This window comes from Pinus tabuliformis, chromosome 6 (assembly GCF_031772625.1).
Source record: "Pinus tabuliformis cultivar Carrire ecotype Pingquan chromosome 6, CPIR1, whole genome shotgun sequence".
Lineage (NCBI taxonomy): Eukaryota > Viridiplantae > Streptophyta > Pinopsida > Pinales > Pinaceae > Pinus > Pinus tabuliformis.
In genome coordinates, this window is record NC_142292.1 from 1,373,792,697 (window position 1) to 1,374,081,054 (window position 288,358).

At 37.8% G+C, this 288,358-nt stretch overlaps 1 protein-coding gene across 1 annotated transcript; it reads right to left on the reverse strand.

Annotated features, from left to right (window-relative positions):
• Window positions 1–33,057: 33,057 nt before the first annotated feature.
• LOC149263749 (uncharacterized) lies at window positions 33,058–178,336 on the reverse strand. Its single transcript, XM_089426646.1, is given in 13 exon segments — window positions 33,058–33,529; window positions 33,687–33,737; window positions 33,824–33,946; window positions 34,156–34,224; window positions 86,675–86,803; window positions 87,164–87,373; window positions 87,481–87,712; window positions 88,244–88,425; window positions 117,098–117,220; window positions 118,058–118,144; window positions 118,146–119,186; window positions 119,346–119,561; window positions 177,338–178,336. Coding segments are annotated over 13 exon segments (2,889 nt in total). The 5' UTR covers window positions 177,575–178,336; the 3' UTR covers window positions 33,058–33,340.
• Between the last annotated feature and the right edge of the window lie 110,022 nt (window positions 178,337–288,358).

Genomic DNA, 288,358 nt, shown 5'->3' on the forward strand with positions numbered 1-288,358 from the left:
ACTATACATCTCCTTTCTTCGACTATATTTATCTTTGGATAGTCTTTTGTCTATGCTCATTTCTCAATTGTATTTTTTCTTCCATAGCCTCTTAATAAAGTTTGCATGTCAGTGATAAGAGATGCATAGGTTTTGACAACAAAAGAATGAAATGGAAGAACATAGTAAAAGCATGATAAATTTTCTAAATCATCAGAAAGTTTGAATGCAGAAAGAAGAGAGAATAGTTTGAAGTATGCATTAGAAAAGTCAAAATCTAGCTTGCACTAAATGACAACATGGAAGGAAGAAGGTTCTCCCAGTAAGAGGGAGAGGATCATGTAAAAGACGATTTCCTCAGTTAGAAGAGCTACCCCAAATTTTTAAGGATATTCGTGATTAAATAAGACTTTGTATTTTGGAAAAGAAGGACATGTGAATTAAAGGAAGAAATATTGACTTTGGAGGGAGCTGGAAGCAAAATTTGACATGAAGGATCTTACACTACAACTTGGGACTTGAGGATACATCGATTGGGCTGGTAGTGTTGATGATGAGTAGAGATACTATTGATGGTTGGAATCTAATATGGTTTCTTGAAAAGCATGAAGCAGGATTCTGTTTCATTTTGAAGGAAGAAGATATGGAAGTTTGTACAATTATATATGAAGCAATTTCGCTCCAGAAATTGTTTAATGGATTATTTGATGAATTTTGGATTCGATCATGATACTCAACATTGATCAAAGTTGTATGAATATTATCAAGGAACACCAAAGGCCAAAACACATTATGATTCATAACATGATGCAAGATGGAGCCATGAAGCTACAATATATCTCCACTAACAAATAGGTAGCCAATGTATTGAAAAAGTCCCTTCCTAAGGGAAAGTATTAGCATTTTGAGACATGCTTGGGCTTCTGAATATCTCCTCCCAGATTTAGAGAGAGTGAGGATGACCATCTAGTTCTCCATATCTGATGTAATATGGCTAGGACTAATGGTCGTAAGTCCAGTACATGGACATGGAAAGGTAGGATGGTGGATTGGATAAGCATCTTGGACAAATATTCTTGAGTCATGTATTATGGCCAATTAGGATTAACGCCCTAATTCAAGTAAATGGTAAATGGACTTAGTGGAAAGAATGGTCTAGTGGACTGAAATTTCCTTGAGATTGGGAGGAAATGGTCCTATGGAGGACATACTTTGGTGAACCTGGGTGAAGTATGTGCCTTGGAGTTGTGGTATGGTGTCCTATTAAATGCCTCCAAGAATTGTGTTATGATCTAGTGGAGAGATAAAGCTTACTTGTCAAGCTCTTGGTAATTTAACAATGCTAGTTATGATTATGTTATCATCTATGATGCTTATTGATCTAGATCCTTTCTTATATAAATATTTCAACTTGAGAATCGTTAATTTTTCCATTGCTCTATGTTATATCAATTAATTTAGCCCAATTCAACTATTCAATTAGAAATCTATTCAGCAATAATTAATTATTCCAATCATCAACAATAATTGAAGATGAAACATTGGATGCAATGACAATAGGAGACAATCAACACATCAACAAGAGACACCAATTTGGTCAAAGACCATGGAAAAACCCCACAAGGGGGAAAACCCTTTGAAATTCTTATTTTACTAGATTATCATCAAATATTCAGCAAGGAGTCCAAATCCATAAACAATATCAAAGTCAAAGTTTTGACTTGTACAATAAATCTACCAACCATTATCAAAAGGTGCCAATAGTCAAATTTGGTCAACTGTCATAAAGTCTGCAATTCTGAAAATTCAACAACATTCAATGTGCCCTAATGAGTCCTTGATTCAATGGTCAAACATCACTTCAAGAGCTCATTCAACATCTCATAACTTCAGCCTTAGTTGTTGGTCCAAGTTAGCCCAAAACAGTCAACACAAATCTAGTCAAAATCAGTCAAAGGAGAGAGAAAACTCTACGGTCAAGTATGTGATTTCTTCTGTAGTCAACCCAAGTCAAATACCTCAGTTTTTGCACCAAAAATTGTGGCCTTCCAAAACATAAATTCCCTTAAAAGATTGAACCAAAAATCAACCCATAAATTCAAACTCAATGTTGGTCAACACTGTCAAAGTTGCAAAACTGCTTCAAATTTTGGCCACTTGTAATTCATCCTTCTTCTAGCCCACATGTGTGAAGAGACCTTGCAATTTTGTATGAACCAACAAGAAGAGGAGAGACAAGATGTGTGAGATGATGAGTGTCCAAATGAGGTGGAGGTCACTTGTATTAATAGGCATTGGAGGAGGGATAATTTGTCCTCTAGGTCGACCTGATCAAATGTCATATTATGGGCTTCACATAAAAATACAGTTTCCCTTATTCAAATCTAGTGCTTCAAAAGTCAAAATTGGTCTTCTTAGAATTAGGAATCTAATCTAATGATTGGAATTTGTCACTAAGCTACCAAATTAACACTCCCGCTAAGCTAGGGAGAAATTTCAATTGCATCATGTGATCATCGCAAATAGAATCTCATCAAATAATGTCCCATCTCTTTTTAACATTATCTGCTAAAGAATTATTGAATCTAAAGAAGAAGAATCATAGGATAGCTACAACTACCACCCTCTAGGGACAATGAGGAAAGTCCTATGGTACACTCTCACCTCATGTCTATGGCAGTGAAGAAGGTCCTATGGGACACTCTCACCCCAAGTCATCTCATACGGGAGCATATGGCTTCCACCCTATATCGATCAATAGGCAAGATACAACTTACCAAGAAAGGATAACGACCATCACATTATGTAATCAATGGAAGAGATACCACTTGCTATATAAAAGGTAAGGATCACATATGTCGTATTTCCTAACAATCTTCGCAGTAATGACCCTCAAGAGTCATGGGGTACAACACCTACATCATAATCCAAGCTTGGGTGAGATACCTGACTTACCAAAGGTAAGGATCACACACCCCCAAGCCTCCTTAACCCATTGGCCAAATGGGGAGGGACAATCCCAACAAGGCCAGTTTGTGGGTATGATGTCGAATGGGATATACTCTGCTAGACCAAGATAGGGGTGATACCACACTTGTTGAAATGGAAGAGGATCACATACACCCTACGGGTAACAAATAGGGAAGATACCCTATTCTCTAGCGATCCCTCAACCCTAGGAGCCCTCAACACTCCATTTCCACCTTGGAAGTTCAACCAAGGAGGAAGAGCTATGCTCATTGTCCTCAATTAGTGAAGCCCCTTATTTAGAGGGGTCATATCTAAAGTCCAAGATGCTCTCTAAATACCAAGGAATTCCAATTCATAAAAGCCTTGGTAAGAATATATGTTATCTACTCAATTGTATATATGTGATGGAGTCTAACAGCTCCTCTATGCACCATGTCTTGAATGTAATGAAATTTTATCTTTATGTGCTTGGACTTATCATGAAATACAGGATTTTCTGCCAATCGAATCCTACTCTTGTTGTCACAATATATCATAGTAGTGTCTAGGACCTACTCAAATAACTCTCCAAATAGCTTTCTCAACCAAATTGCTTCGTATCTAGCCATGCTAGCGACAATATACTATGTCTCAGTGGTACTCAAAGATTTGTAATTTTGTTTCCTTCTCATCCAAGATATCATGGCAGTTCCAAGGCTAAAACAACAACTTGAAGTGCTCTTCTTGTCAACAACATTTCTTTCCTGGTCAACATTGGTATATCCATGAAGTCTTACATCTTCGGAAAAACATCTCAGACCAAGGGTGATTGTCTCATGCAAGTATCTCAAAATGTGTTTGGCAGAAATCCAATGTTCATGGAGAGGCTCGATCATAAATTGAATCAACATGTTCACTACATAGCATATGTTCGAATAGGTGTTTACCAAGAACATCATATCCACAATAAACTATATATATTCCAATGGATTCACCAAATTTGTTCTTGTAGCTTCTCCACATGGATCCTTGAAATTCATTTCCATCAGTATGGGCAGGGATTTCACTTTTCATTCTAAATCTCTCCAACATCTTGGTGACATATTTTCCCTGTGAAAGGAAAATCTCATCAGGCCTTTTCCACACCTCAATGCCTAGGAATTAGTGCATGACTCCAAGGTCCTTCATCTCATATTCGGAGGCTATATCCCTCTTACACTCGATCATTAGGGGCTCACTACCTGTCATAAATAGATCGTCAACATATAAAACTAAAATAAATGGCATACCTTGGACTAAATTGAAGTAGAGGTTGCAATCAGCGTTGCTTCTTGTGAATCCAAACTTCACCAAGTAGTTATCTATGTGGATGTACCATGTTCTGGGGGCTTGCTTCAAGCCATACAATGCCTTCTTCAATCTGCAAACATGTGTCTTTTGGTCCTCTACTTCAAATCCCTGTGGCTTCTAAACCTAAAATTCTTCCTATAACATGCCATGGAGTAATGTTGTCTTCATTTCCATCTGATGAAGGGTCAATCCTTGAATTTAGGCAAGGGAAACTATAAAATGAATGGTGGTGTATCCAGCAATAGGAGAAAATATATCATCATAATACTCTCCCTCTTTCTGGGAGATTCCTCTTGCCACGAGCCTTGCCTTATATTTCTCAATGCTTCCATTGGCTCCATGCTTGATCTTAAATATCCATTTTGAAGTCACCAATGATTTTCCCTTTAGTCTAGGCACAACATCCCATACATCATTCTTCATAATTTATTAGTATTCTTTGGCCATGACATCCTTCTAGACTTTTTCTTTAATGACTTCTTCAAAGGAGGGAGGCTCAACTTGAATCACATTGTTCATCACTACAACATACCCCTGGTACCTGTACGTCTTCTTACTTTCTCTAAAAATCCCTCTAGTGAGAATGTGTCTCTTGACATCATGTAATGTGTCATGAAGCCAATGTGACATCTTCCTAGTAGTGGTATCACATGGAGGAGGATCCAAGGGGTCCATGGGCTCCATGGGATCATCAACAATGTCTCCCTTAGATTCAGTCATGGAAGGACCTTCTAAAATATCCATATAATCACTTCCCTTCTCAAGAGGAGGAGACGGAGGAAGGTTCATTGCTTTCCCAAGGGTAGATTTTTCATCGAATGTTACATCCCTACTAATTTCAACCTTCCTTTAACTAGGAATATATATTCTAAATGCTTTGGAATCTTCACAATACCCAACAATCCAATGGATTCCAACTTGTTTCTTTTATCTTTCAACACATGGAAATATACGAGGCATCCAAATATATGGAGGTGATCAATGTCAGGATTGACACCTATGAATACTTCTTCGAGAGTATTCTTGTCTAATTCTTGATGAGGAACCCTATTTTTAACATATACCATTGTATTTGTTGCTTATCCCAAAATAAACTTTGGCAAATTTTGACCATGGAGCATGGCTCAAGCAGCTTCCACAATAGACATGTTCTTTCTCTGAGCCACTTCATTTTTTTTGGGATTATAGGGCACAATTGCCTCCTTGAAAAAATCTATGAATTCATTTGAAATGTACTCACCGGCATTGATAGCCCCGAAGATCTTAATTTTCTTCCTTGTTTGATCTTCGACAAAAGCCTTGAAGTACTTGAACAAATCAAAGGCCTCATCCTTATGCTTCATATCCAAGTCTTGCTTGAGAAATCATTGATGAAGGTTATGTAATAGAGATGGCCACCAAGAGAATGTACGGGCATCAGTCCACATATGTCAGAATGAATTAGTTGGAGGATATAATTGGTCTTTTTCTTGGTAGAGGGGGATGGTCCCCTTATATTCTTTCCACTGGCACATCCTGGACATACAACATCATGTTGGGCTTGAACATCAGGAATATGAGAGACCAAATTCTTCAATTTCGGAAGAGCTTCATAGTGGAGATGAGTCAATCTACGATGCCATAGCTCAATTCGATGATTAGTATCATGGACCATTGCTAGAATGGGTCTTCCAATGAATCTATAGAGTCTTTCAAATCTATATCCCAGTGCGAAAGCATCTCTCATAGGGGATCCCATATGAAAATTAAGTATTTTTCCCATGATGAAGGAAACCCTCATCACTTTTTTCTCCAAGGTGATATAGATACCAAATTCTTCTTCAATACCAGAACATACATCACATCATGAAGCAAAGTGGATTCCTCGGAGTCCAAATGAAATTTAACAGAATCAAATCCCTTAATGGGATGAGTGAAGTTGTCTCTAAGAATAATTCAAATTTAACTCCCTCTCTACCAAGTTAGAGAGAACCTCCTTATACTTAGATTAACGACGAGAGGCCCCACTATCAACCAACCAACTATCCCAAGTATCTGGAGGAGAGGAACTAGAAAGTATAGAAATAAGGATGTATTTAGATTGATTAGTAGCATAATTACTTTCATACCTTGAATTTCTTGACTTTTTTTTAGTATGGTGGTTTTAGTCACGATTTTTCAAAGCATCTCTTCTTCTTTTTTCATCTCTTCCATTAGAATCATTCCTTCGATCATCTCCTCTTCTTCCATTATTAAACTTGTTTTGAGTTCCTCTAGTTTTGTATCGTGGAGCATTGTTCTTCTCAGGGCAGTCTCGAGCATAGTGACCTTTCTTGTGATAATTGTAGCATTCAATGTGCGATGATTCCTTGTCTCTTCCATTCCTTCTATTTGAATTTCAGGGAGGAGGTTTCCTTGAAATTGATGAACCTCATTTTCCTTTCTTTTTCTTGTTATGAGTGATGAAAGCAGTGGACTCTCCTTCTTCATGCTTTTGAATTAGGCCTCTTGAGATCATCCTTGATTCTTCTTGAGTGAGTTTTCCAACGAGCTCATCAAATGATGGGAAACTATTGTTATTGCTTATGGTGGTAATGAAGGTTTCCCAAATAGGAGGGAGACCTCTAATGGTTACCAAAACTAACTCCCTATCAGGCACAATTTCCCCAACTCAATGCAATTGATCTCTAAGATGAGATATCCTCACAATGTAGGATTGCACAGATTCTCCTTTATTCATATTCATATCTTTGAGTTGATCTTTCAAGGAGTTGATTTCATTCAAATTGGTAACTTCATAGATGTCAACTAGCTTATCATACATCTCCTTATACTTCTTCAAATTTTCGACATAGGAAAGTAAACGATCTTGTAAACCATCAACAATAATTTTCTTTGCTTTTAACTCACCTTTCTTGTACTTGGTATTGGCAATAGTGGAAGCATTCTCTGGAGGTTTGGGAACTTTTCCTTGTATTTACTCCAAAACATCATTGTCCTCTGATATGATTTCCAACCTAATCTTCCAAGAAAAAAATTAGATAAGCCATCCAACTTCTCATTTTCCTTGAAGTAATAGGTAGACATGCTGACTTGATTAGATAGGCTCCTTCAACTTTTCCAAATATGATTTCTTTAACTCTTGTCTCCTTTGGGCTTATCCTTCACCTTAGCTATAATACCATGTTAATTCTTCCATTGCTCTATGTTATATCAATTACCATAGCCCAATTCAATTCTTCAATTAGCCATCTATTATGCAATAATTAATTATTCCAATCATCAACAGTAATTGAAGATAGAACAATAAATGCAATGATAATAGGAGATAATCAACACATCAACAAGAGACATTGATTTGGTCAAAGACCAAGGAAAAACCCCTCAAGGGGGGAAATCCTTTGAAATTCTTCTTCTATTAGATTATCTTCAAATTTTCAGCAGAGAGTATAATGAGCCCAAATCCATAAACAATATCAATGTCAAAGTTTTGACTTCTACAATAAATCTACCAACCAATATCAAAATATGTGTCAATAGGCAAATATGGTCAACTGTCATAAAGTCTACAATTTTGAAAAGTTAACAACAACAATGTGCCCTAACCAGTCCTTGAGTCAATGGTCAAACAACCCTTCAAGGGCTTGGTTAATAGCCCACAACTTCGGCTTCAATTTCGAGTCCAAGTCAGCCTAAAACAGTTAACAAAAATCTATTCAAATCAATCAAAGAAGAGAGACAAATTACGGTCAAGTGTACAATATCCTTTGTGGCCAACCCAAGTCAAACACCTTGATTTTTGTACCAAAAATTGTGGCCTTCCCAACCAGAAATTCCCTCAAAAGATTGAACCAAAAATCAACCCAGAAATTCAAAGTCAACGTTGGTAAATGTTGGTCAAAGTTGCAAAATTGCTTCAGACTTTGGTCCCCTATAATTCATCCTTCTTCTAGCCCACCTATGTGAAGAGACCCTGCAATTTTTTATGAATCAATGAGGAAAGGAGAGAGAATATGTGTAAGATGATGAGTGTCCAAATGAGGTGGAGGCCACTTGTATTTACAGGCATTGCAGGAGGGACAATTTGTCCTCTAGATCGACCTGATCAAATGTCATATTGTGGGCTTCACATCAAAAATACACTTTCCCTTATCTGAATCAAGTGCTTCAAAACTAAAAATTGGTCCTCTCAGGATGACGAATCTAGTCCAATGATTGGAATTTGTCATTGAGATTCCAAATTAACAAGAATATCCATATGACTCATTATTAATACCTCCCTAGTTAAGAGGGAGTGTTGAAGTTGTAACTAGGTTCGTTCTTCATAGTATAAATTTATCATTGATGTATTTATTATATTTTGGTCAAAGCATGTTCTTCATGCTTAGAGTCAAAAAGAGTCAAAATGAATTTATTATGAGTCAAAAGAAAATTTATTTGAGTCATGTCCCATTTGGACATTGAAAAAAAAAATGAATTTTTATTTTGAACCATAAGTCCACAAGATGACCAAGTCAGCCCAATGCTCCAAAAGACACATGTTTGATCTTCTTGAACAATTATATATAAAGGACAATTTTGACCTACATGGGATATCATTCATCATCAAGAAGAGAAGCACATCTAAACCTAGTGAAGAAGAAGAGGAAGTTGAGTCAAAGGAGAGATAAAGGACAAAGAAAGATAAGAAGAATATTCTTGGTTAACTGAAGTTTGACCATACTGCAGCTCACACATGTGGAATGAAATTTCTATAAAAAGAGGCTAAATTTTCTGAAGTGGTTGTAGGTCAAAATTCAACCCTAGTTGTAGGTATGAAAATCTTGTAGTTTGAACAGTTTTAAAGAGGTTTGACCAACGTTGACTTTGACTTTGAATGTGAGTTGGAGGAGGGTTGGACTTGGTATCTTGGTGGTAGTTTGGTCTTGGATATCTCTCATTTTGATATGATTCTATAAGAGAGGGATTGTTGGGATTTCCCCCTGTGGGTTTTGCCTTGGCCTCTAACCTAATTTATATCATCTCTCGTCTCATTGTGGTATTTATGTTTTTATCAACTGTATAATTTCTTAGTGAAGAAGACATAAGAAGTAATAAGAAGACATCTAACATTCACAAGTAATTAAGTGTCTAGACTACATTGCACTTGGTTTCTCAACAATGACATTCAAACCATTTTGTTTGTGACAATTCCCTACTTTAAAAAATAAATTATCATAAAAGGGTTATTAATTTAAACATTAATAGGGAGATAATCTTGGTTCAAAATATCACCCACTTATAAATTTTCTTAAACGAGATAATTGCAAAAAACCATGTAATTTTTCTTAAGGGAACAATTTTTCAATTATTTTTAAGGTAATGAAAGAGATGGATAAAAGTTAATGGACCTAAAATTTTAAGTTAAGAAAGTTACGAATATATTGTATGATGTGTGAAAAATGTGAAGCAATGAATAGAAACTTAAGCAAAAGAAAATTCACAAAAAGTTGTTAACATGGAGTCGGTCAACAATTGTAGTAAAAAGCCGACCATAGTAAGAAAGATTATTTGAGAGGGTACCAAAAAATATAAAATTGACAATAAAAAAAGTTACTCAAGGATTGGAATAATAATAACATAAATAAGAGTTACAATAGCATCTAAAATTAATTATTGAGTGGTTTTTCTAATCATTATTGACTTCTATATTTCTTAAATATTATTCATTCTTAAAACACTAGATACTTTTTCTTGTTTGTCTTTACACAACACATCATAATTAATATGTTGAATTGTCGTCTTACTAGATTCACTAAAGATAAGTTAATTGTATCAATAGCAAATGGGGTTTATCTCGGATGGTTGGGAGGAATGATTGTTATCCTGTCCATCCAGGTTCAACTCCCACAAATAACATAATTAGCTTTGTTGTAATTTCCAAGGTTTGAAAACAGACTATTTTTTTCATCTTACTAATCCTAGTTTTGCTTATTTTATCCTCAGAAGCTTGCTACCACCATCATCTTACAATCCAATGTTATCATTTGTGCATAAGAAACATATTTGAGCTACAAAGGTTACAAGTGGAAACTCTAAAGGTAATTGTGTCCATTGTTCTATAGTTTTGTATGCTTCTTTGTAAAAACAATTCAAATGACATAGTTACAAAAACTTACACATTTTATAGTTGGTTTTACATTCCATATCCAAATCACATATTGTTATAGTTGTAGACATGACTAAGTGAAACTCAAGACTAGAGGACATGGAGAAAAGCTAAGAGAAGGATCCATACCTATTGAGAATAACCAAAATCCATCCATGTCATCATAGTGGCTTAGTCAAACCTATAGCCAAACAATGGAAGAGCACCAGTGGCAGAACATGTGACCTGAAGTAGGATCCTTATCGTGCAAACAGTGGATCAAATCATGAGAATAAAACTAAAGTATTACAAATATTTGCATAATAAATTCATGTATAACATCATGAATTTCTCATCTACTAGCTTTGAGTTTCAAAGCGCTCAGACCCTCTGGTCCTTTGCTTGACATCCTACAGAAACCCTAGATCAGATGGCGCCTATAGAGGGGGCTCCTCCCCTGCCCTCCATTTCCCCGGAATAATAAGTCGTGGCCTTTCAGGCTTTGGTGTCCTCTATGCCCAAGCATCAGAAACATGTTGAGACCCAATCCAAATTTGTGAAAAGGAATGATGAGATCCATGACATAGCTTTGTTGCTTGGTGTGAGGTGAACCACTCTAGCATACTCTGAGCACGCTCTGATTGGTAAGTTCACCGGCATGTGGACTTCGCCAAAAACTATCGAGGTATGGATCGAGAGCACCTAGAGATCTAAAATGAAAGGGAATATTTCCATATTCAAAGTAGGAAAAAAAAAAAAACTTTCTTATTCGAGCTTAGGGAAGACATGGATGTGATGTTTCAGAACAACCCTTATTTTATTAGTTCCTGAGAGAAGTATCTGAACAAATGGACTCCTGATTTCAACCTGTATTAGGATGTTCCAACTTCTATTCTGTTATGGGTTAAAGTTTCACAGCTTCAGTTGTCATGTTGGAGCAATGACTACCTCTAGGCAATTAGAAATGGGGTGCAGAATATATTGACAAAGTTAAGCCAAGAGGCTCCTAGTTTTCCTAGGAAAATATTTGTGTGGAGATTGATTTGGAAAAAGGAATACCAACAAAAGTAAACCTAACCTTGGGGGAGTGGAAACATAGGAAGATATTGGATTACGAGCAAATCCCCTTCAAATTTCACCACTCCCATGAATATGGCCATTTTTCTCGGGATTGCCCAAAGGCCCCTCCATCTAAGGGTTTTGAGCAACCCTCTCAACATGAAGAAAAATGGAAGACTCATCCCAAGAAAGGAAACTGGGGTCCCGTTGTTGTTTCCAAACCCCAAGAAGCCAATGGAATCAACTTTGCTACTACTTCTTCCAATCCCTTCAATGCGTTGAGGAATCAGGAGGAAGGGGTTGAGGCAAATCCCAGACTAGAAGGAGATAATGAGAACCACCAGAATGAGGATGACTCAGAAGATTCAAAATATGGAGAAATAAAAGAGGACACTCTTCCACTATAAGGCTTGAATACCCAATTAAAGGGCTAACCCCAAATCCCGAAAATTCCTCTTCAACAACAATGTTCCCCCTCTAGTGTTTCGCGGTAAATTGCGGGAGTAATCACTCACCATATCGCCCAAAATTTAGACTGGGACGAGGATGAAATTAGAAAATAGATTGAGATCCCTTGGAAGAGGGGAAGGAAAAAACAAAAAACCCTAAGGGAAAAGGAAGCAACATAGAACAAGAAATTGGGAAACTAGCCTATAATTTCAGAAGTATTAAAAAATAAAGGGAGTAAGGGTAAGGATGAAATAGATGGATGGGTTCCCCAAATATCCATCTTAAAATGATAATTCTTTCTTGGAATATAAGGGGTTTGGGGAGCCCCACAAAGTCCCTGGCTGTAAAAGATATGGTTAAGCAAGAGTCACCCTTGGATTTTATTACTTCAAGAGACTAAAATGGAGGAACAAAAGGTGAGTAAATTGGAAGGAACCTTTAGAAATAAAGTGAATCTATCGTTCAGAAATCTCATGTAGCCTCAGGAGGACTTAGCATCTTCTAGTCTCCAAATCATTTCTCATTAGTAGACAGTATAAAAAATCAATTATGGATTTTGGTGGTGTTGGAAAATAAAGAAAATGGTGAAAGGATTCCAATGCTTAATGTGTATACACTGGTCTTGTATGGGCTAAAGATGTAGTTTTGGGATTCGATAAAAGAGATACGGGAACGGGAAAGGTACCAAAATTGCACTATAGGAGGAGATTTCAATACAATGTTGCATGCCTCAAAAAAAATTTCGGGACCCATTCAGGGATTGAATGGAAGACCTACTTGCGGATTAGAATCTGGTTGACGTGGTCCTGAAATCGGGTAAGTACACCTGGAAAAATAGGAGGACATGGGACAACCATATTGCAGCTCTCTTGGACCATTTTCTAATCCACATTATTTAGCTTTTTAAAGGGCTCGACTGCTCATCCACCATCAAATTCAATGGTGCCTCAGACCACCATCCAATCATTTTACAAATAGATAAAAGGATAAATAATGGGCCGATTCCATTTAGATCTAATGCAGCGTGGATCCAGGAGGAAGGAGTGAATGAATTAATCTCTCAGGCATAGAAAATTTCGGTTCAAGGCTCCCTAGCTTTTGTATGGGAATCCAAGCTTCGCAACGTCAAACTAGCTCTCAAGAAATGGTTGAAGGAATCCTTCAAACATCTAGGTCAAAAGAAGAAAGAATTAATTAGGCAGCTTGATAACCATTATAAATTGATATGGAACTCAGCAGTAGAAGAATGGCGCATGTGGAAGGAATGGGATTTGACCAAGGATATTTTCTTTTCTAGTTAGAAGGAAGAGGCTCTTTGGTGGCTCAAATTCAAGAGTCTATAACTAAAGAAAGGGGATACGAACACTACCTTATTTAACAAACAAGAAAAGGATAGGGGGGCGCAGAATCGGGTCAAAGAAATCACGCCAAAAGGTAAGCCAAAAAAATTGGACTTTGAAGGAATTAAGAATGAAGCATTCCTTCACTTCAGGGATTTATACTTTGAAGAGAATATCTCTCTAGAACAGGAAAATGAGTTTCTCAAGTACATGCCAAAGGTAATTTTTCCCACTTTATATTTAAACTTGATTAAACCCATAGTTGAGGAAGAATTTCTTGAGGTTATCTGATGGATTCCCTATAATATTTTATCATGCCTTCTTTCCCTTAATTAAAATCGATCTCCTAAGAATGCTAAACCACACCCAAGTGAAGAAAAAATTGGGAGGAGGTACTAACTCCTCTTTCTTGGATTTAATCCCAAAGGAATCGAACCCTGTGAATTTCTCTAGATTTCACCCTATCTCCCTTTGTAATGCATCCTATAAAATTATGACTATAATCATATCCAACGAACTGAAACCCTTGCTCCCTTCCTTTATCTTGGAGAACCAAGGTGGGTTCGTGCAACAAAGGAATATTATTGATAATATTATCATGGTTCAGGAAGAAGTTTACTCCAGCAAGGAGGTGGGAAATGAAGGAATGGTCATAAAGTTGGATAGGAAAATGCATTTGATCGGGTAAATCACTCTTTTCTCATCTCAATTCTTGATCAATTGGGTTTTTTCCAATATTTTATTCAGTGGATAAGTGCATGTATAGGTGCTCCTTGGATTTCTCCTTTGATTAATGGGTGCTCTACTCCTTTGTTCTCGGCCTCACGGGGTTTGAGACAGGGATGCCCCCTGTCCCCCCTCCTTTACATTATTATGGAGGAAAGCCTTAGTAGAAGACTATAAGTGGTAAGAGAGGAAGGGAATCTATTGTGTCTCAATATAGCTAGGAACGTGAAAGAGATTAATCACTCGCAATTTATCGATGATACTCTCCTTCTAGGAGGGTCCTCAAGAATCATAGCGACCTAATTCAAAGAGTTCCTAGACAGCTATTTGTAGGTTTATGGAGGGTTGGTTAATAAGAAGAAAATCTTGATAATTGGATGGAATTGCTCAAAAATACATTGCAAGAAATTTTTCACATCTTGGGATTCCCTATTGCCAAAAGTTGGAGATTGTTTCCTTACCTCGGAATCCCAATTTCCTTGGGGCCTACCTATGGTGAGGATTGGGATGCAGTTCTTCAAAAAATTCAAAAAATAATTCATCCTTGGGGAGCTAGATGGTTGAATGATTTTGGGAAATCAATCCTTATAAAATCAGTCCTCTCCGCTCTTCCCATTTATATTGGCTCGGATTTATTGGCTCCTAAAAGTATTATCCAAAGAATGAGACGCATGGTTAGGAAATTTTTGTGGTGGGGTGGGAAAAACATTGAGAAAATATTTCATTTGGTAAATTGGAATACAATCAGGCTACCAAAAAAATTGGGGGGATTGGCAATAAAGGACCCAAAGTATATGAACTTAGCTTTAGGAGCCAAGCTAGCTTGGAGATTGTTGACAGACTCTAAAGAGTGGTGGAAGCAGGTCTTCTTAAGGAAGTACTTTCACAAAAAGCGTCTGCTTAGGCCAGAGAATGAAGAATGGGAAGGTAATGGGACTAAAATCTAGAAACTTGATGAGGCTCATCAATAGGTAAATTATATGCGTCTTAATGCCACTCTCTAGCGTATTAAAATCAACTTTTCTCACATTTATTTACATATTTTATTATATTTTGATTAGTGAGAAGGGTAAGGTAAGATGTTATGTCATGTAGCCTAATATGTATTAAATGCAAGAATTGGATCAGTTTTTGGCTAATTTAAGTGTAGGAACTCGAAGTGGACAAGCAAGAGGGATTTTAGGAGATTTGGTCTCCCTCCTTAACTCCTCAATCATTCGAAGATTCCTCCACCAGATCTCATCATCTCAGAGTTACAAGCAGCCAAGCCAACCGAGTTCATTGGCAGCCAAGCCAGTGACAGTGAAGACAAGTCATTCTCGAGTTTGGGAGCCAAGTCTCCCTAATTTTTAGGAATTTGTTGGTAGCTTCAGTTTGTATAAATAAGAAGGCCAAGGGCCTCATTAGGATTTGACTTTTTGTTGTAGCCAATAGGAAATTTGGAGCTAAGACATTGTGATTGTTACTCTTATGTTATTTTTGAATTTTTTATGATAATGAAAAGGTTTACCTTGATCTAACACTGAGTTGACTCAGAGGACTGAAGCTCTTGGGTTAGGGCCCAACCCTAGAAGCAGAAGCTCCTCTTTTTGTACATGTATTCTTAGGTTAAAATCATAGTTAGTTGCTGAAGTTATTCATGCTTTGTTTAATTTACAAGTATTTGAATGATTGTTTAGTTTTGCTTCCATTAGTTGAAGAAGTAGATCAGTGGTACAGTAGTGAAAGAGAATACTTCAGAAAAACTTGTGACAGTGGCCTCTTCCTCATCTCCCTCATGGGATCATGGTTTGAGGGTCCCACTCTCACAGCCCCAAAAACATATTTATCTTTTGATCATTGCATAGCTTAGGGTTCTTTGTTGAAAACATCACAGTTTATAATTTCTTGGAAGCACGTGCAGTTATCATTTTGTTTCTTGAGTTTGATGTGGTTTAAGAAGACATTTCATTCCATAGATATAGTCATTAGCCATCAATAAATTAGTTTTCTCAAATTCAACTCATCTTTTCTATATTTATATGAAGTTATGCATAAATGAAGAGAAAAACATGTGCTTTTGCAGGATTTGTTGATATGCAGGGAGGAACTCATTCCATCAGCCTCGTTTTAGTATTCCCCGCCTGCTTCCAAGGCCTACCAACCCCTAATCCAAATTTATGTTTTATAGCCACTGTGGGTAGCCACCTTGAGAAAATCCAACCATCTTGAAGTGTTGGGTTGAGCCTTGGGAACTATGCACCTTCCCTACACCTTATTCCACTATCAGACATCTTCCCAGCACTCCATTTCACCTTCCCTACCTTCCTATAGTTGTTTATTTGGGGTAGCATCGGATGTGATCTAGCCACAAAAATTGGTGGAGAGGATAAAGCACATGGAATATCCAATACCCAGAAATGGTTTGGGCAAATTCTAAACAGTTTGAGAGATATTAAAATAATTAATTTTTTTAATACAGTCCCTAAGTCTAAACTTAGAAACAATAAAATATTAATGTGAATTAATATAAAACTGTGTTAGAAGGGTCCAAAAGTCATGGATCAATCCAGATCTAATCTTAGTCGTTTATTAGGTACTTAATCTCAGTTGTTGAATTGTCAACGAGAAAAGTATAAGAGGAGGCTTGAGGGTCACTTGGAGAACACACTAAGTTGATCAAGATCTCGATTTTCTAGGGCAGGGTTTGCTAAGGAAGTCGAAAGAGTGATTAGAGTTGCAGCTGAGGGGCAGTGAATACAAAAGCAGAGAGGCAGAGATACTGCTAGGAGGATTAGCGCAGAAGCTGGGAGAGAGGGAAAAATTAATCAGAACAAGTAGGCAGAAATAAATTAGAAAAGTACATGAAGGTTTTCTAATAGTTAGACTTAGAAATTCCAACATGGTATCGGAACGTGGTTTTAGATCATAGGAGAACTGAGGACATCAGCAGAGCAGAGCAACAGCGGTAGAAAACAGATGCCCCGAGTGACAGAAGTTGTTCCTAGCAAAGAAGCAGCAAGGAAGGGGTGACGCAGTGCCTGCATCTTCAAGTTTGAGCCGAGAAGAGGATCAACGCAGTGGCAGAGGGGAGCATACTCGACCTACGTAGTGTCCGGTCATCTTTCTCAATTAGGAAGGATTGGCGCTCGTGGCCAGGAGGTGTGGATTTTGCTGGTGTCGGGATTGCGCAAAGCCTAGAAGCTCTGGTATTTAGTTTGTTGGGGTTTAGGAGGTTGTGGATAAGTTGCAGAGTGAAGCTGGTGGGGTACTGTAGTCAGAATAGTACCTAACAAGGCAAGACCAAGGAGGAGGGAGTTTCTATTGAGGATTTCTAGCCAAGAAATCTAGATCAATGGTGCAGCTGCACTAATGATCGGAGTGGGGGCACCTTGACATTAGCAAAGGGGTTTCCAGGAGGGAAATCGAGGCTCAAAGGGAGTCACACCGAGAACTTTCAGAAGGGAAGTAGAGGAGCAGTGAGATGGAAGTGAACGGGGTAAGAGACTAGGACAAACTAGACGGAGCCTCAAACTTCGTAGTCTGGAAGGCCATAATCTTATCCATTCTAGACAGGAACCGTCTCAAGCAATTTGCCTTGAGGACAATAGCGGTTCCAGTTGACCCACCTAGTAATGAAAAGTACGGCGATGCAAGCATCATCCTTGATGGGGTCAAGGACCATGTAGTACCACACATTGCCAAGAAGAATATGGCAAATGAGATGTGGGAGACCCTAAATAAGTTATATCAGCATACTTTCGTGCAGAGGAAGATGCTACTAGAAAATCAGTTGCAGACATACTAGATGCAGAAGGGAGAACAGATCGACACCTTCCTCGGTCAATTGAAGGAGATCTGAGATTAGTTGACTTCCATATGGGCCACGTCAGATCAAGAATTGATGGTGAGAACAACCCTGAACGTAGTCTCAGAAGACTGGGAGGTGTTTTTCCAGAGTATGTTGGGTAGGGAAACCCTTCCAGATTGGGAGGAAATGTGGGCGGCTCTTTGCCAAGAGAAGATTAGAAGGCTAAGCAAGGCAGGAAGCAGCAGCAAGGGGTTCAGAGTCAAGAAGGAGGAAGAGGAGGACGCTGCCCTGGCATCTGAGGGAAAGCAGGAGAAACGGAAGAAGAAGGACCTCTCCAAGGTCAAATGCTTCAACTGTGGGGAATTGGGTCACTATGCGAGCCAGTGTTCGAGGAAGAAGAGAAAAGGAGAGGCTTCCGAGACCAAGGTTGCGCCACCAAGGGCGGAGAAGGAATTGGAGACAAATGATGACTGTGCCATGAGTGCTCACACACCACTTGAGCAGAAGTGGGGAGACATCGAGTTGTAGTCAGATGGACTACAGGCGATGAGGGTAAGGATCCTCGAGGTACCCATCCTCTTGGATTATACGTTGCTATGGGAGCCCCAAAGAGGAGTAGTAGGATTGGTGGATGTCAGTAGAGACGGATGCGAATGGAGAGAAAGAGGGAGCTATAGTGTAAGAGTCCTAAGACAACGTGAGGTAGCAGTACGAGATGCACAGAGTTGTTGCAGCAAAGTAGAGTTCAGAGAGGGAGCACTTGTTAGTGACAGAGGGAGCTTCAATATCGGGAGTGTTTCTAGCCTGACGAAGATGTCACAGTTGGGAGATCAGTTACTTAATTCTTAGTAACTGATTTGCAGTGCAGTAGTTAGCAGTAGTAGTGCTATGGGCAGCATGATGAGAGGGGTTGCAGTGCAGATGCAGCAATGGCAGTGGCAGGGCCATGGGTAGCAACACGGATGCAGAGGGAGCTACTGTACAAATGTAGCAGTGGCAATGGAAGGGCCATGGGTAGTAGTAGATGATGTAGCAGTCTAGACGATGTCAAGTCGCAGGCCTAGCATTAGCACAGGAATCGATGTCAGATGATCAGGTTGATGCTCAGTGAGGAATATTACTAGAGCACAGTCCTCGCTATGAGGGAGTGTTGATTTAGGGTAGCATCAGATGTGCTCTAGCCACGAAAATTGGTGGAGAGGATAAAGCACATGAGATCTCAATACCCAAAAATGGTTTCAGCAGATTCTAAACAGTTTGAAAGATATTAAAATAATTAATATTTGTAATGGAGTCCATAAGTCTAAACTTAGGGAAAATAAAATATTAATGTGAATTAATATAAAACAGTGCTAGAAGGGTACAAAAGTCATGGTTCAAGCCAGATCTAATCTTAGTCGTTAATTACGGACTTAATCTCGGCCGCTGAATTGTTAATGAGAAAAGTATAAGAGGAGGCTTAAGGGTCACTTCAAGAACACATCGAGTTGATCAAGATTTCGATTTTCTAGGGCAGGGTTTGCTAAGGAAGTCGATAGAGTGACCAGAGTTGTAGCTAAGGGGCAATGAATATAGAAGCAGAGAGGCAGAGATAGTACTAGGAGGATCAGCGCAGAATCCAGGAGAGAGGGACACAGAGCCAGCCAGAGGTTAATGCAGAGTCAGCCAGGGCTCATGCAGAGGTAGCCAAGAGTTGTGCGGTGCCTCAAAGAGCCAGCGTGAGTGACACAGAGGCTCTAAGGATGATGCAGGGCCTCTAGAGCCGGACGCAAGACGAGCTGGGGTGACGTTGGGCAGACGCTCGGCCAACAAGGGCTGATGCAGTACCTAGAGGCTAACGCTAGGGTTTTTGTGGGGCAGATCGGAGCTGGAAGTTGTCAGAGTGTTTATCCGAGGTTTCAGTAGGAATATCTGCTTCCGAGTAGAGAGGTACTACTGCCGAAATTATTCTCTGTTGGGTGAGTCGATTTTGGCACCCAGATTGTATTCAGAAACTACATAATAATAAAACCCTCAGATAGCTACGCCGATTTTCTTGCATTGGGTTTTTCCAAGGACATTGGTCCGAAAACAATGGTGTCACTTGTGTGCTTGTTTTTGTTTCCTTCAGTTGATGATCTATAATGTGTTGAGCATGTGCTTGTATTTATTTCCAATATTTACATGGTAAATAACTTGTTAATTAATCAGAACAAGTAGGCAGAAATAAATAAGAAAAGTACATGAAGGGTTTCTAATAGTTAGACTTAGAAATTCCAACACCTTCAACTAGTTTCCTGTAGAAAACCAGGACATCCTGTAGTAACTACAGGAAACCCTCTAGCAGCCTGTTTTAGCCTGTTTTGAGTAGAAATGCTTATCTGAGCATAGGGTATGCCCTCCACTTGACTTCCATACCCCTCAATGCCATTTTGGACCAGATTTTCCATGCCTTTCTCCCCTGCAAAAGATAAGATTGTTTATCTTAGCATTTACATTTCTAAATTGAAAATCAAAAGAATCTTTTTCTGTAATTTTAACAGAAGATAGCTAGTGCATGCATACATCAGTCATAGCAGTGTTAGGATAATTTCCATGCCTACTTAGTCCAAATAGCTAGATGATAGAATGCAAGGTTAGATTAGTTCTCTTCTGCAAGTAATGTGTGTCAATTATTAGCTAGATGATTTCATGTCATTTCATAAGCACTTTCCATTCAACACTTTCATTTTCCTAAAATAGGTAAGCATTTACTTTTTTCATTCACTATTAGAAATCAGACTCCTTCTAGTCAATAGAAGACTGGCTTGAAAAACCCTAGTGGTCTATCGTCCTAGTTGAAAGGTGACAAGAGTATATTGTTGCATCTAATGTGTATATAGCACTGTCACCTCCAAGTTTGTACAAACCCCGAGTTGATAAAGTAAAGTTGGTAGCACTAGGAGTTGCAGCATCCTTGCTGCAATACTAGGGCTCATCAAAACTATGCAAATCTTCTGCGTCAGTGATGTTGGAAAATCTAGGGTGGAAAATAGGAAATGGAAGGTGAATCAGAATTTGGAAGGAATGAATCCTTCTGGATGATCTAATAAGGGATAATCAAGAGGCCTGGGATTTGGTAAGGTGGATGGAGGAACATGGATTGAGAATTTTGGCTAAAATCTCTATTTGGGATGAAAATGGATTATGGGTGGATTGGATCTGCCCCAATTGTCCTTCCCATCTTCCCCAGTCTTGGGTTTAAATGGTAAAAGTCCTTAAAGGTTATGCATTGATTTCTTCCAATCAATTGCATCGATGAAAATGGGTAGGAGGTAAACAGATCCATTACTCAGTGAAAGAAGGCTATGAAACATTAATCAAGCAGATTCAACATCCTCGACCCTCTAGAATATGGAGTAAGGTTTGGAATAGGGATGGTCTTTCGAAGGTTAACATATTATGTTGTGAGTTGGTGCACCGCAAAATCCTAACTACAAAGAATTTAAAAAAAAATAGATCCATGGCTCGTTAAGGTGTGTTCTATGTGGAAATGTTGAAGAAGACATTTCTCATGTCTTTTTCAAATGCTCTTTTTCTTTAGAAGTGTGGAGATTAGCGATGGATCCAATAAGTCAAATAAATTATATTCCTGCAAATTGGTCAGAAATGTTTGAGAAATGGAGCTCTCACGCTTCATGGAACCATGGTTTCACTTCAGTTATTTCCATATGTTGAGTATTCATTCTGAAATATATTTACTGGGTGATTTTTCTCACCATGAATAATGCTATCTTCAAGGAAATCAAACATGTTATTTCATCGCTTGCTTGGAAAGCTTCCCGACTGCTATTTGATTCAATTTCTTCAAAAGGATTTGACTCAGATGAGTTGGATAATTTATCAGAGTCTGAGAGAGAATGGCTTACTGTAAAAAAGGTTTACATATTAAACTAAGAGACCTATCCATATTCAAGGGAAGATGTCCTTCCTCATACGTATGCCAAGCAATCAGTTTGTTGAGTGGAGGCATTCATTGGGAAGTTATCATCTCTTCTTTTATGTCGCATCGAAAGGAAATCTGGGGGAGGTAGGAGCGAGAGGGATTATCCTTCGCCCCGATGGAGAAATTGAAAAAAGTTCGTGTGGGGATTGGGTTTCACCTCAAACAACCAGGGGAAAGAACTTGGACTTTGGCAAGGGCTGAAGATTGCAGTGACCAAAGGAATCCACCATTTAAGTGTCTTTGGGGACTCTCTCATCACTATACAAAATGCTACAAAATGAAGACCCGCAAAGAAAATGACACAAGGCCAACCTTACAAAGAATCCAATTACTTGTGGAAAATTTTGAAACTTTGGAGTTCTACCATATCAAGCGAGATTATAACATGTTGGCAGATGCCCAAGCTAACATTGGGGTTAATTTAAGTCAAGGATATTTGCTGGAGGCGCACGAAAAAATAACCAAATGCCATATACCATGATCACAATTAATTCAAGGTCCTTGATTTTGTTGAAGGCCATTAAGGAGGAATTAACGTCTAACATGAAGAATAATTATGAAAATAAGCCCAGGGCATATACATTCTTTGGTGATCATTCATGCAGGTCATTGGATCCTTCATTCAACAGGTGGGGAAGTGTGAGGTGCATGGTTAAGCATGCAGAATAGTGGGATGGTATCAAAAAGGTTTTAAGGCCGGCCAACAGAGCAGGATTTGTTAGTACCATCTCCAAGGGAGGTCGATCATGTTCAATCGTGTGTGTTTATAGTCCAACCTAAGCAACAATGAATTCATTTATTTGCAAAGTAGCAGAACGAGAGAGGAATTAAATATGCAGGGTCTCCTCTCGTTGTTAATTTGGAGCCAAGTTTGGTTATAAAAGGATGGTTGTGCAAGCTTCAAGCGCACTGGCTCTCCATTCGACTCCTTCGCGTTGAAGATATGGCTTTTTCATTAGGAAATGGTGTGGTGGCCCTCCAGATTATGTTGAGTGGGCATTAAAGTAGGAATTTGAGCAGATGATTTCCAGGATTGGTGGGCAGATTATCTCTGAGGCTCGTTCCCATTTTTCTTTGGTCTCGAGCCAACTTGAAAGTCTAAAAAAGGACGTTGAAAATGTGCAAGCAGTGGTGGAGGTAATAGCAACCAAGATAGAAAACCTGGATTTTAAAGTGGACAACTCAAGAGGTTAAGGTGGAGTTTGCAGCTATTAATGTTCTGAAGGAGGCATTTGGCCTTAGTGATAATGTTGAGAAGGATATGGAGTCTGGCGATGGTGGGGCTCTCCCTTCGTTGTTCCTCATCCAGCAGGAGCTGCAGCAGGCGCAGGGTCAACAAGTGTCAGTGGATTCACCTCAGCAAGAGGAATTAGACAATGCAAGTATGGAGGAATATGATGAGAACAAAGAGGAGGGCACTGGGTAGTTAACATCATAGTTGTAGTTATAATATGTTATGTATATATATTAGCATTAATAGGGTTTTTTGGAGAAATTATAAGAAGAATGTTGTAGGTAATTTGAAAAATATATCTCTGAAAATCCAATGACATTGGTCAGAGCAATTTTGGAGGACTGTGGAAATTTTGATGCTTTTGAATGTAATGGCACTGGCTAGATTCCAATTTGATTAATAGAAAGTTAATTGTTCCTTAAAAAAAAAACATCATGAATTTCTCATCCAAGTATTGTTGAATTAGATCCATGAAATTTGAAATAATCTTGTTGTTCTAAAATTTTGTAGTAAAATTCTCAATTGTTATTGTCTTAATTTGTATAAATAATTATAGCTCCTGCAATTGACCATATTAAAAATGCTATGTGCCTATGAATATTGTTGTATTGACCTTCACTCTCACCCTTGGACCAAAAGAAAAAATGATTTCTCTAAAAAAAAATCCATAAAATAATTTGTACACGTAAAACATAGTTTTTAAATAAAATCAGACATATGTAAATTTTCTAAATTTTAATTTAAAATAATATAAATGAATTTAAAAGATAAATAAATCAATTTTCTAAAATTTAATTTAAAAATTTAAATGACAGCATGAAATTCAATTTAGGTGACTTTAGCCATAGGCATATGATAGTGTCACCAAGCCAAAATTTCAAAAACATGAATACATTGCATACAGAAGGTAATGAAGTCCTTAAATACAACGGAAAATTAAATATTTACAAAATATTTCTTTCCAAGCAAATTACTTGTAGGGGCCACGAAATTGGCTACACCTTTGTTACTTTTTGTTTCTTAGGTCGAGCAACTTATTCAAACCAAAGGCATTGTTGGTTCAAAACATAAAACCTAAAATTTTACCTTCTACTTATGAAGATCAAATTTCTATATCATAATTAATATTTAAACCATATTTATCTGAAAAATAAATTAAATACATATACATTTTATGGCAATAATTGGTTACCTTGCGATTAGGATCGTTTCTCCTTGTGCCCAACTCAAAAAAATGATGAACATAATCACAATAGAAAGACAAATGGCACACCTGCAAATTAGGAAAAAGGTGTATCTTAGCCCAAATAGAGCCCTAATTTCATGTAAAGTTAAGTCCAAATTTATGCTACAACAAATAAGCCTAGATCATAACCTCTTAAAATAGTTGAAGAGATTCCACTTCCAATTATCTATTAAAATTATTTCCATGTTAATCAGTCTCGTTAGAATGGGTGAACTTCAAGATTTAAATTCAAAATGGGTCAAATATCAAAATAAATCAATTCAGTTTGGTAAATTTGAAAATATGTTTTAAATTGAATTCAATTTTAAATAATATTTCACATAGAATTGGTCTAATTTCATAAAAATCGTTATAATTTGTTGTGCAAATTCAAATTGTGATATTTTGAAAAGTTAGAAATTAAACAAAGTCTTTCGGTAGAAATTACATGAGAGAATTTTTTGGCCGACGCGTTTCAAACCAACAAGTGTGGTTCATCATCAGAACACTTGTTGGTTTGAAACACGTCAACCAAAAAATTCTCTCATGTGATTTCTACCGAAAGACTTTATTTAATTCATTATGGATCACAGAAGCTTGAATACAAAAGTTAGAAATTATTAAAAATTAGACAAACTATGTAGATTTGATCTTTCCATTGTGCAAAAGTCCTTCTCTAAGTAAAGCAACCAGTGTTCTTAAAGGTCAAAATTTGAATGCGAGATTTTCTGGTGGCCATTGACATAATGCTAAAATGCACTAACAGAGATAAGGACCAAGGTTTATCCAGTGATATAATACAAACCCAACATCAATTTCACAAGTGACAATTGATAAACTAGAGTTAAGGTTAAGCTAGGGTTAAGATTCAATAGCTATAGACTATATTGATTTGTATTTTCGTTCCGTTCACAATCAAGGGAATGCATTCCCATGAATGGCAATAAATTCTTGGTATTTTTTAAATCATATTGGATAATGACCAATCAATCAAAGAGAAAATTTTCTGTTTACTTTTTTATAATAAAAAAAAAAATGTTTTTGTATATTTATATATTATTTTTACTTATATTTTGTAATATATATATATATATAAGATTTATCTAAAAGATTACATTTTGTAGGTTCAGTAGCAAAGTCTAATTTTGAGGCATTGAAGAAAATTGACCTTCTAACTTCTCATTAGTGAGATGCTCACTAATGTTTTATTGAGCTCGATTTATATTACTTATATTATGATGTATTCTTATAATTTGTTATTACTTTTGTGATTTTACATTTTTTGTTTTATTATTAGGTGTATCTTATGTTTTAATTTATTTTACAATTTAAAATTTGTATTTTATTAATTTTATTATTATGTATATTTTTTGATTTTTTAATTACGTAAATTTTTAATTTTATTTTCATTTAAACTTTTACTTTCATTTCCATTTTACACACAATTTATAATATATTTTTTTGGACTTAATGTTGAATTGTATTGCCATAGTTTTTTTTATATAGAATTTTTTTTGGTCAAAATTCAAGGTTTGTGAACTCAAACCTAAACCAAATGACTTAGAGTGCAATAACAATTGCTCCTATAACAAAAAGAAGAATTATTCGAAGTGGAAACAACGACAACAACAACTTCAACTTTTATTTTCATTTTCATTTCCATTTATGTAACACACAATTTATAATATAGTTTGTCAGACTCAATGTTGAATTTTTTTACCAAAAGAAGTTATATCAAAATTTTGTCAAACTTCAAACTCGGAACTCAAATTCAAACTCGAACCAAATGACTTAGAGTGTAATAATAATTGCTCCTATAACAACAAAGAAAATTATAGGAATAAGTCAAAGTGAAGAAAAAATCAAATTAATTTATTATGTCTATTACTAAAATATAATATGAAGAAAGAAATTGAACAGTGAATCTCAAATATTCGTTTATCTAATATAAATTGGAAGAACTATAGAAAAGAGTGTAGGTGAAGAAAATAATCATAAATCAGAAGAATTATAGAAAAAAAATTGTAGGTGAAGAAAATAATCAATAAGAAACAAATGCAGGTGAAAAAAATAATCAATAGAAAAGTGTTATTAGTTTGTTGCTTATTTTAAAAAATAAGATGAAGTGAAAAAAGAAATTGGTTAATGAAATCCAATACTTTTAATAAAAGTGAAGGTATAGACACACAAGAATAAAACAAATATGAAAATAAATTAAATACCCTAGAAACTTTTATTTGAATTTAAGATTTATATTTTTTATAAATTATTTTAATGAGGGAGTATAATTTCAATAAGCTTTGGTAGGCTAAAGCCTTTGGAGGCTAATTAAAGGACGGCTATGAATGAAGTGACATTGCAAAAATGTATCGTTTTATTTGTTGAGAATTGGAGAAGAAAACCAAAACTATTATTCGTTGGATATTCCATATTATGAAAGGCCCCGTGAAGAGATTTCTCGACAATGGGACACTAGTTGGCATGGGGAGTAGGAAATGAGTAGGAGAGGGCCCTTGGATACACTGTGCAGGATTGTTCAAACTTCTATAACACTTGAAATCTCTCTAAATATGCCAAGAGTCTAGTTCTTAATCAAGGCAATGATGCATATGAACAATGAATCTATTTGGATCAAGGATGGATAGCAACGAACACAGTGAGATTACAAGGGGAGTAAGTTGGTACTTGGACTCAATATGCGTAAAGATTTAAAAAGTGCAATAAGAATTAGGAATGGTGGTGATGAGTTGGTATCTTTAAAAACAATTTTCATCAAATAGATTCACAACAAATTTAGGTTATCAAGCAAACTTTGAGAATGAAAAAGGAGATAAGAAGTGATGGTGAAACATATTCTAGAAAATCAAAGTACCTTTAAAAACAATAATTTTTCTTTGGTTAGTATTTACAAATAAAATTTTAACCTCCAATAGTTGTGGAGAGGTTGGTAAGGTCCAAGAATATGCATTTTCTACATAAAAAACAAAGAAACTTTCTCGCATGTTTAAAAACTATCATCTTAATAGAGAAATTTGGAGGAACCTTTGAAGATAATAAGAAGCAAATAGAAACAACAAGGAGATACACTATAGGTCTTGTAATCCACCATCTTGTTGAATTGAGGCTTTTGTGATCCATAAAAGTTGTAAGAAGAACTTCGACGTAAATCACATGTAGAAAGACCCTTGTCGACGCGTTCCAAACCAACCAATGTGGTTCATCCTGGTTGGTTCGAAACGCGTCGACAAGGGTCTTTCTACATGTGATTTATGCCGAAGTTCTTCTTACAAATCCACCATCTTATTAGATTAATATATAAAAATAAAGTAAACTATTGTTTGAGAAAGAGGGGGTCTTATAGACTTTGACATAATGCTTCAAACCGCAAATAAATTTGGAAATTTTTCAATTTGACATGATGTCAATGTAGATATAAAATTGGATGAAAATAATTGAGAGAATTAAGGAATTTGAAGAATAATATGGTCTTGAAAATAGTTCAAAGAAATATTTTGAACAAGAAAACCAAAGAAAGCTTCTAAGTAGGAAATCGTAGATTTGTTGGCCATAAAACTTACTCTATGTCCTTGTTTTGAACCATTTTGGCCTAAATAAAGAGATTCAAAACCTAGGGTTTGGTGTTGCATGCCTAATTTTACCTTGTCTTGAGGTAGGATAAAAATACAATAAGTGTGCTCCACCATTTGAGATATACAAGAATTATTATTATAAACTTATGTAATTAGGTTCGTACTTGTAGCTATTTTTTATCATGACAAACCCATAAGTCCTAAGGATTAGAACTTAAGCTTTGATACCATATGTAATAACCCAACTTCAAACATTAAACATAATGGCCCACCCTTAAAGCATAACTATACAAAATATACTTATAAAAGCTAAGGCCATTAATCAACAAACATAAAAATTATTTCAATTAATAAGTACATAATCCACATTAGCAAAGAGTGGTGAGAAACTTACCTGCAGAATGAAGAAACTAGCTTACTTGTAATTCCATAGTTGTTGCACTCAAATCCTTGATCTAGCTTACCATAACCAATGTGTGGGCAACGACTCTCCACCCAACCATAACATCAGCTACATTGAGTCATTTTACAGTTAGCCATCCCCAAGTCCTTAATCAATTATCTTTTCTAGTAACTAATCTGTACTCCCCATAATTCTTTACAAGAAAATATACATAACATCTTTCTTCTCTTCCATTAAATATAACTTCTTTATGGTAAAAAATAACAAAAACAAAAGTACATGCACATAATTCACTTGTCATCATACATATTTATGTTTATCAAGTTTTTTTTGGATTTATCTTTTTCCACAAATTATCTTTACTTATTTTTACCAATTTTTATTTACTAATAAAGTAATTACTTTTATTTATTTATTATGATCCTTCAATTTATTTATTATTATCTTCTTCTTTTTTTAAATCTAATAATATAGGGCATTACATACTCCCCCTTTTCAAGGAACTTCATTCCAAAGTTAACTATAATTTTGTTAACTTATAATTTATTTACTTCTTCCCATGTCTTCTACACAACACCCCTTTTTGTAACTAGTATAAGAGCCACCAAATAACCATTGACATCAAAAGTTGCATTAAAGCACCATGGAAAGCTCGAGTACTCTCAAACTCTCTTTTTTGAACTTTCAAAACCAGGCCTAAGGCATATTGGTCTTACCAAAGCCCCAAGGTAGGCATCCATTCTAGTACTCGTATACCACAGGAATCTCAAAACACTGACCTAAAATCCCTCCACAACTCTTACCAGCTACAGCCTCCAACATCAAGGTCTCACACACAACTCCATCCCTCTTCTTGAATTTAACATCACAACTCTAATATCAGACACGCTACCTTTCCAAAATGATCTCATATCCCATCAAGAATTATCCAAGGCAAAAGAAACATTGACATACATAATTGACCGATTTGTCCTGGACCCATAAAGATGTTACACAGTATCTTTCATAGATATGAGCTCCCACGAGATCATCAAATAAACTAGCCATCTCAGGTTATTGGCGGATTCTCTCTTAATCACCATTTCACAAGCATGCAACCAATACATTCATTATAAATATAGCATCATCATCATCTCACAGAAAATAATCCACATGCTAACTCTTGTGTATCATCATGAAAACGCTACATCAATGTTATCACCACATTATGAATAGTACAACACCACATGCTCACACATGCTACATGCAATTGCCGCATGTCATCTATTGATCTATAGTGATAGTAATATACATACCAGAGATGTGAAAATGCTCAGATATTTTAGAGGTTTTACAGACCTTGTGATGCCACTTTTGACCTTCGTTGCTATACAAGTGAGTGTGACCTCCTTAGGGTTGCTTGACAAGCCTTTCGTTCTTTACAAAAGTGCTCCTTATGCTCTTGCTATGCTATAGTAGGTTTGCACCCTTGATATAGTGATTAAGGGCTAATGGAGGTGCCAAAAGTCTTCGATCTATTTTCCAGAAGGGTCGGACTTGAGAGGACTATTAAATTATCCCTTAGATATTTTTGCACAGGGCTTGAATGCTCTCCAACTGATCTTGCTTTTGCATTGTGTAATGCGACTGTCTCTATAATTAGGACTAGAAAATGTGCCCAAAAATTTGCTCTAGTTGCCTCCACAAATTCGGTCTAGGATATAGTCTTCCTCAAAAAATGTTGAAGCCAAATTGGTCATCTTTTTGCCCACTGTACAAAGCCCTAGCTCTAATACCATGTTGAGAAATCTAGGAAAGGCAGTTAGGGTATTTATTTAATTTGATTTATTTTTCATCCTTAACATTTTCTTGTGATCTATATTAGGACATTATCATCATTATTTAGTTGTGTTCATCATCAAGACAAATGTCAATAAGAAGATCACAATGCAAACACAAGAGCACCAAATGTAGGTTGCTAGCCAAGGCCAAAACCTCTCCTAGAGAGGAAAACCCACAAATATCTCTTCTTATAGAATTTGTTCAATGAAGACTTCCAAGACCATGACCCAAGACCAAAACCCCAAGTGATGAGCCAGCCAAATCCCAAAGAATATCTCTGCACAACAAGACTGAGGAAACCCTAGTTCCTCCTTCAAAACTCACACGTGTGAACAGGCAGATACAAAATTTGCTTCCTTTCCTCCTTCTTGGCTTTCCATAGAAATTCACTCCTTCCCTTCTTCGTTGGATCAGATCTCCTCTAATTCTCTCGCTGGATCAGAGATATATTACTTGATGGATGTATGTACAAATGAGGAGAGTGAATTCCTTTATATAGGCTTTGCTTGAGGATGAATTGGGCCACCTTGGGCCAACTTGAAGAGGGTTGGCCAACTCATCACTTGGAGGCTTCTAGACAATACAATTTACATTTATTATTTTTCTTTCTTGTTACATGAGCCCTCCAAGGGCTAGTACATCATGACCTTGACCTTTTGACTTGTCAACAAGACCCCTAGAGCACTCAATGGGTGCTTTGACCTAAGACCACAACATGATGGGCAAAAAACTCATTTCAATAATAATAAGTTTCTTTTACAAATAATTATTCTTTTCTTTTTTTCTTTTGACAAATACATCAATAATTACATCAAGTCATGACTCAAGTATAATTTATGAAGATCAACTCTAGTTACATTTCAACGCAACATATATCTATCAAATGTATAGCCTTACATCAATATAATAAATGGAACCACGAGTTAATATAACAACATAGCTTGACATCATAAATATAATAATATTCTCAACACATCACACACACAGCCATAAAGCATCATTAATGTTTTTAGCGTGATTTGTTAACAAAATCAAATTCATTATTTTGTATAAACAATAAAATAACAATTCGAAAAATGAAAATAAACAATAAATACCAACTATTACATTTAATGTAATAATATCACTGAACATCCCTCTAGGATCTGTCTAGTTATGTCTGTCAATGTAATTAAATCATCAAGACATTGATTATTTTCTAATTAAGATTTCCACTTATGAAATTGGTATTGTCACAAATCCATGTGCTTAATATTTCATATATTTTCCTTATTAACTACATCGTTAACTTTCAAGACTCATCCTCTTGAACCTTAATCTCTACTAATATATTCCTTTCTGCCCAAAAATAAAATTAATAAACTATGTCATGATACTATTATTGATCTTACTATCATTCCTTAAATCTTAAATATCAAAATTAAATCGCATGATATTTTTATCACTTTATACATTGGTTATCCTTTATAGGGCAACTACATCCAATAGCAAATAAACATTTGATCATGAGTGTTTTCCTTTCATGTTTAACCCACTTACCAAAACGGATAGATAAGAAAGGATTTATTTATCACGTGGTAATTATCACTAAAATAATAAATACCTCAAACAATTTTATTATTCAAATAATAAAATATTTCAGTAATACTTTTATTTATTTATTATGATATTTCACTTATATATAATTATCTTTCTTAATTGTTTTATTTTTATATATTATTATCTTATTTATTTATTTTTATTGATTAATATAATAATAAGAAGCATTACAATATGCTTAGACTTGTGGTTCAAGGACAAAACAGTAAGGGAAAACAAAGTCTTGCTTTGAAGGGTTTGTAGTTGACACAGAATGAGAGAATTTTTCCAAACAAAGAAATGATGTCATTCAGGGATTCATCAAATAAATTGTTTATGATGGGACCTCGAGGCCTGCTAAGACAACCTCCTTAGGTGATTAAAATCCCTAACATTGATAAATCACGTGCATGGGATATATTTCGATGGCCCATGCCAACGTGGCAGGAGGTATTTTATTCTTCGAGGGTCATAAAATTATTTTCAAAGGAGGCCTGCGAGAAGGTTCAGAAGTAGAATTAAATGTTTTATGGTCACTGACGAGGTTTGCAGCTCAGAGATGAATGGTCCAGTGGAAGATCATGGGGGACTCCAACATTATAATAGATTGGATCAGTGCAATAAAATAATTTGACTATGACCCTCTCTTCAATAATGAAGATAAGAGGTAAAAGGAATATGCAAAGGGTTGATTCCCTTTCTAAGGAGGCTCTCTCTTTCTTCAGATGCTACAGGTTGCAAAATGAATAAGGTGGATCCTAGCTCAAAGCCAGAGACAGTTCCCAATATGACTGGGTTCTCCAGCCAAAGGAGGCCAGATTCAAAGATGCAAGAATTTTTTTGTTTATTTTCACGCAAACAAGTTTTTTCCTGAATGATTGTGTAAAACCTGAAATGGCTTCTTATTGGGTCACTGTTTTAATTAGGACTCTGATAGGAGACTTTGTGATGGTTAGTATTTTATGGATGCTCTGATAAGAAAAAAATTGTAGTAACATTTTTTGTAGTGCCATGGCATGCATTCTATCTATGATCTGAATTTCTGTTTGAAATAGTTTATACTTTTTTTCAAAAAAAAAATGTTCAAGCTCATAGATTCATGCCTTGCAATTCTGGGCATTGTGAACCCATGTGGCACCATATATACCCAGAGTATACCTTTTGCGTGTATCAGTAGTGCACATAGTCTATTTTATGCCACTAGTGATGTGAAGTGTTGCAATTATAAAGCAATTATCAAGATTAACCAGCAAATTAAATAGTAAAACAGTATGGCAGTATTTTAGTTTCAATGGAAGACACAAACTATTTCTAGACATGCTTACAGCCATTACCACATGAGCATGCCTTTTTACAGGTTTCCTTCAGATATGATTAGAATATAGGCTAAATATTTAGCTGGCTTCCCATGACTCCTCCAAATTCCGTTGTAATTACAAGACAAATAAATAAATAAAAATCCCCTCACCAACGCTTCACCACTGCAATTTGGATAAGACAAGTCCACACTGCTTAATATGCTCTTGCTAATAAAAATTCCTCTTTTCAAATTACAAGGATCACAAATGATCTCAAACATGTATACCTTAGGTTACACTTTCCGTTGGTCTTAAATAAGTGAAGCTCAACAATACAACTCAACAATGAAGTTACACACTGCCAAATTAGCAGGCATATGGTATTCTACAAAATTATAGCATTCAGTTATACACTCTTACAAAAATGCAAAGCGGTCATTGGTTTTTGCAAACCACCACTCAACCATTGATGAAGAAATTATGCTCCATCATGTATCTTTTTTCCAGGGTTCCCATCATGTATCTTATGAAACTGTTTCTGCCTTTTCTGCCTTTTTTTATCAGATTTTGCCTCGCCGTCTATTCTTTTAGACTGTCGAGCACGGATATCCATTAGCTTTGATTTTGCATCTTTGAATGGAGCATCAGATCTTTCTGCAAGTAATTGCTGCAAAGCATATTTCAAATATTAAATAATGAGAGAATATCAACAAAACCATCAACGAAAAGTGCCAACGTAAAATTATGGTTTAAGAATTTCTGCTAAATCCCCAAAGACGTAATAAATTAGCAGGGTTTTCGCTAGAATCACAAATATGAAATACCTTGAGGTGATCCATTGCTGCAAGATTAAAACCCAATATATCTTTACACCCCTGCAGGAAGACATGATAGAATATATTTAAGTAGGAGAACACCAGATTCAGAAACAAAGAATCCAAAATGCATCAGGGAGAGGTACCTTGACCCTACTACGAAGAACATCCTGCAGAGAAGTCAGGATAGCCCTAGCTGATGGAGTCGAAATAAGTTGGTGATGATGTATTTGAAGAAGCAACATAGCAACACGACAGACAAGCTCAACCTGCAAGATTCCATAGGAGAGAATTTTAGGAAAACAAATCAAAGCAGGGGACTACATTGTGTTTTGTTGGCAGGTATCATACTGATTGAAGCAATAACAGAATAAATATCATAAACCTCTTCTCCTAAAACACAAAAGATGGAACCTTTCAACAAATATCATGAACCATTTTGTGCACAACTCCTTGGGATTAGAGAAAAGGATATTACCTTATTGCCGTCTGAAATCCACTGCTTCAAGAACGAAAAAAGTTTCAAAGCATCAGTGAAGGGTAAAGCCTGCAAGTCAAGAAAATGTAAATTAAGACAAAACTATTCCATCAAGAGTGTATACTGTAATTTTTCAATTTCCGATGGTGTGAAAGGTGCTTCATAAAAACTTGGATAAATCTTTGTCCTCCTAAAAAGAGGACAGAAAAGATGATAATCTATGATGGTTGCACAATAAAACAGATGAAAGAAAACATCTTGATTAATAACTAAGCGATACAAAAATATCTTGTGGGTTTTATGAAATGAAAATTTGCCACCTTTTTCTAGTGTAAATGCCTTCCAGACGTTTGACATAGAGATTTACTCAATAAAAATAAAAAATTAAGCCTGAGCAACTTTAAGTGGACCACAAATGCCTGCAAATCTAGCCGTAGCAACAGGAGATATCTGATACATAGATTGTATATATTATATACACACATCTTATGTACTTCACATAAAAGCATAATCCGCCACTTGTCTTCCTTGTGATTTCTAAGACAAAAATATATCACAACTACAAACCCAATATTCCGACATTAGAACCATGCTTTTGCACATTAGTTGGAAAATGTTGAGAAATTGCATTTAGTATTTTGAGGGCAAACTGGAGGGTTCTCAATAGTATCATGCTACTGGTGATGTTGAATATGACATAAAAGTTAGGCTATCCTAGCTGTTAAGATTGTCGTCTTCAAAGTCTTCCAAGATTTCACTCAATATGCCAAGAGAGCAAAAACTTTGGCTTAGTTATCTTCAACTCAAAGCTGTAACTAGTTTCCAGAGATAAATATCATTTTGCTAGGATAAAATAATAAGCAAATGTCTAATACCAACCATAAACAGAAGCCAAAAATACAAAATTCAAAAAACTTCAGAACCCTCCAACTTCCATATATATCGTGAAGTTAAAATTCTATTATACTATACATATTACAAAATCAGTTCTTTTAACATATCAGTTCTCCCCTATTTCATATACTGCTACATGGAAAAAGATTCTCTGTTTAGCAAATTAATTACATTATAAGGAGGGCAACCCAAGAGGCATACGTCATTCTGTCAGAGCATCCAAGATTGTCCGCCACATACTACTTCCAGCTTCACCATCCCTATCAGAAACAAAGGTGGAGGTCTTTCATTTTTGTATATTGAAGGTAGACAGGTGATTGAGACACCACCTCAAGCACTAATACAAGTCAATAAGTTATTTGAACGGAACCTTCCTGTCTTCCAAGATGTGATCGACACCTATCTGCTGTTTATCCAGAAAGGGTTACTGCAGCCCTTTATAGCTTTTGCATGACTGGTCCACGAAACATCCTTCGTCAATCCCTTTAAAAATCCAATGTTAAATCTTCAGGAACTGACAGGAAGGTTCAAAGAGGTCTTTGAGTCAGATTGCCACTGACAGTGTCACCAATGAATCAAATTTCGCTTGCATCCAAACATAACAAGCATGCTGACACTCATCCATTTTATCAACTAACACCACTACTTTCTCGAACAAAGAGATATCTAAACGGTTAGCTTCTCCTCCTTGGAGAAAAGACAGATCCTTAAACAGTCAGAGACCCTTTTGTAGGACACAGAAGGCAAGTTGCATTCATTGGTGAATGGACTTGCCATCGAAATGCATCATGACATGCATTCTCAAAAATTGCTTACTGGAAGACATGAGTGAAGTTGCTTTGAACCAATGACTCTGCTGTTAGATGGTAATCAGCACATGTATGACATCTGAATAACTCCATTATGTTGATATATTTTCAGGCTGCTGCTTTACATCGTCCAAAATGTTCCCAATTTCAAACTCAATAACTCATCCTTCCTTCTATAATGTCACAAGGATGTCGTAAAGATGAGAATGGAGAATCTCTTCCAACATAGATCCAAATCCTATACTCAAACTAAGGTTCTCCTCCATGAAAAAATAAACACCGCTTTCATGCTACAAAGTAGTGTAACATCATCATCCACAGTCAGTATGAATCCAAGATAAGAATAGTCCTGGTGGAACACACCCTGAGAACCCGGGTGGGGTATGTTCCGAGAGAGCAATGATGAGGGTGTCTATACATCATTGGTCTCGCCAGCATTGTGCTCAGATCTCGTGGAGAGATAGAGCTGTTAGTCAAGGCCTTGCTATGTGACAATGCTGGTTGATATGATGCTATACAGATGGGTTACCAATCTGATTCTTCTTATGAGAAATTCTTCAGATTGAGAATGACCAAGTACCTTTATGAATACCTCCCTAATTAAGAGGGAGAATTGAAAAGTAACTAGGTTCGGTCTTGATAATGATGTGTACCTGTGATTTTATGTAATTGATGAAAAGAAAAAAAAAGAAAATTATTATTGTAGTGCTTGTCTCATGGGTTTCATGAGCAAGGAATTTTATTTTAGTGATGGCTCCCATTGTGAGCATTTAGGATCTGTCATCTAGTCATAAAAGTCAATTTGAGCCTATGTCATGTATGAAGGACCCTTCTTGGGCATATTAAACTTGTGTATGAGTCAATAGAAATGTCAAGTAGCCCTCCAAAGACCAAGCACAAGCATTAACCTCAAGTCGGCTTCAAAGTGGAATTAATTATCTCTCCAACTGACATGTCAGCTCAGCTTGATATCAAGTCAGCTTATTACCTTGGGAAACAACTATATATAGTGCAGTGCGTCTTCATTTCAGGACAGAATTTTGGTGATCAAGTCTGAAGCAGAAAAGTGTGAAGTACAGCGAGGTAGCTTATAGTACAGCAAAGGAAAGAGGAGTATAGTCCGAGCTCTTTTCTGATTTGTTTTTCGGTTTATATTATCTTCACATGTGAGGCAGCAAGAGCTTACTTGCAGCAGAAGCCAAGAAAGAGTAGCACTCCTCCTAGCCGAGTAGGAAGAAGGTTGAATCTAGAAGGGAGGCTGAGACAAGATTTGGAGAAGAAGGTAAAGTCTAGAAGGAAGGCCGAAATAAGAAGAAGGTCAAGTCTAGAAGGGAGGCTGAAGGTTTGAAGCTGATGAACGTCGAAGAAGAAGAAGAGCCGAGAAAAGGAGAGGAGCAGAAGGTTGATTGTCATTGTCAAAGGATCTCATCAAAAGAACTTGTGTCTTGGTCTTGTAATGGAAAATAGGTCAAGGGTCATGGTCTTGGTATTCGGCAATTGGAATCTCTATAAGAAGAAGAATTTGTTCAGGTTTTCCTCTCAAAGAGTCAAAGGTTTTGGCCCTGGATGATAGACTATATTTTGTCTCTTGTCTCTTTATGGTTTATGCAATCGTAGTTGTTTGATGAAGAAAAACACTAATAACTTAAGTAAAAGAAGATACTAATCTAAAGAAGTAAAAAGCATTCACAAGCAATTACTAATAGAAAAAAAATCACTTAATTACTATGCCCTAGATTTCTCAACATGGTATCAGAGCTAAGGTGACTAAGTCAAGGAAGGGCATCTTATCAAGGGACACTCAAGGATCAAATCTCAAAGAAGGCATGAAAGTGAAAATCATCTTAAAGTCAAAACCCTAGATCAAAGAAGTATCGGAATCACCATCAAGAGGGAGAAGGCCAAAACCCTGCATCTACTCAAGTTAAAGTGTTTTGAAGACTATTCATCCAAAGGAAGCTAGATCAAAAGGAAGTGTCATCTCACTCTCTATGGGATCAAGGATCATTCTTGAAGAAAACTACCTTCATCAAGGAGAAGTCTTCTATCATCTATATTATCATCAACATCAAGAAAGAAGCAAGGAGGAGCATCCTATCAAGTAAGTATATTTATGTCCACATTTGAATCTGTCAAAATGTCTTTTTGCAAGGAAAGCAACAAATTGGTTGGGGCTTCAAACTATCTTGCATGGAAGAAAAGGACAGATCTGAATCTCATTGAAAATGAGGTGATGGAACATGTCAAAGGATCTATCACAAAACCAGGAGAGGAAGATGCTCAAGCTCTTGCCAAGTGTATGAAAGGGGAATTTAGGGCTCAAAGGATTCTCATAGAATCCATCAAGGATCCCCTCATCCCATATGTATCTAAACTCAAAACTTCAAAAGAAATCTATACCAAACTAGTAGAGTTGTATTCCGTAAGCACTACTGGAGAAGTCATCTCATTAAGACAAGAACTCTACAAGCTGAAGATGTCTAGAGAAGATGGAATAGCCCCATACTTTATGAGGATATCTGAGATGCGGGATCAACTACAAGATCTAAGAGAAGTCATGTCTGATAGTGAAATGACTACAGTGGTATTAAATGCACTACTGGGGGAGTGGGGTAACTTTACTTCAAGTATTTATGGGAAGAAAGAAGCTATTCCATTCCAGGATCTATGGTCACTATGCAAGATTGAAGAATCTAGACTAAAGGCCAAACCTGATGTGGGAGCAGGTGAGAAAAGTCGAGCTTATGCTACAATGACAGGAGAAAAGGAAAAATTGGAAAGTCTGGATCTTGGAAAAAGAAAAGGGACATGTCTAAGATTCAATGCTATGGGTGTCAGGAATATAGACACTACAAAAGATATTGTCCTAAGATCAAAAGTGACAATAACAAAAGCAGAAGAGAAGAAGCTCATATCACCGAAGAAGTGGAGGAAGCTGAAAAGAAGAAATCGAAGATAGAGGAAATAAGAGATGTCTACTATGACTGAGATAGTCTTCCTCACCTAAGTTCTTATCAAATTCCTAAGTCTTCTATTGTAAGATATGGCTATCATGATGGGATGCATCAAGGCATCATAGAAGCATTGAAAGAAAGAGCTCGGGACATCATCATAGAGAAGCATGATAGATGATTAGAATCTATGGAAGTCAAGGATATAGCTCTTGGGAATCTCATTGGAAACATAAGTGGCAAGGCCATCTAGTACAAGGTTCATCATACATCTGCCAAAAGGAAACCTCTGTTGATGGGGATACTTTAGATCCTCAATATTCTCTGATGGAACCTTCATTGAGAGGCTCACCAATCATCAGGAGAAGCAAGTGTTTCATCAACAATTCCAAACTTGTGGAATTCATGGGATGATGATATGATGACATAAAGGGGAAGCAAATCAAAGGTATTGAAGCTCTTTCAATCAAGGAAGTTGTTGCAGGAAGTCTGGATGAGTCGATGACCCAAAGGAAAAATGAGGTATGTATGCTTATGAAATTCATGTCATATGGTTGCAGGTATCATGAACCAATGCTCTATCTTAAAAGCATGATCAAAATAAAGGATCTCCTCCCTCAAAGGGATGCAGGAATGCATGGATCACACATTCACTAGATGAAATCAATATAACATGTCCTCATATGAAGTATGAGGTGGTTGACTACAATTGAGGAACTCTCATTGGAAGGTCCTAGGAATGCAATGTGTGAAGAAAGGAAGGAAGAGATCATGGAATATGCAACCATGGTAAAGGCAATCAACATCCAAAAGACCAAGAAAACTTGACTAGGATATCTCCATGGAAGATATGAAGACTCTGATGGAGTCTGAAAAAGAAATAGACTGTTAAATTTTAGATAACAATAGTATGTTCTATGCTTAAGAGCAATTTTACTTCAATTTTCTTATTAGCCCAATATTAATATCCAAATTAGCAATCACATCAACATGACAGTAAAATGCAGATAGAACATAAACAATAACAGTGGAAGACAAGCCAAGACAAGAGGACACAAGATATGGCACCAGCGAGGGACAAACCCGAATGTGGGGAAACCCTTGATCAATTCTACTTATTATTCTTCAAAATTTCAACAGAGCGAGAGAGTACAATATACAATATTCACTTACCCAACCAAAGTGAAATCTGACCAGTCAAATAGCAGTAACAAAAATCCCTAACCAGAAAGTCAACACTGGTCAATAGAGTAGATTTTGACCTCTAAAACAGCTCGATTAGACTTTGTCAACTCGGCCTCCAACAACTAGTGAAATCAGCCCAAAAATATTACGAAAATATCCAGTCAAATCTGGTCAACAAAAGTCAACGCTGCAACAAACCCTTCTGCAGTCAACATTGGTTAAACAGCCTCGATTTTCGTGCCCAAAAATGCATCCTACCCAAACAGAGATATCCCTCACAAAAACGAAGTCAAAATAGGTCAACACTGGTCAGCATTGGTCAAAACATCCTTCCTGCAACTTTGGTCAATGCAGGGACAAAAACCCGTCTTCGCACGTGTGGAGAGCTGCCTTAGAAATCCGTACCCAATCAACGAAGGAGAGAGAAGAATGTGAGTGATTGAGGTGACAAAATGGGGAGGAGGCTGCTTGTATTTATATGCAATGTTGTGGGCTTGAGGGTGAAAATTAGATGGTTGGTCGACCTTAACAATTTGTCCATTTTCGTGCCTCGATTTTCGTGCCCAAAAAATGCATCCTACCCAAACAGAGATATCCCTCACAAAAACGAAGTCAAAATAGGTCAACACTGGTCAGCATTGGTCAAAACATCCTTCCTGCAACTTTGGTCAATGCAGGGACAAAAACCCGTCTTCGCACGTGTGGAGAGCTGCCTTAGAAATCCGTACCCAATCAACAAAGGAGAGAGAAGAATGTGAGTGATTGAGGTGACAAAATGGGGAGGAGGCTGCTTGTATTTATATGCAATGTTGTGGGCTTGAGGGTGAAAATTAGATGGTTGGTCGACCTTGACAATTTGTCCATAATCAAAATAAATTCATACTTCCATTTGTACATGTCATAATGGGATGATCTTTAGATCAATTCTACACCTCTTGGAGAGAGGAATCCAATAAAAATATCAGTTGCCTCATATGAGTTGTCCAAGGTGAAGTTTGGCCCTAGTTGCCAAATTTAACACTCCGTCTCAACTAGGGAGAACTTCCCCTGCCAAAACTGTCTGACAATCTGTACCATCCCTGTCTCTGCTCTGCTTTGCTAAACCATGAAGAAAGAAAAAATGATCGAGAATATATCATACCATTCTCCACTGACCCGAAGTCAGTCTCCAATAATAGAGTGTGTCATTCCACTCTTAACTAACCCGAAGTCAGTTTCCGTTGATCCTAGATCAATATTAAACATCCTAGCATAGGGAGTACGGTAGTACACGATGCGTCCATCGGTAGTGCTATGGTCCCTATCGTCATTTCCCTACTCATTGGCCAGATGAGGGGTACTTCCCATGAGTCCCAAACTGTATGGGTAGGATGTGCCGGCAAGAGAAGGTGAACCACTCATCTTGCTCATATGCCATAGGAGAAGGTGAACCACTCATCCTATGCATATCTCAACATGGGGTATCACAGGGGAAGGTGAACCACTCACCCTGTACATTGCGCACCACTAGGGGAAGGTGAACCACTCACCCTTTGGTCGCTCATCGCTCCAAGAAGTACCCCAAGCCCCTCAGAGCTCCCAGAGCTCAACATCCATCTCATACGAGACCCTCACAAGAGGGTCTCTCCACGACTCAGTGATTCACAGAAGGTTAAGAAGTTGACCTTCCCTAGGGGCTTCGTAAGAATATCTGCGACCTGATCATCAATCCCAATATTACGGAACCTTATTGCTCCCCTTTGTACCATATCCCGAATAAAGTGGTACCTGATATCAATACGCTTGGAGCGGTCATGAAACACAGGATTCTCAGAAAGACGAATCCCACTTTAGTTGTTGCAATAGATCATAGTGGTATCCAGCACATGCCAAAACAGCTCACTAAAGAGCTTCCCCAACCAAATAGCTTCACAGGAGGCCTTACTAGCAGCAATATATTTAGCCTCAACGGTGCTCAAAGCAACCGACTTTTGCTTTCTGCTCATATAGGATATCGAAGAAAAACCTAGAGAGAAGCAACATCCAGATGTGCTTTGCGATCCACCACACTGCTAGCCCAGTTTGCATCAGAGTAACCATGGAGCCTCACATTCCCAGCAGTGTATCTCAGTCCATAAGTGATTGTGCCCCGGAGATATCTCAAGAGATCTCAAGAGATTCTTAGCAACAATCCAATGTATATGATGAGGCTCGACCATAAACTGTGTCAATGTATTCACTACAAAACATATGTTCGAACGGGAGTTCAACAAGAACATTAGGGCCCCCACGGGTTGACGATACTCAGAAGGATTTCCCAAATCGGGCCCAGCAGCACTTCCGCATAACTTCTTGAAGTTAAGTTCCATCAGAGTAGTCATGGACTTGCAGTCCACCATCCCAAATCTTTCAAGTAGCTTCACGATGTATTTTCCTTGAGAAAGGAAAATCTCACCTGCCTTTTTCCAGACCTCCAACCCTAGGAAGTAATGCATCAGTCCTAGGTCTTTCATCTCGTATTCGGAAGCCAACTCCCTCTTACATTGATGAATAAGCCTCTTACATGGATGAATAAGAGGGTCTGCACCCATCAAAAAGAGATCATCCACATAAAGTACCAAGATGAGCGGTCTATCATTCTCAACCTTAAAATAAAGGTTCGGATCAGCTTCACTTCTTGTAAATCACAACTTCATCAGATAGTTGTCGATCCTCTCATCCCAAGCTCAGGGAGGCTTGCTTCAACCCATAGAGGGCTTTCTTCAATCTGTATACATGTGCCTAACGATCTTGAACTTCGAAGCCCTCGGGTTGTTCTACAAAGACTTCCTCCTTGATTGAACCATGTAAGAAGGTGATCTTGACATCCATCTAGTGTAGATTCCATCCTTGCGAGGCAGCAAGGAATATAATCGAACGGATGGTGGTATATCAGGCAACATGTGCAAATATCTCATCGTAGTCCACACCTTCCTTTTAAGAGAAGCCTTGAGCAACAAATCTAGCCTTGAACTTTTTAGCACTTCCATCAGCTCCATGCTTGATCTTGTAGAGCCATTTCGAGGTGACAACGGATTTGTCCTTGGGTCTAGGGACCACATCCCAGACATCATTCTTCATAATCAACTCATACTCTTTGTTCATTGCATCCTTACAAACTTGGTGCTTTACAGCTTCTTCAAATGTGCAAGGCTCAGATTGAACAATGGTGCTCATTGCAGTCAAGTACCTTGGTACCTATTCGGCTTCTTACTTTCATGGAATGTCCCCCTAGGTGCAACATGTCTCTCAGCATCTTCGAGAGTTTCCCTAAGCCATGAGGGTCTCCTTTTTGAGGAGGAGGGCTCATGAGCGGGTGGATCAATGGGATCCATTGGTCCTTCAGCATCGGGCATCGGCTCATCCTATGGTTCTCCTTGTTTTCTTGAATCTACTTCTTTGTCCTTCCTTGGAATAGGAAGGTTACTAATCTTCCCAAGGGCAGCATCCTCATCAAAGGTGAACCATGACTTATCTCCACTTCTCTTTGTCTAGGCACATAGATTCTATATGCCTTAGAAGGTTCTCTGTAGCCCACAAATGTTCATTTCTTCCCAGAAGCATCCAATTTGCTTCTCTTTTCTTTCAGCACGTGAAAATATACCTGGCTACCAAAAATTCTAAAGTGAGAAACATCAAGTTTCTTACCGGTGAAAACTTCTTCAGGAGTTTTGGAGTCCAACGCTCGATGAGGGCATCTATTTTGAACATACACAGCAGTGTTTGTCGCTTCGGCCCATAAGAACTTCAGAAGACTTTGATCATGAAGCATGGCACCACTGGCTTCTATGATAGAACGATTCTTCCTTTCAGCAACACCATTTTGCTCAGGAGTATATGCGGTAGTAGTCTCCCTCTTAATGCCAGCTTCTCTACAATAATTATTGAACTCATTTGATTCATATTCTGTTCCATTATCGGTCCTCAATATTTTGATCTTCTTTCCGGTTTGATTTTTGACCAAAGCTTTGAAAGAACGGAACCATGAGAATACTTCATCCTTCTTCTTCAAGAAATATATCCAAGCCTTGCAACAGAAATCATCCATAAAGATAGCATAATATAAATATCCTCCCAAAAAGTTCACGGGCATCATTCCAGATAGATCAGAATGAACCAATTGCAATATGTCGGTACTCTTGCTATTACTTGAGGGGAATGGTCCCCTTGTATGCTTCCCTTCAGCACACCCCTGACAAACACCTTCATGTTCTACTTTAAATTCAAGCATCCCTGTCACTATCTTCCTCACATCGGGTAGAGCCTTATAATGTAAATGAGCAAACCTCTGGTGCCATAATTCGGATTGAAGTGATGTGTCGCAAGACATAGCTCCCAATGGACTTCCTCCAACTTGATATAGGCTATCAACCCTGAATCCAAGTGTAAATGCATCTTTGAAATTTTTATTCCACACAAATACCTTTCCATCGATGAATGCCACCTTGAATCCTTTGTCCTCCATTATGAGATAGATACCAGGTTCTTCTTTAGATAGGGTACTTCTTGTAGATGAATGTTGTTACCTTGATTCAATTGAAGAGTAACATTCCCAACTCCCTTCACAGGATAGGTGGCATTGCCTCCAAGGGTAATTTCCAATATGTATAATTTTCAATTAGATTTGAAAGAGCTTCCTTATACCCAATGAAGTGCCCTAAGGCACCACTATCAATCAACCAATTTCCCAACGTGTCCAGAGGAGATGCAGTAGAGAGGGCAGATATAAGATAAAATTATTTTTGCTTGTTATCAACAACGTTAGATTCATCATACCTAGTGTTTCTTGATCTCTTGGGAGGGTGACCATTTCCTTGATAAGGAGCGGGAGCAATTCTTTTTCCTCGGTTGTTGAATATGCCATTCCTTTGATTGTCATTGCCCCTGAAATTGTTGTTGGCATAATATAAATATCCTCCCAAAAAGTTCACTGGCATCATTCCAGATAGATCAGAATGAACCAATTGCAATATGTCGGTACTCTTGCTATTACTTGAGGGGAATGGTCCCCTTGTATGCTTCCCTTTAGCACACGCCTGACAAACACCTTCATGTTCTACTTTAAATTCAGGCATACCTGTCACTATCTTCCTCACATCGGGTAGAGCCTTATAATGTAAATGAGCAAACCTCTTGTGCCATAATTCGGATTGAAGCGATGTGTCGCAAGACATAGCTCCCAATGGACTTCCTCCAACTTGATATAGGCTATCAACCCTGAATCCAAGTGTAAATGCATCTTTGAAAAAAAAATTCCACACAAATACCTTTCCATCGATGAATGCCACCTTGAATCCTTTGTCCTCCATTCTGAGATAGATACCAGGTTCTTCTTTAGATAGGGTACTTCTTGTAGATGAATGTTGTTACCTTGATTCAATTGAAGAGTAACATTCCCAACTCCCTTCACAGGATAGGTGGCATTGCCTCCAAGGATAATTTCCAATATGTATAATTTTCAATCAAATTTGAAAGAGCTTCCTTATACCCAATGAAGTGCCCTAAGGCACCACTATCAATCAACCAATTTCCCAACGTGTCCAAAGGAGATGCAGTAGAGAGGGCAGATATAAGATAAAATTATTTTTGCTTGTTATCAACAACGTTAGATTCATCATACCTAGTGTTTCTTGATCTCTTGGGAAGGTGACCATTTCCTTGATAAGGAGCGGGAGCAATTCTTTTTCCTCGGTTGTTGAATATGCCATTCCTTTCACTGAAACCCGACCTTCCTTGACATTGCTTCTTTGAAACTGCATTGTTCCTCTTTTTACCATGAGCGGAGAATGTAGTAGGATCATTCCTATTTGAAGGCATATCTAGTTCCATCATCCTTGTTTTTTCTTGAGAACATCGAATCAGCAATTCTTCAAACCTGGAATCCTGTCATTGTTAAGAACAGTGGTGTTGAACACATGCCATTCACGAGGGAGTCATCAAAGTGCAATGAGAGTAAGCTCCCTATCAGCAATAGCTTCTCCAATCGAAAGAAGATCATTTTTTATCTCAATAATCCTCATGAAGTAGGATTGAATGTCTTCACCCTTCTTTATATCCTTTGGCTTGTTTTTGAGAAAGAGAACTTGATTTGCATTGCTAGATTTGAACATGCCAACCAACCTGTCATACATCTCCTTTGATGTGTTCAAATCGAAGATGCAAGCAACTAAATGCTGATGAATAGAATCCATGATGATCTTCTTTGCTTTGACTTCACCCTTCTTATACTTTGTCTTAGCAACAGCCAGTGCATTAGAAGGAGGTTCTGAAATATTTCCCTTCACATAATCCATAACATCTTGCTCTTATAAAGTCAAATCAAGAGATATCTTCCATGCATGATAATCAGACTTATCATGAAGCTTATCATCAGACTTGAAGTAGGATGTGGAGGCCATTGAATCTTGTCCTTGATCAAAGGATCTCAGTGATTGCTCTTTTCACTCTTGCTTGGGCTTTGTCTTCACCTCAGCTCCGATACCATGTTAATTTTAGATAACAATGGTATGTTCTATGCTTAAGAGCAATTTTACTTCAATTTTCTTATTAGCCCAATATCAATATCCAGATTAGCAATCACATCAACATGATAGTAAAATGCAAATAGAACATAAACAATAACAGTAGAAGACAAGCCAAGACAAGAGGACACAAGATATGGCACCAACCAGGGACAAACCCCAATGTGGGGAAACCCTTGATCAATTCTTCTTATTATTCTTCAAAAGTTCAGCAGAGAGAGAGTACAATATACAATATTCACTTGCCCATCGAAGTGAAATCTGACCAGTGAAACAGTAGTAACAGAAAGCCCTAACCAGAAAGTCAAATCAGCCCAAAAACAATGTGAAAATGTCCAGTCAAATCTGGTCAACAAAAGTCAACATTGCAGCGAACCCTTCTGCGATCAACGTTGGTCAAACATCCTCGATTTGTGTGCCCAAAAATGCGGCTACCCAAACAAAGATATCCCTCACAAAAAAGCAGTCAAAACAAGTCAACATTGGTCAGCACTAGTCAAAACAGCCTTCCTGTAACTTCGATGAATGTTGGTCAACAATGGGACAGAAACCCTTCCTTCTTTGCACATGTGGAGCATTGCCTCAAAAATCCGTACCTAATCAACGAAGGAGAGAGAAGAATGTGAGTGAGTGAGGTGACAAAATGAGGAGGCGGCTCCTTGTATTTATATGCAACGTTGTGGGCTTGAGAGTGCAGATTAGATGGCTCGCCGACCTTGACAATTTGTCCATAATCAAAATAAATTCATAATTCCATTTGTACATGTCAGAACGGGATGATATTTAGATCAATCCTACACTTCTCGGAGAAAGGAATCCAATAAAAATATCAGTTGCCTCATATGAGTTGTCCAAGATGAAGTTTGGCCCTAGTTTCCGAATTTAACATAGACCCTCGACAAAGTATATATCTTTAGGAGATGTGTCATATGTATGCAGGATGCTAATGCAAACTAGAATATGTCATGATGAAAGACCATCACAAAGGTAATGTTAATTTTAATGTTCATTCCTTTATTTTTGAATATCTGGATGGGTTTATGCAGGGCTGCCAAGGGAAGATCTATGGATATCTTCCACCACCGATGCACATGTAGTAGGATGAAAGATCCTTAAGTAAACATGGCATGAAGAAAGCAGCATGGCATAAAGAAAGGCCAGATATGGACTGATGGATCACTTTCTGATGATGACATGGCTGACTCATGGATGAAAGTGATGGATGGTTGGTGCCCTATGTAGAAGTCCCAAACATGAAGACTCCTAAATAATGAAAAGAAGTTCATGACATTGTGAGGAGGAGTTCTTCAAGCAATTGGTTGTCCCATCATCTCCACCTAAGCAGTTGTTGTAGGTCCCTGGATCCTGGAAACAAGTTTCTTGCTTGGAAGAAAATTGGAAATTCCTAAGCCAAGAGGGAGCTTAGGTACATTCCTTGGGTAGGAATGAGTACATTCCTTTATTGGAATAAATATGTCCTCCTTAATTAAGAGGGAGATATAGACGCATCTTTCTTGTCTTCACTTGAAAAGACAGAATGGAGGATTGGGTAAGCATTTGGCATTAGATGCTATTTAAGGATGTATTAGGGCATCCAAGATAAGAGTAGTCATTGATGACCGATATTCTTTGAGAATTGGGAATCCAAGATAAGAATAGTCCTGGTGGAACACACCCTGAGAACAATGATGAGGGTGTCTATACATCATTGGTCTCACCAGCATTGTGCTCAGATCTCATGGAGAGATAGAGTTGTTAGTCAAGGCCTTGCTAGTCTGAGCTTTTTTCTTATTTGTTTTTGGGTTTATATTATCTTCATGTGTGACGCAACAAGAGCTTACTTGCAGCAGAAGAAGCCGAGAAAGAGTAGCACTCCTCCTAGCCGAGTTGGAAGAAGGTTGAATCTAGAAGGGAGGCCGAGACAAGAATTGGAAGAAGGTAAAGTATAGAAGAAAGGTCGAAATAAGAAGAAGGTCAAGTGTAGAAGGGAGGTCGAAGGTTTGAAGTTCAAGAACGTCGAAGAAGAAGAGGAGCCGAGAAAAGGAAAGGAGCAAAAGGTTGATTGTCGTTGTCAAAGGATCTCATCAAGAGAACTTGTGTCTTGGTCTTGGAGTGGCAAATAGGTCAAGGGTCGTGGTCTTGCTATTCATCAAATTGGAATCTCTATAAGAAGAAGAACTTGTTCAAGTTTTCCTCTCAAAGAGTGAGAGGTTTTGGCCCTGGCTAATAGCTTATATTCCGTGTCTTTTGTCTCTTTATGGTTTATGCATTGGTAGTTGTTTGATGAAGAAGAACACTAATAACTTAAGTAAAAGAAAATCCTAATCTAGAGAAGTAGAAAGCACTCACAAGCAGTTACTAATAGACGAGAAGTCACTTAATTTTTATGCCCTAGATTTCTCAGCAATCTTGGCCAAGGAATTCAGTAAGGCATTGCCTTATGAGGGCCTGCTAAATAGGTAAGTCAAAAGTAAAATGCTTCAGCAATTCAAGATAGTTATTTCACCAACAATGAATCTTGTTTATCACAAGGTTCGGACTGCAATGCAATAACAAGCAATGAAAGCAATGAATCCATAGAAGATCCAGCAACATAATTGTACCAAGAGATTCGGAGAATATTAAAATAAAGAATATCAATGCCCAAAATACATACATCCCCATCGCAATATGAAGATGTATAAAGAAAAGAATAACGATAATATCAATGACATGGAGGGCAAGGAACAAAGTAGCTAGTAGTTTAGTACAACTCACCCTAGTGCATTATGTATAAGGAAAAGGGCCTGGTTTAGTATCGTAAAACTAGCACTCCCTGACATGCATCTTTTGTCTAATATATACCTAGAAAACATATTATATAATAGCAGTAATTGGATGACTATTATGTGGTTGACCCAAAGATACCATTGCTGATAAGTTCCTACCAAGGATCCCCTGTCTACCATAATCCTAAATGTCAGTTGTAGCATGTTGCGAGAAATCATTATTACCAATTAGCCACAATGTAAGCATCAGTTGTAAGGTACTGGCATATGTTGAGAGGCTCTTGACTCAGTCAACCTAAAGTCTTGCATATCTCCTACAGATGCACAGTCAGAGCCAACATAGCAATCTTCCCTCTCAATTAAACCTGCATTCCATCTACCATTATGTTTACATGGGTTTTGACATAGCAATCTTCCCTCTCAATTAAACATGCAGTCCATCCACCATTATGTTCACATGGGCTTTGGGCCTCCCTCAACTTCTTTCTCTCGCTGCGACACTCATTTTTCTTGTAACTATTCCATTGACAAGCATAGCTCACAATATCCTTCCACTGGCTACTCAAAATTAACATTGTTGACAAATAGGTGGCAACATTCCTCTATGAATACATCATTGAACCATCATCAATCAAATCTTTCGTGGCCTTTAGCTTGCTCTCCTATTGTAGAAATCAACCAATTAGAGGGAGACAACCATATTATCGCTGACACGACATGATAAAAACTATTACACATGGAGAGAATGAGATAACCATATTATCGCTGACACGACATGATAAAAACTATTACACATGGAGAGAATGAGATATATGAGAACTTCAATGTTGTGTCTTTTCCATTCCTTATTCAAATGGTAAATATATATGTATGCATGGTGGAAGATTATTTTATGAGGGGGAGACCATCTCATCACATGTAATATATCAACCACTCCTTGTTCCTTTGACCCTCTTGCACAAAAAGTATTTGGTTAAGTCTCATCGTTTGCTTGCTTGAAGTGCTCTTGATAATATTTTCACTATTGCCCAAAAAGCATCTTTGCCAGAATCCCTGGTTTCAACATGATCTTTTTTTCCATCATTTCTTGGCGATTTTTCTTTGACAACCATGTATCATTAAACTCCCCAACTCTCCCCACACATGAATAAGCTTGAATATGGAAACCTTTGATTTCTTCATTCGATCTGAAGAGGTTCATGTGAAGATTTTGTGGGATTCTTGGAGGTAAAGTTCTGAAGAAGGATTCATGCTTGTTGATCTTTGACACTCTTGCCCATATTGCATTTTTGTCGAATTGCTTGGCTTCAATGTGCTCTTCTTTTCCATCATTTCTTGGAGATTGTTCTTCGACAAGATTGTCCCATTAAACTTACCAAAGCTAACCACTCATGCATAAGTTTGAATGTGGAAGCCTTTCATTGGGGGAAGGCAGGGATTGAATCAATATAATATAATTTTTAACTTAAACATTCAAGCACCATAAAACATCAATCTCATAGGCAAAACATGAAACACAAGATAAACGTGGAAACCATTTTAGGAGATAACCACAATACTTCTTTAGTTGATAGTTTTTTGCAGGCACCAACCTACAGGATACACAAATCCCCTTTGATTTGCAAGCACCAACCTGCAGTAGACACTAATCCCCTTTGTTTCTTTGTAAGAACCAACCTACAAGAGACACCAATCCCATATGCTTGTCTGTTCTATAAATGGATTTTGCACTTCAATGGTCAACTCTGTAATCTACTCTATATCAGTTACCAATCTACTCAGTCACATGAACCAAGTGCTCTTTTCAAACCACATATACAAAGCTGCAATATTCCAGTGTTACCAATTCATAGTACTTTTATATAACTTGACGCTTCCTTCAATCCAAGCTTCTAAACCCACACTATACTCTTAACCAATCGTAAATGATGAGGCACTTCCTTTAGACCCAACTTCTAAACCAACATTCCTTCATGAAGCTACAATATAGCAAGGAACTCCCTTTAACCCACCTCCCAAGAGCCAAGCGCATATACTATCAATTCAACACCTTTATTTACTTTGATATATGTGTTCCCATTAGTCCAACCACATACAACCAAGCGTTATGCTCTTAAAACCCTCTACGCTCCCTTCAATCCAACCACATTCAATCAAGCATTATGCAAGTGCTTACTACTCTTTGAAACCCTGGAGCTCCCTTCAATCCATCTTTCTACATATTAGGGCTTATATGGCTTTTCACTACAACATATGCCCATAGCATATGTCTAGGCATATCGATATGTTGATGAAATCCTTTAACACTAAAAACGCTAGCAAAACCAAGACCTTTTGGGTACGAACAACAGCAATAATCTCTATCAATTGCTCTCCATTATTGCCTTTGAGTATGTAACTTCTACGGTTGCTTCAAAGAGACATGTTTCAAAGTTTTCATTCAATTTTGTCCATACACTTCTACACCAAGTCTTCATATGGTATTATGTATTTTATGATTACAAGATGTCATATTTCTTGTTGTTTGTCGTTTGTCTTGACTCATAGAATTTGCACATTTGTTGTTAGTCTTTGCATACTCTTCAAATCTTCTTATATATACCTCTCAGGATTCGATGTCAGATAGGTTGGCCTCATGGTGTCATTCGTATTCGTTCTATTATGTATAGGAAGGAGATTTCGGTAACGTGACTACTTCATGTATGGTGTCACAGAGATAACCTTTAAAATCACAGTTCATCCATAGAACTCCAACATCTTGGTCTTCAAACTAGGATATGAACCAAGGAGATGAATTTTGGAAGGTTTTAGTCTTCAAGAGAGTTGTCTTATGTATTTTTTTTGGATACAAGTTGTCGCACTTCTATCCTCTAGATCCCTCATCCACTATGGTAGTAATATTCTTATAATAAACTCATGTATGTTGACATGAATATCACACGAAAATGTTGCTTTGTATATCTTCATCATTTGTACGTTTACTTTTGTCCTTCGCTCCTCAGGTATATAGTTGTAGTGCCACAGAGATGACCTTCACATATCTTATTATAAAGTTCCAACGTTTAATTATGGAGATGATACACAGATTCGGTCCCTTCATATGCTATATATTTCAAAGATGATCCACAAATATTTTGGTCTCTTTTGCCACAGAGAATAATGTAAGTCGTAGTGTCATAGAAGACTCAAATGTCATTACAATATGGAGTCATTGAACTTTTGGATGCCACCACAAAATGTTTGGCCCTTGTCTTGTACATATTTTGCTTGTATAGCTCGGATCTTGAAGAAGTATTATTTGGTATAAACATTGATTCCTTTAAGAGGATATCTTCCATAAATTCATATGTCTTACATGTTCTTAAGCTTAAACCTTCTTATCTCGTTCAATCTTTTGTAAGATTCGGATGCATTTGACTGTCATATTGTTGTCATGAATTCTTGTCCAGACTTGTTTACAAGATGAAGATCGAAGATATTGGTACTGTTGAAGGACTTGCTTTATTTCAAAGAAAGATACCACAGGGGATGTCTATTGGAACTCACATTGTTGTCATAGCAGAACTTGGATTGTATACATGAGCAAAACTTGCATCAAACATACCATTGAATCAAAACTTCATTTAAACCACGAAAGAATTCAAATTGTTTCACTGGACATCACCGTAGGCCTGGACTATTCATAAGTGTCATCATAGATTTAGATCTGCTACATTTCTAGGATTTGGATACCCAAAGCTTTCTTACACAGTACTTTCGTAGATTGCATTGTTACTTGCCTCATATGTAGTTCAGAGATTGTTTACAGCGGTTCGGATATCTTCCATAGAAAGTTAGGATTTGTCATTGGTTCAGATCTTTGAGCTCATTAGAGAAATTTTGAGGTCTAAAATGGGCCTCCTAAGGAATATTATAAAATAATGGTGGAAATAATAAAATAAAATTAGATTACATCATTAAATTTTAGAGGGAAGAAACCAAAAAAAAAAAAAACTATTTTTTCAACTTGTATTTTCGACTTATCTCCCCATGGTTTTACTCAAATTTCAAGTCGGAGCACTCGTTGGATGCAAAATTTAATTCATCATCTAAAGAGTACCCATGTTGCATACTTTTGATAGACCTTGTTACACGAAAAATAAGAAATACATGAAAAGTGTGATTAAAATCACATTTTTCGTGCATTTCTCATTTGTCATGTAGGCAGTGAAAGTATCCAACATGTGTACTCCATGGATGGGGAATTAAATTCCACATCCAACTAGTGCTCCCACTCGAAATTTGAGTAAAACCTTAGGGAGATAAGTTGAAAAAGTAGTTTATTTTTTTAAATTTTTTTATCTTTTTACTTTTTTACTCCAAAAAATGGTGAATCATCCCCAATGGTTGACATCATCATCTTGAATCCTATTGGTTCTTATAAATTTGATTTTGGTTTGTACTTTTGTTTTGAGACTTGTTGATGCCGCCTAGCGCACACACCTAAGTTAGTGTGAGAAAAGTCCTTAACCCCACAAGGTGTGACTTGGTGGCAAACTAAGAGATGGGGTTGTCACCTATTCCCAACTCTCTCTGTTAAAGCTCTCTCCTAAGTAAGCTAAGGGGGGTGGTCCCTAATGAAAAGTTAGATGAAACGTGAGTTTTCTAGGAGAATAAGGTTAGAGGAAGGCTTGTCAAAAATAACTTGTTCCAAAGGCATGAACAAGTAACTAAACATACATGAGCAATGTTAAAAGGTTTCACTTAAAGACAAAGGACATAGACTAGTGCTTGGATAAATGACAATAATATTTGATCAAGATGGAAACTTAAAAGACGACAACAAAAAATCCTACAAAACAAAGCAATGTTAGATAAAAAATGATATCAATTTCAAGATACAAATTGCACTTTAAAAAGATGCTTAAATAAAGATGTTATCATTCATAATCATAAGCATGTATAGTAGCAATTTGAAAGAAAACGACTTACAAAATATGAAATTAGATGAATCCCAAATATCACTTGCAAAGGAAAAAGTTGTACTTGGTAAATGAGATACTTCAACAACAAAAATGATTTCATCAATGAGACATGAGATCATTCATCAAGCACATGAAATGAATAAACTTGCAAGTAAATTGGAAAATGCTTTAAAAATAAATGAGTTAGAATGATATGCACTTAACTAAGGTGAGATGCAATTATCTTTGTAAGTTTTTAAACTAAATGCCTATTCTAGGTGAGAGATTTTCCCTTCAAACTCTTGCCAAAGGGTAAAGATTGGGGTGACTGCAAAGAAGAGGGGTTGAGGAAGCATTTGTCTTCGTTAACGATACCCTTCCCCTAATCCTTACAAGTCGTGTGTCTTCGTTCCTACAAGGGGACAAATTTGTTGAAGAAAATTGTCACTAGGTTCAGTATTTGTCAATGTAATTTTGATTTGTGTACTTGTCAAGAAAAAGAAATATTATTCTTGTAAATTATATGAATGAGTTTCTTGCTCATTCCAATAGGTCTAGAAAAGTTAGAGAGTCAAAATCATGTTAAAGAGCTCTTCTTGAGCATTTATGTAATGTACATGGGTCAACCTAGTGTCAAGTAGCCCTCCAAGACAAGCACCATCCTCCAACGAAGAAGACTGCCAACTAAACAGTGAGAAAGACAGTCATGTCGGCCTCAACGCATTTACAGATGTCAAGTCAGCTCAAAATTGATGTCACAACGATCTACTGTAACGTCGGCTTGATATGGAAAACTAAACATCAGTGTTGAAAGGCAAGAACTCGAACTCTTCTATAAGTCTTGGTGAGTACAACGAAGTATAGCATCTCAACATTCGATGGATACTCTATCTCGATGAAAGGAGGAAACACTGTCTCAGCATTTCTATGATCACAGTCTCAACGCAAAACGCAGTCATTGTCATCGTGGATGACAAACTAAATGCAGTCACTGTAATCTCAACGCAACTCGGATTTCTCTGATATCTTGTGGACACAAAACTTGGATCTTCGGATACATCTCTGAAACTTCGGATGGCGCAGTAGGTACAGGTATCTCGCATGAAGACAAGGTTACAGGGTTTCGATTGAAGAAGAACTCGATGATATTCGATGGGTATTACAGTAGCATATACTCTTGACATAAAGATAATCTCACCACAATCTCAGTACTCTGTCTCGATGAAGGAAATACTTTGTCTCGACACCCTTATGCTAATACTGTCTTGGCATTACCGTCTCCATGACAACACTGTCTTGACATTCTATATAATGCAATCACTGTCTCGGCATTCTGTATAACGCAATCACTATGAGATATGTTCTTGACAAACTCATGGATGAGAAGTTATTGTGAGATATATTCTCGACATACAAAACAGAGTCATATGTTCTCAGCGTACAAACACAATCACACAAACACAAATATATTCTCGGCATACAAATGCAGACATTTTGAGATATATTCTCAACATACTTGCAGATGCAGTCAGTCATTATCTCTACATAGTGACAATGATGATAATCATGATTCTGAAGAAGATAAGGTGAAGATCTCAGTAATGAAGTAGCAGCCATGATCTAGATGAAGATTTCATTAAAGGAACAACAGTGTGATAGCAGTAATGAAGATCTCAGTGGCATAGTAAAGATAGCTTCAGTATTACAGCAATGATGATGACCTCAGCAGTGTCAAAGAAGAGGATTGATGTCTTGGTCTTGGAGTAGCTGAATAGGTCAAGGGTCATGGTCTTGATGTTCGTCAATAGGAATCTTTATAGGAAGATTTTTGGCGGGTTTTCCTCCCCAAGAGGGAGAGGTTTTGACCTTGACAGAATGCCATATCTTGTGCTCTTGTCTCTTTGCTTTGATAGCTATTTGTTGAAGTAAGAAATATACACACTAATGATAATAAGCAAAATATTGTGCTAATAATCTAAAGACAAAATGCCTCACAAATAGTTATCATGTAAGAAGAATCTCATTAACTACATATGCCCTAGATTCTTCTACAAAAGCCACCTTCATAACTGCAGGGTCACACACTTTAGCTTACTCCATACTAATTGGAAAAACTTTTAAGGAAAATCTTGGCCCTGTGATTTCTATACAAACAAGCTTATGCTTGTAGGTAAAATTAATTAGAAATGCAAGTTATCCCTAAATGATATGGATGTAAGTTTTTCCCAAAAGAAATGTTGATTGCAATGCTTCAAAATAAGAACAATAAGATAGTGTTAAACATAAATTGCAATAATGATTTCAATTGGAGAAATAAAATGGAAATTAGCTCACAAGTGTTGCATGTGCTTCACCAATTGATTGAAAGTAGACAAGCTAAATGAAATGAGACAAGTAAATTGCTTAAGGTAAAATTGCTTCAAGTGAAATGTAATGCTCCAATAATCACCAAAACATGTAGCATAAGTTGACACAATAATGAAGCATATATCCAAATAGTTATGAAACAATTAAACAAGTTGAGTGCAAATGGAATAAATCAAAGCTTGTCAACAAAAGTAAAGTGCTTGCACATAAATGAAATTGCTCAAGAAGCAAATTGTCAATCTTGAAACTTAGGCATGCAAGAACTTAATTAGCAAATGAAATGTGATGTGAGGTTGTGTTAATTCTCAATTAAGCATGCATGTAAGTTAAAAGAAAACTATCAAGAGAATCAATCCACCCAACAAAATTCCTCCCTCTAAATGAGGAGGGATGTCATTGGGTAAATTCCCAAACTAGAAAATAGGAATTTTATTAAATGTTACAATGAGGAGAAGGCCTTTGGAAGGCTGCCCAAAAGGTGAAGGAGAAACTTTTACAATGCAGGAAATATAGAATCTAGGGTTTCCTTGTGAAACTTGGCAACCACAAAGGCCATTGGAAAATTCTCAAAATCTGAAAATTTCAAAATTACAAGAAAGAAATCAACCTCAAAGGGCCCACGGCCTAGCTATTTTGCAGTTGCCCTCAAGTGCTCACGGCCTCCTTGAAATTGATCTCCAAAAGTGTGAGAGGTCCTACAAACACTAGTTAGAAGTTTCAAAAAAAATTCTCCTCAAGACTTGTCACAAGATGAGTTGCCAAAGGCTCCAACTATGGGCTGCAAAACAAAAGGAATTGTTAGTGGAGAGAGCATGCAAAGAAGTCAAAATATAATACATGCTAATATACAAGAAACCAAACCAAGTGATGGGAGTGAACCCCCATACTTGTCTAGTCTAGAAAATTGCTCTTATATAGCTTATGTAATCTTTGAAAGCTCTAAATCAAAAGAGGCATGTCATTTAAATTTATAAATGATTCAAGTAAATAATGGGAAAGAGAACTCCCCTCTTGCTTCTCTTTAGATGAAAGGCTTGAAGTGAAAATCTATGGGTCTTGAGCAACCTTGAATCCAGGAGTGAGTTGATCTATGTGAGACTTTTCCCACGCCCAAATGGATTCCTACACACAATTCAAATAGATTTTCCCTACACACTTGAAGACAAATATTAGCTTGCAAAAGGAATTAGAGCAACACAATGGATGAAATAAACTAAAGATTTCTCCAAAAACCAATTAGCAATTTCACTCCTAGAACACTACTCCACATATCAATCCAAAACAAATGGCATTAGAAGCTAATACAAACTCAAGAGCATAAGAAATTGAAGCACAATAACAATAGTATGGAAAGAAATCACCTCAAAGTGCCAAGAGAACACCACCAAAATTGCCCCAAAGTCTTTGTTTTATTAGCAAAATGCAAATGTACAAAATGGCAAAGTTTCCTCAAGCCCAATAGCTCATAACATGAATACATAGTGAGAGCCCATTGTTCACTTAAATAAAAATTTGGGATCCAATCCCAAGGCAAATCGTGAGAACCCAAAGCAAATGGGTGACAATCCCAATGCTCCTCCATGCAATTCGAATTTCCCAAGTGGCAACACGATTTCTTCCTTGGAGGCCCACGCAATCCTTGATGAGAGAGACTTCGTTGAGATGAGGGGACATGTGGGAGAGTGAAGTGGAGTGATAGGAGACCACTCTCCACCTCACTCAAGTGAAATCCAACCAAACTCAAGACTTGAGCTTGACACTCGAGCTAGCTTCCACAAATCGTGGGATATGTCCTTGAGAACTCATTGTTTTCTCCCAAGAAATTTGATTTGCCATTTTTGTCACATGTTTCTCCTTGATTCTTGGTCCATGGTGGAGTCCACATCACTCTTTAACTCTTTGATGATTTTCCACATCATTTCCACATCATTTAGCATGTGTGGATATTTATTTTCTCCAATTTATTTAATTGTTGGGCTAATTTATTGCCACATTTTCCACAAAACTTAGGAAATGTGGGTTTTGAGGGTCTAGAACTTATTTTTTACCCCTCAAGTGTGTTATCGTAGAAAGTTGAGGGTAAGAGGTGTACTTTTGAGCACACATGCCCCATACAATTTCTCTAGACATCACTTATTACATTTTACATTCAAAACTTATTCAAATTTCCGCCCTGCGGGAAATTTAAAAAATTAAAACACTGACCCCTAGACTTATTCAAATTCCACAAAATTTTGATCTAGTATCGTAATATATAATGACTCTAGACATTAGGACTCACCCAAGGCCTCGCCATCAAGCCACACTCTGGCTTTGGAGTTATGTTTGGAGGAAAAAACTCAATTAATTATTAAGTCCTCGAAAGCACCTAATAATTAACCACGTAAAAAAAAACCTCCCAAAGTAAACTCACTTGATGACAATGTCGCAAGTTACCTAGGCATGTTACATGACTAAATTCATCACTAGCATCACTTTACATCATCCCAACAAGGCTTGTGGAATCTGAGTACAACATGAGAAGAAGATGAGAAGAAGAAATAGAGTTAAAAACTCTGATGATATAGTGACTCTGGTGGTACATGAAGCCTCTGACATATCCTCAGGCATGGAGTTGTCAAAAACAAAAAATTAGGTGCAACCTTAGCGGTCAACAAGGCCCATTTTTTACCTCAAAATTTCTCTAATGTCGGACTCCGAACAAAATGATGATAGCAATTCAGATTATAAGCAAGTATAAGCTTCATATGCTACTGGCTTTAGATCAATACCGTGAGTAGACTTTTGTTGCTTCTTGGATATGCTATCTTTCAGAATTTTGGTACTTGCCATATTCTTCATAATAGTAAATAGTAGAGAACGATGTTGATGAGCAAGTTTTGTTGGATGAGAACTTGATGATGACTTCAGGTGCCTTCAATGAGGAGAGAGAGTTGCTAAGAGGATGTCTTCTTCCTTTAGGAGAAATAACTTTTGGAATGTTGTCTTCAAATAAGCCAACAGAAGGTGATCTTCAAACTACCTGCCTTCCCTTCACCTTAGCTTTAATATCATGTTGAGAAATCAATATGCTTGGAGATTAGGGTAGATTTTTGTGACTTGAAAATTGTTTGTGAATATTTGTTGGCATATTATTTCTTTTTATCATGTTCTCTTCATCAAACAATTACCAAACATATAAAACATGAAGATCATCATAGACAAAGAACACAAAGATGTAGGCTCCAAGCCAGGTCAAAACCCCACAAGGGTAAAACCCAACAAAATCCTTTTATTATAGAATCAAATCAAAGTGAAATATCCAAGACCCAAGACCAAGACCAACACTGCCACAAAAACCCAAGTCAACGCTCCTTCAATCCAAGTCCAACAAATCATAGTCAATAGAAGTTAATGTGGTCAAATCTCGGAAATATGGTCATCTCTTGAAATTTCGGCCCTTGAAATTTTGGGCCTGCAATACCACAGAAGTTGCCTTAGGAAACTTGTACATGTGAACAAAAACTAGGGCATAAAACATAACTTTCTCTCTCCTTTGACTTCTCTCTCTCTCTCCTTTGACTTCATCGATTATCTTCTTCTTCTTGGCACAAAAATCGAGTGAGTGAATGAGTGCTCCAATGAGGTCAAACTGCTCTCTATATATAAACTAGGAAATTGGATCCATCCAACTCCCCTCTCATGTCCCGAATCCCACGAATCGGACACGATTGGTTGGGACACGTGTCCTATGAGTGTGTCTGACGTGTCCTGGATCATGGGATTTGACGAACACACAAATCCTGAGAACATGCCCAGCGTGTCCCCTACAAAAGTGTGTTGTGCGGCCAATAAACTCCGATTTGGGCTCATTTGGCACCCATTCTTGAGTGTGTCTTCTATGGTGAGTGTGTGGGAGCTTCTAGCAAAGGGTTTGGGAGCATTTTGGAGGTGATTCAAACAACAACAAGTGCATTATGCTTCTATTTTTTTCATTTTTTCTATAGTGATTTGCATGTGCATTTTTTTACAAGTTTGTGCATTTTTTCTTTATTTTTTTACAACATTCATGGCTCAATCAAGGGCAGTAGGGAAGGGGCAAAGGAAGCAGAATAATGTATACATTGGTGATGCCCCTCCTGTTCCAATTTCATCAGGGTCTGCAAGTGTCCCCTCTATTGCAAGTGGGGCTACAACAGCAACTTCAAAAGTTGCAGACAGAATGAATTTAGAAAGACAGCGAGCTCAAGAAAACAGATATCCCGTGTGGAAATATGTCACAAGAGATCAAGGGCAAAGCAACAAGTTGAAGGGAGGAGGCAATGTTGCATGGAAATGCAACTATTGCAACAATAATTTCAAGAGCACTTATTACCATGTGAAAGCTCATTTTTTGGCCTTACCAAGTTGTGGAATTGTAGCATGTACACAGGGGTCTTTAGCTAAGAGGAAAGAAACAGGAAAAAAAAGGCCATTGTTGGTGTGGCAAGGGTGTCTGCAACATCTAAAAAAAACAAGAATGATAATCCCCTTCCATTCTTCAGGAAAAGAAGCAACAAATTTCCATTTAAGAGTTTTGGTGGGATTGTGAATCAAGCAACAAAAAGAAAGGTAGTGGCACTTGGTCCAATGGACAAGATTTTTCAGAAAGAGAGATAGGAAGAGCTTGATCTCACCATTGCATTATTTTTCTATCAGAACTTCATATCCTTTAATGTTGCACGCTCACCTTTATTTCTTGAGATGTGTCGAGCTCTAACTCATGGGCTCCATTAGGGTATGTGCCTCCTAGGTTAGAGAAACTTAGAACCAAATTGTTGACTAAGGCAAAAAAAGAGGTGGACAAAATGATTGAGCCTATTAAATCAGCACAACCAACATCTAGGGTTAGTATTGTTTCAGATGGATGGACAGATCCAACACGCCACCCACTCATCAACTTCATGGTGTCTACCTTGAATGGACCAGTTTTCTTGAAATCGGTAGATGCACTTGGACAATACAAAGATGCACAATATATTGGTAAGTTGTTCATTAAAGTTATTGAAGATGTATGTGTTGATTATTGTGTGCAAATAATTACAGACAATGCACTTGTTTGCAAGGTTGTTGGCATGATTGTGGAAGCTAAATATCCACAAGTATTTTGGACACCTTGCATTGTCGATTCCTTGAATTTAGCACTTAAATCTATTGCTTTTGATGTGCCTTGGGTTGGAAGCATTATTGTGGATGCACGGCATATCCACAACTTTGTACAAAATCATACATATGCCCTCACAATCTACAAGGATTACACCCATCTATCATTGTTGAAGATTGTGGATACATGGTTTGCCTCTTCATTCATCATGTTGAAGAGGTTGAGGGAGGTCAAGACAGCCCTCGGGGCCTTGGTTATTTTAGAGTTTGGTCTTTTTGGAGAAAGACAAATCAAGCAGCCTCAAAAAGAGTCAAGAACACAGTGTTAGATGATGCTTGGTGGAATAGGGTAGATCTTACTATTAAGATCACGTACCCTATCATTGCTTTGCTACGATTTGCAGATACAGACCACCCATCCTAGGAGAGGTTTATGAGGGACGGGATTCCATGATTGATTCTATAAGGACCATTATTTTACAGAGTGAGTGCACTGAGTATGGGGCATCATTAGATGCTTTCTTCACCACCGTATAGGATATTTTTGTCAGCTGACGAGACAAGAATTGCACACTTGCATTGTTTGGCTCACTCATTGAACCCAAAATACTACAGCCATGAGTGGCTAAATGGTGGACCTTCCCACAGATTCTCTCCTCACATGTATGGTGAACTTTCACAGGGGAGGAAGGATGCATTGAGGAGGAAATTCAGGATAGAGAATCCCTTGATGAAGTGGAGGATGCCTTTGCAAAGTTTTCCACTGGAACTGTGTCATTTGTAGGCTATGATGTGACTAAAGACAAGGGGGCTAAGAAGCCCTATTCTTGGTGGGCAACTCATGGGGCAACAAGCCCTCCTCTACAGTAGTTAGCCATGAGACTCCTCTCTCAAATGACTTTATCCTCTCGTTGCAAGAGGAATTGGAGCACATATGGGAATTTGTATAGTGTCAAGAAGAGTAGGCCTGAGCAATCTAGGGCAGAGACAATGGTGTATGTGCACACCAACCTTCGTCTTATTTACAGGCAGAGAGATGAGTGGTTGAAGGGAAAGACAAATATGTGGGACGTCCTTGCTGATAATACAGGTTTGGACAGCAGTGTTAAGTTGGCATTGGCCAACTTGGATCTTAATGATCCAGTGCTAGATCCTGTCACTTTTGATGATGGTGATACTCTTGAGGGGTCATCCTCCACACCAGCAGATGCAGAGATTACATTGGATATAGAGGAGGAGGATGCAGCAGAGGAGAGTCGTGGTGACCATGACAGTGACGCTGATTTTGATGATGATATTGACGATTGATGAGTTAACTACTACCTTGTAGTTGTTTTGTATTTGCTATTTCTATTTTCCATTGGCATTGCTACTACCTATGTAACACATTTTGATTTTGATGACTTAATGAGAAAACTACAGTTTCTTGTCTTTCTCCTATTGGATCATTGATGAATCTGCCACAATTGTATTTGTATGCATAATGTTACTATGTAAAATTTACAATGTAGAATCTAGATCTATGTCTGAATTTGTATCATGAATGAGAATTTCTATAAGAAATATCTATTTACTATTAATTTTTAATATATATATATAAAACGTGTCCTACGTGACCTGATTTGGGGGGTCAACATGCCAGTGTCAGACACTCGAATTTTCGTGTCATGAGTGTCCCGTGTCCCTGTGTTAGGTGACTTAGTATATAAACACCCAATAGGTCGAATAGGTGCCTGCCTAGGCCAACATGTCCAGGAGAGCCGACTTGGTCTGTGGAGGACAAAATTGACTTTTTGACTCCATGAAAAAAAAAATCCTTTTCGTACAAGAAGTCCTAATGGGACTTTTCACTCAATATACCCTATAAGCATGAAGAACATGCTTTGACTAAAAAATAATAATGATAATAAAAATTTAGTTTTCTCTTTTTTTTTGCTTTTACATGAAATACATATTGATATAAGTACAAAGATAGTATGAAAACCAATCCTAGTTACATTTCCAACAAGTGTGTGGGAGCACCACCAAATTCAAGGGGGACCGAGGGGCATTAGGGTGTATATATATATATATATATATATATATATATATATATATATATATATCTTTCAAATTCAATAATGAAATACATTGATTCATGAATCATAAACGATTCAATGAAATAGAAATAGTAAAGTATTGTATAATGAATTTAATTAGTACTAAGTAAAATAGTAGATATTAAAGCCTAAAGACTAGAATAGTAATCTGAAATTACTCAAACTCAAAAATAGTAAGATGTGACCGAGTCAAAGACTTGCTCTTAGTCATCAGTATCTAGAATCAAGACTCAAAAGTTAAAACTAAAAATGAACCAATGAACCAATGTTATCAAAATTGGACCTATGATTGAACCAGCTGACCCTAGAACTAGGCACTGGAAAAGAAAACCGAACCAAAAAACCAATCGACCAAAAAATACATAAATGTTCAAATTTATAAAAAAAAAACTTATTTATACATGTGCATCCATATGAATCCAAACCATTATACACAAATATGAAAAGTTTTACATATATATAGCAAGGGTGCAATGCATATAACAAAAATAGCACAGAGTGCAATCCATATAGAATAAAAATACATCAACAAAGAGGTTCTAGATGGCCTCTATCGTCCAAATACATGCTACAACAAATACCTGCATACCATCAAAATCATTGCATATATCAAGATCCTCACCATCAATATCACCCTCTAAGCATTAAAATGACATGGAAAAAGATTAACATGTCAAGTCGAGAGTTTATTGAATGATAGGTACAATTTTACTAGGGTAATGATAGAGGAGTTCAATAATCAATGCCACCAACATCAAGGTACATAGAGGGCTTGGTGCTATTGATTAATGCTAGTTCCATACCCTCATAGATGATAGAATCCAATGGAAATGTTGCAATCCCCCAAATTTTGAAATCCCGAAAACCGTTAACTCTGTTGGATTTTGAGTGGGATCTAAAATTCTACTTTCTCCATATGAAATCCATTGAGGTCAAAACCATTCTCAGACATCCTAAGTTAGTTAATGGTAATGTTAGAAATTTAAGTAAAATGACGAAATTAAGAATTTAACATTACCATTAATTACATAGCATTAGTAGGGCCCTAGGGTCAATATTAGGCTTCCCCAATTATAAATAAGTGTTTTCAAGCAAACTTTAGGGGGGGGGGTTCCCACAAGCACCCCTTTTGGGGGAAATGTACCCCCACATTGGGGAAATGTTCCCCATACGTCTCCACGAGTCTTGCCAAAGGGGGACATAGGGAAACGTTTCCCTAGGCATTCCCCTATTGATTTTTCAAGTGCAAAAGATACAAGCATTCATTTCTAAAATACTAATAATTAATCTTAATGATGTAGATCTTCTTTTAGCAATTTTGATTTATCATTAAGCAATTACACTTCAAAAATTCAACCATAAATGTACAAGAAAAGTAGAGATCACAATGCACAAATAGAACACAAAATTTACCTTCGGAAAACCCACTTGGGGGAAAAACCCAACAAACTTTTCCTTAGAGAAATTCTTCAGTTCAACAAGAGATACACCTAATTCTACTAGTCAATATGATGCCCAAACTGATCTACAATGCTATGGTCAACCTTTGTCAACCATTCCTCTTGTCAAGTCAATCTTCTACCCAACAACCTCAACCTTCTCTGATCTGCCTACGCTGAAATTCGGCCTCCCAGAATCTGCCCAGAAACTTGGCCCTACTGCACTAAATACTCTACCCATAATGTCGCACCTGTTGCCTAGAATTTCGACCTATTGCCTAGAATATGCCCAGAAAGTCATGTGTGAAGTCAAGGAGAAAGAGAGAGAGAAATGCTAGAGAAGAATTCATCCTTCTTCATCATTCTTCTTCGCTTGGATGCCCAAAATATATCTTGTTGTGTGAGAGATCGAATGGTACCTTGTGGACGAGGTCAAGTGCCTTATATATAGTGACCTACCTGTCCGAATGGGTGTCTCTTTATTGGAGCCAACTTGACTTGAAGGAGGGCCAACTTGACAAGTTTGGAGCCAAAACTTCAAAAATTCAAAATTTTCTCTTTTGAAACCGACATGAAGAACATGTATTGCATTAATCTTTTCAAGGGCTAATAAAATAAAACAACATGAAGAAGATGTCTTACAATTTTCATTATATATTTCAAGGGATACAATATAAATTATGAAGACCAACCATAGCTACAAAATTCAACACTCCCTCTTAGCTAGGGAGGTATTCATAATGACTATTTAGATGTTCTCATGTTGACAAATTTCTCTAAGAAAAGGTTATAACTTATAACAATTCATCATCAACATCATCCAATTACCATAATATAGTCAACAACTGTGACACATGCTAAATCTCAGCATCATCATCATTCAATTACCATAATCTGGTCAACAATTGTGACATAAGTGTTGAAGGAAATGCTAGAGAAGAATTCATCCTTTCATAAGTGTTGAAGGAAATGCTAGAGAACAATTGTGACATAAGTGTTGACTTTCTAGGCATATTGCCTAGAATATGCCCAGAAAGTCATATGTGTGAAGTCAAGGAGAAAGAGAGAGAGAAATGCTAGAGAAGAATTCATCCTTCTTCATCATTCTTCTTCGCTTGGATGCCCAAAATATATCTTGTTGTGTGAGAGATCGAATGGTACCTTGTGGACGAGGTCAAGTGCCTTATATATAGTGACCAACCTGTCTGAATGGGTGTCTCTTTATTGGAGCTAACTTGACTTGAAGGAGGGCCAACTTGACAAGTTTGGAGCCAAAACTTCAAAAATTCAAAATTTTCTCTTTTGAAACCGACATGAAGAACATGTATTGCATTAATCTTTTCAAGGGCTAATAAAATAAAACAACATGAAGAAGATGTCTTACATTTTTCATTATATATTTCAAGGGATACAATATAAATTATGACGACCAACCATAGCTACAAAATTCAACACTCCCTCTTAGCTAGGGAGGTATTCATAATGACTATTTAGATGTTCTCATGTTGACAAATTTCTCTAAGAAAAGGTTATAACTTATAACAATTCATCATCAACATCATCCAATTACCATAATATAGTCAACAACTGTGACACATGCTAAATCTCAGCATCATCATCATTCAATTACCATAATCTGGTCAACAATTGTGACAGAAGTGTTGAAGGAAATGTAACTAGGTTCAATCTTCATAAATGTACTTTTGATATTTGTATTTATCCAAGAAAAGAAATATTATTTTAATGATATAGGTCAATGAGTTTCTTGCTCATTGAAGTAGGTCTAGCACATGTTAAAGTGCTATAGGTAAGTCAAAAGGTCAAAAGAATTATGTTAAAGACCTTAAGGGTATGTTACATTGTGTATAAGATTCAAAGAAGTCACCTCCAAGCAAACTCAAGTCTCCTCCTAGCAAAGACACCATCAAAAGAAGCAATGGCACCATTAAAAGCACCCATCGAAGCAAAGGAAGACAAGTCGACCTCAAGGCAACAAGTCGGCCTAAAGGAGGGACAGTCCTCTATATATAGAGGTTGTCCACTTCTCCAAAGAGAATGCAAAAATCATCTTTGAAATTAGCGAAGGAAGAAGCTAAGATAAAGTGAAGGGAAATAAGTCTAAAAGGGTCTACAAAGTGCAGCGAAGTAAGGAGAAAGAAAAGTGAAGGAAGAGGATTGTTTCTAGGGCTAGAAATAATCCACGAGCAAAGAAAAGGAAGACAAATCTGCGGGTATGAGAACAAGGACAAGCATTCCATGAACTAGTGTTGTTTGGGTTTGAAACTAGGCCTACAAGGCCTCCCAAGTCAAGCGAAGAAGCCTATCTCTCTAGCGAAGGAAAAGGACCTTAATTCTCTAGGGTACCTCTCACACGTGCGAGACTTAGGGTTGCAGCGCTGTCACACTAAGCCTACCACTATACATCAAGAAGAAACTCGGATGATCAAAAGAAGGAAGGAGTATCCTTAGGTGAAGGATATCACCAAGTACAAAAGATAAAGTATCTCTTCTAGAAGATCTACTAACATTGGAAGGAAGAACGAAGTGTCGGAAGAAGGACGAAGCGCCGGAAGGAGGTGGGCAAAGCACCAAGGAAACATAGTGCAGAGAAAAGGAAGGACTTGACTTGTGTTTGGAGGATCTTCTAGTCAAGGGTCTAGGGTTTGGCATTGATCAAGAAAGAAGCTTCAATAAGAGAAAACCTACTGACAGGTTTTCCTCTCAAGAGAAAAGAGGTTTTGGACCTGGAAAAGAACCAACATCTTGTGTTCTTGTTTTATGTTTAAACTTTAGATAGCAGTTTGATGACGCACACACACACAAGTATTAATAAAAGAAGAAGAATATTAAGCTAACAAAGAAAAATTGTAAAAAGACTTCACAAATTGTTATCTAGTCCCGAAGAATCATTCTACACCTAATTGCCCTAGATTCTTCAACATGGTCTCAGAGCTAAGGTGACACATTAAGGAAAGGGCATCTCAAGAACACTCATAAGGTGACACATCAAGGAAGGACATCTACAAAAGTTGAAGCATCAAGCCAAGAAGTCTCTATCACATCAAGGACAAGAAGGTATATCATCTATCATTCATCAGGGGAGACTACAAAGTTAGAAGAAGAGCCTTATATAAAGGCACCTACAAAGAAGAGAAGATCAAAGAGGGACCTACATCAAGCCACAAATCATCAAGCAAGTCTCATCATCAAGCAAGCCCACTTGGAGAAGACATCTTGAGGAACATCAAGATTCAAGGAAAGCAAGCCATCAAGACTTCAAGGAGAAAAGAAGTCAACTACATTTCAAAATCTATCAAGTAAGTATATGTCCCCTTCTGAATATACATCAATGTATTTTTGCAAGGAAAGCAACAAATTGGTAGGTACCAATAACTTTCTTGCATGGAAGAAGAGGATTGTCAAGGACAAGAAGGTCTATCATCTATCATTCATTAGGGGAGACTATAAAGCTAGAAGAAGAGCCTTATATAAAGGCACCTACAAAGAAGAGAAGATCAAAGAGGGACCTACATCAAGCCACAAATCATCAAGCAAGCCCACTTGGAGAAGACATCTTGAGGAACATCAAGATTCAAGGAAAGCAAGCCATCAAGACTTCAAGGAGAAAAGAAGTCAACTACATTTCAAAATCTATCAAGTATATGTCCCCTTCTGAATATACATCAATGTCCTTTTGCAAAAAAGGAAACAAATTGGTAGGTACCAAAAACTTTCTTGCATGGAAGAAGAGGACCGATTTACTTCTCAAAGAGAATGAACTTCTAGAACATGTCAAAGGGAATATCGCTATCCCTGCTAAGGAACAAACCCAAGCCTTAGCCAAGTACAATAAGGATGAGACAAGAGCTCAAAGGATTCTAATATAATCTATCAAGGACTCTCTCATTCCTTATGTCTCCAAATTTGAAACATCAAAAGAAATTTATGATAAGCTAGTAGAGCTATTCTCGGTATCCACAGCCAGAGAAGTGATATCTCTAAGAAATGAATTGTACAAGATGAAGATATCCAAGGAAGGAATAGCTCCCTACTTCATGAAGATCTTTGAGATGAGGGATCAACTTCAAAAGCTTGGGGAAGTCATGTCTGACAGAGAAATGACAATTGTAGTACTCAATGCTCTACCTGATGACTGGGGCAATTTCACATCAAGCATATATGCCAAGAAGGAAGCAACCACACTCAGTGAAATGTGGTCTCTATGCAAGACAGAGGAAACTAGACTTAAAACAAAGGAAGATGTGGGATCAAAGGAGTAAGCATTTGCTACCATGGCCAAGAGGAAGGGAAAATTTGGCAAATTTGGTCCACGAAGAACAAACAACAAAGATATGTCCAAAATCCAATGCTATGGATGCCAAGAATATGAACACTACAAAAGGAATTGTCCTAAGCTTAAGAAGGAAAACAACAACAAAAGAAAAAGGGACGAAGCTCACATGACTCAAGAGGTGAAAGAAGAAGAAAAGAAGCAAAAGAAGGAAGATCCTCCGAATCTCTACTATGACTAAGTCAAACTCTTTACTTAAAGTCTTCTTTCAAGGTCTTGAGTAAGATAGGAGCATGTAGGAATAAAATAAAAATTGCATGGCTAGAAACATCTTCTAGAATATAGAAGCATGAAGTACATAGAGTTCTAGATACTCATGTAGAAGTAGCATTTATAATGAGAACAAAATGCATGGTTAGAAATATCTTCGAGAATATAGGAGCATGGTAGATATAGCTCAAGATATTCATGTAGAAGGAGCATACCTAGTATAGGACCTCATCCACGATGAAAGAAAATTGATCATGATTAAGAATCTTAGAAGACCTCCATCATCAAAGAAACATACTCATGTAGAAGTAGCATTTATAATGAGAACAAAATGCATGGTTAGAAATATCTTCGAGAATATAGGAGCATGGTAGATATAGCTCAAGATATTCATGTAGAAGGAGCATACCTAGTATAGGACCTCATCCACGATGAAAGAAAATTGATCATGATTAAGAATCTTAGAAGACCTCCATCATCAAAGAAACATTTGTAAGGCAAGGGTCTTTAAGATCCTATGATGGAATCTTCAAAAGAAGGTTCATGAACCAAAGCAGATGTCTCATTGGGAATCCCATCCATGAGATTCAAGAAAAGGATGACATGCAGGCAAGCTAAGATGAAGCAAGAAGGGCCACACCAAGGACAACCAAATGAAGCTAAGATGATCAAAGGAGAATCAAGATGAGGTATGTATGCATCAAAGTTTAGTCATGTTATCATATGTATATTATTGAGTCATGGGAATAGTTCTATAACATGATCAAGTATGAAAGAATCTCTTTCACCAAGGACATGCTCAAAGGCATGTACTATAATGCAATGAAGATCAACAAAAGGATATGCTCACATAAGGAGTATAAGATTGTTGACTAAGAAGCAAGAAGAAACATTGACTAGTCCAGGAAGCAAGCAATGAAGAAGTGCTCTCACAAGGAGCATAAGGTGGTTGACCAATCTATCCAAGAAGAAGCAAATGAAGAAAGAGATCAAGCAAGTGAAGAACACCATGATCATAAAGAATCTCTCTATCTAACAAATATACTTTGAAGACATCTCCCGAAAAAAGGCATGACAACTCTGACAAAGGAAGAAAAAGATCAAAGGACCCTTGACACCTATGAAGGCCTTGGAGATATGAAAGATGCAGATAATTGATTCTACTCTACGAAGATGTCATGATGAAGAAGCCATCCAGCAAAAGCACCATTTAATGTTGAAGCAATATCAGGATGAAGTCATGATGGGCTACTAGGTCGAAGCATGTAAACAAGAAAGTACAACGAAGCATCCATGAGAAGAGTATTCTAAAGCATGGACAGATGACAAAGGAGTATCCAAATGACAAGAAAGCTTGATGTATGACAAGAAAGCCACTTTCCACAAACGAAGCAATGACATGACAAACCACGAAGGAAAGTGAACAATGGATGGTGCCCTACCTAGAAGAAGTTCGAACAAAGACTTCATGACATCAAAGAAAGGAAGGAGATCAAGTAGTTGAAGGACCCACGAAGAAGAAGTTGTTAATGAATGAAAGAGTCCCTAGTTAAGAGGGAGCTCTGACAGGCCCCTGATCAAGAGGGAGTTTTGGATCACCCCTGATTAAAAAGGAGTGACAATTGTGTTTTTCCATTTCATGTGTCATGCACTGGACCAAGACTAATAGTCGTAAGTCTAGATGAAGACCATGAATGGAAATGTAGACACAAGATAGACACAACATTCTTGTCTTCACTTGGTAAGAAAGAATGGGAGGACTGGGTAATCATCTGACACTCTTTGAGGATGTGTAGGGCATCCAACACAAGAGTAGGCAAGAGGACCGATATTCTTTGAGGATTGGGAACCCAAGACAAGAATAATCCTAGAAGGTCATACTCAATGAACACTCAGGTGGGTATGTACCTTGAGAGACAATGACTAAGGTGTCTATAAGTCATTGGTCTCGCCAACATTGTGCTCTAATCTATTGAGAGATAGAGTTGTCAGTCAAGGCCTTGTTGTGGAAACAATGTTCGTTAATATGATGCTACAACAGATGGATTGCAAATCCAGTTTCTCTTATGTGAATTCTTCAAGATTGATAATAGCCAAGCACCTTGCAATGTTGTAAGAATAACTCCCTAGTTAAGAGGGAGTGTTGAAGGAAATGTAACTAGGTTCGATCTTCATAAATGTACTTTTGATATTTGTATTTATCCAAGAAAAGAAATATCATTTTTAAAATTTTATGATATATATCGGTGAGTTTCTTGCTCATTGAGGTACGTCTAGCACATGTTAAAGTGTTATAGGTAAGTCAAAAGGTCAAAAGAATTACGTTAAAGACCTTTAAGGGTATGTTACATTGTGTATAAGAGTCAAAGAAGTCACCTCCAAGCAAAGTCGAGTCTCCTCCTAGCAAAGACACCATCAAAAGAAGTAATGGCACCATTAAAAGCACCCATCAAAGCAAAGGAAGACAAGTCAGCCTCAAGGCAGCAAGTCGGCCTAAAGGAGGGACAGTCCTCTTTATATAGAGGTTGTCCACTCCTCCAAAGAGAACGCAAAAATCATCTCTGAAATTAGCGATCGAAGAAGTCGAGATAAAGTGAAGGGAAATAAGTCCAAAAGGGTCTACAAAGTGTAGCAAAGTAAGGAGAAAGAAAAGCAAAGGAAGAGGATTGTTTCTAGGGCTAGAAGCAGTCACACGTGCAAAGAAAAGGAAGACAAATCTGCAGGTATGATAGCAGGGACAAACAGTCCATGAACTAGTGTTGTTTGGGTTTGAAACTAGGCCTACAAGGCCTCCCAAGTCAAGCGAAGAAGCCTATCTCTCTAGTGAAGGAAAAGGACCCTAATTCTCTAGGGTACCTCTCACACATGCGAGAATTAGGGCTGCAGTGTTGTCACACTAAGCCTACCACTATACATCAAGAAGGAACTCGGATGATCAAGAGAAGGAAGGAGTATCCTTAGGTGAAGGATATCACTAAGTACAAAAGATAAAGTATCTCTTCTAGAAGATCTACTAACAATGGAAGGAAGAACAAAGTGCCAGAAGAAGGACGAAGTGTCGGGGAACGAAGTGCCAGAAGGAGGTGGACAAAGTGTTGGGGAAACATAGTGCAGAGAAAAGGAAGGACTTGACTTGTGCTTGGAGGATCTTCTAGTCAAGGGTCTAGGGTTTGGAATTGATCAAGAAAGAAGCTTCAATAAGAGAAAACTTACCGAAGGGTTTTCCTCTCAAGAGAAGAGAGGTTTTGGCCCTGGCAGAGAGCCAACATCTTGTGTTCTTGTTTTATGTTTAGATAGCAGTTTGATGAAGCACACACACATGTATTAATAAGAGAAGAAGAAGATTAAGCTAACAAAGACAAATTGTAAAAAGACTTCACAAATTGTTATCTAGTCCCGAAGAATCATTCTACACCTAATTTCCCTAGATTCTTCAACAACAAGGTAAATCATCATAAGCATCAACTAGTCACCACGATTATGGTTGGCGCATCTGACCCATGGTATACAAACTAGTCCTGGTTCACCAACATCCTAGTCAATCTCTTTGACTCGTGGTGAAAACCTAGGGGCACTCAATCCATTTGAGTAATTTGGTCCCAAATCCAAAGGCCTCATTCTAGGCCATGATACTAAATGAGCTCACTCTACTTATCCAGAGAGTAATTTGAGCCTGATGTTGAAAAGCACCCACTCAACTGAGTGATCTTGGGCCTTTAGGGCCACCCTTCCTAATTAGGTCAATATACTTGACATAGGGAGAATGATTGTACTCTGCTAGACCATTTTCTCTAATCTAGTCAACATAGTTGACACAGGGAGAATGTTTGTCCCTAGTGCTATCTAATCAGCACTGCCTCTCACTGAGTGAGGCATTCTCAACAAGTCCAAGCTTGTCCCGGAAGTATACAAACTATACTCTGGACAGAGGCCTTGTAAGAATATCAGTTATCTGCTCATCAGTAGAGATGTACAGGAGCCTCACTACTCCCTTCTGCACCATGTCACGAATAAAGAGGTACTTGATATTAATGTGCTTCAACTTTTCATGGAAAATTGGACTCCCTATGAGCTTCACATAGCCTTGATTGTCACAATATATCACGGTTGGTTCCAGCACCTAATCAAATAGTCCTATGAGTAACTTTTGGAACCATACTACTTCACAACTCACTAAACTGGCCAATATACTCTGCTTCGGCAGTGCTGAGTGCAACAGATGTTTGCTTCCTGGTCATCCACAAAATCATAGCGGAGCCCAAACTGAAGCAACCTCCAAATGTACTCTTTCTGTCTTCCGCACTCCCTACCCAATCTAAATCTGTATATCCCTACAGTTGTATATCACTGTTTATGACATATCTCAAACCATAATCAATTGTACCATGTAAATACCTCAATACATACTTTGCTGCAATCAAATGATCATGTCTTGGTTCTACCTGGAACTAGTTGAGAGTGTTCACTGCAAAGCAAATGTTCGGCTTGGTATTAACCAAATACATCAAAGAGCCAATCAACTTCCAGTACATGGATGAATCTACTAGATTTGACTCAAAGTCTCTCAATTTCCTAAGATTAGTCACCATAGGAGTTGTCATTGATTTACAGTCCATCATTCCAAACTTTTGCAAGATCTTGATAATATATTTTCCTTGACCAACGAGGATTTCACCATGGTTCTGCCATACTTCTAGCCCCAACTAGTAGTGCATCAAGCTAAGATCCTTCATATCAAATTCAACGTCCAACTCCATCTTACACTGAATAATGAGATGATCTATACCGGTTCGAAATAAACCATCAACATACAATAATAAAATCACAGGTTCATTCTTCTTAGTATATAGGTTTGGATCTACATCACTTTTGGAGAAGTTAGCTCTTGTCAGGTAGCCATCAATTCAAGAATACTACGCTCTAGGTGCCTGCTTAAGTCCATAAAAGGCTTTCTTCAATCTGCAAACGTGAGACTCTCTCCCATGAACCTCAAAACTTTGAGGTTGTTCTATGTACACTTCTTCCTCAATCACACCAAGAGGAAAGCAGTCTTTACATCCATATGATGTAAATTCCAACCCATAAAAGCAACAATAGAAATAATAGATCTAAGAGTAGTGTACCTAGAAACTAGAGCAAAAATCTCAACATAATACTCTCCCTCTTTCTGGGGGAATCCTCTAACCACAAATCTCGCCTTGTATTTGTCAATACAGCCATCCACTGCATGCTTAATCTTGTATATCCATTTGGAGGTCACCATTGATTTCCCTTCAAGTCTAGACTCTAAACACAATTTCCCATACATCATTCTTCATAATAGATTGGTATTCTTCCACCATCACATCCTTCCAAACTTGTTGGTTAGATGCCTCTTCATACTTGGAAAGTTCAGATTCAACGAGATTAGTCATCAATGTTGCATAGCCAAAATACCTCTTCAGCCTCTTGCTTTCCCTGAAGGTGCCACGTGGTGCTACATGTCCTTCTGCTTCCTACAAGGTAGATCTAATCCAAGTTGGTCTCCTCTTGATTTCTAAAACAATTGGATCCAACGGTTCACTAAGCCCTTTTGGCTCTTCTTGATGATCTACAAGATATTCCGAAGGATTGAATGGACTTGAGCCTTCTTCCTTGGGAGCTCCGTGTTCTTCATCATCATCAGAATCCATAGGAAGTTCTTTAGACTTTCAAGTGGCAACATTCTCATCAAAGATAATTTCTGCTGATTTCAACTTCTTCTTGTCCTAGAATATAGATTCTATATGTCTTTTATGATTCATTGTATCCAACAAAGATTCCTTTCTTTCCTGAAGGCTTTAGCTTCTTCCTTTTATCTTTGCGTACATGTATGCAAACTGGCACCCAAAGATTCTCAAATGTCCAATCTTTGGATTTTGTCCGGAGAACACTTCTTCAGGAGTCTCATCTTCCAAGATTCGATGAGGACTTCTATTTTGAATATCGATTGTTGTCATTGATGCTTCACTCCATAAGAACATAGGCAAGTCTTGATCATGCATCATTACCTTAACAGATTCATCAACAGACCCGTTTTTTCTTTCAGCAACTCCATTTTGTTGTGGATTGTAAGAGATTGTCAACTTCCTCTTAATTTCAATTTCTTTACAAAAGGCAACGAGTTCCTTGGAGGTGTATTCTCCTCCATTATCTGATCTCAAAATCTTGATTTCATTTCCTGTCAAGTACTCTACTTCAGCATTAAACTCTTGAAATTTGTTGAAGACTTCATCCTTGGTCTTCATGAAGTAAATCCACGTCTTGCAAGAGAAGTCATCAATAAATGTTACATAGTACAAAGAGCCTCAAAGAGAGTTCATTGGCAATGGACCACATACATCAGAATGAACTAGATCAAAGTTTTCCTTAGACCTACTTTCAGTGCTTGGAAAAGGTTTCTTGACATTCTTTCCAAGTGCCTTCACATACTCCATATTCCAGTTGCAATTCTAGAACACCTAAAACCATTTGATTTTTCACTGGCAAAACTCTATAGTGAAGGTGAGCATATATTCTATGGCATAATTCACATGGATTGATATCATTATGCACTAACACTTGAGTTGGTTGTTTCAAGAGTCTATACAACAGTCCTTCACGAATTCCAATTACTCTAGCAGAGTCTTCCCTTGGGCCATACAAGGACTTTACCATCAATAAATGCTACTCTATGTCCTTTATCTTCCAACCATGAAATAGAAACCAAATTCTTTTTCAAACCTGGCACAAATAGTATGTCACTAAGATGAACGTTTTCCCCTAATTCCAGCTCTATGGATGTTTTCCCAATGCCTTTGATTGCATAATTGTTATTGTCTCCAAGTTCTACCTTTTGAGATAGTCTCCTTTACATTAGACTTGTAAGATTTCCACAATCTTATGTCGTGTGCCGTGAGGCACCACTATCTACTAGCCACAAATCATCGCTATCTGCAACAAAACTTGTAAGAGCATAAAGTAGAAGAAATTTTTGTCACCTAAATCTTCATTCTTGGGTTTCTTTGAATGTTCATCAATGTTTGTGGTACCATGTTGCTTTCACTTTCTCTTTCTATCATTTGATCCTTAAGGACATTGGTTTTTAAATTGACCAAATTTGTGACAACGATAACATTGAATCTTCGAAATTTCTTTCCTTGAGGAGCAGGTCTACTACGTTCAGGTCTTCTAACTTCATTTCTTCTTTAGAAACTAAGCTTCTTTTTTCCTCTAGCCTTTTTGGAACATGTTGCAAATGCTTGAGAATCACCTTCTTCGGATCTTTGAATCTTTCTTCTTCATATGAGTCTACATTCTTCTTCATATGAGTCTACATTCTTCTTGAGTACATGAGATCCATAGTTTTTCAAAAACTCGGAATATCCTTCCTGCCACAGATACTAGATGCAAATGAATCCCATGAATCAAGAAAACCATTGATTGTTATAGTCAAAAGTTCTTTATCAAAAATGATTTCATTAATTACTTGAAGTTAATCTCTTAATTGAGAAATCCTCATGAAATATGAGGCTATAGTATCATTCCTTGACATTTTAACATCACGAAGCTCATTCTTCAAACTCATTGCTTGACCAATGTTGTTGATGGTGTATAATCCAACTAGGGCATCATACATCTTCTTTGAAGTGTCAAGATTTGTAACATATGGAATCAAATGATCTCTGATAGAATCCACAATGATACTTTTGGCCGTGATGTCATCTTTCTCATATTTTGCTTTTCCTTCATTATCTGAAGGTTCAATGACCTTTCCCTTCACAATACCCAAGAGGTCATTCTTTGCAAGAATGAGGTCAATCCTTGTTTTCCAAGCCCTAAAATTTGAAGCTCCTTCCAGTTTGTTCTTTGGCTTCATAGAGGAATCCATTAATATAAACAAACAATTAGAAGCAATCTTCCAAGCCCCTTTTTCCTTAACCAAACTTCTTCAAGAGAGATCTCAATGTCCTTTCATTCACCAAAGCTCTGAAACCATGTTTATTTTTCAAGTGCAATAGATACAAGCACTAATTTCTGAAATACTAATAATGTAGATTTTATTTTTAGGACTTTTGATTTATCATTAAGCAATTACACTTCAGAAATTCAACCATAAATGTACAATAACAATAGAGACCACAATGCACAAAGAGAACACAAGCTTTACCCTAGGAAAACCCACTTGGGGGAAAAACCCAGCAACCTTAGAGAAATTCTTTAGTTCAACAAGAGATACACCTAATTCTGCTAGATAATATGATGGTCAAATTGACCTACAATGCTATGGTCAAAACTGGTCAAACATCCCTCTTGTCAAGTCAATATTCTTCGCAACAACCTTGGCCCTCTATGATCTTCCTAGGTCAAAATTTGGCCTACCATAATCTGCCCAAAAACTCGGCCTTGTTGCACAGTATATTCTCCCTGAGAATTTCAGCCCTACTGCCCAAAATATGCCCAGAAAGTCACACATGCGAAGTCAAGGATGTTGGAAATGTAACTAGTTTCGATCTTCATAATTGTTGTTGTACTCATTTCAACATGTATCTTATGTAAAAAAACAAAAGAAGAAAAAAAGTTATCATTTTAAAGAATGGGTTTCATGCTCTTTATTGATGGTCTTCTAGTTAAAAGCATGTTTTTCTTGTTTCGACGGTTTTTTAGGTCATAGGATATATTGTCATGAGTCAAGAGAGTCAACACCATGTTTATAAGACCCTTCCTAGCAAAATATATCTTGTAAAATAATTTATTTTGAGTCTAGAAAGTCCTGGAAACCTCCAAAGTACAAGTCGGCCCTGGCAGCTTCAAGTCGACATAAAGGAGGGAATTCAACCTTTTGGCAAGGCTATATAAAGGAACAGATTCGACCTCATTTGGGACTCACTCATTATCAAGTTTGATCTTTAAACAAAAAATTCGATCTAAGGCTAAGAAAGGCAAGGAAGGAGGAGCGAAGGTCTAGTCGGCAAAAGGAATCCAATAAGTCAAGGAAAAACTTGTTTTTGGGCTTTCTCTATCTCACATGTGCGAAAAACTAGGGTTTTTGCAGCTACAAAGGAGGTCGAAATTGCAGGTCTTAATTGCAAAAGAGCGAGTTGCAGTATCAAGTTGGTGGAAGAGAGAATACTCTATCTTGACCTCGTTGACCTTGGGAGAATCTATTTTGCTCAATGGAAGGTCTCTTAAAGAAGCTGGATTAGGGTTTTTGCAGCAGCGAAGGTTGAAATTGCGGGACAAAGTTGCGGGACGAAATTGTGGGGCAAAAGTTGTAGTTGAAGTTGCAACTAGAAGATGGTTCTCTTGGAAGGGCTAACTTAGTACTTGGAGAAGGACTTGGTCTAGGGTTTGGATTTTTGTTGTCTCATTTAAAGATTCTATCAGAAGAGAAGAGTATTTTGGGTTTTATCCTTGGAGGGGTTTTCCCCTGGCTTGGAGCCTAACTTTTGTGTCCACTATCTTTATTGTTTTGCTCTTGATATTTCTTTGATGAAAAGATCTAATAAAGAAACACAAGAAGAAGAATAAATTTCACAAGCAAGTATTAAGGTTAAGGAAAATTGGAATTAAAAGTTGTCACATTGCATTTTTCTAACAAAGGAGAGGGAGACAAATGCTAGAGATGAATGTGTCCTTCTTCGTCCTTCTTCACTTGGATGCCTAGAATATATCGTGTGAGAGATCGAACGGTACCTTGTGGAGGAGTGTTAATTTTAGGTATGTTCTATGCTTAGAGCAATTTATTTCAATTTTCACAATTAGCCCCATATCTTTTCCAGATTAGCAATCACATCAGCGTTAAAGTAAACTGCAGATAGAACATAAACATAAATCGCAAAAGATAAGCCAAGACAAGATGACACAAGATGTGGCGCTAGCCAGGGACAAACCCCAATGAGGGAAACCCTTGATCAATCCTTCTTATATGTTCTTCAATAGTTCAACGGAGGGAGAGAGATAGTACGTTTACAACAGAAGTCAACACTTTGACTTATGTAGATAAGAGCATAGATAATCTCTAAGAAGATGATACATGAGATCAGTTGAAGACATGTTGCTTCAACTGATTCTCCAAGGTGACTCCTTCACCTATCGTTGTGATGCATTTCGTCATCATGCTGCACCTCACTGTGCTGCACCATGTTGCACCCATCATCACTATGCTGCATGTCATCATGCTTCATTAATCATGACTGTACCCATCATTGTACTACATTATGTGCCATTGCTACACCATGTTGCCATACTGACCTATATGTTGGCTGCATCTTGCTTGCTTGTTGTCCCTAGCGTGCTTCTTGTCCTTTGCATGCTTGTTGTTGCATGCTAGTTGTCCCTTGCATGCTAGCTATAACATTGCATGCTTGGTGTATTTGCTGCTAAGTACCATACAACTGTCCCAATGTTAGTTAGTTGTCCCTTGCATGCTAGCTATAACATTGCATGCTTGGTGTATTTTGCTGCTAAGTACCATACAACTGTCCCAATGTTTGTTAGTTGTCCCTTGCATGCTGCTCTCCTTCGGAGACAGATGCTCCGGCTGTTTCGGCAGTTCCGACTGTTCCTGGCAATTCCGGCATCCCGGCAGTTCCAACTTTTCCTACAGTTCCGGCAATTCCGACATTTCCGGCCAGAAAAGCCGAAAATGCCGAAAAAGCCAGAACTTCCAGAAAAGCTGGAAAAGCTGGAACTGCCGAAAAAGCCGGAACTGCTAGAAAAGCCGGAAAAGCCGGAAATGCTAGAAAAGTCGAAAAAGCCAAAACTGCCAGAAAAGCCGGAAACGCTGAGAAAGTCGGAAATGCCAGAAAAGCCGAGACTGCCAAAACTGTCGAGAACAACCGGAATTGCTGGAAAAGCCGGAACTGCCGGAAAAGCCGGAGTTGCAGGAAAAGCCGGAAATGCAGAAAAAGCCGGAACCGCCTCTGGATCAGGGCAACATTATTCCTTAGGATCTCTCCTCCTACTAAAACCCAAAGACAAGTAGAGAGAGGAAGAGATCCCAAGTGTGTTGAAATGACTTGAAGGCCACCTCTATTTATACTAAAACGTTGAGCACATGTGGGGTTTATTTGGTTGCTAGCCGACCTTAACGAATTGTCTTATAATGCAAATAAATTCATAACTCCATGAATACTTATCGAAATCGAATGATCTTTAGATCAATCCTACACCTCTCAATGAGAGGGATCAAAGAAAAATATTAGCTGCCATAAATAAGATGACCCACATGGAGTTTGGCCCTAGTTTCCAATTTTAACACTCCCTCTCAACTAGGGAGAACTCCATCCGTTGATCCATATGTCCGACTGTACTATCTCTGCCATCAGTGCCCTGCACTACTCTGCTCTGCTCTGATCTGCTGAGCTCTACTCTGCTCTGCTCTGCTTTATCTGTTGAGCTCTCCTTTGCTTTGCTCTGCTGAACCATGAAGAAGAAGAATTGATCGAGAATGTCTCATACCATTCTCTATTGACCCAAAGTCAGTTTCATCAGAAGAGAGTGCATCACATCACTCTTACTGACCCGAAGTCAGTTTTATTGATCCCAGATCAATATCACAAGAGAGTGTCTCAAACCACTCATACTGATCCCAGATCAGTTTCATTGATCCCAAATCAATGTCACAAGAGAGTGTCTCAAACCACTCATACTGATCCCAAATCAGTTTCATTGATCCCAGATCAATGTCACAAGAGAGTGTCTCAAACCACTCATACTGATCCCAGATCAATGGAGGTCATCCTAGCATAGGGAGTACGGTAGATACAGCGATGCGTCCATCGATAGTACTACTATGGTCCCTATCCTCATTTCCCTGCTCATTGATCAGATGAGAGGTACTTCCCATGAGTCCCAGACTGCATGGGTAGGATGCCTCGATAAGAGAACTAATCATCCTGTCCACAGGAGAACGAATCATCCTGTCAGTGGATGCCACGGAGAACTAATCATCCTAATCATCTTGTTCCACAGTCACCACGAAGAACAAATCATCCTGGCCCAAAGGAGAAGTAATCATCCCGTTCCATATTCGCCATGGAGAACAAATCATCCTAGCCCACAGGAGAACTAATCATCCTATTCCACAGTTGCCACAGGAGAACTAATCATCCCAGCCCACAGGAGAACTAATCATCTTGTTCCAACTTGCCACGAGAGAACTAATCATCCCAACCCACAAAAGAACTAATCATCCTGTTCATAGTGCACCACCAGGGGAGGGTGAGTCACCATGTGGTCATATGTTGCTCCAGTAAGTACCCCAAGCCCCCCAGAGCTCCCAGAGCTCAATGCATGCAACATGCAGGACCCTTATAAGAAGGTCTCTCAACGACTCCAAGTCGTTAAGGAAAGTCACAGATTTGACCTTTCCCCGGGGCTTTGACAAAATGTCTGCGACCTGTACATCAGTCTCAATGCGATGGAGCCTCCTCGCTCATCGACTTGCCATATTGCAGATAAGGCAGTATCTGATGTTTATCTGTTGGAGCAATCATCAAATACGGGATTCCTCAATAATCAAATCCCCCCTCTGGTTGTCACAGAAAATCACAGTGGTATTCATCATGTGTACAAACAGCTCACTTAAGAGCTTCTGCAATCATGTAGCTTCACACGAGATCATAGTCATAGCTATGTATTCGGTCTCAGCGGTGCTTATAGCAACCGACTTCTGCTTCCTGCTCATCCATGATATCGAAGCAGAATCCAAAGAGAACCAGCACTGAGAAGTGCTCTAGTGATCCTCCACACTGCCTGCCCAGTGAGCATTCGAATAATCATGCAGTTTCATATTTCCAACAATGTATCTCAATCCATGAGAGATTGTGCCCCGAAGATATCTCAGAAGATTCTTGGCACCAATCTAGTGAGGCTCAACCAAATATGAGCTCACCATGCTAACTGCAAAACATATGTCCGGACGGAAGTTCACCAAGAACATCAACGCGAACGAGTTTATGAAACCTAGAGGTATTTCCCAAATCTGGTCCGACATCACTACCATATAACTTCTGAAAGTTAAGATCCTCAAGGTAGTCACAAGCTTGCAGTTTATCATTCCACATTCAGAATCCAACTCCCTCTTACTTCTGCAAATGAGAGGGTCTGCACCTATCAGAAATAGGTCGTCCTCATAAGGTGCCGATATGAGAGGTCTATCATCCACAACCTTCCGGTAATGGTTTGGATCGGTTTCACTCCTAGTGAATCTCAACGTTCATCAGACTGCGATCAATCCTCTCATACTACGCCCAGGGAATTTTGCTTCAAGCCATAGAGGGCTTTCTTCCACCTGCATACGTGAGATTCCTGATCATGAATCTCAAATCCCTCGGGTTGTTCCAAACCTATGGACCTACTACATGAGGGGAATGGTCCCCTTATAATATTTTCCTTCGGTACATCTCAGACATGTACCTTCATGCTCTTTTTGAACTCAGGCATCCCTATCACCATCTGACTTACATCGGGTAGGGCCCCATAGGTAGACCTTCGATTTTTTAAATGCGATATGTCAATTGACATGATCCCCAATGGACCATCCTGCAACTTGATACAAATTGCCAACCCTGAACCCATGAGAAAAAGCATCTTTGAAAATTCTATTTTTTAACACGTACCTTTCCATCAATGAATGCCACCCTGAAACCTTTGACTTCCATTTCCGAGATGGACACCAGGTTCTTCTTGCGATCAGGTACATAAAAGAGATTCTGTAAATGAATCGAGTTACCCTTATTCAATTGAGAGTTAACATTCCCTACACCCTTTCCGGGATAGGTGGCATCGGCTCCAAGTATAATCCCACGATTGTTTCCATCTCTACCAAATTAGAGAGTGCACCCATCTATCCGGTGAAGTGCCTTGAAGCGCTACAATCTATAAGCTAGATTCCCAAAGAATCTGAAGGAGAGGGCCAATACAAGATAACGCTTCTTTATCTTATCAGAAACAACATTTGATTCTTCATACCTGGGGTTCCTTGCTTTCTATGAAGAGTCGACCATTTCCTTGATGACCTGCATTACCTATCATTCCTTTGATCATTGAAGATGTCCCTGGAATGATTGTTATCATCATCAAGTGATGTGTCCCTGCCACCGAACACTCCTTCGCATAATGGCCGAACTAGTTATCTGCCTTTCCTTCCACCTTGAGATCCGGTCTTCCAATGAAGTGATCTTTAGGTAGGCCATATTCCATTGCGCCATTCTGATAATATTCTCTGCTTCGACTTCACCCTTGGTGAATTTGAAGAGGGATGAGGAATCCACTGATCCTTTTGTCCTTTCCCAACTGTCTTCGGTGATTGCTCTTTCACTCTTGCTTGGGCATTGTCTTCACCTCAGCTCTGATACCATGTTAATTTTAGGTATGTTCTATGCTTAGAGCAATTTATTTCAATTTTCATAGTTAGCTCCATATCTTTTCCGGATTAGCAATCACATCAGCGTTAAAGTAAACTGCAGAAAGAACATAAACATAAATCGCAAAAGACAAGCCAAGACAAGAGGACACAAGATGTGGCATTAGCCAGGGACAAACCCCAATGTGGGGAAACCCTTGATCAATTCTTCTTATATGTTCTTCAATAGTTCAGCAGAGAGAGAGAGAGATAGTACGTTTACAACAGAAGTCAACACTTTGACTTATCTAGATAAGAGCATAGAGAATCTCTAAGAAGATGATACATGAGATTAGTTGAAGACATGTTGCTTCAACTGATTCTCCAAGGTGACTCCTTCACCTATCATTGTGCTGCATTTCGTCATCATGCTGCACCATGCTGCACCCATCATCACTATGCTGCATGTCATCATGCTTCATTAATCATGATTGTACCCATCACTGTACTGCATTATGTGCCATTGCTGCACCATGTTGCCATACTGACCTATGTGCTAGCTGCATCTTGCTTGCTTGTTGTCCCTAGCTTGCTTGTTGTCCCTAGCATGCTTGTTGTCCTTTGCATGCTTGTTGTCTCTTGCATGCTAGCTGTAACATTGCATGCTTGGTGTATTTGCTACTAAGTACCATACAACTGTTCCAATGTTAGTTAGTTGTCCCTTGCATGCTGCTCTCCTTCGGAGACAGATGCTCTCGTTGTTTCGGTGGTTCCCGGCAGTTCCCGCTGTTCCCGCTGTTCCCAGCAGTTCCAGCAGTTCCAGCTTTTCCAGCGTTTCCGGCTTTTCTGGCTTTTTCGGCAATTCCGGCTTTTCCGGCAATTCCGGCTTTTCCGGCAGTTCCGGCTTTTCCGGCAGTTCCGGTTGTTCCCGGCAGTTCCGGCAATTCCAGCAGTTCCCGGCAGTTCCGGCAATTCCAGCAGTTCCGGCTTTTTTGGCAATTCCGACTTTTCCGACAATTCCGGATTTTCCAGCTTTTCCGCCCTCTAGATCAGGGCAACGTTATTCCTTAGGATCTCTCCTCCTACTAAAATCCAAAGACAAGTAGAGAAAGGAAGAGATCCCAAGTGTGTTGAAATGACTTGAAGGCCACCTCTATTTATACTAAACATTGAGCACATGTGGGGTTTATTTGGTTGTTGGCCAACCTTAACGAATTGTCTTATAACGCAAATAAATTCATAACTCCATGAATACTTATCGGAATCGGATGATTTTAGATCAATCCTACACCTCTCGATGAGAAGGATCCAAGAGAAATATTAGCTGCCATAAATAAGATGACCCACATGGAGTTTGGCCCTAGTTGCCAATTTTAACAAGGAGGTCGAGTAACCTATATAGTGTCTTACCTGTCTGAATGGGTGTCTCTTTACTGGGGCCGACTTGACTTGAAGGAGTGCTGACTTGACAAGTTTGGAGCCAAAAAGTCAAAATTCAAAATTAAGAACATGTCTTACATTAATATTTTCAAGGGCTAATCAAATAAAATGACATGAAGAACATGTCTTACATTCTTTATATATTTCAACAGCTAAAATATAAATTATGAAGACCGACCATAGCTACAAAATTCAACAACCCCATCCTAGATGTGTGGGAAATGTGGTGTGCTGCACCCCACCCTAGGGAATGTGTCTCCATGGAACACTGGTAAATACATGATAATCACTTCCGATCAACCATTGGCAGCCACCTTTTGTCATTCATAACATTGCTGAATCGTTTTCTTTCTTCGGGAGCTTGTCTCTTTAAACTTTTAAAGTTTAAACTAGTTTTTAGTTTGTTATTGTATGGTTCATAAGTCAGCATTCTCGTTAACAGTTTCGCATTCATTAAGTGTTGGAGCCGCATATATATTGCTATTAGTTTTGTATTGGATTTGGTCACACGGTCATCAGGAGAATGAGACTCTAGGGAGAGCAAAAACTTAGCAATCATAATTGCGGATTTCTTATTGAAAGAATAATTAAGGACAGAACAAGCTAGTTTCCATCTGAATTAGACCACTGAAAACGCATGAATCCAGTCCATTGAGTTCAGTTTTTATCCAAGTACTAAATACCAGAACACTCAGAGTTACAAGCTGCCTGAAGAGTTTTAATTATTTCCATTACCTGTCTTGAAAGAACTTGTAGGAACATCAACAGTTTTTTAGCCTTTCAGGAATCCATGTTGGCGAAACGAACAGGCTAGAAGCCTACCCTTTGCAGAACAATGCACATAGTATCAATTTATTATACAAGTCTTCTTCTATTGCTTGCCTTTGCATTATATTTAATGTTCTTAAAATTAAATTTTAATGAGGTTGTTGTTCATAGACTTGTACATGCCACAAGCTGCATCTACGGCTAACTAAAATCATATTGAAACACAAATCAGATAGTTACAAAAACAGAAAGCAAAAGGTTTTATGTATAGATGAGCTACAGACATACCAGAAGTGTTTGTTCAAGATCATTTGTCCTAACGGCAGAGACTGCACGAAGAATATATGCAGATGGAGAAAGCCCAAGCATCATTACATTTGGTTGAAAACGTGTTTTCAATCCATTCTTCATTTCTTCCTATATATACAAGAAAAAGACAGATATTCAGAATATAGTCATCTCTCATGGCAATAGGCATGGAGATGTCCAAGATTACATATTAAATACAAGGGTATCAATCATAAAAAATTATTTATTGGTCATTTTTATTGGAAACACAAAATAGAGAAACCCCAAAAGCAAGAAGTTCCACTACAGTCCTTTTATTGGAAACACAAAATAGCAAAACCCCAAATACCAGAAAGTTCCACTACAGTCTAGCAGCAATATGTTTAAACGCATGCAGCCATCTGATAGGAACTGTACACGGCATCAAAAATAAGATTGACTTCCTGGAGATTCCTGATGCAGCCAAACTTTACTTAAGATGGGGAATACCTCATACTGCTGAAGACGATCATTTTCAGCATCTGCTGTGTCTAATGCTTCAAGAATAGAATCTGTTGCAGTAACAGTCTCCCGTGTTTTCTTCCCTGCAAAGCCAACAGCCCCTTCCTCTGGAACATCCTCTCTGAATCCAAACTGGCCATCAGTTGTGTCATCAAGGCCTGACTCAAACATAGAATCCAATCTCTTTTCTCTTTCCTCCTGTAGACACCAAATACTTCATCATGTTCTGACCTAGAAGAGGATACTACACAGTACATTTACCAGAGTTGAACAGGACAAAACTAAAAAATAGTAAGATAAACCACCTCAATGAAGAAAGGTTCTTCTGTACGGTCCCACCGACGAATGGAACGATCATGAGACCCTGTGACAATGAAGTCACCATGATTGCTAATGGCAAGGCACCAAACTTCAGCATGATGACCTTCCAATGTCAATAACAGTTCAAACTTATCTGCATCCCAGTACTTCACTAGTCGATCTTTTCCTACACTGAACATATAATGTGTATTGCGCACAAACTGAACTGCCGTAACACTGTCCATCGTGACAGCAAAAAGACAAGTCACTTTCAAATTCTAATATAGTAATCCCAAAAATGTCAATTCATTTACCAGAAGTCATACATGCAACAATTGAAAAGTATACATGTGAACACACTGATGTGGAAAAAACATGCCTAAAAATCAATATGATTAATTGACTCAAGGTACAGAAGACCCTGGTTCCCTATTTTCAAGCATAATGAACACAAGGATTATGACAATTAACATGTCTGTAGTTTTGTGGCCTGGTTCCAAGTAAACGATAACAAATGTATGCCTAGAATTGAAGGCACTCAAGACCCCAGTTGCATCTCCAGATATGGTGCACATAATGTGTACAGGCTATTAATATGTTCAGTGAAATTCGCTTCAATCGAGGAAGATCATAATCAAGAATTTCAATACATGGACTACATTAGGAAAATTCCTGGTTGTATACTTCAATGCATATAATACAAGACATGCTAAATTACTTCAACTGTGATGACCAATCTGAATGGAAAATACATGGCAAGTGGTCCACCTGTCAGCATGAGCAAAAAGGGATCTATGACAGTCACCAAAATCTAGCCCCCAAATCTTCAAATTTTTGTCTGCGGATCCACTGACGAGCAGATCACCATCCGAAGAAATATCCATGCAAAGAACTGGCAACTTGTGGCCATATAGAGACAAGAAAAACTTCAAAGAATCAACAAAAAATACCTGCAAGTCATTGCATAGAGTTTAGCATATAGATATTAACATAATAAATACTAAACAAACAATAGCAAATCAAACAAATAAGATTGCCCATTGCCTACACTCTGGAGCTACTCAGACCAAATAGCTCATCAAATTAAGCCCACTTTCTTAATCAGCAGTGATCTAAGTCTACCTCATTTCACTTTCCACACCATCTAGAAGACAGCCAATGATATAAGAACTGCACTGATAGTAAAACATTTGAAGGAGTGAATTAAAACTCACCCTTCCCAATGAGTTTTTTTTTTTTTTTTTGGCAAGGCAAAGTTTCACCCTGATCCACTCATTCTCTTGAAAATTTGATGATCTAGGTCTTCTTAAAATGGCTTAAATCTCTTAACAGCAAAGTTCCCATCAATCAAGCGGAACTATTACCTCCACCAAAATTACTACCAGATTTGGGGATAATAACTTTGACCAAATACTGGTTTAGTTTGTCCAATTTTAAAGTTTCTCCAAAAATTTTAATATATTAAGAAATAGATGTTTATGCACACTAACCAGTGATGTTCAAGCAATTCCTCAAACAAATAAGATTTCCCATTGCCTACATTCTGAATCTACCGGGACCAAAAGGTTCATGAAATTAAACCCACTCTCCGATTCAGCATTGATCTAAGTCTGCCTCATTTTACTTTCTACACTGTCTAGAACATAGACAATGATGTAAGAGCTGTGCTTGACAGAAAAAACCTTAAATAAATTAACAGAGGGATATTTATGCATGCTAACCAGTGGTGTTCAAGCAACTAAGTTACTAGGCAATTTGCTAACATGACATCAAACGTTGAAAATAATCAAAATATTCATAACACCACTATATAGAGACTCCCGAATACATCATGCAGCTCTATTGTTGAAGCTTGTGGTAGCTTCGGAAGGTATTCTGCATAGGCTTGGTGTCTTTGCATGTGGAAGATAATTTAATGCCTCCTTAGGTGCTTGCTTGGAGGAATAAGAGATTTATGTTTTCTTCCCAAGGCTCACTTATGAAAGTTACAACAATAAAAGTCAATTAATTTAAGTCATTTTCTAAGGATAAATAATTTAATTCTTTAAGTGACTTAGAAAAAATCTCAACCATTGATCTTCAAGATCTTCTAGAAGAGAGATTAGGGTTAGGGAATTGGACATAATGAACATTATAGAAGCAGCGTAGTGAAGAGGTGAAGACACAAGAACTCAATAGAGCGAGTCACAACAACAAAGAGTGATTTTCTCTAGTGCGAGTGGCTTGGTAGACTGAAGCGTGAGGGAGGAGAAGTACCAGAGGATTCGAGGGTGAATCCAAGAGGCCAAGTTGTGGAGATTGCACGGCTGATTTGCTGAAGAAAGGGAGATCGATTTTAATGCAGTACTCGATTTGCTAGAGGTCGAGTTTCCTAAGGCGCAGTAGCAGATCATGGGAAGGCACAGGGTCAATTTGCCAACAGATTGTTTGGGCTGAATTTCTCCAGGCCGATTTCCTTCTGAGGCCAATTTCTAGGTGGTTGAATTCCTTGTCCCGAATTCATCATGTGGGGGGCTGACTTATAGGTTTCAGTTATTGTATTTTTCCTTGTAGCTCTATGTGTCGAAAACCAAGATTTTCCAAACTAATAGATGACAGAGAATTGTTGTGGGTGAATTTTTTTTGCAATGTGTAATTGATCTCTCTGATTTAGATTATGTTGCATATATGTGTGTGTGTGTGTGTGTGTGTGTGTTAAAATACCAGTGATTTTATTTTTCGGTAATTCATAATTTATTTTGCTAAATAAATAAATTACTAGAAATAAAATTAATTGTCGTGAGAAAATAACTCTGGGCTGGTATTTGGAAATTTAACATGGTATTAAAGCTTTCTAGATAACTATGAAAGAGAGATCTGAGATCACGAGGGTTTGCAATAGTAAGTTTCTCTTTTTTATGGCAATAGAATTATTTTTAAATTTTGCAGCTAAGTTTTCTAGTTGTGGTTGATCTATGACGATGGCATTACTAAGTAGTTTGTGATAAGAAGACAAGTTGCATGGGGCCGCTAATTTTAGTCCCTATAAGGAGCGAATTACCATGATTTTAAGGATGAATGGTTTGGGGGATCTTGTGAACATAGACATTCAGGTTCCTTCAGAACCAAATCTTCCAATAGAGCATATGCCATAACCTTAAAGATATGAAAGCAAGGTGTATAATTTTGGATGATGTGAGGGATCACATAATTCGTCACATATTAGGAAAGGATACCAAACGTCAAATGTGGATAGCTCTGACCGATCTTTATTAGAGCATGAATGAAAAGAGGAAAATGGTGTAGCATGAGAAATTAAACAGCATCCAGATGAACAGATCTAAGACTATAAAATCTCACCCGGGAGGGTCCAACAGGCTTGTGATGAGGTTGTAGCTGTTGGGGAAACTATGATTGATTCAGAACTGATGAAAGTTTCTCTGAAGGGTTGTGTTAAGCACTGCACCACCTTTGTAGATGGGATCCTTGCTAGACATCAGCTTCCTAATTGGAGTCGGTTGTGAGATGACTTCATCTAGAAGGAGATCTGGGAGAACTCATTGATCGAAGGAAAACAAAAGGGTGCTGAGGAGAAAGATGAGCTTGCTCTTGCTGCACAAGCGAAAAAGAGAGAAGGGAAGGCCAAGCAAAACCAGAGTGGAGGAGGACCTTCCCAGAATAAAACGGGGAAGGACATACACAAAGTCATGCGTTTTGCTTGTCACAAGTTCGGGGATTTCGCTAGTCAGTGTCCAAACAAGAATAAGGGCAAGGGAAAGACAATTATGGCAGCCACTACACAAAGATTTGGTTGAAAGGTTTGAGAAAAAAGTTTCCTTGGTACCTTGCCTTTCTAGAACCATCACGAAGTGTCTGGCTTGTGGACATTGGAGCATCTCGTCACATGATGGGATCTCAAGACGTCTTCACCGACACGACCAAGGGGCCTCGAGATGTAGATGTGGAGCTTAGTGATAACACCAAGTATGTAGTAGAAGGCATTGACAGTGTTGAGTTTCAGATGGACTCAGGCGACGTCATGGAGGTGTACAAAGTATTGTATGTACCAGGTCTAGAGAAGAATCTCCTTTTAGTTTTAGCCATAGAAGATAGAGGACTAGAAGTCAGCTTTACTAAAGGTGAAGTGGCTATTGAGCCGAAGGGAGTTGATCCTAGCAAGAAACGTGTATTTGGGAGAAAGGAGAGGGATCTTTATCTGTTGAGAGGACAGTTGATGAAGTCTTTCATACATGAGTAATAGCCAGAGTGATATATGGCATAGGAGGTTGGGACACCTACACTACAGAGCTCTCCCTATGTTGCAGAGGATGGTTACAAGTTTTCCAGAGATCAAGGTGGGGCAGCATGGAGTGTGTAAAGGGTGTGCGCTTGGCAAGCAGGCCAAGGTTGTGTATCCTCACAGCAAGAACAAGTCTATGGGAGTGCTAGACTTGGTGCACTCAGACATTTGTGGTCCTATGGCTGTGACACTGATCACAGGGTCCTTATACTTTGCAACATTCATAGATGATTCTTCCAGGAAAACTTGGATCTACTTCCTAGAGACCAACGATGAGGTCTTTGATCGGTTTTAGGAGTTCAAATCTCTTGTGGAGAACCAATAGGGAAGAAGATTATGGTGTTGAGATCAGATAATGGAGGCAAGTATACCTCCAACGAGTTCTAGGATTTTTGCAGGGAAGCAAGGATTAAGAAGGAGCTCATGGTACCTTACAACCCTCAATAGGATGGGGTTGTCAAGAGGAAGATCAGGACAATAACAGAGAAAATGACGGGAATGATCTATGATCATGATTGGCTGTGTTTTTATGGGCAGATGCCTGCAATATAGTTGTGTATGTGCAAAATCAAAGTCCTCATAGGATATTGAAGCATGTGACTCCTAAGGAGTTGTTTACAGGAGTGAAACCAAATGTGAGCCATTTGCACATCTTCAGTAGTCCAGTTTATGTCCACATTGTTGGCATTATGACTCAGATTTGACACAGGTGTTGTCCTTGATGGCAACTCACTCAGATGACAGATCACAGTTCAGCAGGTTAACAGCTCAGAGTTATAGATCAGACTTCACAGAATGAGGAAAGAGAAGTATACGCAGGTTCACCTTGACAAAGTAGCGTATACACGCGGGTTAACAGACCAAAAGGTGTGTATAACGTACACACGCAGTTTCACAGAAGGAAAGGCGCGTACATGTTGGAAATCTAAGTTTTGGTCTGTGGTATTTGGTCCATGGTATTGGTCCAAAGTATCTGGTCCGAAGTATTGATCCCAGGTATTTGGTCCAAGGTATTGGTCCTAAGTGGTTTTGGACCATGGTATTGAGAAAGGCCTAACACTATATAAGGAGAAGAAGATCATTAGGCCAAAGTACTCAAGTATTGAATATCTGATGATGAGCAAGATCTAGTGTACAGGTTATTGGGTTATGGTGCATAGTTGGATCTGAACCAAGGATGAACCTTAGTGCTTAATGAAGGATAAGATCTAATGATGGGTCAAGACCTTAAGGCTTGAAGTGAAGTATCTTTATGTGGTTTGATCATTTATCTAAATAACTGGTGCATGTTGTAGTTTGTAAATATGATGATCTGGGTATAACTGAAGTCTGGAATTGTTGTAATGTTTAAATCATCATTTACAGATCTGTACGCAGGTTCACTTTAGAAAAGGCGCGTATACACGTTGGTTCTGCATATCAAAACAGCGTATACATCTTAAGTTTGATTTGCAGATCTGTACGCAGGTTCGCCTTGAGAAAAGAGCGTATGCATGCAGGTTCGACACATGGAAGTAGCGTATACCTTGTAAAATATGTTTTAGCTGCTTCTGTTTGCTGTTGCAGTGTTCTAGGTTCTGGCTTGGGTTCTGGTTACTGTATTCTGGTTACAACATTCTAAAAGATCAAATTGAAGGGTTGTCAAAGTGATTGATTGGTTCAGTTGTGAAAAGAAGATTGGTTGATGCAGATATATTTGATGATTGAATGATGTTATTGATGGATCCAGTCTGAAAATTTATTGAACGTGGTCCCTGGAAGAAAAGAGAAGGTTGTAGTCTTCTGTAGGCCGGCACCTACGTACTAGTAAACATATCAACTAGTACAAGAGCTAGGGGGTTGTAGCTCCCTTCCAAGAGAAGCTGGAGAACGAGAGAAGGTTGTAGCCTTCTGCAGGTAGAAGCCTGCGTACTGGTATAAGTCTGCACCAATACAAAAATTGTAAAAAGAAGTTTCTTATTATTAAAAAGAAGATAGAGACGATTGCAGCAGGTGGTTTTCACCCACATTGGGTTTCCACCTTATATCTTGTGTTCATGTGTGTGATTGTCTGTTCTGTTTTACTGCACCTGGTTACTGTTTATATGGTTCTGATGCACTGATTAAAGATCAACATATGATGAATTAATTGAATCTTAAGTTTGCAGTATATACGCTAGTTGCCTTAACCACAGTTGCGTATACACGTGAGTTCCATTAACTGAAGTAGCATATATAAATCTGATTATGGAAATGAAAAATTATTGACTTGCTAATACTGATTCACCCCCCCCTCTCAGTATTATTTCCAACACAAATTGTTGAGAAATCTAGGGCATTATGATTAGGAGATTTCTCTTCGATATTAACTGCTTGTGAATGCTTTTCACTTCTTTCGATTAGGATCTTCTCTTTAGTTAGATTATTATAGTGTTCTTCTTCATCAAACAACTACCAAAGCATAAACAATTAAAGAGACAAATACAAGTCACCCTGGGTCAATCACCCTTCTTTAGGCATTGTTCTGAGCCCTTACTAGCTCTATCCGAGCCCTTAACCAGCATTGTATGAGCCCTTAATCTTTGCTTCCTATCTGGAAACTCTCATGACTAGGTGCATCCTCCTTGAGACCCTTTAATTGCGGCATATTACAGGCTCCCCTCGGCCTCTTCTTGCGGCCTGTTACAGGACTTCCTCGGCCTCTTCTTGTGGCTTATTATAGGTCCTCCTCGACCTCATCCTATGATTTGTTACAGGCCTTCCTCGTCCTCTTCCTACGGCTTGTTACAGACCCTCCTCGACCTCTTCCTACGACCTGTTACAGACCCTCCTCGACCTCTTCCCCAGCATAGGTATGTGACTAAGTTAGGGCACAGACAAGCCCTAAAACTTCTCTTCTTGTTAGACAAAAAACTCGCCTCCTTGACTCCTTGATGGTTGCGGCTAACTCAGACCAATCACTTTCTGTTAAAATTGGCAACCAGGGCAAAACTTCATGTGGGTCATCTTATTCATGGCTAATAATATTTTTATTAGATTCCTCTCGTCGAGAGGTGTAGGATTGATATAAAGATCATCCAATTCCGATAAGTATTCATGGAGATATGAATTTATTTTGATTATGGAATTATTATCAAGCCGACCTACAACTCATGTAGGCTCAGAAGCCCAACAGTCGCATCTATTCACCCACCAACATTGTGTATAAATATAAGAGGACTTTTCCTCATTTGGACTCACTCATCTCATCACATCTCTCTCTCTCTCTACTGCGCAGATATGAGTCTCTTCTCTACTGCGCTGAAATGGGTCTCTCTCTCTCACACATGTGAAGCCGGAAGCTGTTGAATTTGACGCTGCAACTGCAGAAGTAAAGATTGACTTGCGTGGCCTAGAAGATCTCCTCTTTGGAACTGCGTTGTAGGTTCATCTGAACCTCCTTTGAAAGCCGCAACTTTTGGTGGTGGAATGAAGTCAATCCGACGAACGGTTTGCAAGATATCGACTGCCCTAGTTTGAAGCCGGAAACTGCTGAAACTGTTCTTGTGGCTTATTATAGGTCCCCTCCTCGACCTCATCCTATGGTTTGTTACAGGCCTTCCTCGTCCTCTTCCTACGGCTTGTTACAGACCCTCCTCGACCTCTTCCTACGACCTGTTACAGACCCTCCTCGACCTCTTCCCCAGCACAGGTATGTGACTAAGTTAGGGCACAGACAAGCCCTAAAACTTCTCTTCTTGTTAGACAAAAAACTCGCCTCCTTGACTCCTTGAGGAGGTTGAATGCCTATATATAGTGTTCATGAGGTGCACAAGAGGGGCGTCTCCCTATTAGGCCAACTTGAACAATTAGTGGCTAACTCAAATAAAATAAAATAAAATAAATTCCTTTTAATTATTTAATTAGTTGACTTGAGTAGCTAGGGAATACCTCCAACAACTACCTCAAAAAAAAAAAAAAAAAAATCAACACTCCCTCTTAGCTAGGGAGGTATTCACCTTGACTTCCACAGATGTCCACTTCGTTGAAAATTTCTCCATCCCAAGAAAAGATTAAATGAGCACGCTATGTTAATCTATCCATCCACTTCATATTCTATTCCAGAACCACGCGGAAAGTATCTTGCATCAACATCATGCAAAGGATCTAGTCACCGGCTAGCCAAATACCCTTTGGCAATATGGTCAGGTTCCCCCTGACCGGGATAAAACAAAACTAGTCCTGGGTCACCAACTAACCAAGTTTTCACTTGGAACCAAGTTAATTTTCCCTAACAAAAGGTGAAGCCCTGGGCCCATTTACCATTCCCCCATGTCATCACATGGCACTTGAATGGTAAAAATACTTGCCCAATGCTTTTAGGAACTCACTCTACCCACTAGCCAAGTAACCCTGGGCAATATGGTCAGAACCCTTTGACCAGGGGAGCACTCCAGGCTCTTATGCTATTTGGGCCATTCTCCCTAACCACATTACATGGCACCTGATCAATACCCTTGACCTAGGGAGAATGTTTGCCCTGATGCTACAACATCAACACTCCCTCTCAACGAGGGAGGCATTCTCAACCACTCCAAGCTTGTCCCTGAAGTATACAAACTTCATCCAGGACAAAGGCTTTGTGAGAATGTCAGCAACCTGCTCGTTCGTAGAAATGTGATGAAGCCTCATTGCTCCCTTTGTACCATGTCTCGGATGTAGTGCTACTTGATCTCAATGTGCTACTGTAGAAAATGTAGCGAAGGAAGGTCTTTTGGCTTGTGACTTGGTCAGTAGAGATCTCAAAATGTCTTTCTCTAACATGAATGCGAATTCATGGGATTTACTTCAATGTGATGAGTTAGTTTCCAATTCACTGGAATGGTCATCAGTAGATTGCATGTGCAGTGTTGGAGCTTCAATTCGTTGGAATCTTCTTTGGTTAGACTACAAGATGAGGTCGCAGAGACAAGTCCAGTTAGGACAAGTTAAGACTGCAGTGACAAGTTCAGTTAGGACAAGTTAAGACTTCAAAGACAAGTGAAAAGAAGATGAGTTATGTCCTTCGTTAACTCGGTTTACAACTAGAGGAAAACAAGGAGCAACTCGAGCCAAATAACTATGAGCTAGTCCAAGTGTACGTGAGGCATGCTCTAGTTAACTGCCAAAAGGAACTTGTTGCACTTGTGTGAACACAAATTCGAACTTGGCCTCCTTGCATGAATCGAAGATCTATTAAGGCAAGAGAAGGACGAAGGCATAGATTGATGATTCTTTATTGTTGGCAAAGCGCATTGGTTGAGGAGCGAAGATCAAAATTCGAAGAGCAAAAGCCAAGCCTAGTTTCGGTAGGAAACAATTGTATGTGTAGGCTGAGATCAAGAGGCAGGGCAGAGAGCATCTTCTCAAGGCCAAGAATAGTGATCCAAGAGCAAGATGAGAGCAATTTTGGAGCTGAGATTAATTTCTTAGAGACTATTTGTTGGCCGCAATAGCTGCATACTAAATTATTAAAGATCTATTTTCTCAAAGAACAATCAATAAAAGCCCACAACAAAGAAACCAAGTTCTCCCATTTGGGTTTCTTAGGTAAAACACTATTGTCAAATTTATGTGTGTGCAAGAGTTTTTATCTCAAGTATTTTCTGCCGAATGTTGAATGTTAAGAAACTTTGTATCTTGGTGAAAGTTCAAACTTGGTTTACGTTTTAGTTGCCTTGATTTTAAGTAGATTCATCTAAGTAGTTGCAGAGCTATGTTGCAGGAAACGTGGGGGGGAGGTCCGTTTCCAGCCGGAAACTGGGACGAAACGCGGAAACGCATTTGGTACGGACGTGAAACGCGTTTGCCGCCGTACTGCCACGTTTCCCGAAACAGAAACGAGGCCAGTACGGCCGGAAACGCGTTTCACGGCCGTACAGCCCACGTTTCCCAGCTAACTTGTGTTTTAAAAAAAAAAAAAAAAATTTGTCTTTTAATTTTTTTTAGGTTATCTAGTGAGTTCTAGAATGGGATGTGGATGCAGAAAACCCTGATTTGGAGCTCTCTCTTGCTGCCCTGAATATTGAGGCCGAATCTCGAAGTGGAATTGGTGCATCATCTTCTTCAGCACCACCATCCAATGTTGAGCATTGTGCTGCTTCTATTTTTGATGAGGATTGTTATGATGAGGATTAGTCTTTTGTCTCTATAGTTCTTGCAACCTTATAGTCCTTATTGTACTTGCAGCCTCATATACTAATATAAATAAAGGCTGATTTTGAGATTTTGCCCTTGGATATATAATAAAGGTTGCTTTTGGATTTTCCTATATTTTTATTTTCATTATGTGATCATTCATGACTCATGAGTAAATGTGATGTAAAGTTAATCTGAATGTTTAAATGTAATAAACTATAATGTATCATTAATGCTTTATGATTGCACATATATATAATAATTTTTAAATATTTTTAATATATATACATGTGTATATATATATATATATATATATATATATATATATATATATATATATTCGCGTTTCCCATTTCCTAAATTTGGGGAGGTCGCATTTCGTATCGCTTCCCGTTTCGGAAACTCGTTTCCGTTTCCCCATTTCGTGCAACTTAGACTCTAATATATTTAATGAGTGACCTTTCCTACATGTATTAGTTCTTTGTATTTTCATACATATCCTAAATGATTGCCATTTCATATACATATGGCTTATATGGTGCCCAGCTCATATACGCTCTAATGAATGGTTTGAATTGGAGTTTGGCACAATGCAAAGAGAACTTGGAAGTGACTTCACCAACTGAATAAATGGCAATTGTACCATGTAAGGTATTGGTGTGTCAAGCTTGAGAGTAGTCGCATGATAAATAGAGTTTGGTCATTCAGAAACATAGTTTATTTATTGTTAAATCTATTCACTCATTCGATCAAAGCACTATTTCATTTGTTAATCAAGAGGTTGGGCTGAGTTTATGCCAAGCAAACCTATTATGGTCACGCTTCACAATATGTTGTATATGTGAAGACATTTGGCCTCAAAACAAAGCACTATACAAGAAAACCATCTTCTCATTCATCAAGAGTTGGAGCAATCTTTGAAGTAAAGAAACATAGTCAATTTCTATGTGCTTGCTTGGTGACAAACAACATGAAAACCATTTTAGAGTCCTGTTTATTATTGGCATTTTTAATTGGTTAATTTTGTGCAAGTTATATTGGAGGAAAGGCCATATCACCAATCCTGAGTAGTTTTGCAGAGTAGTTGCACTCAAAACTGCAACGAGAACATAGGCCTTGTAGCAATTTTGAAGATTCATATCTCTATCCAAGACTAGGAGTAGAGAACATAAAATTAATTTCACAAAGTATTTGTGTTGGTGGAGTGAGTGGATGATAAGTCCCTCATTTATGAATCATATGGTATCAAAGTAGTTGAATCCTTGATCATGTTTCTGTTCACAAAACTTTGGAGAGCGCACAAACTCAACATGGCTAAAGCAAAGAGAGAAAGAATGGAAGACCTACAGGTTATCAATGTGCAGCTTTGAGAAGAGACAAACATGGCAAAGCTACAAAAGAAACTTGAGACCTTTGCTAAATTGATGCCATTTCTAAATAAGTGATTTGATGAACCCCACGACTGCATCATAATTGTCACGGCAAATTGGGACAAGAGCAGAGTGCAACTGGTGTAATGGGATAATGGGATAGAAGGTCATTCATGTTAATTTTCCACTGTTCTATACTTAGCACAATCACTTATTTCAATTCTTCTTCATTCATCAATCAATTTATCCAATATAAATTCAATCTTCTAGTAACAATAAACAGTTGTAGATAGAGTAGTAAATCCAATGCACAATAGAAGACAACCAAGAACAAGAGAGACACAGTGTTTGGTCAAAGACCAGGGAAAAACCCCACAAGGGGGAAACCCTTTCAAAATTCTTTTTCTATTAGATTGTCATCAAATGTTTAGCAGAGAGATACAATGTTCCAATTCATCAACAAAGAGTCAAAGTCAAATCTTTGACCATCCAAAAACAACTAACCAATATCCAATCAAGATGAGCCCAAAAGTCAAATCTGATCCAAAGTCAAAGTCTGCAATTCTGGTCAAAGTCAACAGCAGTAAAAAATGCCCTAACCAGTCCAAAAGTCAGTGATCAAAGATGCTCCAAAATGTTCAGTCAACCTGCCAATAAATGCAGCCTTCCTTGCTGGTCAAAGTCCATTCAAAACATTCAAAATTCTGCCCATACAAATTCTGTCAAAGTCAACCTTTGACCCGCGGAAACCCTAGGTGCAGGACTGTGGTCAAATATGGTGAAACTGCTCAGAAAAATTCGTCCTCCTGCCCAATGAATTCGGCCTTCCAAAACAGAGACAAATTCTGAAATTTCAAGTCAAAATATCCAAGTCAACTCAAGTCAAAAGGCTGGTCAAACTGTCCCAATGAGAAAGTCAACGCACAAAACAGAATTCTCCTCCTTCCCTTCGCACTTGTGATCTCGGACCTCCTTATTTCAGACCTGTATGAACCAATCCAATCAAGAGAGAGAAGATGTGATGTGTGATGATGATGCTCCAAAGTGATGTGACATTAGGTCTATTTATATGTGTCTCAAGGGGTCGAATTAGCTTGCCCATGCCGACTTGTACTTTTGTGCACATGTGGGTTTCTCATCAAAAATAACATTTTTCCTTGACCCAGTTAAATTCTTCCAAGGGCTAGTTGGGGCGTCTCTACATGAGGAAGACTTTTCAATGGAGGGAATTTCTCCTTGAGCTACCAAATTTTAACAATTCAGATGGATAGTTGGCAGGAGGACATGCTCACTTATGTGATGACTCAGTTACACTGAGAGTTGGAAGAGAAGGAAAAAGCATTGGAAAAGCTACAAGCAACTTTCCAAGAGACCAAGGAAGCAACGCCACCTACCATTGCCATTGTTGAGGCCAACACCATGATCGAGACTACTCTAGTAAGCTCACCTTATTTAGTCTTTCCTTAAGGGAATTTGTTGAATTTGAAAAATACCATGACGATGAAGACCACTTTTGTGAAAGCAAAAGACATGGCAGAGTTGGCTTGGTCATTAGAAGAAAGAGAAACAATGAAGGAAGAAGTATACTCCCCCTCCATCCTTTTTATGGCAGATTGTAGAAGGGAAGTGATGAGGAGGAAAGTGTAAAGGCTCAGTTGACACTAACACTTAGAAGAAGTGGCAAGAAGAATAGCTAGATCAAGAAGACAAAGAGCAAGAGGTATGCGTCAAACAAGACATTCCTTGTTTTTCATTGTTGCAAGAGGAAAGGCCACAATGTTATCAATTGTCGGTACTCATTCCACGGGAAGAAAGGTCATCTTGAGGCATCTTCGTAGGAGAAACAAGCTAGATTGCTTTTAGAGGAGGAATGGCAAGAATACTTCCCTAAAGACTATGTGAAGCATTCCATACAACAATGCCAAGAACTTTTGCCACCATTACAAATTAAGTGCCCATTGGGAAGTAAGGTGTTGGCGACTTCATCTAGAGCTTCACGCCATAAATTGTATAGCCACTAGAAGAGTGTGGAGAGTTAAGAGTTGTAGCGACACAAGACATCAAATTCACTAATGAAGCAAGCAGGGAAGATGAAAGAAGGATCTCAAGATGGGATGATGTTTTTTCATTGCAATCTGGTTGAAGAATGACTCACCATCTAGTGAACCATGTCACCACTGTTAAAGTCTCCTATAACCATCATGTAGGGACATGTAAAACTGCATTCAATGCATACGATTCCTTTCCCATGGTGATAGAGAGTGCAAGAGTGAAGCACTTTCACATTGCTTGAATAGAGCTATACATGTCTCTTGTTGAGTAGAGGAATGGAGGAATTTTGATTGCAAAATGCAAAATCTAAAGATTGTAGAGTTTGATGTAGATAATTGTTTCCATGCCATGAAACAATTTATCCTAGCAAAAGAGGGAGATCCACACTTCCTTTGGCATGGTCGAGGGGATTTGATTGAACAAAATATACTAGAATCTGACTTGGCTTTCATTGGTTGTTCAGATTATCACCAGGTTTGAGAATGTAATGCTGATTTTTTGTTTTGGGTAGCTGCGAGAGGTATTCCCTAGCTACTCAAGTCAGCTCATTAAATAATTAAAAGGAAATTAAATTAAATTAATATTTTTCCTTCAAGTTAGCCCAAATTGTTCAAGTCGGCCCAAGAAGGAGATGTGCCCCTTCGACACCTCGTGAACACTACATATAAACATTCAACCTACTCACTTGGACACTATCATCACACAATTCAAGGGCTCACTTGTGAAAGTGATTGGTTTGAGTTAGCCATGACCATCAAGTTGTCAAGGAGGCGAGTTTTCAGTCTAACAAGAAGAGAAGTTTTAACGTTGGTTTGTGCCCTAAACATAGTCGCATACCTATGCTGGGGAAGAGGCCAAGGATGCCTTGTAATAGGCTGTATGAAGAAGGATGGAGAGGCCTTGTAATAGGCCACATGAAGAGGCTAAGGAGTTCTTGTTACATGCCACATGTAGAGGTTGAGGAAGGTCTGTAATAGGCCGAGGAGAGCTTGTAACATGCCATAGTTAAAGGGCCTCAGGGAGGTTACTCATGGTTGCAAGAGTTGCCAGATAGTAAGTAGAGATTAAGCGCTCGGATAGAGCTGGTAAGGGCTCATAATAGGGTCTAAAGAAAGGCAATTGACCCAAGTTGACTTGTTAAATATCATATTGTACCTTTGCTGAATTGAACAATTTCAACTAGAAAAAATTGCTAGGTTTTTCTCCTGAGTTTGGGTTTCTGTTAAATTATGGTATGTTCTATGCTTAGAGTAGTTTACTTATTTTTCTTCTTATTAGTCACAGATTAGCAATCACATAGACATTAAGTAAAGTGCAGATAGAACATCAAATGATCAACAAAAAACAAGCCAAAATAAGAGACACAAGATGTGGCGGCTAGCCAGGGACAAACCCCAATGCGGGGAAACCCTTTGATCAAATCTTCTTTTATCTTCAATAGTTCAGCAGAGAGAAATAGTACAAAATCTGAATTCTGTAATTTTATATCAGCAGCAACAAACCCTAGATAAACAAATTCAATCTTGGTCAAACTAGTTGAAATCATTGTTTTACAAACCGGCCGTTTCGAAACCGAAACGGCCGAGTCGAACCGAGTTGAAGCCTTGAGGAGTGACCCGGTAGAAAAACCAGTCCGGGAGGCCGAGTCATGACTGACTCGGCCGAGTTATTGCATGACTCGGCCGAGTCAGTCATGACTCGGTCAACCCGGCCGTTTTGCACATCTACTCGGCCGAGTCATTAAATTCAGCCAGTCACCCAAAGAAACAACGATTTTTCTATTTTTTTTTTAACTTTTTAACATTTGGCTGATTGTTGGGGACTCCAAGGTGTTTTCTAAATTGGTTAAGTGCTATTTGGGGTCCATTCCCCTCTCCTAGTATTGATATGATGTTCAAATTTCATGGTAATGTTAAATTCTTAAAGTAAAAGTGACATTCTCCTTAATCTTCATTTTCATCCTTTTACTTAAATTTTTAACATTACCATGAAATGACTCAGGATGTTTAAGAGTGGTTCCAGCCTCATTGGATTTCATATGGAGAAAGTAGAATTTTAGATTTCATTCAAAATCCAGCAGACTTATCATTTTTTCAGGGTTTTAGGATTGGAGGATTGCAATGTTTCCATTGAATTTTGTCATGTATTAGGGTATGGAACTCGTATTTAATCAAGAGCACCAATCCCTCTGTGTACCTTGATGTTAGTGACATTGGTTGTTGAACTCCTCTGGGATTCGCTCTCAAACCTGGAGCTTCTGAAAATGTCGCTTCTGCTCCCGTTTTCGCTCTCGCTCCCCACTTCCGCTCCTGCTCCCAAGTAACATTGAGCTAGATGATGTTGGAAACTCTAGCAGTAGCCAGTACTGGTCATTGATGGGGCCCCTTGTCTGACAGTTGACTCTGATGATGATGATCCAGAGATTGGTCGAGATGATCTTGGCTCCTCTGGCAGTAGCTACTAGCCTCCTTGGTTATTTGTATTTTGTTTTGACTCTTGAGTCTTTGATCATGTATGACAGACTACAGTTGACTATGTATTTACTATTGCCATTGGGTACCACCGTACCATTTTGATATAATGGATTGGTTCATGAGCCTACTTTGATCATATGTTGTCTTCCATGTATATTATAATGTTGTGTGTTTGGAAACTTGAATGAAAATCTTTAAAATTATGTTTAAAATATTTAAAATTATGTTTTTTTATAAAAAAAATAAATATTTAATGTATTTTTTACAACGACCGAGTCATTGAAATCGAGCCGGCCGAGTCATTACCGAGTCGGAGTCCGAGTCGGAGTCGATCCTCGGCCGAGTCCGAGTCCGAGTCCGAGTTGTAAAACATTGGTTGAAATTGACCTCTAAAATGCTTGGTCAATTTCCAATCAACTTGTCCTCGAACGGTTTGAAGAATTAGCCGTTGAATAGCCCCAAAAGTACAGTCAATTTGCAGATTTCTGAAGTCAACTTGCAGCCCTAAACTAGGGAAGTCAACACCGGTCAAACCAGAGGTTAGATCACCTCGGTTTTCGTGCCAAAATTGCGGCCTGCCTAGGAGAGGTAGCCACACCCAATCTGCACCTCTGGATGGTCAACGTTGGTCAAAGATATGACTTGCTACCCTAGCGTCCTTCTTTCTGTGTCTTCCTTGCCCTAGGACGTCTTCCTTTCAGCCACACGTGTGAGAGAGAGAGAGGCCGAGTGAATGAAGTGTCCAAATGAGGAGGAGGCACCTTGTATTTATATGCAAACGTTGAGGATGAATAGATGTGACTGTTGGGCTTCTGAGCCTACATAAGTTTGTTGGCTGACCTTGACAATTTGTCCTGATGATGGACCCCCTTTGGGGTTTGAAACGTTGGCAGAATGAACTGAAAACTGTGGATAATCCGGATCATGAAACTACAAAAATTCATATCTCCATAAATACTCATCGGAATTGGATGATCTTTAGATCAATCCTACACCTCTCGACGAGAGGAATCTAGGAAAAATATAAGCATCCATAAATAAGGTGACCCACATGGAGATTGGCCCTAATTGCCAATTTTAACAGTTTCCCAAGGCAAAATTCTGGTTTCTACTGTGCATGGCTATTCTATTGTGATATTTACTATTTCTGTTGCATTTTTAGTTGAATTTATTGAGTGTACTTGCTTAATGATGTTCTTGGGTGTGGTAAAGTAATATCATATATCACTGGAAGTAATTATCGGTTGCAAAAAATTGTGCTTGTCTAATTAACACCAAAAATTCAACATGGGATGAGAGCCAAGGTGAAGAAAGGCCATTAAGTTCACCCCCTTGAAGACACCTATTCTACAATCTGATCTGTGACCAGATACTTTGACCAAAAGGCAAGATATCTCAACCCTAGGATGATGAGGGAGAAGCCAAGTATAAGAAAAATTGGGCCTGCTCTCCAGAGCCAGAGGGAGCTAAGGAGAAAGCCTCCCTCACCTACTTTTAGGTATAAAGCAATAAATTCCAATGATGAGATTCACAAGTGGTCAATGATCTTCAAAGGTTTGAGATGATATGATGGCATGCTGTAATGGATCAATGTCAATTTTTTTTTCAAGGGACAATGATTGGTTCCATGACTATAGCAGGATAATTTGCACATGACAAGTTTGTTGGACTTGCAAAGGGTGTTGATGAAATTTGAAAGTCTTAGGGTTTGTAAACCCTAGAAGTCTAGAAGGATATGACTTGTATTGAAGTATTGGTCCTAAGGGTTTGTGAAACCCTAGAACGAGACCTAGAGTGCCAAATGCCAGTGGAGTTTGTACTTGGTTCATCTTCCTGTTAGCATGAAGATGTCTTAGCTTGTAGTTGAGCCTTTGATATGGCTGGATAACTCGAGGACGAAGAAACCATAGCTTATACAATTCATGCAAGGAAGGAAAGGAAAGGAAAATGCATTAGTAGCTGATAATGAGGACGAGAATGAGCATTTATAGCTTGATGAGATTACAAATGGATTTCAATGATTTTGGCAAGACTGAAAGGATCAAGAGGGAGTTGACAATTCCCTACAATCCTCAGATCAAAAGATAAGTACTTCATATCCTTCTTCCTTGATTATTAGTACTTTATTTTGGTTAGCCTCTTGCCTTTGTATCTTTTGCTTGGTTATAATAATTTCTTCCATGGTGTCCTAATGAGGTTTGCAAGTACATCGTGAAGGTTGCCAAGGCAATGATTCTGCCAACAGATGGAAGCATCAGGACGAACGAAGCAAAGTTTGTGGCAAGCAGAGTCTTCGAAGATCGAGCATAAACTTCGGAAGGGTGATTTGTGTTCGAGAAGGAGAAATTGTACAAACATCTAAATCGTGCCAGATGATCGAAAAAGCTTCTAGTTTAGAGGGAGTAGACAGTTAGCTAGAGTAGAAGGATGTAGCCTACTGGAGATCCAAAGGGTCTCACATGGATATTGATGATGAGGAGCATGAGGCTTCCAAGCATGTGGGTTCAGGGCCTTATGTGCTTGTGGAACATCCTTTACATCAGGAGCCAAAAGGGCCTACTCAGCTAGTGAACCCACCTAGGGTCGTTGTAGCTGCAATATACATTGCAAGATGCATAGGGGCATGCAACTTCCCGTGGCACTTTCAGAGAAACCAAACGTTCTAAGAAGTGCTTAGGCTATGCAATAAAGTTGAGTCACAACATTGGCTTTGAGCCATCCAACTATGAGGAGGCAACAGGATTACGAGTTTGGAAGGATGCCATGATGGAGGAATATCAATCGATCATGAAGAATGATGTGTGGGAAATTGTGTCGAGACCTAAGGGGAAGTCAGTGGTGACTTCCAAGTGGATCTACAAGATCAAGCATGCGGTAGATGGCAACATAGAGAAGTACAAAGCAAGGTTCGTAGCAAGAGGTTTCCCATAGAAGGAGGGAGGGAACTATGCAGAGACATTTGCTCCAGTTGCCAGGTATACATCTGCTAGAACTATTGTTTCTATTGCTTCTATTATGGGTTAGAAATTTCATCAAATGGATGTGAAAACCACTTTCCTTAATGGAGTGATTGAGGAAGAAGTGTACATAGAGAAACCTCAGGGCTTTGAGGTACATGAGAAGGAGTCTCATGTTTGCAGACTGAAGAAGGCTTTGTATTGACACAAGCATGCACCTCAGACTTTGTATTCTTGGATTGATGGATACTTGATGAGTCTTAGTCTCACCAAGAGTGATGCCGATCCCAACCTTTACTACAAGGTTGTTAAATGTGAACCTGCGATCTTGTTGTATATGGTGATGACTCCTTTTTGACAAGAGCATAAAATCTCATTGATCAGTGCAAGAAAGAGCCAACCTCTGAGTTCATGAAGGATATAGGTTTGATGCATTGCTTCTTGGGATTAGAAGTGTGGCAGCAGTTGGGTGAGATCTTCCTTGGTCAAGGGAAGTATATTAATATGATCCTTCAGAGATTTGGGATGATGGACTGCAAATCCATGGCCACTCCCATGGTAACCAATTTGAAGAAGCTGAGAGTATCTGACTCAGATTTGGTGGATCCCTTTATATATCGACAATTGATTGGATCCTTGATATATCTGGTTAAAACCAACCTAATATTTGCTTTACAGTGAACACTCTGAGCCAATAGGCATGTACACTGGATTGCGACAAAGCATGTATTGAGATATCTGCGTGGTATAGTCAGTTATGGATTGAGATATGTCTCAAATGGTGAAGTACAACTGCAGGATACACAAATTTCTATTGGGTAGGAAGTACCGAGGACAGGAAGAGCACATCAAAATGTTGCTTCAGCTTGGGTTTCACTATGATATCCTGGATCAGCAGGAAGCAGACATCTGTCGCACTCAACACTGCAGAGGTTGAGTATATTGCAGTTAGTTTGGCGAGTTGTGAAGCAGTATGGCTTCGAAAGTTGCTCGCAAGGGTGGTTGATCAGGTGTTGGAGACGATGGTGATATGTTGTGGCAATCAAAGTTGTGTGAAGCTTTTAGAAAATCCAGTTTTCCATGACAGGCAGTAGCTGTTAATTTTCTTGAAACTCTGCAACTAAGTTGCACGAAACGGGGAAACAAAAACGAGTTTCCGAAACGGGAAGCGATACGAAACGGGACCTCCCCAAATTTAGGAAACGGGGAAACGCGAATATATATATATATATATATATACATGTATATATATTAAAAATATTTAAAAATTATTATATATATGTGCAATCATAAAGCATTAATGATACATTATAATTTATTACATTTAAACATTAAGATTAACTTTACATCACATTTACTCATGAGTCATGAATGATCACATAATGAAAATAAAAATATAGGAAAATCCAAAAGCAACCTTTATTATATATCCAAGGGCAAAATCTCAAAATCAGCCTTTATTTATATTAGTATATGAGGCTGCAGGTACAATAAAGACTATAAGGCTGCAAGAACCATAGAGACAAAAGACTAATCCTCATCATAACAATCCTCATCAAAAATAGAAGCAGCACAATGCTCAACATTGGATGGTGGTGCTGAAGAAGATGATGCACCAATTCTACTTCGAGATTCGGCCTCAATATTCAGGGCAGCAAGAGAGAGCTCCAAATCAGGATTTTCTGCATCCACATCCCATTCTTTAGAAGGACCACTGTTGTATTTTGGACCCCTACGAGATGCAAGGCGAAGGTTGGAGTGCACATAAACAAGATCCTCTGCTTTCTGTGAGCCCAACCTATTGCGCTTCACAGAATGAATAAAACCATAAGTGCTCCAATTCCTTTCTGCTGATGAAGAGCTTTCCACTTGTGAAAGAATACGAATGGCAAGGTTTTGCAAATGTACACTATTTGCTCCATGACAAATCCACCACCTAACTAGATTCATGGTGCTTCTCTCCTCCAAAGCTGATATATCTGCATAATCATCTATTCCTGCAGCAAAACTGGCAAATTCCTCCTTTACCTCCCTATGTAGATGAGAAGGAAACATTCTCATAAGGGCCTTTTTCACCCCATTAGCCACCTCTCTATCCTTATGGGGTGCCTTCCTCTTCCCATTGCTTTGAGCAATAAGCTCCTCATCATAAAATTTGGGGTTCAAAGCATGTGCTAAAGTGTGCAATGGAGTATTGAAATTGTTCCACCTATCAACAATGATTTTCTTGATCAAACCAGCAAAATGATCATCAACAAACAAAAGTTGTGGAGACTCTTGCGAAATGATTTCCATAGTTTTCTCAACCATGGAATCCATGCCATCATATACCTCTCCCAAGAAAGGTTGTTCAGTATCAGCACTCCGGAGAAGCTCAAATGCAGGGGTTGTGAACTTTAGCAAGAAATCTACCTTGCTCCACCAATCCTCATCAAGGCACAATCTACGCACCATAGATCCCCGCTCTGAATCTGCTTGTCTCCACTCAATCCAAAGTTGACTCACCACCATAGAAACTAATGCATGCTTAACCTCAACAAGGCGGCGCAACATCACGAAGTTTGAGGCATATCTTGTCTCAACAACTTTTAACAACTCCAATTTGGAGTACTCTCAAAATATGGCCTGAGACTGGTGGTGGTTGGTGATGAATTTGATAATCTCCCTTGCTTCCCCTGTGAGTTCCTTTATCCAGGAAACATTGTTGTCGATCTCCTCTAAGATCAGATTCAGATTATGGACAATGCATGGTGTCCAAAAGATGTGGTCATACCTCCCCTCAATAATTAAACCTGAAGCTTTGCAAACTGGTGCATTATCCATGATAACTTGCACCACCTTGTTAGGCCCTATTTGTTCAATAGCTTTTATAATAACATCAGCAATGAACTGTGCATCTTTCACCTCTCCTGAGCAGTCTTCTGCCTTGATAAACATTGCTCCTTTGGGGGAAGTGGCAATGATATTTATCAATGGTCTGCGCCTTATATCTGTCCAACCATCTGAGACTATGGTAACCCCAGAGCTACTCCAGGAAGAACAAATTGGAGCTAAAATTTCCTCCACAAGGTCCTTCTCATTTTTAAGAAGCTGGGTTCTGACTTTCTCATAGTTGGGCCCCTTGTACCCTTGAGGAGCTTTGTTAACTGCCTTTATCATATCTTGCCAGTAAGGAGAGCGAACAACATTGAAGGGGATACCACATGCATAAATGCACCTAGCCACTCTGGAATCAGTTTCTTCTCTTGCTTGCACATTCACCAATCTAGCAATTCTGCTATCCTGAATTGAAGGGGATGCCCCTGGGCCTCTGGTATTTTTGGGTGCTGGTTGTTCATGTTGTTGAGTGTGACCAGCTCTCCTCTTTCTTGCTTCAGCTACAATCCTTGGCTCAATGTTAGATGGAGCTTGAGTAGGGTCATCATGCCTTCTCTTAGTACCATCCGCCTCATCTTGCTCTTTTTGATATGCCCTCCTTGCCAATGGATCTGCTGTTTTTGTGCAACCTGAAACCCCCTGTCCTCCTCCATGCAATAGATATGCCTTCACTCTTGGGTAGGAGCCCTTGTACGTATTATTGCAAAGATTGCATCGCCATTCCCATGAGCCACCACCTCCACATCTTTGAAGCTTCGTCACATGCCTCCAAAGAGGATAATATTCAGCCCTTAGGTTGGCCCTAGGGCTTGAACTTGCAGCTGCACTTTGGCTAGAAGCCATTGCTGCAAAAATAAATTTAAAAATCAAATCTATAAATAAAAACGTCTTTCTTTTTCCTGGCTGCATAAACCCTAGAAAAATTGAAGAAATAGTAAGAAAAAACTAACAAAATGAATGTTGCTTACCCAAATTAATTTTCTGTGGCTGAAACTACCCTAAAATGCCAGAAAAGAGGAGAAATATGGCTGTGGTGCCTTCCTCTTCCCATTGCTTTGAGCAATAAGCTCTTCATCATAAAATTTGGGGTTCAAAGCATGTGCTAAAGTGTGCAATGGAGTATTGAAATTGTTCCACCTATCAACAATGATTTTCTTGATCAAACCAGCAAAATGATCATCAACAAACAAAAGTTGTGGAGACTCTTGCGAAATGATTTCCATAGTTTTCTCAACCATGGAATCCATGCCATCATATACCTCTCCCAAGAAAGGTTGGTCAGTATCAGCACTCCGGAGAAGCTCAAATGCAAGGGTTGTGAACTTTAGCAAGAAATCTACCTTGCTCCACCAATCCTCATCAAGGCACAATCTACGCACCATAGATCCCCGCTCTGAATCTGCTTGTCTCCACTCAATCCAAAGTTGACTCACCACCATAGAAACTAATGCATGCTTAACCTCAACAAGGCAGCACAACATCACGAAGTTTGAGGCATATCTTGTCTTAGCAACTTTTAACAACTCCAATTTGGAGTACTCTCGAAATATGGCCTGAGACTGGTGGTGGTTGGTGATGAATTTGATAATCTCCCTTGCTTCCCCTATGAGTTCCTTTATCCAGGAAACTTTGTTGTCGATCTCCTCTAAGATCAGATTCAGATTATGGACAATGCATGGTGTCCAAAAGATGTGGTCATACCTCCCCTCAATAATTAAACCTGCAGCTTTGCAAACTGGTGCATTATCCGTGATAACTTGCACCACCTTGTTAGGCCCTATTTGTTCAATAGCTTTTATAATAACATTAGCAATGAACTGTGCATCTTTCACCTCTCCTGAGCAGTCTTCTGCCTTGATAAACATTGCTCCTTTGGGGGAAGTGGCAATGATATTTATCCAGTGTTCCACGGGGACTCGCCCCCCGCCCTAGGGGTCTAGTTTCCTCGCTCCCCCGCACTCCGGGGACTTGGGGACGAGTAGGGGATGTTTCCCCACGCTCCCAAAATGGAGGAAACTCAGGGGGACGTGCCAGGGAAACGTTTCCCTTCCCTGAGGGGGTGTTTCCGAAAAGGGGGATGTGGGGGGACGTGGGGAGGCGTGGGGGGGCGAGAGGGGACGAGGGGGGACGAGAGGGGACGTGGGGGGACGAGGGGGGACATGGCACACTTTTCATGCATTAAAAACCATTTTAAATTTTTAATTAACTAAACGCTAGACTTAATCTTTAATTAAGAGTTAATTAACGTTTAGGGTTTTGGAAAATCGTTGTTTCATGTTATAAAACCGGCACCCTGAACCATGAATAACACACTCACAGCGGCACAGCCTTTGCAAGTTCGCTGAGCGCTCCACTCACAGCGTTGGATTTCATTGTTTGGATTCATCATTCCAGAGGGAGCTGATTTCATCTCATGTGAATATCTAACAGCCAACTGGCATACTTGAGTAAGGCCAGGTATTCATATATACATAAGAATTTTAAATTCAATTCAATTTATCTAAAATATATATTTGCACATATGATCACTTTATTCTGTTTTTCTTTGTTGAACTTGCGGCAAATATCTAACTTCTCCAAGTTAAGGTCTCGTCTGTACTGGTTGATGTTTATCGAGGCTCTTTCTGAACAGAAGATTTGCAAGGTGGAGTAAAGCCCAACTTTCATATTTTCAGATTTGCAAATTTGCGGGTGTTTCAAAGATATAATATAATTCTGCATAAACGCTGACCATATTCTGTTTGTGCACTCTATCTCTCTCTCTCTCTAGGTGAAGTGAGGGCCCATTATTAGGTTGCCTTCATGAAAATAGATCCATAATATATCATGTTGCGTTTCATTTCTTGCTGGAAATAAAAATCATATGCTTATTTCTCTCTCTCCAGTTGAAGCGAGGGTCCTTATTTGGTTGGCTTCATGAAAAGAGATCCATAGTATATCATGTTACTTTTCATTTCGTGCTGGAAATAAAATCATATGCTTATTTCTCTCTCCAGGTGAAGTGAGGACCCATATTAGGTTGGCTTCATGAAAAGATATCCATAATATATCATGTTACTTTTCATTTCTTGTCGGAAATAAAAATCATATGCATATTCTGAGTGAATCATTTCACATCGACAATGGTCAGAGTGGACAAACTAGGGATCCACAATGGGAGAAGCACTGTACAAGTATTCTAAATACTAAAAAAGCTATGTTACAGTTCAGAACATCTCAGGCTCCCTAGAAGGTTTTATGGTGCAGTCAGGCTATATTCGAACAAGATAATTATAATAAATTGGAGATTTATATGTTTTACGCTTTTAGTTTTAATCATGTCCATATTTATCTACTACTAACTATTTGTCTTGTGATGATGTTAAAGATTGAAGTTTATATTGAATGAAACATATCATTGCAGTTAGATATTGGAAGCTCAGTGTAATGTTCATTTCAAATTAAAGAAAGTTTCTACAGCTGCAAAATGTGGCTTTTTCAGGGTAATTTCAGCCGTGCCTAATAATATAAAATTGTTTTCTATAAAAATTTAGAGCATATGGGAGCCTTTAGCATTTGGAATTTTTGCCAATGATGACTCTTGATGTATCAAACTTGACTTTAATCTTTTATAAATTTGGATAATGTCAAATGATATTCATATCAATGATCATGCTTTGCAGCTTTTCAATTCAAACCAAATTGTCATAGTGGAGTCAATTAATAAATTATATTTTATATTTATAAATTTTTAAGACCCTGACGCTCCCCCACGTTTCCTAAAAAATGGTAGGGAGCTTTTGCATAGCCCGCTCCTACACCCCCTCGCTCCCTCGCCCCCTCGTCCCGGAACCTTGGTGGAACATTGTATTTATCAATGGTCTGCGCCTTATATCTGTCCAACCATCTGAGACTATGGTAACCCCAAAGCTACTCCAGGAAGAACAAATTGGAGCTAAAATCTCCTCCACAAGGTCCTTCTCATTTTTAAGAAGCTGGGTTCTGACTTTCTCATAGTTGGGCCCCTTGTACCCTTGAGGAGCTTTGTTAACTGCCCTTATCATATCTTGCCAGTAAGGAGAGCGAACAACATTGAATGGGATACCACATGCATAAATGCACCTAGCCACTCTGGAATCAGTGTCTTCTCTTGCTTGCACATTCACCAATCTAGCAATTCTGCTATCCTGAACTGAAGGGGATACCCCTGGGTCTCTGGTATTTTTGGGTGCTGGTTGTTCATGTTGTTGAGTGTGACCAGCTCTCCTCTTTCTTGCTTCAGCTACAATCCTTGGCTCAATGTTAGATGGAGCTTGAGCAAGGTCATCATGCCTTCTCTTAGTACCATCCGCCTCATCTTGCTCTCTTTGATATGCCCTCCTTGCCAATGGATCTGTTGTTTTTGTGCAACCTGAAACCCCCTGTCCTCCTCCATGCAATAGATGTGCCTTCACTCTTGGGTAGGATCCCTTGTACGTATTATTGCAAAGATTGCATCGCCATTCCCATGAGCCACCACCTCCACATCTTTGAAGCTTCGTCACATGCCTCCAAAGAGGATAATATTCATCCCTTGGGTTGGCCCTAGGGCTTGAATTTGTAGCTGCACTTTGGCTGGAAGCCATTGCTGCAAAAATAAATTTAAAAAACAAATCTATAAATAAAAAACGTCTTTCATATTTATCGCTGCATAAACCCTAGAAAAATTGAAGAAATAGTAAGAAAAAACTAACAAAATGAATGTGGCTTACCCAAATTAATTTTCTATGGTTGAAACTACCCTAAAATGCCAGAAAAGAGGAGAAATATGGTTGTAGCTAAGCCAAATCTGCTGCAAAAATAAATTTAAAAAACAAATCCATAGATAAAAAACGTTTTTCATATTTCTGGCTGCATAAACCCTAGAAAAATTGAAGAAATAGTAAGAAAAAACTAACAAAATGAATGTGGCTTACCCAAATTAATTTTTTGTGGCTGAAACTACCCCAAAATGCCAGAAAAGAGAAGAGAAATATGGTTGTAGCTGAGCCAAATCTGCTACTGCTGAAATCTCTTTCTCTTGCTGCTGAAATCTCTTTCTCCTGCTGCTGAAATCTACTTTGCTCACTGCTCAAAACACCCTAGCTTAAACAACTGCCAGTCTCCAAGATAAACGACTTGCTGAATAGTGTGATGAGAGAATGAGACAAACTTCTCTTTTATAAGTTTAGACAGGCTTCTAGAACTCACTAGATAACCTAAAAAAATTTAAAAACAAATTAAAAAAAACACAAGTTAGCTGGGAAACGTGGGCTGTACGGCCGTGAAACGCGTTTCCGGCCGTACTGGCCACGTTTCCGTTTCGGGAAACGTGGCAGTACGGCCGGAAACGCGTTTCACGGCCGTACCAAACGCGTTTCCGCGTTTCGTCCCAGTTTCCGGCCGGAAACGGACCTCCCCCCCACGTTTCCTGCAACATAGATTAGAGTGTTATCATTAATATATGGGATGGAAACTGATTGATAATTTTATGAATCAGCGTCTTTAGAAATGGAAATCAGACAAACCCCACACCAGCCAAATGTATCGGAAGCCAGACATGCCAAATTGCATCAAACCATATATGCCAACCACTAAAAAGTAGAGCAGTTCAAGAGATTCCATATTGCACTTCAACACTCTATTCACTGATCTTCAAATGACAAAGATGCCAACCATGTTGACTGTCTAACTCACATACCAACACCCAACAAACACTATCTAATGCATAGCCTTTGAGGGAGAGAGGCACACTCACTGTACAGACCCATATGATCTCAAAAGGGATGCGTTCACAGCATCTAACCTCACTTGGGATCACTTTGCTTTGTACAGCTTAAACAACGTGAAATACACAACATGCAAGCTAGCTTTGCAATGCCAACAATCTCCTTCAATTCAGTTTTTTTTCTTATTGTATTGATTCTTGCATTCAGATTTAGAAACTCAAATATTTATTTGCAATGATTGGCATTACAAAGTTGTTGCCATTTTTCAATTGCTCGTGGGGAATGAAATTCTCAGTAAACTCCACATAACTACAACTAGGAAATATTCCTTAGCACCAATGAGACACTCAGAACAGCATACTAATCGTAAATAAGAGCAGCATATTAATCACATATAAGAGAATCTTTACCACAAATAAAATCAATCACATAATGGGCACAGATTTTACCCTATAAACCCAAATGCAAAAACCAGCTTCGAATGGTTGTTCATTTTTCATTTTGGCAATCTCTGGTTACAATGCAACTCATGACTCGCTGTGCATACACCCCTCCTTGGCCAAAGGACCTTTTGAGAGTGACACTATAGGAAGAAATAGGGAGAACTGGGATAATGGGAAAGCCAACAGGTCGAACCTTGCACTTCAACATTCAGTTCACTGATCTTCAAATGACAAAGATGCCAACCATTTTCACCGTCTAACTCACATACCAATGCCCAACAAACACTATCTAATGCATAGCCTTCGAGGGAGAGAGGCACACTCCCTGTACAGACCCATATGATCTCAAAAGGGATGCATTCACAGTGTCTAGCATCACTTGGGGTCACTTTGCTTTGTATAGCTTAAACAACGTGAAATACACAACATGCAGGTTGGCTTTGGAATGCCAACAATCTCCTTCAATTCGGGTTTTTTTTCTTATTGTATTGATTCTTGCAATCAGATTTAGAAACTCAAATATTTATTTGCAATGATGGGCATTACAAAGCTGTTGGCATTCTTCTATTGCTCGTGGGGAATGAAATTCTGAGTAAACTCCACATAACTACAACTAGGAATTATTCCTTACCTATAAACCCAAATGCAAAAACCGGCTTCGAATGGTTGTTCAGTTTTCATTTTGGCAATCTCTGGTTACAATGCAACTCATGACTCTTTGTGCATACACCCCTCCTTGGCCAAAGGACCCTTTGAAAGTGAAACCATAAGAAGAAATAGGGAGAACTGGGATAATGGGAAAGCCAACAGGCCGAACCTTTCATTTCCTATTCCTCCATCTTTTCTCTCCTATTCTCATTTTCTATTTTATTTAAATATTTTTCCTCTTTTGTCTCATTTAATTTTACATTTGCATTGTCTTTAATATTTTATATAACCTCATTAATGGCCAAATTGCACCTAGGAAACAAGCATTACAACCATTCACATGTTCATATCAATTTGGGATCATTAACACAATTATGTTAGAATCGAAAGTAACATGAATATGTCCTAATACAATTCATTTTTATCAACTTTACCTTCGTTACAGGATGGATATACTTTGGGCACTCCATCGTAATGCTACAACATGTTACTTTAGATGTCCAGTTGATTCCTTTGTATCAGTTGTATATGCTAACCTCCTTTCTTTCTCTATTATCAACTCAGTCAAGTTCATTGCTTCTATAATTGATACTAAGCTCAATGTATTTCCATTCAAAGCAACAAACATGGAACCTAAAATTATCAATTCGTAGGAACTAACCTTTATTGTAGAGTCTAACAGAGCAACAGCGATATGTGTACCAGTAGGACTAAGCCTAACAACAAGTACATCTTCTGTCATTTTCAAAGTCCTTACATTCCGTGCACTTAACTGCTTTGACTCCTGCAAAAGGATAGTATATTAGAGCAGGTACACCAAATTGAACTTATTGTTAAAGCCGGTATAAGCAAAAAAACATTAAATGTTGCAAGGCCAGATCCCTTCAATTTTAGTTTCATGACCAGGAAAATACTGAAGCTATCTGTATGGATATGTATAGTCTTCTACTTCCAATAAGCTCTCAAGTGCAGACTAAATCAAACAATACACAATTAACAATTGCAAAGAGGCTTGTAAACCAAGTCATGTTTGATTTATGAAATTATGTAGATTTGGAACATACAGATAGCACAAGAGAACAGACTTGTTGCCATAAATGTAACATAGAACAAGATAAAAGAAATGTGGAAGGATCATTAATACGTGTGTATGTGTGTGTATTTATGCAAATATTTAATGGATCTTGTCTACAGACAACAATGATATGTTTGCCAGTAGGACTAGCCGAACAACAAGCACACCTTCTCTCACACTCAAAGTCCTTACATTCCATTCATTTAACTGCTCTGCAAACTGCAAGAGGATGGTTAATCATTCAAAAAAAACCAAATCATTCAACTATTTCCATTCAATATTTCAATTGAATGCACTTCCACTTATTCTTCCTGCCAATTAGTGTGAACCTTAAAAGGTAGAATCACTCCAGAATATAATCAAGGAACTAAACATTTTCAATGCAAACAAAAAGAACGCGGGGACAGCTTTACAGTCATCTGAAACTTAGATTAACAACATAGGGGAGGAATTAAAGAGTTGTTACTCTGATTGTTATGTTAAGTTTTTTCATTGTTCTTTCATCCCAATAAGTAAATCCACAGACATTTCAATAAAGAAACATACCTGGCTACTTTCTTCCAGTATTTCATATTCCCAAAATTTAACATCATGATCGGCACTTCCACTTATAAAACCTGACCCATCTAGTGTTTGGCACAAGAGACCAAACAGAAGCAGAGTGTGCTTCTATGACTTTTAAGCGTTCACCAGCTCCAATGTCAAATATTTCTAGTGTTCCAGCTTTTGTACCAACAACTGCATAACGATTCCCAGGAACAAAACAGCCACAAAGACCATAACCTGCTTCCATCGTACGGAGACAAGAACAAGTACTTGGGTTCCAAATTTTCACTAAATTATGGCTTGTTGACATAAGTAGTGTATTGTCAGAGCTCAGCACAAGACTCCTGATGTCAGATCCATGCCCTGGGAGGTTAATAGCATGTTTATGTGCAGATGACTCCTCACCAACCTCATAAACTTCTAATGCATTGTTGTGAAGAGAGAGTGCTACAATACCCATAAGCCCTTTCTTGGGCTGAATAGGGCAAAAAGAGAGAGAACGGATCTTATGTTTAGTTCGGAGAGTATGAAGAAACTGGAAAACATCAGAAGCAGAGTAACCACCAAAACCATCTTCCAGTTTCTCTGAATGGTCGCCACTTTCATCAGCTGTCTCTTTTCCAGCTTTCTTCAAAGCCTTCTCGCGTTTTCTGCGGGTTCTTCTTTTTGCTTTCTTCAATGCCTCCTTTTCATCCAAGACACGATATATTTCTACCACCTTCCCTGCTACCTGACAAGCAAGAAGTGATCCAATACAATTAAATCTAGTTGTCACAACCCTGTCTTTACTCTGCCGCTTGATGTCACCAGTATAGATCAAAACTTCCCACTTGCTTTGTCTAACACTATCCTTTTTAATGTTCTCTACATCAGCAACCTTAGCATCAAGGGCAGTACTTGGTTCTTCATGCATATCTAGATGTATATGATAAACCCGCAGTTCCTGGTCAGCTGATCCAGTAACAAGGAAATTCTCCTGGGGATCCACATCAATGGACCAGATTTCACTGTGATGACCCATTACAATTTGAATGCAATGTTGAGTATCAAGATCCCAAACCCTCAGAAAATTGTCTTTAGAGGAACTCACAAGCTTCTTGCCACTTTCTAGGAAAACAAGATCTGTCACCTGCAAGTCAATAAACATGGCTATAAAAATCTACTCGTAGCATTCAGAAATAGTACATGAGACGATATAAAAGATGTCATAACCTTGGATGGAAAAGGAATCTAGGAAAGAGAAACTATAACTTCCCCAATGTCCTCATACAGTAAGTATTCTTCAAACCTGATCTCGGTGACCACGAAGCCGGAAGAGTCCTGCTTCACCCACTGCATCCCATATGATAATGTCAGTGTCTTTGCTTCCAGATGCAAGCAAAGAACCTGTTTTGTTATAACGAAGGGCAGTTGTGGCTCCTTTATGCCCATTCAGAGTGGTCTCACAGATACCCTTAACAATATCCCAAATTCTTATGCTTCCATCACCATATCCACTAGCAACCTGCAAATTGAAAATAAAATAGACAAACCTAGATAAGTTTAGTCTTGTAAAGTCATGATGAAAAGAACAAATCATTAAACTAGTTCCAAGATTACTGAGTAAAATCACAGGTTATTCAGAGCAAATATTGTAGCAATCTCACACAGGCAAAGGTAATAGAGTCCTACACTTACAAATGAAAGGTACAGCTCTTTAGAAAAGCCTGATAATAGTTTACAAATTTATTAAAGAGAATTTTATTGGAATCATATAAAGAGAAAAGGAATTTATATTAGGGAGGAGAGAATCTTGGTAAAACCCCTGTTGAGGACGTAGCATGGAAATGAAGATGGATGGGACATAAAACTCTACAAAGGTAGTATGTTCCATAGTCTGGGAGCATCCTAAATGTGGCAGAAGACAGCAGGTAATAGCAAGATTGAAGGGTTCAGGATATTTCCAAGACCTGCCTTCACAACTAGTAATTGAATATAATATTTGTCAGTCGAACATCTACCCATTCAAACCAGTCAATGAAAAGGGTGACGATACTCTATTATGCAGTCAAATCTGCAGCCAGGAAATCAGATATTTACACAGTTACAGAAGGTGGCAACAAACCATTAGACAGTTTTAACCATCTTGATGTTCCTCGGAAATGCCTACCTAGTGCCCTTCCAAAGCAGCGAATTATTTGTAGCTCTCATTTGGCACAGGATTGCTTTCTGTAAGGCAGCGAGGGTTTGGTCTAGGTTGGTTTGTGGGTCTGGGCACAGAAGCATCAAAAGACAGCGAGATCTCTGCAGTCTAGGTTGGTTCAGGAGTCTGGGCACAGAAGCAAATAAGGCAGTGAAATCCTCTTTGGTCTGGGTTGAAGCATCAAAGGCAGTGAGATTCTCTATTGGAGTAAAATCATCAATCTCATTCCAAAACAGAAGACGAAGCAAGGGTTTTCTGAGTTAAACGTCACTGTTTAATGTTTGCGGACAATTCTTTTAGAAGCAGTTCAAGGGTTTAAGGACAAACGAAGTCCTGGCCCAGTTTTCCTGTAGCCGGGTTATAACTCCAATTGCCCAGGTCGGATGTGAAGGTTAGACTGTCACGCTCAAGATAATCCAGAATATCAACGAGTCCTCTTGAAGACAAATTACAGACTCTCTCCTGAAGGTTGTAGTGTTCTTAGCGAAGTTCATTCTGAAGCAGTTCAAGGGTTTAAGGACAAACGAAGTCCTGGCCCAGTTTTCCTGTAGCCGGGTTATAACTACAATTGCCCAGGTCGGATGTGAAGGTTAGACCAGTCACGCTCAAGATAATCCGGAAGATCAACGAGTCCCCTTGAAGACAAATTACAGACTCTCTCCTGAAGGTTGTTGTGTTCTTAACAGTTGAACCCGTGACAGACAGTGAATGCAAGCTGAATGCAGAAGATTTTAAGGGAATACCTTGAGGCTTAAAATAAAACAGAGGACACCGAAGAAGGATGAGTCCAGGGCGTTTCCAGTGCTAGGTCGGCTATAACTGCTCACTGGCTCAGATTTTCGAGTCTCTGTCTAGATCTTGGTCAGTTTGATACATTTAGACGTAGAATTATTACATGCGGAACATTGCTATAATTTGTTGTAGCCCATCTGAATTGGTATTCGTTTCGTTCTGTTGAATTGTTGAATTGTCTAAATCTGTGGAGCACTGTGTACTTTGAAAATTGACTGAAATATTGTGGAGTAAAATTGGAGTATTTGATGTAGATAGTTGAATTGCACTACTGGTATTATTACAGTATTGTTAGTTAAAGTTGCAAGGATTTTGATCATACACAATACAAGAAAATTTAGTGAAACCCTAGTCACATAAGGAGACATCTAGGACAAAAAAAAAATCACTATTATACTACAACCCAGAAAATAGAACTCAATATTCCTGGAGAGTTAGGATGAAATATTTCTCAAGCTTGAATAAGAATTACTCCAAAGATCTAAAAAGTAAGAATCTTATTGCAAAAAAATGGAAACTAATTCTGCATTACAAGATTTGGAAAATATGGATAGCTAGGAATAAAGCTATCCTTGCTAGGGAATTCCAGTGACAGAAGGTATCAAAAAAAGTCAAAGAACTAATAATATAGTGATTGAATATAGATATTATCCAAAAGAGGAAGAAGGCAATTGCTAGCAATATGAAAATAATTAGCTAGTAAAAACTCATCCCTGTTAGAGGAGGTGAAGGGTAGCAAGAATAATAAAGTGAAAATGAAGTTCTATAAACAATCAAAAGCATATATTTTGCATTTTGACAGCACAGCTAAAGGGAATAAAGGGAGAGCCAGGGCACTGGGGGAAGTGGGGCTCATTCAGAACCCTTGAGGCATAAACAAGTTTTTCCTACACTCTTCTAAAAAGAATGGAGCTTGCATCGAAAGAAGGCATAATTAATTTGTAACACAGGGGATTCATCCATAATTATCAGGACAAGGAAAAGCCAAAGTCATTGCTCTGAAATTATTTTGGAAGCGGCATTGAGTTGAGCAAATCCTCTGAGGCAAATAAGCTGGCCAATAACGCAGAGATGAGAGATGCAAGAGGATTGGTATGTTTATGTTATCACCATAGCTAGACAATTAGCTTTAAAGAAAAGCAGGCTCCCTCTTTTACTCCAAATTCTTGACTTCACAGAGTGGATGAGCTCTAAGAGAAAATCTACTAGCACAACTGAGAGGTTTCAAATCAAATAATGAAAAGTGCCCATAGACAAATATATAAATAAGTATAAAATTTCATAAAATCATATTCAATATAATTTGACAACCTAATTATGTAGTTAAACATGTGAAGTGTTGTGATCAATCATTCATTGCCTAAACATATTGTAACAGTTACATTATTATTATTATTATGTTACTGATAAGGTGTTGTCTACCGAGGCCACAATTTCACCTGGACAGCGAAATTCTCACCAGAATCTGCTGAAAAAAAATTCAAGAAATCCAATCTCGGGAGTGTTTGAATCATTTTTTATGGTGGAAACGGATTCAGCATCATCAAGAACCCCTGGGGCACCCAAGATCCTGAAGATTGACAGCTGTAACCAGGATTTCCAAAAATTTCTGCCGGAATTTTTCAAAATCCTGCCACAATTTCCATTGTTTTCCAGGCAAAATTTTGGCCTCGTTAGACTACGGTTACTGATAATAAGACCTATGTCTACATTATACACCGACATCCCGCCCTAAGATTGACTTTGGGATAACAGACATTACAATAACCCTCCTTAATCTCAGGTAACCAAAGATGACATGCAAGGAGAATGCCAACACGTAGCATACCACCTGGGGAGACAATCCACATGCTGCTTGATGTCAAAATCGGTTTATACAAAACGAGCTGCCTTTATTCAACATTAGGTTGTCAGCCAGAACTATTTTGTCCTTTGTCCATAAAGGTGACAGTTTCATCTTATTGTCAGAAAGACCGATCTTTACCTATTGAAGAGCAGGTGGTAAAACTTCACCAGCAGCCTTGATAATGGCGTGAATTCTAGTGGCTTCACCTACTGAAAAGTACTTGATAAAACTTTAGTTTTGGTCTTGTCCTAGAGCATCCTTGATGTTGGCATAGATTCTGGTGAATAGAGACAAACATTCCTCCACTCTGACAAAATCACCAGGCTAGAGCGTATAACTTTGCTTTCAATATAATCAATCAAGGAGGTATTTTTGGTGTTTTGAACAACTCCTTGAAGTTGTTCCACCATGTTACAAGCTCACTTTCCTCTTGACACATTCTACTATGAGAATGATAATTCATTCATTTAGCTCTTCATATAACAGTAACTTGATTTGTTTCATTCTGTGAGTAATAATTTCATGAATTTTAGGCTTTAGCCCTTGGGTGTCTTCTTGCTGACAAAGTCATCAAGCATATTAGCTTCAGTGTATCTATCAAAGAGAAATTACCAAGCATTTTAGCTCTAATGTATCTACCAGTGAGAAATCACCAACTATTTTAGTTCTAATGTATCTTCCATAGGGGAATTATCTTTGGTCATGTACATCCTGTTGAAGCTTGTGGTAACTTAGGTCTTCTGCATAGGATAGGTGTCTTAGCATGTGGAAGATGATTTATTGCCTCTTTAGGTGTTTGCTTGGTGGAGTAAGTGATTTATGTCTTCTTTCCTAAGTCTAACTTAGAAAAAGTATAATAATTATTATTAAAGTCAATTAATTATTGTGAACTATCAAGTGATTTTCTAAGGATAAATAATTTAATTATTTAAGTAACTTAGAAATAATCTCAACCATTGATCTCCAAGATCTTTTAGAAGGGAGATTAGGGTTAGGTATTTGGGCTTAATGAAGTTTATAAAAGAAGCATCATGAAGAGGTGAAGACACACAAGAACTTGAGAGAGCCGTTCACAACAAGAGAGAGTGATTTTCTCTAGTGCGAGCGGCTCAGTAGATTGAAGCACAAGGGAGGTGAAATATGGGAGAATTTGAGGGCGAATCCAAGAGACTGAGCTGTGGAGATTGCAGGGCCGAGTTGCTGAAGAGAGGGAGGTTGATTTTAATGGAGTAGTCGATTTGTTGGAGGCCAAGTTTCCTAAGGCGCAATAGCAACTCGTGGGAAGGCGCACAGTCGATTTGCTAGCAAATTGATTGGGCCGAATTTCTTGAAGTTGACTTCCTTCAAAGGTCGAATTCCAGGTTGTTGAATTCATCATGGGGGGGCCGAGTTACAGGTTCTAGTTATTGTATTTTTCCTTGTATCTATGTGGGTCGAAAACCCAGATTTTCCAAATTAATAGATGACGGAGAATTGTTGTGGGTGAATTATTTTTGCAATGTGTGATTGATCTCTTTGATTTAAATTTCGTTGCATATATATATATATATATATATATATATATATATATTTCTAGAGGTTAAAAATATCAGTGATTTTATTTTTCAATAATTCAGAATTTTTTGGCTAGTTAAATAAATTGTTGGGAATAAAATTAATTGTCGTGAGAAAATAAATCTGGCTAGTATTTGGAAATTTAACATGGTATCAAAGCTTTCTAGATAACTTTGAGAGAGAGATCCAAGATCAAGAGGATTTGCAGCAGTGTGTTTCTCTTTTTTACGGCAATAGAATTAGTTTTTACAGTTGGTATTTGTGGTCATGGTCGATTTGTTGGGATGGAATCACTGAGTAGTTTACGATGTGAAGATAGGTTGGATGGGGCTGCTAATTTCAGTCCCAAAAACAAGAAAATTACCAAGAATTCTGAAAATGAATGGTTTGTAGGATCTTATGAACACAGACATTCAGGTTCCTTCAGATCCAAACCTTGCAGCAGAGCATAATCTTAAAGATATGAAAGCAAGGTGTATAATTTTGGATGGTGTGAGGGATCACATAATTCCTCACATATCAGGGAAGGACACCGGACGTTAAATGTGGGTAGCTCTGATCAGTGTTTATCAAAGAACGAATGAAAATAGGAAAATGGTGTTGCAGGAGAAATTAAACAGCATCAAGATGAACAAATTTGAGACTGTAACATCTTACCTTAGGAGGATCCAATAGGCTCATGATGAGCTTGCAATTGTTAGGGAAACTATCATTGATTCGAACCTCATGAAAGTTGCTCTAAAGGGTTACGTTAAGCACTGGACCACCTTTGTAGATCAAATCCTTCCTAAGCAACAACTTCCTGATTGGAGTCGGTTATGGGATGATTTCATCTAGAATGAGATCTAAGAGAACTCATTAACCTGTGGGCAACAAAAGGGTACTGAGGAGAAAGATGAGCTTGCTCTTGTTGCACAAGCAATGATGGGCAAAGGGAAGGCCAAGCAAAGCCAAAGTGGAGGAGGACCTTCACAGAATGAAAAGGAGAAGGACATGAGCAAAGTCATGCGCTTTGCTTGTCACTAGTTCGGGCATTTTGCTAGTCAGTCTCCAAACAAGAAGAAAGGGAAGGGAAAGATAGCTACAGCAGCCACCAGACAGAGGGAAGAGATGGCTAAAAAGTTTGAGAAAAACTTTGCCTTGGTGTCTTGACTTTCTGGAACCATCACAAAACGTGTCTGGTTTGTGGACAATGGAGAATCTCGTCATATGACGAGATCTTGAGACAACTTCACCAACATGACCAAGGGGCCTAAGGATGTACATGTGGAGCTTGGTGATAAGGCCAAGTATGCAGTAGAAGGCACTACCGATATTGAGTTTCAGATGGACTCAGGTGGTATCATGGAGGTGAACGAAGTATTCTCTGTACTGGGTTTGCAGAAAAATCTCCCAGTTTCAGCCATAGAAGACAGAGGACTAGAGGTTAGTTTTACTAGAGGTGAAGTTGTTGTTGAGCCGAAGGGAGTTGATCCCAACAAGAAGCATGTAATTGGGAGAAGGGAGAGGAACTTCCATATGTTGAGAGGGCAACCAGTGAAGGCTCTCATACATTAGAGTGACAACCAAAGTGAGATGTGGCATAGGAGGATGGGACCCCTACACTACAGAGCTCTCCATTTGTTGCAGAGAATGGTTACAGGTTTTCTAGAGATCAGGGTGGAGCATGATGGAGTATGTAAAGAGTGTGCTAGAGTGACAGCCAGAGTGAGATGTGGCATAGGAGGATGGGACACCTACACTACAGAACTCTCCCTATATTGCAAAGAATGGTTACAGGTTTTCCAGAGATCGGGGTGGAGCATGATGGAGTGTGTAAAGAGTGTGCACTTGGCAAGCAGGCCAAAGTTGCATATCCTCCCAGCAAGACCAGGTCTAAGGGAATGCTAGACTTGGTGCACTCAGACATTTGTGGTCCTATGTTTGTGACTTCGATCATATGATCCTTTTACTTTGTGACATCCATAGATGATTCTTCAAGGAAAACTTGGATCTACTCCCTGAAGACTAAGGATGAGGTCTTCAATCGGTTTCAAGAGTTCAAAGCTCTTGTGGAGAACCAAATTGGGAAGAAGATTAAGGTGTTGAGATCAGATAATGGGGGTGAGTATATCTCTAATGAGTTCCAGGATTTTTGCAGGGAAGCAAGGATTAAGAAGGAGCTCACAGTACCTTACAACCCTCAACAGAATGGGGTTGTCGAGAGGAAGAATAGGACCATAATGGACGCAGCGAGGGCAATGATCTATGATCAGGAATTGCCTATGTTTTTTTGGGCAAAGGCCTGCAATACAACTTTGTATGTCCATAACAAGAGTCCTCACAAGATATTGGAGAACGTGACTCCTGAGAAGTTATTTACAAGAGTGAAACTGGATGTGAGACATTTGTGCATCTTCGGTAGTCCAGTTTATGTCCACATTCCCACGAAGAAGAGGACTAAGTTGGAGCCCTTGTCAGAAAGGGGCGTATTTTTGGGCAACAGTGAGGTCTCAAAGGCCTACTGAGTCTACATTCCACGACAGATGAAAGTGATCTTAATTCAGGATATCAGATTTGATAAGGGCAGGACCCTTCGGAGGTCTCATGAGAAGCGGTTAAAAATCTAGGGCAAGTGGGATTAATGTGATTCTTCTAGACTTGATAACAATTTGTGAAGTGCTTTTGCAATTTATCTTAGCTTGATCTTATTCTTATTATTAGTGTGTGTGTTTTCTTCATCAAACTGCTACCAAAACAAAGAGACAAGAACACAAGATGTTTGGCTTTCTGCCAGGGCCAAAACCTCTCCCTCTTGGAGAGGAAAACCCGCACAAAATTCTTCTTATAGAGATTCTAATTGATGACTACCAAGACCATGACCCTTGACCTATCAAGCCACTCCAAGACCAAGACACCAATCCTCTTCTTACTGCTGAGATCATCATCATCATTACTGCTTTACCAAGATCATCATTGTTGCACCATGACTGCTCATTGAGATCACCATTGTGCCTTTACTGAGATCATCTCTGCACCTTCATCGAGATCACCATCATAACAACGAGGTCCATGTGTATGTATCCATGAGAGTTGCACCGAGAACTTTTACATGATCAAGACTTCGTAACTATGTCTTCAACATATTCATGACAGAGACTGAGATCATGACTGCATCCAGATTATATGTCAAGTTAATGCGTGTCACTGTGGGATCATACCAAAGCATGTTACTGTGAGATTGAGAGTGCTATTGTAGGATCATCGAAGTCCTCTTCATCACAAGTAAGTTGAGACTGTAACTGTACCGAGATAGTATGTTGAGAGTGTAAATATGCCAAGACAGTGACTGCAACTAGGATGCCGAGACAGTGGTACTCATCCAAAAAATACACAAGTTGCATCATGGACAAACTTCTAAATTACCTTACTGTGGCATACAAAACCCTTCCTGTAACTGCCATTTGAAATTTCAGAGCTTACTGCACCCATACGAAATTTCAAAGGTGTACGAATATCTTTTTTCTGTGGTGACCCCAACAGGGTATATATAGTGGTATGTGTGTAGGTAAGCCGACTTGTATTCATGACTAGACATGTCACTTTAACTTAGCCAACATGACTGTTCTTTAATATACATTTTGAGGCCGACTTAATTGTTATCTTCATTGTTTTGCAGGTAGGCTTCTTCGTGCTTGTCTTGGAGGATTGTGCTTGTCTTGGAGGGTTGTTCTTGACTAGTATCATTGTACATATATGCTCAAGCAAAGCTTTTTACACATGACTTTAACTCTTTGACTTTCCTAGACCTATGGAATGAGCAAGAAAGTCCTTCATATAATATATAAAAATAATATTTCGTTTTCTTGACAAGTACAAAGATCAAAGTTATATTGACAAATACCGAACCTAGTTACACTTTTCTTCAACAAGAAGGAGCTAGTAGTGGTAGAGGATCGGGAGTGAGGTCTTAAAGCTAAACAAGGACCAGTAGCAGGGACATAATCAATATATCTGGAGGATAAGTTGGATATTCCTTCAAGCTCTACCAAGAGATGGTTGAGATGGGGCAAGCAGACCTTGAGAGATGTTGAGGAGTATGTGGAGGCTCCTAGCAGCACTTTCAGGTAGAGCAAACCACCGACTAGATTTTCTAGTTACTTAGCATTATTGAGCAGCTTTAGGGGGTCCAAGCCTCCATTTTTGAAGAGGCTATAGATGAGCAGGTCTGGAGGGATGCCATGGTAGAGTATAGCTTCATCATGAGCAATGATGTATGGGACATAGTGCCAAGACCGGAGGGAAAGTCTATTGTCACTTCTCGATGAATCTATAATATCAAATATGCAGTTGATGTCAGCGTCAAGAAGTACAAAGTGAGGTTCGTAGCGAGAGGGCTCTCTAAGAAGGAGGGAGTGGATTACAAGGAGACATTTGCACCTGTCGCCAAATATGCATCCATTAGAGTAGTTATGTCCATCGCTTCAGAGATGGGGTGGAAGATAAATCAGATGGATGTGAAGATTGCTTTCTCAATGGGGTGATTAAGGAGGATGTGTATATTGAGCAGCCTCAGGGCTTTGAGGTTCATGGGAGAGAATCTCATGTATGCATGTTGAATAAGGCACTTTATGAGCTTATGCACGCTCCACATGCATGTTGAGCTAGGATCAATGGATATCTTCTTGGTTTGGGCTTCACCAAGACTGAGGCAAACTCCAACTTGTACTATGTACTTGTTGAGGGTGAGCCACTCATCTTGGTACTTTATGTGGATGATCTCTTCTTAACAAGATCAGAGAAGCTCATAGGAATGTGCAAGGGGATATTGCTTTGGAATTTGAAATGAAAGACATCGGCTTGATGCACTACTTTTTGGGATTATAAGTGTGGCAGCAACCAGGAGAGATTTTCCTTGGACAGGGCAAGTATGCAATTGAGATCTTGAGGAGGTTCAGGATAGAGGATTGCAGGTCTATGTCTACACTGATGATCACCAACGTGAAGAAGCTAAGTGCTTTTGAAGGTAAGTTGGTGGATCCCACACTATACAAGTAGCTGATAGGTTCCTTGATGTATCTAGTCAACACTAGGCAGGATATACATTTTGCTATGAACACACTCAACCAATTCATGGTGAAGCCGAGACAAGTTCATTACATGGCAGTGAAGCATGTGTTAAGGTACCTGCGAGGTATGATAGACCTTGGACTGAGATATATTAGTGTTGGAGGAGTAGAGCTATAGGGGTACACAAATTCTAATTGGGTAGGGAGTGTTGTGGACAGAAAATCCACGCCTGGATGTTGCTTCAACTTGGGATAAACTATGATCTTATGGTACAATAGGAAGCAGTAATCAATGGCACTTAGTTCAGCAAAGGCAGAGTACATGGCGATGAGTATGGCAAGTTGTGAGGCAATATGGCGTCACAAAATGCTTGCAAGACTATTTGATATGCAGATGGGGCCAATAGTGATTTACTGTGATAATCAGAGTTGCATCAAGCTCTCTGCGAATCCCATTTTCATGATCGATCCAAGCACATCAAGATTAGATATCACTTCATTAGAGACAGGATCTAGAGAGGTGTTATGAGACTACAGTACATTTCTACAAAGGAGCAAGTGGTAAATATTCTCACTAAGCCTATAGTGAAAGGGAAGTTTGTGAAGTGTTGAGATAAGTTGGGGGTGGTGGAGAATCCCTTCCTTGCTAAGAGGGAGTGTTGAAGCTTGTGGTAGCTTCAGAAGGTCTTTTGCATAGGCTTGGTGTCTTAGCATGTGGAAGATGATTTATTGCCTCTTTAGGTGCTTGCTTGGTGGAGTAAATGATTTATGTCTTCTTTCCTAAGTCTAACTTAGGAAAAGTACGATAACTAAAGTCAATTAATTATTGTTGACTATTAAGTCAATTTCTTAGGATTAATAATTTAATTATTTGACTTAGAAATAACCTCAATCATTGATCTCCGGGATCTTCTAGAAGGGAGATTAGGGTTAGGGATTTGGGGCTAATGAAGATTATGAAAGAAACCTAGTGAAGAGGTGAACACGCACAAGAACTCAAGAGCGAGCGAGTCACAACAAGAGAGAGCGATTTTCTCTAGCACGAGTGGCTCGATAGACTGAAGCATGGAGGAGAAGTACGGGAGAATTTGAGGGTGAATCAAGGAGGCTAAGTTGTGTAGATTACAGGGATGAGTTATTAAAGAGAGGGAAGTTGATTTTAATGGAAAGTCGATTTGTTGGAGATTGAGTTTCCTAAGGCACGGTAGCATCTCGTGGGAAGGCACGAGGTAGATTTGCTAACAAATTGATTGGGCCAAATTCATCCTATGGAGGGCTAGGTTACAAGTTCCAATTATTGTATTTTTCCAATTAGCATGAGGATTGTCCCAAGTTGAAGACCCTACCCAAGCAAGCTACATTTGGAGGATTTGTTTCCAATTATTAAATTAGCCAACTAAATTTTGAATTACCAAAAATAAAATCACTGGTATTTTTAACCTCTAGAAATATATATATGTTGTGGAATTTAAATCAAAGAGATCAATCACACTTTGCAAAAATAATTCACCCACAACAATTCTCCGTCATCTATTAATATGGAAACTCTGGGTTTTCAGTATCTCTAGCTTCACATGTTTCTATAAATAGTACTGAGGCTGAGTAGAAACAAAAAGATACCCTACTAGAGAGAAAGGAGACCACCTATGAAACATATGAAAGGTGACTATATACGCAATCTCTCAAAAAAAAGGAAGATATACCTGAGTTGTTATGATACCCTAGAAATTGGGTCTTATTCTTAACCTTGTTGCTTAAGATTCATTACCAAGGCAAATCATGTCATTTGTATGTTGTACCATGCATTCGATTTGTTTCAAGGCACATATCACTATGACCAAACAACAAGAATCATCATCATTTCATAACCTAAAACTCCATGGTTTTACAATGCCTCTCTAAGACTCACAATACCACGAAACAACAAAATACTACATTGTTATTATGAAAATTGGCAACTAGGGCAAAACTCCATGTAGGTCATCTTATATTTTTCTTAGATTCCTCTCGTCGAGAGGTGTAGGATTGATCTAACGATCATCTGGTTCCGACAAGTATTTATGGAGATATGAATTTATTTGTATTTACTTGACAAATTGTCAAGGTCGGCCAGCAGCTAAATGTGTGGCACACATCCTCAACGTTTCGTTGAGGCATTATTCACTCATCCCATCTCATCTTACATTCTTCTCTCTCTCTCCTTACTTGATTGGGTATACAAGGAGCAGCATCTCTCTCGTGGGAGAAGAAGGACGTAGCTAGGAGGACGCAAGTCTATTTCAGCGTTGACAGTGGTTGACCTAGGAGCAGCAAGCTAAGGGTGACTGAGTTGACCAGCAAGGAAGGTGTATTGACTTCGGCCTAGTGTGAGGAGTCTCCATCAAGCAAGCTGGGGATCTGAACAGCAATCCGTTGACCTGATTTGACCGTCGAATTGACCAGCGCTGACTGATTAGGGTTGATTGCAGGGCTGCATATGCGTTGACCTGTTTTGAACATCTCTTTTGGGTTGTTTTGGGTTGACCTTCATTGTTGTTGAAGTCTGAGTTGACCAAGGTTGACTCAAGGTCATTTGTGCACTGTTTGACCAACTTTGCAAGTGTTGGTTAGGGTTTTATTACTGCTATGATAAAATTACAGAATTGTACATTTGTACAATTTCTCTCTCTACTGAACTATTGAAGATTATAGAAAAAATGATCAAAGGGTTTCCCCACATTGGGGTCTGTCCCTGGCTAGCCGCCACATCTGGTGTCTCTTGTCTTGGCTTGTTTTCTGTCGATCTATTAATGTTCTATCAGCATTTTACTTTGTGTTAATGTGATTGCTAAACAAGTGGCTAATAAGAAGAAATCGAAGTAAGCTGCTCTAAGCATAGAACATACCATAAATTAACAATTATACTACGAGACCACCTATGAAACATATGAAAGGTGACTATATATGCAAAGTCTCAAACAAGGAAGTTATACTTGATTTGTTATGGTACCCAAGAAATTGAGTCTTATTCTTATTCTTGTTGCAATGGAATTCTTAAGATTCATGGCTGGGGAAAATCATCTAATTTATATGTTGTACCATACATTCAATGTGTTTCAAGGCACATATAACCATGACCATACAACAAGAATCATTGCCCTTTCATAACATAATACTCCATGGTTTTACAATGCCTCTATAAAGCTTCCAATAACAAGTACACAACAAAATACTACATGATTATAGTAGCATTACAAAGTGAATCAATGAGTCGTATAGAAGCAAAGGGCTCTATAATGGATAATCCTCATGTTGACCACTCCATGTCAACTACCCCATAGTTGTACATTTTTTCGCGCATGAATTTCCATCATGTCCGAGCATTCAGATGATCCACGGATTCATCATTATCAACTATATGTACACTGGAGTTTTGTAAACCCATTCTGCATTTTGTAATGTAAATGATCCTAGTAAGACAAATGTATGTAACAACCTAGGTAAATTTATTTTTCTGATGATGATTTTTATCCTAGGAGATTTTTATTCTCACTAATTCATGTGTGTTTCTAAACACGAATGATCGGCAGAGTTTTTCCCTCCAGCCTTGCCCCAAAGCTAGAGTGGATTTTGTCGTCGGGATTTTAAATGAGTCCTAGTGTTATTTATCGAGTCTCTGTAAAAGTGAATCGGGAATAATTCTAACTATTTGGTTAGATTATTTTATTACAAGTGACTTAGTCTACTAGATCATATTTTGTGTCGCAGAAATGAGTAATTATTGGGAGTCTATAACGAATAGGTGTTCCCCCTTCATGGGTTAGAATTGTAGTATTTTATGCAAAAAACATTTAGTGCATGGTCCCTCATAATTAAACACCATGGTTAAATATTAGAGGGTTGGAAAAATTAATAATCCCTTCATGAGTCAATTAATTAAAATTTCTCGCTAAAATAAATTAATTTGCTAAAGCCAAAAATTTAATTAATTTAGGTCCTTGGAAAATTTAAATGCTCCAACATTTAAAATTCGTGGGTTTTAAAGTTCCTAATTTTTGGAGGTCCCTGACCAAGGGAATTTTGAAAATTTCAAGATATTTTGAACCCTTGAGCCATAGTAGTTAAGTCAGAGTCAACTTTTTGCGGCAATTAGCTCAAAATAACCATTTTTGAGTTAATTAATAGGAAATTAAAAGTGAAATCCGAATTTCCTCAAAAAGTAACTTTATTTCAACGAAGATGATTAAAAGATCATTTGATCTTCATCAACAGTTGAGATTGCTTTGACAGGGAGGAAGCCAACTAGTCATTGGAGAATTTTTCTATAAATGAGAAGTTTCATCCGATTTTTCAATCGTGTACTTGCTCTAAGAAAGCTCTTGTAACTTTTTCCGGCTAATAAAACGCAAAGACTTTGGGGTTTCAAATCGTAGTGTTCCTCTTTCACATTTATGTGGTAATATTGTTCTTAATACTTGCTGCTTTAATTTGCATTTGTTGGTTGATAGCCTTTGAGAATTGATCTGTGTACGGGTATCTTGCATGGATTTCTAAGTTTTTTAGGTATCTCTATTTCTTGATAATTTTATGATCATTTTTTAGATCTCTATTAATCTAACAAACAGATTTAAGTGTGCAGAAGTTATCATTCAGAATTTGGGCGTTTGAGAAGTCCTCAACTGGACCAATTGACTCTCAGTTTACAGAATCTAAAAGAGCCACTATCTTTTTAATTTCTGAAGTCATTTTATAGAATATTTTACTTGCAGGGTTTTTCTTGGGCTTGTGCCTCTTTAAAATTTCAAATTTATTTCTAAATATTGTGCAAAAATTTGTTTAAATCTGGCTAATAGAGAGCTTTGATCTAGAGATCTGTTAGATATGTAAAATATTATTGTAGATTTGTAAATAGCAAATTTCATACTTTTGTATACACATGCTTTGGGGTTTTCTGTCTTTTATTTGTGCAGGAAAAAATCTGAAAATTGCAGGTGATTTTTGTGGATTCCGGAGAGGTATCTAAGCCCTGGAAAACATCTCCATTTTGTTTGCAGGTTGAAGAAAATTTGCAAAAAGATTGTGGGCAAATTTTTTTAGGGCCTTGAGGCCCTTCGCTGGCCATCTCCCACCTCCTTACGGCCTCCCATCATTCTCCTTTCAACCTCCCTTTCTTCACCCTCCATCACTAAACTTTCTCCATAAATTTCCCTAAAAATTTTAACAAATTTTAACAAAAAATTTCTGAGTTTGGCATTTGCATTGAAGAATTCTCAGTGACTTGGGCAACCCATCTTCAAGTGTCTTCAATCCCCTAGGAGTTGACTGGTGCACATCCTCTAAACCCTTACCTCTTTCATTGATCTAATTGACAGCAAGATTAACTGGCATAAAATTTTAGTTATCTGAAATTTAGCAGCAAATTAGTTTGCATCTTTCAATGCATTACATTTCAGAAATATAGTTACTTTCAGAAACTTCATGATATTTTCTGAATATTATTTCACTGATTTTTTCAGTAATTTTCCGAGTTTTTATATCAAATACATCAATAGATCAGAAAGAATTAAACTCATAAATTTTCTGAATTTAGCAGCAGATTTAATTTACATTTTTAATGTTGTTTAATCGCAGAAATAGAAGTTAGTTTCAGTAACTTTTGCAAACAAATTTCTGAAAATTGTTTTACTGTTGTTCAGTAGCTTATTTCTGAATTTTTTAAATCAAATACATCAATAGATCAGAAAGAATTAAACTCGGGAATTTTCTGAATTGTAGTTATCAGTTTGTCATTTAAAATTTTCTGCTATTATACATAGAAATTTTTTAATATTGCATGGTCACTGGACTGCTGATAAAAAATATATTGTTGGCATTAACACTTGTTTTAAGAGCAGATTTCTAGACTGATATTCCATTGATGTAATCTGAGTTTAAGCACTTAGTTTAATTTTGGAAACACATTCGTTTTAAGAGCAGATTTCTAGACTGATATTTCATTGATGTAATCTGAATTTAAGCACTTGGTTTAATTTCGAAAATACAATTGTTTTTTTTACATGCTCATGCGAGTTTTACTTATGCATCTAATGATCTTTGATTGAGTATTTCATACAAATGAATTTTTGAATTTAAAGGTGTTTTATTCCAGCATTTTACATTTCAGTCCATTGTGCATTTCAATAATTATTTGTGCAGATTTTACATTTTGCAGTGTTAGTATAAGTATTTGCTTTCACATTTAGATCACCACCTTTCTGAGCCTTAAGTTAAGTAACATTTAAGACATTTCAAAAATAATTTTAGGCCCACATTTAACTAAAATTAACTAAGTCCTTGCATTTTGCATAGTTTTAAATTTGCATTTGCATACAAGACAGTCGAGTCTTTTCAGCAGCAGTTTCCCATCTTTTACTTGAACCTTATTTTTTTTGCAAGATAGTTGACTCCACAAGGCACTGGTATCACTTTCTTCAAATCATTTTGAATCCTTAAAATCTTGCGCAATCTAAAACAAGTATTGGTTGCTTAGCTGTGTCTCCCAGGTTGGTTGGTTCCCAACTAATCTTTCATTTTTCCATTTCCATAAGGTCTACCCCCCTTAGTCTGCTATTGAGAGACAACTCAAACGGAGTGATTAGGGATCAGTGTGACAACCCCCGATCTGATTCGTTGTCGCAGTGCCTCGACATTCTATGCGACAACACCTCCAATGGCAGTGAACTTGTGAATCAATAGGTTTATACCCTTTTTAATACTTGTGACAACGGAATTTTGTTCATGGATTGACTTCCACATGCTATAGTATTTGGTCTGCTTTTAAGCAAAGGCTTGTAACAAGATTCACCAACTAATATATTCAAATTACCTTTGCATTAGTCTCTCGTATGAACTTGTAGACCAACTGAGCACATCAATGCCTTAAATGCCTCGTAAGCCACCTCTATGGATTCTCCTAGCAATCTCAACCAGTGTCGATGCAAGGTATGTGTTACCCCTCATACAGCGTGAGGATTGTCCCAAGTTGAAGACCCTGCCAAGCAAGCTACATTTGGAGGATTTGTTTCCTGGTGGTTATTGGTTGCAGTTTTAAGGCCTATTTTTCAGATGGATTATCACCCTTTATTGGCACCATCATTCCATATTTTGGAGGCTTAAATGTTGGCCTTGATGAAGCATTAGCCTTGATGAGGATTTTGGTTTCCTGTTTACTCATTTGTTGACCCTTGTTGCATGAATGGAAGGGGAAACCCAACAAACAATGCTTTTCCTCAAGTATTATGACTCATTATGTGATTTGATTGCTTATTGAGGTAGTGCATTTGTTTGCTTAGCATGTTGACATTCACATTGGTCTTTGTGCAAATTGGAAAGGAACGCCCTTCAACATAGGGGTTCCTAAAGTTTTGGCATGCTATTAGTTAAGTTGTGCACCTTGGGATTTGTGATAGTTTACTTGGATTTATTATATGCTTTCTAGAGGAGCACTCAACATTGTTAGCAAACAAATTTAAGGCACGTGCCTTGCAATCCTTGATGATTTGTTAAAAGGAAAAGTTAGCAAAGCTCCACAACTTGTTCTCCTTGAGAACAGTTATGATTCGGACTTTCCACTGAAGATAGTTTGAGGCTCCTTCTAGCCTATCTTAATACCTGACAGTGTTTGCCAGGGTAAATCAAACCCTTGAATAATTGTTTGATGAAAATCCCACAAAGACCATGAACCCCTTTCAGCTTGAGCCTATGCAATGCTTGAATTTCTTTAATGTGCCGGTAAATTTTTATACCCATAAATTTATTTTTATTGAAACCCTAAGTTGCCGGAAACGGCTACCTCCAACCCCAAAACGGCGTTTTCCCGTTTCGGATCCGGATCCGCGTACGAAACGCCGGAAAAACGTTTTTGTGCCGTTTTTTTTCTGGAAACGGGAATTTTTTTTCGCAGCCGTTTTTGAGGCGTTTTTGTCGAAAAAACTTGCAGTTTAAAAAAAATGAAAACGTTTTCAGGAAATTTTGAAAATTATTTAGAAAATTTAAAAGGTTTTTCAAAAATCGTGAAACATTTTTGGTGAAAAGTTCGTCGAATCCGGTGAGTGGAATCATCTATAGGCTAGTGGAATTTCCAATGTTGGAATTCGAAATTTGTCAAACTTCAAACCAGGCCAAACAAATTCGTTTTAATTCGGTAAATTCCAAGGCACATTTAACGATGACTTTGAATTCCGGCATAAATCTGCAAATCGAACACTTAGCTAGGGTTCATTTTCAGCGCAGGAGGCACAAGGGTTACGAGGGAATAGAGGACGGGCCAGCATTATTCTGAAGCCTCTGGATCAGCTTGTAAACATTCTACGGATCCTCTGAAAACAGACTCTGTGCATCCATGCCAAAATGGGCTAGTCCGACGCCTCCATTGACTGTTGTACGCCCATATAGTGTTCAAGTATAACGACCTTTGTTGTTCGACCCCCTATGCGAAAATGACAGTGACGTCGTTATGCATTCACACAATCCTTCATTGTTCTATCTTACGAACTACGGGTTGCCCCCACAACAGAAGGTAACTGAGTTCGTGTAACTTGTCGATATCATTGTTTTACAAAACGGCCGAATCGACTCCGACTCGGCCGAGTCGAACCGAGTCAAAGGCCTGGGGAGTGACTCGGCCAGCTACTCGGTTCGGTTGACCGAGTCACATATGACTCGGCCGAGTCATCCAATGACTCGACCGAGTCATATGTGACTCGGTCAACCCGGCCGGGTAGCTGGCCGAGTCACTGTTGGGACGGCTGGGCAGCGTAAATGAGAAAAAAATTCATAACAGAGACTTATATATTGCAAATTAGACGTATTGGAGCATGCTCTCACCACTGTTAGCTTCAGAATGCTGAGATATTGTAACAGCCTTTTGTATTGATCATGATGTTAGAACAAACCAGAGAAAATGTTCAAACAATGATCATGAATGAATGTCCTTAAGTTAATTAATTGACAACCGCCTGATGTATATAGGAATTGGATGCCTCTTAATGTGTACTGTGTGTAGAAATTTCACTTAGACATTTTATGACAGCAAGAAGGACAAGTGAAATCACAATATAATGAGATAGATAATTGCTATTGTTAACAGTGATTTTTCAATTTGACAAATTAATGCCTCTGAAAGATAACTCACAAAGAGAGAAATAATGCTATCTACTATCGCATAAGTCAACTAACAATGAGCTTCAGAGACAAAAGGAAAACACCAGGCCTAAGATATGGTACAGTGAACATTGAATCAGCCTGGATATGAATGTTGGACTCCAATTTGGCAATGTGACCCCTTCAGAATGCAACGCTGAGCCTGCAATTACAAATTTATTGGCCCTGTACTGTATACATTAAGGAAGAGACCCTGTAGATGCTGGTGGCTGAGGGAGACAAGGCTGAACAAGGCTGCAGAAAAGAGAAATAAGCCTTTTAGACCTGTGATAATGCCCAATAAGCCAGTGGCCAGGGTAAGGAAAGATAATCAGGCCTGTAAATCAACAGGGATAGTCACAAATGACAAATTCTCAATGTAAACTCACACCAATCCCTCAAAAATTCATCTCTAGGCCTGTAAATAAAATATCAGTATATATGATTAACAACAATAAATCTATTAAACCCCCAGCGTCAAGGGTAAATGTCCCCTTTAAAGCTTGTAATAGGGTTTGATACCCTCGGTGCCTGCAGCTAGGTTTCTTTTGGCAAATGTGGGCCAGATGGATACAAAGTTGTCTTCCATCTATATTATAATGCTGTGTGTTTGGAAACATGAATGAAAATCTTTAAAATTATGTTTAAAATATTTAAAATTATGTTTTTTAATAAAAAAAATAAATATTTAATGTATTTTTTACAACGACCGAGTCATTGAAATCGAGCCGGCCGAGTCATTACCGTTTCGGAGTCGGAGTCGGAGTCGATCCTCGGCCGAGTCGGAGTCGGAGTCGGAGTCGTAAAACATTGGTCGATATTGCCAACACATTACTTTAACCATAATCAACTAAATACTCGGCTATGTTAATTAGCATTATATAAACCTAATATTTATTATTATTACTTTCAATTTCATATATCAATATAAATTTATATAATATTTTATATATATAAATAAAATAAATATAAAATTTATTATAAAAAATTATGTAATTTAGCTGGTTTATATATATATATATATATATATATATATATGGGGCAGCTTAATTGATGATCAAAATATGAGTGCTGAAAAAAACTGAGAGATGCAAGGTTGCAAGGTTTTAATGAGACGACACACTGTAGACCCATAGGTTTAATATATATATATATATATATATATATATATATTTATTTATTTATTATGTGCCGTTTCCTGCCGTATCGTATCCAGATTTTTTGAAAATTTGCCGTATCCGTTTCAAACCCCGTACCCGTATCCGTTTTCTGGTAACTTAGTTGAAACCCCAAAAAAATAGATATGAAATCTACACACAATTAACACGCGTGAGCTTCTAACAAATTGTGCACAACAGAAACAAGAAATCCAAGCACATAAACTTTTACACAACTTTTAACCTATAAAACCCTAATGTGGGGGAAAACCAGTGAAGAGGGATTTTATTAGGCTTCTAAGATTAAATCGAGATAATATTACAACAACAATTTTATGTTAAAGAAAGTGTAACTAGGTTCGGTCTTCATAAATGTACTTTTGATATTTGTATTTATTCAAGAAAAGAAATATTATTTTTGTTATATTTATCAATGAGTTTCTTGCTCATTGAAGTAGGTCTAGCCCATGTTAAAGTGTTATAGAAGAATCAAAGAGTCAAAAGAAATTGTTGAAGACCCTTAAGGGCATGTTATGTTGAAGAATCAGAAGAATCAAAGGTAATTAGGTGTAGTGTGATTCTTCTTGACTTGATAACAATTTGTGGAGTCTTTTTACTTTTTCTTGTTAGCTTAATCTTCTTCTTCTTATTATTAATGCATGTGTGTGTACTTCATCAAACTGCTACCAAAAACATAAGAACAAGAACACAAGATGTTGGCTCTCTGCTAGGACCAAAACCTCTCTTCTCTTAGGAGGAAACCCCTTTAGTAAGTTTCTCTTATTGAAGATTCTTATTGACCAATGCCATACCCTAGACCCTTGACAAGAATATCCTCCAAGCACAAGTCAAGCCCTGTCAGGCCCCTATACTACTAGTGTAACCCCTTATTGTTATTAGTACAACCCACTTATTATATTGATGTACCCATGTAGTGCCCATATTGTTACCATTGTGGCCCATAGAAGCCCACTATTGTTATTATTGTGCCCTTACATTATTATTGTTATGTCGGCTCTGATTATGTTATGACCCCTTAGACTCCTATATATAGAAAGGAGGTCTTTTCATTTGTATCATCCAAGAATTGTTCATTTATGTAATGTAAAGGAGGTTGCCCCCTTGAAGAGACTGAATTCTAAGGCGTTGATCTATCTTTTCTATCTTTTCTTGAGCTGGTTTCATAACATTTGGTATCAGAGCTTTGGATTTTAGGGTTTCGCTGCTCCAAACAGATCATCATAGCATTTTCGCTATAACATTTTTTCTGCGACATTTCAGAAGTTGCAAAAAAAACCCATTTGAGAAGAAATCGCGCTGAACCTCGGGTCCGAATTTCAGAGCTTTTCGCGCTATATTTGCGGAGATATGATTTGAGGAATTTGGTCTTTTTGCAGACTCCTGAATTACATTCCAAACAGGTGACCTGGGGAAAATCGTCATAACTTTCTCTCTAGGGATCGGATTGAAATTTCGTAAGAAGGTACAGAAAGAGGACGGACTGTAGTTTCTTGTATGCATTTTTCATATCCAAAGGTCGAAACAGTGACTCGTGGCACGTCGTACAAGTTCGCTCTACTGAACTAGTCTATAATCAAGTCACTGTGGGAGATTTCGCATAACTCTTCCTTGGAGAATCCAATTTGGGTCAGACTTGTGGCATTGGAAAGAGGACACAGAGGGCTACTGCAGGTCACAAATTCAGAACTAGATGATCGAAAAATACAGAGATACATCAGAGGCAATATCGAGCTCCTACAAAGTGAAAAAAGGTGTGTAGATTTTCTTAAATTTTTGCTTAAGCTTGGTTTGAAAATTTATTTTGAAGGAATTCAAAGGGCATAGTAGAGCATTATTATCGGTAATTGATGCTCCGAGGAAAGAAAATGCAAACACCTAGTAAGGAACCTGAAAGCTCTAGCACGACTCATGAAGAAGAGGAAGGAATGCTACATGATATATCAAAATTACAAGAACAAGTGCAACAAATGTCACTGTCACAAAAGCTAACAGAAGCTAAGATAAATGGCGTGGAAGCTAAGATGAATGGCATGGAAGCTAAGATGAACAACTTGAAGATAGATTTGAACACAAATTTGAAGACAGGCATGGCAGATTTGAAGACAGATTTGACAAATTTTCTACAAGAAATACTTACCAATGGTGAAAAGGTAGTAAAGGAAACTCATGATGCGAACAAAATAAATGTTAATCATGATTTCTTAGACTCTAATGTGGGATCAAAAACCCACCATATTCCAAAAATCAAGAAAAAACAAGATGAAAAAGTTTGATGGCAAGGATCCGGTAAATTGGATACACTTCAGATGGAGCAATATTTTGATCTACATGGTGTACCACTGTTACAAAAGGTATGTATTGCATCTTCATATTTAGAACTGGATCAATTTTTATGGTATAAAGGGCTTTGTTCTCGTAAACAACTTGTTACATGGTCAATTTTCACAGAGGAAATGATAGCACATTATGAGGATACAAAGAGCAACACCTTCTTTAGAGCAACACCACAACAATTGGAAATAGTAAAAGGGCTTTGTTACATAGTGGAAAGTAAAATTATGGCAACAAGGAAGTCTACCCCTCACAACTATAAAGATGGAAGTGTTGTTTCTCCTAGCCTTCCACAACCTACAAGGGTTACACCACAACAATTGGAAGAAAAAAGAGAAAAAAGGCTTTGTTACAATTGTGATAGCAAATGCACTAAGAGTCATAAGTGTGTTGAGAAAAAATTATTTTACATAGAGTATGAAGAAGAGGAAGAAAATGATCATGAAACATCAAAAGAAGAGGATATATGCCAGGACCCAACCGCAGAGAAGGAAGAAATGAATTAGACCATATCTTGTAAAGCATTGGCAAGAATTACCAGTCTTCAAACTCTCAAGATAGAAGGACATATCAAGAAGAAAAAGGTGCAAGAAATGAAAGATCCCATTGAGCATCACGAAATGAATCCGACCATATCTTGTAAAGGATTGAAAGAAATTGCCACTCCTCAAACTCTAGAGATAGAAGGACATATCAAGAAGAAAAAGGTTCAAGTAGTGAAAGATCACATCGAGCATCAACAAGAAGTTCTCCAAATTTTAAAGGATAACGCCACTTCGATGCAAAATCAAATGAAACAACAGGTAGATCAACAACATAGTGAAAAATGTTTTGATGTAGGTGATTGGGTATTTTTACTGCTACATCTCAAGCAAGCTATTTATGAGAAGGAAATGTTGGCAATACTACATGCACTTAAAAAATGGCAACCTTACCGAATGGGAAGACTCTTCAAGGATGAGGATGTGGAAGCATTGTTTTGTGCTATTTCTATTATCCAACCAGATTGGATAAACGAAGCAAAGAATGAATGGAAGAAGGATGAAGAAGTATGGCCACTTATTCAAAAGTTGCAAAAGATCCCAATTCAAACAATATTGCCAGAAATTGAAGAGGAAGGAAAAATCATATTGGAACCTAGAGCAATCACAGAAACAAGAACCCAACAGTTACAAAATCAATCAATTTCAAAGTATCTCATCAAGTGGAAGAACTTATCCGCTGAAGATTCCACATGGGAGGACAAGAATTTTATACAGAAGCATCAAGAACTACTCAAGCGTTGAGGACAACGATTTTTTAAGGAGAGGGGCATGTCAGGCCCCTATACTACTAGTGTAACCCCTTATTGTTATTAGTACAACCCACTTATTATATTGATGTACCCATGTAGTGCCTATATTGTTACCACTTTGGCCCATAGAAGCCCACTATTGTTATTATTGTGCCCTTACATTATTATTGTTATGTCGGCTCTGATTATGTTATGACCCCTTAGACTCCTATATATAGAAAGGAGGTCTTTTCATTTGTATCATCCAAGAATTGTTCATTTATGTAATGTAAAGGAGGTTTCCCCCTTGAAGAGGCTGAATTCTAAGGCGTTGATCTATCTTTTCTATCTTTTCTTGAGCTGGTTTCATAACAAGCCCTTTCAAGATTACTTCTTTTTGCAGCACTTCGTCCTCCTTCCAACACTTTGTCTTTCTTCCTTCGGCACTTCTTCCAGCAACTATAGAGACCTTCAATTGTATACTCTAGAATGACCCTTGATTTTTTCTACCTTCGCTTGTGATGGAGCCTTTCAAACATAAGGAGATGACCTTATTGCCTGGGCCTTCTTCTCTTTCACAAATATTGCAGACTTAGAGCAGCAATAATGTAGCCCTAGTTCTTCACACGTGTGAGGGAATACCCTCACAAGAACTATGTTAAACTTCTCCTTCTCCCTTCGCTTGTATAGTCTTCTTCCACACTTGGGTGAGAGGCCTTGTAGGCCTAGTTTTAACCCTAAACAATGAGATATGGTTGACTATAAGTTACTGTTGTCATAACCGCAGAGACAGCTCTCCTTTCCTCGCACGTGTAGTTGTAACTAGCCCTTTAACACTTTGGTTTTCTTCCTCCTTTCTTCGCTGCCTTGGAGACCCTTTACTTGTCCTCTTATTACTCTTTTCTCGGCTTCCTACCTTCGTTGATTTCAGAGGTGAATACTTGACATTATAATGGAGTGCACAGCGTCTATATATAGAGAATTGTCCCTCCTTTTAGGCCAACTTGCTATCTTTGCTTCAGATGGCTTCTTACATGGTGTCACATGCTTAGAGGAGACTTGACTTTGATTGAAGGGTTATTCTTTGATTCTTATACAAACATATACATGGTGCAACATGCTCTTAAGGTCTTCAACATTTTCTTTTGACCATTTGACTTACCTATAGCACTTTAACATGTGCTAGACCTATTTCAATGAGCAAGAAACTCATTGACATATATTATAAAATAATATTTCTTTTCTTGAATAAATACAAATATCAAAAGTATATTTATGAAGACTGTACCTAGTTACATTTCCTTCAACACTCCCTCTTAACTAGGGAGGTATTCATACAACATTACAAGGTGTTTGGCTATGTTTCAATCTTGAAGAATTCACATAAGAGAAACTGGATTGGCAATCCATCTGTTATAGCATCATAGTAACCAACATTGTTTCCACAGCAAGGCCTTGACTAACAGCTCTATCTCTCAATAGATCAGAGCACAATGTTGGCGAGACCAATGACTTATAGACACCTTAGTCATTGTCTCTCAAGGTACATACCCACCTGAGTGTTCACTGAGTATGACCTTCTAGGACTATTCTTATCTTGGGTTCCCAACCCTCAAAGAATATCGTTCCTCTTGCCTACTCTTGTCTTGGATGCCTTACACATCCTCAAAGAGTATCGAATGCCAGATGACTACCCAATCCTCCCATTCTTTCTTCCCAAGTGAAGACAAGAATGTTGTGTCTCACTTCCTCTCAATTGAAGAAGACATGCCCAAGTATCCTCTGACAAGGTACTTGTCTGAGTTCCTTTGTAATTGGGAACTTGTTATAACCAATGTTTTTAAAACTGAGACCGGTGACCGGACCAGTCCACCTAATGAACCGATTTACCGACCAAAACCGGTCTAACCGGGACTGGTTTGATCTAAACGAACCGGTTTTAGAAAAATACATTAAATAATTAATTTTTAATAAAACAAAACTATTTTTAAGGTTTAAAACCATGATTCCAAACCAATATAGACAAAATATGCAAAGTTTGCTCATTTATATACCATGTAAAGGTGAATATATCAAAATGGCACCGAGTGCAATACATATCATCAACAAAATAGCAAAATACATAAGCAATGAGGCTCTAAATGGCCTATAAAGTCCAAAAACAATGTTGCAAGCTATGAGGCCATTGGCCTACTACAAGTCTACAGTGTACACATGCTCAATCATAAAGTTCATCAACACTACTAGACACAGGATCATCATCAGGAGCTACATAGACTATTGGAATATAATCCTAACATCTACATTTATTTTTAGCCTAAATATCCTTGACTTAGCCACATGCACTAAAAATCATGTTCACACTTGATTTTTGGTAAACTAGCTCGGTGAACCAACTTTCCCTTTTTTTTTGCCTTTAAAGGCTTAATATTATGGAAATATTGGTCCAACCACTTTCCTAAACCATTTAGACACCTAAGTGCATATTCACACCTAACCACACCTCATCCACTTGAGTTATTGAGGACTAGCGCCCCACATGAAGATTCCCCCTTAAATCAAGGGATTTGGTCCCCCGGACCATTTTAGCATGTTTTAAAGTTGCATTCCTTGGGAAATGCACCCCTCCTCATGCTTTCCTCGTGGTTGATAGTTGGCATAGGTTGTCTTGAGTCATTGTTGCTATTTTAGGCCTCCCTTTAGTTTTTCTTAGCCTTTTCTAGTTTTTTACTAGTTTTTTCCTAGTTTTCTAGATTCAGCAATTTCTATATAACCACCTCCCTTTGGGATTAGAAGTTTGGTTGCTCATGTAATACTATTGTTCATTAATTTAATACATTGATTTTATGGAGCAAATTATTTCTCTCCTCTCTTGAATATCAGCAAATTATTCGTGTTTAATTTAACTAGAATTCTAGATCTATCGGAGTTTCTGCAGGAATTCTACATAGACATCATTTGGTTCACAGTCTGAGGATGCCTCAGCCTGATCTGCAACCTCAGTAGCAACGCCACCAATAACAATAAAAGTGGACCTAATGGAAGCATGAGTTTGTCGACCTACACAATTAGTGCCTTCCATTAGTTCTTTGCCTTTCCTTAATGCCGCTACTGATCTTGGTTCTGATGCCGCCACAAAATCTGCTTCATCCCCCACTAAAGCCATGTCGATATCAAAATCAACCTCAAAAACAAGATCTTCAGTGTCCTCCACCCATTCTGATGTTGGATCAATATCGTCCAACACATTGGGATCTAAATCAGGGGTTTTGTTCATCATTTGGTTCCTCCTCAATCAAAGGTTGTATTGCACGAAAACAAGATCATTTAACCGTTTTTGTTTCAAATGGTTTCTCTGCTTCGTGTGTATGCGCTCAAAAACAGACCAATTGCGCTCACAACCTGAAGCACTGCAAGTTTGGCTAAGGACTCTAATTGCAAACCTTTGCATTTGAGGGCACTGGCCACCAAATGACTCCAACCAATGTGCTGCAAAGAAAAAGACATTAATTAGTAACTTAGTTTATAATTTGAATTGTAAAGAACATAAACAATTTTAACTTGAAAAGAAAAACAAATTGGAAATTGGAATTGCTTACCTAGTTGATCCACATCTCTTGCCATCTTTGCCAAGTTTTTGCCAAAGGTACCACCTGCCATAATGAAAACAGTAAGTTTTCTATGTATTTCCAACTGGTTTGCATGGGCAGGGACCATGTGCTCCAAGCAATCAATCAATCCAGCTCTGACCTCCCCATCATGCAGATCTCCTAGCCGATCTTTATAATGATACTTTGGGTTCAAAAAATACCCAACTGCATGTATAGGACGATGGAGTTGATTGTTCCATCTGTTATCAATGATCTCCCATATACAGCTATATTTAGCTAACCTATCCTTGTAAGATGCCCGTATTTGCTCCTTTGCCTGATCCATAGCTAGCCCATGGCCGATTTTTCCCCATCCACCATCCTTAGCACCTTAACAAGGGGCTCGGTAATTTTCACAAGCTCTACAGACCTTTTCCAAAAATAATTGTCAAACACTTTCTTTTTGGTGTCTTTTCCATCTTGTCTACGAGCCCACCGAGATTCAGACCATTCTTTAGAAGAAAACATTTTCTGCAAATTTTTATGTTGACCATGGAGACATTGCAACGTGAGAAAGTGAGTTATAAAACTCGTAATTGCAAGCCTAACAAGCTCTTTGCCCCCAGTGTTTTTACTCATTAGGTTCAATACCCATGAGTGGTTGTAAATGTATTTTGTAATGCACTTGGCATGCTTTACAGTGTTTTTTACCCACTCCACTCTGCCTATGTCCTCAAGCATGAGGTCTATGCAATGTGTAGCACATGGAGTCCAAATATGGTCTTATATTTGGACTCAAGCATCTTTTCAGCAAGAACATAGTTTGAGGCATTATCGATGATGACCTGCACAACATTTTGCTCCCCAACTTCTTGAATAATGTCATCCAAAAGCTCAAATAGAAGGATTGCATCCTTCACCTTATCAGATGCATCAACTGATCTCAAAAACATGGTTCCTTGAGGGCAAGAAACAAGGAAATTAATGATAGTGCGGTTCTTTCCATCGGTCCATCCATCTGACATGATGGAACAACCTGTTTTAAGCCATGAATCTTTAAACTCAACCAAATACTCATCAATGAAAGATATTTCTTTTTGCAAAAGAGCTCCCCTCAAGTCATGTATACTAGGGCCTTTTAAGCCCTTTCCTGCAGCTATTACAGAGTCCCACATAGCTTGGTAATAAGGTGAGCAAGCAGCATTAAATGGGATATCTAAATTATACCACCATCTAGCAATGTATTGATGAGAAGTTTCTTTGCATTGTTTTTTCCAATGTTGATCCAAAGTGGGTTGACAACTTGGCTGGGAGGAAGTGGGATTAGAAGAGGCAATGTTGGCAGAAGATGAGAAAAAACTTTGGATGTTTGTTCTCTTTGTTCCTTTTGATGGTTGGCCACAAGAAGGATGAACATAGTGAATGGGGTCATTGGTGGAAGGGATAGAAGTTGAGTCTTGAATCTCATAATCATCATACCCACTCTCTTTCATGGCTTCTAATAATTCCCTCTTCCTTGCAATGTCATCCTGGATGGCCTTCTCCCTAGCCTTATCCTCATAAAACTTTTCAAGCTTGGAAATCTATTCTGCCTTAATAGGACCTAACACTGCATTTGGTGCACCACATGGTGTTACTTGGCCTCTTATCCCAACCAAGTGTTGTTTCAATTTAAGAAAACCCCCACCTCCAATAGATTTATGGCATAATTTGCGTATCATTTTTCCATCAATTACATCATAATGAGCCCATGCACTGTCCTTTCCTTTTGGAGCCATGTTTGCTTGAAATAATTACCAATTTGCAAAGAAATCTGCCATTAAAAAAAGAATTGCAGCTAAGCAACATGGAAAACCAAAGCTAAATTTAGGAAAACAAATGCACATGTAAGCTACAAAATTTGATAACATAGAACTAGAGATTTGACAGCATAGATGATAGAAGTGAGAAGTTTATAAATTTATAACACATAAAAAAAAATTAATTCCTGGGCAGCATAGAAATGAGGAATTTTCAAGTGAAAATCCTTATCTGGAAATGCAAACTAACTTCCTTAGCCTCCTCTTGAAGATGCCAACTCCACTGACAGCTACAAACTATCTCCAAAATAGCTCCAACTCCAACTCCAAGATGACTACTCCAGCAAAAACTCAACACTCTCCAAGCTCCCAAGCAAACTCACAAACACTCATAAACACTCCAAATGAGATGTGTGAGACAAATGAGAGGGAGAAGGGCCTCTTAAAGGCTTGGAGAGGGTGTTTTTGGAGGGAAAGGACCCTTACTTTCCCTCCAAAACCCCTAAACTACCTTGGAAAAGCCACTTTGTGGGTCCTCGGTGGGCATGGCAGGTAACCGGCCAGTTTAGGAAGGAACTGGCCAATTTGCTGCAAACCAACCAGTTAGGACCGGTTAGGGCCAAAATCTCGCCAAACTGCCTCCTTAACCAGGTTTTTCAGTTGGTTCCAACCGGTGGCCCTACTGACCGGTAACCGGTTAGCTAGGTCGGTTTTAAAAACACTGGTTATAATTCCCTCTTAGCTAGGGACTTGTCCATTCATCAACAACTTCTTCTTTGTGGGTCCTCCAACTGCTTGATCTCCTTTCTTCCTTTGATGTCATGAAGTCTTTGGTCGAACTTCTTCTTGGTAGGGCACCATCCATCAATCACTTTCCTTCCTAATTTGTCATGTCATTGCTTCCTTCGTGGAAAGTGGCCTTCTTGTCATATATCAAGTTCTCTTGTCATCTAGTCATTCTTTGTCATCTTGTCTATGCTTTGGACTACTCTTCACATGGATGCTTCTTTGTAATTGCTTGTTCCCATGCTTTGATTTAGTATCCCTTCATGACTTCATTCTGATATTACTTCAACATTAAATGGTGCTTTTGTTGGATGGCTTCTTCATTGCGGCATCTTCGTAGAGTAGAATCAGTTATATGCACCTTTGATATTCCAAGGCCTTCATAGGTATCAAGGGTCCTTTGATCTTTTTCTTCCTTGTCAGAGTTGTCATGCCTTTTTTCCAGGACATGTCTTCAAAGTATCTTGTCAGAGAGCGGTTCTTGGTGATCATGGTGTTCTTCACATGCTTGATCTCTTTCTTCATTTGCTTCTTCTTGGATAGATTGGTCAACCACTTTCTGCTCCTTGTGAGAGCACTTCTTCATTGCTTGCTTCTAGGACTAGTCAGCATTTCTTCTTTACTTGCTTCTTAGTCAACAATCTTATACTCCTTATGTGAGTATTTTCTTTTGTTGACCTTCATTGCATTGTAGTACATGCCTTCGAGCATGTCATTGGTGAAAGAGATTCTTTCCTACTTGATCATGTTATAGAACTATTCCCATGACTCAATAATATACATATGATAACATGACTAAACTTTGATGCATACATACCTCATCTTGATTCTCCTTTGATCATCTTAGCTTCATTTGGTTGTCCTTGGTGTGGCCCTTCTTGCTTCATCTTAGCTTGCCTGCATATCATCCTTTTCTTGAATCCCATGAATGGGATTCCCAATGAGACATCTGCTTTTGTTTATGAATCTTCTTTTGAAGATTCCATCATAGGATCTTGAAGACCCTTACCCTGCAAATGTTTCTTTCCTTTTGATGATGGAGGTCTTCTAAGATTCTTAATCATGATCAATTTTCTTTCATTGTGGATGAGGTCCTATTCTAGGTATGCTCCTTCTACATGAATATCTTGAGCTATATCTACCATGCTCCTATATTCTAGAAGATATTTCTAGCCATGTATTTTGTTCTCATTATAAATGCTCTTTCTACATGAGTATTTAGAACTCTATGTACTTCATGATTCTAGATTCTAGAAGATGTTTCTAGCCATGCAATTTTATTCTATTCCTACATGCTCCTATCCTACTCAAAACTTTGAAAGAAGATTTTAAGTAAAGAGTTTGACTTAGTCATAGTAGAGATCTGGAGGATCTTCCTTCTTTTGCTTCTTTTCTTCTTCTTTCACCTCTTGAGTCATGTGAGCTTCTTCCCTTTTTCTTTTGTTGTTGTTGTCCTTCTTTAGTTTAGGACAATTCCTTTTGTAGTGTCCATATTCTTGGCATCCATAGGATTGGATTTTGGACATACCTTTGTTGTTTGTTCTTCGTGAACCAAATTTGCCAAATTTTCCCTTTCTCTTGGCCATGGTAGCAAATGCTTGCTCCTTTGATCCCACATCTTCCTTTGCTTTAAGTCTTGTTTCCTCTATCTTGCATAGAGACCACATTTCACTTAGTGGGGTGGCTTCCTTCTTGGCATATATGCTTGATGTGAAGTTGCCCCAATCCTCAGGTAGAGCATTGAGTACTATAGTTGTCATATCTCTCGCAGACATAACTTCCCCTAGCTCTTGAAGTTGATCCCTCATCTCAGAGATCTTCATGAAGTAGGGAGTTATTCCTTCCTTTGATATCTTCATCTTGTACAACTCATTTCTAAAATATATCACTTCTCCAGTTGTGCTTACTGAGAATAGCTCTACTAGTTTATCATGGATTTCTTTTGATGTTTCAAGTTTGGAGACATAAGGAATGAGATAGTCTTGGATGGATTCTATTAAAATCCTTTGAGCTCTTGTCTCATCCTTATTGTACTTGGCTAAGGCTTGAGTTTGTTCCTTAGCAGGAATAGTAACATTCCCTTTGATGTGTTCTAGGAGTTCATTCTCCTTGAGAAGTAAATCAGTCCTCTTCTTCCATGCAAGAAAGTTATTGGTACCTACCAATTTATTGCTTTCCTTGCAAAAAGACATTGATGTATATTCAGAAGGGGAAATATACTTGATAGATTTTGAGATGTAGTAGACTTGCTTTCTCCTTGTAGACTTCATGACTTGCCTTCCTTAGACCTTGATGTTCTTCAAGTTGCTTTCTCCAAGTGCACCTAACTTGATGATGAGACTTGCTTGATGACTTGTAGCTTGATGTAGGTCCTTCTTTGATTTGCTCTTCTTGTAGGTGCCTTTGTGTAAGGCTCTTCTTCTTGCTTTGTAGTCTTCCTTGATGAATGATAGATGGTAGACCTTCTTGTCCTTTGATGTGATTGAGACTTCTTGGCTTGATGCTTCAACTTTTGTAGATGTCCTTCCTTGATGAGTGTTCTTGAGATGCCCTTTCCTTGATGTGTCACCTTAGCTCTGATACCATGTTGAAGAATCAAGGGCAATTAGGTGTAATGTGATTCTTCTTGACTTGATAACAATTTGTGGAGTCTTTTTACTTTTTCTTGTTAGCTTAATCTTCTTCTTATTATTATTAATGCATGTGTGTGTACTTCATCAAACTGCTACCAAAAACATAAGAACAAGCTCTCTGCCAGGGCCAAAACCTCTCTTCTCTTGAGAGGAAAACCCTTTAGTAAGTTTCTCTTATTGAAGCTTCTTATTGACCAATACCATACCCTAGACCCTTGACAAGAATATCCTCCAAGCCCAAGTCAAGCCCTTTCAAGATTACGAACAAGGTCCATCTCCAGTCAAAAAACAAAGGAGGAGTACGAAGTGTCAGGGAGCAAAGCGCTGGAAGAAGGAAGACTAAGTGTCAAGGAACAAAGTGCAGAAAGGAGGAAGAACTTGAACTTGTGCTTGAAGGACATTCTAGTCAAGGGTCTAGGGTTTGGCATTGTTCAATAAGAGAAACTTACCAAAGGCTTTTCCTCTCTAAGAGAGAGAGGTTTTGGTCTTTGCAGAGAGCCAACATCTTGTGTTCTTGTTCTTATGTTTTTGGTAACAGTTTGATGAAGTAAACACACATGCATTAATAAGAAGAGAAGAAGATTAAGCTAACAATATAAATTATAAAAGAGCTTCACAAATTATTATCAAGTCTAGAAGAATCCTACTATACACTATTGCCCTTGATTCTTCAACATGGTATCAGAGCTAAGGTGACACATCAAGTAGAGGGCATCTCAAGAACACTCATAAGGTGATTCATCAAGGAAGAACATCTCAAGGACATCTACAAGGTTGAAGCATCAAGCCAAGAAGTCTCAATCGCATCAAGGACAAGAAGCTCTGCTATCTGTTGTCCATCAAAGAAGACTACTAAGCAAGAAGAAAAGCCTTGTATAAAGGCACCTACAAGAAGAGCAAATCAAAGAGGGACCTACATCAAGCTACACCATCTTCAAAAAGGAAAAGCACTACAAGTCAAGTCATCAAGCAAGTCCATTTGAAGAAAGCAACTTGAAGAACATCAAAATCCAAGGAAGGCAAGTCATCAAGTCTTCAAGAAGAAAGCAAGTCCACTACATCTCAAACTCTATCAAGTATATGTCCCCTTCTGAGTATACATCAATGTCTTTTTGCAAGGAAAGCAATAAATTGGTTGGAACCACTAACTTCTTTGCATGGAAGAAGAGGACCAAATTACTTCTCAAGGAGAGTGAAGTTCTAGAACACATCAAAGGGAATATCACTATCCCTGCTAAGAAAAAAACTCAAGCCTTAGCCAAGTACAATAAAGATGAGACAAGCTCAAAGGATTCTAATAGAATCCATTAAAGACTCTCTCATTCCTTATGTCTCCAAACTTGAAACATCAGAAGAAATCTATGACAAGCTAATAGAGCTATTCTAGGTGAGCACAGCTAGAGAAGTGGTATCTCTTAGAAATGATTTGTATAAGATGAAGATATCTAAGGAAGGAATAGCTCCATATTTAATGGAGATCTCTGAGACGAGGGATCAACTTCAAGAGCTGGGAGAAGTCATGTCTAACAGAGAAATGACAACTGTAGTACTCAATGCTCTACTTGAGGATTGGGACAAATTCACATCAAGCATATATGCCAAGAAGGAAGCTAGCCCACTATGTGAATTATAGTCTCTATGCAAGATAGAGTAAACTAGACTCAAAGCAAAAGATTATGTGGGATCAAAGGAGCAAGCATTTGCAACCATGGCCAAGAAAAAGGGAAAATTTGGGCCACGAAGAACAAACAATAGAAATATGTCCAAAATCCAATGCTTTGGATGTCAAGAATATCGACACTACAAAAGGAATTGTCCAAAACTTAAGAACAACAACAACAACAAAAGAAAAAGAGAAGAAGCTCACATGACTCAAGAAGTGAAAGAAGAAGACAAGAAGCAAAAGGAGGAAGATCCTCTGAATCTCTACTATGACTAAGTCTACTTCTTTACTTAATGTCTTATTTCAAAGTTTTGAGTAGTATAGGAGCATGTAGGAATAGAATAAAAATGCATGACTAGAAACATCTCCCAGAATCTAGAAGCATGATGTACATGGAGTTCAAAATACTCATGTAGAAAAAGCATTTAGAAATAGAACAAAATGCATGGTTAGAAATATCTTCTAGAATATAGGAGCATAGTGTACATATAGCTCAAGATATTCATATAGAAGAAGCATACCTATTATAAGACCTCATCCATGATAAAAGAATAAGTGATCATGATTGTAAATCCTAGAAGGCCACCATCATCAAAAGAAAGAGACATTTGCAAGATGAGGATCTACAAGATCCTATGACAAGAATCTTCAAAAGAAGGTTCATAAATAAGAGCAGATGTGTCAACAAGAATTCCATTCATGGAATACAAGGAAGAATGATGTGCATGCAAGAATGGATGAAGCAAAGAAGGGCTACATCAATCAAGAAGGACCATCAAATGAAGCCGAGATGATCAAAGCAGAATCAAGATGAGGTATGTATGCACTAAAAAATAAAGTCATGTCATCTTATAGGAGCATGTAGGAATAAAATAAAAATGCATGACTAGAAACATCTCCCAGAATCTAGAAGCATGATGTACATGGAGTTCAAAAGACTCATGTAGAAAAAGCATTTAGAAATAGAACAAAATGCACGGTTAGAAATATCTTCTAGAATATAGGAGCATAGTGTACATATAGCTCAAGATATTCATATAGAAGAAGCATACCTATTATATGACCTCATCCATGATAAAAGAATAAGTGATCATGATTGTAAATCCTAGAAGGCCACCATCATCAAAAGAAAGAGACATTTGCAAGATGAGGATCTACAAGATCCTATGACAAGAATCTTCAAAAGAAGGTTCATAAATAAGAGAAGATGTGTCAACAAGAATTCCATTCATGGAATACAAGGAAGAATGATGTGCATGCAAAAATGAATGAAGCAAAGAAGGGCTACATCAATCAAGAAGGACCATCAAATGAAGCCGAGATGATCAAAGCAGAATCAAGATGAGGTATGTATGCACTAAAAGGTAAAGTCATGTCATCTTATATATTATTAAAGTCATGGGAATAGATCTAAGACATGATCAACTACAAAAAGGTCTTTTTCGCCAAAGACATACTCAAGAGCATGTACAAGTCAGGTGCTCACATAAGGAGCATAAGGTTGTTGACTACTCCATGAAGCAAGTGAAGAAGAAAATACTCTCCTAAGGAGTACAAGATTGCTAACTAAAAGACATGTGAAGAAGAAATGTTAACTAGTTCAAGTAAGCTCTCTCGTGGGGAAGTATAAGGTTGTTATCTAAACAACTCAAGAAGAAGCAAATGAAGAAAGAGATCAAGCATGTGAAGAACACCATGGTCATAAGGAATCACTATCTGACAAGATCCATTAAAGACATCTCCCGAAAGAAGGCATGACAACTCTGACAAAGGAAGAAAAAGATCAAAGGACCCTTGACACCTATGAAGGCCTTGGAGATATTAAGGTGCAGATAGTTGATTCAACTCTACGAAGATGTCATGATGAAGAGGCCATCCAACAAAATCACTATCTAATGTTGAAGCAAGTCAGGATGAAGTCATGAAGGGCTACCAAATCGAAGCATGGAAACAAGCAAGTACAACTAAGCATCTATGTGATAAGTATTCTAAAAGCATAGACAGATGACAAAGGAGTAGCCAAATGATGAAAGAACCTAACACACTTCTAGGACACTTTCCACAAATAAGCAATGACATGACAAGCCAAGAAGGAAAGTGATCGATGGTCAGTGCCCTACCAAGAAGAAGTTAGAACAAAGAATTCATGACATCAAAGAAGGAGATCAAGCAGCTAAAGGACCCACAAAGAAGAAGTTGTTGATGAATGGACAAGTCCCTAACTAAGAGGGAGTTATAACAAGTTCCCAATTACAAAGGAACTTGGACAAGTACCTTGTCAGAGGATACTTGGGAATGTCTTCCTCAATTGAGAGGAAGAGACAGACATAACATTCTTCTCTTCACTTGGGAAGAAAGAATGGGAGGATTGGGTAATCATCTGGCATCCCATACTCTTTGAGGATGTGTAGGGCATCCAAGACAAGAGTAGGCAAGAGGACCAATATTCTTTGAGGGTTGGGAACCCAAGACAAGAATAGTCCTAGAAGGTCATACTCGGTGAAAACCCGGGTGGGTATGTACCTTGAGAGACAATGACTGAAGTGTCTATAAGTCATTTGTCTCACCAACATTGTGCTCTGATCTAATGAGAGATAGAGTTGTTAGTCAAGGCCTTGCTATGGACAATGTTGGTTATTATGATGTTGTAACATATGGATTGCCAATCCAATTTCTCTTATGTGAATTCTTCAAGATTGAAAAATAGCCAAACACCTTGTAATGATTTATGAATACCTCCCTAGTTAAGAGGGAGTGTTGAAGAAAGTGTAACTAGGTTCGGTCTTCATAAATGTACTTTTGATATTTGTATTTATTCAAGAAAAGAAATATTATTTTTGTTATATTTATCAATGAGTTTCTTGCTCATTGAAGTAGGTCTAGCACATGTTAAAGTGTTATAGGAGAATCAAAGAGTCAAAAGAAAATGTTGAAGACCCTTAAGGGCATGTTACACCATGTATATACTTGTATAAAGAGTCAAAGGATATCCCTCCAAGCAAAGTCAAGTCCTCTCCATGCAACGACATCCTTCAAAGAGAAAAAATGATGAAGAAACTTCAAGTCGGCCTATAGTCTACAAGTTGGCCTAAAGGAGGGACGGTCCTCTATATATAGAGGTTGTCTATTCCCTCATAACGTCATGTACTCATCTCTGAAATCAGCGATGGGCAGCCGAAAATAGGTGAAGAGAAGACAAGTGTAAGGCGCCTCTAATGCAGCAAAGAAGGAGAAGTCTAGACCGAAGTCAAAATGATTGTTTCTAGGGTGGAAAATAGTCACACGTGCGAGAAACAGAGGCATCTCTACAGTCATAATAGCAGCAACATAACAGTCCTATATTTATCTTTGTTTGGGCTAGAAAGCTAGGCCTACAAGGCCTCATAATCAAGCGAAGAAAACTCTCTCTCAAGCGAAGGTGAAAGGACCCTAATTCACAAGAACACCTTCCACAGGTGCGAAGAACTAGCGCTGTTGTACAATCACAACAAGTCTATATCTACATCTCAAGAAGGATCTCGTTTGGTTGAAAGAAGGAAGGTGCCTACATAAGTGAAGTATATCACTAAGTATAGAAGAGAAGCATCTCATCTAGAGCTCAAATAAACAAGGTCTATCTCCAGTCAAAGAACAAAGGCGTACGAAGTGCTCGGGAGCAAAGTGCCAGAAGAAGGAAGACTAAGTATCGAGGAACAAAGTGCAGAAAGGAGGAAGGACTTGACTTGTGCTTGGAGAACATTCTAGTCAAGAGTCTAGGGTTTGGCATTGATCAATAAGAAGCTTCAATAAGATAAACTTACCAAAGGGTTTTCCTCTATAAGAGAGAGAGGTTTTGGCCCTAGCAGAGAGCCAACATCTTGTGTTCTTGTTCTTATGTTTTTGGTAGCAGTTTGATGAAGTAAACACGGATGCACTAATAAGAAGAGAAGAAGATTAAGCTAACAAGATAAATTACAAAAGAGCTTCACAAATTATTATCAAGTCTAGAAGAATCCTACTATACACTATTGCCCTTGATTATTCAACATTCTAGAGAATTTACAGCCAAGAACAGTTCTAGAAAACGGCGCCTCTCCTCTACACAATACATCCCAGCAAATGGCCTCTCCCTTTGCAGTGTACAACCCCTTTCTCTTCAGGGAACTCGGCCCAGGACATAGCCTCTCCTCCAGTAGAGAACTCGGCCTCTCTCTCTTGCGAACTCAGCTTGGGCACAGACCCTCTCTTTAGCAAATAACAACCTGATAACATCCTGAACACAGCGGCTTCTCCTCAATTGCTCGATCTTCTTTCTTCTCACCCAAATCAGCCATCTTCTCTCTCACTCAATGTGATCTCCCAATCGTGTCCTTCACCCACATTCCAATAATTTATAATTTCTCTCATAACCCTATTTCCTCCTTGAGATCTTCAAGGAAAAGATCAAATCCAAAATTTGATCTTATCACTTACTTCTGATTTCGTCAAAAAAGAAATAGTAATTTCGAAAGTTATAAACTTTAGAAATTTGAGTTACAAAACCAATAATAACTAATTAAATTATCATGCTTTTCCTAAGTATGGACTTAGGGAGAATTTAAAAATGTCAAAATAAGTCAATTTTCAAGATATCTTTTGCATGCCTAGACATAAGGCCTATGTAGAGACACCTATCTGAGCTACAATTTTAACAACGACTACATAGGGAATCAATATGTGGATAAACAATTCCATTGCTACATATATGATTCTTGTGCATTAGCTCTTGAATGTTGAATTGCATTAATATTGAGTGTTTGTTGATGATGACACTGGAAATGATGAAGAACAATGTGTTGGGTTTATTTTCTACTCTAATAATTGAAATTAACAAGGTAAGTCATTAATAGCCATAAATAACCTTCCTCTCTTCAATTTACTTCTCTTACCCTCTATCGTACGCAAATTGTTGCATGACTACCTCACCGTAGTAATACATTATTTTATGGGCTCCAGCGTAGGCAACGAGCCTACACAAAGTATTTCATATGAATTTAATCAAGTACTACCTATAAGAGATGCAAAACTTGTTCAAGTTAGAAAACTATGTGTTGAATTTTGGCAACGATGGTTGGTATTCTTCAAATCATAATAGCCCACAAAAATAAAAGAGAATGAAAATTTTAATTTGGATTGAAGTCGGCCTTGAAAATAAAATTAGAGGGAAAATTAAATTTAATTTTATATTTAATTTTCATGTAGGCTCCAAAAGTATAAGTCGGCCCAGTCAAAAGACACATCACTTGGGCAAACCTTCAATCACTATATTGCCATTCAAATCACCCGTAAGATCATCTTATTTTTGTTCATGCGTGCAAAGGAGAGAGAGAGTCAAGAAGGCTGAAATTTGACCTGCATTGACCAAGCCTCTTTTTTATTTATTTGACCGATTTTCCAGGTAGCGTTGACCAAGAATTTATGGGCAATTTGACCGTAGTTGATTAGGGTTTTTGATGCAGTTACATGAGGTCAAAATTCAGCCATGTTGACCAAAGTTGAGCGAATTTTTGAAGCAACAATAGGAAGGCTGAAAATGTGGTATATTTGACCAAGTTTGACTCATTAGATATTGTGGTCAATTTGACCTAGTTTGATAGGAAAAATAAAAATGTGTCTCTTGTTGAATTGGACAATTTCTCTAAGAAAAGGTTGTTGGGTTTTTCCCTAGTTAGGGTTTTCCCAAGGTAAAATTTTGTGTCTCTTGTGTTTGATTGTCTCTTCATGATCCTACTGTCATTATTGTTTTATTGTTGAGATTCTCTTCATGATCCTACTGTCATTAATGTTTTATTGTGTAGATTTTCTATATATAATTGCTTAATGATGTATGTGACATACAATGAATTAATTTAGAAATCATTGGAAGTAATTATCATATTAGAAGATCATCAAAAATCAACATGGAATCAGAGCCTAGATTGAAGAGCATCCCTGAAGAAGTTATGTTTCAGAAAGTTTGTTTCAAGTTATTCTACTAGGACTTGTTGGCATTAGCCCTCCTCATTTTAATTTACCAATCACACAAGAAACCTCAGGCCATCAAGAAGGTTGCCTAAATTTTGTTGTATGTTGTTTGAGGCCAAAGGAGGACGAAATTTTGCAACAGGAAGCCAAGAAGACCTCAGTGTAACTATGGGTGGGTCGAAAAGGGCTCAAGATTGGTTGCAGGAGGGCGAGAGGCCTCAAGGCTAGTTACAAGGGGCCTACAGGCCTCAGGGCTAGTTGCAGGGGGCCGAGAGGACTCAAGGTTGACCTTTGGAGGGCCTTAGGGTGATTGAACAAGGTCAAAAGGCCTCAGGAGCCAATCAAACTAGATTGCGGACCTAGAAAGGACCAAGAGACCTCAAACCCTTGACAATACAGGACCATGATGCCTCAGAAATGATGGACAAAAGTTGCAAATGATAATTTTTGGTATGAACTGCTCTTACCATTGTTTGAAGAAGGAGAAGCTTGGAGTATTGGCTATAGACATTGCTAAATTTGAAGTAGACATTGAAGTTGACCTTTGAGATCACTTGTTGAGACAGAATGGACATTAGACACACTTGTTTCAAGTTTCATGAATTGATAGGGCATATTGATGATTAAATACATGCCCACTCCACTAGCTTCATGATTTGAATTTGGAAACAAGAGAATTCATGTTTTGATGGTTATCATTGTGTTATATTGATCATGCACAAGGGAAGATTTTATTTTTGTTGACACGGTAGTTGAAGAGGCTAAACATAATAGAGTAACAGGGTCAAGTTCAATCTTTAGACGAGTGCTCATGTTGGACAGCTTCAAGGACAAAGTTGAAATCTATTTAGAAAGAGACAGAATCAAGAGTGCTAGAGATGCCTTGTATATGTTGTTGAAGTTCGTATTAGCTAAGATAAATTGTTAAGGTCGTGTCAGAACATAATTGTATTTGGCAGAGTTTTCTTTCAAACATATAATTTGATTTGATTCAAGGAAGATACTCCAGGGTCAGAGGGAGCTTAAGAGAAAGACTTAAAGCATGAAGCTTTTATAAAGATGGTAGACCTATAAGAGAAATTGGAAGTTTTAAATTGCAAGGATTTTTGAAACCCTAGAACAATACCTATTGACTTAGTTACGGGGCAAATGTATGCAGGGCCATTAAAATTACCTTCTTGCAATGAAAATCAATGACCAAAAGTCTTGTCTTTTGGAATTATAACTTTCATATTCACTTGACCAGGGTATATTCTTGAAGTTGTTTCCTTGTGCCAAGGTTGTAAGTGGTCAAGATTGAAATATGGCATCAAATCTTTGTCATATTTAGCTATGGGTTTCTTAATTCAAAGAGAATCAAAATATGTAGCTTGATACAAGAACTAGAAGATTTAGGGTTTGTAAACCCTATAGCAAGATATGGAGTGTTGAATACAAATAATAGTTCTAAGATCTAGTGTTGATGCCATTGAGTTCTTGGTGTGGTTAGAATCTGGATAACTCGAGGATAAAGAAACCCTAGCTCATACATTTTATGCAAGGACAGGAAAGCTACATGCATTAGTTGTTGATGATGAAGATGACGATGATGAGTTTGCAGATGGCTTTCAATGATTTCTACAAGGCAAGGATCAAGAGGGAGTTGTCAAATCCCTCCAATCCTCGGAACAAAAGATGAGTACTCTATATCTCTCTCGTTCTTGATTATTATTGCGTTATTATTAGTTAGCCTCTTGTATTTATTTCTTTTGTTGGGTTGTAATTGTTTCTTCCATGACCTCCTAATGAGGGTTGCAGATACATCATGAAGGTTGCCAGGGCTCTGGCAATAGATGGAAGAATTACGAAGAAAGAAGAAAAGCTTGTGGCAAGAGGATTCTCCTAGGATCAAGCATAACCTCAGCTAGGGTGATTTGTGTTCAAGAGGGAGAAATTGTTTTGATGACCGGAAGAGCTCTGAGTTCAGAGGGAGCAAGCAAGCCAATAATTTTGAAGGATGTCATGATAAAGGAAATTGTGTCAAAGAGAAATCAGTGGCGACTTCCAAATAGATTTACAAGATCAAGTATGCAATAGATGACAACATAGATAAGTACAAAGCAAGATGAGGATTCTCCCAGAAAGAGGGAGAGGACTATGAGGAGTCGTTTGCTCCAATGGTCAGGTATTCTATTAGAATTATTATTTCTATTGCTTCTATTATGGGTTGTCTTGGAAATTACATCAGGTGGATGTGGAGATCACTTTCCTAAATGAAGTAATTGAGGAAGAAGAAGTGTACATAGAGTTACCTCAAGGCTTTGAGGTACATGAGAGGAAATCTCATGTCTGCAAACTAATAAAAGCTTTGTATGGACCTCAGGCATGGTATTCTCGGATTGATAGATATTTGATGAGTCTTGGTTGATCTTGTTTCTATATGACTTATTTCTAATGGGAGTAGAAGGACTCACGTGATAGAGGGAGCAGTCATTGTTGAAGTATGTAACTAGGTTCAATGTTCATAATGACATATGTAATCATGATTTTATGTATTTAATGGAAAGAGAGAAATAAATTTATTATTATTCTTAAGGCATGGGTTTCATGCTAAAGGGAAATTTATTTTTAGGTTAAGCACCCATTGAGTGCTTCTAGGTTTGTCATAGAGTCAATTGAGTCATTGTCATGTATTGAAGACCCATTTGGGCATGTTACATATTGTAAAGAAAATTTATTTGAGTCAAAATAGAGTCAAAAGACCCTCCAAGACCTCGTCATGGTGCAAAGATCAAGTCGACCTACATGAAGAGACAAGTTGGCCTAAAGATAGCAATTTGTACCCCTCACAAGCCTATAAATAAGAAGGAACTCGACCTCATTTGGAGACTCACTCAAGCAAGTTCGATCTTCTCAAGATAGAAGCTGGAAAAGGATGAAAAAGAAGGAGAAGAACTAGATCGAAGTTTTTGGGCCTCTCTCTCTCTCTCGTGTTAGGGTTTCTACATTTGTTGGGCAGAAGAATTTGCTGGGCAGGTCGAAGTTGCAGAAGAATTTGCTAGGTAGGTCGAAGTTGCAGAAGAATTTGTTGGGCAAGTTGAAGTTCCAGAAGAATCTGTTGGGTAAGTCGAAATTGCAGCAGCTGTTGGAAGCATGGTTTGACTTGGTCTTGGTCAAGGGTCGTAGATCTTGGAATTCGTCAATTGAAGTTTTATAAGAAGAGAATAATTCTTGTGGGTTTTCCTCTCAGTTGGAGAGGTTTTGGCCCTGGTTGATCGCCTACATCTTGTGTCCTATTGTCTCATTGATTTTATTGTTTGGTAGTTGTTTGATGATAAAGAACACTAATAATAATCAAGTGAAAGAAGAAGCTAATCAAGTAAAGTAAAAATATATCACAAGCAGTTATCAAGTTAAGAGAAATCCTCTACTCTAGTTGCCCCTAGATTTCTCAACATGGTATCAGAGCTAAGGTGACAAGACAAGGAAAGGAAGCTTAAAGAAGGGCACTCAAGGGCCAAAGCACTAGAAAAGCATCTAAGAAGCATCAAGAAGTTCGATCAAGAGAGAAAAAGAAGCGAAGCATCTTAGATCTGTTTTTGGGCTATATTCCTCCACACGTGCAAAGATTAGGGCATCATCTTGCAGCAGAAAATTCTAAAGTATAAGCTACTCCAAGAGAGCCAAAGTTTTGGGACAAAAGAAGTCTCCCTTGCAAGTCGAGTTAATAATAAGAAGATTCTATCTCAAGCGAACGAGAAAGGAGACAAATCCATCCATCATCTAGTCACACATATGAACTAGGGTTTCTGCAAAAGAAACTGAAATTGCAGTCTTGCAACAACAAGCTGAAATTTTGAAGAAGGGCCGAAATCTGAAGTTGTAAGTTTGACAAGCGTGACTGGAAGGAACTAAGAAGACCTCAAAACTCTAGCTCATCCATAAATGAACTACACATTGAAGCATCTAAAAGTCTCTACATTCTAGAGAAGCAGGAAGAAGCGTAATCATCATCATGAAGGAATCAAGGTGATCTCCCTCTCATTGAAGGATCACTTTTGAAGGAAGACATCTTCTATCATCATCAAAATCAAGAAGGCATCAAGTTGAAGATATTAACATCAAGGAGCATCTTCACTTGACAAGTAAGTATCTTTATATATATGTATGAATCTATTAAAATGACTTCATTTTGCAAGGAAAGCAACAAATTGGTTGGGTCATCAAACTTTCTTGCATGGAAGAAGAGGACAGATTTGATCCTCATAGAGAATGAAGTTGTTGAACATGTTAAGGGTACAATCACTAAACCTCCAAAGGAAGAAGCTCAAGCTCTAGCAAAGTATATGAAAGGGGAAGTAAGGGCTCAAAGGATTCTCATAGAATCCATCAAGGATCCCCTCATACCTTATGTATCAAAGTTGGAGACATCAAAAGAAATATATGACAAGCTAGTAGAATTGTTCTCTGTAAGTACTGTAGGAGAAGTGATATCATTAAGACAAGAACTCTACAAGATGAAGATATCAAAAGAAGAAGGAATAGCCTCATACTTTATGAGGGTGTCAAAAATTAGAGACCAACTACAAGAGGAATGGGGCAACTTTACATAAAGTATCTATGGAAAGAAAGAGGCTACCCCATTCAAAGAACCATAGTCAATGTGAAAAATTGAAGAAACTAGGCTAAAGGCAAAAAGTGTTGTCGTATTAAATGAGCAAACACAAGCATTTGCTACCATGGCGAAGAGAAAAGGAAAGATTGAAAAATTTGGTCTCGGAAAAGGAAGAAGAATATGGCGAAGGTTCAATGCCACAGTTGTCAAGAATATGGGCACTACAAGAGAGATTGTCCCAAGCTCAAGAAGGACAACAACAAAAGAGGAAGGGAGGAAGCCCATGTTGAGAAGAAGTGAAAGATCTCTAAAACGAATCTTCTTCACTAAGTTCTTTTCAGTTTTTGTATAACTATCATGGTAGGAAGCATTAGAAGCATGATAGGATGCATCATTTTAGGAGATGGCATCATAAGAGCATACGAATGAAGCAAGAGCTCATGACATCATCAGCAGAAGCTTGAAAGATAGTTGAAGTAGAAGTCTATGGCAATCATCATTAGAAGGAAGTAGCTCTTGGTAACCTCATTGGAAGCATAAGTAGTACTTATGAGTAGAAGGAAGTCATCTAGTGTAGAACTCATCATACATCATTGGAAAGGAGCATTTGCAGGATGAGGATAATCAAGATCCTCCATTGGAATCTTCATTAGAAGGTTCATCTCTTGGAAGAAGCAAGTGTCTCGCTAAGAATACCACCTTGGATGGGATTCACTATTTGGAAGAATGATGGTATGATGACAAAGGAATGCAGCATGTCGAGATGGTTGAAATACTCTCAATCAAGGAAAGGAAGCTGCTGAAGGAAGTCTAGATGACCAAAAGAAGAAAAGAGGTATGTATGCATATGTTTGATAAGTTAGGTCATGTCATCATATAGTTGCAGATAACTGGGATCGATACTCTACCTCATGAGTATGATCAAAAGAAAGGGTTCTCTTTTGTTGGAAAGATGCATTGAAGGCATGGTTCACATATTGACTAGATGAAATCAACATAATATGTCCTCATATGAAATATGAGGTGGTTGACAAAGATGAAGGAACTATGATTGGAAGTTCCTGGGAAGCAATATGTGAATAAAGAAAAGAAGAGATTGTGAAAGATGCAACTATGGTCACCTAGAAAAGGCAATCAACATCCGATGACTAGAAGAATTGGCCATGATATCTCCATGGGAAAGATATGAAGACCTTAGGAAAGTCCAGAAAGAAAGAAGACCCTTAACAATTGAATATCTTGGAGATGTGTCAATACATATGCAGGATGTTGATGTTGCAAAAAGCACATGTCGTGATGAAGGGCCATCATAAAAGGTAATTTTTGATGCAATGTTCTTTTGATTTTGAACAATACCTGGATAGGCTAGTACAGGGCTACCAAAAGGGAGTTGTGGATTTCACCTACAACTAAGCACTCATGTGGTTGGATGGAAGATCCCAAAGGAAACATGACGTAGAAGAGGTAGCTGTATGAAGAAGAGCCAGATGTGGATCAAAAGATCACTTTCCAATGAAGAGAAGGATGACCTAACTGACATGACTCGTGAAGGAAAGTGATGGATGGTCAATGCCCTACGAAGAAGTCCCAAAAGATGAAGGCTCCATAAAGATGAAGATGAAATTCATGACATCGAATGGAGGAGCTATACAAGCAGTTGAAGGTCCCATGATCTCCACCTAAGAAGAGATAATTGTTGCTGGAAACAGGTCCCTAGGTAAGAGGGAGCCTGGAAGCAAGTTTCTAATTAAGAAGAAACTTGGAAGCAAGTCCCTAGCTAAGAGGGAGCTTGGACAAGTCCCTAGTTGAGAGGGAGCTTGGGTACATTCCTTTTATGGGAATGGGTACATTCCTTCATAGGAATGGGTATATCCTCCCTAATTGAGAGGGAGAGATAGACACATCATTCTTGTCTTCACTTTGGAAGAAAGAATGGAGGATTATGTAAGCATTTGGCATCTGATACACTTTGAGGATGTGGTAGGGCATCCAAGATAAGAGTAGTCGTAGAAGACCAATATTATTTGAGGACTGGGAATCCAAGATAAGAATAGTCCTGGAAGGACATACGCTATGAACACTCGGGTGGGGTATGTTCCTTGAGAGACAATGATGAAGGTGTCTATAAATCATCTATCTCGCCAGCATTATGCTTTGATCTCGTGGAGAGATAGAGTTGTTAGTCAAGACCTTGCTATGTGACAATGTTGGATGATATGATGTTAAACAGATGAGTTACCAATCTGACTCTTCTTATGAGAATTCTTCAGATTGAGAATGTCCAAGTACCTTGTATGGATTATGAATACCTCCCTAGTTAAGAGGGAGCCTTGAAATATGTAACTAGGTTCGGTCTTCATAATGACATATCTAATCATGATTTTATGTATATAATGAAAAGAGAAAAATAAATTTATTATTAATATTCTTGGGGCATGGGTTTCATGCTAAAGGGAAATTTATTTATAGCTCAATCACCCATTGAGTGCTTCTAGGTTTGTCATAAAGTCAATTGAGTCATTGTCATGTATTGAAGACCCGTTTGGGCATGTTACATACTGTAAAGAAAATTTATTTGAGTCAAAATAGAGTCAAAAGACCCTCCAAGACCTCGTCATGGTGCAAAGATCAAAGCAGCCTACATGAAGAGTCAAGTCGGACTAAAGACAACAATTTGTACCACTCACAAGCCTATAAATAAGAAGGAACTCGACCTCATTTAGAGACTCACTCAAGCAAGTTCGATCTTCTCAAGATAGAAGATGGAAAAGGATAAAAAAGGAGAAGAACTAGATCGAAGTTTTTGGGCCTCTCTCTCTCTCTCTCCTATTAGGGTTTCTACATTTGTTGGGCAGAATAATTTGCTGGGCAGGTTGAAGTTGCAGAAGAATTTGTTGAGCAGATCGAAGTTGCTGAAGAATTTGTTGGGTAGGTCGAAGTTGCAGAAGAATTTGCTAGGCAAGTCAAAGTCCCGGAAGAATCTGTTGCGTAAGTCAAAATTGTAAAAGTTGCCAAAAGCATGGTTTGACTTGGTCTTGGAGGGTCTTGGTCAAGGGTCATAGGTCTTGGAATTCGTCAACTTAAGTGATATAAGAAGAGAAGAATTCTTATGGGTTTTCCTCTCAGTTGGAGAGGTTTTGGCCCTAGTTGATCGACTACATCTTGTGTCCTATTGTCTCATTCATTTTATTGTTTGGTAGTTGTTTGATGATAAAGAACAATAATAATAATAAAGTGAAAGAAGAAGTTAATCAAGTAAAGTAAATATATATCACAAGTAGTGATCAAGTTAAGAGAAATCCTCTACTCTAGCTACCACTAGATTTCTCAATATCCATGGCCTGCTTCAGTGTCAGAGGGAGTCGAACTTGAGTTCGAGACGAAAGATCTTGGTTGTATACATTACTTCTTGGACTAGAAGTATAGCAAAAGCCAGGTGAGATCTTCCTTGGTCAAAAGAAAATATATTGTTACGATTCTTTAGAGACTTGGGATGATGGATAGCAAGTCCATGGCCATTCCCACGGTTACCAATCTGGGAAGCAACAATGGCAGAGGGAGTAGCCAAGGTTTCTAGAGAAGGATCTGTTTCAAAGGGAACACCCAATCAGGGTGACCGAAAAGCAGCCATAGTGACCAGTGAATAAAGCAGGGCAATTTATGATTGAGCTAAGGCACATGGCTCAAGCATGTGTTGAGATATCCGCATGGGACAGAAAGTTATGGATTGAGATATGTCTCAAATGGTGAAGTACAGTTGCAGGAATATACAAATCGGGCAAAGAGTGCAAATCAGGATGAGCAAGAAGCGGACATCTGTCGCACTCAACATTGTAGAGGCCGAGTATATTGCAGCTAGTCTAGCGAGTTGTGAAGCAGTGTGGCTTCGGAAGCTACTCGCAGGATTGTTTAAACAAGTGCAAGGAACAACTGTGATGACAAGTCAAAACACATTGAGATCAAGTACCACTATATCCGAGACATGGTACAGAAGGGAGCAGTGAGGCTCCAATGCATTTCTACAGGCAGGATGTTGACATTCTCACAAAACCTCTGTCTCAGGGTGAAGTTTGTATACTTCAGGGACAAGCTTAACATAGTTGAGAATGCTTCCCTCAGTTAGAGGGAGTGTTGATGTTGTAGCATCAAAGGACGGGCATTATTCTTAGGTCAAATGTATTGACCAAGTTGCCATGTAATGTGGTTAGGGAGAATGGTCCCGAGATCATCAAGGCCCAGAGTGCTCCATATTGCCAAGAGGTGCTTAGCTAGTGGTTGGAGTGAGTGCCGAAATGATCCAGAGAGCATCAAAACCCAAAGTGCTCCCCTAGATTGCCAAGAGGTACTTGACTAGTGAGTAGAGTGAGTGCCTTTAGCATCGGGAAAGTGCATTATCATTCAATTGGCATATAAGAATGATAATTGCCTAGGGTTTCACCTTAGGTCACAGGTATTGACCAGGTTCAGGTGATGACTTGGATAATTTGTGACCCAAGACTAGTCTTAACCCCAAAAGGCCAAAAGGAATTTGGCCAGTGGGTCACTAGATCCATTTGCAAAGGAGAGTTGACTAGTAGGCAACTAGATCCCTTTGCATGGTGTTCATGCAGGATGCTTTCCACGTGGTTCTAGAATAGAACATGAAATGGATGGATACATCAACATAGCTAGCTCATTCAACCTTTCTTGGGAGGGAGAAATTTTTCAACAAAAGAACATCTAAAGAAGCCAAGGTGAACACCTCCCTAGCTAAGAGGGAGTGTTGAATTGGTTGTGGTCGCTATTCTTCAATCATAATAGCTCACAAAATTAAAAGAGAATAAAAAATTTAATTTGGATTGAAAAGAAAATTAATTGGAGGGAAAATTAAATTTAATTTTAAATTTAAATTTTTATGTAGGCTCCAAAGGTATAAGTCAACCTAGTCAAAAGACACATCACTTGGGCAACCCTTCAATCACTACATATTGACATTCGACCTCATCACTTGGAGCAATTTGAATCACCCATAAGATCATTTGATTTTTGTTCACATGTGCGAAGGAGAGCAAGAGTCAAGATGAACGAAATTTAACCTGTGTTCACTAAGCCTCTTTTTTATCTGTTTGACCAATTTTCTAAGCAACACTGACCAAAACTTTTTGGGTAGTTTACCTGCAGTTGACTAGGGTTTCTGAGGCAATTGCAAGAGGTCGAAATTTGGTCATATTGACCAAAGTTGACCGAATTTTTGAAGCAGCAACAAAAAGGCCGAAAATGTGGTATGTTTGAATAGGTTTGACTCATTGGATATTGTGGTCAGTTTGACCTAGTTTGACTAGAAAAATCAAATTCTATCTCTTGTTGAACTGGACAATTTCTCTAACAAAAGTTTGTTGGGTTTTTCCCTAGTTAGGGTTTTCCCAGGGTAAAATTTTGTGTCTCTTGTGTTTGACTGTCTCTTCATGATCCTACTGTCATTATTATTTTACTATTGAGATTTTCTATGTATAATTGCTTAATGATGTACGTGACATAAGATGAACTAATGAAGAAATCAATGGAAGTAATTATCAGATTAGAACATCATGAAAAATCAACAATATGTTGATCAAGGCATGTGGTTTCATTAGTTCCTACATTAATACAAGGATTTGCTTGCACTATGGAGATGCCTTTTATGAGATTGCTCATCAATATGACTAAGTAAATGGTTTTCAAAAGTCTACAAATAAAAAGGTCTCACGTGCATTGAAAGATCCAATGTGTCATAGACCCCTAAACTTGTGTGGAAGATTTTCATATGATGGTCATGTTATGCAAGGTGCCTCAACCACTTTATCCCATATGAGCCCATCTAGAAGAGATTAGGTGTCATATAGGATTCCATGGGTTATATAACTTAAGGTAAGTCCTTATCCATTGAATTGGTTTTGAAATCCTTGAATTTGATTAATTTGATTACTTAAACACATCTAGCACACTCACTTACTTAGCTTACCCCTAAGTAGCCCATCCTAGGTCTTAAAATACTTATGAATCGAATGCTTAGAACAAACAATTTTTAGCCATAGATTCTTCCACACTTTTTAGCTCATCAAAGATCCCAAACTACCTAAAGTTATCAAGAAAAGCTCTGGAGTCCCCTAGAGGATTTACACCTAACATGTGTTGATATTCTTCCCATCATTGACTTTAAATAAAGATTTTTTTCTATCCTATAACTAACTTGGTGCCCATAAAACTAACTTACATTCCTGCACATCCTAAATTGTGTGATAACACCACTCTTCCACATTATTTGTAGTGGTCCCATGCTTAAAAACCTACTTTTGATGCTTCTCCGCATTCCTTATGTATTGATGTATGTTCCCTTGTTGATTTCTACTTAGGACCTAGATCAAGTCTAAGGTTAATCACACAAACAAAGACACACTAGAAACGCCCAACTTACTAGCACTTTGCACAACGGAAATCTTCAGCAGTGAAATCAATTTAGTACATAGAGATTTGAGCCCAAAGCTCGATTATTTTATTGATCCATCCATATAAAGAATCATGGGGCTCACGTACCATGGATCATGGCCCTCAATCACTAGTACAGCTAATATACATAGTATACAAACTAGGGCTTGCAATACGTTACTTCAGATCTACAATCTGCGAAAAAAAGAACAAAACTTAACTTGTTAGAGAAGCCCACCTCTTTCAGCCCTTTCAGTCCATATTTGCCTTGACACCTCGCAGGTCCTTTGCCTCCTTGATCACAGAGAAATAGCCCTCTGTCCACTAGCTACTAACAGTGTTCTTGCTACTTCAAATGCATTGTACATCAACTCTTAAACATCAACTACTCACAAAGATCTTGATCCATTAAAATCACTACATATCTGCCCTTTTTGGTCACTCTAATCACAATTCCATTTGTGAACAGACCTTAGGAAAATACGCTCAACCTCTCACAATGGCTTAGTCCTTCAAGTCATTATACATATAGTCTTTTCTCTTTGTTGTCCAAACTTGCTTTTCTAAACAAACTTCAAATCCTTGCTATTAGGTCTTCCTTGACCCAACATCTCCACACTTTAGCCCTCACCTCACAGTCAACTCAGCAAATTCTACCTACAACATTTTTCCATTGGTTGTAGGGTACTTGATCTCTCATAGGAGACCCTTTTCAAGTCTTCCCTTGATGATTAAGGCCCTCGGCCTGCCTTATGCGTACTTAGGTCTGCCCTCATAAGCCTACACAACCTCAACAAGCTCCATACAGCCACATACTGCCTACGGCCTACTACAACAGATTTTAGGCCTTCTGTTTTGACTGTGGATCGGGTTCAAGGGTCCCTTTTCCTTCACAGCAAGACATCTCTAACCTATCTAAACCCTCGGCCTTGTCTATTGGGCCTATTTCCAAGACTTGGACTGATATGATAGCCCTAGCAGAATAGAGTAGGCTCCTCCTTATTGTGACCTAGTCTAGGGTTGTTCCCTTTCTAGTTGTAGTTCCAATTGACTCTCCTAATCAGACTTATAATGTGTCCTCTTCCAACAATCTAACTCGGCATCCACAGGCATACTCCTCTTCCTAGCTCGACTTCCTCAAAATGCTTCTACTCAACCTTTCCTAGAATAGCTGAGGCTTTCTTAGGCTCTATGGTTCCTTTAGGGCAGATGCTCTCCTCAAGTGAAGTCCATCTCACTTGAGACACAATGAGCCTCTCCTTGGCTCTCCTGTATTTATCCTTTTCCCTTAGGGTTACTTATGAAACCACTAGACTTAGGGTTTTCACTTCTCAACACTTACAAATAAATATTTGTTTTCTTTTAGGTCATAAACCCACATCTTGTATCCAAAACCCCACTTTGGGTAGATTGCCCAACCAACAACTTTTGGTGGGTATCCCTTCTCAGAAATACCTTCTGAGCTACCCAAAATTCCAACACTCCCTCTTTGTGAGGAAGGTATTTTCTTCATGCTTCCAGCTCCATGAATTTCCTTGCATGCCCAAGACCATCCTCGCATGAGTCATGACTTTCCTTGCGTAGCCGTATCTGTCCTTGCATGAGTCATGATTTTCCTTGCATAGCTATATTCGTCCTCATATGTGCCACGACTTCTTTTTACTAGGCATAGTTTTATCTTGCATGGTGCATGATTGTCCTCGCATGCAACATGACTTTTCCAGTGTGATCAATGATTGTCCTCGCAGGATCTACGACTTTCCTTACATAGCGACTGTCCTTGCATGGCCTGAAAACTTTTATGTTTCATTAGAACCTAAAGATTCAAACTTCCATAGGTAAACTAACAATCCTTCGCAGTCTCACCTTGAAGCTAGACTCCCTCTGAGTCCACACAACCTCCACTGACTCACTCTACTTCTTGCGCACACTCTAATCCACTACTCTAATACCATGTTGATTTTTATCTTAGGCCCTATATCTGGTCTGAGGTTAATCACACATACAAACACATTAGAAACCCCCACAACTTACTATCACTTTGCATAACGGAAATCTTCAACAATGAAATCAATTTAGTACACAGAGATTTGAGCCCAAAGCTCGATTATTTTATTAATCCATCAATAAAAGAATCATGGGGCTCTCGTACTAAGGATCATGGCCCTTGATCACTAGTACAACTAGTATACATAGTATACAAACTAGGGCTTCTAATCTGCTACTTCAGATCTGCAATCTACCTAGAAAAATAGACAAGAACAAAACTTAACTTACTTGTTGGAGAAACCAACCTCCTTCCTACAACTAGTATACAAACTAGGGCTTCTAATCTGCTACTTCATATTTGCAATCTACCTAGAAAAATAGACAAGAACAAAACTTAACTTACTTGTTGGAGAATCCAACCTCCTTTGGCCCTTTCAGTTCATATTTGCCTTGAAACTTGGCAGGTCTTTTGCCTCCTTGATCACAGAGAAATAACCCTCTATCCACCAGCTGCTAACAGTGTTTTTGCTCCTTCAAATGCACTGTACATCAAACCTTAAACATCAACTACTCACAGAGATCTTGATCCATTAAGATCAATGCATATCAACCCTTTTTGGTCACTTTGTTCACAATTCCATTTGTGAACAAACCTCAAGAAAATACGCTCAGCCTTTCACAGTGGCTTAGTCCTTCAAGTCACTGTACATATAGTCTTTTCTCTTTGTTGTCCAAATTCGCTTTTTTTTAGCAGACTTCAAACCCTTGCTCTATTAGGTCTTCCCTGACCCAACAGCTCCACACTTCAACCCTCACCTCACAGTCAACTCGATAAATTCTACCTACAACACTTTTCCATTGGTTGTAGGAGACTTGGTCTCTCACAGGAGACCCTTTTCAAGTTTTCCCTTGATGACTAAGGCCCTCGGCCTAGCCTCTACGTTCTTAGGTCTACCTTCATAAGCCTACACAAACCTCAACAAGCTCCATACAGCCACATACTGCCTGCAACATAACCCTAACCACAGCGGCTTACTACAACAGATCTCAGGCCCTCTGTTTTGACTGTGGATCAAGTTCAAGGGTCCCTTTTCCTTCACAGCCAGACATCTCTAACCTATCCAGACCCTTGGCCTTGTCCGTTGGGCCTATTTCCAGAACTTGGAATGATATGACAACCCTGTTAGACTAGCGTAGGCTCCTCCTTACTACGACCTAGTCTAGGGTTGTTTCCTTTCTAGCTGCAGTTCCAACAAACCTTCCTGATCAAACTTATAATGTGTCCCCTTCTAGCAGTTTAACTCAGCATCCACATGCAGACTCCTCTTCCTAGCTCAGCTTCCTCATAATGCTTCTACACGGCTTTGTCTAGAATAGTTGAGGCTTTCTTAGGCTCTTCGGCTACTTTAGGTCAAATGCTCTCCTCAAGTGAAGTCCATCTTACTTGAGTCACAATGAGCCTCTCCTTAGCTCTCCTCTATTTATCCTTTTCCCTTAGGGTTACTTGGGAAACCTCTAGACTTAGGGGTTTCACTTATCAACCCTTAAGAATAAATAATTCTTTTCTTTTAGGTCCTAAACATACATCTTGGGTCCAAAACCCCACTTTTTGGGTAAATTGCCCAACCAACAACTTTTGGTGGGTATCCTTCTCGAAAATACCTTCCAAGCTACCTAGAATTCCAACTTCCCTTACTCTTCTAGTTTGCACTATTGTAAGTTCACTGTAAATGAAAGGCCCACAATTCCTTCAAAAACACAAACAATGATATATGGGGATATATAAGATGAGATAAGATCATTTTATTAATGTCCAATGAGTGACCATAAAAAGGCCAACGGAACTACTAGGTACATCAAAATCAATACATGGTGGGAGTATGCGTGTGGCTCCTATAAAGCATATCTAACCTCTAAGGTCAGAGACCTAGAAATTGAAGCTTGTCATTTAAAAATAGAGCCATACAAAGCCAAGAGTCTCAAACAAGAGAGGGCTCTATCAATATCTCGAGAGCCTAGAAAAATGTCTCGATTTCAGTTGGCTAGAAACATAAATCACATTTAAGACCAAAGGGGTCGACAAACATAGACTGTAAACCAAGAAACAAGTCCTAGAGCCCCCCGTGTCCCGCGTCGTACATGTCGAGCACATGACAAGATAGGACATGTTTCACACGTGTCCTAAAACCAGACAAATGTCAAAAACATGTCTCAATATGTTCAACATCAATGCGCCAAAAAGGAAACCACGACTAGGTTAGAATAGAGTTTTAATTCATCTTTTTCACTTTCAACAAAAGAGAAGAAGCTCTAAGTACCTATTGTTGTGCAGGTATTAAAAATCAAAAACCAATTTTCTCTTCATTTCAACTTTATCTTTTCACTTTCAGCTATGAGATTCTTCCATCTATGGCTCTAGTATCTATCCTATTTTGTATTTGCCATTGGCATTCCAACATACAGTATCAAGGATGCAATATCTATGGAATTCATTTTGATTTTGATGACATCAAATGACTCAACCAGAAAACTACAATTTATAATTCTAACTTCTAAACTTCTATTTTAGGTGTATTGAATATTCTAATTTCTTGTGTGTTTGATCATCATTGATGTAGTAACTAGTTGTATCAATAGGTTGTTAAGGTTCTTATTTTTAAAAACAAGGAGAGATCTATATGTCTATATTTCATTTTGTATTTGTAATTTTTGTGTGTATACACACACGCATATCAATGATCATGTCCCTTGAACCCTATTCCCAAGGTTGATATCTCCCATGTAAGATATTCATATCTATACATCCTATGTGTCTCGTGCCCCATTGTCATGCAACTTGGACTCTAAGTCGTAGAATTCATTTTTATATGCAGGAAGGCTTGATGAAGGCACACTTAGAATAGCCATGATCAATAAAAGTCACATCTAAGGATAAAAATATTCATTTAACAATGTCTAAGTGAATCCAAATTCACCACATCCATTATCTTCGTTGATGGGACCCAAAATAGTATCTTTTTATGGTTATCTGCCACATCTTGCGATACCACAAGTCAAACTCCTTTAAGGACTACCATAATCGCAAATTGATATCACTTAGATATATGGTTGGAGGCTATGACACCTATTTCATGTATTTAAGGATATTTACTATCCATTGTCCCGAGTGTATTTGTTCATTGTTTGTGAATCCTTCACTTTACATATATTCTATGGTTTATTTTACATCATATTCAAAATTAGTATGGCTTTATATTCAATCAAATAAGGTATTTATTTGAGTTTATAATGTACATTAATTCCTCGCAACCCTTAAAAAATAATAGTCATTGGTGTCCTGATCCATAATATTGAATTCACTAAGATTCATTACCATAAATATGGCTAGGTTAAAAAAACCATTTCAAATCCATTATTTATTATTTCATTTATGGGGTTTGAAATTTGAATGTGGCTTATCTTGGTAGAAATGGTTGTTGCCACACTCTCATCTTTAGTTATAAAGCTTTAATTTCCAGTTATTCTAGCCAAAGCTTTGGACTTTCCCTTAACGTTCCACAGGGGTTTCCACTTCTTGAACCCCCTTTATTTCCTCGTAACAACCATAAGGTCTGTTATGTCAACTAAAAGCTGAAATTTTAAAGATTGGCTTGGAAAAAGACGATGCTGAATATGAACGATTTTAGTTTTAGATATAGGTTCATTGATGATTTAAGTATGTCATCCCTCATAAAGAAGACCTCCCCTGGAGTTCTTTTTTATCAGCCACTTGTTCACAGTCAAAGCAGTTCATTTTTCTCTTTCCATTCTCGGGAAAAACTCACAAGGAAAAGCACAAGGTACGGATGTCACTTTGCTCCTCTGTTTATAAGATCTACAAAAAAGTCTGACCATTTTAAAAACACCATTGCTGGAGCTCTACTAAAATGCCTAGTATTAACTGTCTATGGGCTCCAGCAAAGAGCCAAGCAAGAAAACTTGAAGCCCTGGTGTACCAGCACATAATTTTTTCATGATTACAATATGAATGACTCTTTTCTCGCTCTGCTTCTAAATTAGGGATTGATTTGAAGTGCCATGTCTGCCGATTTTAAAGACAATTTTGCTTGCACTCTCTTGAGCTATCCACTATACACGGGCTCACGCAAAAAATAGTGAAAACGACCTCTTCATACTCAAACGTCTGGTTCAAGTGCATAGATTATCCAATGATCACTTTGAATGACTGTCTTCTAACTCGCATTCTAAATTAGGGATCATTTCAACGTGTCTTAAAATGTGGCAATAACTATATGGAACAGTAAAGGAAGAGTCAAGTGAAAAGATGAAACTGCCTTCATTCTTAGTGTATACCTCGAAGAATACAGCTGTACGATAAAAATGAGAAATTATGAAATCCAAAAAACATAGTTTGGGAAGGAAACAGAAAAGAAATACCATGGAAATGGAAGAGGGCATGCAAGCAATGGAGGTAACTGCAGATTGCGGCCCACTTGCCGTAGACTGCACGAGCTTCTTCACACAAATACCCTGCTTCACGTTCCATACTGCCAACTCTTCCAACGCGCCACTTAATACAAGTTTCCCAGTGTTGTCGAAACTGATATTTGACTCGTGAGAGGTCACAACGCCAAAAACGTTCGCTGGCTCGTATCTCAAATAAGCTTTCACCATTTTTACTATTTCTTCTCCGCTGTTCGGCCAGAAAATTAGGTGTCGATCGTGTTCGCTTTCAACAATTATCAACGATCTGCGGATTTCCCAACCCACGGAAGGACAAGAGCTGACTGTCCTAACCCCCCCGGAAGGGTTTTTCTCTGAGAGAATTTTAGGTTTGGATATGCAGCGCCTAGTCCCACTAAATGGAATATTGATTTATTTTCTTATAATTAACTGTAACTTGTGGCACCGTTACAGTAAACTACATCAGTTTCTTCACACAGCAACCCTGCCTCACGTTCCATACTGTAACTCCTCTAATGGACCACTTAGCACAAGTATCTCCGTGTTATCAGAAATGATATTTGGCTCTCAAGCAAGAAATGATATTTGGCGCCCAAACAAGCTCGCTGGCTTGGATCTCAGGTGAGCTTTCACGACTCTTTTTGTTTCTACTCTGCTGTTCAGCCACAAAGTAGGGTACAAGCTCGCCGACTTGGATGTCGGATGAGCTTTCACGGTTGTTTTTGTTTCTGCTCTGCTGGTCAGCCAGAAACTAGGGTGTAAATTGTCCAGCTTTTAAATATTCTAGCGCTCTGCCAATTTCCTGTTACCAGAAACTAGGGTGTATGTTGTCCAGCTTTTAAATATTCTAGCGCTCTGCCAATTTCCTGTTCAAAATAAGCACAATCGCTGAATGTCCTAAAACCCTTCGAAAGGGTTTTTCTCCACTTCTTCGGAGCGAGATAGCATGCAAAGAAGTTGTCTTGACAATCCACTCACTTTAAGTATGTGTATTAAACACAATGTTCTTCACTTGACAAAGCATCACTTTAGGTATTTTCACCTTATACTATTTGCTTTCGTGAACAATGTAGTATTTGGGTATTTGGGCTAGTGGAGAGGGGATTATGTTCATGAAGAATTATATTAAAATAGTTTAGTTTCGTGGATGTTAAAATAAAAAATGGATGTTAAAATAAAAATAAAAATAAAAAATTGTTTGAATACTCAAAAATCAGGTTTAGGAAAAGTATCTATGAAATTTTGTAGTCTTGTTTTTCCATTAAAGTTCTTCATTAATTAAACAAAACTCTTTTTTTAACCACTATTGCTTTAAGGTAAGGTTCAAAAGTGTATATGCAACACAATGTTCCACTACGGATTTGTTTTAATAGGCTTAAAGATTAAAAATTTAAGTTATTTCCTCCCACTTGATTTCAAAATTTTATGGGGCATCTTGATTCATTGTTACAAGGTTAAACAACTAGGCTCGCATCTTTATGGAATCTTAGCTTACAACTAGGCTCTCATCTTTATGGAGTCTCAGCTTTTACTAAGTTATAAATTTTTAATTGGATATAAATCTTGGGATTATAATGGCATCTACTAGGTTTGATCTTGGGTCTTACTCCAACGAGTGACTTTTATCATGGTAAATAAAAAAATATTAAAAACCTAAAGCTCGAAAAGTAGGTGATCCTTGGAATAGAATTTACATTAGTGAATTTAGGACGTCTCAACATTTGCCAAGTCATTGCGAGCTATTGAATATACTCTTGGTGTTATAATGGTAACCAAAAAAATTGATCATAAACTTTACCTAGATTACTCCAATAAATTACCAATTTAAAATAAAATTAAATTAAAAAACAACCTAACTTCTTTAATTTTAAGTTTAAAAAATCAAATCACAAACAAGAAATATCAAAATTATTTTATTACAAACATTGTATATTGGAAAACACAAAACATGTATATAGAGTCTAATGTACATCGTTGTTTACAGAAATCTTTTTAATAAAATGTTGCATTTGATAATTAAATTAAGGAAAATATGTACATATGGCTCTCCTAGGATATGAGCTTTCCTAGAGTGTGAGTTTTAGGCTCCATAGCAATTCATTTGTGTACAAAATTTGCTATTCTCGTGGAAGAAGAGGAATAAAGTCCTATTTAATAAAAAAGGAACTTGTTAGGTCTTTCTTAAAGCAAGTTACAAGAAGTTGTTGCCTTGGGACAAAGATGGGAAGACCATTGTAACATCTAACTAATTGAATTTAAAATTAAATATATTTAATACTTTTATATACCAACCTAGATCCATCTTAATTTTGGATCTACTAAGTGTCGAGAGGGATCAAAACTCTTTTCACTCTAAAAGAGATTTGCACCTCAAGAGATTTTATCCCTCTAGACACTTGGTAGATCTGGAATTAAAATGGATCTAGGCTGGTTTAATTATTAATAATTGATAATTGATAATTATTTATTTTATTTTTATGCAATTTCAAGTCGTGAAAATGTTTTAATTTTTCCGGTGGAAAATAGAGTTCGTAATTTCTATTAAAAAGATGTTAATAGTAATTACATGTTGTAAATGCCTCCGCATATGCTGTATGGTGGCGAGAGCCACGTTACAATGTAGTATCCTGGATATATATATCCAAAAAGGTATCTAGGAAATATCATGAGGTGATGATTCCCTGTAAATAGTCCCCAATATACAAAAAATATCAAGTGTCCAAGTCCATATGATATATACATCAATATGTCCATCCATCTAGTAACCGATCAAATAGAAATACTGATATACAAAAAATAGCTCCCAATATGATAGGGAACTAGACTAGGGGAGGACCCCCTATCTCTTGGCCGTCCATGTAGGGGCGATGATAGTACCGGTGTGCTCCCTCTGCTGAGTGTTTGTCAATCTGCCAGTCACCTAAAGGACGATCCGCCGCCTCTTTCGAAAGCTGGTCAGCAGACGCATTTCTTTCCCTGTAAATGTGAGAAACAGTGATCTGGTCAAAATGTGTTTTTAGAAAAACAATTTCTTCCAAGATATGTTCCAATGAATATGCATGACAGATAGTTTTATTGTTTATCCAATCAATCACATTTTTCGAGTCCCCAAATATTTGAATTTGTCTGCAATTCTTGGAAAGGGCAAAATAAAGCAAGTGTCTCAGGGTGATAAGTTCCGCATAGTTATTTGATCCCGGTCCCAGACCCAATCTCAAATGAAAATAATGTGTCTCAGTAATATGTAAGACAATCCCTCCACCGCATCCATGTGGTGGCGCAGCTCCGTCAAAGTATGCCCAAGGCATATTCTTGTTGATGACTTCAGGCTGGATGATTCTATTACGGATGGGCGAGCTTACAAAAGGCAGTTCATTATATGCAGCACAGATGGAGGTTATGATGAAATTGTGGTCAACTCTACGATTCTCAAAGATACAGCCATTTCTACTCTGCCAGATGAAGCCAGATATCACCGCTGGGAGATTTAGTGCCTTTTCAGAGGCATATGCAGCCTTCCAGTTTGCCCAGGCAGAAATGGTATCCTCACCAAGCCAAACCATTCTGATGTTGAGGCTCTGTGTGACCTGATGCCAGATACCTTTTGTAGTCTCGCAGTGTAGGAAAACATGGTTCGATGTTTCCTCATTTGACTGACATAATGTGCACCATGAGGGTCCTGCAATGGATCGCTTTTTGAGTGAATCACCAGTAGGAAGTTTGTTTGACAGAATATTCCAAAGGAGCAGTTTATTCCTGGGCTGCGCCTGTAGCAACCATATACCTCTCCACCAGTCGAGCAAATTTGCAGGTTTCCTGTCTTCCATTAATCTGATATATCCGAGCTTAGGTGAGTATGTCCCTGACTTCGCGGGGGCCCAGATAAGTTGATCGACCTCCTCTCGTAGTTTAATGTGAGATTCAATGAGAGCACGGATGTAGCCATTCCATTGTTCCGTCCATTCCTCCGGGATTAACCCATGCCTGTTGTTAATCCAAGCTTGGGAAAATATAGTAGAGCGTTCACGGTCGCCAATATGTGCCAAGAATTTGAATCCTCTATTGTTGAGGTGAAGTATCAGGTCTCTAGGTAGAATATGCGCATTCCCCGAACCAGGCCAGGGATCAAGGCCAATTCGTACCTGAGCGCCATCTCCCACCCTCCAAATAAGATTATCACGAATGAGGGGCATCGCTCTGAGGGTGGCGCGCCAGACCACTGATATGCCTTGTTGATTCCAGGAAGGTCTGCGGAGCCATTCCGTGAAGCAAGAAGGCCAAATATACTTATGATGGATGACTTTGGCCCAGAGACTGTCCATCTTGGTAAGGGCCCAACCCTGTTTGGCTGTAAGTGCGAGTGCAAACTCCGGTAGGGATTTCAATCCCCAGCCCCCCCATTGCTTTGGCAGTGCAATAGTGGTCCATTTGGTCCAGGCAAATATCCTTCCTTTTTTGTTTCCATTCCAAAGAAAGCGGGAACAAATTTGTCTAATCCTGTTCGTAATTCCTTTAGGGATCCAGGTCAGAGACATCCAATAAACAGGGGTGGCTTCAAGAACAGTCTTGATCAGAAGAAGTCTGCCTGCTTTTGAAAGTAAACGGTGCTGCCAACCCATAATCCTTCGTTCAATTTTATTGATGAGCCATAACCAGTGAGAATTTTTATAACCATCCGGCTTCAATCTGAATCCCAGATACTTAAGGCCATCAATAATCTGGTTTTCCTGGTATGGGAAGAATTGGCCAGCCAGAAGTCTTTCCTGCTGAGAGCAGTTCATCAAGGAACTGGTAGATTTCTGTACATTTATTTCCATTCCCGTAGCTTTACAAAAAAGAAGTAGTATATCATTGAGGGCAGTGCTGTCTCTGATGCTGCCATTCAGGAAAATTAAGATGTCATCCACAAACAAGAGGTGGGTGAGAGTAAACTGCTCTGTGATTTTTATTCCGCTAATATCACCAGATCTTCTTGCTGCCACTATGAGCCTGCTTAACCCTTCCATTACTATGAGAAAAAGTAATGGTGATAGCGGGCATCCTTGTCTGATCCCCCTGGAAATATGGAAGCGGGCTGAGGCTGCTCCATTGATAAGAATAGCAAAAGAAACCGAAGTAACACAGCCCATGATCCATTTAATGAGATTCTGAGGGAACCCTAAGTGAGTAAGTACCATCTTCAAATATAACCAGTTAACTTTGTCAAAGGCCTTGGCAAGGTCAATTTTCAGAGTGATGCCTTTCAGGTTCTTGTGCTTAATGGAGTGCAGGGCTTCTTGAGTGGTACCAATGGCCTCATAAATATGTCGATTCTTTAGGAAGGCAAATTGCTCAGCGGATATATGAGAGGATAGAATTGGCTTAATGCGATTAGCAATGATTTTGGCTATAATCTTGTAAAGACAGTTGCAGAGGGAAATAGGCCGGAAGTCATTGAAGGAGGAGGGCTCGTCAGACTTTGGGATCAAGGCTATGAAGGTCTGGTTCAAGGGTGGGTGGATATGTCCCGAGATTCTGCTTTCCTCCACTACTGCAAGTAGATCGACCTTCATCAGTTCATAGAATGCCAGGTAGAATTCCACTGGCCATCCGTCAGGTCCTGGGCTCTTGTCCTTTTTAAACCACTTAAGAGTACTTTCAAGCTCTTGTTCACTGACCGGAAGACAAAGTTCCTCTGCCTCCTCCTGAGATACAAATCTTGGAAAATTGCCCGCGATCCTGATGATCTCTGGAAGGTTAACAGTATTTGGTGCCGAATAGAGTCCATTGAAGTGAGCAATCCCCAGCCTGGCCAATTGGTGATGGGTGGTTGCCCAGCCATCAGGCTCCATTGGAAGTTGCCAGATGGTGTTGGCAGCCTTTCTGCCATTGGCTATGTTGTGAAAGAATTTGGTATTGTTGTCCCCTGCTGAGAGCCATATAGCTCGGCTCTTTAGGCGCCAGAGTTCTTCTCGTTCCTTAAGAATTTTCGATTTTTCCTCCAACATATGACTGAGGTCTGCTTTAGTTCCATCCGTCTGGTAGCCAGTTCCCCTTTCATCAGTTAATAGGCCAATTCTGTCTTCCAGGTCCTTCAGGTGCTGATCCTCCCTAATCCTCTTCTGTTTGGCCCAGAGTTCGGTCATCCTGTTGAGCTTCTTAAGCCTGTCACAAAAGTCCGAGGCTTTCCTCCCTTCCCTCAACTGTGGCTGTGAGGTCCAGAAGTCCGTGGCCATCTTGATGTAAGCAGGGTCCTGTAGATGTCCGGCAAAAAATTTGTAGGGGGGACGCGGTTTCTGAATGTTGCCACTGATTTGAAGCAGGATGGGGTGATGATCAGATAATCCCCCATTGCTAACCCACTGTCTGTATAGTGGAAGATTCTGTATTAATGCCTCGTGCATCATGTATCTATCCAGCCTCCTACCAAGTGCTGCCTCCCCAGTCCGTTGATTGTGCCAAGTGGGAAGTATTTTGTTCATAGGTATGTCCACCAACTGATGACCTTCCAGTAGTGAGGTCATTTGGACCGCAATGGGATCTCCTTGAGCAGTTGGCCCCCAGGACTCCCCGGCACCCAAGGAGAAGTTAAAATCATCCCCAATAATAGTATGCTGAGTAATATGTCCAGCTGAGAGGAACTTTTGCCAATATTCAATCCTGTTCTGATTGGGTCCATATATGTTGAGGATTCTGATGGGAAGGCCTAATTCTCCCAGGATGATGTCCATGCCGAGGAACCCCCTACCTCCCCAAGCCGATAGAGGTCTATGCAATTTAGAGTTAATGCCGATGAGCATCCCACCAGATCGACCACAGGCGTCAACCCCGTGTAGTTGCCATCCTGGGAGATAGGAGAGGAGACATCGGGTCGCAAATTCGGAGGGACAGAGGGTTTCTTGGAGAAATAATATATCACATTTTGATTCAAGGATGAGCCTCTTGAGAGCCAGACGTTTTTTGGGGCTGGCAAGACCCCGACAGTTAAAAGAGAGACAAATCATGGGGACACTCTGTTCCTGGGCTCATTTGCTCTAAGCGCCCGCTCTATAGTTTGCTGTCGACCCGATGCCACATCTGCCACCGCAGATAGTTTCGCAGATGAGATTTTGGTAGGCCTGCCTCTCTTATGTTTGCGATGCCGTCCTGGGGAGGTGCCCAGTCCCATAATTTTAGGAATGGTTCTGGAGCGTAAGAGGTAGTGATGCCCTCCGGGGGCCAAACAGGAGGTCGGGGATGCCGGCTCGACGCTCTCCGGGATAAAGGAAGGGGGAGTAGTGGAGAAAGTGCGTAATGGGGGTTCAATGGGGCAATGGATAGAGGGTAAAGAGACACTTTCAGAGAGGGTGGTTCTGTGGACAGAGTGCAAATTGGAATGCAAATCATTCAAACAGGAAGGATGATAAAGAGGAGAGGAAATTGCACCTGAATGGGATGATGCCGGCTCCATCGTCTTCGCTGCTGCTTCTGCTGTCTTGGACTTGGTGCGTGGGGGTTCAGTAGAAGGCACCGCAACCTTCCTGGAAGATCTCTTTTTCCCACCGTCCCCTGGTCCCTTAGTATGCCGGTCCCCTTGTACCGGTTCATCCTCCTTTGAGTTGGCTGCTGCCCTTGGTTTTGCCGGGGGATGGCCCCTTGGCCCATGAGAGCTCTCCTTACCCCCGCCAGAGATCAAGGGGCAGTCCTTGTAGAGATGACCAGTCTTATGGCATCTATGGCATCGGAAGGGAACCCCTTCATAATCCAGGATCTGTTTTCTGGTGACATGATTATGGTAAATTTCTATGACCTCCTCCAGACCCGGCCTTGTATCCATATGAACCAATATACGTGCCATGGAGCGCTTACCAGTATTTTCATATGAGCAGTCGTGTTCCAGATAAGTACCCAGAGTGTCACCAATTCTTTTGAAAACATAGGGGCTCCAAAATTGCCATGGCAGCCCTGGTAAACAAACCCATACAGGGCCAGCACCCAGATGTTCCCGATCAGGATCAAATAGAGGGTCCCATCTTTTCAGTAGCACAGGCATAAGCTTGATATGCCAGTATTTACCCAATATCCATTCCGCAAATTGCTGGTGACAGAAATGAAGTGCGAACCAGCCTTTTGATAGGACCATCACCTCCGGAAGTTCTTTGAGCAACGGACCCCATATCTCTTCCACCCACATTTTTAGCCGCTCCGCCGAGTAGTTCCTGCCACGAACTCTTCCAACCAGTACCTTTCTCGCAGCATCCATAATATCCGGAAGTGGAGCTTCCGGTCCCAGGTTTATCTTGAATCCTGAATTGTTGGCTTTGAGGCACCTCCCTTTGGCAAACTTCTCCGAGCGTTTGCCAGCTAAAGTCTCCCGAAGTAACTTACGGCATGGGTCCGAGGTGTTTTGCTATGCGGAGTGAATAGACTGAGCTGGGGTGGGCGTGGTAAAACAACCAGAGCGGATTGGGGATCGGGGAGCCGAGGTGCCAATACCCAGCGGATTTGGCCCAGGAGTCGGAGGCAATCGCTTGTTCAGCGGCATAAACGATACCGAAAGGGAATGGGAGCTATCAGGGGGAGGGGGAATCAGGGGGGAGGGAATGGGAGAATGAAAAGGCTGATGGAGGGGGGCATCCAGGGAAGGCGATGCCAGCAAATTTGTTCCCAACAGTTGGAGCGTCGCCGGCGAGAGAGGTGGGCATTCGAGGCCGCCGTCCAAGGGCGTAAGTATCGGGTCCTTGTCTTTCCCGGTGGTCGACAGATGCTCAGGACGAGTGGAGGTGCCAGCCGTTCCTCCCAAAGCAACACTACGCGGCAGCATCAGCGGTCTGGAGGCATGAGCCCATATTTCTTGGTTAGGCATGGGGTCCTCCCCATAGTCTAACAGTTCCTCTTCATTCATCGTGTCAGTCGGATGATGCATGAGAGGGCCCGTGTTCGAACCCGGCGGTTGCGAAGGAAGCTGAAGGCGGGTGATGGTGAGCGTTACGGGTAGGCAGTTAACCGTAGGATGGCGACCACCCAAGATAAAACAAAGACTAATGGAGGGGAGCCCCAGGTGACAGGAGTTCACACCGCGACCGTCGCTGCGAGCCCCGAGCGCTAAACCTGACAGTTGGCCCTGCCCAAGGGCAGTGGCCCCATCATCTGTTCCCAGGAGGGCCCCAAGTGTTGAATCCCGGGTCTGCAAGCGCGTCAGGTCACAGAGATTGCTGGTCCCAGGCTAGGGTTTCTGGACCGCCATGGTCGCCGCCTCAGAGCTCCTCCTTGCTCAGCTCCCGTCCGTGAAAATGTTTTAATTGATAATTATAATGATTAATTTTTTTAATTTTATTTTATTTTTTAATTGTATTTTATTCTTATTTTTATCGTTATGTAATTTGATCAAGTCAAAATGTTTACATTACATGAATAACATAGCATAACATAACTTTACAACATCTCTTCCTTACTGGGTTGGAGAGCGCTTCTCAGCGCAATTATATTTGTTTTTCTTGAAGTTTTCATAAGACATCAAAATTGTGAGTTTATGAACAACGTACAGTATAAATATATTTCTTTTAATTGTGTGAATTATAAATAAATAATTACATGAGAATACCAATTGAGAAAGATAGATGGTTTATGGAGTATTGTTCAAAAAAAATAAAATAAAATAAAATAAAAATTAAAATTAAAAATTAAAAAATAAAATTAAAATTAAAATTAAAAAATTAAAAAATTACAAATTACAAATTTAACAACAGAGTTTGGAGTGCAAGTTCCTAGGTTCACTTGTTAACATCTTCTCTCTCTTTGGCACTAATATCAACAACATTTCATGTCATGCCTTGTGGGACTTCTCTGATTTGTAGTTATTACTATGTGATGTTCGTGCAATAATTACAATCTCTTATTGCAGTGAGATACCCCCACATGGGATTTCATTACATATTAATACTCTCCATTTAATAGAGCTCTAAACGGTGTCTTCTTCTTTTCACAAAATTTCTTCTATCTTCGTGAGTAGATATTTGAAAATGAAAGCACTTAAGATTCTACCTATTCCTACACATTGATGAACACAACCCTTATTCAACAAATTTCTTTAAACCATAATCTAAACTTGCAATTATATATAAGATCATTTTCATTTAATCTTCCTCCTAGTTGCAATGGTAGTATTCTAACAAGTTTTTTTATTAGTTGTTAATACTCAATACAACTCTATAGGTTGTGGTTGTTATCTATGTAATGTTCAAAGTTACCTTACTACAGTGGCATATTCATATGTTGGGATTTTGTGCCACATTACTACTCCACTTCTAAATTGTTTATGTGGGTGTTAAAATTGTCAATAAGTGTGTGTTGTGAATAATCTCATGCACAAAACAATTGCAGGGCGAAGATGGTTTATAGGGCATTATTAGCAGTAATTTTGCCAATCTAGAAGTTGACTTTAGGGTGCAAGTCCTGTTAATTCTTAAATTTCAGATCTTATTTTAATTCCTATTAATTTCTATAATCCAACAAAAAATTATTTCTACAATTATTAAATAAAACACATTGAAATTTTCAACTCATAAATGTAGAAAATCTGTGATAGGTTAACCCGATAATACAATATAAATCAAATCAGAATACTATAACCTACTTCTACTATCAATTTGCGAAAGCTTAAAGATCAAGTTAAACAATATAACCAGAAGAAGAAGAATCAATGACACATGAAAATACTTTGGGGAAAGTATCAGAGAAAAACCCCATACTATTGTATTATCATACATGGTGGAAATACATAGGAATTATACAAAGCCTTAGCTCTCACAGCTAGCCAACTCTCAATACAATCCTCACAGATGCTCACAGGCAATCTTGGCTTCTCTCCAACCTTCCTCTCTGCCCTCCAAGCTCTTATTTCCTTGTGTTGTTCCTTGTGGATGATTAGCCTATTACCAAGTGGAAAAACAAACCTTCAAAATTGCGCAATCCTCAAGGATGAATCCTTGACTACATGCATGAGTTTTCTCCATAAGAAAACACATGCAATTGATAGTACACTATCCTTGAACATTAATCTCAACTGGGTCTTTCTCAGAATGGACATGCATGAGTTTTTGATGAGGGAATCTTCAGTTAACTGGAGTAGCACTAGTTGAGTGCATTAATGCATCAACTGACTATTAACTCACTATTAGTTCCTCAAACAGTTTGGAGCTAATTTAATTGGACTTAACTCAGTAAATTGAGTTAACTAATTACAACTCAAATATAACTCAATCTTATCTCCTTAATTTGAGGGATAACTATTGCATGACTTCAGAAAAAACTTCTAACTTGAATTTCTCCAACTAATTAATTTAAAATTAATTAATTAATTATTTCCAAGCAGCTATTAAGGCTAAATTTGATTTTAATTCACAATTTAATTCAAGGACAAATTAAATTGGAATATTCTTGTTGCCATATTTCAACACTCCCTCTCAACAAGAAAGGGATTATCTGCCACCCCGATCTTGTCTCTATGGAACTCGAATTTACACTTTGACAATTCCTTTGTCAAAATGTCAACATCTTGCTCCTCTGTCAAAATATATTGCAGCAACATGATCCTCCTCGCTACACAGTCTCTGAGATGATGATACCGGATGTCGATGTGCTTGGACCTATCATGAAATACTGGATTCTCAAAGAGCTCGATAGAACTATGATTATCACAATAGATCACAATTGGATCCATCCTTTGATCAAATAAACCAACTATGATTTTTCGCATCCAGATGGCCTCACATGCTACCTCACTTGCAGCCATGTATTCTGCCTCTGTCGAGCTAAGTGCAACCAACCTCTGTTTCCTGCTGTACCAAGAAACGGTTGAAAATCCCTCCTGATGTGCTCTTCCGATCTGATGGACTCCCTGCCCAATCTGCATCAGTGAAGCCCTGTAGCTTCACTCCCTCTATCCGTCTGTACCATAATCCATACTGAGATGTGCCTCTGAGGTATCTCAATACATGCTTTGTCGCCTTCCAAAACATCTTGGTAGGCTGAACCATCGCTTGACTCAGTTGGTTCACCACATAGCACAAATCTGGTCGTGTGTTCATTAAGTACATCAGTGAACCCACAAGTTGCCTATACACAGTAGCCTCTACCACTTCTCTTGAAGTAGCAACCTCCTTCCTCCAGTTACCTGCTAGAGGAGTCTGCATGGGCTTGCACTTCTCCATGTGGAATCTCCTGAGTATCTCGTTGGCATACTTGCCCTGAGACACAAACAACTCCCCATCCTTCTGCCACACTTCCATGTCAAGGAAGTAATGCATGATACCCATGTATTTCATCGTGAATTCTATTGCAAGGTCCTCCTTGCAAGACAAGATCAACTAATCATCACCTGTCAATATGAGATCATCAACATAAAGTATGATGATCAACAGCTTACCTTTCACCATGATGTGGTACAGGTTTGCATCCGCTTCACTCTTTGTGAAGCCCAACCCGGTGAAGTAGTTGTCTATCCTGGTGTACCAAGCACGAGGTGCTTGCTTCAGCCCGTACAACGCTCTCTTGAGTCAGCACACATGCGACTCACGATCGAAGGTCTCAAAACCTTCCAGCTGCTCTATGTACACCTCTTCCTCAATCTGGCCATTGAGGAATGCAGTCTTCACATCCATCTGATGGATCTTCCAACCCATCTGTGTTGATAGTGCCAACATAGATCTGATAGATGAGTACCTTGCGATAGGAGCAAAAGTCTCATCATAGTCAATCCCCTTGACCTGTGAAAATCCACGGGCAACAAATCTTGCCTTATGCTTCTCCACACTACCATCAACAGCTTGCTTTACCTTGTAAAGCCAATGGGAACTCACAATTGACTTGTTCTTTGGTCTCGGAACCACGTCCCAAACACTGTTACGAACTATGGAGTCATACTCCTCCACCATAGCATCAACCCAAATCGGCTGTTGCATTGCTTCCTCAAAGGAAGATGGCTCGGTCTCAACACATTCCCCAGCAAGGGCCATGTATCCAGTGTACCTCTCAGGTGACCTCCTCTGTTTGCGTTGAGAAGATGGTGCTCCCACATTCTCTCTCACATCCTCCAACAATCTGTCAGCTTCTCTTGTGCGCTTCCGTCCATCTCTGGAAGACTCTGCTTGAGTGGATGTCTCCACTCCTAGAACCTCTGCATGCGGCTACTCCGCATCAGTCTGAGGCTCCTCCTCCTTAGGAACCAACAGTTCCTCCATAGCCTATAGTTGGAGCTCCCTCTCAAGGGAAACTCGCATGGCCTTCTGCTCATCAAACTTGAGATCTCTGCGAACCATTGTCCTCCGACTGGTAGGCAAGTACACCCGATAGTTGTGAGGTGTATCAGTGTACCCCACAAATATCCCCAACTTTGTTGTCGGCTCAAGCTTCTTCTGTGCATCCTTTGTCACATGGCAATATACCGATGAGTCAAAGATCCTGAAGTGACCCACATTTGGTCTCTTACAGGAGAAAGCTTCCTCTAGTGTCTTCATCCCAAGCATGCGATGTGGGCTTCTATTCTGCAAATAGACTATTGTGTTGCATGCCTCAGCCCACAAGGGAAGTGGTAGGCGTTGGTCATGCAACATTGCCTGTGCTACCCCTACAATAGTTATGTTCTTCCTCTCGGCCACCCCATTCTACTATGGGTTATGAGGTGTCGTCAACTCTCGTTTAATTCCTTCCGCTGCATAGAAGTCCTTAAACTCTTGAGAGACATATTCTCCATCGTTTTCGCTTCTCAAGGCCTTGATGTTCTTCCCTGACTCTTTCTCGACCAAGGCTTTGAACTCACAAAACTTTGTGAAAGTTTGGTCCTTCTTCTGCATGAAATAAATCTAGCATTTACGAGAATAGTCATCAATGAAAATCAAATAACACCTTTGCTTCGTTATGGATGCTGTCGAGAATGGTCCACACAAATCAGTATGAACTCGCTCTAAGATAGTCTCTACTCGACTGTCTCGATCATGAAAGGAAGACTTGGTGTACTTTCCCAAGGTACAACCTTTGCATGTGTCAACTTGCTTAAGTTTACCTTTGGTAAGTCCTGTAGATATCTGTTGCATTATCTTCAAAGCCCCATGATGCAAATGGCCCAACTGCCTATGCCACAACTCGCTAATGTCTTGGCTTTGCACCAATTCTTCTTTCATACTCAATGTTGCACAATCATCTACCTCTAGTTTATAGAGATTCTTCACCTGAATCCCTATCCTCTTGGTCTGAACCGTGGCTATGTGTCTTAGGAATGCCTTTCCTTTACTGAAAACAACATCGTAGCCTTTGTCCTCCAACATCGCGACTAATACCAAGTTTTTCTTCAGTCCAGGCACATACATCACATCTGTCAAGGTGAGAGGAGCTCCATGCTCCCTCTAAAAAGCAACCGTGCCCACTCCTGAAACACTATACCTTCCGTCGTCACCCATCTCTATGCGCATCTTGAGGTCTTTCTCCTCCAAGGCATTGAATTTTTTTTTATCACCGGTCATGTGGAATGAGGCTCCACTGTCAAGATACCAGACACAACCCATCATCGATGACACCATGCATGCGATGAGGGTAAAGTCCATTTCGAACTGAGAGGCTAATGTCGATCCTTTCGATCCTTCTGAGGATCCCTTCTTGGACTTCTTTGATGGGTAATTAGTTGCATAATGTCCCATCTTGTGACAATTAAAGCATCTTACTTTAGACATGTCACCCTTCTTCCCTCCATGAGAAGAATTCGATTTGAAATGGGAAGCCTTCCCCTTCCCTTTCATTGCCTTACTTGCTAAGGCCAGATTTTCTTCATCATCATTCTTGGATGAAGAACCATCTCATGTGCTCCTCGTGATCTCCTCCTGCATAAGATCCGACCACAATCGTTCCCAATCTGACAGTTTCTCCCTTCCATTCACAGAGTCCTAGTAGCTATTCCAACTCTTTGGAAGGTGAAGGAGAGTGAGGCTCACCATATCATCATCGACAATAGTTATTCCCACACTACCAAGCTCATCTTTGTAGGTGGTGAACTTGTTCAAATATGTGGAAATAGTATCGCCCTTCTCCATCTTGATTCTTCGAAGCTTATCCTTGAGCGCCAATTTCCTCTGGTTGCTATTGTTCTGGTAGAGGTCCTTCAATGTCTTCCACATTGAAAATGGAGTATCCTTCCCATGGAGACTCGAGACAATATGGTCTCAAACTCCCTCAAGGATGATCCGTCTCGCCTTCGCCACACACTTCTTCCACTCTACCAACTCTTGTGCATTAGTTGAAGCTGGCTTTGGGATTTCTTGATCAATGAATTCCTTCAAGCCATTTTCTTCTAATACAACCTCCATTATATCTTTCCATGCCATGTAATTCGAGCTACCTTCCAAGGCATACTTGAATCTCAAGGCATAGAATGCCATTGGCCAACCTTGAAGTATGATATGAATTCAATTTGCACCTGCAACCTCGAACTTCAAACTTCGAATTCTCTTCTCAATATATTGTTCACAGCTCTAATACCATGTAGAAAATCTGTGATAGGTTAACTCGATAATGCAATATAAATCAAAGCAAAATACCATAACCTACTTCTACTATCAATTTGCAGAAGCTTAAAGATCGAGCTGAACAATATAACCAGAAGAAGAAGAATCAATGACACAATACACATGAAACAATGGCACAATACACATGAAAATACTTTGGGGAAAGTCTCAGATAAAAACCCACACACTATTGTATTATCATACATGGTGGAAATACATAGGAATTATACAAATTCTTAGCTCTCACAGCTAGCCAGATCTCAGTACAATCCTAGATGCTCATAGGAAATCTTGGCTTCTCTCCAGCCTTCCTCTCTACCCTCCAAGCTCCTATTTCCTTGCGTTGTTCCTTGTGGATGATTAGCCTATTACCAAGTGGAAAAACAAACCTTCAAGACTGCACAATCCTCAAGGATGAATCCTTGATTGCATGCATGAGTTTTCTCCATCAGAAAACACATGCAACTGATAGTGCACTGTCCTTGAACATTAATCTCAACTGGGTCTTTCTCAGAATAGATATGCATGAGTTTTTTATGAGGGAATCTTCAGTTAACTGGAGTAGCACTAGTTGAGTGCATTAATGCATCAACTGACTATTAACTCACTATTAGTTCCTCAAACAGTTTGGAACTAATTTCACTGGACTTAACTCAGTAAACTGAGTTAACTAATTACAACTCAAATATAACTCAATCTTATCTCCTTAATTTGAGGGATAACTCTTACATGACTTTAGAAAGACTTCTAACTTGAATTTCTCCAACTAATTAATTTAAAATAAATTAATTAATTATTTCTAAGTAGATGTTAAGACTAAATTCGGTTTTAATTCACAACTTAATTCAAGGACAAATTAAATTGGAATATTCTTGTTTCCATATTTCAACAATAAAATTAAATAATGGATGCGAACATAGGAAATCAATCACATGTAAAATTCCCTCCTACTGATCTTCACTTTTTCTTCTTGGAATTTCAAGGGATCCCTTATTGGAAAAGTGGCCCACAAAGAAATTATAAAAAACTTACAGTAAAATAAGACTTGGCAAATATGCCCCTGAAAAAACCTCGATTTGCACCTATGTTGGTTGTATGTCCCATACACAACTTCTCCTCCACACATGTGAGACCTTGATGCTGCAAAACCCACGTCACATGTGTGGCCTACAACTCTCCTTGTACGACATGTGCAAGTTACCCTGCCCTCACATCACACATGCGCCCTAACTTGAAGATGGCTATCACACGTGCGACCCTACACAGTCCTTTGCAACTCAAACTGATCTCACACATGTGACCCTACATACAGGTGCTCATAAATTAGTATGGCCTTGGTGTCCACTCAATCTCCTTCTACGAAATTTCTCTTTTACTCCTGCAACACTTATTTTCTCTTCAACCTTGAGTATCACGCTAACTAGGAAAATCACTCTCTCAAATGGACAGCTAAATGTGATTATGTGGGCATCATACAAAATCAATTTCCACTGCTTATATACATCCCATAAATGGTAAGTTTGCTTCAAAGAGAATGCCTTACAACATAGTTAGGAAAATTTCAAGTGTAACCCTATTTTCTTCTTTCAAAGCAATGAACAAATTCATTTGGATAAGTTCACAAATTTAAATAAAATCATTTAAAAAGAAAATGCATTTTCGATTATTCATTGGATCTAAGTTTATATAAATGTCTATCAATGTGTAAAGACCCATCTCGCGGTCCTCATACCATAATAAACTTTCCATATAATTTCATAACATAATTTAAAAATAATAATGTATCCAACAACACAATGTATTTGAGAACATTGTATTAAAAATCATATTAAAATTTTGATTCATGGGCAGTTTATATAATTTAAACAAACAAAAACAAGAATACTTGGTTATGGTGGCTTGGTTACGATGCTCCTTCCGGGACCACTCGACTAAATATGCCACCTTGCCAACTAGGAAAGTCTATCTGACTTCCTAGCCGAGGTAACCTCCATAAGTTCCCTAGTCCTCCCTGCTAACTAGGAAAGTCTATCAAACTTCCTAGCCCAAGGAACCTCCACAAGTTCCCTAGTCATTCGAGCCCAAGTGCAAACCGCAACCATAGTGTGCTTGAGTTCCCCATGTCAACACCCCTCTGATGGCCAATGCCTCCAACCCACTTGTTCAATCCTCCCAAATCCCCCCTCCTCCAAGTTCCCAAAGCCCAAAATCCTCCCAAACCAAAAGGATACTGCAACCAAGAACACCCCCTGCACTTACCCCCCACCTCCCCTCCCCTTCAATGTTACCAACCTTCATTCATTTTCTTGTGCCACTCCACCTATCCTCTATAATCCAATTAATTCGAGGGGATCAAATCTTGTCTAGTCATAAATATATTAAAATATTAATTAATAAAAATAGTAATCATAAGTAATAGAGTAATAATATTTTCTTAAGACTAATCAAATCAAAATTAATTCGTGAGAATCCCAATTAGTCCAATATTAATTTAATCATCGCAATTATAAAACATTAATTATTTATGAGTCTTAATTAATGATTATTATTTAATTAACCACTAATCAAGTTGAACTATCAATCAAACTTAAGACTAATCATAGAATACTAATGTATCTATGAAAGGTGTGGATACGTAGCTAGCATATGCATACCTCGTACTTACACTAATAATTCTTATAAGAACCAATTACATAAGTGAATCACTCAACAAGTAGGTTAATAACCTAATATAACAATATAGGATCAGGAACTAGGCATTACATAAACCCCTCCTTTAGAAATTTCATCCTGTAGTTAGAGTCAAGAGGATACAAGCAATTAGAAAGTAGCATGATAATAAGGCATAACAAAACCAGGAGAAAGATGTAGTGACCAAACTTCAAGTAAATCAAACAAGGATATCACTTCCCATCTAAAGTCCCCAACTAACATATAGCTTCTTATCCTCCCTAACCTACTTCCACTCCCGTCCTATACATCCTCTACTTTAATATATTGTGGCATCAACTATATTGATCTAGCCACTAATAGAACCAAGATGTCGAAGCATCAACTATATTGACCTAACTTCTCAAGGAATCAACTGGAAATCATCATCACATGTCTAGGGGATTGTGTTCATCACTGGCATCCTGCAGGTTGTATATAATGTTACCATTGATGTCAATGGGGATGCCTAAGGAAGCAACAATATTATTCATGGATCAAAGGAAACGGTATGACAATTGGATCTATTGCATGCTCTCATCAACTGAAGTCAAAAGAGGTGTGAATTTTATTAATTCTTTTCACAAGGTTATGATATCATAATTAGCCTATGGATACTATGGTTGGATAGTCCTCTTTGCTTTGAGACCTTTCCAACAATATATAGCACTCTTAAAAACTCCGCCGAGATAAGAAGTTATGGCCATTTGAATATCAATGTTAATGAAGGACCTAAACTATAGGGAAAAACCCACAATCACCAAATTTGTTAAACAATGTGCATCATTTGGGTAGATCCATGGTTTAGTGGTCAAATATATGGCAAATAGTGGGAAAACTTGCATGAGGTTTAACACAATTAAAGGTCAATCATCTTTGCTCAGATTGGATGGATCTGCGAGCCGTATGAGAAATCAAACAACAAAGGATGTGTCAACTTATTTAAACTTCAACCCTTCATGTTGAGTCAGGCTTGTTGTGACACGTGGCAACTATTGGTTGGATGATGTGGTAGTGACGTGTTCCTCCTACACAAATAGCTATGGTGTGGCAACAAAAGTGATGTGGCGAAGTTCGATTGGTCAAAGGAGATGATGTGGCAGCAAGAATGATGTGGCATTGACAGGCTTTGACACATCATTAGGATGATGTGGCACCCATAGGGACTGCCACATAGTAGATATAAATGGCATTTTCCAAATGGCCAAACATTAAAAAATGTGTGACAGGTAGCACTCCTCACTACCCACCACATGGTATGATGATTTCATGATGACATCGTCATGCCAATGTCCATGGACCCCCAGGGACAGGGTCACATGGTATGGTGATATTGAAAAAAAATGTTGACCACTAATTTCAATAAGGTCATGTGGTTATGGTCATATGATCAACATTGTGGAAGGGCTAAGCCCTATGGTTCATTATAGGTGACACTATGTTTTGATATAGGTCAATTTAGAGCATCGGTTGGGCCCAATGTTAGCGCTCATGCCATGGGTCCACATTATGTACAACAATCTATACAACAAATTCGATCAATGTGATATGTCTCTCATAACCAACTTGATGATCGAGCTCTGTGGTTATGTGTATTGATTCTACGATTGTTGGTTGATGTTTGAGTCTATGGACAATGTTTTATATATACTGTGTAAGCTCTGTGATCAATGAAGGGCGAAGTATAGTGTGGATTTTGCACTTTGGATCCTGAATACTTGGTATGTATATATGTGGTTTTCTTACTGTTCATGACTTGATGACCAAGTTAGTTGGTTATATCGCTTGGTTTTCTCCATGTTAATCGTAGGTTTGAGTCTGGTTAGACTTGGTTAAATTTTTTATATAATGGATTATTGACACACTAGTTTTGTCCATTTTGTAGAATGGTTAGGAGATCAGTGGTGCATATTTTATAGAGTCGTGGTCGGGAAATGGCCATTTTGTAGAGCGTGCCCTAAAAAGGTTATTTTGTAGAACATTTAATTTACTTATTATTTTTTATGGTTTTTGGGGAGGGTTTGGCCTCATTTCAAAGCAAAATTGGATTTTAGAAGAAGAATGATGATCAAGATTCAGTTGTGAATGGTTCTAAATGCATGAAAAGCCTTGATGATGTATTTTTTATATTCAAAATCATTGTTATGTGTATTGAGGGATTATGAGGAGGTTGTAATGAATATTATGTATATGGACAAGCAGGTTTCGAGAAGAGTTTCATGTGATCAAATTGATGAACAAGTTGATGAAAATTGTGTGATAACAAGATATGACAGATTGATGATAACAATGGACAACAATAGCATGATCAGTTTTGAAGACCTATTGAAGAGTATGTGGATCCAGTTTGAAATATTATGAGAAGTGGTCCACATAGAGTTGAAGAAGGAAGTGGGTGCCTCCCCCAAGGTTGGTGCCTCAATAAGGATGAATCCTACAACAAGTCGAAGCTTTCTCATCTATGAGGTTGGTGCCTCAATAAAGTTGTAGCTTGTTGCAAGTGGTTGCTTGCACATTTTTTAGGTTGTTGCCTCAATCAGGTTGTAGCCTAAGTAGTTTCTTGCACATCTTAGGGATAGGTGTCTCCAGCAAGTCAGTGCCTACAAATATATGTAATGAATTAAAGAAGAAAAAATTGTGGTTTTCTCCCATAAGGGTTTTCATGTAAAAGCTTATGTCCTCTTATGCTGATGTGATGATGGCTTATGGATGCATTGTTTTATTTATTGTATGTTGCAAATGGTTATGGTACATTGCTACATGATTGTTTATTAATAAAATGTTTTGAAATGATAAGTTTGCCACCACACTGATTCACTCCCCCTCTTAGTGTGATATTTGATCTAACAAATGGTATAAGAGCAGGTGACTTTAGGAACAATTAATTGTGTTGAAAAATGCAACAAGAAAAATCTAATTTAATTTGTCATTGAATTAAATTAGGAATTGAATTCTAATTCTAATTCTCATAGCAACTTGTAATAGTTAACTAGGTTGATTTGACTTAGTTGGCTCAATTAATTCGAGTTGGGAGTCTATCTAGAGTCGTGTAGAGTGGTTCCTAAATTTTAGGGGCCCAGGTTGAGTTATTTTGAGTTGTAATTATTTAATTCAGTTTAACTAGGTTAAATTCAGTTAAACTAGTTCCAACTGATGGAGGAATTAGTGGGAGATCCAGTAGTGGGGTGTAACAAGCACTGCTCAACTAGTAAATTGAAGATTCACTCATAATTAACTCATGCATGTCAAATCAGAGAAAGATCGAGTTGAGATTGGAGTTCACGGACAATGTACTATCAATTGTGTAATCCTCTGAATTGTACAGGTGGTGCTGCAATCAGAGGAAAGCCTATGATGGATTGCACAGTTATGGATGAGGAATTTCCCAATTAAATACAGGCTAATTCCCTAGGAAACTGCGAAAGGAAATAGGAGCTTGGTAGGCAGTAGATTTGGTTGAAGCTTGTTTGTGAAGCAGTGAGATAGATTGTGATAGTGTAGAGTTTGCTCGGGATTGAGCAAAGCATTGTAATCTTCTCATATTTTCTGATTAATACAATATACATATAACAGGGGTTTTTAGTTGTGGCTTTCCCCAAAAAATCATTGTGTTATGTGATTGAATTCTTCCTTTTTCTGCTTCGTGATTTCATCGATCAATTATTGTTTCCGCTGATAAGTAGAGTAGATTCAAGTCAATTGCTTTAGCATATTACAATCTGCAGTTTGAATCTATAAAGAATTTATACATGGTATCAAAGTGAAATCATTATAGAAGAGGAGAATATGATTTTGTCTTTTGAAAGAGAAATCGAATTTGCAGTATCATACTTCAAAGCCAGCAGGATGTCTTTCTACAGATTGAGGCTCGAATATGTCCTTGAGGGAAGTTCGAACTATATTGCTTGGAAGGATAGGATGGAAGCAGTGTTGGGAGACAACGGGCTTAAGGAATTCATAGACAATGGCATTCCTAAGCCAGTTGATGCTTAGGATTTGGCAGAGTGGAGAAAGTGTGTGGAAAAGACGAGAAGGATTATCCTAAAACCAGTTCGAGATCATATTGTCGCAAACCTCCATGGTAAGGAAACTCCATTTTCAATGCGGAAGGCCTTGACGGACCTGTTTCAAAACAACAGTGACCAGAGGAAGTTGGCACTGAAGTACAAGCTCAGAAAGGTCAAGATTGAGAAGGGTGATACAATACCAAAGTACTTTACCAAGTTCACCCAATGCCGGGATGAGCTTGGAAGTGCCGGTGTCACAATTTTTGAAGACGATTTGGTGATCCTAACACTTCTGGGACTTCCAAAGAGCTAGCATAGCTACCATAACTCAGTTAATGGGAGGGAGAAGCTACTAGAGTGGGAGCGATTGTGGTCCAACTTGGTACAAGAAGAGATTCGACAGAACACCAGAGATGGATCCTCATCCAAGCATGATGATAAGGAGAATTGTGCCTTAGCTGGAAAGGCAAAGAAAGGGAAGGGGAAGTAATCCCATTCCAAATCATATTATAGTCAAGGCGACAAGAAGGACATGTCGAAGATTAAATGTTTTCAATGTCATGAGCTGGGACACTATGCCAAAAAGTGTCCACACAAGAAGGTTGGTAAGAAGCCTTAAGGAGGAGCAGCAAGTGAAGCTCTTGCTTCACAATTCGAACTAGATTTCACCCTCATCGCTTGCATGGTGACATCAGTGATGGGTAGTGTGTGGTACTTGGATAGTGGAGCCTCATTCCATATGACCAACAACAAATAATTATTCAGTGACTTGGAGGAGAAGGACCTCCATATGCACATCGAGATGGGAGATGATGTGAGGTATAACGCGACCGACATCAGTATTATTTCCTTTCAAAGGGAGTCTGGTTCTCATTTCACATTAAAAGATGTAATGTATGTTCCAAGTTTGAAGAAGAATTTGGTTTCAGTTGCCATGTTGGAGGACCGTGGCTACGATATGATATTTAGTAAGGGAAAGGCTTTCCTTCATCACATAGCCTCAATACAGGTGAAGCGGATCGGGGTTTGGGTGAAGAACCTCTACAAATTGGATGCAAAAGATTGTGTTGCTTTGAGTACTAAACCAGAGAAGGTGCAGAGCCTATACATTAGTGAGTTGTGGCATAAAAGATTGGGTCACTTGCACCACGAAGCCTTGAAGATCATGCAACAAATTTCTACAGGACTTCCCAAGGGTACACTAGAGTAGAGAGACACATGCAAAGGGTGTACATTATGGAAGTACACCAAAGCTTACTTTCATGATAAATACAATTGACCACAAGCGATCCTTGATCGAGTTCACTTAGATGTGTGTGGACCATTCTCGACAGCATCCACGAAAAAGCACAAGTATTATGTAATATTTGTTGATGATTTTTATCGTAAGTGTTGGATTTTCTTCATGTAGAAGAAAGATCATACATTCGCTAAATTTTGTGAATTTAAAACACTTGTCTAGAAAGACACTGGCAGGAAAGTTAAAGCTCTTAGAAGTGATAACGATGGAGAAAATGTGTTGAATGAATTCAAGAACTTATGTGCATCAGAAGGCATTTGACGGGAGTTAATAGCACCTCATAACCCACAATAGAATGGGGTGGTTGAAAGGAAGAACATAAGTATTGTGGGAGAGGCACGGGCAATGTTACATGATCAGGGCCTATTGTTGCACTTGTGGGTTGAATCCTACAACACAAATGTTTATTTGCAGAACATAAACCCTCATAAAATTCTCGAGATGAGTACACAAGAAGAAGCTTTTTCAGGTAAGAAACTAGATGTGGCACACGTCAGGATCTTTGGTTCATCAATCTACTATCATGTTAACAAGGATGCACAGAAAAAGTTAGAACCAACAATTGAGTTGGGGATATTTGTGGGGTACATTGATACACATCACAACTATTAGGTGTACCTACCATCCAGCAAAATGACAGTGGTTCACAGAGATGTGAAGTTTGATGAAGAGAAGGCCATGAGATGTTCCCTTGAGAGGGAGCTTCAATTACATGTGTAAGAGGATATTTTAGTTCCGAAGGAGGAAGCTCGGGATGATGTGGAGTAGCCACATGCAAAGGAGCGGAGACTAGAAGCACCCACTCATGCAGAGACTTCCGGAGATGGAAGGAAGTGCATTAGAGATGCTGACAAATTGATGCATGATGTTAGAGAGAATGTGGGAGCACCCACATCATGGCGCAGGCAAAGGAGGTAACCAAATCGGTACACTGGCTAGATGGTTCTTATGACTAAGAGTGTAGAGATTGAGCCATCCTCATTCGAGGAAGTGGTGCAGAAACTAGTATGGGTTGATTGTTGGAAATAATACTGAGAGGGGGGGTGAATTAGTATTATCAAGTCAAATATTTCCTTTTTCAATTCCAGATGATATACGCTACTTCTGTTAATAAAAACCGCGTATATACACAACTACAGATAAAGAAACCTGCGTATACAAAGCAGACTTATAATTTGATTTATCTTTCAGATGTCAGTTATTAATCTGTGTATCAGAAGCAAATAAACAGTACCATAAACAGAGTAGAAGACAGTCACACACAAGAACACAAGATATAAGGATGAAACCCAATGTGGGTGAAAACCCCCTGCTGCAATTCGTCTCTATCTTCTTTTTAATTAGAAACTTCTCTTTACAATGTTTTGTACTGGTGCAGTCTTTACCAGTACGCAGGCTGCAACCTGCAGAGAGCTACAACTCTCTCTCGTTCTCCAGCTTTCCTGGAAGGGAGCTCCAACCCCCTAAGTTCTTGTACTAGCTTGAGATACTAGTACGCATGATCCTACTTGCAGAAGGCTGCAACCTTCTCTTTGCTTTCAGGGACCTCGTTTCATTAATTTTCAGACTGGATCCACAAGTAACATCAATCAAACATCAGGAATTTCTGCATAACCCAAACTCCTTTTCACCAATCAAAAGCTGAACCAAATAAACACTTCTCTGATCGCTATAACCAGAACACAGTAACTGTAATCAAACACCAATTCTGAACCCAGAACACTGCAGTAATAAAACAGAAGCAGCTAGAACATAAATCAAGATATATACCCTCCTTCACTGTTCAACAACCTGCGAGTATATGCCTCTGTACCACAACCAACCTGCGTATACGCTTCTTTCATTCACAGAAAAAGCGTGTATACGCACCTGCAATTTACTGAACCTGCGTACAGATCTATAAAGGATAATTTATTCTTTTAAGCATTCGGACATCAGTTAACCCAAATTTATAGATCAAGAGTGCACCACATATAACAGATCAAAATCATACAGAGACACCAATGTTCAAGCCTTGAGATTTTGATCCATCAATAGTCCTTATCCTTCTTGCGCTCAGGTTCCTCCTTCATTCAGATCTAGATCTGCACCATAACCCAATCACTAGTATTCCAGATCTCATACATTATCAGATATTCAATAATAATTCAGATGATCCCTTGTCACATGATCTCCTTCATCTTTTATAGTTTTAGGCCTTCCACAATACCACGGTCCAAAACCATAATAAACTAATACCAAGGGCCCAAAACCTGGGGTCAACACTTCTGATGAGATACCATGGTCCAAAACCATAGGTTCAAATTCCAAGGACTAACAACCATGGACCAAAAATAAGTTTCCCACCATGTACGCGCTTTTCTGTGCATAAAAGTGCGTGTATACGCATATGCGACTTCTGAACGTATAACCCACGTGTATACGCGTGTTTGGCAAGGTGAACCTGCGTATACAAGATTTCCTTCATTCTGAGCGCCTGAACTGAGATCTGTCACCAAAGAGAGTTGCCATCAAGGTCAACACATGTACCATAGCACCACTCCTGTGCCAAAATGCCAACAATCTCCCCCTTTGGACTTGATGGCAACCCCAAGATCCTCAAAGTCATTCTCCACCTTTGTCATCAAGGGAAAAGGGCTGTGCTCCCCCTGAGTACATGTAGATATCTCTACTCTGCTGTGCTAAACATGCTCCCCCTGACTGTAGGAAAGATCTGCAAAGGATGTTCTTCAAGAAGAACCAAGACATATACATTATGAAAGACCTTCCTATCACCAAAAGACTCAATACATACATCCATCACCCAACCAAGTGGGGATCATCCACCCAACCAAGTGGGGATACATCAGAAATTTACATATGACAACCAATCTCATTGCATCAATCATCCCAGGCATAGTGGGGAAACCAAAATAGGCCGTTACATGACCTTGATAAAAAAAGATATACATGACATAGAAACGAAATATCAAGACTATGCAAATCACCAATAACTACTATTAGCAACATCTGACAATCACTGTATATATCAGCAACCATGTTCTTCTTCTGTTCTCCTTTCTGTAGCTGATCCACCTAAAACAAAAACAACTTGAGTACTAGAACCAAGAGCTTCTAAGGTAATGCCAACAATGCATTGTTAGAAGATTATCTGCTCCCCGTGAACCTGTGCCTGATGGTCTCTGACAGACCCATATCAGACTCTCTTCAACCAGAGTATGTTCTTGCTGATTTTCTTCAGAATTCCATATACGCGACTGCACCTGCATAAATCTGCGTATGTACGCGGATTCCCCTCATCCAACTCGCGTACACCAACTTTTATTTGAAACAGACAAGCTTCAACAGCAGGATGAAGCATCAACTACTCCCAGCTTCTGTCTGAGATATTCAAAAATTTCCCTGGGCAGTGGTTTGGTAAGGATATCAGCAATTTGTTCCTTGGAAGGAACATACTCCAACTTGACTTTTTGCGCAAGCACTTGTTCCCGAAGAAAGTGATATTTGATAGGTATGTGCTTGGTCTTTGAATGCATGACAGGATTCTTTGAAATGCTTATTGCACTTGTATTATCACATAAGATAGAGACAGGTGGAGTACAAGTGATTTGAAAATCCTGCAAGGTTTGCATCATCCAAAGAAGTTGAGTGCAACAAGATGCAGCAACCACATATTCCGCTTCAGCTGTAGATAAAGCAATTGAACTCTGTTTCTTGCTTAACCAAGATACTAATCTGGAACCCATAAAGAATGCACCACCACTTGTGCTCTTCCTGTCATCCACGCTTCCGGCCCAATCTGCATCTGTGTAAGCATGAAGTGTGAGATCTGTATCTCTAGGGTACCATAAGCCATAGTTTTGAGTTCCTTGAAGGTACTTGAAGATTCTCTTGACTGCCTGAAGATGAGTTTCCTTTGGATTTGCCTGAAATCTTCCAACTATTCCCACTGCATGCATGATGTTTGGTCGGGTACCTGTCAAATAAAGTAGAATTCCAATCATGGATCTATAGGTTGGTTGATGCACTGCTGCCGATTCATCATTTGCACTGAGGCTGCATCCTGTAACCATGGGGGTACATACTGGTTTTGAATCTTCCATGCCATACTTCCTCAGAATCTGCTTGAGGTACTTGGTTTGAGACAAGAAGATACCGCCTTCATTTTGTTGGATTTGTAATCCAAGAAAGTATGTCAGTTCTCCGAGCAAAGACATTTCGAATTCTTCCTGCATCACCAAGGCAAAGCTTTGACTCATACCTTCTTCGTTGCTGCCAAAGATAATATCATCTACATACACAACAAGTATTAACAATTTGTCATTTTCAATTTTTATATAAAGATTGCTATCTGCTGATCCTTTTGAAAAACCTTGTTGATGAAGGTATTTGTCCAAGCGGTAGTACCAAGCCCTTGGAGCTTGTTTAAGGCCATAGAGAGCCTTTTTAAGTCTGCATACAAGATTTGGATCATTCCCAAGGATAAAGCCATCTGGTTGCTCTATGTACACTTCTTCTTCTAAGTCTCCATTCAGAAAGGCTGATTTTACGTCCATTTGAAATACTTTGAACTTCTGGAAGCTAGAGAGAGCAAGGAACATTCTGATGGCCTCAAGTCTAGCAACGGGAGCAAAAGTTTCTTCAAAGTCTATTCCTTCCTGTTGAGCATACCCTTTACAAACAAGTCTGGCCTTGTTTCTAATCACTTCCCCATTTTCATTCAACTTATTTTTGAAGATCCATTTTGTTCCTATGACATTTTTGTCTTTTGGTCTAGGAACCAACTCCCAAGTGTTATTCTTTTCAATCTGCTCAAGCTCTTCATCCATTGCCTTAACCCAACACTCATCTTTGATTGCTTCTTTTACATTTTGCGGTTCAGTGGAAGAGAGCAATGCCAAATAGCTTGAAGCTTCTGCTATTGTTCTTCTTGTTTGTATACCTGCTTCTTTCTGCCCCAAAATTTGAGATTCTTGATGATTCTTTTGAACGTACCTGGATGGAGTCTTCTCTTCTATCCTTATCTGTTCCTCTGGTTCCTCTTAGGGTTCTTCTTCATTATCTGTCTGATTTGGAGAGTAGTCTTCATCCTCATTGATATTTTCATGATTCACTTCCCTAGGGATGTATCCTTTTTCATCAAACACTACATCAATGCTGTCAACAATTCTTCCAAGTCTTTTATTATAACACTTATATGCTTTGCTGTAGGGAGAATAACCAAGGATAATGCCTTCATCTGCTCTAGGTTCAAGTTTGCCAAGCTGCTCATCAGTATTCTTAATATAGCATTTGCTCCCAAAAATTTTGAAATGCTTTACCGAAGGAGTTTCACCATACCAGAGCTCATGAGGAGTTTGAGTGCTGTTCACTCGGACATTTGTTTTGTTGAGAATAATAACCGCAGCATATGCAGCTTCACCCGAGAAGGTTGCGGGAGTTCCAGACTCATCAAGCATAGCACGAGCCATTTGTTGGACTGTTCTATTCATCCTTTCTGCCACTCCATTTTGCTGAGGAGTCCTAGCTGTAGAGAATTCCCTTCTTATTCCATGTTCTTCACAGAAATCAAAAAATTCATTTGAGGTAAATTCCCCACCTCTGTCGGACCTGAGGCACTTAATTTTGTAATCTGATTCATTTTCAGCCAAGGCTTTGAAGGATTTGAATTTTTCGAATGCTTCGTCTTTGTGCTTCATAAGTCCTAACCAAACAAACCTGGAGAAGTCGTCAATGAATAATATAAGGTATGCTTCTCCTCGAGGTGACCTTGTCCTAAATGGACCACATACATCTGTATGGACTAGCTCAAGAGGCCTGCTAGCTGATCCTTCCTTCTCAGGAAAGTTAGTTCTGGTTTGCTTACCAAATTGACATGATTTGCATATGGTGTTGTCTGGAATTTTGACATCTGGAAGACCACGAACTGCCTGGTATTTGCATGCTTTCCTTATTTGTGAAAAGCTTAGATGCCCCAACCTCCGGTGCCATAACCAGTGTTCATCATCCTTGCTTAAATAACATTGTTGTTGTCCTTCTTCAAATATGTATAGATTATTTGGAGTTATTATGCCTTTGATCACTGTTTCTCCTGTATCAAGATCACGAACACTACATCCATTTGATCGAAATATTACTTCGGTTCCTTGATCGCACATCTAACTAACACTCAGTAGATTATGCTTCAAGCCATCAACATACAAAACATTTCTAGCCTTGACCTTTTCTTTCAACTGAGCAGTGCCTTTTCCTTTTATGGCTGCAGGGGTATCGTTTCCAAAAGAAACCTTCTTTCCCTTTTCTAATGCAGTATATGATTCAAGTTTTTCTTTATCACCTGTCATATGCTTCGAACATCCGCTGTCGATATACCATAGATTTTCTTGTCCTTCTGCATAAAAGGCTATCCCACATCTTTCTGGTTGTGGTTCCTTCATTCTCCATGTTCTGGCACTTGAGGTTTGTTCCTTCTGAGTTGTCTTCCAAAACCTGCTCCTGCATTCAGAATCTTCATGACCAAAGTTATTACAAATAGAACATTCAACTTCATTTTCAAGGGCTGAAAAGTTGTTATAAGTCCTTTTCGTGATCCCAGTCATATTCCTTTGTTTTTGAGCTTCTCTAGTCATGATTGTCTTATAGGCAACACATTGGGCTGCTTTGTGACCAAAGTTATGGCAAGAGAAGCATTGGCCATTGAAGAAACTCCTGCGATTATCAAATCTATCATCCAACCGATTGTAGTTTCTACTGACATCCATTCTTGAGGCAAATTGGGAAGATTTTACCTGAGGCTGTTTGTAGCTTCTATTTGTCCTTAAGGTAGCTTGCCCCCGATTTTCTTGATAGTCTTTGTTTGTTCTTGAGGTAAACTGTCCCTGATATACCTGATGATTTCTATTAGGCCTTTGCTCGCTCCTCCTTGCTGCATCAAGATAACTTTTGGAGGTGGATGCTTGAGAAGTTTCTTCATTATATCCCAGACCTGTCTTGATTAGTGGAGAACGCTGCACATTGATAATCTCATCCAGAGTCTCAGATCCTTTAACAAATTTAAGATTAATAGCTTTTGTTTTCTCAATCTCCTTTCTAAGACTAACAATTTCACATTCCAATTTTTCAAGATGTTTTTCCCTTTCAGCCAGTTGACATTGCAGAGAATCAATAATCGCTTTTTTTTCTTCTAAGCAAATTTTGAGATTAGATATCTCTTTATAATAACCTTCTACATCTATAGCATCCACGTAGTCATCATCTTCAAAAGCCATTAAAAGTTTATACTTATTACCTCGTTCATCTTCGTCACTATTTGAAAGTCCATCACTATCTTCATGAGTGTAATAGCTTTTCCTATTTGCATTCTGTTTCTTGTTCCATCTAACAGGTTCCTTCCCTTTGTCAATATTATCCTTGTGAGGACATTTGGCAGCATAGTGACCGACTCTTCCACAAACAAAGCATTTGAAAGGTAACTTACCTCGGAACCGTCCAGTACCCCGTTGAAGTTTTCTGACAAAATTTGATTCTTCTTCTTCTTCTGACACGTGTCCTGACTCATAGTACTCGCCTTTACCTGAAGCCTTGAAAGCAACTTCTCTCCTGTCTAATGGTCCTCCTTTCCTCATTTCATAAGCAGTTAGAATTCCGTGCAGCTGTGACATTTTAAGGCTTTGTAGATTATCTTTTTCTTCTATTGCAGAAGCTTTAGATTCAAACCTAGGGGACAAAGATCTTAGAACTTTTTCAACCACAACAGCCTCTTTTATTTCTTCACCCAAATTTTTCATACAATTAACAATCTCATCTACACGAAGAAAATAGTTAGCCACACTTTCATCATTATACATCTTGAGATTTTCATACTGAATCCTGAGGGTTTGAAGTTTTGCTCGTTTTACCTGATCATCTCTTTCATAGCTTAGGAAAATCTTGTCCCATATTTCTTTTGTTGATTTTAACTACATAACTTTCACGAATTCTGATTAAGATAGACATCCCAATAGAGTATTGACCGCCTTTGCATTTGTTTCATATTTCTTCTTCTCAGCCGGATCTGTAGGAGTTGCTGCTAGAAAAGTATATCCTGTATCTATGATATCCCAGACTTATGTACCCAAAGATTGAAGATAGGCAGTAACTCTTACCTTCCAATATACGAAGTTTGTCCCATCAAAAACCGGTGGCCTGATTTATGCTTCCCTCTCGTAGTTGCTCATGATGAAAGATCTTCCTTCAAGCGATCAAGCTTCTTCAGAAGGACCTGCTCTGATACCAATTGTTGGAAATAATACTGAGAGGGGGGGTGAATCAATATTATCAAGTCAAATATTTCCTTTTTCAATTCCAGATGATATACGCTACTTCTGTTAATAAAAACCGCATATATACGCAACTACAGATAAAGAAACCCGAGTATACAAAGCAGACTTATAATTTGATTTATCTTTCAGATGTCAGTTATTAATCAGTGTATCAGAAGCAAATAAACAGTACCAGAAACAGAGCAGAAGACAGTCACACACAAGAACACAAGATATAAGGAGGAAACCCAATGTGGGTGAAAACCCCCTGCTGCAATTCGTCTCTATTTTCTTTTTAATTAGAAACTTCTCTTTACAATGTTTTGTACTGATGCAGTCTTTACCAGTACGCAGGCTGCAACCTGCAGAGAGCTACAACTCTCTCTCGTTCTCCAGCTTTCCTGGAAGGGAGCTCCAACCCCCTAAGTTCTTGTACTAGCTTGAGATACTAGTATGCAGGCTCCTACCTGCAGAAGGTTGCAACCTTCTCTTTGCTTTCAGGGACCTCGTTTCATTAATTTTCAGACTGGATCCACAAGTAACATCAATCAAACATCAGGAATTTCTGCATAACCCAAACTCCTTTTCACCAATCAAAAGCTGAACCAAATAAACACTTCTCTGATCGATGTACCTAGAACACAGTAACTGTAATCAAACACCAATTCTGAACCCAGAACACTGCAGTAATAAAACAGAAGCAGCTAGAACATAAATCAAGATATATACGCTACTTCACTGTTCAGCAACCTGTGAGTATACGCTTCTGTACCACAACCAACCTGCGTATACGCTTCTTTCATTCACAGAAAAAGCGTGTATACGCACCTGCAATTTACTGAACCTGCGTACAGATCTATAAAGGATAATTTATTCTTTTAAGCAGTCAGACATCAGTTAACCCAGATTTATAGATCAAGAGTGCGCCACATATAACAAATCAAAATCATACAGAGATACCAATGTTCAAGCCTTGAGATTTTGATCCATCAATAGTCCTTATCCTTCTTGCGCTCAGGTTCCTCCTTCATTCAGATCTAGATCTGCACCATAACCCAATCACCAGTATTCCAGATCTCATACATTATCAGATATTTAATAATAATTCAGATGATCCCTTGTAACATGATCTCCTTCCTCTTTTATAGTTTTAGGCCTTCCACAATACCACGGTCCAAAACCATAATAAACCAATACCAAGGGCCCAAAACCTGGGGTCAACACTTCTGATGAGATACCATGGTCCAAAACCATAGGTTCAAATTCCAAGGACTAACAACCATGGACCAAAAATAAGTTTCCCACCATGTACGTGCTTTTCTGTGCATAAAAGTGCGTGTATACGCATACGCGACTTCTGAACGTATAACCCGCGTGTATACGCGTGTTTGGCAAGGTGAACCTGTGTATACAAGATTTCCTTCATTCTGAGTGCCTGAACTGAGATCTGTCACCAAAGAGAGTTGCCATCAAGGACAACACCTGTACCATAGCACCACTCCTGTGCCAAAATGCCAACAATCTCCCCCTTTGGACTTGATGGCAACCCCAAGATCCTCAAAGTCATTCTCCCCCTTTGTCATCAAGGGCAAAGGGTTGTGCTCCCCCTGAGTACATGTAGATATCTCTGCTCTGCTGTGCTAAACATGCTCCCCCTGACTGTAGGCAAGATCTGCAAAGGATGTTCTTCAAGAAGAACCAAGACATATACATTATGAAAGACCTTCCTATCACCAAAAGACTCAATACATACATCCATCACCCAACCAAGTGGGGATACATCAGAAATTTACATATGAAAACCAATCTCATTGCATCAATCATCCCAGGCATAGTGGGGAAACCAAAATAGGCCGTTACATGACCTTGATAAAAAAAGATATACATGACATAGAAACGAAATATCAAGACTATGCAAATCACCAATAACTACTATCAGCAACATCTGACAATCACTATATATATCAACAACCATGTTCGTCTTCTGTTCTCGTTTCTACAGTTGATCCACCTTAAACAAAAACAGCTTGAGTACTAGAACCAAGAGCTTCTAAGGTAATGCCAACAATGCATTGTTAGAAGATTATCTGCTCCCCCTGTACCTGTGCCTGATGGTCTTTGACAGACCCATATCAGACTCTCTTCAACCAGAGTCTGTTCTTGCTGATTTTCTTCAGAATTCCATATACGCGACTGCACCTGCATAAATCTGCGTATGTACGCGGATTCCCCTCATCCAACTCACGTACACCAACTTTTATTTGAAACAGACAAGCTTCAACAGCAGGATGAAGCATCAACTACTCCTAGCTTCTGTCAGAGATATTCAAAAATTTCCCTGGGCAGTGGTTTGGTAAGGATATCAGCAATTTGTTCCTTGGAAGGAACATACTCCAACTTGATTTTTTGCGCAAGCACTTGTTCCCGAAGAAAGTGATATTTGATATGTATGTGCTTGGTCTTTGAATGCATGACAGGATTCTTTGAAATGCTTATTGCACTTGTATTATCACATAAGATAGAGACAGGTGGAGTACAAGTGATTTGAAAATCCTGCAAGGTTTGCATCATCCAAAGAAGTTGAGTGCAACAAGATGCAACAACCACATATTCCGCTTCAGCTGTAGATAAAGCAATCGAACACTGTTTCTTGCTGAACCAAGATACTAATCTGGAACCCATAAAGAATGCACCACCACTTGTGCTCTTCCTGTCATCCACGCTTCCGGCCCAATCTGCATCTGTGTAAGCATGAAGTGTGAGATCTGTATCTCTAGGGTACCATAAGCCATAGTTTTGAGTTCTTTGAAGGTACTTGAAGATTCTCTTGACTGCTTGAAGATGAGTTTCCTTTGGATTTGCCTGATATCTTCCAACTATTCCCACTGCATGCATGATGTCTGGTGGGGTACCTGTCAAATAAAGTAGACTTCCAATCATGGATCTATAGGTTGGTTGATGCACTGCTGCCGATTCATCATTTGCACTGAGGCTGCATCCTGTAACCATGGGGGTACATACTGGTTTTGAATCTTCCATGCCATACTTCTTCAGAATCTGCTTGAGGTACTTGGTTTGAGACAAGAAGATACCGCCTTCATTTTGTTGGATTTGCAATCCAAGAAAGTATGTCAGTTCTCCGAGCAAAGACATTTCAAATTCTTTCTGCATCACCAAGGCAAAGCTTTGACTCATACCTTCTTCGTTGCTGCCAAAGATAATATCATCTACATACACAACAAGTATTAGCAATTTGTCATTTTCAATTTTTATATAAAGATTGCTATCTGCTGATCCTTTTGAAAAACCTTGTTGATGAAGGTATTTGTCCAAGCAGTAATACCAAGCCCTTGGAGCTTGTTTAAGGCCATAGAGAGCCTTTTTAAGTCTGCATACAAGATTTGGATCATTCCCAAGGATAAAGCCATCTGGTTGCTCTATGTACACTTCTTCTTCTAAGTCTCCATTCAGAAAGGCTGATTTTACATCCATTTGAAATACTTTGAACTTCTGGAAGCTAGAGAGAGCAAGGAACATTCTGATGGCCTCAAGTCTAGCAATGGGAGCAAAAGTTTCTTCAAAGTCTATTCCTTCCTGTTGAGCATACCCTTTACAAACAAGTCTGGCCTTGTTTCTAATCACTTCCCATTTTCATTCAACTTATTTTTGAAGATCCATTTTGTTCCTACGACATTTTTGTCTTTTGGTCTAGGAACCAACTCCCAAGTGTTATTCTTTTCGATCTGCTCAAGCTCTTCATCCATTGCCTTAACCCAACACTCATCTTTGCATGCTTCTTTTACATTTTGTGGTTTAGTGGAAGAGAGCAATGCCAAATAGCTTGAAGCTTCTGCTATTGTTCTTCTTGTTTGTATACCTGCTTCTTTCTGCCCCAAAATTTGAGATTCTGGATGATTCTTCTGAACGTACCTGGATGGAGTCTTCTCTTCTATCTTATCTGTTCCTCTGGTGCCTCTTGGGGTTCTTCTTCATCATCTGTCTGATTTGGAGAGTAGTCTTCATCCTCATTGATATTTTCATGATTCACTTCCCTAGGGATGTATCCTTTTTCATCAACCACTACATCAATGCTGTCACCAATTCTTCCAAGTCTTTTATTGTAACACTTATATGCTTTGCTGTAGGAAGAATAACCAAGGAGAATGCCTTCATCTGCTCTAGGTTCAAGTTTGCCAAGCTGCTCATCAGTATTCTTAATATAGCATTTGCTCCCAAAAATTTTGAAATGCTTTACCGAAGGAGTCTCACCATACCAGAGCTCATGAGGAGTTTGAGTGATGTTCACTCGGACATTTGTTTTGTTGAGAATAACAACCGCAGCATATGCAGCTTCACCCCAGAAGGTTGCGAGAGTTCCAGACTCATCAAGCATAGCACGAGCCATTTGTTGGACTGTTCTGTTCATCCTTTCCGCCACTCCATTTTGCTGAGGAGTCCTAGCTGTAGAGAATTCCCTTCTTATTCCATGTTCTTCACAGAAATCAAAAAATTCATTTGAGGTAAATTCCCCACCTCTGTCGGACTTGAGGCACTTAATTTTGTAATCTGATTCATTTTCAGCCAAGGCTTTGAAGGATTTGAATTTTTCGAATGCTTCGTCTTTGTGCTTCATAAGTCCTAACCAAACAAACCTGGAGAAGTCGTCAATGAATAATATAAGGTATTCTTCTCCTCGAGGTGACCTTGTCCTAAATGGACCACATACATCTGTATGGACTAGCTCAAGAGGCCTGCTAGCTGATCCTTCCTTCTCAGGAAAGTTAGTTCTGGTTTGCTTACCAAACTGACATGATTTGCATATGGTGTTGTCTAGAATTTTGATATCTGGAAGACCACGAACTGCCTGGTATTTGCATGCTTTCCTTATTTGTGAAAAGCTTAGATGCCCCAACCTCTGGTGCCATAACCAGTGTTCATCATCCTTGCTTAAATAGCATTGTTGTTGTCCTTCTTCAAATATGTATAGATTATTTGGAGTTCTTCTGCCTTTGATCATTGTTTCTCTTGTATCAAGATCACGAACACTACATCCATTTGATCGAAATATTACTTCGGTTCCTTGATCGCACATCTGACTAACACTCAGTAGATTATGCTTCAAGCCATCAACATACAAAACATTTCCAGCCTTGACCTTTTCTTTCAACTGAGCAGTGCCTTTTCCTTTTATGGCTGCAGGGGTATCGTTTCCAAAAGAAACCTTCTTTCCCTTTTCTAATGCAGTATATGATTCAAGTTTTTCTTTATCACCTGTCATATGCTTCGAACATCCGCTGTCGATATACCATAGATTTTCTTGTCCTTCTGCATAAAAGGCTATCCCACATCTTTCTGGTTGTGGTTCCTTCATTCTCCATGTTCTGGCACTTGAGGTTTGTTCCTTCTGAGTTATCTTCCAAAACCTGCTCCTGCATTCAGAATCTTCATGACCAAAGTTATTACAAATAGAACATTCAACTTCATTTTCAAGGGCTGAAAAGTTGTTATAAGTCCTTTTCGTGATCCCAGTCATATTCCTTTGTTTTTGAGCTTCTCTAGTCATGATTGTCTTATAGGCAACACATTGGGCTGCTTTGTGACCAAAGTTATGGCAAGAGAAGCATTGGCCATTGAAGAAACTCCTGCGATTATCAAATCTATCATCCAACCGATTGTAGTTTCTACTGACATCCATTCTTGAGGCAAATTGGGAAGATTTTATCTGAGGTTGTTTGTAGCTTCTATTTGTCCTTAAGGTAGCTTGCCCCCGATTTTCTTGATAGTCTTTGTTTGTTCTTGAGGTAAACTGTCCCTGATATACCTGATGATTTCTATTAGGCCTTTGCTCGCTCCTCCTTGCTGCATCAAGATAACTTTTGGAGGTGGATGCTTGAGAAGTTTCTTCATTATATCCCAGACCTATCTTGATTAGTGGAGAACGCTGCACATTGATAATCTCATCCAGAGTCTCAGATCCTTTAACAAATTTAAGATTAATAGCTTTTGTTTTCTCAATCTCCTTTCTAAGACCAACAATTTCACATTCCAATTTTTCAAGATGTTTTTCCCTTTCAGCCAGTTGACATTGCAGAGAATCAATAATCGCTTTTTTTTCTTCTAAGCAAATTTTGAGATTAGATATCCCTTTATAATAACCTTCTACATCTATAGCATCCATGTAGTCATCATCTTCAAAAGCCATTAAAAGTTTATACTTATTACCTCGTTCATCTTCGTCACTATTTGAAAGTCCATCACTATCTTCATGAGTGTAATAGCTTTTCTTATTTGCATTCTGTTTCTTGTTCCATCTAACAGGTTCCTTCCCTTTGTCAATCTTATCCTTGTGAGGACATTTGGCAGCATAGTGACCGACTCTTCCACAAGCAAAGCATTTGAAAGGTAACTTACCTCGGAACCGTCCAGTACCCCGTTGTAGTTTTCTGACAAAATTTGATTCTTCTTCTTCTTCTGACACGTGTCCTGACTCATAGTACTCGCCTTTGCCTGAAGCCTTGAAAGCAGCTTCTCTCCTGTCTGATGGTCCTCCTTTCCTCATTTCATAAGCAGTTAGAATTCCGTGCAGCTGTGACATTTTAAGGCTTTGTAGATTCTCTTTTTCTTCTATTGCAGAAGCTTTAGATTCAAACCTAGGGGACAAAGATCTTAGAACTTTTTCAACCACAACAGCCTCTTTTATTTCTTCACCCAAATTTTTCATGCAATTAACAATCTCATCTACACGAAGAAAATAGTTAGCCACACTTTCATAATTATACATCTTGAGATTTTCATACTGAATCCTGAGGGTTTGAAGTTTTGCTCGTTTTACCTGATCATCTCCTTCATAGCTTAGGAAAATCTTGTCCCATATTTCTTTTGTTGATTTTAACTACATAACTTTCACGAATTCTGATTGAGATAGACATCCCAATAGAGTATTGACCGCCTTTGCATTTGTTTCATATTTCTTCTTCTCAGCCAGATCTGTAGGAGTTGCTGCTGGAAAAGTATATCCTGTATCTATGATATCCCAGACTTCTGTACCCAAAGATTGAAGATAGGCAGTAACTCTTACCTTCCAATATACGAAGTTTGTCCCATCAAAAACCGGTGGCCTGATTGATGCTTCCCTCTCGTAGTTGCTCATGATGAAAGATCTTCCTTCAAGCGATCAAGCTTCTTCAGAAGGACCTGCTCTGATACCAATTGTTGGAAATAATACTGAGAGGGGGGGTGAATCAGTATTATCAAGTCAAATATTTCCTTTTTCAATTCCAGATGATATACGCTACTTCTGTTAATAAAAACCGCGTATATATGCAACTACAGATAAAGAAACCCGCGTATACAAAGCAGACTTATAATTTGATTTATCTTTCAGATGTCAGTTATTAATCTGTGTATCAGAAGCAAATAAATAGTACCAGAAACAGAGCAGAAGACAGTCACACACAAGAACACAAGATATAAGGAGGAAACCCAATGTGGGTGAAAACCCCCTGCTGCAATTCGTCTCTATCTTCTTTTTAATTAGAAACTTCTCTTTACAATGTTTTGTACTGGTGCAATCTTTACCAGTACGCAGGCTGCAACCTGCAGAGAGCTACAACTCTCTCTCGTTCTCCAGCTTTCCTGGAAGGGAGCTCCAACCCCCTAAGTTCTTGTACTAGCTTGAGATACTAGTACGCAGGCTCCTACCTGCAGAAGGCTGCAACCTTCTCTTTGCTTTCAGGGACCTCGTTTCATTAATTTTCAGACTGGATCCACAAGTAACATCAATCAAACATCAGGAATTTCTGCATAACCCAAACTCCTTTTCACCAATCAAAAGCTAAACCAAATAAACACTTCTCTGATCGCTGTACCCAGAACATAGTAACTGTAATCAAACACCAATTCTGAACCCAGAACACTGCAGTAATAAAACAGAAGCAGCTAGAACATAAATCAAGATATATACGCTACTTCACTGTTCAGCAACCTGCGAGTATACGCTTCTGTACCACAACCAACCTGCGTATACGCTTCTTTCATTCACAGAAAAAGCATGTATACGCACCTGCAATTTACTAAACCTGCGTACAGATCTATAAAGGATAATTTATTCTTTTAAGCATTCAGACATCAGTTAACCCAGATTTATAGATCAAGAGTGCGCCACATATAACAGATCAAAATCATACAGAGATACCAATGTTCAAGCCTTGATATTTTGATCCATCAATAGTCCTTATCCTTCTTGCACTCAGGTTCCTCCTTCATTCAAATCTAGATCTGCACCATAACCCAATCACCAGTATTCCAGATCTCATACATTATCAGATATTCAATAATAATTCAGATGATCCCTTGTCACATGATCTCCTTCCTCTTTTATAGTTTTAGGCCTTCCACAATACCACGGTCCAAAACCATAATAAACCAATACCAAGGGCCCAAAACCTGGGGTCAACACTTCTGACGAGATACCATGGTCCAAAACCATAGGTTCAAATACCAAGGACTAACAACCATGGACCAAAAATAAGTTTCCCACCATGTACGCACTTTTCTGTGCATAAAAGTGCGTGTATATGCATACGCGACTTCTAAACGTATAACCCGCGTGTATACGCATGTTTGGTAAGGTGAACCTGCGTATACAAGATTTCCTTCATTCTGAGCGCCTGAATTGAGATCTGTCACCAAAGAGAGTTTCCATCAAGGACAACACCTGTACCATAGCACCACTCCTGTGCCAAAATGCCAACATTGATGCCATGGTTGAGTAGTATGACTCCATTATCAGAAACAATGTTTGGGAAGTGATCCCAAGACCAGCAGACAAGTAAGTGGTGAGTTCTAGATTTCTTTACAAGGTAAAGCAAGCAGCAGATGGGAGTGTGGAGAAACACAAGGCCAAATTTGTGTCTAGAGGGTTCTCTTAGGTGGAGGGAATTGATTACAATGAGAATTTTGCTCTAGTAGCAAGGCACTCTTCAATCAGATATATTCTCGCACTGCCAGCGCAGATGGGATGGAAGATACATCAGATGGATGTGAAGACATAATTCCTCAATGGTATGATTGATGAAGAGGTGTATATTGAGCAACCGAAAGGATTTGAGACCTTCAACAGAGATTCACACATGTGCATACTCAAGTGAGCGTTGTATGGACTAAAACAAGCACCCCATGCTTGGTACACTAGGATTGACAGTTATTTCACTGGGTTGGGCTTCACCAAAAGTGAAGAAGATGCGAACCTTTACCATATTGTGGTTGAAGGTAAATTGTTGATTATATTATTATATGTCGATGATTTGATTCTAACATGTGATGAGAAACTAATAAAATCTTGCAAAGAGGATCTTGTAAGAGAATTCGAGATGAAGGACCTGGGGCTCATGCATTACTTTATTGGTATGGAAGTGTGGCAAGGAGATGAGGAATTGTTTGCCTCTCAGGGAAAGTATGCCAACGAGATACTAAAGAAGATCCAGATGGGGAGCAACAAACCCATGGAGACTCCTCTAGCAGGAAACTGGAGGAAGGAGGATGCTACTTCAGGTGAAGTAGTGGAGGCTACTATTTATAGACAGCTTGTGGGTTCACTTATATATTTGGTGAACACACGACCGAACATGTGTTTTTCAGTTTACCAACTTAGTCAAGCCATAATTAAGCCAACCAAATTGTATTGGAAGGCAATTAAACATGTGTTGAGATACCTCAAAGGCACCACTTAGTTTGGTCTTTGGTATAAATGGACAAAGGGAGTGAAGCTTCAAGGCTTCACAGATGCATATTGGGCAGGGAGTCCATCCAACAAAGAGCACGTCAGGGGGGATCTTCAATATTGGGTTAGAAATAGTTTCTTGGTACAACAGGAAGTAGAAATCAGTTGCACTTAGTTTAGCAGAAGCAGATACATGGCTGTTAGTAAAGAAGCTTGCGAGGCTATCTGGATGAGGAAGATCCTTGTTGGGTTATTTGGTCAGTAGACAGACCCTATAGTGATTTACTATGACAATCCGAGTTGTATCAAACTCTCTTAGAATCCATTTTTTCATGATCAGTCTAAGCATATCGACATCTGATATCATCATATACGAGATTGCGTGCAGAGGAGAATCATGTTGTTGCAATACATTCCTACAGAGGAACAAGATGTAGATATTTTGACAAAGGCATTGTCAAGATGCAAATTTGAGTTTCACAGAGGCAAGATCGGGGTAGTAGATAATCCCTTTCTTGTGGAGAGGGAGTGTTGAAAAATTCAACAAGAAAATCCTAATTTATTTTGTCCTTGAATTTAATTGTAATTCTAATTCTAATAACAACTTGTAATAGTTAACTAAGTTAATTTTACTTAGTTGGCTGAGTTAATTCGAGTTGGGAGTGTATATAGAGTCATGTAGAGTGGTTCCTAAATTTTAGGGGCCCAGGTTGAGTTCTTTTGGGTTGTAATTATTTAATTCAGTTTAATTGAGTTAAATCAAGTTAAACTAGTTCCAATTGATGGAGGAATTAGTGGGAGATCTAGTAGTGGGGTGTAACCAACACTGCTCAACCAATAAACTAAAGATTCACTCATAATTAACTCATGCATCTCAAATCATAGAAAGACCCAGTTGAGAATGGAGTTCAGGGACAATCTACTATCAGTTGTGTAATCATCTGAATTGTACGTGTGGTGCGTGAAATCAGAGGAAGGCCTATTATGGATTGTGCAAGTATGGATGAGGAATTTCCCAATTAAATATGGGATAATTCCTTAGGAAACTACGCAAGGAAATAGGAGCTTGGCAAGTAGTAGATTTGGCTAAGTTTCGCTGAAACTTGTTTGTGAATCAGTGATATAGATTGTGATAGTGCAGAGTTTGCTCGGGCTTGAGAAAAGAATTGTAAGCTTCTCATATTTTCTGATTAATGCAATATACAGATAGCGGTGGTTTTTAGTTGTGGCTTTCCCCAGAAAATCATTGTGTTATGTGTGATTGAATTCTTCATTTTTTTGCTTTGTGATTTCATCTATCAATTATTGTTTCTGTTGATGAGTAGAGTAGATTCAAGTTAATTATTTTAGCATATTACAATATGTAGTTTGAATCTACAAGGAATTTGTACAAATTGCTAGAAGGTAGATAAAAAAATTATGGCCAATGAAGGGAAGAGTAATAAGAATTTGTCTCATAAAAGAAGGGTTGTAATCATGTGAGAAATACATCAGATCCCAAATAAGACTCCCTCTTAAGGATCATGGATGCTAAAAACAATCCAAAAGTGGAACCAGGGATTGCATATTGCTTCAATTGTTGTAATGAAGGTCATTTAACTTCTATGCGTCAATGTCTTGTTACAGATACTAAACAAGATGTTCCCCATCAAATTGAGGTTAGTTGCACAAAGGAAGAAACTAAAAGAAAATTTGAAGAAGTAAATCTTCGATGAGAAAATGCAAGAAAAGTTAAATTTGCCTTGATGGATTAGTTATAAAATTGTGAAAATGAACTTATGATGTTGAAGAAGGTAATTTCATAGAAAAATGTTTATGATAAACTTTCCTCAACTCTTGAAGAAATAAGGAGTCTCATAATTATGAATAAAGAATAGAAGCAGTTGTTAAAGAAATATGAAAACTAGGATCAGTAAAAAGCAATCATGTAGGCACATCTAGAAGAAGGAAGAAGGATGGAAGAAAAGTGATAAAACAAACTAAAATAAAAGGAAGATCATTGTGAATCTATAGAAGTTGAGAATATCTCCTTGAGAGATAAGCTAGAAAAGGTCAATAATCAAATGATGAATGAAACAAAAGGGAAATAGAAACTCTTGAAAATCAGGAAGTTATTGGAAAGCAAGGATCATGAAGTTGCCATTCATGAAACATAATTAAAATAATCTAAACATAATGAGGATGCCTTGGTGAAGCAGCCAAAAGAAAATATGCAAGACTCTGAAGAAAAGAATCACAAATTTATCAACGTATAAGAAGAAATCATCTTCTTGAAATCCCAATTTGAAGATGGAAAAAGAACAAAAGAGGTAATGAAGATCAAGATGATGAAGAAAGAAGAAGAATGTGATGAGCTTCAAGAACAAGTTGTTTTATTGAGGGTTCAAATTGACAAGCTGAATAAGAACTTGAAGAGTCTGCGAGTCTTGGATAACATTATTAGTTGTCATATATCTCCACGTGACAAAACATGTCTTAGTTATATAGGTAAGTCTCCTTACAAATAAGATTGAAGCCCCAAGTTTCCAAATGCTGATTTTGAAGAAAAGTTCGAAGACAAAGTTGACATTATTCAAAATCCAAGTCACAGAGAAGGCCAAATTTGAAGTGTTGCTACTCTAGGAAGTCATATCAATTGATCTAGGTGGATATTGGTGGCCACCTTCCTATTCCACTTGGACCCCCACCATTGTTTCTTTCAGTTTTTCAGTTTCCTTATTTGTAGCACAATTTACTATTTTTGGCAGTTTTTTCGGGTCCGGAACTTTCGGAGTTGTTTTGAGGCCCTAAACGACGTTTTTTGGGAAAACTGGAACAACATGGGTCATGGACCCATGACCCATGTTGGTCATTCAAAAGTTATAGTCCTCAAATAGATCTTTCTAGCGAGGTATTGCGCGCGTGAAACAAATATTGTATGCCAAAGTTACAACCCTAGGAAATTGATGTACCAATTTACCCAAACGAGGCCCATAGTTTGGTGCTTCATCTCCTAGGGTTAGGTTTTCATATGTTTAGGGTTTTCCATTGTTTCTTAATAATAAATAGGCCTTTGAGCCTCATTGTAACACAGTTCAGAGGCATGTAGCCGCCACATCTCTTCTCAGAGATGAGCTACCATTGCTCGAGCTAGTCTTATTTCCATTTTGTTTGTAAGCATATTTTAGTAGATTAATGAAATGAAGTGTTATTTCTACCGCATCTTTGTATTTACGGTTATATCTATAATTTGTTGCGTTCCTGTTTAAATCCGGATCATGGGGTATCAGAGCGGTATGCTCTTTCTCTATTTTTCTTTGCATGTCCCCAACAAGGTCGGGATATAAGGAGTTAGGGCTCGATCTGGTTGAACCTTTGCAAGATCAGCCTCACAAACCTCGACGACCGCCCATGGGGGAAGAAAATAAAGACGAGGGGGTAGGAGATCCTATCAAAATATTGCTCGAGGAGGCCCTCGAGAAACAAAGGAACGTGATGATGGATAACTTTGCCCAGATCCTTCAACGGTTGCCCACTGGTGGCGCATCCACATCCAGCAGCCACTCTGGAGGCTCCACTCCTTTTAAGGTACAAGTAAACTTTGACATTCCCATATTTGAGGGCCAAATAGATGCAAATACTGTAGATAAATGGTTAAATCTGCTAGAAGGATATTTTTCTGTTCATGATTTTTCCAGCCGAGAAAAAAATTACTTTTGCTCTTCTCAAAGCTGCCCCCCACGTCAAGGACTGGTGAGAAACCTATTGTGAGCAGAAGGATGAAAGTACGACCTCACTTTTTTCAGCCGCACCCACTTGGAATTCGTTCTAGGATGTCATCAAGGAGTAGTACTACCCTGTTGGGAGCTACGAGGATAAATACATAAAGTGGACAACGCTGCGGCAGGGAAGGGACCAAGATGTGCCAGAGTTTACCAATGTTTTTCATACCCTTCGCACAAAGTTGGGTATCAAGGATTTCGAGAAACATTTGGTACTCAAGTTACACGGCTACCTACATAGGTACATCCAAGACGAGATGGAGTTCCTGGACATCTCCTCGCTTGGCACGACGTACCAATACGCTATCAAGATCGAGCAGAAGTTTAAACAGAAGAAGCGAGACTTTGGATCTGTGAATCCGAAGCAAGGGAAAAGTGCCCCCAAACCACAGAACAAAGGACAAAGCCAAGGCGGGGCGGCCTAGGACAACCCGCCAAATCTGCAAGCAAAGAACAACACCGCGAAGCCGAAGAAGGACACGGGAAAGTGGTGTAAGTTCTATAAGAGATCCACTCACAACACAAGTGAGTGTCAGGCCAAGCAGTTACTAATGGTCGAGCTAAAGGCTTCGGAATCAGATGCATGTTCTGACTCTGAGTCAGAACTTGATAAGGGGAATGAAAAAGGGAAGCAAATTATCGATGTAGAGCCCAACACCACCGTTGCCACCACGAAGATCCGGGAGGAGGAACCTGAAGATCCTTAGGAGGAGGAGCACATCTTCCACTCCCAGATGTGGGTAAAGGGTTCCGCGCTACAGTTCATTGTTGACAGCGGGAGCTAAAAGAACCTCATTTCAGTAGAGGTCATGAAGCGGTTGGGCTGATCGACGACACCACACTCACAACCGTACACCATCTGGTGGCTTCACCAAGCACAGGATATTCGCATGAGCCAACAATGTCGCTTTCCATACAGCATGAAGCCCTTCAAAAATGAGGTATCATGTGACGTTACTCCCCTTGATGTTTGTGATGTATTATTACGCCAACCATACTTGTGGAAGCGACAGGTTGTGTATGAGTCAAGGCCCCACGCTGTTATTGTTACTTTGGGAAATAAGTTGTATAGGATACCGCAGGTAGCATCGCCTACCACCATCTATTTGGTTACTGCAAAACAATGCAGTAAGCTCATTTCCAAAACTGAGAAATTTATTTTCCCGATGACACGCCCTCAGGGAAAGAAGAAGACGATGGTCACGACCTCCACACAGGGCCCCTTCGCATGACAACAACATATGGACAAGGTTGTGGAGGAGTACGAGGACATCTTCACCTCCCTCGCAGGGGTGCCTCTGCATTGTCAGGTCAAGCACTCCGTCGATCTGATCCGAGGTGTGTCGTTTCCCAATGGACCAATCTATCAACACTCTGTTCTGGAGAATGATGAAATCAAGAGGCAGATTCAGGAGCTACTGCAAAAAGGTCACATCCGACCGAGTTCATTTCCCAGTGGGAGCCCGATCATGTTGGTACAAAAGAAGGATGGGACTTGGAGACTCTGTATTGACTATCGGGCACTGAACAAGATCACTGTCCGTAATAGGTACCCGATCCCATGGATTAATGACCTTCTGGACCAACTCAAGGGGGAAAAATATTTCAACAAGAATGACTTGAAGTCCAGATATCATTAGGTGCCAATTGAACCCTCCGATGTGTGGAAGACTGCCTTCAAAGCTAAGGAGGGCCTTTTCGAATGGTTGGTTATGCCTTTCAGGTTGACGAATGCTCCTGCAACCTTCATGAGGCTGATGGATGACATCTTGCAGCCATTCACCAACTCATTTGTAGTGGTATACTTGGATGACATCCTGATCTTCAGCTAGAGTTGAGAAGAGCACCTCCACCACATCCGACAAGTTCTCCAAACACTGCGACAACACAAGTTGTGTGCCAATTTGGAGAAATTCAATTTTGGCATGTCCCAGGTTCAGTATCTGGGATATATTATTGATGCACAGGGGGTGCATGTGGATCCAACCAAGATCTAATTCATTCGGGATTGGCTAGGCCCAACCACTTTGACAAAGCTCCGTAGCTTTCTGGGTCTTGCCAATTTCTACCGCAGGTTCATGTTGGGATTCTCTCATATCACTTGGCCCTTGTGTCAAGTCACCAAGGGAGGAGCGAAAGCAAAATTCTTTTGGTCTGAATCTCAACGTAAGGCATTCACAGAGTTGAAGCATCGCCTCTGCTCTGCATTAGTGCTCACTTTACTAGACTTGCAACAACCATTTGAGATCGATACAGATGCCTCTGATAATGCTATTGGGGTAGTCCTTACTCAACAGGGGCATCCAATGGCATATCACAGTGAGACACTTTCAAACACAGTCCGGAAGTATCCCACTTATGACAAAGATATGTATTCCATTGTGCAAGCCTACCAACAATGGAAGCACTACATTTTGGGGAAGGAAACGATCATCCACACAGACCACCGACCCCAACAGTTCATACAAACACAAGGGAAGTTGTAGAATGATTGTCATCAGAAGTGGTCCACATACCTGCAACACTTCCATTTGAATATCAAGTATAAGAAGGGCAACACCAATAATGTTGCAGACTACCTCAGCTAACCACCGATCATGGCGTTAACCACCATGCTCAACTCTTGTGGTCACGGGAATTCTAAGTGGCCACTTCTCTACAAAAGCGACCCAGAATTTGGCCACACATACCATACGCTCTTGGAGGGTCAGCAAGTTCTATATTTTCACCTCCAGGATGCCCTGCTATACCACCTGGACACCTTTATGTTCCTTCAAGCGAGCGTGCTGAGATGATTTGGGAAGCGCACTACAGTCGGGCCGTTGGGCATTTCGGGGTCGAGAAAATGGTGGCAGTACTGCAGAAGTATTTCTATTGGCCGAATCTTCGACAGGATGTTGGGAAGTACATCAGATCCTGCACTTGCCTATGGAATTTCCAATCCAACCATGAAGAAGCAAGGCCTCTATAATATGTTGCCTACCCCTAGTCGACATTAGGAATCCATCTCCATGGATTACATGTCAGGCCTCCCTTCTACTAAGCATGGCAACGACTGTGTTTTTGTGGTCATCGACAAATTCTCGAAGATGGCCATTGTGGCAGCCTGCAAGAAGAATATCACAGCAGAAGTCACTGCTAAAGTCTTCTTTGAACGAGTGTGGGTATACTTTGGGATCCCGCAGTCTATCATCTCAGATCGAGATAGCAAGTTCCTCAATACATTTTGGTCCAGTCTCTGGTCGATGCTGGACACCAAGATCACTAAGTCCACAACTTTCCATCCCCAAACTGATGGCCGGACAGAGGTCGTCAACAGGATGATCGTACACATTCTGCGCATGTACAACTCAAAGCATCCACACACATGGGATGAGAGCCTCCCCTATGTCCAACACAACTATAACCGGGCTCTCCACAGCTCGACTGGCCACAACCCTTTTCAGGTGGGCTTGGGATTCCAGCCACTATGTCCCATTGATGTGGCCATACCATTTGCAGCTACTCAAGCAGATTCAGCTCATGTCCAGTTGGAAGCCGATAAGGAAAAAAAACTTCATTGAGCACATCCGCCAGCAGGTCCATGACATTCTGGAGAAATCAAATTCCAAGTACAAGTAGTGACATGATTAACATCGGGTGCCACACAAGTTTCTGGTGGGTAACAAAGTCTGGTTGCATTTGCAGAAGGAACGCCTTACTGGAGCCTATTGGAAACTTAGACAACTCTGATATGGTCCTTACACCATTACCAAGGTTGTGGGATACAATGGATTTGAGCTCAGTATTCCCCCATTCGTTGGCCTGAACCCACTGTTCAATGAGGACCGCCTTCGACCATACTTCCCACCATTGCTGGACACATTAGACATTGCAGAATAGCCCACACCTACAGAGTTAAATCCAGATTGCATGGAACAAGCCACAACTGATCGAATAATGGAAACGTAGATCAAGAACACTTGACAACAAAGGATCCAACTATATCGAGTTGTCAAAGTCGGCCAACTCCTTCACCAAGGCAAGTGGCTCACCAGGGACCAAGTTCAACAGAAGTTTTCTCATCTCATGGAGGAACTCAACGCAGTGGGGACCATTGCTTCCTAGGGGGGAGGAATGATCCAGGTGGATATTGGTGGCCACCCACCTATTCCACTTGGACCCCCACCATTGTTTCTTTTAGTTTTTCAGTTTCCTTATTTGTAGCACAATTTACTTTTTTTGGCAGTTTTTTGGGTCTTGAACTTCCGAAGTCGTTTTGAAGCCCTAAACGATGTTTTTTGGGGAAAACTAGGATAGATCTTTATAACGAGGTATTGTGCACGTCAAACAGAGATCGCATGCCAAAGTTACGACCTCGGGAAGTTGATGTACCAATTTACCCAAACGGGGCCCATAGTTTGGCGCTTCATCTCCTAGGGTTAGGTTTTTGGATGTTTAGGGTTTTCCATTGTTTCTCAATAATAAATGGGCCTTTGAGCCTCATTGTGACATAGTTTAGAGGCATGTAGCTACCACATCTCTTCTCAGAGATTAGCTACCATCGCCAGAGCTAGTCTTATTTCCATTCTGTTTGTAAGCATATTTCAGTATTTGAGATTAATGAAATGAAGTTTTATTTCTACCGCATCTTTGTATTTACGGTTATATATGTAATTTGTTGTGTTCCTGTTTAAATTCAGATCATCAATGTTCTCAAGAAGCCCCATCAAGAAGACAACAATGTAACGAAGAAAAAACATCAACAAATGGCCGAACCTCCTCCAAGGCATAATATCTTCAAAATATCTTCAAGGGATCCTTTCTCATCCAAGTATCAAAGTGTATTTTTGGTTATTGTTTTTCATGTACAAATTTCGTGCATAAGACTAGGGATTGCAAAGCCTATGACATTAATGATTAGCAGAAAGTATGCAATACTTTATCCTTTATTCAAGTATTATATATAATGTTTTAGATGCCACAATCTTGGTCACATTGTATGAGAATGCAACATGAAGAGGTTGCCTAAGGAAACCGATGAAGGAAATGGATCTACCAGGCAAGGATAAAGTCATACTAAAGTATGGAGAAGAAAACAGGTTGAAAATCATGAACTTACCTTGAGTGCTTAAGGCATTGATATGATTTACTAATATGTTATGTGCCCTAAGGCACAAACCATGATTATACGATTTAAAGTTCTGCCTAATGAAGAAGTTCTATACTCAAAGATTATTATGGTATACTTTGGAGAAAGATTTCAGAGGTTGCATCCATGTTAATAATATAATTTAAATGCATAGGAAAGACTTGAATGCTCCTGAAGATCAACCCTAATGAGCATGTCGAGGACAATTCCAAGGATGCTCCATATATGGATAATATGAAACTTAAATTCAAAGAAAGGAAGATAATGGACTCCAAGTGTAAGCAAGGGAACTAGTTCTTGATAGAAGAGATCGGGTGACCAAGGAACACATGTTGATAATTTAACATAGTATAGTTGGACACTTACATCTATCAAGGTTTCATATAGGTCCTTTAGAAGTGATATCTCAGATGTAAAAGAAGTACAAGGCTAGTGACAACAAGCAAGGAGAGTGATAATATAGTATGACATTAGTGTAAGGACAAAAGAAGATGTATATTAGTCGATGGAAGCATATTGAAAAGGGGAGATTTTATTGATTAGGTCTATAGGAAGCATGGTTTCAGGTGAGACTCCATTGGGTCCACAATATGTTTAAGGGGAAATTGGAGAATGTAGACATTGACAGATATGATAGGCACTTATAGATGAAGCATACATGGTCTCAGGGGGAGAATCTATTGGGTCCACAAAGAAGTATACAAACATGTGGAGAAGCATTGGCAACATGGTCTTAGGGGGAGTCTGTATCAGATCCACAGAAAAGTCTAGGAATAGTTTAAGAAGCATTGACATGCACTTACAACATAGTCTCAAGGGGAGATTCGATTTGTATCATGATCAGGTTCACACATGGTCATGACAACATAGTTGGCAACCATGTCCCTTCGCCACTAATGTCATAGGGGGAGAGAATACAAACATTGGCAAGATTAAGCAGGAAGACATCAGAGGAAAAGATGCAGCCATTGACAAGGAAGAAAGAATCTTGCAGACCGGTTAGGAGAAGTTCCCAACAACATGTCAAGGGGAGTTTTGCCTATTGCCATCAATGACTATCAATGTTTGGTGGTGTTGCCATCAATGACAAAGGGGAAGATTGTTGCATATACCATTGTCATTGATGTCAAAGGGGATTCCTAAGGAAGTAACATTGTTATTCATGGATCAAAGGAAACATTATGAAAATTGGATCTCTTGCATGCTCTCATAAAGTAAGGTAAAAAAGAGGTGTGAATTTTGTTGAGTTTATCACAAGGCTATGATTTCCTAATTAGCCTATGAATAATATGGTTGGATAGTGCTCGCTGAGAATTTTCCAATGATATATCACACTTTGAAAAACTCTTCCTAGAAGAGAAGTTATGGCCATTTGAAGGTCATCATTAGTGAAGGACCTAAAATATAGAGCAAAATCAACAATCACCAAATATGTTAAACAATGTGCATCTTCTGAGTGGATCCATGGTTCAGTGATCCAATCTACTGTGGATAGTGGCCAAACCTGCACAAGTTTTAACACAATTAAAGCTTGAGCATGTTTTCTTAGGTCATATGGATCTAATAGTTGAATGAGGAGTCAAACAGTAAATGATGTGTCAACTTGTTCGAAATTTAACCCTTCATGTTGAGCCAATCCCATTGTGACATGTGGTGACTATTGGTTAGATGACGTGGCCATGACATATTCCTGCAACGTAGTAATCTATGATACAACAACAAAAATGACGTGGCATAGTTCAATTGATAAGAGGAGATGACATGGTAGCAATAATGATGTGGCACTGATAAGATTTGACATGTCATCACAATGATGTGGCACCTCCAAGGATTGCCACATGGCAAGTACAAATGCCATTTTTTGACTAGCCAAATGTCCAAAAATGTGTGACACAAGGCACTCCTCACAAGTCACCACGTGGCATGATGATGTCATCATACCGATGTCCATGAACCCCTAGGGATAAGGTCAAATGGCATGGTCATATTGCAAAAAAGGGTTGAGCACTAATTTCAATAAGGTCACTTGGTTATGATCATATGGTAGGCATCGCGGAAGGGTTAATCCCTATGGTCTATTATGGGCGACATTGTGTTTTGACAAGGATCATATTAGAGCATCAATCAGCCTCAAGGTTGGCCCTTGTGCCCTAGGTGCACGTTATTAATATATATACCCACACCATGACTCCAATCCATACAATGAATTCGATCTATGTGATATGTCTCCATTAACCAACCTGAAGGTCAAGCTCTATGGTTATGTCTATTGGTTTTGTGATGGTTGGTTGATGTTAAAGTCTATATATATATGTATATATATACTGTGTAGGCTGCATGAGCAATGAAGGGTGGAAGTATATTGTGGTTTTTGCACTTTATATCTTGAATACTTGGTATGCATATATGCGGTTTTCTGACTGGTGATGACTCGATGATCATATTAGTTGGTTATATGGCTTGGTTTGCTCCGTGTTGGTTGTAGGTTATCAATGTTGTTGTTGTTGTTGTTGTTTTTTTTTTTTTAAGGGATCATTGGCATGCTAATCTTGTCCATTTTATAGAACAATTAAGAGATTGACGATGTGTAATTTGTAGAACCATTGTCAAGAAATGACCATTTTCTAGAGTGTGCCCTAAAAAGGCTATTGCATAGAACATTTAATTTTTTTTTTTTCTTTTATATGGATTTTTGGGGTTTTTGGACTCATTTCAAGGCCACATTGGATTTTGGAAGAAGCATGATGTTCAAGATTTATTTGTGAACAATTCTAAAGGCATGAAAAACCTTGATGCTGTAATTTTTTATATTCAGAATCATTAGTATGTGTTTTGAGGGCTTATGAGTAGGTTACAGTGAGTATTGTGTACATGGACAGAGTAGGTTTCGAGAAGAGTTTCATGTGATCATATTGATGAACAAGTTGATGTGAGTTATGTGCTAGTTGAATATGACATATTGACGACAATGGTAGCATGATAACTTTTTAAGATCTACATTGAAGAGCAAGTGGATCTAGATTAAAATATTATGAAAAGTGATCCACACTAAGTTGAAGAAGGCGGTGGGTGCCTCCATTGAGGTTGGTGAAACTGATGACTAGGATCACATGTCTATATATTGTTGTTATTTATATGCTTTGACGAGATCTAACTTGCAGATTGGAAGTGGGTTATGTGATAGCCATAGATCCATGCTAACAATTAGTGGATATCAAGACAACCAATGAGGAATTATATGATGTACATTTTTCTACTATATTTTGTATTTATTTGATATGCGCAAGAATGGCATGGGGTAAGGTGCAAAATGCGAGTGACATGACTACATGATTGACTTATTTGATGACAAGCATCCAAACCAACGTCATAGTGTGGTCCATTATAGGATGTTGACCCTAGTCCTTAGGGAGAGGTGAAGGAATTTCCCACCATGTAACCTCCAAGCATAAAATTGTGGTATTAGACCAACTATCACATTGAGAGGGGGGTGGGTGAATAAATGTGGTGGGAAAGTTATCATTTCAAAACATTTTATTAATAAGAAATAATGTAGCAATTTACCATAACCATTTGCAGCATAAAGATAAATAAAACAATGCATCAAGAAACCATCATCACATCAACACAAGGGGACACAAGCTTTTATGTGGAAACCCTTACAAGAGAAAATAACAAATTCTTCTTCTTCTTCTTCTTTACTAATTAATTACATAGAATTGTAGGCACCGACTTGCTGGAGGCACCCACCCCCAAGATGTACGAGCAACTACTTACGATAAGATACAACTCGATTAAGGAACTAACCTCGAAAATTATGCAAGTGACCACTTGCAATAGGCTATAACCTGATTGAGGCACCAACCTCATAGATGAGAAAGCTTAGACTTGTTGTAGTTTGGTCCACTTATGTGTGCATGAGTCATGAAACCAGTTGATATGGTTTATCGCGGTGCAACCGCATGTTTGACCATTACCTCAAGGTGCCCCCATGGCTCTAAGAAATCCCTAATGGGAATTGAACATGCCTAATGGTGATAAACTCCTCACTTTGCACCATTGGATTCAACTCCTTTGGGCATGTGGCATGTGCTTCATTGATAATGAGAAATGAGATGATTAAGTTGGTTTCCATGAATGCTAATGACACCCTCTTTTAAGAGGGTGGCTTTGGTAGCAAAATGGTTTGTGGTTTGGTTGTTCTCTCAAAGGACATGGAAGAAGCCAACTCCAGTGAAGTTTAGGATATTCTTTTTAGCCTAGTAAAATGCTGCATATAGGGTATGATTGAAAACGTTGTTCTTGAGACCATTTTTCTAATGACAAGCCCATAACGATAAAAGATTGAATGTTAACTTCAATTGCTAACTTTATCCCTTGCATTAATGCATAAGCTTCTATTATATTGTTTAATTTTATATTAAGATATAAAGCATATGTGAACATTATTATTCCTTCATGGCTTACAATAGCTCCCCCTTTGTCCCCGCACTTGTGACCCTAGGATTCTTGATTGAAGCACATAAAAAAGTAAAAAATGAGATTGTTATTTTACGTACCACTTCTAAAAATCATAAGTATCCAACTAACACTACCAATCTGATCTAGTTCATTTCTAAATCCCTTTTTTTCTCTCTCTATATGAGAGCTCAAGTGAAATTGTTGGAGCCAAGTTTCCTCATCTTTTGTCATCCCTTGGCCTACATAAACTTTCCTATCCTTAACTCTGATGTATTCTATGAAAATTGTTGTACCCATCATTGCATCCACATATGGATTGAGCCTCTTTATTTAAAAATGATTTTATTTTTGTCCATCCATATGGTCCAACACAAGTATCTAGGCAAAGCTATGCAAATCATTTTAAACTCCATCTTACCTATAAAAGATCCTCAATATGGATTACTCCACCAATAGAACATGATCTTGCATGAATTCGATATTCTAAATCTTATGTCAGGGCCCATGAATGTTGAAGTCCGAACCAAGGAAGTGAATTCACATTTCAAGAAGAGGTGTTGGAACAATTCCATGTCTCCATGGCAAAGTACACACCAAGAGGGCTCTTGAATCCCCCGTTATTAAATATTTTCGACAATCAAAATTTTACCATGCACTAATAGGCAACATAGGGCATTAACCTTAGAAAGGCCATTAAGGTGTCGAATATTTTCAATATCCTGGACTATGGTGCAAGAGATAGATTTTTAGCTGGTGTGCATATCACATCTTAGCACTGTAGTTTGTTGTACCTCATCTCCTATGCTCCAATGTGATATGATTCTTAAACACACAACCTTTTAAATGAGAATATTAGTATAATAAAATGCGTTAGATGTGGTAGAAAATTGTTGAAGTTGCATCCAATCCATAAGCCAAAATTTGCCCATGAGGAGATATCATAAAGAGTAAGTTTGTGTTGACTTATTAGCCTATTCTAAGAGGCCAGAGCTTTGGAAAGTTGTTTAATTTTGGTTTTCCTATAATGCTTTCCCATCATTAGCAACCCAAGTCAATTTGTCCTTAATGAAGAAAGTCACTACATTAATTAGCTTCTAGATCATGGAGCCATTTCTTACTTGTTGATTATCTATTCAATGTTTTCTCTCTCCAAGGAAATACTTCTTATGTAGCTTTTTTTTCCACCTATCATATTGACTTCAAATAGTCTCCAATGTAGATTTGACTAAAGAGCTAAAATCATGAGCAAAGGATCCTTTATTCCTAACCCTTTATGTTTCTTTGGAGAGTTAATTGTAGCCTAATTAGCTAAATGAAACCTCTTTTTACTGGTCTTGCCTCCTTGCCATAGGAATTCCTTCATTTCATGGGAAATCTAGTGCATTATTTCTTGGGCTAGCATTGTTATACATTGAAAAATATGAAATATTGAGAGCACCAATTTTATAAGGATTACTCTCAACTAGATTCAACTAGTCTGCTCCCCATTGGAACAAATTATTGATTAACAGAAAAGATGCAATAGCAAACACACACATAAACACAAATAATTTTATCTTGGAAACCCAATGTCAAGAAAACCAACAAGAATTTTCAGTATATATCCTACTTTATAGTGTTATAATACAACATATATACCCCACAACATCCATGAACTTCCAACCCATTTACCCTAGATTAGAATACAACCATAGTTCCTTAACCAAAACTACAAAACCATGGGAAAAAACACCATGCACCACAAAACCACTTTTAGAAAATATGTGTGCCAAAAATCGTAGGTGTACATGATAAAAAATCTAGGGCAATAATGCCCATTGTTTCTCTACAAAAATAAAACTTCTCAACGCTCACAAATTTTGTTAATAAATCTAAGTTTCCACTTTTTCCAGCACCACCTTCTTGTCTTCAATCATATCTCTAACGAATTTATAATAAACATTAATATGCTTTATCTTTCAAAGTTCCGGTCAAACTTGGCCAAGTGGCAGATTAACAAGGCAACAAATTGGAAAATTCTCGGTACACAGAATCGGCGGTTGGAACAGGCGAATTTGTCACCTACTTAATTTGTCAAGTAACCCTTATTTTCCGGCGGGAAAATTTGAACTATTATATATAATAATAATAGTAATAATAATAATAAATATTAAATGGGGTGGCGGGCTGCCACCCTTGCCACCCCCACCAACGACAATGCATATTATATATAAAAACAAAATACAATGGGGCTGGGGTTGCGGGTGACCCGAACCCCGCCCAATGGTTATATGCCAACTACATTACAAAGGTGCCACGTGGAAGGGAGTCGACAAGGATTGAACCCGCCTAACCCATGTGGGTCAGCCTCCAACGAGCGGCCCCAAATACATTATAATGCCGAACCATAAAAAAACAACAACCATATGCTATGTTGGTCGGGTAGGGGTTGGAACCACTGACCTCCCACACCAACTTTAACCTTTGTTTCCAACAATCAACGACCCCACATTAAAATTAACACCACTAGTTTGTTTTTAAACACTCATTCGCCCATTCGAGGCAGTCCAACGGTATAGGAGCGGAGCGGACAGGAGAGTCGAAACCCTGAGTTAGGGAATCTCTTAGATGATGAAAATAATCTTTTTAGAACCAGAGGTACCAGTGTCAGAATTGGACAAGTTTATAGTCGATTTTGCACGTTTTCACAACAAAAATCCAATTGTGTAGTCCGTTTCTCCAGTTGAGGTCTCCATATTCAGGCCATCATCCAAATTGGAGGTATAAGGGTCATTTTTGTAAAGTTTCTTGTAACTGATTTATTTGATGCCATTTAATGAAAGAAGGCCTCCCCACTTTTGGGCAAGACCCGGAGACGTAGCCCACATTGGGCGAACTCCGTAATTAAATCGTTATGTCTTTTATCTCATGGTTGTTTTATGATTTCCACTTATTTTCCATGTGTTTACATTACTTGGTTATGTATGCTCCTTTATATGCAATTATGTATGCATCCTTGTAGTTAAAAGATCTGGATCAAGTTTGGTATTAGAGCAGGTATTCTTCATGTGAGTTGCATGAGTGAATGCTAACCAGGAACAAGCTCCAAAGAGATGAAGGAAAACTTAAATCCTTTGATCCCGAAGTGGGGCGTGTACCACGAAGATGAAACATGGTAGATGAGGAAGCTCAATTAGAGGAAGAGTGAAATTATCGCAAGATCTTCTTCTCCATGGCAAAGAAAGTTGACAAGTTGTTTGCAGAATATAAAAATACCATCAAGCCTGAGAAGAAGGAATTAGATGATCATGCCTCGGTAAATCATGAAGGTGGAGGAGAAGAGCCTCCTCCCTCTCTGTCCTCCAACGAAATTTATTTTTCTTCCTCTTTTCATCATTCTAACAGGAATTAGAGGAATGCATCTAAAAATCCCTTTTTCAAGCTAGATGTCAAGTATGATTTACCTGTATTTAGTGGAGAATCTAATGCATAAAATCTAGATAACTGGATAAGACAGGTCGAAGTGTATTGGAGCATACAACAGATCAAAGAGGATGAAGCCAAGATTCAACTAGCATCCCTTCGATTAAGTGGCACTGCTCTTGTCTGATGGGAAGGAAAGTTGCAACAAGGTGGTAAGAGTAGTTGTAAACTTCTTTCATCTTGGTCTGAGTCCATTTCTGCTTCAAGAGGAAAATTTTACCCATTGGGTTGCAAACAGAAGGCCGTGATGGAATGGAAACATGTGAAACAAATAAAAGGTCAAACAATTCAAAATTTTACAGAGGAGTTTATAAAACAAGCATTAGCATTGAATGTTCCACTAGACACTTTTGAGACGTTGATAAAATAGATTGGATCTTTGCATAGTTATTTGCGTCATTCATTATTATTATTTGAACCTAAGTCTCTTGATGAAGCTAGTGTGAAGGTTGTACATATTGAAAGAAGGGGAAAGAGAGCAAGATGACTGCCCAAAGAGGGCAACAACAACCAAGAGAAGAGAAGCAAGGCCCTCTTGTACTCATTGTGAGAAAGAAGGGCATGATGAGGAGAACTGCTGGAAAAGTGCATCCGGAATTGAGACCTAAGAGGAACGACAGAAAAGAGAAGCAGAAGACAGTTGCAACTGTGCAACAAGACCAAGAATCTAAATCAGAGGATGATGAGAAGATCACAATTGAGAGATTTGCAAGCAGTGGACCAATTGACCTGGGATTAGACTCAGGTGATGAAATGAAGATTGCAGCGGATGGACCCATCGACTTGGGCTCTGATTCGGGCAATGAGACAAAGATTTTAGCAGATGTTGTGCCAAAAATGAAAGGGGCACCAAATGTGGCATGACTCCAAGAACTTGAAGAAATCAACCAAAGCATTTAGGCAGAGAATTCTAAACTAAGGAGACTCCTATAAGAATAAGAGAAGGAAAAACAAAGGTTGCGACATCAGTTACAAGCCAAGGAGGAGGCCTTAGAAAAGTTGTAGCATAACAAGCCTGAGGTAAAAAGTGATTCTTCAATTTCATGTACTTTTTATGATGATGATTTCGCTGCTTTTGAGAAATATACTACATGAATTGGATCAAAATTGTTGAAGAAAATGGGGTATCAAGGAAGGGCCTAAGCATTAATGGCCAAGGCATTATGAATCCCATCAAAGTGGAGGAATTGCCTCGTTATGCAAGACTTGGATATGTCAGAAAGGAAGTTGGGGAATGCTCCAACACAACTAGTGACCAACCAACGATAGATGATGCAATCACCTCATCACATTCTATTAATAACGAGGATTACACAGGCACTTATCAGAGGCGCACCAAGAGGAAGTGTTCCAAGACGATCCAAAATGTTTGGAGGAGATTGGAATCAATGTAGTTACTGCAACGAGGATGGACACCAGAAAGCCACGTGTCAGACACTTAAAGCCCAGAAAACACTAATGAAGACACAAGCTAGTGAAGATGTTCAATAAGCAAATCCACCACAGGGAGATGAACCATTCATCTTATTGAGTAAGAGATGGCTTTTCTAAAAATAGTAGCATGTCATGGCTGCATCTTGTAAATCATGTGTTGCAAATAATTGTAAAAGTGATGATGTGTTTCCCATCACTTATTAAGGAAACGATGATGTTTTTGGCCTTTTGTTGATAGTTAGGGTATTTGTTTATTATTGGCTTAGTGGGTCCTGACCCAGGTTCAGAGTTAGTTGTGCCAAACAAATCCCTACACTACTGGCCCTTTCAGCATCAATCCGTGGAGCGCGGACTGAAGTCTCACCCGAAGTAGTATGGGGGGATGCTGGAACCAAGTTTCCGCACCCAGAGATCAGTGTGATGTCATTTGTGCCCTAAATATTCCTTCACACATATCGATAGGTATTTATGGCTTATCGATGTAACTTCCTTTAATCAACCTATAGACCTCTGCGAAGGTCCACGACTGGCTTTCGCGGACCCTGAATAGGTAAATTAACTACTTACGCGCATTAACAATTACTCTTAACCTAGTATTTACTCAGATCTGCTTATGTGTTTGATAACTTTAATGTACAATGATATAAACTTCGTGTAAACCCTTAATGTCAATTGCATTCACATAAAAATATAGATCCAGTAAAGTCGTGCATCAATACAATATTATTTCATAAACCCATCATTCATCACAACATAAAGCACATTCATACATAACAGAAGTAAATAGGTAAATCATAGGTGTTTCTGTAACAATCTTCTTTATTAATATTCAGTTCAACTTACAGACTCAAGGCTTCCCTGCGCACTCAGCTTCAAGGGTCCGAGCACTTAGTTGCGGACTCAACTCTAGGCCTTTGCGCACACAGTTGCAGAGCCTTTTTCCTCCTCTAAGACCTCTACAATCTTCCTTCTATTGACCCACTACATTCGTCTTCATCAATATCCTCCTTAGACTCTTTAAGACACACCTATTTATACAATCCCATGGTCCGTGGACCATGGGTAGATCTTCAAAAAGTCGACCTAACTTACATAAATAAGGGTGAAACCCTTTTTGACTCTTTAACTATCTACACGCTCTGCGACCACAATTTGCCAAGACTTTACATCTTTTTACATAAAACTTGGGCTTTTGCCCAAAAATTCACCCTAAGGGATCCCATCCCAACACACCCCCAACACAAAGATTGTGACTCGCCCTCAAGTCACTCGGTTGGCACGAAGATCTCGTTGTGAAGATACCCCAGCTCCACTTGTGCAACGCTACTTTAGTTGTGCTTTGCGTGGTTGCCTGCTTGATCTGTTCCACCAGCTACTCTGTGGTTGGTCCTACACTGTCTTGCTTAATCTTTTGCTGCGTACTCTGCAAGTTCGCCAACTTTTCTTGAATATTGGTGGAGACTATGTAGGCCTCATCCAACTAAGGCCCCAATATGGCCTTAAGGACTGCCTCTTTCTTTTGCGCTGCTTCCACCTGTGTAAGCAGTTGCTTAGCCTCCTGCAACTTGGTGAGACGTTGTGCTGTAGCAATGGTGTGCGTCATCGCCCTCACTTCATCGTATTGCTGCCGGAGCTCATGAACTTCTGTATTCAATACCTGCAGGGTGGGATCTTCCTGTAAGCTCATCACTACTTCCATATCTTGCCCAAACAACGCGGTGCAGTCCACCACCGCGGCATCCACCATAAAAACTCCATCCTTGACAATGCGTTTGGCGGGGTTAACGGATATGACTTCAGCTCTAGTTCTGTTATCTTCATGTTCAGCTCGAACTGAACTCTGGCCACCTCTGCCTTGGCATCCCGCATGCCCACAACAAGCTTTCTGATCTTTAGCTCCAACGGTGCCTCCTTAGGGATATGCAATTCTGGCATCGTCCTGCGTGCTTCTGCCACTGTGGGCGCTATCTGGGCTCTCTGTGCCTGAATTGTCTTCTTTGCTTCCAGAGCCTCCATCTTTTCAGCGAACATCTGCTCATTGTTCACTCGTTACTTGATTATGAGGCTAAGTGCGTGCTGCTCCCGTGCTCTTAGCTCTGTTGTCACACCTGACTGTGGTGTGTGAAGGTACTCATTGGGGAGCGCGGCCAGGTTGAGGCCGATGTTCTTCAGAGCACTTACGATGGCCTTGTCATTGGCTGCCTCCGTGCTCAAGGATCCTTTTGGTAGCACGAATTCCCGAAGAACCAATGATCTGACCATCTCTGTTGCTTGACTAGTCCTAGGTGCCAAACTTGTCTGTGCGACACTTACCTACCCTGCGCCCACCTGGATCCTACTCATCTGAATCTGTAGCTCGCGTAGATCCTTTTGAATGGTACTTAGCACCTGCTATTGCTGATGTTCGAACTGCTGGAGCAGTTCCACTGTAGTATCGTGTACCTTATCTTCAATCTCATCAAGGTCATCTTCTATTAGAGTGATTGGATCCAGCGATAGCTTGGTCGCTTGGGACTTCTTCCGAGGACCCTCCTTTTATTGTTCCCTGTATTGCTTCACCTCGAATGGAGTGCTCTGTCCTTCGTCTCCACCACCGCCTTGCTCTGACTGCTCCTCTTCCTCTGTCTGGGGCGAAGGGGACATACCACTCCGCTCAGAGTAGCGCTCTTTTTGTTTGGCCTGCTGCTTCGCGGCGCGCTCCTTTTCCACCCGGGCCTTCTCCTCGACCTCTTTTCTGTGCTTCTCGGCCAACTACTGGACCTTCTGCTTTGTTGCTTCCTTCTTTTTCTTCTCTGCGGATTTGCTGGAACCTATGGCCATATCAGATGGAGCATGCCAATCTGCTGGCCAACGCTTGATGGTTTCCTGGATGGCATCGTCTGTGGCCAAGTAAGGAAGATCAAACCATTTTTTTTGCAGATACTTCCATGCCCTAATATATATGCGGTGGAAATCTGCCTTAAACTCCGTGTACTCTGCTAGCTACTCAAACACTGTTGGGGATAGCTGGGGCTTCTGGTTGATGGCCATGCGAATGCTCGCCTCCATCAACACCTAGAAAAATTTGGTCTCCATGACCCGAGTAACGTCCTTTGGCAAATTGGGCAGCCTCCAACAATCCTTTGTCCACAGGAGGAAACTGACTATCCTCTGGTAGGTCCCAAGCCACTAGCACGATGGAGAGAAACAACCATGCGTAGTGGAAGGTTTTGGTCTCATCCTGCGCCTTGTGACAATTCACGAGGAACTCGCTACAAAGGTAGTGTGACCAATTGAATTGCACGCCCTCCTCGCATTGTGCAGCTAATGAAATTATGGGCACTGGAACCTCATCCACGTGACATTTTCTCATGACCTTGTCGACTAAGATCTCTGTAGCAATTTTTACCGCGGGGTCGGTGATAGATGTGATCGAGTACCCGCGTGGCTTCTTGACCAGCTTGAACTTTTCCTTCATCTTCTTTGCTAGGTCATGCTCACTCGTCTTTCCGCCAAACTCCTTGGCCGGATTTAACCCTGAGTGCAGTAAGAGCATGATCCGGTGGATCAGCATATCTGTAATCGGGATCGGCTTGCTCAGCCATAAACATCCGTCATGCCCCAAGGTCAGCAATTGCTTGATGACAATGAGGTTGATGTTGGAGCAGTGGTAGTGGGTCACCCATAATAGGTTCAACAACCTTGACTGATTCACTCCACGAATCCACTCCACAAGCTCCAATGCGGTGACACCTAATTCCTTGTAATATACCCTCTTCATATAGTTCTCTGTTGCAAGGTGGGGGAACCTCTCATGGTCCTCCAAATCCCAGTAGAGGAATTTTCCTGCATCTGGGTCCTTAGTGACCTTCACTTTTCCCTTACGTGGAGGGATATACTCCAACAACTTGGAGATAGGCTCCATGCCCTCGGCATGTATATCCTCCACGCTCTCTTTGGCCTCCAAATCCACCACTTTTCCCTTATCCTTCACCGGTTGTTTCTCTTTCTTTTGGGCCTGGGTAGTAGCGTGCTTCCTCGGTGACTTGCGCACTGACATTGGCTTCTTCTGCTTGTCTTTCATGGGCTTGGGGACTTCCCGCACCGGTGTAGGTTTTGGCCTAGGCGACCTCGACTGGAGCCTCCATGCTCACAACCTCTAGAGCAGCTCCCTCAGAAGCGACATCCCCACTAGTACTCATAGTTTCTACGGGGCTTGGTCCTAACATCTTTTCCAGGATGAATATCTGATTTACCTCTGATAACTTGGAAAATGCAGGGCTCGCGACTAAATCCCCCCAATATGAGCGATTCATAGGCAATCGACAGCACAACACAAAAATTATAAGGATGCAAAGTGTTCTTTGCTGGACGACCACGTGTAATTTATAAGCGAATTCAAATTCAAATTTGATTGTTCCCCCCAAAATCCGTCCATAAATTCTGATTTGGCGGCAGATCTCCAAACATTTCAACCTTAAATGCCTTAAATGCTGCCCCCGCGCCCCCCCCTTCCCCCGCTCCTTCTAACCGTCTCTTGGTAGTCAAATCATGAATAGTGACTATAACGGTCATTTTCTGGCTATGCTGCGCGGTACCTCCCTCTGTCGCGCAACTCCCTTCATGCCTCTTCTGGTACTGTGACACCAACCTTTTTCGCACAGTCCTCCTGTCACATAGTTCCACTAATCAGGCAGTGTAGTTTATAGTCTCGAGCTTTCTTGCAGCTGCCTGGAGCGTTAAGACTATGCTACTGTCATGTAGTCATTGGTCTGATCCCCCCGTGTATGGCTTCAATCGGCTTCCATTTACCCTTCCTGGAAATGGATCTCCATTCAACTTCGCGAGCTGAACTGCTCCACCATCTGTAATTTCTTTGATGACATATGGTCCCAACCAGTGCATCTGAAACTTCCCTGGAAACTTAGCAAACTTATTGTCATATAATAAAAAAAAATCATTTACCTTGAAGGTGCGTAGTTTGATATGTCGATCGTGCCAAGATTTTTCACGTTCCTTCTGAACTTGCTGATGGAATCCAGCCAGAAATCTATCTTCCTCGAGCTCCATTAGTTGCGCGAGCCGTTCTTCTAAGGCTCAGTGCTTTGCCATTCCTGTGAAAGCCACTATGCGTAGACTAGGCACAATTTACTCCATAGGCATCACAACTTCTACGTTATAGACCAACCTAAAAGGTGTCTGACTATTAAGTTTTTTACATGTAGTTCTCTAAGCCCATAACATTGCCGGTATGCGCACGTCCCAATCATTCCGCTGCGTGTTGCAAACCTTTGTCAGCGCATTCTCAAATATCTTATTAAAAGTCTCAACCATTCCATTGGCTTGAGGATGATATGACATACTCTTCTGATGGTAAACCTGGAACTCTTTTGTCAGCACGTTGATTGTTTCATTAAGAAAATGTGTATCGCGATCACTCATCAAAACCTTTGGGCAACTAAACCTAGTCAACACATATTCAAACAAAAATTTTGCTGTTGTTGCCCCTGTACAGTCTTTCATAGGTTGTGCCTCTGCTCATCTGGTCAAATACTCTCTCGCAGTGGTGATATAATGTGCACCAATTTTCTTGCCTAGGGGTTGAATTGGTCCTACAAAATAAATTTCCCAATTCTCAAATCGCTACAATGAAACCTGCGGATTTAGAGGCAGCTCATCCCTCTGCGATGGCCTGCCCGTACTTGACATGCATCACATTCCTTACAATATGCTTTAGAGTCTTTATGCAGCGTCGACCACCACAACCTAGTGCACAAAATCTTTTGTGTTGTTTCTTTCCCTGCATAATTCCCTCCCGTATCTCCTCCATGAGCTTCAATGAGGATACTATTTTGCTCAAAATCAGGCACATAACGTCGAAGTATCTCATCCGATCCCATCTTATACAAATGGCCCACAATGACCGAAAAGTTTGTCGCGCGCACCACTAATTCTTTCTTTTGTTGACTGGTATATCCCTCTGGAGCCATCCTTGTGGTTATGAAGTGGATAATATCTGTGAAGTGATTATCCGCTACATGCACCATGAAGAGTTGTGCGTCAGGAAACCCTTCCTCCAAATTGGTAGGCTCCTCTCCTGTTTCAATGCGCGACAAATGGTCTGGTCCATGTTCAATCTTCCTGGCTTCACAATTACTTCAAAATCATATTCTTGAAACAACAATAGCCATCTGCATACCCCCCCAACACAGGCTTATTGACTAGATACTTTAATGTAGAATGGTTTGTGTACATCTTGAAATGTCCGCCTAGCAGGTAATGTCTGAATTTTTGGAGCGCGTACACCATAGCCAACCCTTCGCGCTCTGTCGTCGAATAATTCTTTTCAGCCTTTGACAACTTCCTGCTTGCAAACACTATAGGATGATCCATCTCCCCTCCACTGGACCGTGTTAACATTGCTCCCAATGCAATACATGAGGCATCAACATGCACATGGAATTCTTTCTTCCAGTCCAGGAAAACCAAGATCGGTGCAGTAACCATTTTCTCCTTCAAGACATCCAGACTGTGCTAACATTCTTCATTCCAACCGAATGTAGCATCCTTTTTTAGCAACTTTTCCATGGGCACAGTAATCTGAGCATAACTCTTGATGAACTTCCGATAGTATCCAGTATGACCCAGTGTTGCGTGCAGCTGTTTGACACTTCTTGGCACCTCCAAATTAATTATGACTGTGATCTTAGCAGGGTCCACCATTAATCCTTGCTTGCACACCACATGACTCAACAAGATTCTGAAAGGGACGCAGAACAAGCATTTCTTTAGGTTTAGCGTAATCTGATACCTTCGGCATGTATCCAACATCAAGCATAAACTGGATACATGGCGCTTTACTAGCCCAAACACTGTCCAATCATCAAAATACACCTACAAGAAGTTGTGAATAAATTATTTGAATGCCACAATGACTACACGCTAGAAGATCGCCGACACATTCTTGAGTCCAAATGGCATTACTGTATACTGGAAACAACCCCATTCCATCGCAAAGGTTGTCTTACTCCTATCTTCTGGCGCGATTTTAATTTGATGGTATCCAGAGAACCCATCAGTGAATGAATAGGCCTCCTGCCCTCCAACATTATCCAGTACTTCATCTATGAAGGGTGTCGGAAAAGGATCATGAACGCAGGCATCGTTGAGCTTCCTAAGATCTACAAAGATCCTTATTTCTCCTTTCTACTTCTTTTCCTGGACTACCATTTGGCTCACCCAACCAGATTCCTCCATAGGTTCAATAATGCCCGCCTCAAGCTTCTTATCCAACTCCAAGCGGACCTTTTCCTTGTATTTGGGATTAAGGCCATATGGCCTCTGCTTAATCGGCTTCGCGTCCAGCTTCAAGGTATGATACCTTTCAAGTCTGAAAATTTTGTAGGTAACAAATCCTAATATTCGCGTGAAACTCATCGACTTTATCTACTGTAGCATTATCCCAGTAATCCCAAATCTTCGCAAACTTTGGCTTTGCCTCTGTGCTAATCTTTACTTGCTTAGTTTTCAATGGCGCGGTGATGTCTGGATTCTCTATCTGCGGTTCCTCTACCTCATGGTGCCTTTTTTTTCTAGAATGTTAATATTCCTCGGATCCTCATCGTCTCCTTCAACAGTCACATTATAGCATTCCAGCGCATGGCGCAGTTGGGTGCTCCAATTGGTTGAATCAATTACAAGGGATCCTGTGGGATTCGACAGATTGTTGCCTTAAGCTCTTGCAACGCCTCATCAATGCATTCGAACCCATCTTCAAAGCTGGAGGTCCTCACGAATCCTTCTCTCAAAACATCCCACTCCGCAGTGCTGTGGAGGAGCTCTATTTACAAATACCAGTTCATAGGGATTATATCCAGAGTGTGACAAAATAAATGTACCCATTCTGGCTGCGACTATGTTGGGCTTTACTTGCTAAGGTAAGTTAAGCTTTAATTCCTTTTGTCAACCCGAGTAGGTACACTTAGAGGCACTTATCTAATGTATATAGATCTAGAAAGATCTAGTGTTCTAATGATAGCCTAGTGAAGTGAAATTAACGATGCCCTCTTACAATAGGTGTCTCATTGTCTTTTTCAAACACTTAAGTATTGATTTAGATGAAAACAAATCTGATTGAAATCTAATTGCCTATTTAACAAAACAGAGTATTAATTACTTGTTGAAGATTCTACCATTCCCTTACAAGAACTTTACTCTATAGAACCTTCCAATCCTAAGTCATAACAATTCAAAACAATTGCTAAATCTCAACTAGTCAAAGCAATGAATGAGATAAGTAACTTTGGAAATCAATAATAGTTGATCCTCTTACAAGGTTCATTCATCTAACTATAGATTGAATTATGCAATTACAAATCTTAATCAATGGAAATTGAACTATGAACTAACTCTAAAATTGAAATCATAAAATAGCAAACATTTTTGTCAATTTCAAGATGAATATTGGTTGAGACTTCTTACAAAGCTTTTTCACAACAAATACAAATCTCTTCAATTAACAATTCTTCAATTGCATGAACTTGTAACACATGAATTAAATGACAAATTCTAAATATCAAATCTATCTATGCAATTTATGAAGAAAACTTAAGGAGTGTACCAGCTCCGTAGTTGGGGCCCTTCCACACTTTGCAAGCACACTGTAAGCTAACTCAAATGAAGAAGATTATTGGATCTGAAAGCATAAGATGAACTCAATATTGTAGCTCTGTATTTAAGTCTGAGAATCAAAAGTATATCAACTGTGTTTCCAAGTTTTTCATATATCCAAAACTAACTAATAACATAGTTCTCCGTTTGAGTTATTTATCATAAATATCCATAAAAAGAAGAAGCTATTCATACTCCTTATCATTCTAATAAGATCCTATTAATTACATCAAAGGAGGTCAAATTGGATCAGATCTTCCATTTAGGAAAAAATCTCAAAAATAGAAAATTATGTTCACAAAATCTGGAATTTCTGCTAAAGTGGTTGGGTTTGACTAGCGTTGACCGTCCACCTATATTCTTCAAATCCGGAAGTGGATAGGTAATCCAACATATTTGTACATTTAGGTTCATGCCCACAATCTTCAAATTTTCCATCCTGTTATGCAATATGTCAAACCATGGAGCAATTACAGGAAGTTACAACATGTAATTTTCTGAAAAATTTCAATTTTAACACAACAATTTCAAAAATTAATTTCAAGATAAAAATAATGACAATGAAATTATTCCATTCAGTTTCTAAAGGTTATAGAAGAAATATAAAGGTTAAATGGTAAGAAATGATGAGCAAAAGAGGATTTTTAAGTGAAATAGTCAATCATAAATTGATACCAACAGGCTTCGTTCCATAAACCTTAGTCCATTTGGCCAAGTGATCGCGCAGATCATTCCTCCCATCATACTTCTCCGTTACTCGTACCTTAGGCCGACCAAGCCGCTTTCTCATCACCCTTCTGTAGTCACGCCATTCATCAAAGCTGTCTTTGTGCGTACCCCACTACCAAGGGAGCGTAGCGCGCAGTGCCCAGTCAAACGCGTGAAAGCGGTAATCCTATGGAACTTCTCTTTCAAAAGCATCCAAAAATTTATCCACGTCAATTAAACCATCATAATAAGGAAAATTTCTTACCTACAGTGACACACAACGCAACAATTTGGTCATCATGTTGCAGCGCAGTGTGGATACTTCATGCAACCTGTTCTGCCAATGCTCCAACTCTTCATCTGAATTTGATGTACATGAACTTTCACGGTCCCATGCAATTCATCCATCAGTTGTCAGATTAACCCAGTCTTTGTCTCGCGCTGTTATCTTATAGATCTGGTCTAAATCATTGTCGCAGACCGGTTCAGTATTGTGTGGTCCTTCCGCAGGGTCCAGTGGGACTACCACACGGAGTGATTTCCTTTCAAATGACATTGTTCGCTTCTTCAAATTGATTACCTCGTTCATGTCGATAGCCCAATCGATTCCCAGGAGCACAAGATATGGATTGCTGTCATCAACAATCTCTATCACTTCAAAATCGACCAGCGCGCTCGCTCCTTCTATATCTACGGTCACTCCATGCAATTGCCCCATAGGGATAATCTTCTGTTGTTTTCCATCCTCAATTGAATCGGGGACCACTGCAGTGCAAGTCTCCCCATTCTTTCCCATGTCTATTTAGGAAAAACGTTCGCATTTGACCCTAGATCCAAAATAACTTGGTCCATCTCATAGTCTCCTATTTGCACAGTGAGTCTCATCTCGCGCCCTGTTCTCGTCTTGTGTTTGCCTATTTTTTTGACTGCGCGGTGTCCTTCAGGAGCACCTTCCTTACTAGCACACTTATTTATTAGTTCTTGTAGCCCTTTTACAGCCTTGCTATCACGTAGCAGCTTCATACAAGTCTCCAAGAAGGTAGTAAGCATGGAGGGGTCAACTTCTTCAGAAAGCTTGTCCTGACTTCCTAAGGTAGAGGCCTCAGCAAAGATTTTCTTTGCTTCCATGAATGTTTCCTTCACGTGATCCAGGTCAAACCCAACTTCTTTTTCTGGAGCCTTACAGACCCATTCACTTTCTTCAAGTTGTTTTCCTTTACCATCACCAATCATCATTTCGCTTTGCAGCACAATATTCACATGGGGATCCTCTTCGTGGGGCTCGACCCTCATCATTTGTAAATTTTGGGTAGGTTTCTGAGGTTGCGCCTTCTTCTCCTGCATCTTAGTTATCAATATAGGGCATTCTTCTATTACATGGTCAAACTAAGTACAATATCGACATGATGGGCGTTTCTGGCTCGTACACTCCCACACATAGTGGCCTGGCACTCCGCAATTATAGCAAATAACTTGTCCCCGATCTCTACCAGTTCCTCCTCCCCCTCTGCCTCGTCTGCGCCCCTGATATCCTCCACGCGCTTCCTCAGCGCCTTGATCTGGAGGCCGAGTTTCTGTTTGCATTTGATACGCGGGCGTTCTTTCCATCATCAATTCATAGCTATGACAGTTATGCTAATCGTGGACCAACTATTTACAGAAATTACAGAATATTTGTTGCAGCATCTGTAAAAACTTCTGTAGCAAATGACAATTATCTATAACATGTTTTCTAGCCACCTGATAAATAGCACACCATAGCGCGGGCCCTGTACATGGTCCTGTTGAATCTTCCTGCCTCAGAGGCATTGACCCTCCTCTTGTAATATAATTCGCGAAGACAAGGCAGTGATCTTTATCATGCCCCTGGATTTTACATTTGAGGCACCAAACTTCTTCGCGCACCTTCGGCCAAGCCGCTTTTTCCTTTTTCAAGCTCTGTAATTCCAAGCAGAGATTCTACAATTCCCGTGAATCTGCTAAACTCCCAAAGCAGCATCCTAAATAGGCATTTCATGCAATCTCATCGCAATTTCCAGGGCTTCCGCTTGGGTCCCTATCTTTTGTTGCGATAAAGCAACCCTTAGGTGGGGCAGGAGCGAGGCTACAAACCATTCGCGGTGTTGACTATCCATGAGATTCATATTAGCTTCGCGGATCTGGCACTTCAATCTTTGATCTAATTCCCAGGGCGTTTTGCCGGGCCTCATCATGATTTCCTTGAATCCAATGACTGATTATGATTCAAGACTTGGGCTTACCGAATTCCTTGTTTAGAGCGGTTTGAGTGTCTTCTAATGATGCCAACGGGTTATCGGTGCAGTATTTAATGTACCATGTTAGTGCGTGATCCTGCAGAGCAGTAACCAACTGCGCCTTCTTTATATGATCATCTATAATATTCTGTGCCGTCAATACAGTCTTTGCAACAAACCAAAACTTATCTGGGTCCTCACTTCCCAAGCCCTTGAAAACGGGCAACTTCATGGTATTCGATATGTTGAACGGTGGCAGAGGTGGTGGTGGTGTGGGTGAAGGTGTATGTTGTGGAGGTGAAGGTGGAGGTGGTGTGGGTGGATGAGGTATTCACGGAAATCCTTGCCTTATCAACTGTACAGTGCTTCGCGGTGAGGCTAGTACCACTCCCTCATTGTCACTCGAAGTAGGTTCTATCAATGGATTGTATTAAGGACCCATTCTCTCCTGTTTTCTAAAGAATCGTCCACTTCAAATTGATCCAAACATCAAGGCAGTGGCATAACCCGCTTCTCTCATAAGATAATCTTAATCTAAGTATTCAAAGATCTCAAGTACTTACCTCGCGGTCCTTTGAAGACATGTCGCTCTGCTTCACTGTAACTGACTGAGGTGTCGATCGTAAACTCTATAACAAATCCTCTGATGACTCGATCAAGCCAGTGATCAACGGCACGCACGATCTTATCTTCAAGAAGCTTCCAACCTTCGCATGAGCTTCAGGGTCCACACTATTAGATCGTCAAACCTCCACCTTCCTTGGCTGTCGGCCAATTACACTCGTATAGTTCGATCGAGAAGGTGCAGAAGAAAATTTCGTGTATCTTTGTGTACGGGTATATGTCCAATCACTGTTCTTTTGTCAGGCGTGGATTTATGTTCTCTTGTGTCGCGAATTCGTGGATCTTTCTATCCAACCAATTCTCAATTTCTTTTTTTGTCGGATTCCAGTGATGTGACATCACACATTTCTTTGTGTAGATCCCGGTCTCGGTAATGAAACCATTTGTTGGCTTAGTGGGTCCTAACCCAGGTTCAGAGTTAGTTGCGCCATACAAATCCCTACACTACTGGCCCTTTTGGCATCAATCTGCGAAGCGCGGACTGAAGTCCCACCCGAATCAGTATGGGGGGATATTGGAACTAAGTTTCCGCACCTAGAGATCAGTGTGATGTCGTTTTTTCCCTAAATCTGCCTTCATGTAGATCAATAGGCCTTTATGGCTTATCGATGTAACTTCCTTTAATCAACCTCTAGACCTTCGCGAAGGTCTACGACTAGATTTTGCGGACCCTGAATAGGTAAATTAACGACTTACGCGCATCAAAGATTACTCTTAACCGAGTATTCACTCAGATCTGCTTAAGTGTTTGATAACATTAACGTACAACGATATAATCTTCGCGTAAACCATTAATGTCAATTACGTTCACATAACAATATAGATCCAGTAAAGTCACGCATCAATACAACATTATTTCATAAACCCATCATTCATCACAACATAAAGCGCATTCATACATAATAGAAGTAAATAGGTAAAGCACAGGTATTTTTGTAATAATCTTCTTTATTAATCTTCAGTTCATCTTACAGACTAAAGGCTTCCCTGCGCACACAGCTGCGGACTCAACTCTAGGCCTTTGCGCACACAACTGTAGAGCCTTTTTCCTCCTCTAATACCTCTACAATCTTCCTTCTATTGACCCATTACATCCGTCTTCATCAATATCCTCCTTAGACTCTCTAAGACACACCTATTTATACAATCCCATGGTTCGTGGACCATGGGTAGATCTTCAAAAAGCCAACCTAACTTACATAAAGAAGGGTGAAACCCTTTTTGACTCTTTAACTATCTACGCACTCCGTGACCACAATTTGCGGAGACTTTACATCTTTTTACATAAAACTTGGGCTTTTACCTCAAAATTGACCTAGGGACCCCATCCCAACTTTTATATTATAATGTAAACTTAGCCAAAGAGTGTGTGTTATAAACTCTTGATAAGCATGGGGTTGTTTGATTCATGTGATTGCAAGTATGTACAAGATTTGCATGGAATGAAGATGTTGAAAGTGTGGCATGACAAGGACACATGGAGTGTGTAGGATGTGTGCATGATTTTGGAGGTCCAAAATCTCCTCAGAGGGGAGGAAGTATCCAGGTGGATCCAAAAATACAAGTGGCATTGAAATAGCTCAAAAATAAAAGTCATCATATGGAATTTAAACTAGGACCATATCGTAGTGCTCGTTTCCATGATTCCAATGGTGCGAACGACACTCAAATTCGAGTTCGTATGCTCAAGTTATCGCTGGTCAAAGTTCCAGTCTAACTTGGCCAAGTCGTAGACTAACGAGGCAATAAATTGGCAGAATCTCAGTGCATAGAATCCAGCTGTTGGAATAGGCGAATTTGTCGCCTACTTAATTTGTCAAGTAACCCTTATTTTCCGGTGGGAAAATTTAAACTATTATATTATAAAAAAAAAAAAAAAAAAATTAAATGGGGTGACGGGCTGCCACCCCTGCCAATGATAATGTATATTATATATAAAAACAAAATACAATGGGTCAGGGCCGCGGGTGACCGGACCCAGCCCAACGGCTATATTTCGACTCCATTACAAAGGCGTTGCGTGGAAGGGAGTCGGCGGGGTCTGAACCCGCCCAACCTACGTGGGTCGACCCACAACGGGCAACCCCAAATGCAATATAATGCCGAACCATTAAAAAAAAACAGCAACCATGTGCTATGTTGGTCGGGTGGGGGTTGGAGTCGTCGACTTCCCCCACCAACTTTAACCTTTGTTGCCAATGGGCCAACAACCCCACATTAAAATTAACGCCGCTCATTTGTATTTAAACACTCATTCACCCATTCAAACGAGACCGACAATAGAGGAGCGGAGCGAAACCTTGAGCGGCCAGGAGGGCCAGAACCCTGAGCTAGGGAATCTCTTAGATGCAAAAAAGATTCCCTTGAGGACTAGAGGTGCCATTGTCAGAATTGGACAAGTTTATAGTTGATTTTGCACGTTTTCGCACCAGGAATCCAACTGTGTAGTTCGTTTCTCTAGCCGAGGTCTTTTTTCAGACCATCATCCGAATTGGAGGTATAAGGGTAATTTTTGTATAGTTGTTTGTAACTAATTTCTTTGATTCCACTTAATGAAAGATGGCCTCCCCACTTTTGAGCAGGGCCCATAGACGTAGCCCACATTGGGTGAACTCCGTAATCAAATCGTTGTGTCTTTGATCTCATGGTTGCTTTATGATTTCCGCTTCTTTTCCATGTGTTTAAGTTACTTGGTTATGCATGCTCTTTTATATGCATTTCTGTATGCATCCTTGAAGTTAAAAGATCTGGATCACTTTTCGAGGAAGATTTCACTTTAACTATCATAATATATCCATACAACTCATTGTAGCAATCCAATACTTGATCACAATCTTTGCATGGGGGTTTCACTCAATGAACCTCTAACATAGCACGTGCATTCATGGCATACTAAACAATACCCTTAAAATGACTACATATTGGAAAATACCTCTAAAAATCACTTTATTTAACCCCCTACCAATGCGAACCCAATACACCTTCCCAATTTAAAAACCCCCTACTTTCACTAGATATTATAGGTACCCATTTTTTCATTAACATTTTGTATACCCCTTTACATTTATATCCCTTTATTTTTATTAACAATGGTAAGAAGATTTTGCACCTAGAAAGAATAACCTAAATACTAGGTAGATGAAAACTTCAAAGTTTCAATAAAAAGGAGGGAGATATAAGTTGGTTGATTTACAAATACAAAATGTGGAAAATTTGAATGGAAAATACATAGATTTGAACTCTCAATTGCATCTATCTTCTATTAAATAATGAAAAAGATACACTACAACAATTCAAAACGAAAACTCGATAACCATCACAATGACATACCTTTTATCTTTCTTATATAATAGGAATAGGAGAGAAAGTACAATGAATATTGACACATGCAAAATGCTATCTAGTTGGACTTTGTCAAATCGTAGCCATAACCAGATCACCTAGTGCACCATAGTTGCATGGTAAGAGTACGAAGTAAGTGTGTCTCCATCAAAATATGAACTGGAGCATGCTAGCACGCATCCCTTCTTTGAGATCTGTGTCCTCTAACTAAGACAGGAATATCTCATGCATAAGTATTCTAATTGACTAAGTATCTACAACCTCTTAGTAATAATATATCATGCATGCTATAAATAACAAAATAAAATCTCAAATAATAGAATGACTCTATCAAAAACTAAAATTTCTAAATTTGAAACAACATTTAAATTGGAATTAATTGAAGGTGTGACATGTGCGCCCTTAGCATGCATGCGCCCTCTTCCAAGCAATAGTCATTTTCACTATATCATGTGGCATGCATGTGCACTCTACCAAGAAATAGTTGGTATCACTGTATCCTTCACTTTCATTCAACCTATTCATCACTAATATAAGGAAAGGGTAAAGGTGTCATATCTATTGTCTTATTTAGTGCCCCATCATTGGGAGGATGACTAGCTAAGAAATAGGTAAAAAATAATTAACACACACATTATACATAGATCATAGAGATATTGGTAATGTGATGCATGCTTTTTCTAGATCAAGGTTTCTTGGGAGTGGGAGTGGAAGCGGGAAGCGACAATAAAAGTGGGAAGTGGGAGTGGAAGTAGGAGCGATGGGTGAGATTTCAAAAGCTCACAGGTTGGGAACAACTTTGGGAGTGAATTTTATATAATATATATTTTTATATATTTGTATGCATATATGTCAAAAAAAACTTGTAGAATGATGAATTTGTGATAAAAACATGAAAACGTGGATTAAACCATACAACATCATTCATCTAGTAGTTATAATATTCATCAAACACAAGTCCACAAATTACAAGTTCTCATTTATATAGCACGTAAGGGTGCGCATAACCAAAATGACATCGAGTGAAACACATCTCTTCACTGAAAATACATCAACAAATAGGCTCTGGATGGCCTATGACATCCACAAAAATCAGACTACAACAAATACCTATATATCATCAAAATCATTGCCTATCTTGGGATCTTTGTCATTAATATCACCCTCTAAGCATTAACATAAGATGGAAATAACATAGCATGTCAAGTCAATATTTTGTTTGAGTGACAGGTACATTTATAGTAGGGTCATGATAGAGGAGTTTGAAAATCAATGTCACTAACATTAAGGTACATAGAGGGATTGGTTCCCTTGATTGAATATGAGTTCCATACCCTAGTATATTACAAAATCCAATGTAAACATTGCAATACCCCCATTCCTCAAATCCTGAAAAACAAATAAGACTGCTAGATTTTGAGTGAGATCTAAAATTCTATTTTGTCCATATGAAATCTAATGAGGTCGGAACCACTCTCAAACATCCTGAGTCATTTCATGGTAATGTTAAAAATTTAAGTAAAAAGATGACTAATATTGATATGAAATTCATGGTAATGTTAAATTATTAAACTAAAAGTGACATTAGGCTACTATCGACCTAATATTACCATAGTTTTTTCATTCTCCCTCCCACTCTCGATACTCCTACAATACTCCCGAACCTCTGTTTCTCTAGCCCACTTATTTTTTGCCTCCGTGTGGCCAATGTATTGTATAAACAATACCTTGTAATACACATATTCCTATACAACATATAAAAACCCTTTACCCCCCCATTATATGTTCAATGTATAATTTCATTTTTTTCCTCATTTTTTATGCCCCATTATGAATGCACGTGATATGGTATTGCTTTGTTAGTGAAGCCCCCATGAATCGTTGTAACCATATTTATTCCTTGCTTGTATGGGGGGTTGCCATGTATTTAGCTTATGTAGTTGAGAATGCCATTGTAGATTGTATTTTTCTCATCCAACTGATTTCTCCTCCAAATAGGTTAAACACATACCCACTTATAGATCTTATGTGATCTAGATCTCTAGCCTAGTCTTCATCAACTAAACCATCTATGTCCAACACTCTATGTAATTTAGGTCTTCCTTGGTAGCACAATCCATAGCTAGTAGTGCTACATAAATACTCGAAAACCTTCTTTATTGTTGTCTAATGCTTCTTCCTTGGTTTTGACATATACATGCTTAATACTGCCATTGCGTGTGCAATATGTGTTCAAGTACAAATAATTGCATCATCACGCTTTCAACTACATTGACACATGGAACACGAGTCATGCATTTTTCCTCTTCCTTTGTCTTGGGACATTGATATGCAAATAATTTTGCACCTACAAGAATAGGCACCTTTATCTATTTACATTTATGCATATTAAACCTCTACAATAGTCTCTACATACTTCCTCTAACTCAATCAAAGTTTCTTGTTTTCCCAATCCCTTTTAATTTCTATGCGTAAGATTATATTTTTGGCACTGAGATCTTTCCTATAAAATTTAGAGGAAAGTAAGTTTTTACTTTCCATATGGTTTCCCTATCATTTCCAATCAACAACATATCATCCAAATGCAATATCAAATAAACAACCTGATCACCAACTAATTTGAAATATACAATGTGATCTACTTTACTTCTTGTGAAGCTAAGTCCCAGTATGTAAATATCAATTTTTTAATACCACATCCTTGGTAATTAATTTAACTGATACATGGACGTTTTTACCCTACACAATAGCTCTTTCTTTCCATTCACAACAAATCCTTCTAGCTTCTTCATGTAGATTTATTCTTTCAAATCCCCATGCATGAATGTTGTCTTCATGTGTTTAGATAATCTACATTACAAAGCATGCCATGGGTTACCAAATCCATAGTTAAAAAACACCCAATGGTAAATTTATTTTGACCAATTCAAATTTACCTAAACTATCACAACAGAGATTTGGCCTTAATTCTATAGAGAACACACTGTCATGATTGTGCAACATAATTTGACAAGTTGATAGGCATCTCGAGAAACTGAAAGAGGTCCATTTTTCTTGATGAGGGAACATTAATATTCTACAAATCTCTTGCAAGAGATTTCTACTAACATTCCACGCATAGATATCACTCTTAATATGATTGCTTTTTCTCCTAGGGACATTAATAAATAGATCAAGAACCTTCTTAAATCTGGCAACTATAATAGTAGGTGCCCCAAATAAAATTGTGTCATCAAGGAATTGAGCATGGTTTATGGTCCTCTCTCTGTGCACCACTTTAATATGAGGGAGGTTTCCGGAGTGCCTTTCAGATTCCAATTCCTTGTCAAGGGACTCACCCACAATACTATATAACAAGGGGGAAATGGACATCCTTGTCCTAACTATCTATTAGCCTTGAAGAAGGTGGTGGATCTCCAATTAACTAGTAGATCAATCTCAGGTGAATTAATGTGGGTGAAAACTCATTGAATAAATGCTATAAAAAACTAAATTTTGGAAAAAATCCAAAAGGAAAAGAATGCTTGACTCTATCAATAGTTTTGGCCATATCTAAATTTATGATCATACTTTTACCTACATTGGCACGACTAGAATGAAATGATATTTTCCATGATTTGCCTTCTTTACATAAGGCCACCCTAACTCTCGAAGATCATTTTTGGTAGCAACTTTTTGAGCCTATATTTTGGACGACATTTTATAGAATGCATTACATAAAGGTATCAACCAAAATATCGAGAAATATGATAGGCTATGATTTCACTATCTTTCCTGTAAAGGTATGGTTGAAGGTATGTTTAATTGCATACTAGATTTTCATTTTTATGAACATTTTCTATGTGGTAAATAGAATCAGGAAAGGTTCTCATCTAGTGCTACAAAAGAAAATGATTCGTAAATTGTCGTGGATATTTCATTGGACAGTCCATCAGAACATATTTGATAAAAATATATTTAAAATATGAAATTCTACACTATTGTAGTTTTATTAGATTTTTGGATATGTAGATTTATTGTTAATAGATCATTCATGCAAATTAAATTATGTAGTAAATAGAGATTGACAAAATAGAAGCTCACACACACATTTGGCACAAGATATGCACTGGTAACCCTTTTGGGAGAAAAACCTAGCGGGAAGGTGAGGTTGCTCCGCTCTCTTTATTTGAATGGAAATATGGATGTGAGTATAAAGAAGTATGGACTATGGCCCGTGGTTGCTACAATGCATAAATCCTGCTATCCCTCTTCGTTATTTTTTCTCAGTTATGGAACAAATGGACTCGAAAGAATGGAATCCCTTTTCCTCTTAGTGGCTCGATTCTAACACAAAATAATAACATACTAGTGGTTAGGTTTAACTACCTTATCTCTTAACCAAAGTTACAATACATACTCTTCTAGAGTATTCTCTACATCATAATCACATGGCTAGCCCCTTTTTCATTAAGTATGGGGGTTGACGTGGCATCCTCTCGAAATATGGTGGTGAAAATAGGAAGGTCAAATTTTGAGTGGCATAACTTTCGCATATAGACTTTGATTGACATGATTCATTTATCTTTGGAAAGGTATCTTTGCGTAGAATAAGAAAAAAAAGGTGCTATGCTATAACGATAAAGTTTTACCTCCAAAAAACGTCATTTGATGCCTCAAAACTCTCTCGGAATATTTTAGACCTTATCTTGCCAAAATGGTTCCCATCGGTAAAAACGATCCTGTGAGTTGCTTCCTCCACTTTTTCCACTCTGAAAGCAACAACATGGATGAAAAACAATATAATGATCCAATGTGGATCACACCTCCCCATTTTGGGAGGATTTTGGTCCCAAAAATCTTCTAATGAATGAGGTGAGGAAAAATTTCCTGCACCTTCTCTTTGGTGTACCATTTAGCTTTGCATGGAAGTTGTGTGTAGTATACCTGGGGGGGGGATCATATAGGGTACAGAGGGAGGTACCCAAGGGAATGATGTGATGTAATAATACAATGGGCCATAGTTAATAAATAAAGTGGTTAACCCACATTATGAAAGGGACCACAAGTAGTTAGGGAATAATGTGATAAGCCCATTGTAATGGATGTATGGTATTGAGAGACCCATGGTAATGACCCATGATATTGTATGTATGAACCTTATATAGAGGCTAGAGACTCCCCATTGACGAGGTCAAGTATTGTTTGGTATTGACAAGCATTAGCTTGTGGAGTGTTCTCCTTCCTTAAGGAGTAGTTGTATGGTGTTACCCTACCTCAAGGGTTTTGATATTAATAAACATATGAAGCTTTTATACTTTGTTTATTAATATCAGAACCCTTGAGGTAGGGTAACACCATACAATTACTTTTTAAGGAAGGAGAAAACTCCATAAGATAATGCCTGTTAATACCAAACAATACTTGACATCCTCAATGGGGAGTATATATCCTCTCTATAGGCTTCATACATACAATACCATGGGTCTCTCAGTACCATACATCCATTACAATGGGATTATCACATTATTCCCTAACTACTTGTGGCCCCTTGCATAATGTGGGTTAACCACTTTATTTATTGACTATGGCCTACTATATTATTACATCACATTATTCCCTTGGGTACCTCTCTCTATACCCCATATAATCCCCCTAGGTATACTATAGCATTCATAAGCTATCACTTTACTTCTACCATGAATTTAGAGTGAATCTGGGCAAGAAAGATCTCGAAAACAAATTGCTACAAGATTGTTATTTCTCGAGTTAACTTGCTGAATGCCCAAGAAAATAAAATGAAAATGATATGGGTTTTTTATTTATTAATTAGAATTTCCTAGGACTCCAATCCAAGTGGAATCACTCAAAAATACCCCTATTAACATGTGCTAAAAAATATCCGAAAATTACTACTCTAAATACCAGAAATTCAAGAATTAGTGAGCTAGTTAACCTATCAAATGCCTAACCTAATCAAGTGGAAATGCTATGGGGATTTTTTTTTTTATTAATTAGATTTTTTAGGAATCAATCAGAGTGGAATAAACTCAAAAGAGCCTCGCTAACATGTGCTACAAGATAGTAGAAAATTACTAATAGAAACCAGAAATTTCAGAGCAATGAACTAGTAAGTTGATCTAAGTGCCCAAATGCCTAGGTTAATCAAGTGAAAATGTTGTGGGGTAATTTTTTTTATTAAGTTGGATGTTTTTAAGTTCAAATCCAAGTAGAATAAACTAGAAATAAGCTTATTAACATGTGCTAAAAAATAACATAAAATTACTACTATTTTGCTACATGATACTTTGAGAAATTCCAAAATTGTGAACTAGTAAATCAATCCAAGTAAATCAATTATGGATATGAATTTGCAAGGTTGTTCTAAAGATGCATCATGCTTGTGACTTCTTAAATAACCTGCAAAACAACTCACTTCAATCATTTAACCAATATAGCTTACAACAAATGAAACATGAATACTAAATGCAAAAATATGAAAAACAAGAATAGAAGATGTAAGTGAAAACATTCAAAGATGATAAAGAAATTGTATAACAGGGCTTTGAAGCACATAGGATGGCCAAGCCCAAGGATACTCGGAGTCCTACGAAGGAAACCAAGCTTTAGAAGCTAAAAATGACACGAAACTTCATTATTTGAATCAATCCAAGTACATCCATGCTAGAAATGAAAGTAAAGCTACTAAATAACAATTTTTCTCCATAACAAGACTAAGAAATACATGCCCCTAGAGTAAAATTCAATTTTTTACTTATACAAATAGATGGGGAAGCATCCTCCTTGAAAGGAGACAACTTTCCCCTCCAAAATCCCTCAAAAAATGGATCTGGTTCCCAACAGTAGGAATCTTCATTTAAGGACAGAGAACACATTCCTAGATTTTCTCAATCAGTGGAGCTCCAAAATCTGTCAATGACTTCATGATATTTTATTCATTTATTGGTCCATCTTGTAGCATCTTGTGGTAGCAAACAAGTCCCTAATTTCTCTCATTCAGAATTTACTCAACACTCTGCAAAAATTAATAATATTATGCACATAATATGTAATTATCTCCAAACCTTCCTAATGAACACATTATAGCTCAAAAAGATGTTATCAAATGGAAAAAGAGAGATTAAATGTGCTAAAGGATGGTTAGATGGGCCTTACTTTTTATATAATTTGGAGACCCATCACAAGGGTTGAGCCGAGTGGTCAACAATCAAATTAAAAGAGAAGTTCCTTAGTTGAAGTGGATGGGCTGTCGAGTAGTTGACAAAAATCAATAATAAACTAAAGCAATTGAAGGGATCATTATTAGCACAAAGTCAACTTATAGTGGAGGTCAATTGGTGGTCAAAAGGGAATCAACTACAATTCGAAAATGATTATGAATCTCAAGATTCCTATGAACTTAACCAATAATCTTTAGCCACATGTATTGATTTGAGATGCTTTAAATGAAGGTTTTCCATGCCTTTAAATAGAAGATGATGTAAGGTTGAAAAGTGATGATGAAGATTGAATAATTTATGATTGATAAAGATTGGGTGATGTATGAGTGCATTATTCTTAGGTGTGCAATAAGGCTAACATTCATTGTAACAAGATGTAATATTCAATTTAGAATATAAGAGCGATCAAGCTCTAAGGTTAGCTAGTTTTCCCAGTTAAGGGTTTTCAAGGAAAAATATGTATGTGTTGTATAATTCTTTATGGTCCAACACTGTTTATTTTTTGATCATTAATAATTTTCGTGATCTTTAGAGGTTTATGTTAATTGAGCTTCTAGTATGATTTATATGTCTTGTTGACTCTGCATTTGGAAATTTTGTCTCTAAAATGTAAATCAGGTACCTTAACCCTGATTGACAACAAGTGTCATTTTGAACAAAAACTTTAAAATCAACCTTTGAGATGAAATATGGTACTCGTGGTACCATGATGTTTTTCCCAAAGGTTAACATAACAACTTGTTTGAAATTATAACCTTGAAATTTATAACTTTGCAATTCAAAACCTCAAAATTGTCCTCAAAATCAAACGTAGTGGTACAAAAAAAACCATTTCTAGTTATGGACTTAACATTCTGATGTTTTTAAAACCCGAGTTTAAACAAATAAAAATAGTTACAAACAAAATCTCATAAAATAAATAAATAAATAACGAATATATAAAAATAAATTAAAAAAGGGAAGAAAACATGTTTTTCTTAAAAAGATGTATATAGGAATATTTTAGATGAAAACTATAATAATTTAAAAGAAAATGAAAAGAAAATTACATAAATATTTTTTTAATATTAAAAATTAAAAAAATTCATTTAAAACAATGAGATTTTATAAATTAAAAAAGTTTTAATAAAATATATTAGAAATTATTACAAAAAACAAAATAAAAAAATCAATTTATTGAATTTTAAAAAAAATAAAAAATAGTTTAAAATATTTCAAATTTAGAAAAAAAATTTAAAACATAAAATAATTTTTTTAAAAATAATTAAAATAGGTTGTAACCTTCCCCTACATGGGTGCCCATAGGGAGCGTAAGGTTATGGATTCTGTCACTGCCATGGAGTGGTAGGTTAAAAAACTCTTTGCTCCCATCGAGTAAAACCCTTGTGGGCACTCACACGAGGGGAGGCTATGCCTTCCCCTAGTGCTAACATCCATAGGGTTGCCACTCCCATGGAGTGACGGTCCTATGGACGTTTGTAGGAGGGCAAGAGTGAAGGACGATTCTTAAAATCTGCCACCTGCTCTCCCCAATCTCACTTGAGTTTGGTCGCCACTCCCATTGAGTGACAGTGCTATGAGTGTTCGTAGGAGGGGAAGGGTGAAGGACGATTCTTAAAATCCCCCTCGCTCTCTCCCATTTCACTTGAGTTTGGACTCAAACTCAAGTGAAATGTTGGGTTGGGGGGTGATTTTGGGAATTTCCCTCCATCCCTTATTTAATTTATTTACTTGTTTTTTTTCAATTAAGCTTTCATATATATATATATGGAAATTTCTAGATCACTCTTCGAGGATGTGGAGAAGAACCAAAACCAAATGGTTTTTCCATGATCGTGATTTTCTAGGTAACATAACGCCAATAACTAAGCTCTCTCCCTAAAACTCAACTAAATACTTACATGCACGAAGAGGGCATGCATTCCTACATGGAAGAACAATTGCCTTAAGGATTAGTTAGGAGTGAAACTAACATGAGTTTTTCGTAACTTTAGGGAAAACACTAAAGTATGATCCTCACTTAGGTGATCCAACAATAGGTGGGCTTTGAAAGGAGGGTTGATTATCGCTTTGTTGCTTTAACTATTGTTGGTTGATCTTTAACTGGAACTAGATAACCAAGCATTTGGTAAATTGCCGAGTCAATAAAGTTAATTAAAGCTCCTACTGCATCTAGTTCAAGTCTTGGAATTGGAAGGGAGTAGCACAAAGAGAGGCATAGCTTGTGGTTTCATCCATTACTTAGAGATCTATGATCACAAATATTTTTATGTTTTAATTTGTTTTATATTAGTGTTTTCTAAAGTTTTTGTTTAATTTTTTCTTTTCTAATTAAGGTTTTGTTTTAAATTTATTTTTAAATGTTTGTACCTCATAATTTTTTAATTCATTATATATATATATATATATATATATTGATATAAATATCTTTAAAAATGTATTTCCTATTATGTTAAGCTGTATAGAATTAATTAATTATTTTTTCCTTTTTATATGACTTTATTTACAACAACATCAATTTTAAGCGACTGTCTAAAAATGTTGTAATTTTGAGCCCAAGAGAAAAACAAATGGCTTACTTATAACACCATGTTTCAATTCATAGGTTGATTTCATGGTTTCAATTCATGATGATACTAGTTGTTAAGGTCACAATTTTAAAGAAGTTGTAATGCCAGCCTTGAAGAAAAGGGGGTGGTAGTTACAACACCACTTTTAGTTTTGAGGGTTGAATTTAAGGTTTTTGTTCAGAATGGTACTCATTTTCGAGGGTATGTTTTCAACCAATTTGTAATTTTAACCTTGAAAAAAAAGGGGTGATGTTGTGAACACCACTTTTCTCCTCAACAGTTGATTTTGAGGCTTTTTTTGCAACTTACATATAACAATTGCAAAATGTCATGATTTTAAATTTGAAAACTAGAGTTCTACTGATAGTACCAGTTTTTGAAATGAGGGTAAAAATATCCACTAAATGTCCCCTCTAAAAAATGAGAACTCTGGAGAGTTCTCGTTAAGTTGGTAATTTTGTTGAACTTAAGTACCATCTTTAGTAGCAAGCTCCCAAATGGTATTAACATTAATTCAATGATTTATGAATAGATGAAAGAATTTCATATTTTCATCTCCTAGGTCCGTCCAAACTAATAGACTCTTCATGAGTGAATTTGCCTCCCTATTAGGCAGAAGTTTCAACTTTTTTTCTTCTAAAACTTCGAACTTTTAATGATATTGCTTATTAAAAACCCCAACTTTATTTTCTTTCTGGAGTGATGCCACTACTGCCTCCACTCCCTTTAGTTTTTATCCTAAATATTTTGATGATTTTTGAACTGGTGAAATAAATTTAGAGTTTCATCCCCTAGGTCTATCTAAACTTTTCAATTCTTCATACACCAATTTGCATTCTGTTAGGATTTTTTTTATTATTTTTTTTTCTTCTAAAAATGCCAACTCAAAAATCTCTTTCTCATTGATAACCCTAATTGGTGGGAAGGATATCATTGTAACTTCATTACCTACCACATCCTAATGCCTAAATCCTTGTTAGCCAACTTTGGCACCTCGGAACTCTCTCAATTGATGACTAAGCATAGAGAGGCGAAGGAGTCCATTGAGTTTAATGGACCTAATATGAAATACACTAGTTCTCTTACACACATGAATTGATCAAAACACATCACCATACTAGCTAAATCTATTGGAAATTGCTAATCTAAGGTTTCCTTAGCTTACACCTCCTTTAGTTCTAGACCCATTTACTTTGTTATTGTTGCTCATTAACCATTATAGGCCAAGTGTATTATGTCCTAGATTGTTTTCGAATGAAAGATAATGGGTTGGATTATTTTTCACATTGAAGAGCACTGGAAGGGAAGAGCATGTTGAGGGACTACTGAGCAAATAATGAGTGTGTCATCCTTATGTTTTATAGGGTAGTGGAAGAGAGTTTCATGGCTAGTTTTAGTATGGAAAGAGTGCCTAGATATCTTTGTGGTGATAATATTGGCTTGTTATGAGAGTATTGGGTTGGATTGAGTGATTTGGGAGCCTTATAGGAGTTCCATTTCCCCTTATTGTATCATGGTTTGGCTTAGGGGTGGAATCCATAGTTAATTCCTATGGCTAGGAGCAAAATCTATCCTTAGCAAATATTTTGGTGGTTATTCCTTTATTGAATTTAAGTATTCATTTTTATTCTTGTAAAATGCTTCTTTATATTTGATAATGCATTGAATTTAAATGGGAAATGAAATAATTCTAAGTATGCATTATTATTGCCATTGTTGGTTTATAATTGCATATTAATTAAATGAATTACATTGCTATTAGAGATTAATTTTGGCCTCATTGATTGTTTATGAGGAAATTTAGCACTAGATTTCTAAGAAAGGCATCCTAAGTACGCTATGGTTTGATATTAGAGCAATTTGAAATTGTTTTGGTGTACCCCCATCATCTTAATAATGGTAAATAGTGGGGTGGGTATGTGATAATTATTTGTGGGGATGAAAGAATGGATGCCATTTTTTAAAGGAGAGGATATCTCTATCATAATTCCATATCCCCTTACCATTCACACCCCTATACTTTCCATCCCTAAAAATAAAATTTATCCATCCTCTAGCAAGTATGAGGAGGAGTGGTGCACATACCAAATGTTGAAAATGGTTGTTATTGATTTCAAAGGATGTATAAATGAAAGAAAAAACTACATAATCAAATAAAATATTTTGAAACCTTTCCAACGGTATATGTCACTCTCCCTAATTCCATAGGAATGAGGAGATGGAAATATTCTGTCAAGATGACCCAACCAAAGTACAAGCATGCCCCATTTGGATACCCTATCTTTGAAGGAATTTTTACTCCAATTACCTAGATCAAATTGGAGTATAAAATATATGGCAAGAAAGCTTATTCTGATACCTTTCCAACAATATATTGCATAAGTTCTAACTCCTCATGGTTGAGGAGAAATGAAGTTTTGGATATTTACTATATATTTTGCTAGTTTCCCTAGTTGACATAGGCAATGGATAATTCAGACCTAACCCAGGGTCTAAATGCACTATAAATAGGTGCGAGAAGGAGAATTTATAACCACTCAACTCATGCATTTGGTTCTATGTTTAGGAGAGAAAAGGAGAAGGCCCGAAGTTCATACCTCATGAACTAAGAAGAAGTGAAGTGAACTCGATTTGAAGCAACTTTCCATGGAAGGGTTTTGGCACATCTTTTGAAGCATTTTTGGAATTGTTCTTGGGAAGGGCTTTTGGTTTGTTTGAGGTATGATTTTGAGGGTTGAGTACATGTTTTTGAATTTTTATTTTTAGGGAATTATTTCTTTTATTTGAAGGCCGAGTTTCAGGGTTGAGTTTTGTTAATTAAAGGTCTAGTTCAAGCCTAGATTGAAGGCCAAGCCTTGGTGTCTTGAAGGCCAAGTTTAGGTCTAATTTGAAGTCCAAGTTCTAGTGTATTGAAGGTTGAGTTTAGGTTGGAGCCTACAATTACTGTAAGATGGTGCTTAATGAGGGTTGGTGTCCTCATCTTCTTGATAGGTTGGAACTTGCAATTTTTGTAAGTTGGTCCTTACATAGGATTGGTGTGCTCACAAGAAATTGTAATAAATTAAGGATTGTTTTCAAGTATTTCTTCTTCAAATTTTGTTTTGCACTTTAACCTTTGTGTTCATACATTATGGATGATTTATTATGTGATGTGAATTTTGTTTCAAGATTAACTAAGTGAAAAAATGTCAAAAGTAACGAAACTACTGATTTTGGCCATATCAGGAATGATCTTCCCACTGCATTTATTAATAGGGGTAATATCAAAGTATAAACATACATTCCATTGAATTTACCAATAAGGGTAGTACCAAAGTATAAACAGACATGGTTAACCATCACATATTCTTTAAGAACTAGTTTCATATTTTATTTTAACATCTTTACACATGAACTCTTCCATATTCTCTTCATTGCACTTTTTGTTTGAAGCTTCATTGCCCCACTCTTGGTCTCCCTTGTTTAATATTCCTTCAAAACAAATATCTACAAAATTTTCAAATTATTCTAGTTTTTGGAACTATTTTGTTTATATATTCAATGATTTTGTTCATATATGGCCCAAACATTAGAATAGTTAGATTACTCTCATATCTACAACCAACTCTCCATACTCATCATCTCTTCTCATATCATTATCAAAGTTCTCTACACACTAGATTAGACTCTACCCTATATTTAGGTAATTACACACTCCATTCAAACTATTTTATATACCATATCAAAATCCATGCTTCCTCTTAAAAGAGTCAATTCTAGTATTCTTCAATAAGGTTTGTTTAGTCTTGTCAGATCAAGAAAACCTTTGAATACCCTCGACAATGCCTTCAAACTAACTTTTGAATTTGTCGTGATTTTATTTACCCATATCTTAAGATCATTTAAATTATTGGTATAATATCTCCTTGAAGGATCACAAAGATAAGCCCTGCTAAGTAATCATGGCATTCTTTCCAGCGTAATATTGTAAATTCATGGAAGGAGGGATTATCAAAGTTGGGCCATGATATCATGTGATTCAAGTTATTTCTTATGGTCACCTCTTGATGTGACAAAATGCTAGAGATAGATAGTTATTAAGTAAGCAATAACTTTCAATTAAAATAGGGTTAGGGCCTTATTTCTCCCCTAGGGATTTATACCATACAAATGTAATTTTTGTAGCTATCACTCCCCTTTCCATCTGCAACTGCCATCATCTTGTTTAGATTTCTCCTTAGACCTCCAATTTAAACTCCTCAAGGGCAGAGAAAATGGAAAACTCACATAGGACTTCTATTAGATATTTTCAATAGTCCACTAACTCATCCTCCATTTCCTTATCTGATTTAATGTTTATTCCCTATGTGAATTATTTAATACTTCAAGCTTTATTGTCATAATATAATTTTTTGCATATATTAATTTGTTATATTTTACAATAATGTCGTATAAGAATGATCTTTTTTGTGTTGATTTTTCATAGGTCTTCTACTAGTAATTATTTTTAATGATATTCACTTTAATTTCTTTCATATTTTCATTAATCTTGAAGCAATTACACATAATATCTTCAACAATAGACAATACAATCATGAATAGATAACCAAAACCAAAACACTAGAATTTACCCGGGAAAACCCGACAACCTTTTCCTTAGAAAAATTCTTTAGTTCAATAAGAGACACATCTAGATTATCTAGTCAATCACATGGTCAAATTGACTAGCAAAGAGACTTGGTCAAACTTGGTCCAACTCCTTCCTAGTCAAGCCAACCATTTCCCTAAGAGATTCTATCCTGCACCATCTCAGAAATTCGGTTTGCTACTTTTCCTCAAGAATTTGGTCCTGCTGCTTGGCCTAAAAATTTTGGTCCCGTGTCTTACCTCAAAAATTTGGTCCTATAGCCTAGCCTCATAAATTCATTTTTGCATCATGGCCTAAGAAATTCAGTCCTACAACTCGACCTTAGAAATTTGGTCCTGCACCTTACCTCAAATATTTCGGTCTTCTTCTTCATTAGATAATCTTCTTCTCTACCTCAGATTCAACTTCCTCTTTTGCCTTAGATTCAACTTCCTGATTTGCCTTAGAAAGTTTGAGTTTCTTACTTGGAAAGGAGGTCAGATGCCTCATATATATATCTATATATATATATATAAAAGATTAGCTTGCCGAATGGATGCCTCTTCATTGGCTCCAACTTGACTAAGTGGAGGGACAACTTGGCTTCTTTGGAGCCAAACATTCTATTTTTCAAAACTCAAAATTTCTCTTTTTAAAACCGACATGAAGAACATGCTTTATTTTCATTAAAAAAACATCAAGGGTCAAAATATTACTACTAATTAAAATATTGGGCGACCTAAGAGTTTTAATCACATAGTACATAATGTGGGCAAGATGAGGTGGAGGAAAAGGAAAACCCCTTGTGTTTGTCAAGTTTCCCTAGTGACTTATGTCTATAATTCCAAATAAAAAACATGAATTCATTAAAGATGTTATCAACTCATAAGATTTTGTCTTTGAGGTTTTTGCGAGTTTCATGATTATGTAGATTATCTTCCGGATACATCGCATTAGGTTTCTTTTTTGATCGACGTTTTGAACCAGCAACGGTGGTTCATCTTCAGGGTGTGAAAGATTATTGAAAGATTGGCCTCATTTTTCCAAATATATAGAGATGTATGAGATGCTTAGCCAACAGATATTAGGATTTATTAAATTATTTTTAAATTATTCTATTTGTTTTAATTATAATTATAATTGTTTTTATTATATTTTTAATTATAGAATTAATTTAATTATTCTATTATGTTTTGTAAATTTAATTGTATTTTTGTGATATTTAGGGATTTTAGAATTATTATTTTTTCATTAGGGTTATGGTTGTATTAATTATTTTTATTTTAATTAAATTTCTAATTATTTTAATTTTAATTAATTATAAATTTTAATTGTTATAATTATGTTTATTTAAATTTATTTATTAATTATATTTATTTTAATTATTTATTATGGCTAATCCATTTTTCTTATTCTATTTGTTTTCATTAATTATTCTCTTATGTTTCATTTTAATTTTTAATTTTTGTTTAGGATAAGTTGCCCTATTCTAATTGTGTTAATTATCCCTTATTCTATATGTTTTGATTATGATTTAGTTATTTTGTTGTGTTAATTAATGAATTATTATTATTATTTTTATTAGGGTCATAGGTGAGTTAATAATATTTTCTTATTTATGTTTTATTGTAATTGTTTTTACTTTGTATTTATATTAATCATGTTCATTTTAATTATATGTCGTGATTATTTATTAATGCTTACTACATAATGTCCTAGGTTGCGGAGTTATTATAGTTGAGATATTTTCAATTGATGTTTATTTCCTATGATTTTTGTTAAATTATATTTTATTAAGGTCATAGTGTGTTATTTAATTATAATGTGTTTATTTCCTATGATTTTTGTTAAATTATATTTTATTAAGGTCATAGTGTGTTATTTAATTATAATGTGTTTATTTCCTATGATTTTTGTTAAATTATATTTTGTTAAGGTCATAGTGTGTTATTTAATTATGAGTTTATTTCCTATGATTTTTGTTAAATTATATTTTGTTAAGGTCATAGTGTGTTATTTAATTATAATGTGTTTATTTCCTATGATTTTTGTTAGATTATATTTTGTTAAGGTCATAGTGTGTTATTTAATTATAATGTGTTTATTTCCTATGATTTTTGTTAGATTATATTTTGTTAAGGTCATAGTGTGTTATTTAATTATAATGTGTTTATTTCCTATGATTTTTGTTAGATTATATTTTGTTAAGGTCATAGTGTGTTATTTAATTATAATGTGTTTATTTCCTATGATTTTTGTTAGATTATATTTTGTTAAGGTCATAGTGTGTTATTTAATTATAATGTGTTTATTTCCTATGATTTTTGTTAGATTATATTTTGTTAAGGTCATAGTGTGTTATTTAATTATATTGTGTTTATTTCCTATGATTTTTGTTAGATTATATTTTGTTAAGGTCATAGTGCGTTATTTAATTATAATGTGTTTATTTCCTATGATTTTTGTTAAATTATATTTTAATAAACATTAATTGAAAATATCTTAACTATAATAACTCCACAACCTAGGACATTATGCAGTAAGCCTTAATAAATAATCACGACATATAATTAAAATGAACATGATTAAAATTAATATAAATACAAAGTAAAAACAATTACAATAAAACATAAATAAGAAAATATTATTAACTCAACTATGACCCTAATAAAATAATAATAATAATTCATTAATTAACATAACAGAATAACTAAATCATAATCAAAACATATAGAATAAGGGATAATTAACACAATTAGAATAGGGCAACTTATCCTAAACAAAAATTAAAAATTAAAATGAAACATAAGAGAATAATTAATGAAAACAAATAGAATAAGAAAAATGGATTAGCCATATTAAATAATTAAAATAAATATAATTAATAAATAAATTGAAATAAACATAATTATAACAATTAAAATTATTAATTAATTAAAATAAATAAATAATAAAAATAAAAATAAAATAATTAAAATAATTAGAAAATTAATAAAAATAAAAATAATAAAAATATGAAATAATTAATAGAAATATAATTAATATAACCATAACCCAAATGAAAAAATAATAATTCTATAATAATTTTAAAATCCCTAAATATCACAAAAATACAATTAAATTTACAAAACATAATAGAATAATTAAATTAATGCTATAATTAAATTAACAAAATATAATAAAACAATTAAAATTATAATTAAAACAAATAGAATAATTTAAAAATAATTTAATAAATCCTAATATCTGTCAGCTAAGCATCTCATATATCTCTATATATTTGGAAAAATGAGATGAGTCTTTCAATAATCTTTCACATCCTGAAGATGAACCACCGTTGCTGGTTCGAAATGTCGATAGAAAAGAAACCTAATGCGATGTATTCGGAAGATAATCTACATAACTCATAAGATTCTTTGGCCCAACTTTGCAAGTGTTTGAAGGACTTGTGGATTAATAAAGACACTTAAGTTAAAGACATATGAAAGAGTTATTTTTTAGAGACTCAAAAATTAAATTACACATTTAGTATATTGAGAGCTAATGTTGAAAAATAACAATATTGTAATTTTTATTAAATAATATTATCATTACAAATGTTTACATTATATAATTTTATATAATGTGAGTGAGTAATATAGATGTAATGGGCGAGCGAATAAACCTTCCATATCATATTTTTATTGATTAGTAAATCTAGGACATGTAATATCTAGGATAAGGCAATAATATTAGTTGCTACATGATTTGTGGTTTCAACATTCCCTCCCTAGGCTTTGGGATTTATGTCTCTAAACACATTTTCAAGAAGGATCACCTCTTCCACCTGTGTAGCCTTATTAGTCCATGTCTCGCCAAGAATGATAACATTCACATAACGGTGAAAATTCTTTGACTTCCCATTATTTTTTCGAGTCTATGCAATTTTAAGCAAAGTTTCAAGAAAATGCTGAATATTCCTATTTTTGTGTAAATTCAAAAATCATTTTATAATTTCCAACAATCTTATTTCTAATTTTCCATTAGCTGAGTGGGGCCTAATGGGACATAATTCTCCTAGTGGAGGGTGATTTATTTTTTCTATTTGTCAATGCTTGACAAATCATTTTAAAATAAAAAAAAGACTAATTTTGCGAGTGGCCATTACATTAGTGAGTGCTCTTACATTGTTATGCCTGACACTGCTATTGCTTTGTCCAAAGGTGCCAAAACTAATGGGGTTGTAGGTCCCTTACGTGGGGGGGGGGGTAACTATTATTATTTTTGTGTGTGGAGAAAGGGTGTGCGGGAAGTGCAGGAGAAAGGGTGTGTATGAAGTGTGGGAGTAGGGACTATATTAGGTCAAGCTTGCTTCTTCTGCTTTCTACATAAGCCTAATTTAACATTGTAGGATAAATTTACTTAGCAAGAGAAAGTAATTCAATAATATCACGTTTTAAATTAAGATCATATTATGACTTCTATTAATGTGAACAAGTAACATTGATACATTGTGTAGAGTGCTTAAGTGGGGTTATAGGTCCCTTACGTAAGGAAGGGAGTTGTGTGGGGGGGGGGGGGGGTAACTACTATTATTTTGTTGTATGGAGAAAGGGTGTGTAGAAATTGCGGGAGAAAGGGTGTGTGGGAAGTGCGGGAGTAGGGAATATATCAAGTCAAACTTTCTTCCTCCACATTCCACATAAGGCTAATTTAACATTATAGGAGAAATTTACTTAGCAAGAGAAAGTGCTAAGAGAATGTCACGTTTTAAATTAGATCATATTATGACTTATCTTATTGTGCTTGAGTGCGGAAAAAGTAACATTGATGCATTGTGTAGAGTGCTTAAAGATTATATGGTAGAATTGATGACGTTTCAGGTCCCTTACATAAGCGCGCGCGTGGGGGGGGGTGTAACTGCTATTATTTTGTTGTGCGGAGAAAGGGTGTGTGAGAAGTGCGTGAGGAAGGGTGTGCGTGATGCGTGGGAGCATGGATTAGGGCCTTATTTCTCCCCTAGGGATTTATACCCTACAAATGTAATTTTTGTAGCTATCACTCCCCTTTCCATCTACAACTACCATCATCTTGTTTAGATTTCTCCTTAGACCTCCAATTTAAACTCCTCAAGGGTAGAGAAAATGGAAAACTCACATAGGACTTCTATAAGATATTTTCAATAGTCCACTAACTCATCCTCCATTTCCTTATTTGATTTAATGCTTATTCCCTTTGTGAATTATTTAATACTTCAAGCTTTATTGTCATAATATAATTTTTTGCATCTATTAATTTGTTATATTTTACAATAATGTCGTATAAGAATGATCTATTTTGTGTTGATTTTTCATAAGTCTTCTACTAGTAATTATTTTTAATGATATTCACTTTAATTTCTTTCATATTTTCATTAATCATGAAGCAATTACACATAATATCTTCAACAATAGATAATACAATCATGAATAGATAACCAAAACCAAAACACTAGAATTTACCCTGGGAAAACCCAACAACCTTTTCCTTAGAAAAATTCTTTAGTCCAATAAGAGACACACCTAGATTATCTAGTCAATCACATGGTCAAATTGACTAGCAAAGAGACTTGGTCAAACTTGTTCCAACTCCTTCCTAGTCAAGTCAACCATTTCCCTAAGACATTCTAACCTGCACCATCTCAGAAATTTGGTTTGCTACTTTTCCTCAAAAATTTGGTCCTGTTGCTTGGCCTAAAAAATTTGGTCCCATGCCTTACCTCAGAAATTTGGTCTTGTAGCCTAGCCTCATAAATTCATTTTTGCATTGTGGCCTAAGAAGTTCGGTCCTACAACTCGGCCTTAGAAATTTGGTCCTGCACCTTACCTCAAATATTTCGGTCTTCTTCTTCATTAGATAATCTTCTTCTCTACCTCAGATTCAACTTCCTCTTTTGCCTCAGATTCAACTTCCTGATTTGCCTCGGAAAGTTTGAGTTTCTTACTTGGAAAGGAGGTTAGATGCCTCATCTCTCTCTCTCTCTCTCTCTCTCTCTCTCTCTCTCTCTCTCTCTCTCTCTATATATATATATATATATATATATATAAGATTAGCTTGCCGAATGGATGCCTCTTCATTGGCTCCAACTTGACTAAGTGGAGGGACGACTTGGCTTCTTTGGAGCCAAACATTGTATTTTTCAAAACTCAAAATCTTTTTTTTTTAAACCGACATGAAGAACATGCTTTATTTTCATTAAAAAAACATCAAGGGTAAAAATATTACTACTAATTAAAATATTGGGCGACCTAAGAATTTTAATCACATAGTACATAATGTGGGCAAGATGAGGTGGAGGAAAAGGAAAACCTCCTGTGTTTGTCAAGTTTCCCTAGTGACTTATGTCTATAATTCCAAATAAAAAGCATGAATTCATTAAAGATGTTATCAACTCATAAGATTTTGTCTTTGAGGTTTCTGCGAGTTTCATGATTATGTAGATTATCTTCCAGATACATCGAATTAGGTTTCTTTTTTGATCGACGTTTCGAACCAGCAACGGTGGTTCATCTTCAGGATGTGAAAGATTATTGAAAGATTGGTCTCATTTTTCCAAATATATAGAGATGTATGAGATGCTTAGCCAACAAATATTAGGATTTATTAAATTATTCTATTTGTTTTAATTATAATTATAATTGTTTTTATTATATTTTGTTAATTTAATTATATTTTTAATTATAGAATTAATTTAATTATTCTATTATGCTTTGTAAATTTAATTGTATTTTTGTGATATTTAGGGATTTTAGAATTATTATAGAATTATTATTTTTTCATTAGGGTTATGGTTATATTAATTATATTTGTATTAATTATTTCGTATTTTAATTATTTTTATTTTAATTAATTTTCTAATTCTTTTAATTATATTTATTTTAAGTTTAATTAATTATTAATTTTAATTGTTATAATTATGTTTATTTCAATTTATTTATTAATTATTTATTGTGGCTAATCCATTTTTCTTATTCTATTTGTTTTCATTAATTATTCTCTCATGTTTCATTTTAATTTTTAATTTTTGTTTAGGATAAGTTGCCCTATTCTAATTGTGTTAATTATCCCTTATTCTATATGTTTTGATTATGATTTATGACTTTGTTGTGTTAATTAATGAACTATTATTATTATTATTTTTATTAGGGTCATAGGTGAGTTAATAATATTTTCTTATTTATGTTTTATTGTAATTGTTTTTACTTTGTATTTATATTAATTTTAATCATGTTCATTTTAATTATATGCCGTGATTATTATTAAGGCTTACTACATAATGTCCTAGGTTGTGGAGTTATTGTAGTTGAGATATTTTCAATTGATGTTTATTTCCTATGATTTTTGTTAAATTATATTTTATTAAGGTCATAGTGTGTTATTTAATTATAATGTGTTTATTTCCTATGATTTTTGTTAAATTATATTTTATTAAGGTCATAGTGTGTTATTTAATTATGTTTTATTTCCTATGATTTTTGTTAAATTATATTTTTTTTAAGGTCATAGTGTGTTATTTAATTATAATGTGTTTATTTCTTATGATTTTTGTTAAATTATATTTTATTAAGGTCATAGTGTGTTATTTAATTATAATGTGTTTATTTCTTATGATTTTTGTTAAATTATATTTTATTAAGGTCATAGTGTGTTATTTAATTATAATGTGTTTATTTCTTATGATTTTTTATTAAGGCTTACTACATAATGTCCTAGGTTGTGGAGTTATTATAGTTGAGATATTTTCAATTGATGTTTATTTCCTATGATTTTTGTTAAATTATATTTTATTAAGGTCATAGTGTGTTATTTAATTATAATGTGTTTATTTCCTATGATTTTTGTTAAATTATATTTTATTAAGGTCATAGTGTGTTATTTAATTATAATGTGTTTAATTCCTATGATTTTTGTTAAATTATATTTTATTAAGGTCATAGTGTGTTATTTAATTATGTGTTTATTTCCTATGATTTTTGTTAAATTATATATATATTTTTTAAGGTCATAGTGTGTTATTTAATTATAATGTGTTTATTTCCTATGATTTTTGTTAAATTATATTTTATTAAGGTCATAGTGTGTTATTTAATTATAATGTGTTTATTTCCTATGATTTTTGTTAAATTATATTTTATTAAGGTCATAGTGTGTTATTTAATTATAATGTGTTTATTTCTTATGATTTTTTATTAAGGCTTACTACATAATGTCCTAGGTTGTGGAGTTATTATAGTTGAGATATTTTCAATTGATGTTTATTTCCTATGATTTTTGTTAAATTATATTTTATTAAGGTCATAGTGTGTTATTTAATTATAATGTGTTTATTTCCTATGATTTTTGTTAAATTATATTTATTAAGGTCATAGTGTGTTATTTATTTATAATGTGTTTATTTCCTATGATTTTTGTTAAATTATATTTTGTTAAGGTCATAGTGTGTTATTTAATTATATTGTGTTTATTTCCTATGATTTTTGTTAAATGATATTTTATTAAGGTCATAGTGTGTTATTTAATTATGATGTGTTTATTTCCTATGATTTTTGTTAAATGATATTTTGTTAAGGTCATAGTGTGTTATTTAATTATAATGTGTTTATTTCCTATGATTTTTGTTAAATTATATTTTGTTAAGGTCATAGTGTGTTATTTAATTATAATGTGTTTATTTCCTATGATTTTTGTTAGATGATATTTTGTTAAAGTCATAGTGTGTTATTTAATTATAATGTGTTTATTTCCTATGATTTTTGTTAGATTATATTTTGTTAAGGTCATAGTGTGTTTATTTCCTATGATTTTTGTTAGATTATATTTTGTTAAGGTCATAGTGTGTTATTTAATTATAATGTGTTTATTTCCTATGATTTTTGTTAGATTATATTTTGTTAAGGTCATAGTGTGTTATTTAATTATAATGTGTTTATTTCCTATGATTTTTGTTAGATTATATTTTGTTAAGGTCATAGTGTGTTATTTAATTATAATGTGTTTATTTCCTATGATTTTTGTTAGATTATATTTTATTAAGGTCATAGTGTGTTATTTAATTATAACATGTTTATTTCCTATGATTTTTGTTAAATTATATTTTATTAAACATCAATTGAAAATATCTTAACTATAATAACTCCACAACCTAGGACATTATATAGTAAGCCTTAATAAATAATCACGACATATAATTAAAATGAACATGATTAAAATTAATATAAATACAAAGTAAAAACAATTACAATAAAACATAAATAAGAAAATATTATTAACTCAACTATGACCCTAATAAAATAATAATAATAATTCATTAATTAACACAACAGAATAACTAAATCATAATCCAAACATATAGAATAAGGGATAATTAACACAATTAGAATAGGGCAACTTATCCTAAACAAAAATTAAAAATTAAAATGAAACATAAGAGAATAATTAATGAAAACAAATAGAATAAGAAAAATGGATTAGCCATAATAAATAATTAAAATAAATATAATTAATAAATAAATTGAAATAAACATAATTATAACAATTAAAATTAATAATTAATTAAAATAAATAAATAATTAAAAATAAAATAATTAAAATAAATAAATAATTAAAATAATTAGAAAATTAATTAAAATAAAATTATTTAAAATAAGAAATAATTAATACAAATATAATTAATATAACCATAACCCCAATGAAAAGTAATAATTCTATAATAATTTTGAAATCCCTAAATATCACAAAAATACAATTAAATTTACAAAACATAATAGAATAATTAAATTAATTCTATAATTAAAAATATAATTAAATTAACAAAATATAATAAAACAATTAAAATTATAATTAAAACAAATAGAATAATTTAAAAATAATTTAATAAATCCTAATATCTGTTGGCTAAGCATCTCATACATCTCTATATATTTGGAAAAATGAGACCAGTCTTTCAATAATCTTTCACATCGTGAAGATGAACCACCGTTGTTTGTTCGAAACGTCGATAAAAAAGAAACCTAATGCGATGTATCCGGAAGATAATCTACATAACTCATAAGATTCTTTGGCCCAACTTTGCAAGTGTTTGAAGGATTTGTGGAGTAATAAAGACACTTAAGTTAAAGACATATGAAAGAGTTCTTTTTTAGAGACTCAAAAATTAAATTACACATTTAGTATATTGAGAGCTAATGTTGAAAAATAAAAATATTGTATTTTTTATTAAATAATATTATCATTACAAATGTTTACAATATATAATTTTATATAATGTGAGTGAGTAATATAGATGTAATGGGCGAGTGAATAAACCTTTCATATCATATTTCTATTGATTAGTAAATCTAGGACATGTAATATCTAGGATAAGGCAATAATATTAGTTGCTACATGATTTGTGGTTTCAACATTCCCTCCCTAGGCTTTGGGATTTATGACTCTAAACACATTTGCAAGAAGGATCACCTCTTCCACCTTTGTAGCCTTATTAGTCCATGTCTCACCAAGAATGATAACATTCGCATAACGGTGAAAATTCTTTGACTTCCCATTATTTTTCTGAGTTTATGCAATTTTAAGCAAAGTTTCAAGAAAATGCTGAATATTCCTATTTTTGTGTAAATTCAAAAATCATTTTATAATTTCCAACAATCTTATTTCTAATTTCCCATTAGCTGAGTGGGGCCTAATGGGACATAATTCTCCTAGTGGAGGGTGATTTATTTTTTCTATTTGTCAATGCTTGACAAATCATTTTAAAATAAAAAAGATTAATTTTGTGAGTGGCCATTACACTAGTGAGTGCTCTAACATTGTTATGCCTGACACTGCTATTGCTTTGTCCAAAGGTGCCAAAACTAATGGGGTTGTAGGTCCCTTACGTAAGGGTGGGGGGTGGGGGGGGGGGTAAGTATTATTATTTTTGTGTGTGGAGAAAGGGTGTGCGGGAAGTGCAGGAGAAAGGGTGTGTATGAAGTGTGGGAGTAGGGACTATATTAGGTCAAGCTTGCTTCCTCTTCTTTCTGCATAAGCCTAATTTAACGTTGTAGGATAAATTTACTTAGCAAGAGAAAGTAATTCAATAATATCACGTTTTAAATTAAGATCATATTATGACTTCTATTAATGTGAATAAGTAACATTGATACATTGTGTAGAGTGCTTAAGTGGGGTTACAGGTCCCTTACGTAAGGAAGGGAGTTGGGGGGGGGGGGTAACTACTATTATTTTGTTGTATGGAGAAAGGGTGTGTAGAAATTGCGGGAGAAAGGGTGTGTGGGATGTGCGGGAGTAGGGAATATATCAAATCAAACTTTCTTCCTCCACATTCCACATAAGGCTAATTTAACATTATAGGAAAAATTTACTTAGCAAGAGAAAGTGCTAAGAGAATGTCACGTTTTAAATTAGATCATATTATGACTTATCTTATTGTGCGTGAGTGCGGAAAAAGTAACATTGATGCATTGTGTAGAGTGCTTAAAGATTATATGGTAGAATTGACGACGTTTCAGGTCCCTTACATAAGTGCGCGCGTGGGGGGGGGTGGGTAACTACTATTATTTTGTTGTGCGGAGAAAGGGTGTGCGAGAAGTACGTGAGGAAGGGTGTGTGTGATGTGTGGAAGCAGGGTATTGAGTCAAACTTTCTACCTCCACATTCACACAAGGATAATTTAAAATTGTATGAGAAATTTACATAGCAATAGGGTATGGTTAGAGAATATCACATTTTAAATTACGATCATATTATGGCTTATATTAATTTTCTTATATTATTGTGTGGAGGTGTGGAACAAGTAATGTTGATACATTGTGCGAAGTGCTCAAAGAATATCACATTTTAAATTAGATCATATTATGACTTATATTATTGTGTGGAGGTGCAGAACATTGTGCAGAGTGCTTAAAGATTATGTGGATCCTTATTACAATTTCCTGTTTTGTTTGATATATGCAAAGCAGATGGGTATAGTAAATTCGAAGGAGATGGGGCAAGTTCTGGAGTGGAAATACCTTTTTTAGTTTTCTGGAAACATCATTAACTAATTAATTAATATGCATATGCATAATTAATTAATACTAATAGCATATTTGAAGGAGATGGGGCAAGTTGTGGAGTGGAAAGACTTTCAAACAAGGAAGTACTCATGGAGAAATATTCAGGAGACGTTGACACAAGGATATTGAAAAATTTACATTTTCTATCACTTGTCAGGAGTCGAATGGTGGTGCTTTTATTCGAAATTTTATGCAATGTTAAGTGAAGTGTCTTTTTTGTTCAAAAGAACTGTTGTGTGGGACAGGGAACATAAACATTGTTTTGTAATGTTTCATATTTCTGTATACATTCATGTATGCCTTTATTTATACAACATTACATATTACAAAATACATAAAATATATAGCAAAAAAAACACAGATCTGTATAATGTAATAATAATAATCAAATGAGAATAAATTGAACAATAACACACCTCTTAAAAAAGTTATCATTGTCTTTAATTGTATTTATTATACTTGTGTTCATTTTCCCATATTTCATATTATATTAATATTTCAAAGCTACTTCCGCATATTTGTCGCCATTTTTTCCACACAGCCTTTCTATTGCACTTCTCCCACAACCTTTCTCTTTCTTATACATATCACAAAACTAGCCTAATTAAACAAAATAAGAATGTAATGTTGCTAGCTCTGATTTTTCCATGTAGCTCTAATTTTGCTTGGTTTATAGAGCCATTAAACAAGTATTAAGGCTCCATATGATCTTTAAGCACTTCGCACTATGTATCAACGTTATTTGCTTTGCACCTCTACAGAATAATATAAGTGGCTCTGCACAAGGAAAACTGCGCATGATGAAACATTGGCTATGGCCAAATCAAATTTATTAATCTAAATTAGTCTTTGTAATAATTTTAGTTATACACGTGTATATTTTATTTTCTTAAAGCAAATAAGAATTTAAAGAACTTGTGCCAGAATCTATATATACATATTCTGCCTGGACGTATATAAAATGCTATCAAAGTTTTAAATATTTATCTAATAATTAAATATTTAACTTGTCAATTTGCACGTGAGAATACACATTATTTTTGTGATAATAAGCTTGTGATGCAAACTGCAAACCTTAATTGCAGGAGCCTATTTCATTGTGTAGAGCTTTCACATTTAACTTTAAATTTATAAGAAAGTCACATTTATTTAATGATAAATTTATATTTTGTAGCACTCGCTTCATGGTCGAAATGTGTTGACTGTTCATTATTTTGATGAGTTTTTAATTATTATTATTATTATTATTAATCTAATACGCATGTTGAATATTTATAAGGTAATGTGACAATTGTAACCACTAATTTTAGTTATGCTATCTATATGAGAATTTGCAAAGAGTTTATCATGTACATTACAAATACATATTCGATTACTTTTTGGGGGAGCTGGTTACAAATAGATTTCTTGTCTGGGCTGGTGTTGTTCTGGTAGTTGCATGGTGTGAGGGATTTTCTCTGCAACCTCATTTTGAATGAAGGTGCAAAACATGTAGCATTTTTTCAGGTCAATAGTGCATTCTTTCTTCTATATGCGAGTACTTAGAGCATTTATACAACATATGTTACAACCCTGTAGCAATGAGGTGCAAAGTTCAAAAAGTGGATAATGTGAGAGTGCTAAACACGTTTATATAAGATACATTATTGTCATGTAGCTGTTACGTTTGAATTGCTTCCATCATATGAAATTAGAACCTCTTATTTTTATTATTTCTATATATTTAATCTAATTCATATTGTTGGAGCATGGAAGATGAACATAAACATAAAAAATACCATTAAAGACAATGATAACTTTGCTAAGAGGTGCATTTATGTTCTATCTATTGTCATTTGATTTTTTTTACATTATATGACTGTGTTTCTGTTTGGCTATATTTTTTATGTACTATAACTAAAAACAAGGCTCTTTCAATTTCTAGGAAACATATAACACTTAGATATTCAGATCTAGGACAACACTTACAAGGAAAAAGGCACTTCAAATATTTCTATAAAACATTTGTATCTGTTGAAACTAAAACTTATGAAGAATTTTCTCTATATGCATAGAAATAAGATTAAATGGTAACTATGAACCTGATATTGGAATATACATTAGAAATGACTTTGCCTTATTTGGTTTGGTCTTCATTAGTTAGTTCTTACTTAGTATCAATTATAATGTCCTTTTAAGCAGTGATTTCAATCTATTATTTGTGAACAGACAAAAAATATCGGATTAGAATGATGTTACAATAGACACAGACGAGGGAGTAGAGATAACGATGAGCACTATTACATGAATAGATATCCTAGGAGACAAAATGAAAGGAACAAAAAATAGGGAAGAAACAAAAGCAAATAGGTAATTTTGTCCATGTTTAGTTAACTATATATCATTTTTTTTTGAATTAATTTCAATTCAATGCTCTTGACTACGAAAAAATAGATCGAGTCTATGCCATTAGTGATAGAAGATATCAATAACAATATAATAGGGAGCATTTGTCATGACGTTGTATTAGTTAAATATCAAACTTTTTTGGACAAAGAAAATAAAACAAAAGTGATACTTCATGCATATTTAACATATAAGAAAGTGGAAATGACAATAGAATTGCTTTTGCCAACACAATTTGTCGAACAACATGAGGAAAAACTTATTGCAAATGTTGGTGTTTCTATTACAAATTTCGAAATAATTCCAAATCATAAATACGACAATGGTGATTGTGAGAAAACTATTTGTCTAAATAGATTTGGCATTATATAAAACATTTTTCTTGTTTGCACAAAGTATCAATTCTTTCCAAATATGACAATTGCAAATATGTCTCATAGTTAAGACCCGTTTCCAATTGGCACTTAGTGCCATTGCAGTTTTGGCAACACATACAGGAATGCAATTTGTACTGGAAATCAAAGACGACAATGCAGAACATGACAAGGCAAAAATAAGCTTTGATTCATTTGAATGCTTCATTGCTACAAAGTTATTGTCCATTTGCTATACAATTTCCATGTATAGTTTTACAAATGTTGCATATGTAACAGGTTCAAGCACATGACAAAATTCTTTTAACATATCTTTCAATTCAAAGACAATTGCAAGAAAACATTTTTCCTCTGATATTACTAAAATTTATAATTAGAAAACAAGAAATATTTTTCTGAACTTCATAATTGACTTTCATATGTCCATTGAAAACATGAAAGAAAGTCGAAAATCTAAGAAAGCGACTTTCTTCAGTGATTGGAATATGCACTAACTTTATTATATTGTAGCTATTGTAGGATAAAAATACATTTGATTTCAAGTTGTTAAGCCTAGATATTATAAATCAATGTTACAACACTTCTAAGGACACCTGAAAACAACTAGTGCATATATGAGTCCATTTGAGATAGTATGTGCGAAATCCAGTAGTCCAATTACAACTGCTAGAACTATGAATGAAACTATGGTTTATTGTACCATTTGCAATGAAGATTATTGCTTAGTTTATTTTCGTTAATTAAACTATATCATACATGCACATGATAGGACTAAAGTACAATGTGTTCTAAGAGGCGTGGAACTAAAGAAAGTATTACCTAAACTACAAAAAGTTTCCTATGAGCAAAATTGTGTGGAAAAACTAGCTATTATTGATTTGTTGTCTAGTTTCGAGACACATGGAACATTTATAATAAACCATCAAAACATGAATATATGTATACAATGACGGTTCTCTTTTTTTACATTGTTGTGGAATCTAGTGACAATACAATTCTTGTTGATTGCATTGTTAAGCAATCTTAACATTACCTTATACTTTCTGCTTAAAGAATTTGACTATTGTGGATAAACTCTCTCAGTTTATTGGTTGATTAGGATATGATTTCATGTTTTTCCTCTAAAAAAGCGTAATTTTCATTAAAAAGATAAGAAAATTACATGTTGTCTTTGAGGTTTCTATGAGTTTCATGATTATGTAGATTATCTTCCGGATACATTGCATTAGTTTTGTTTTTTGATCGATGTTTCGAACCAGCGACGGTGGTTCATCTTCAGGATGTGAAAGATTATTGAAAGACTGGTCTCATTTTTCCAAATATGTAGAGATGTATGAAATGCTTAGCCAACAGATATTAGGATTTATTAAATTATTTTTAAATTATTCTATTTGTTTTAATTATAATTATAATTGTTTTTATTTTATTTTGTTAATTTAATTATTCTATTATGTTTTGTAAATTTAATTGTATTTTTGTGATATGTAGGGATTTTAGAATTATTATTTTTTCATTAGGGTTATGGTTATATAATTATATTTGTATTAATTATTTCGTATTTTAATTATTTTTATTTTAATTAATTTTCTAATTATTTTAATTATATTAATTTTAATTTTAATTAATTATTAGTTGTTATAATTATGTTTATTTCAATTTATTAATTAATTAATTATTAATTATATTTATTTTAATTATTTATTATGGCTAATCCATTTTTCTTATTCTATTTGTTTTCATTAATTATTCTCTTATGTTTCATTTTAATTTTTAATTTTTGTTTAGGATAAGTTGCCCTATTCTAATTGTGTTAATTATCCCTTATTCTATATGTTTTGATTATGATTTAGTTATTCGTTGTGTTAATTAATGAATTATTATTATTATTTTTATTAGGGTCGTAGGTGAGTTAATAATATTTTCTTATTTATGTTTTATTGTAATTGTTTTTACTTTGTATTTATATTAATTTTAATCATGTTCATTTTAATTATATGTGTGATTATTATTAAGGCTTACTGCATAATATCCTAGGTTGTGGAGTTATTATAGTTGAGATATTTTCAATTGATGTTTATTTCCTATGATTTTTGTTAAATTATATTTTATTAAGGTCATAGTGTGTTATTTAATTATAATGTATTTATTTCCTATGATTTTTGTTCAGTTATATTTTATTAAGGTCATAGTGTGTTATTTAATTATAATGTGTTTATTTCCTATGATTTTTGTTAAATTATATTTTATTAAGGTCATAGTGTGCTATTTAATTATAATGTGTTTATTTCCTATGTTTTTTGTTAAATTATATTTTTTTAAGGTCATAGTGTGTTATTTAATTATAATGTGTTTATTTCCTATGATTTTTGTTAAATTATATTCTATTAAGGTCATAGTGTGTTATTTAATTATAATGTGTTTATTTCCTATGATTTTTGTTAAATTATATTCTATTAAGGTCATAGTGTGTTATTTAATTATAATGTGTTTATTTCCTATGATTTTTGTTAAATTATATTTTATTTAGGTCATATGATTTTTGTTAAATTATATTTTATTTAGGTCATAGTGTGTTATTTAATTATAATGTGTTTATTTCCTATGATTTTTGTTAAATTATATTTTATTAAGGTCATAGTGTGTTATTTAATTATAATGTGTTTATTTCCTATGATTTTTGTTAAATTATATTTTATTAAGGTCATAGTGTGTTATTTAATTATAATGTGTTTATTTCCTATGATTTTTGTTAAATTATATTTTATTAAGGTCATAGTGTGTTATTTAATTATAATGTGTTTATTTCCGATGATTTTTGTTAAATTATATTTCATTAAGGTCATAGTGTGTTATTTAATTATAATGTGTTTATTTCCTATGATTTTTGTTAAATTATATTTTAATAAACATCAATTGAAAATATCTTAACTATAATAACTCCACAACCTAAGACATTATGGAGTAAGCCTTAATAAATAATCACGACATATAATTAAAATGAAGATGATTAAAATTAATATAAATACAAAGTAAAAACAATTACAATAAAACATAAATAAGAAAATATTATTAACTCACCTATGACCCTAATAAAATAATAATAATAATTCATTAATTAACACAACAGAATAACTAAACATAATCAAAACATATAGAATAAGGGATAATTAACACAATTAGAATAGGTCAACTTATTCTAAACAAAAATTAAGAATTAAAATGAAACATAAGAGAATAATTAATGAAAACAAATAGAATAAGAAAAATGGATTAGCCATAATAAATAATTATAAATAAATATAATTAATAAATAAATTGAAATAAACATAATTATAACAATTAAAATTAATAATTAATTAAAATAAATAAATAATTAAAATTAAAATAATTAAAATAAATAAATATAATTAAAATAATTAGAAAATTAATAAAAATAAAAATAATTAAAATACGAAATAATTAATACAAATATAATTAATATAACCATAACCCTAATGAAAAATAATAATTCTATAATAATTTTAAAATCCCTAAATATCACAAAAATACAATTAAATTTACAAAACATAATAGAATAATTAAATTAATTCTATAATTAAAAATATAATTAAATTAACAAAATTTAATAAAACAATTAAAATTATAATTAAAACAAATAGAATAATTTAAAAATAATTTAATAAATCCTAATATCTGTCGGCTAAGCATCTCATACATCTCTATATATTTGGAAAAATGAAACCAGTCTTTCAATAATCTTTCACATCCTGAAGATGAACCACTGTTGCTGGTTCGAAACGTCGATAAAAAAGAAACCTAATGCGATGTATCCGGAAGATAATCTACATAACTCATAAGATTCTTTGGCCCAACTTTGCAAGTGTTTGAAGGATTTGTGGAGTAATAAAGACACTTAAGTTAAAGACATATGAAAGAGTTCTTTTTTAGAGACTCAAAAATTAAATTACACATTTAGTATATTGAGAGCTAATGTTGAAAAGTAACAATATTGTAATTTTTATTAAATAATATTATCATTACAAATGTTTACAATATATAATTTTATATAATGTGAGGGAGTAATATAGATGTAATGGGTGAGTGAATAAACCTTTCATATCATATTTTTATTGATTAGTAAATCTAGGACATGTACTATCTAGGATAAGGCAATAATATTAGTTGCTACATGATTTGTGGTTTCAACATTCCATCCCTAGGCTTTGGGATTTATGACTCTAAACACATTTGCAAGAAGGATCACCTCTTCCACCTTTGTAGCCATATTAGTCCATGTCTCACCAAGAATGATAACATTCACTTAACGGTGAAAATTCTTTGACTTCCCATTATTTTTCCGAGTTTATGCAATTTTAAGCAAAGTTTCAAGAAAACGCTGAATATTCCTATTTTTGTGTAAATTCAAAAGTCATTTTATAATTTCCAACAATATTATTTCTAATTTTCCATTAGCTGAGTGGGGCCTAATGGGACATAATTCTCCTGGTGGAGGGTGATTTATTTTTTCTATTTGTCAATGCTTGACAAATCATTTTAAAATAAAAAAAGACTAATTTTGTGAGTGGCCATTATATTAGTGAGTGCTCTAGCATTGTTATGCCTGACACACTATTGCTTTGTTCAAAGATGCCAAAACTAATGGGGTTGTAGGTCCCTTACGTAAGGGGGGGGGGGGGGGGGGTAACTATTATTATTTTTGTGTGTGGAGAAAGGGTGTGCGGGAAGTGCAAGAGAAAGGGTGTGTATGAAGTGTGGGAGTAGGGACTATATTAGGTCAAGCTTGCTTCCTCTGCTTTTTGCATAAGCCTAATTTAACATTGTAGGATAAATTTACTTAGCAAGAGAAAGTAATTCAATAATATCACGTTTTAAATTAAGATCATATTATGACTTCTATTAATGTGAACAAGTGACATTGATACATTGTGTAGAGTGCTTAAGTGGGGTTACAGGTCCCTTACGTAAGGAAGGGAGTGGGGGGTAACTACTATTATTTTGTTGTATGGAGAAAGGGTGTGTAGAAATTGCGGGAGAAAGGGTGTGTGGGAAGTGTGGGAGTAGGGAATATATCAAGTCAAACTTTCTTCCTCCACATTCCACATAAGGCTAATTTAACATTATAGGAGAAATTTACTTAGCAAGAGAAAGTGCTAAGAGAATGTCACGTTTTAAATTAGATCATATTATGACTTATCTTATTGTGCGTAGGTGCGGAAAAAGTAACATTGATGCATTGTGTAGAGTGCTTAAATATTATATGGTAGAATTGACGACGTTTCAAGTCCTTACATAAGCGCGCGCGTGGGGGTGGGGGGGGGGGTAACTGCTATTATTTTGTTGTGCAAAGAAAGGGTGTGCGAGAAGTACGTGAGGAAGGATGTGCGTGATGTGTGGGAGCAGGGATTATATTGAGTCAAGCTTTCTTCCTCCACATTCACACAAGGATAATTTAACATTGTAGGAGAAATTTACATCGCAATAGGATATGGTCGGAGAATATCACATTTTAAATTATGATCATATTATGGCTTATATTAATTTTCTTATATTATTGTTCAGAGGTGTGGAACAAGTAATGTTGATACATTGTGCGAAGTGCTCAAAGAATATCACATTTTAAATTAGATCATATTATGACTTATATTAATGTGCTTATATTATTGTGTGGAGGTGCAGAACATTGTGCGGAGTGCTTAAAGATTATGTGGATCCTTATTACAATTTCCTGTTTTGTTTGATATATGCAAAGCAGATGGGTATAGTAAATTCTAAGGAGATGGGGCAAGTTTTGGAGGGGAAATACCTTTTTTAGTTTTCTGGAAACATCATTAATTAATTAATACTAATGGCAAGTTGTGGAGTGGAAAGACTTTCAAACAAGGAAGTACTCATGAAGAAATATTCAGGAGACGTTGACACAAGGATATTGAAAAATTTACATTTTCTATTGCTTGTCAGGAGTCGAATGGTGGTGCGTTTATTCGAAATTTTATGCAATGTTAAGTGAAGTGTCTTTTTTGTTCAAAAGAACAGTTGTGTGGGACACAGAACATAAACATTGTTTTGTAATGTTTCATATGTCTGTATACATTCATGTATGCCTTTATTTATACAACATTACATATTACACAATACATAAAATATATAGCAAAAAAAACACAGATCTGTATGATGTAATAATAATAATCAAATGAGAATAAATTGAACAATAACACACCTCTTAACAAATTTATCATTGTATTTAATTGTATATATTATACGTGTTCATTTTCCCATATTTCATATTACATTAATATTTCAAAGCTACTTCCGCATATTTGTCACCATTTTTTCCACACAACCTTTCTATTGCACTTCTCCCAAAACCTTTC